This window comes from Mixophyes fleayi, chromosome 2 (assembly GCF_038048845.1).
Source record: "Mixophyes fleayi isolate aMixFle1 chromosome 2, aMixFle1.hap1, whole genome shotgun sequence".
Lineage (NCBI taxonomy): Eukaryota > Metazoa > Chordata > Amphibia > Anura > Limnodynastidae > Mixophyes > Mixophyes fleayi.
The window spans coordinates 167,832,005-168,120,362 of record NC_134403.1 but is presented as its reverse complement, the minus strand read 5'-3'; the positions used below and the strand labels follow the sequence as shown (position 1 = coordinate 168,120,362).

Sequence of the window (288,358 nt, the reverse complement as noted above, 5' to 3'; positions counted from 1 at the left end):
TACACAATCATCAGCTATTCATATAGCGCCACTAATTCTGCAACGCTGTACAGAGAACTCACTCTCATCCTTACCTCCCCCAAAGGAGCTTGCATTCTAAATTAGTATGTTTTTGGAGTGTGGGAGGAAACCCACGCAAACATGAGGAGAACATACAAACTCCACATAGGCCATGGTCAGGATTTGAACTTATAACATCAGTGCTGGGAGGCAGAAGTGCTAACCACTAAGCCACCGTGCTGGTGATAAACAAGTTGCAGAACTCTAAAGACCACCACTGTAAATGATCATCTCTAACGGGTGTTTTTGCTGGAGATAGGTCTTCTCCCTAACAAGGGGAGACACTGGTGACAGCACTGATATCTCTGGAGGTAACCACCCATTGGCTATAATATTTGCCAACTTCCTCTAAGGAAGCCTACTTAAGAGGGATCATAGTGGGCCACGCATAGCTGGACTCTGACCTACTCTTACCGTATCTTCAGGCAGCCGAGTATCACTCAGCTGCCACTGCAATATTTTAATTGTAAATCATTAGTAAATTATGGAGATAGGAGGTCTGCTGTTGTTGTGATAAGTGGCAATAAAAAAATCATAGTTATTACCACTTTTTCATAAATAGGCCTTTAAGTCTTTAAATCAAATCGTTCTCTCAATTAGTTTTGACTTTTCATAATTCAGGAACTGCATTCGGAAATTCCATGTTAAATGTTTGCACTGCCAAAATGAATACAAAGAATGTAAGTTTATAATGGAGAACAGAAAGACTGAATGCAATGATTAGTCAGTGATTTTTGCACTGCATTAAACAGTGTGCTCTTTACAAGGTCAAACAGTCTCTTATTGTCTGTGACTCAGTTCATATAAGACACCAACACAAAGGATGATTTGTGATTCTCTTTCTACTTCGCTGTGACCAGGACTGTATACTAAAGCATTTAGAAGAAAACTGAACATAAAATTGTGACAGAACAGAGATACCATTGAAACAGGATTTCACCTTTAACTCTAATGCTATTGCTACTTATGTTATTACATTGTCTTGTGACTTATTCATTTAATACAAGTAATTTAATTATGTAGCACTGTACAATGAAATAAAAATGAATATGTATGTTTGTGGAGGGAGACTCATTGTGGCATAACAAGAAACTAGCAGCAGCATCATAAGACATGAAGCACAGAGTACTTTTATAGGCATCCCATTAAATGTTTGACTCCACTGCAGATAAACAACACTATAATACACATCTGCATAAAAAGATTTTGTCCCAGTGTGACTCAATGTATAAAAAAAATGCCGTATTATGCTGGCATAAGGGCCTGAATGGGGAAAAAGCATTGTCACCGTTCCCAGGTTAAATGGATCCACTCATTTTCTAATGCAAAGCCATATAATTATTCATTGCAGCTTCTGGATTAAAACTGTTATTGTTATTGGAAGTTCCTCTTGCTAAGCAAACATCCTGGCAAATGTGAACTTGTATCTAGTTGGCCAAAAGCCATTTGCTCTGGCACAGGTTCATCTTTATTTAATGGAACAAAAGGCGTATGCAATAAGATTAAAAAAAAGTATTGGTTATATTGCTACATCTATTTTCAGATCCAATGGGTATAAAACTAAAAAGGTTGCCTTATCAGCCAGATTGCGCTTCTAGCGTAATAAACATATAAACAAACTATACTTATGCTATGTTATAAGCAAACATACTTGTATTTAAATGGGAAAAGACTCGAAGTCATCTTTTATCTTTTACTAAGTGGATCCAGATTATTTGTGTCTGATTATTAGGAGTTCCTAGACCAAATTCATTTCCAGGACAAACCAGAAGCTGGCACTAGTAAATAGACAGCAGTCATAGACATGTTTAGGGAAGGAATTCCCTAGGGATATGCATCCTGTTTTATCACAAATTTCAAAGCAAATGTCTTGATTGCACCTGATCATCTTGCTTATTTCTTTCCTGGTTTTATATCAAAATATTGCCTTCCAAGCCTGCTGCCTTGGTGTCACACTTGACTACGCCCTCTGATTTATTCCCCACATTCAAACTCTTTCTCTCAGTCCTGTCGACTCCACCTTAAAAACATTGCCATAATACGCCCTTTTCCCACTCAAAAAGCTAGCAAAACTCTTATCCATAGTTTCAGCTGTGCCGTCTTCCACTTAGAATGTAAGTTCTCTAATAAGCAGAGTCCTTCATACCCTTTGTTTTCATGTCTGCATTTATTTTGTCTGCCTTGTATGTCCTTCTTTTATGCATGTCCTGTTTTCCCTTTTGTACGGTGATACTGAGCACTGTGGCGCCTTAGAAGTCTACTATTATAATAATAATAACAATAATTAAAAATATGAACCACTACCTCATGTTTTCGTTTTACTAGATACACACAGATATGCAGCGTTAACCATAAGCGCTTACAACTGTTTTTCTATTAGATAAGTTTGCCTCCCTTTACCTCACAGTTGTTTAGTCTCATTTGTTTTCTGTGTAGTGTATTTTTTTCTGCAAGATCTGTCAGGACCTTGGCTAACATATCACCTGTTATATTTTATTTTATGAACAGATGGATGATTTGTATGCTACTCGTATGCAAGCCTTTGCTGCATCTCATACTATCAAGCAATGTCGGACTGGGGCATGAAGGGCCCACCAGAGGGGTTGTGGCCAGCCATCAAAGAGGCTAAACCAGACACTAGAGGGGGAGTGGTCAGCCCACGAAGGACAGCTATCACCATAGTGTAGTACAGGCCTGTCCAACCTGCGGCCCTCCAGGTGTTGTGAAACTACAAGCCCCAGCATGCTTAGCAGGTAGACAACCAGTTGATAGCTGGAAAGGAATGCTGGGACTTGTAGTTTCACAACATCTGGAGGGCCGCAGGTTGGACAGGCCTGGTGTAGTATATAAAGAATGCAGTATGTATATAAAGAATACACAGTCTTGACCTGCCCCTTAGATTGGGCAGAACAGTCACCAAATATCGGGATTGTCCCACTAGACTCAGAACATTTGACAGACTGTCCTACCTGTTCTTGTCACTTTCACCACCTGTGGCTGCTGGTTTCTTTAGTTGCAACTTGTCTGGATTCTGGAATGTTGGGGGCCCTATTTAGAAAAAAAAATGGGTACATTTAGAAAATTCCAACCAGCCCCGGCGTTAAATCAATAGGACCCACAATTAAAACTTAGGCCTTCCTCCAGCCCCAACATTAAAGTAATAGTATTCCCATTTAATAAATAAACCTATTTCCCTCCCTCCAGACAGCCCCAGCAATAAATTAATAGCATTTACGTATAATAAATATACCTATTTCCTGCAACCGTCCCTGCCACTAAATAATTCATATTCACATTTGATAATTAGACCTCATGCTCCTCAAACTCTGCCCCGCATTCAATTAATAGCGCCCAAACCCCCCCATCTTAAATTAATAGTCCCCACTATAAAATTAAATTGCCCCACCATCATCCCACAAACATAATAGCACCCATTAGTTAGTCACAACCCAGCACACACATTACATTGCCACAAGCCCGCTGTGCCATCACACACACATTACTGTATCCCTTCATCACCATGCTCTGCCTCCTTATGTTTACACTGCGCCCTCCATGCTGCTTTTGCTCCTCTCTTCTCCTGGCCCCCTTTTATCACCCTGTGCCATGCTGCTTAGGTCCCCTTCACACTGTGCCATGCTGCTTTGGTCCCCCTTCAAACTCTACTATGCTGCCTTTGCCCCTTCACTTGCTGCCATGCTGCCTTTGCCCCTTCTCATTCTTTGCCATGCTGCCTTTGCCCCTGCTCACTCTCTGCCATGCTGCCTTTGCCCATTCACTCTCTGCCATGCTGCCTTTATTCCCCCTTGCTTTCGTTCCTTCACTTACCTTTTCTATCGGCTTCTTTCTTCTCTTCTGTCTTTTTGCTGATTCGCCCCTGCGCCGCTCCTCACTGAACGTCGGGCTTGATGGCGTCACACCCGACATTCAGTGCGAACAGAGCAGATTGGAGTCGGGGAGCGCCGCGGTCACATGAGTATTTTTTTTAAAGTTACCCGCTATCAGGGTCGGGGCCTGAGATAAATCCCCCTCCCAGTGGCCCAGTCTGACCCTGCTATCAAGGCATGAGCAGTGTCAGTGTTAAAAGAAAAATATACAGTTATCAGGATTTTAATGGTTTGAGAAATTTCTGCAATATTTAAGCAAAAGATTTTTATTCGGCAACTTCTGTTTATTAGGGGGACCTGCAGGTCAAGTTCATCAGTGAGAGGGCTGTCATGAATATCCATCAAGATCAGTATGTGAATTTTTTACATAGGGGTTCATCGCAGCAGAAACTTGAGCTTGATTAATTTTTGAAAATGCCTGATGTGTTGCAGACTAGCAAGAGTATGACCCACCTGAGTAGTTTCTAATTCTCTGGACATCTGTTATTTGTCATTTGCATTTGGAGTTCTGCAGGAAGGAATATTTCCATTTGATTATAAAATGGTAAATGATGGATATTAGTTGTATTTAGTCGCATTTTATAGTGAAAATGCAACTTTCGCATTTATTAATAACGTTGTAAAGATACCATCCTTTATTGTGTATATGGCACTTCATTATATTATTTCTGTATGAATAAATTAATGCAACTTTTGCAATTACTACAAACACTACAGCACTGCCGCGGATGCTTCTTTGACAGCACCGCGGCTGCTGTATAGTACAGTGCCGCTATGGTGGGCACTTAGTTAGCGCAGGGGGGGTTCCTGGAGACTCAGAAACCCCCCCTGCGTGCACCACTGTATTATTATTATTATTATTATTATTATTATCATAGCAGATTTGTAAGGCACTACAGTGCTCTGCAACGCCGTACAATAGGGAAAACAGGACAAACATAAAAAAGGGCCATACAAGGCTGACAAAATAAATGCAGATATGAAAACAAAGGGTATGGAGGCATACTGGATGACTGAGCGATCACATTGCTCGATCCAGGCCAATCTTGTAGAAGCATTGGTGGGGTGACCAGGACACTCAAAGATTAAAACAATAATATTGTATCTTAACTGTAATCCTCAACAGCAGTGATGTTCTGGTAGGAGACGAACTTGTGGCCAGAAAGGAAATTCTCAACACGCTTTGTCACAATGACAAGGGGTATTAGCAGTACTCAGAAGCGAAGGTTTAAATAGTTCTGTGTCTCCATCAGACACTAATCAACGCAAACTAAATTACTGGGCTTTCCAAAATAGCCACACTTCCGCCCAGGGTCGGATTTACCGCTAGGCAACCTAGGCACCTGCCTAGGGCCTAGCGGCTCTCGGGGGGCACAGCTGGGGGGGACAGGAGCAATTTTAAAAAATAAAAACGGCCCCTCCCCCGACTCGCGGGGAGGGGGGGTCGGGTACCGCGAATCGGGGGAGGGGGGGTCGGGTGCCGCGAATCGGGTCCCGGCAGCCTCTTCTCCTCTCAGTGTCTCAGTGATAGAGAGAGAGGAGGAGAGGCTGTCGGGACCCGACGAGCGATCACGTGACTCTTTTTTTTTTTTTTTAAATCTGTTTGGACTGACCGAGGAGGAGCAGCGCGCCGGAGAAGAAAGGCAATAGAAAGGTAAGTAAAACAACGGAGGGACAGAGGTGGTGATGGTGAAGGGGCAAAGAAGTGGTGATGGTGATGGGCACAGAGGTGGTGATGGTGAAGGGGCACAGAATTGGTGATAGTGATTGGCACAGAGGTGGTGATGGTGAAGGGGCACAGAATTGGTGATGGTGATTGGCACAGAGGTGGTAATGGGCACAGAGGTGGTGATAGGCACAGAGGTGGTGATGGTAATTGGCACAGAAGTGGTGATGGTGAAGGGCATAGAGGTGGTGATGGTGAAGGGCACAGAGGTGGTGATGGTGAAGGGCACAGAAGTGGTGATGGTGATTGGCACAGAAGTGGTGATGGTGAAGGGCACAGAGGTGGTGATGGTGAAGGGCACAGAGGTGGTGATGGTGAAGGGGCACAGAATTGGTGATGGTGATTGGCACAGAGGTGGTAATGGGCACAGAGGTGGTCATGGGCACAGAGGTGGTGATGGTGAGGGGCACAGAGGTGGTGATGGTGAAGAGGCACAGAGGTGGTGATGGTGATTGGCACAGAAGTGGTGATGTGAAGGGCACAGAGGTGGTGATGGTGAAGAGACACAGAGGTGGTGATGGTGATTGGCACAGAAGTGGTGATGGTGAAGGGCACAGAGGTGGTGATGGTGAAGGGCACAGAGGTGGTGATGGGCACAGAGGTGGTGATGGTGATTGGCACAGAGGTGGTGATGGGCACAAAGGTGATGGTGAAAGGGCACATGTGATATTGTGAAGGGGCAAAAGTGACAATGAAGGGGCACAGTGTGATGATAGAGGGACAAAAGTGACAAGAGCACATACTTGGATTTATGCGTATTATTTTTGCAAACAACTTAAGTAAGTATTTCTGCCCTGACTTCAATATTTATTAAGTTGTTTTGACCCAACTACTTAAAAAAACGGGACTGCTTGGTAATTTTTTAGGGGTGCCTTTTTCTGCAGCAGGGTGGCCTTGCTCTTTTCACATGTTAGGTATGCCCCCAAAGATGCAAGCCATGCCCTCACCTCCTTTGGCGGCGGCACATGCTTTCATATCTACTTAACTATAGGGGTATATGGTAGGCATGCGGCGGCACATGCTTTCACTTCTACGTAACTATAGGGGTATATGGTAGGCTGCAAAAATATAGTGCTATGGATTGTTTCAGGGAGGGGGCCCAAAAACAGTATCCTGCCTAGGGCCCTATGAGGCCTAAATCCGGCTCTGCTTCCGCCCTTACAATAATGTCACTTCTGCCCACCATGCAGATGGGCAGATTGATGCAGAGCCGGATTTAGACCTCATGGTGCCCTAGGCAAGATATTGGTTTGGGCCCCCCCCAGCCCCCCCTACGCCCCCCTCAGCCCCCCATGCCGCCCCACCCTAGCTCCCCAAACACCCCCCCACCTTCCTGAAACAATCCATAGCATTATATTTTAGCATAGCATATACTCCTATAGTTAAGTAGAAGGGTAAGCTATGTGCCGCCGCACATCACGCTGCTCCTCCTGCATCACCATGAGGCCCCTCATTATTGTCCCTCTCATCACACTGTACCCTCCTTTATCATTACACTGCATCACACTGTGGTCCCAGCAGTTAAAGAATAATGTCCATGGACCCCATATTTTGTCAAAGGATCTACCAGAATTTTGAATTATGCTGGTCATATGCTCCATACGATGAATATTAAGCTCAGTGGTCGAAGTGGAAGTTGAAAAATGTAATGGGAATGTAAACAAGTGAATGTAATTTTATTATTTTACAATGAAGGCAGTATAAGAAGTAGCGGTATGGCCTACTACCATATACACCCCACTTCCACCACTGCTTACCTTTCAATTCACACAAATTGTACTTTATCTTTAACTAAACTTAGGTATTAATCATAGTTAACATGTCAAGAAACTGCAGTTCATGGTTAACAAGCCCAGTAATAAAAAAACAGCAGTCTCCTATCACTACCACGTCACAGACCGTCCGCCACTACAGTTATTGACTGCAGCCCTCTACCTACAGATACATGAAAAAGTGCTGGAATGCAATAATCATGTTAATATGTCAGTCTTCTGTATGAATCCCATAGTGCAACATTTAAACAAGTCACACCTCCTCATAATATAAATCCCACCAGATTCAGGATAGTTGGCAGACTGCCCTGCTCTTTCCTACCTGTTCTCGTTACTTTCACGGCTTGTGGCTGCTGGTGTCTTTAGATGAGTTGCTGCTTGTCTGGATCCTGGAATGTTGGAGGCCCTATTCGGAAAAAAAATGGGTACACGAAATTTAGTAAACTCCAAGCAGCCCCAGTGTTAAATCAATATAACACCCACATTTTATAAGTAGACCTCCCTCCAACTAAAACATTAAATTTATAGCATACACATTTAATAGACCTATTTCCCTCCAACCAGCTCCAACATTAAATTAATAGTGTTACCATTTAAAAAATAAACCTATTTCCCTTCCACAAACAGCCAATCATACACCCACATAATATAAATACACTGGCCCCTTACACACACATATTATATTAATATAAAGGGTGCCTCTTTTCATTTTGAGGTAAGAGAGGTGTCAGGATTGAGGCAGCGGGTCATGTGAGGGAATAGATAATGAGCACGTGTCATGGAGAATATCAAAGAAAAGCTGGTGAGTGTTGTAAGGGTATTGTTGGCTGAGGAGGGGCCGTGTGGGGAACAGACTTCTAACTCACATGCCCCCCCTCTGCCCAGCACCTTTACACACACATGCCCCCTTTGTGCCCTGCAGCTTCCATCACATATGCTCCCCCTGTGCCAGAGCAGCTTCCATCACACATGCCCCCCTGTGCCAGAGCAGCTTCCATCACACATGCCCCCCTGTGCCAGAGCAGCTTCCATCACACATGCCCCCCTGTGCCAGAGCAGCTTCCATCACACATGCCCCCCTGTGCCAGAGCAGCTTTCATCACACATGCCCCCCCCCCCTGTGCCCTGCAGCTTCCTAGTATGTGGCATTGAGCCATTATATGTATGTTTGTCTTGCTACTTTCTATCAGTAGATAAAATTAACAGAATATTGACATTGTGGGGAAAAGTCTACCCAGAATTTGTAAAGAATTAGTAAAGAATGTAAAGCATTATGTATCAGCAGTGCTCGAAGTAAGGGGGTATGTGTGGCACTTCTTCACCCCACTTCCTTACAAGCAGCATATATGCCCTACAAGCAGATACATGTGAGTATAAGACAGTTGTTGCATTCACCTGAAGAGACTGCTGTTGTTGCTGAGCACCCCCTTCCTGTACTCTTCTCATCAGCACCTGGACCCCTTTACATCACCAACCTGCCTGCAGCTCACAGGGAGATCTCTCAAAGTTGTAACGTCATTGCCCAATGACCGTTGAAGTCTGCCTGCACCCCAGAGAATCACCAGCCTCTCCAAATTCCTCTATTTGCTTGTGCCTGAGGTCAATCACCATTTCAGCTCCCAGCTTACCTCACATCAATGGGCTCCCAGTCCCTTCCGAACCAGGAACTGCCTCCTGGTGCAGTGCGAGTCGCGGCACCGCCCTCCCCCCGCGACTCGCGGGTGCCGCGAATCGGGGGAGGGGACGATTTTTATTTTTTTTCCTTCCTTGTCCCCCCATCTGGGCCCCCAGAGAGCCGCTAGGCCCTAGGCAGGTGCCTAGGTTGCATAGCGGTAAATCCGGCGCTGGATTGATGACACTTCTGATTGGAAAACAGATGAATAGAATGCCCAATGCCCCCTGCCCCTGGCCCAACCTGCTCCTGTTTTAGATGATATTCCGAATCTATTTAGTGTGCCACTCCCATGAACTGGTGTAAATTCATGTGTCTGTAATGCTTACCTGTATCCTTTTTGACGAAAACTTAATAAAATCTTGTTTTAGTATTTGTTATTTTCTTGCTCTGTTTAAAAATCTATTTTATAATAAACGACTTCTGCAATTAAAGAAATTATGAGATGTATGCAGATGCGCAGAGAGAGGTGGGGGTTACAAAGTACTTTTTTTTGTTGTTCCGAATGTTGGGGGGGGGGGGCTGTCCAGTCATCACACACTGTCCAGCATTCTGCAGAGCAAGCCAGGAGCTCCAAATCTCGTGACATACAAAATCTCGAAAGACTAAGAGCTTCCCTGCTCACTGTGCAGAATATTTTCCACTTAGATGTCAGCAGCATGTTGGTAAGTACAGGTGGGCTGGGGGTGTCATAAAGTGTCTGGGGTGGGTTATGATGTGTCTTGGGGGGGGACATAATGTGCCTGGGGGTTATAATATGTATTGTGGTGGTTTGAATTATGTCTTGGGGGTTCATAATGTGCCTGGGGGTTGGCATGATAATATAACTGGGGGTTGCATGATGTGTCTGAGAGGTGATATCTCTGTAATGTGATGTGGTGTGTCTGGGAGGTGGCGTGGTGTGTCTGAGGGTGGCATGGTGTGATGTGGCAGGGGGTGGTGTGATGCGTGATGTGGCAGGGGGTGGTGTGATGTATGATATAGCCAAGGGGTGGTGTGATGTGACTGAAGAGTGGCGTAATGTGTCTGGGGGGGTGATGTCATGTGGCAGGGGGTGGGGTGATGTAGCTGGGGGGTGGCGTGATCTAGCTGAGGGGTGGTGTCTCTGGTGTGATGTGGCAGGGGGTGGTGTGGTGCATGTTGTGGCAGGGGGTGGTGTGATGTGTGATATAGCCAAGGGGTGGTGTGATGTGACTGGGGGGTGACGTCATGTGGAAGGGGGGGCGTGATGTAGCTGAGGGGTATCATGTTGTGCCTGGGGAGGGTGTGATAAATGTAATATTTTATTATAATGTATGCATTATATACTGCATGATCTGTGCTATGTACGGTGTTCACTTATTGCTCGGTTTTTCATATTCACATTTTCCAACAGGTGGCAACATTCCAGGATCAATGCAAAAATCCAGTACCAAGCTGCAATAACAGGTAGGTGAGAGTAACAACATTTTAATACATAATGGGGGAATTCAATTAGCTGAAAAGTGTCTCCGGAACGTCCACGAGACACTTTGTTGCAAAGATTTGTCAGAAATCTCCTCCCATTTTTCCTCGCATCTCTATGGGGTGCAAGAAAAAATGAGCAAAGATTTCTACTGTAATTGTAATCTGCGTGTCACATCGCCAGCAATTGAATCTCCCTCAGTATGTCATGTCTAAAGAAGTGCAGCCACGGCTCATGTTGACCACGCACCCAGCATTATGTGACCAAGCCCCTTTGGCGCCGCGGCACAGCGGCAGCATACAGCATCCTTACTTAGCACCTGTGGAGCGGTGGGGGCCCAAAAAGTTGCTGTACCGAGGCCCCAAATTCCTCTTGGCGGCTCTGGATGTTTGTATTTAATGTCAGACCTGTGTTTAAAATTCTGATACTTGTTCTGCACATATAGTATTGCTTACCTATTAGCTCTAAGCCTGATTACAAGTTTCTGTTTATGATGTAGCCAGGGGCACCGAGATGGGGGGAGGGGCAGTTATAAAGTACCAGGGCCCTGGTCTACCTGTTTAGTGGGAGAAGCCTTTAATTTGGTGTGGCTGCACCTCCTTTGGCGGCTATGGGTGGGGCCCCCACGAAGTTGCAGTACCGGGACCCTAAATTCTTCTTGGTGGACCTGGATATAGCATGATATCCAGTGTGATTATATGGGTTGATAACTTGTGGCTCTCTAGCATTTATGTCTCCAGTTTACAGACAATTATTTGGCTGCAATCTACATCCAACAAAGGAGTTACTTTTTACTGTGGATTGGTCTCATTTTTATAGGTGTATGTTTTAATGTGTTTATTTTTTAGCATTGACCAACTGCAATATGAGTTTTTATAATCCTGTATTATCTATTCCAATCCTCTGAGTATCCATAGACAATATGGACTAAAGATAAGTATTTAACACACAAACATGAAATGACACATGTAGTGCACCAAGGACTGCCTAGACTGCAGAGTGTGGTGTACTTAGGTGCACCTGACAAGCAAAATGTCCCTGAATATTCTATTCAGACGTTTCAACCATGAAAGAAGCAGGCAATTTGGCACATACAGTGAAGGTGCTTGTTTAAAAATAAATAAATTACTGTGTCTTGGTTTTATATAGAGAAAGAGATGATTATGCTAAGCTTTGGTAAGAACAAACATCTATTAAATATAAACACAGTGTCATTCATCTACATGAAGTTACCTAGGGGCACAACATACTCCTTGAGGAAATGTCTTGTATACTAATTTGAGCTGCATACGGCAGCTAATTATCAAGGATTAGTTGCAGTGATTTAGAGAAACTGAAATTCTGTGGCGGAACAGGCCATTTGAAAGAGGTGCGAATTTCTAGCAATATGATTTTAGAATTCCATCTTTGTTTCTACTTATCACACTGCATTTGTATAATATGTATTTCTGGGAATTTATAGTCTATAAGTAAATAAAATTGTGATGACATCAGAGTCTATTCATTGTGCACTATGTTGTGGTTTAAATTCCAGGTGGAACAAAAATGAGAGCGAGAGTTTCACATGAACCACTCAAAACCAAATTCCACCAGAGAAACACGCAAAATTCGTCATCCAAATGTGAGAATATGTGAATAGTCCATGGGATAGTTTTAAATATTGTACTCATCTCCATGGTGATTACATTATTTCTTTCTTGTTTTTTTTGTTCATTCAGCCCACGCCATCTTCTTATTTGTTTATTGTTGCATCTGTGTGGTGCTGCACGGGTCAAACACTATACAATATTATTTCAAGGATCTGCCTGGAGGGTGTTGCAGCAGATGTGTTGATTACACATACCTTAATACCTAAAGCTGGGTAAACACTACAGGGTTTTTGTCCAATAATCGGCTCAACCAGCCGACATACGACCGCTTGTTCGAAAGTCGGGTCTATAGTGACACGATGGTCGAAATTCTGCCCAAGTAGACGATTATCGCCTCATTTGGTTGGTCGTACCGTTCAATTTTTTTACGATCAATCACCTAACGATCATGTAGTGTGTATGCACTCATGCTGACGATCTCCAAAGAGTTTACAGAGTTGGCTCTTTTCAGCCGATGTTAGCACTGAATGTCAGAGTGAATAAATGTAGAGAGTGCTGTAGAAGGAATAATTCACTTGTTTGTTCTGAGACAGAATATTTCGTTTCAGAGTCACAGAAGCTAACGAAATTCGTTAGGACATGTGGATAGTTATAAAAAGGCGATTTTAATCAGTGTGACAACGTGACAGTAGTGAATGAATGAATATTGTGCTGTCATTCTCCGCACTAGAGGATCAGACAAAGGACCAGATGAAGAGCACAGATCTGAAGGTAAATCGTGCAAGTGTGTATGCATGAATCGTCAGATTGTGAGATAGCATGTCGGTCTGAACAATTCTTCAGTGTGTACCCAGCTTAACATTTAGAATCATGAAATCGTGACCAAATAAGCCTTGCCCAAACTCAGCCCAAAAATGCGCAAATTTTAGCAACACTTCACCCTCTTTTATTAAGCCCCACCCCTTTTGCCACCCTAAAATCGAGAAGTATCACCAAAATTGAGATGGTTGGGAGGTATGAGTACATGAGAATTATATTATATATACATTGTAGGACATATATTGGACAATGCATATTCTTAAGAAGGACTGAAGTTTTTTTTCCTTCGGTCTGAAATTTATTTTGTATTGCTATATTGTTTCCAAACTGTGCGCCGCGGCTCCCAGGGGTGCCGCGGCGCTGTGACAGGGGTGCCGCGGCCAGGTATCGAAAAAAAGAAAAGAAAAAAAAATACATACCAATCTGGAGGCACCTGGGACCCAGCATCCTCCCTCCTCACTTCTCATTGAACGTCGGGCGTGATGACGTCATCACGACCCGACAGTCTGTAACAAGCAGGAGAGAGGAGGATGCTGGGTCCCGGGTGCCTCCAGATTGGTATGTATTTTTTTTAAAATTATTTTTAATTAAGGGGGGACAGAGTGTGATGACAGAAGAATGCAGGCTCAGAGTGTGATGACAGTAGATGACAGGGGCAGAGTGTGATGACAGAAGATGACAGGGACAGAGTGTAATGACAGAAGATGGCAGGGGCAGAGTGTGATGGCAGAGTGTAATGACAGAAGATGACAGGGGCAGAGTGTGATGACAGAAGATGACAGGGGCAGAGTGTAATGACAGAAGATGGCAGGGGCAGAGTGTGATGACAGAAGATGACAGGGGCAGAGCGTAATGACAGAAGATGACAGGGGCAGAGTGTAATGACAGAAGATGGCAGGGGCAGAGTGTGATGGCAGAGTGTAATGACAGAAGATGACAGGGGCAGAGTGTGATGACAGAAGATGACAGGGGCAGAGTGTAATGACAGAAGATGGCAGGGGCAGAGTGTGATGGCAGAGTGTAATGACAGAAGATGGCAGGGGCAGAGTGTGATGGCAGAGTGTAATGACAGAAGATGACAGGGGCAGAGTGTGATGACAGAAGATGACAGGGGCAGAGTGTAATGACAGAAGATGGCAGGGGCAGAGTGTGATGACAGAAGATGGCAGGGACAGAGTGTGATGACAGAAGATGACAGGGGCAGAGTGTAATGACAGAAGATGGCAGGGGCAGAGTGTGATGGCAGAGTGTAATGACAGAAGATGACAGGGGCAGAGTGTGATGACAGAAGATGACAGGGGCAGAGTGTAATGACAGAAGATGGCAGGGGCAGAGTGTGATGGCAGAGTGTAATGACAGAAGATGACAGGGGCAGAGTGTGATGACAGAAGATGACAGGGGCAGAGTGTAATGACAGAAGATGGCAGGGGCAGAGTGTGATGACAGAAGATGACAGGGGCAGAGTGTGATGACAGAAGATGACAGGGGCAGAGTGTAATGACAGAAGATGGCAGGGGCAGAGTGTGATGGCAGAGTGTAATGACAGAAGATGACAGGGGCAGAGTGTGATGACAGAAGATGACAGGGGCAGAGTGTAATGACAGAAGATGGCAGGGGCAGAGTGTGATGACAGAAGATGACGGGGCAGAGTGTGATGACAGAAGATGGCAGGGGCAGAGTGTGATGACAGAAGATGGCAGGGGCAGAGTGTAATGACAGAAGATGGCAGGGGCAGAGTGTGATGACAGAAGATGACAGGGGCAGAGTGTGATGACAGAAGATGACAGGGGCAGAGTGTGATGACAGAAGATGGCAGGGGCAGAGTGTGATGACAGAAGATGACAGGGGCAGAGTGTGATGGCAGAAGATGACAGGGGCAGAGTGTGATGACAGAAGATGGCAGGGGCAGAGTGTAATGACAGAAGATGGCAGGGGCAGAGTGTGATGACAGAAGATGGCAGGGGCAGAGTGTAATGACAGAAGATGGCAGGGGCAGAGTGTGATGACAGAAGATAGCAGGGGCAGAGTGTGATGACAGAAGATTACAGGGGCAGAGTGTGATGACAGAAGATGGCAGGGGCAGAGTGTGATGACAGAAGATGACAGGGGCAGAGTGTGACGACAGTAGATGACAGGGCCAGAGTGTGATGACAGAAGATGGCAGGGGCAGAGTGTAATGACAGAAGATGACAGGGGCAGAGTGTGATGACAGAAGATGGCAGGGGCAGAATGTGATGACAGAAGATGGCAGGCGCAGAGTGTGATGACAGAAGATGACAGGGGCAGAGTGTAATGACAGAAGATGACAGGGGCAGAGTGTAATGACAGAAGATGGCAGGGGCAGAGTGTGATGGCAGAGTGTAATGACAGAAGATGACAGGGGCAGAGTGTGATGACAGAAGATGGCAGGCACAGAGTGTGATGACAGAAGATGACAGGGGCAGAGTGTAATGACAGAAGATGACAGGGGCAGAGTGTAATGACAGAAGATGGCAGGGGCAGAGTGTGATGACAGAAGATGGCAGGGACAGAGTGTGATGACAGAAGATGACAGGGGCAGAGTGTAATGACAGAAGATGGCAGGGGCAGAGTGTGATGGCAGAGTGTAATGACAGAAGATGGCAGGGACAGAGTGTGATGACAGAAGATGGCAGGGGCAGAGTGTGATGGCAGCAGAGTGTAATGACAGAAGATGACAGGGGCAGAGTGTGATGACAGAAGATGACAGGGGCAGAGTGTAATGACAGAAGATGGCAGGGGCAGAGTGTGATGACAGAAGATGACAGGGGCAGAGTGTGATGACAGAAGATGGCAGGGGCAGAGTGTGATGACAGAAGATGACAGGGGCAGAGTGTAATGACAGAAGATGGCAGGGGCAGAGTGTGATGACAGAAGATGACAGGGGCAGAGTGTGACGACAGTAGATGACAGGGCCAGAGTGTGATGACAGGGGCAGAGTGTAATGACAGAAGATGACAGGGGCAGAGTGTGATGACAGAAGATGGCAGGGGCAGAATGTGATGACAGAAGATGGCAGGCGCAGACTGTGATGACAGAAGATGACAGGGGCAGAGTGTGATGACAGAAGATGGCAGGCGCAGACTGTGATGACAGAAGATGACAGGGGCAGAGTGTGATGACAGAAGATGGCAGGGGCAGAGTGTGATGACAGAAGATGACAGGGGCAGAGTGTGATGACAGAAGATGGCAGGGGCAGAGTGTGATGACAGAAGATGACAGGGGCAGAGTGTGACGACAGTAGATGACAGGGCCAGAGTGTGATGACAGGGGCAGAGTGTAATGACAGAAGATGACAGGGGCAGAGTGTGATGACAGAAGATGGCAGGGGCAGAATGTGATGACAGAAGATGGCAGGCGCAGACTGTGATGACAGAAGATGACAGGGGCAGAGTGTGATGACAGAAGATGGCAGGCGCAGACTGTGATGACAGAAGATGACAGGGGCAGAGTGTGATGACAGAAGATGGCAGGCACAGAGTGTGATGACAGAAGATGACAGGGGCAGAGTGTGATGACAGAAGATGGCAAGCGCAGAGTGTGATGACAGAAGATGACAGGGGCAGAGTGTGATGACAGAAGATGGCAGGCACAGAGTGTGATGACAGAAGATGACAGGGGCAGAGTGTAATGACAGAAGATGACAGGGGCAGAGTGTAATGACAGAAGATGGCAGGGGCAGAGTGTAATGACAGAAGATGGCAGGGACAGAGTGTGATGACAGAAGATGACAGGGGCAGAGTGTAATGACAGAAGATGGCAGGGGCAGAGTGTGATGGCAGAGTGTAATGACAGAAGATGGCAGGGACAGAGTGTGATGACAGAAGATGGCAGGGGCAGAGTGTGATGGCAGCAGAGTGTAATGACAGAAGATGACAGGGGCAGAGTGTGATGACAGAAGATGACAGGGGCAGAGTGTAATGACAGAAGATGGCAGGGGCAGAGTGTGATGACAGAAGATGACAGGGGCAGAGTGTGATGACAGAAGATGGCAGGGGCAGAGTGTGATGACAGAAGATGACAGGGGCAGAGTGTAATGACAGAAGATGGCAGGGGCAGAGTGTGATGGCAGAGTGTGATGACAGAAGATGGCAGGGGCAGAGTGTGATGACAGAAGATGACAGGGGCAGAGTGTAATGACAGAAGATGGCAGGGGCAGAGTGTGATGACAGAAGATGACAGGCACAGAGTGTGATGACAGAAGATGACAGGGGCAGAGTGTGATGACAGAAGATGGCAGGGGCAGAGTGTGATGACAGAAGATGACAGGGGCAGAGTGTGACGACAGTAGATGACAGGGCCAGAGTGTGATGACAGGGGCAGAGTGTAATGACAGAAGATGACAGGGGCAGAGTGTGATGACAGAAGATGGCAGGGGCAGAATGTGATGACAGAAGATGGCAGGCGCAGACTGTGATGACAGAAGATGACAGGGGCAGAGTGTGATGACAGAAGATGGCAGGCGCAGACTGTGATGACAGAAGATGACAGGGGCAGAGTGTGATGACAGAAGATGGCAGGCACAGAGTGTGATGACAGAAGATGACAGGGGCAGAGTGTGATGACAGAAGATGGCAAGCGCAGAGTGTGATGACAGAAGATGACAGGGGCAGAGTGTGATGACTGGAGATGATGGCGGGCACAGATTGTGATGACTGGAGATGATGGCGGGCACAGAGTGTGATGACTGGAGATGATGGCGGGCACAGAGTGTGATGACTGGAGATGATGGCGGGCACAGAGTGTGATGACTGGAGATGAAGGAGGGCACAGAGTGAGAGGTGGAGATGAAGGAGGGCAAAGAGTGAGGGGTGGAGATGAAGGAGGGCACAGAGTGAGGGGTGGAGATGAACGAGGGCACAGTGTGTGGATGAAGGAGGCTCAGTGTGAGTTAGGTGTAAATTACTCTTTGACAGAAATATAATTGAAAAAAAAATATAAAAATATTGTTATCCCTTGGATTTATTTGTAATATTTTTGCATACAACTAAATAGGTATTTCTGTCCTGACCTAAATACTTAATACGTTTCTTGACCCAACTACTTATAAAAGGGGACTGCTCTGTAATTATTTTGGAGGGGTGCCTTGAAAAAATTATGGTGACTCTAAGGGTGCCGCGAACTGCAAAAGTTTGGGAACCACTGGTATATAGTATTTGTATGTAGAGATGTCAGAACCATTTCTGATAATTTGGGATTTTGTACAAAATTGACAATTTACAGGATCCAGTCAACTTTAGCAACAAAAGTGTTATGGCTCCCACTAGAAACTGGATTAACTTTTAGAACAAGGAAATAGAGGTCTTCGCCTATAGAAAGTCACCTTTCTTGTAGAGAGCAACATTCTCACAGGTAATCGGATGCCCCCAGGACATGTAATGATGAGCTACAGAGCCTGGGAGTAATAGTACACTGGATGATATACACAGGATAACCAGTACTAATACAAAAGGTCGAGGGCAGGCAACGAACAGGAATGTCAAGGTCAAGCCAGAATGTAAGGGTGGGCGGCAAGCAAGGAAGGTCTGATTACAAAACCGCTAGGCAACCTAGGCAACTGCCTAGGGCCTAGTGGCCCTTAGAGGGGCCCCCCCAGAGCCGACAGTGAGTGGGGCAGGCAAGGCGGAGGAGCGCTCCCCTCCGCCTCCCATCCCTCTCTGTCCGACGGCATGTTGAACAAAATCGCGACCGAGATAAGAAAGGGGGGGAAAAAAAGTCACACAACAGTGCGGCGGCTCCCGGCAGTCTCCTCTCCTCCTCTCTCCAACTGAATGTCGGACGTGACGTCATCACAGCCGGCGTCATTTTCAGTAAGGATTTTGCAAGGAGCAGAGGGAAGCAGCAGCAGCGCGACGTAGAGGAAAGCAGAAAGCAGGACAAGAAGAACAAAAAAGAAGAGAAGAGAAGAAAAGCAAGCAATAGAAAGGTAAGTAAATTGTTATATTATGTATATATTATGTGTGTGTAGTGCCAATGTATATATATTATGTGTGTGTGTGTGTGTGTGTGGCCAGTGTATATATAATATGTGTGTGTGTGTGTGAGAGGCCAGTGTATTTATATTATGTGTGTGTGAGGGGCCAGTGTATATATATTATGTGTGTGTGTGAATGGCCAGTGTATATATATTATGTATGTGTGTTTGAGAGGGGCCAGTGTATATATATTATGTGGGGGGGCAGTGTGTTAATATTATGTGTGTGTGTGAGAGGGGCCAGTGAATTTATATTACATGTGAGGGAAGGGGGGGGGGTCTTAATATAATGTGAGAGGTAGGCTGTTAATTTAATAGTGGAGTGCAGGTGGGGGCTAATTATTAGGTGCTATTTTATTTGTGGGGAGATGGTGGGGCAATTTAATTTAATAGTGGGGCCTCTCAATTTAAGATGGGGTGATTGGACCTTTAATTTAATGCTGTGGTGGTTTGGGAGCTATTAATTGAATGTGGGGCAGTTTGGAGAAAATTAGGTGTATTCATTAAATGTGATTATGATTTTTTTAATGCCTGGGATGGTTATGGGAAATGGTTATATTTATTAAACGCAAATTATATTTAATTTATTACTGGGTCTGTTTGGAGGGAGGGAAATAGGTTTATTTTTTTAAATGGGAACACTATTAATTTAATGTTGGAGCTGGTTGGAGGAAAATAGGTCTATTTATTAAATGTGTATGCTATTAATTTAATGTTTGGGCTGGAGGGCGGCCTTCTTAAAAAATGTGGGTGCAATATTGATTTAACACCGGGGCTGGTTGGAGTTTTCTAAATTTCATTAACCCATTTTTTTTCAAAATAGGACCCCAACATTCCAGGATCCAGACAAGCAGCAACTGATCTAAAGACACCAGCAGCCACAGGTGGTGAAAGTGACAAAAACAGGTAGGAGAGTGCAGGACAGTCTGCCAACTGTCCTGAATCTGGTGGGATTTATATTATGAGAAGATCTGACTTGTTTAAATGCTGCATTATGGGATTTATGCAGACTGACATGAAAAAGTGCTGGAATGTAATAATCCATGCTAATATATTTCTGTAGGTAGAGGGCTGCAGTCAGTAACTGTAGTGACGGACAGTCTGTGACGTAGCGATAGGAGACTGCTGGTTTTTATTACTGGGCTTGCTAACCCTGAACTACAGCTTCTTGACATGTTAATTATGATTAATACCTAAGTGTAGTTAAAGATAAGGTACAATTTGTGTTAATTGAAAGGTAAGCAGTGGTGGAAGTGGGGTGTAGATGGTATTATGCCATACCGCTACTTCTTATACTCAGGGCTGCCAAGAGGAATTCAGGGCCCCGGTACAACAAATTCATGGGGCCCCCCTTATAGCTGAGCATGGTAAAAAAAATTGCGCCGCCTTAAGGGTTGTGGTCGTGGATTTGGCGGCGTGGCAAATTCACATATGTCCAAGCACTCCTGACTTTCAGGACATCTAGCACCACAGTGTAGTATAGAAAGAATGCAGTGTGTACACAAAGAGTTCAGTCTTGGCCTACACCTTACATTGGGCACAGCACTCACAAAAAATTGACATTGTACCTACTAGAATCACAATATTTCACATACTGTCCTGCTCTCTCCTACCTGTTCTTCTCACTTTCACCACCTGTTGCTGCATGTTTCTTTAGTTGCGGCTTGTCTGGATCCTGGAATGCTGGGGGCCCTATTTGTAAAAAAATAGCTACATTTAGATAATTCTAAACAACCCTGGCATTAAATCAGTACCATCCACAACTAATAATTAGGCCTTCCTCCAGCTCCAATATTACAATAATGTGCCCCTTCATCATCGCCATGCCTTATGATCACACTGCGCCCTCCATGCTGCTTTTGCCCACTTCATCTGGTTCCCCTTCATCACACTATACTATGCTGCTCCCCCCTTTTTCAATCCCACTGTACCATGCCTCCCCCCCTTTTTAACCCCACTGTGCCATGCTGCCCACCATTTTTTAACCCCACTGTGCCATGCTGCCCACCATTTTTTAACCCCACTGTGCCATGCTGCCCTGTTTTTAACCCCTCTATGCCCCCCCTCATTTTTTAACCCGTCATGCTGCCCCTCCCTTATTTTTTAACTTCTGTCATGCTGCCCCCCCCCCCCCCGTTTTTAACCCCTCTATGCCCCCTCGTTTTTTAACCCCTGTCATGCTGCCTCCCCGTTTTTTAACTCCTCCGTGCCCCCCCTCGTTTTCCTCCCTGCACTTCCCTTTTCTCCTTTCTTGGTCTTCTCTGCTGCTCTGTGCTCCATTGCTTCAGACTGACTGAATGCTGGGCATGATATGATGACATCACACCCGGCATTCAGACAGTCTGAATGGAGCACAGAGCAGCAGAGAGGAGGGACGCCGGCTCCGCGATCAGGTGAGTATGTTTTTTTTTTTTTTTTTAAACTAGCCTGCTCCCCCCACCAACGACCGAGCCCCCCCCTGCAAAAAAAAAAAGAAAAGAAAAAAAAAAGTTTTTTAAAAAAAAGCAGCAGCGCAAGGGCCCGGGCCAGGCCCCCTGAGATGCCCGGGCCCGGATAATTAGTACCCGCTCCCCCCCCCTCTCGGCGGCCCTGCTTATACTGCCTTCATTGTAAAGGCAGTATAAGTCGCCGCGGGGGGTGGAGGACTCGACGATCAAAAGCATTGGTGGTCAGTGGTTAGCAACACACATCCAATCACCAGGCTGCCTGTTGCTTTGCAGCAGACAGGAAGCAGGACGTCTTCACTATCTGCTGATCTGAGGAGAGGAGCGACGCTGGCACAACTACAGGTAAGTGAAGGGGGGAACTGCCCTGCATATCTATAGGGAGGGGGGGAACTGCCCTGCATATCTATAAGGAGGGGGGGAACTGCCCTGCATATCTTTAGGGAGGGGGAGAACTGCCCTGCATATCTATAGGGAGGGGGAACTGCCCTGCATATCTATAGGAAGGGGGGGGAACTACCCTGCATATTTATAGGGAGGGGGGGGAACTGCCCTGCATATCTATAGGGAGGGGGGGAACTACACTGCATATCTATAGGGAGGGGGGGAACTACTCTACATATCTATAGGGAGGGGGGGAGACTACCCTGCATATCTATAGGGAGGGAGATGGGGTACTGTCATGCATATGTATAGGGAGGGAGAGGGGGACTGTCATACAAATCTATAGGGTGGGAGGGGGGGGCTGCCATGAAAATCTATAGGGAGGGAGAGAGGTTGATATGTATGAAGGAGGGCAGAGGAGGGGGGCTGATATATGTGACTGGGGGAGTTTTGATGTGACAGGGGGATAGCTACAGAGTGGAGGTAAGGAAAATAGCTGCAAGGGGGATGGATGCAGGGTGGGAGGTAAAGAAAATGGCTGCAGCAGGGGTTAAGGAAAATGGCTGTGGGGGGGGTTGTGGTTAAGGAAAATGGCTGCAGGGGGTATTTAAAAAATAGAGCAGCTTTAGGGGCAGAATCTCATGATTGTGTGGTGGTCACATGGGTGGTCTCAGCAATCACTAGAATACTAAATAGTAGTGAGATGGGGCTGGTAGAGGTTTGTATTTGATTGACAACAAATATTCAGATATTGCTTATATATGCCTGTCCAATGGGGTACTTTTAGCTGGCTATAATGGAGTGTTTTGTTTTAACTAAAGGGCCTAATCATTCAGGGTTTGTTAACATTTTGCATTTTAATACATTTTTGCATTTTCAAAACAGGACGCCAACTTTCCAGAAGCCAGCGAGAGAATAACAAAGTTGCAAGAGAGAAGAGCAAGAACAGGTAAGAGACAATGGCACAATCTGTCTAAATTTGAATGATGGAGAATACACCTGAACATTCATATTCAGGAGTGTTCCTATACACCTATATATTCAGAGGAGGGGGGGGGGGGCGTATTAGCCTAGGGCGGCCAGAACCTTTAATCAGGCCCTGGTAATGATAAAAGAGGGCACAGTGTGATGAGAGGGACAGTAATGAGGGGCCGCAATGTGATGCAGTGTAATGATAAAGGAGAGCACAGTGTGATGAGAGGGACAGTAATGAGGGGCCGCAGTGTGATGCAGTGTAATGATAAAGGAGGGCACAGTGTGATGAGAGGGACAGTAATGAGGGGCCGCAGTGTGATGCACTGTAATGATAAAGGAGGGCACAGTGTGATGAGAGGGACAGTAATGATAAAGGAGGGCACAGTGTGATGGGAGGGACAGTAATGAGGGGCCGCAGTGTGATGCAGTGTAATGATAAAGGAGGGCACAGTGTAATGAGAGGGACAGTAATGAGGGGCCGCAGTGTGATGCAGTGTAATGATAAAGGAGGGCACAGTGTGATGAAGGACAGTAATGAGGGGCTGCAGTGTGATGCAGTGTAATGATAAATGAGAGCACAGTGTGATGAGAGGGACAGTAATGAGGGGCTGCAGTGTGATGCAGTGTAATGATAAAGGAGAGCACAGTGTGATGAGAGAAACAATAATGAGGGGCCGCAGTGTGATGCAGTGTAATGATAAAGGAGGGCACAGTGTGATGAAGGACAGTAATGAGGGGCTGCAGTGTGATGCAGTGTAATGATAAATGAGAGCACAGTGTGATGAGAGGGACAGTAATGAGGGGCTGCAGTGTGATGCAGTGTAATGATAAAGGAGAGCACATTGTGATGAGAGGGACATTAATGAGGGGCCACCGTGTGATACAGTGTAATGATAAAGGAGAGCACATTGTGATGAGAGGGACATTAATGAGGGGCCACCGTGTGATACAGTGTAATGATAAAGGAGAGCACAGTGTGATGAGAGAAACAATAATGAGGGGCCGCAGTGTGATGCAGTGTAATGATAAAGGAGAGCACAGTGTGATGAGAGAAACAATAATGAGGGGCCGCAGTGTGATGCAGTGTAATGATAAAGGAGGGCACAGTGTGATGAAGGACAGTAATGAGGGGCTGCAGTGTGATGCAGTGTAATGATAAAGGAGGGCACAGTGTGATGAAGGACAGTAATGAGGGGCTGCAGTGTGATGCAGTGTAATGATAAATGAGAGCACAGTGTGATGAGAGGGACAGTAATGAGGGGCTGCAGTGTGATGCAGTGTAATGATAAAGGAGAGCACAGTGTGATGAGAGGGACAGTAATGAGGGGCTGCAGTGGCTGAAGTGTGATGCAGGTGGAGTAGCGTTATATGCGGCGGCAAATAGCCTAACCTTCTTCTTAACTATAGGAATATATGCTATGCTAAAAAAATATAGTGCTATGGATTGTTTCAGGGAAGGGGGGCCCAACCAGTATCTTGCCTAGGGCACCATGAGGTCTAAATCCGGCTCTAAAACCAAGGGGTTGTGAGCTCTTGTGACAGGCAGCAAACTTGGAGAATCCAGGAACAAATAGGGTCAAGCAACAGGTTGACAATCAACGGTTATAGGGTGCTGTAATATAACAGGAAATTGACAAAATTACAGGTCGAGAACACTATATCTGGCCGGGAGGCTAAACTCTCCCTGCTATTTAAACTAATGAGGTGCAATAGGTGGCTTTCCTAGGAGGCAAACCCTCCCCCCAATACAACGTGTCCCAGCTGCTTAGCAACAGCCGGGACAGAAGAGGCAGAGTGAGCCATTGCAATTAGCAAGACGGCTCATATTAGAATTTGAGATGGTCTTTTACAATGTAGAAGAATAAATAAATAAGAAGTGTTAATCAGATCTAAATATTCTAGCGGCATGGTTTCTATAGTTTCTATAGTCCTCTATTACCTGTTTAATTATAAACTTGCAATTATCTTAGCAAGCTATTCAGAAAGGATTTGAGCATTCGTTCCATGTTAAGTGAAAACTTTCATCTTTCCCACCATTTTTTACAGCTGCAACTTTTGGGAATCCAGCCTTGCAAAGAGATTTATTGTAAGTATTTCTAGCTTAGGAGGGAGTTGGGATAGGGATTGGATTTATTGCCTGTAGAAGGCAGTGCTTTTCCTGCACCGCAAGTATGTCTTCTGCAAAGAAAAATGAATTAAAACAATGGGAAAAATGATCTGCTATTTGCATTACTGCATTTACTATAATCATGTCACCCCAGGTCAACCCCAACAGCTGAAGGGATTACACAAGAGTTTCATCTTAAATTGTAGTTGAGTCTGTGGATGAAAACATATATATATTTCTTAAATAAATTCTGATAAAAGATTACGAACAATCCAGTAACATCACCACTCCTTTATGTACTTAATTGGCCTGCTGTTTTTTTTACATATTATCAGGACCATCCATTAGCAAATATTTATTTGAAGGCAAAGAGGTTTGTAAATCTTATCACTTATCCTATTGTGCTTCTATCTGAGCACAATACCTATATTAATTAGTTTTATGACAGAGTAATTTGTGACACTTTGTAAAAGGAATTGTGTTATTGAACCTCCTCTACAATTTCCTCAACTTTAATCAGCTCATAAAAATAACTTTTTTTTTAATGTGGTTAACAACCATCACTATAATTAGAATTATGAAAATGGTATGTTTTGCACTGTACACATCTATTTGGCTTTTTAAATTGTGTTGACAAGGGTCCCAGCACCTTTTTGCTAATTTGTCATCTCCTGTTGTGTGAACTTTGATAGACTGTCAAATGAATATATAACTTTCTTTCATCTAAAAAGATAGTATGCAATGAAATTAAACTTTGCACTGATTTAATTTATAAGCAAAAATTAAATAAAAACAAAATGGACAAAAATAACATGACATGTCTTGCCTGACCAACAATAAATTACAAATTACAGGTTTGCTTAGGACCCATACAGGTTCAAAATCTCAAAAAACTAGGGGTGTGCACTGGCCACTTTTAGTGTTTTGGATTTTGGGTTCTGATTAGCTTGAGGTTTTGGGTTCTGATTTGTTTTGCCAAAACATCCGACGAAAGGTTTTGGTTCTGATTTAGGGTTTTGGGTTCTGATTTTTTTTTAAAAAAGCATAAAAAGTGCTAAAATCCAGTTTGTTTGTTTTTTTTACTCCTACGCTATTATTAACCTCAATAACATTCAATAACAATCATTTCCACTAATTTCCAGTCTATTCTGAACACCTCACAATATTGTTTTTAGGCCAAAAGGTTGCACCGAGGTAGCTGGATGTCTAAGCTAAGCGACACAAGTGGGCGGCACAAACACATGGCCCATCGTAGGTGGCTGTGTAGGCTTGAATGGCCTTTTTCTGCTCCTCCATCCTCTGCAGCATATAGAGGGTGGAGTTCAAGCGCGTCACTACCTCTTGTTTTAGTTGATGGCAGGGCATGTTCATGCTTTTTTGATGTAGCAGGAACAATGAACGTAATTTAATATCTGATACTAATATTTCTGCACTGCAGGAACAGTGAACAATTTTTTATAGATTGCAGTACTAATGTTTCTGTACTGCAAGAATATATAGCACTAGAATTGTTTTATACTTTTTAAATTATTTTTTTATATTTTTTTTAAAATTATTTTTGTATAATTAATTTTTTTTTTTTTTTTTAAGATTTTTTAATACTTTTAAAATAACTATGCACTTAGCAGAACAAAGCACAGGACAAAAGCACCACTGTACTCAGCAGCACAGAGCACAGGACAAAAGCACCACTGGACTCAGCAAGGACAGAGCACTGGACACAAGCATAAAGCACCACTGGACTCAGCAAGGACAGAGCACCACTACCCTACACACCCTCCCTCTTCCCTGATGTCAGGCGAAATGAAGATGGCGGCCGCAAGGTGAGAATTTATGACATCCGAGTCTCGCGAGATCCGACGCGAGACTTGGATGTCATAGCCTCGTTTCGGATTCCTTTGGCGGCCGGAAGTACCCGAACAGTGCTCGGATCCCGTCGGATCAGCACTGTTTGGGTGGGCTCGGATTAGCGGAATCCGAGCCCGCTCATCCTTACAAAAAACACTCTTAACATATTTACTTTGGCGGAGCTGCAAAAAAGGTTCAAAATGCAGCAGTATCTTCAAAATTGCAAAAGTTTGCACCAGCTGATGGGAGGAGTCTGGTGGATCAGGAGTTTTTCTTGATGAGTACAGATTAGGTGCCAACCTGCAAACAGATTATTTTGTTCTAGGGGACAAGATTATTTAAGTGATATACATGGGTGCATAGGATACATACACACAAGCACAAAAACACACTGTATAACACACTTATAAACTTGTAAAACCTGTTTCACAGATCTTGATTGATTGCAAACGCACGTCAATATTTGCACGTGGCAAATTTTCCTGAAAGATTTGTCGTTTCCTGCTAAATAAATATGTGGAAAATAGATCATTATTTGCCCCAATTGCGTCACTCTGTGTAAACATGCTTGCTTTGTGATTAGTGTCTGTGTGTGTGTTGTGTGTCGAATTTAAGTAATCTGTAAGCATTGCTGTCACCACTTTGCTTTTTTTCTATTCACTGAAAGAGTAGGCTCTACTCTCAGGCACAAAATTCTGCTTAGTTTTACCATGCATGTGTAATTTAGAGTGCGCCAAGACTTTGGTGTGTGCATTATTATTTACTTGCCAGTATGCTGTGGACAGCTATGGGTATGCTGATACTTGTAGTTCTACAAGCACCAGCATATCCAAGCAGCTAATGGCAGCCAGGGAGTACTAATATGTGTAGTGCATTATACAAAATTACTATTTTTTTTAACATCTATTAAAGTAATTCTATTGTTTTCAAATAAGCATTGCCCAAGCGATTGTATTGTGTTTCTAATGCACAAAGTGATTTATTTTAGCATATGTAAATAGTCAACAATTCAATACATTATTATATTATGATACAGTACAGTACAGCAAATACCAAAAGATACATACATACCTCTGCTATCGCATGCGCTCGCTGCGCTAACCACGGGCACCCCTGGACAGTGATTCATCTTTGAATACTGTGATCAGTGAAATCTGAGACTACATGAGAGCTGCTGCTTATATGAGATACAGTGAAACAATGCAGGTGGTATAGCTTGGTCCAGGCATCAGGAGGGTCCAAGGGGTTACACATCATAGGCTGATTCAATCTAAGGAATCCAAAGGTGGGGGTCGTCTCTCCAGGGTATGTGCTCCAGTTACAATGAATTCATTAGCATTTCACATTCTGATATCACTCTGGCTATTTATTCCCTAACATCAATAACTAGAGTATGCAATATGCGATCTCTTCGGCGATGGAACTGGACAGCTGCTGATGAATAGGGGATTAGTATGATATCAGACATCAGACATTTCCCATAACCTGAACCTTAGATAACACTAAAGTGTACATATAATCATAATATATAAACTAATAATAAACCAAATACTGTCTGCTCATAAATTACTGTGTAATGGATCCAATATGAAAATGAATTACATAAATAACTAAATGTTGTCATGCGAGTGTGTGCGTGCGTATTTTACTGTGCGATCACCGTATGCCACGTGTAGCGTGGCATACTGAGTGCAATCGGCCAATAAAACAATATTAACCAATATACTTTCGTTCATCCAATTATACGACTTCGACACATCTTACAATTGTTACCCTAACACCCACCACCTAGGAGTATTGGCAGTGCTATCAGCATGGGGCTGTTTTTTTTTCTTAGGGGGACGTCCACATGTTTCTTTGCAGCCGTGATTGCCTAGGAAAATCAGTGTCATACTGTAATAAGATGCATACAACTCAAAATAACCAGGCAAGAGCGCACTTTAGCTTTGTTTTACTTTTATGTTAGGGCCACAAAATTGTGCTCAATTCTATATTAGGTCCCTCCCCTGAAATACTTATTTTCAAGCGAAGACACACAACTGATCTTTGCCAATGCAATCCTTTAAATGTACACTTAATAATAATTAAATATATCCACAATACATACACAGTCCGATTCAAAAAAATGAAATTTAAAATGCATAAATGCTATGCAAATATTCAGCTCCTAATTTTGATTAATAACCGGTTCACCCCCAGTACCTGGAAAACCACTTGTATGCTGAGAGGCAAGAAAACTAACAGTGCAACTGGAGATGGCTCATTTTTTTTAAGATAGCCTAAGCTTGCCGATTACCAGGGAATCCACACCCAATGTGATACACGGAGAACTTCCCCCAGCAATAGAGAAAGACATGGAACAACTGGAAGCACTATTGGTAGATACAGTGGCAGGGAAGGGGTGGCAAATTTTAGCCTCTGGGTGGGGGGCAAAATTCAACTCAGCAGTGTATTAGGAACATTTTAAAGGAAAAAAAATGCAGATGGCCTAGTATGGGAACTGCGCGGTGGGTAGAAGCCCCCCAGCCCAGCCAGCCCCTGTACAGTGGTCAATTTCCACTTTGACCACTGAGTAGATAAGAAACAAACCTTTACCAAACATATACAAATGTCAGTTTCCAATCCAAAAATTGAGATTTTGCAATTAATTAAAAATCTGGAGCTGGAATTTAATAATGCCTACATTGGGTAGTGGGAGGAAGAATAACGTAAAACTACGACAAAGAGGACTGGGCTTTAGCTGCACATGACTATTAGCAAGAATTTTTATAAGGACTTGTATCTCTCTTGTATCTTGCAGCTCTTTTATATGTCTCCCACAAAACTCCATAGAGTCTTTTACCAATGTGTTGGAGACGATGCGGGATGAGAAGCAATCCGATTCATATCTTCTGAGCCTGCCCTTAGAATAGATTCTGGACAGAGGTCACCACTGGAAGCAGAGTGCAGAGTAAATATGACCGTGTATGGAAATGGAGATATTAGCAGTCTATCTGCATGGTTCTATAGCCAGATTCTATAGATGTTGGCAACGAACCCTGATACTGCCTCACCTGTCACTTCTGGATGGAAATGCAAACATTGAAAATTCTGAGCATGTTGGATGATAACTCACGGTACAACCATGGTAAAAAACCTACACCTCCTGAGCATACCAACTTGCGGACAGGATGCTATACCACTTCTACTCTGAGGGAATCCTGCTCCTGGACAGACACTTTCAAAATGTTCCTCTATATAATTTATCCACCTTAACAACAATGAAGGGTACATTTATATTGTATAACTAATGTTTATTGTTTTATTCATTAATATGACTGGGTATTAATTGTGAATTTTATATTTATTGTGAATGCAATTTTATAAAAAAAATTCTATTTTATATGAATTAATTTCAATAACCTAGTGCAAGTATTCTATCTTTTCCATTTTCTTTGTATTTGATGTAGCCACCTAATCTGTGGTTTACCTATCCAGTTCTATTGTCGCATTCTTTATATTTAAATAGTTTGTGGTGTGTAAAAGGTAACAAGAATAGGACCCTTTCAGCAGGGAAAGGTACAGACAGGGTTAAGGATGCTGCTGTTACCTTGAGAAAGGAGTTTACTCACAGGTGCACGACATAGGTGTGATTGTTGTGGTGTGTGTGTACTGAATAAAAGGATTGTGGGATTTGGTGGGTGGGGTTTCTGACACTGACTAGAAGCCAGGTGATAGTTAGGACTATTGGGTGTCCAGTCATGACCAAAAGTTTTGAGAATGACACAAGTATTGGTTTTCACAAAGTTTGCTGCTTTAGTGTTTTTAGACCTTTTTGTCAGATGTTGCTGTGGTATACTGAAGTAAAATGACAAGCATTTCATAAGTGTCAAAGGCTTTCATTGACAATTACCATAAGTTTATGCAAAGAGTCAATATTTGCAGTGTTGAACCTTCTTTTTGAAGACCTCTGAAATTTGCCCTGGCATATTGTCAATCAACTTCTGGGCCACATACTGACTGTTAGCTGCCCATTCTTGCCTAATCAATGCTTGGAGATTATTAGAATTTGTTGGGGGTTTTTGTCTACCCGTCTCTTGAGGATTGACCACAAATTCAATGGGATTAAGGTCTGGGAGTTTCCTGGCCATGGACCCAAAATTTCGATGTTTTGATCCCCGAGCCACTTAGTTATTGTCACTCACTGGACTGTGAGTGCTACTTCTCGTGTGTTTAGGAACCGTGGCCGTCCACCATCCTGAGGGTGTGCGCATGTGCAGCCCATTTCAACCTTCAGTTCATGTTCCTTTTAGTTAATTGGCTGATCAGGCAACACTCCCTATTTAAAGCACCTGAGGTCAATACCTCGTTGCCTGATCTTGGAGTCTCATTCCCCATGAGCCTCTGAAGGTGTTCCTGTGTTTCCTCGTGTGTTCAGCTACTGCTGATTCCTGTTGTTCGTTTGTGGTTTCCAGACCACTTCATCTTCCCTGTGTTTCATCGTGACTGCACCAGCTGATTCCTATCCGCTGCCTCTGTGCTACTTCAGTTGCAGTCCACTTCAACTCTCCTGTGTTTCATTGTGACTGCACCAGCTGATTCCTATCCGCTGCCTCCGTGTATCTACAGTATCCTGCTCACTTCAACTCTCCTGTGTTTCATCGTGACTGCACCAGCTTATTCCTATCCGCTGCCTCCATGTATCTACAGTATCCTGCTCACTTCAACTCTCCCGTGTTTCATCGTGACTGCACCAGCTGATTCCTATCCGCTGCCTCCGTGTATCTACAGTATCCTGCTCACTTCAACTCTCCCGTGTTTCATCGTGACTGCACCAGCTGATTCCTATCCGCTGCCTCCGTTTATCTACAGTATCCTGCTCACCTCAACTCTCCCGTGTTTCATCGTGACTGCTCCAGCTGATTCCTATCCGCTGCCTTCGTGTATCTGCAGTTCCCTGCTCATCGCTACCCTCCAGTACTCCTCGCGTCTGCAGCCAGCTGATCCGCTCTCCGTGCTTCTACAGTGTCTCCGCTTGTGTCAACTCGCCTGTCTGCATTGGATCAACGCCCCGCTGCTTTCATCTCGTCTAGATCATCTCTACTCTTCAGTGTTCTCCAGGTGTCCAGTTCTATATACTACTGCTTCCTGAGTATTTGTTTCTATCCCTGCTGGTTCACCTACCTGTGCGCTGCACCTACTAGATTACCGCTTCTACCCTCCTGGGACTTCGTATCCTGCCGGCCTCCCGCCATCCAGGTATCTCTGCACTTCTGTCTGACAGCCTGCTCTCCTGAACCACGGTATGCATACTTCTCATTGACTGTGCTGGTGTATTGCATATCTTGCTGGACTGAGTTGTTCTCCTCTGGAGTTTACTATCCGCTGAGACTATTGCCATCATTTGACTGTGTTACCTTTTGCCTGGATAGTTCTTGTGACTTTGTATTATTGTGCAGTGCTGTTCAGTCATTACTATATTGTGCATATCATCGTTGGATCAAGTTCAGTGTGCCCGTGTATACTCTGCATTGCATTTCTCTCCCCGTGCTCCTCCTCACATATATATTCAGTGGTACAACTTGCTAGAGGCAGACCACTGTTCCCTGTTTCCTGAGTCACCTGTTTCCGTATCCTTTCACATAGCAGTGGTACAACTTGCTAACGCAGACCACTGACTTCCCGGATACCTCCACCCGGATTCCATTCCTTCACCTAGACAGCGGTACAACTTGCTAACGCAGACCGCTGACTCTCATCACCTCCTCGTTACTTCTGGACATTCCTCCTCACTATAGCAGTGGTACAACTTGCTATCCGCAGACCACTGACTACCCTCACGTTTCCCTTGTCCATTCAGTTCCTCGTGTACGATTATTACATATTACCAGTGCTGCTAGTCATAGACTTTCCACGAGCATTCTCTACCATCTGCTGTCTCCTGTTCCGTGATCACCCCGCTACCAGAGTACCATATTACCATCTATACTACTCTGGTAAGTCCATCACCTGGTGATCCCTGGGTAAAGACTCCTAGTGCCCGTGACAGTAAGATCAGGCCATGACAGACCCAGATTCGGAACCTACAGCTAAAGAGATGCTGCGGCATCTGGTTACCCGTATTGAGCAACAGGAAGTTCGCCAGCGGCATTTGCTGCGGTGTTACCAGGCGTTAGCCTCCCAAAGAACGTCTGTCCAAAATATCACAGCTACCGTTGATGCTCCTGTGCCTTCCTCCGTTTCCCCAGTGCCATCCCAGGTGTCTACGGCTTCTACGCTTCACCTGCCTACTCCGTCAAAGTATGATGGAGACCCCAAAACATGTAGGGGTTTTCTTACTCAATGCTCAGTTCATTTTGGGCTCCAACCTCAAAATTTCTCTACTCATCGTTCCAGAGTGACCTATCTTAACATAGTAAACATAGTAACATAGTTGATGAGGTTGAAAAAAGACACCAGTCCATCAAGTTCAACCTATTTTGGATCTCCTGCGATCCTGCACTTATATTTGAAATTAATCCAGAGTAGGCAACCGCCCATCTGTTTCAATTTTGAAAATCCCCCCAGACTCAATATTGCAATCCAATTTTTACCCTATATCCACTACTATCCTTTATTTTAAGTTAACGGTCGTATCCCTGGATACACCTTTCCGCTAAAAATTTGTCTAACCCTTTCTTAAACATATCTATTGAATCTGCCATCACAACCTTCCCTGGCAATGAATTCCATATCTTGACTGCCCTTACTGTAAAGAACCCCTTCCTTTGCTGGTTGTGAAATTTCCTCTCCTCTAACCTTAGGGAATGACCACGTGTCCTGTGTATGGTCCTTGGGGTAAAAAGTTCCCATGAAAGCTCTCTGTATTGACCCCTAATGTATTTGTACATAGTAATCATATCTCCCCTTAGACGCCTCTTTTCTAAAGTAAACATGCCTAAACTGGCTAACCTTTCCTCATAACTTAATGACTCCATACCCTTTATCAATTTTGTCGCCCTTCTCTGAACCCTTTCTAGTTCCAAATTATCTTTTTTATAGAGTGGTGCCCAGAACTGTACTGCATATTCAAGATGAGGTCTTACCAATGATTTATACAGTGGCAAAATTACACTGTCTTCCCTTGCATCTATGCCCCTTTTTATGCATGCCAATACTTTGTTTGCCCTTGCAGCTGCTGCTTGACATTGAGCACTATTGCTAAGTCTACTGTCTACGAGCACTCCCAAATGCTTTTCCATTATAGATTCTCCCAAATTAATTCCATTTAATTTATAGATTGCGTTCTTGTTTTTGATCCCTGAATGCATAACCTTACATTTATCTGTGTTAAACCTCATATTCCATTTAGCCGCCCAATCCTCCAGTTTATTTAAGTCCCTCTGTAGAGAAGCTACATCTTGCTCTGATTTTATTACCTTACAGAGTTTAGTGTCATCTGCAAAAATAGAAACTTTACTCTCTAAACCATCACCAAGGTCATTAATAAATATATTAAAAAGGAGTGGTCCCAGCACGGAACCTTGAGGAACTCCACTTAAGACCTTTGACCAATTAGAAAATGTTCCATTTATCACAACTCTCTGTTCCCTATTCTCTAACCAGTTTTCGATCCAAGTACAAATTTTGATTTCTAGACCCAGTTCCCTTATTTTGTAAACCAACCTCTTGTGTGGCACTGTATCAAAGGCCTTTGCAAAATCTAAGTAGACCACATCTACTGTCCTGCCCTGGTCTAAGTTCCCACTAACTTCCTCATAGAAACTAATTAGATTAGTTTGACATGACCTATCCCTCACAAATCCATGTTGATTCCCACTAATAATTTTATTGCGTACCAAGTAATCCTGAATACTGTCCCTTAAAATACCTTCCAGTAGTTTCCCCACTATTGATGTCAGGCTTACAGGTCTATAATTCTCTGGTTGTGATTTCGTCCCCTTTTTAAACAACGGCACCACATCTGCTATTCGCCAATCCCTTGGTACTGAGCCTGATGAGATTGAATCTCTGAAAATTAGGAATAGCGGTCTAGCTATTTCCGAGTTTAATTCCATAAGGACCCTTGGGTGTATGCCATCTGGACCTGGAGCTTTATTTATCTTAATATTCTTCAGTCGCCTTCGGACTTCTACCTCTGACAACCAAGTATTAATTAATGGCATGGTTTCATTTCCATTTTTATGTATTACTCCTGCCATTTGTTCCTCTCTGGTAAATACTGAAGAAAAGAACGTGTTTAATATCTCTGCTTTTTCCTTAGTATCATTTAACAATTCACCCATCTCACTTCTTAGTGGTCCTATATTATCTTTTTTAATCCTTTTGCCATTTATATACTTAAAAAACTTTTTGGGGTTTGTCTTACTTTCTTTTGCAACGTGCCTTTCATTTTCTAATTTAGCCAATCTAATTTCCTTTTTGCATGTTTTATTACATTCCTTGTACCTATGGAAGGACTCCTCTGACCCTTCAGACTTAAACAATTTAAATGCACGCTTCTTCCTTTGCATTTCTTCCCTTACCTTTTTATTTAGCCACATTGGTTTAGACTTAATTCTTTTACATTTATTTCCTATAGGAAATGAACTTATACGTGTATGTTTCCAACAACATGTTAAAGACAGCCCACATTTCTTCCGTATTTTTTCCTTCAAAGGCTTTGTCCCAGTCTATGCTCTTTATAGACTCCTTTAGCATATTAAAATTTGCCTTTTTAAAGTTTAAAGTACTAGTTGATCCCTTATACTGTTGTTTCTGGAAACTAATTTCAAATGAGACCATATTATGATCACTGTTTCCCAAGTGCTCCTTTACTTGAATATTTGATATTACGTCTACATTGTTTGTTATTACTAGGTCCAGTATAGTCCGGTTCCTAGTTGGTTCCTCAACTAATTGGGACATGTAATGGTCTTTTAGCGTGCTCAGAAACCTATTTCCCCTAGCTGTACCGCAGGTCTCAGTACTCCAATCAATGTCCGGATAATTAAAATCCCCCATAATTAAAATTTGACCTAGTTGTGTAGCCTTTTCAATTTGCTGTAGAAGTTGGGCTTCCTCAATCGTACTAATATCTGGCGGTTTATAGCATATCCCTATCAGAAACTTCTCTGAACTTATTCCTCCGCTGGATATTTCCACCCACAATGCCTCTATATTATCACCAATATTCTCGTATATAACTTCCTGAATACTTGGTTTTAATTCTGGCTTAATATAAAGACATACTCCTCCTCCCCTTTTATTTACCCTATCCCTCCTGAAGAGAGAATAGCCTTCCAATTTGACTGCCCAGTCATGTGTATCATCCCACCAGGTCTCAGTAATACCTATAATATCATACTGCTCATTCATTGCTACTAGTTCTAACTCCCCCATTTTACCTGTCAGGCTTCTTGCATTTGCAAGCATACACTTAAGTCTATTGCCTCCCTTAGGTATTTCTTTTTGCTTTAAAAAGGGCCGCTCCTTATCGGCTATGCTTCCCTTTCCCCCCTCTCCACCCCCTTTACTCTTGTTAAATTCCTCCTTACTACTCTCAATGTCTATCCCATAAATACTTGCTTGCCCCTCCCCCCCAGAGCCTAGTTTAAAATCTCCTCCAACCTTCTAACCATCCTCTCCCCTAGCACTGCAGCCCCCTCCTCATTCAGGTGCAATCCATCACGACAATAAAGATGGCAACTGACCGAGAAATCAGCCCAGTGCTCTAAGAATCCAAAACCCTCCTTCCTACACCAATCTTTTAGCCACGCATTAACCTCCCTAATCTCCCGCTGCCTCCCTGGACTAGCGCGTGGCACAGGTAGTATTTCCGAAAATACTACCTTGGATGTCCTTGCCTTAAGTTTGCGACCTATGTCCCTGAAATCATTCTTTAGGACACCCCTTCTTCCTCTAACTCGGTCATTGGTGCCAACATGCACCAAAACCGCTGGGTCATTCCCAACCCCTCCCAACAATCTGTCCACCCGATCCGCAATATGCCGAGCCCGAGCACCCGGGAGACAACACACTGTTCGGCATGCACGGTCCCGGTAACAGATTGCCCTATCTACCTTCCTAATAATTGAATCCCCTACCACCACAATCTGCCTGGGTCCCTGAGTAACTTTGGTCCCCTCTGTGCTGGAGAGACCATTCCCCTGGTTGCTAGAGGAAGCAGTGACATCCAACTCTACCAATTCTGAACTGCCTTCCACAGTATCTTCATCCAATCTGGCAAATCTGCTGGGATTGCCTAGCTCAGAACTGGCCTGCCTCTTCCTCCCTCTGCTACCCCTAGTAACTGTTACCCAGCTGCCTACCTGTGCATCCTCCTCTGTCTCTGCTCCACCCTGCTCAGATAACGCATCAACGGTGAGCTGTAAACTCTGCTCCAGGTTGGCAATGTCTCTCAATGTTGCAATGGTCTGCTTTAGATCAGTTACCTGGGCTTCCAAAGAGACCAATTGCTCACATTTCTCACAGAGGTATAAACCTTGGAACACTTGCTCCAAGTGTGCATACATATGACAAGATATGCATTGAGTGAGATCATCAAGCCTGCTACTACTCATCTTATTATGGCTAACCTAACTTCTTATAGCCTACAGTGAACTTTAGTACTAGCCTTTCCTAGCCACTTACCAGATTAAACCCCTTCCTGGATTCAACTTCTTAACGGAACCAACTCCACACTTTAAACAAAAACAGCACTTGAAATCAAAAAAGCAGTGAAATCACAAGCTCAATGAAATCGCTTGCTACCTCCTGTTAAATAGAGCTTGCACTAACCAGCTGTATCAACTATGCAATTAAACCACACCCACTAGCTCTAACAGAGAGAAGGAAAAAAGAAAAAAAGAAAAAAAAAACACTTAATAAACACACAGAAAAACGAATCCCGTTCAATAAACACACAGAATAATTCCCCAAACTATATCACTCTCTCAGCACAGCACAGCAATCCTTAATGGAACCAACTCCACACTTTAAACAAAAACAGCACTTGAAATCAAAAAAGCAGTGAAATCACAAGCTCAATGAAATCGCTTGCTACCTCCTGTTAAATAGAGCTTGCACTAACCAGCTGTATCAACTATGCAATTAAACCACACCCACTAGCTCTAACAGAGAGAAGGAAAAAAGAAAAAAAACCAAAAAAAAAACATTGTTTTCTGGACAAGCTCTCGCATGGGCTTCCCCTCTGTGGGAAAGAAACGATCCATTATTACAGGATAGTGCCAAATTTATTTCCACATTCCGAAGTGTATTCGATGAACCAGGTCGTGTCATCTCCGCTGCATCCAGCATCCTCCGTCTACGTCAGGGTTCTCGTACAGTAGGCCAGTACATCATTCAATTTAGGATTCTAGCCTCTGAACTTCAGTGGAACACTGAAGCGTTAATTGCCGCCTTCTGGCAGGGGCTCTCCGATAAAATTAAAAATGCACTGACCTCACAAGAAGTACCCTCCTCTTTGGATGATTTGATTTCCCTTTGCCTTCGTGTAGATATGAGGTTTCGTGAGAATGATTCCGAAAAAGTAACTTCCTTCAAAGCGCCTCTTCGCTTGGTACCTCAATTTCACCCAGCTTCATCTCCAGTGATACCCATGGAGATAGGTCGCTCCAAATTAACTTCAGAGGAGAGGGACCGAAGAGTAAAAAATAGACTTTGTATCTATTGTGCGGATTCCACGCATATGCTCAATTCTTGTCCCAGGAAATGCCGGGCTCTAACCAATACTGGGGAGATAAGGTTAGGGTTCCTGGAGTTCTCTCCTTGTTCTACGAAATTAAAAGTCTGTGCTTTTGATGTTTCAGTTTTCTTTGCTACCAAATCCTTTAAGTCCCAAGCACTTATTGATTCTGGAGCTGCGGGAAATTTTATTTCTGAATCCCTCGTGAATCAATGGTCCCTACCAGTGATTACTTTGAAGACACCTATTACTGTGACTGCTATCAATGGATCACGCATTTTCAATGGTCTCATCACCCAGAGTACGTCTCCAGTAACCCTTCAAATTGGTGTATTACACCAAGAAGAAATTTCATTTCTAATTCTTCCTGTTACTACAAGTCCGATTGTATTAGGCCTTCCATGGCTTCAACGTCACTCTCCCCAGATTGATTGGCACACTTCTCAAGTTACGTCTTGGGGAGCTGAATGTCATCATCGTTGTCTCTCTCAAGTTGTTCCATTCAAAATACAGCAGTCGTCTATTTCACCGGGTCCACCAGGTCTCCCTCCACAGGATCCTTCATCTACAGATCTGTGCGATAAGGTTCAGTCTGAACTCCTTCCTCCTCATCGGGCGTTCGTGACGTCCTCGGACGTTGAAGATGGATCTCAGGAGTCATCTTCAAAAAGTCAAGTGCTTGTGGTTTACGGTCACCATCCGTCTTTTCCAGAATTTCCTGCCCTCCCTCCCACCCAAGTTCCTGCTGTAGAGACTGTTTGCCAAACCTTCAAAAATATTTGGTCTCAGGTCAAAACCTGTTTAAAGAGAACATCTGTCAAATATAAGTCTTTTGCAGATAAAAAGAGGCGGGCTATTCCACCACTGAAAATTGGAGATTGTGTCTGGTTGTCTACCAAAAATATTCGTTTGAAGGTCCCATCTATGAAATTCGCTCCTCGTTTTATTGGTCCGTATAGGATCATTCAAGTGATCAATCCAGTTTGTTTCAAACTTCTACTTCCTAAGAATCTTCGTATTTCCAACGCCTTCCATGTGTCCTTGCTCAAACCTCTCATCATCAACCATTTCTCGGTCCCTCCTTCAGCACCTCGGCCAGTTCAAATTCATCAGGAGGAAGACTTTGAGATTACTCATATTTTGGATGCAAATATTTTGCGAGGAGTTCTTCGTTTCCTCGTTCATTGGAAAGGCTTTGGTCCTGAGGAGCGTTCATGGATCAAAGCTGAAGATCTCAACGCCCCAGCTCTTCTTAAGAAGTTTTATTCCAAGTTTCCGGACAAACCCGGTTCCAGGTGTTCTGTGCCCACCTTTAAAAGGGGGGGTACTGTCACTCACCGGACTGTGAGTGCTACTTCTCCTGTGTTTAGGAACCGTGGCCGTCCACCATCCTGAGGGTCTGCGCATGTGCAGCCCTTTTCAACCTTCAGTTCATGTTCCTTTTAGTTAATTGGCTGATCAGGCAACACTCCCTATTTAAAGCACCTGAGGTCAATACCTCATTGCCTGATCTTGGAGTCTCATTCCCCATGAGCCTCTGAAGGTGTTCCTGTGTTTCCTCGTGTGTTCAGCTCCTGCTGATTCCTGTTGTTCGTTTGTGGTTTCCAGACCACTTCATCTTCCCTGTGTTTCATCGTGACTGCACCAGCTGATTCCTATCCGCTGCCTCTGTGCTACTTCAGTTGCAGTCCACTTCAACTCTCCTGTGTTTCATCGTGACTGCACCAGCTGATTCCTATCCGCTGCCTCCGTGTATCTACAGTATCCTGCTCACTTCAACTCTCCCGTGTTTCATCGTGACTGCACCAGCTGATTCCTATCCGCTGCCTCCGTGTATCTACAGTATCCTGCTCACTTCAACTCTCCCGTGTTTCATCGTGACTGCACCAGCTGATTCCTATCCGCTGCCTCCGTGTATCTACAGTATCCTGCTCACTTCAACTCTCCCGTGTTTCATCGTGACTGCACCAGCTGATTCCTATCCGCTGCCTCCGTTTATCTACAGTATCCTGCTCACCTCAACTCTCCCGTGTTTCATCGTGACTGCTCCAGCTGATTCCTATAAGCTGCCTTTGTGTATCTGCAGTTCCCTGCTCATCGCTACCCTCCAGTACTCCTCGCGTCTGCAGCCAGCTGATCCGCTCTCCGTGCTTCTACAGTGCCTCCGCTTGTGTCAACTCGCCTGTCTGCATTGGATCAATGCCCCGCTGCTTTCATCTCGTCTAGATCATCTCTACTCTTCAGTGTTCTCCAGGTGTCCAGTTCTATATACTACTGCTTCCTGAGTATTTGTTTCTATCCCTGCTGGTTCACCTACCTGTGCGCTGCACCTACTAGATTACCGCTTCTACCCTCCTGGGACTTCGTATCCTGCCGGCCTCCCGCCGTCCAGCTATCTCTGCACTTCTGTCTGACAGCCTGCTCTCCTGAACCACGGTATCAGGCCCGGCGCTCCCATTAGGCAAGGTTAGGCACTTGCCTAGGGCGCCGGGCTCTGGATGGCGCCTGGAGGGCGCCACAGAACTGGAAATTAATTTTAAAACTGTGCGGCGACCGCTGACCATACCTGTCACGGCCGCCGCACAGCATTCAGATGCATGGGGAGGGGGGAAGAGGCTATTGCTCACCACCGCCGCCTCTCTGCTCCATCTCCTCCCCTCCACTCACTGTCAGTGAGTGGAGGGGAGGAGACGGAGCAGAGAGGCGGCGGTGGTGAGACAAGGTAAGAAAAGACGGGGTGAGGGGGGAGGAGGGAGGAGGGCGCCGATTTTTGCGTGGGGGGGAGAGGGGGCACCGATTTTGCCTAGGGCGCCATGGACCCTAGCACCGGCCATGCACGGTATGCATACTTCTCATTGACTGTGCTGGTGTATTGCATATCTTGCTGGACTGAGTTGTTCTCCTCTGGAGTTTACTATCCGCTGAGACTATTGCCATCATTTGACTGTGTTACCTTTTGCCTGGATAGTTCTTGTGACTTTGTATTATTGTGCAGTGCTGTTCAGTCATTACTATATTGTGCATATCATCGTGGGATCAAGTTCAGTGTGCCCGTGTATACTCTGCATTGCATTTCTCTCCCCGTGCTCCTCCTCACATATATATTCAGTGGTACAACTTGCTAGAGGCAGACCACTGTTCCCTGTTTCCTGAGTCACCTGTTTCCGTATCCTTTCACATAGCAGTGGTACAACTTGCTAACGCAGACCACTGACTTCCCGGATACCTCCACCCGGATTCCATTCCTTTACCTAGACAGCGGTACAACTTGCTAACGCAGACCGCTGACTCTCATCACCTCCTCGTTACTTCTGGACATTCCTCCTCACTATAGCAGTGGTACAACTTGCTATCCGCAGACCACTGACTACCCTCACGTTTCCCTTGTCCATTCAGTTCCTCGTGTACTATTATTACATATTACCAGTGCTGCTAGTCATAGACTTTCCACGAGCATTCTCTACCATCTGCTGTCTCCTGTTCCGTGATCACCCCGCTACCAGAGTACCATATTACCACCTATACTGCTCTGGTAAGTCCATCATCTGGTGATCCCTGGGTAAAGACTCCTAGTGCACGTGACAGTTATCACTTTTGCTTATGTCAAGGTGCTCCATCATACTGGAAAAGGCATTGTTCGTCAACAAACTGTTCTTGGATCATTGGAAGAAGTTGCTCTTGGAGGATGTTTTGGTACCATTCTTTATTCATGGCTGTGTTACTAAGCAGAATTGTGAGTGAGCCTGAGAAGCAACCCCACACATGAATGGTGTCAGGATGCTTTACTGTTGGCATGTCACAGGACTGATGGTAGCGCTCACCTTTCCTTCTCCAGACAAGCGTTTTTTTCCAAATGCCACAAACATTTTGAAAGGGGATTCATCAGAGAAAATGACGTTACCCCAGTCCTCAGCAGTCCAATCCCTGTACCTTTAGCAGAATATCAGTCTGCACCTGTTGTTTTCCCTGTAGAGAAGTGGCTTCTTTGCTGACCTTCTTGACACCAGGCCATCCTCCAAAAGTCGTCCCCTCACTGTGCGTGTAGTTGCATTGACACCTGCCTGCTGCCATTCCTGAGCAAGCTCTGCACTGGTGGTGCCCCCATCCCGCAGCTGAATCAACTTTAGGAGACGGTCCCGGCTCTTGCTGGCCATTCTTGGGTGCCCTGAAGTCTTCTTCACAACTATTGAACCTCTCTCCTTGAAGTTCTTGATGATCTGATAAATGGTTGATTTAGGTGCAATCTTACCTAGCAATATCCTTGCCTTGGAAGACCATTTTGTGCAAAGCAATGATGACTGCACTTGTTTCCTTGCAGATAACCATGGTTAACAGAGGAAGAACAAAGTTTTCAAGCAACACCCTCCTTTTAAAGCTTCCACTCTCTCCTGTATTAACGAGAGAATCACTGACCTGCTGTCAGCTGTTCCTTTTGTGGCAGGGCTGAAATGCAGTGGAAATTTTGTTTTTGGGATAAAGTTCATTGTCTTGGCAAAGAGGGACTTTGAAATTAATTGCAATTGATCTGATCACTCTTCATTACATTCTGAAGTATAAAAATTGAGGCAGCAGACTTTGTGAAAAGTAATACTTGTGTCATTCTCAAAACTTTTGGCCACTACTGTAGTTAGTGTCAGGAAGCCATGGAACATATAAGGTTTATGTTATGCAGTTGATATGTTAGAATAAAACAGCAACTGCTTAATAAGACTGAAGTAAGGGGTCACTTATTTGGAAATTTCTACAGTGGATAATATTATTAGAGTAAACACATAAACTCATTTCCTGTCCATTACAATACACAAACAATTAGCATTTTGTATTGTTATTCAATAACATGATGTAATCTGTAACACATACCAAGCAATCATATTAAAGGCTTACGGTACATTTGTGCACATTGCAACATGATATTAAGTAAACCTCTTAATGACTTAATAATGATAGAAACAAGTATAAATAAGCAAATAACATAGGTTTTCGTAGGATGCTTGATAAAAACACATTTCATTTTCATTTGTAATAAATTGGTATCACATGTGTACAGTGCAGGGCCAGCTTTTGGGGGGTGCCACCAATGCCACTAGAAACAGCCAGTGCTTAGTTGCCTTCATCAGCATCATATGTCACAGGGTACCATTGTAATAATGCAGTCCTAAAATGATAAAATAAGCAGAGTATTTTTTTTCATTCTTTTAAGCGCCACAGATGTATTGATGAAACAACGCTTCTATCCAGAAGAAATGAGCTGCTAAGTTAGTAGTGCTGCTGGGGAGTGGTGGGTCAAAGGGAATAGAAAGGAGGGGAGTGGTTGGAAGTGAGAGAGAGAGAAGGGGGAGAAAGATTAAAATTACTTTATAATTATAAATTAAATTAAATATTGTAACACAATATTTCTGTAAAAGTTTAATAAAGTAATTTTATTCTTAACTAGTAGAATTCATATAAAACATTATTACATGAATAAATTAATAAAAACATAGGCAATATACAACAGAAAATGATATTGAGGTGATCAGCTTAAATAAATATATATATATATAAATACATATCTGTAATTAATGCATAGGAGGTCTATTTATCAAGATTCTCCCGATGGCTAGATTTTCTATAGTTGTGTATTGTAGCCATAGAAAATCTTTTAACGTGCAATTTCTTATAAAAATGCTCAGCTCTTCGGTGATACTGGCTGGCAGCAGTAAAACTCTTCTTACGGTTTGCCAAGCCAGTCCAAGGACCCTGTATGCATGTTTGAGCCGGCATGCCGACTTGGCATGCGAACTGGGACTGGAAGCCTGGACTTGCGCTTCCAGTTTCAGATTCTACAAAAAAAAAAAATACTAATATTTAAAAAGCAAAAGCAAAATTAAAAACATAAAAGAAAGAAAGATAAACAAAATGAATAAAATACAAATAAACAGAAAATAAATCTGGTCTCAGGTTTTTAAAGACACTTTCACACCTTCCCTCACCTCCAAGGGGCTGTGGTCTATGACACTTAGTTACAACCACAATTTGCATGTTCCTTGATATAATAACACAATTCTACTATGTGACCTAACTTTTCTGAAAGTGGTGCTGTTATCTTTTAACATAGAGGTGGGCAGAGCCACAAAGTAAACACACACCAGACCCTCTGACTTCACATTTTACACCTTAGTACAGTGGTTTCCCAGTTCGAGGCACCCTTATAGTCACCATCATTTTTCCAAGGCACCCCTAAGCCAAAATAATTACCAGGTAGTCCCGTTTTTTAAGTAGTTGGGTCAAAATAACGTAAGATGTATTTAGGCCCCTTCACCATCACATTGTGCTCCTTCATCATATCACTGCACCCCTTCACCATATCACTCTGTGTCCCCCTTTGCCATCTCACACTCTGTGTCCCCCTCTTCATCAGCTCACACTCTGTCCCCCTCTTCAGCATCTCACTCTGTCCCCCCTTCAGCATCTCACTCTGTCCCCCCCTTCAGCATCTCACTCTGTCCCCCCCTTCAGCATCTCACTCTGCCCCCCATTCAGCATCTGACTCTGTCCCCCCTTCAGCATCTCACTCTGCCCCCCTCCTTCAGCATCTCACTCTGTCCCCCCCTTCAGCATCTCTCTCTGTCCCGTCCCCCTTCAGCATCTCACTCTGCCCCCCCTTCAGAATCTCACTCTGTCCCCCCCCTTCAGCATCTCACTCTGTCCCCCCCTTCAGCATCTCACTCTGCCCCCCCATTCAGCATCTCACTCTGTCCCCCCTTCAGCATCTCACTCTGCCCCCCTCCTTCAGCATCTCACTCTGTCCCCCCCTTCAGCATCTCACTCTGTCCCCCCTTCAGAATCTCACTCTGTCCCCCCCCCTTCAGCATCTTACTCTGCCCCCCCTTAAGCATCTCACTCTGCCCCCCCCTCCTTCAGCATCTCACTCTGTGTCCCCCCTTCAGCATCTCACTCTGTGTCCCCCCCTTCAGCATCTCACTCTGTGTCTCCCCCCTTCAGCATCTCACCCTGTGTCCTCCCACCTTCCACATCTCACCCTGTGCCCCCCCTTCAGCATCTCCCTCTGTGTCTCCCCCCTTCAGCATCTTACTCTGTGTCCCCCCCTTCAGCATCTCACTCTGTGTCCCCCCCTTCAGCATCTCACTCTGTGTCCCCCTCCTTCAGCATCTCACTCTGTGTCCCCCCCTTCAGCATCTCACTCTGTGTCCCCCCTTCAGCATCTCACTCTGTGTCCCCCTCCTTCAGCATCTCACTCTGTTTCCCCCCCACACTTCAGCATCTCACACTCTGTCCTCCCCCTTCAGTATCTCACACTCTGTCCCCAATCAATCTCCGTTCCTTTACTTACCTTCTTTCCTCACTTTCTGCTGTCTTTCTTTCTGATGTCCTCTCTGCTGCTGCTCCTCCGGAGGAGGATCCAGCGCTGGATTGGTAAGTTTTTTTTGTTTTTGTTTTTTTTTCTTTCTTCTTCTTCTTCTTTTTCTTTTGCAAGGGTTGCCGCAGCACACCTGTGACAGCGCCGCGTCTCCCCAGGGAGCCGCGGCGCACACTTTGGGAACCGCTGCCTTAGTTGCTCAATTTATCAATGGATTAATTTTATATACCATATTTACACTGCAGATATGATTAGGCCTTATTCCCCCCAGTTATGTTATTGGTTAATCCTTATAGCTGTAATTCCTCTAGGTTCACTACAGGATCCAATATGCTTCTCTACGAAGTAAACGTCTGGCTTGATCACCTTCTCATTTTAAAGTGGAATACAATTATTTAAAATACACCTGAGGGTGGTCAAAGGATATTTGGCTTCAAGGAAGTGACATGCCACAGATGTATCACTGCAGCTTGTTTTTAAGACAGAATATAGAGGAGGGAATTCAATTGTCCGCGTTACTGTAAAAAGTAACGCGACCTGAGCACTATTACCATTATTACGGTAATAGTGTGCTTAAATAACGTTATTACGTTAGATTAAACACCGTTTTTTTTTCTGAGCCGTGAGCAGAAAGCTGGGTTAAATTTACCATAATAACGGTAATAGGTTTAGCGATACTAATCTGTCTCAAAAACATCAGGATGTATTACAAATTCAGAAGTTCATGATGATTTAAAAGGAATTTTCTATTTCTATTATTTGGATGATAAAAAAATTATCAGCTGTCAAACCTCTAGAGGTGGTACAAACAGGGCATTGAAAACAAAGAGGTCACCCAACTCTCATTCATCCTTTTGATGGAAATGTCTGGTCTCATTAAAATGCTCTTAAGGTTATGCCCCCTTCTATATCTTAACAAAGGTCTCTTAGGTAGAACATTTCATTAAGAATGATAAGTAGCTACAATGTGCCATTGTTTCTTACTGGAGTCTCTTATCACATAGCTTCCAGTTTCATATGTAGTAGAAATAACAAATTATTGATGTGAATCCATCACATTTTTATCATGGTTCTTATATACAACTTGAGGGATCATTTGTACTTTGGATAAAAAAGTATTAATGGTATCAGAGTTGTAACCCCTCTCTTGGAATTTAGCATGGATTTTACAAAGCTGTAGTTCAGCAATCTTCGTATACGAGTTATTCCTCAAAACTCTAGTAAATTGTGAGAGTGGATGGTTCTATTTTAAAGGCAAAGTATGAAACCTCTTTTATAATAAGATAGTATGTTGATTGGGGTTCCTGTACAATTTGTGCCCAAAACCTAAATCGGTGGTAAAAATAGTAACATCTGAAAAAATAAGATTCATTGGCCCCCATAATAAGTCTAATAGGAGAGTCAACAGAATGTAAAAAGCTCACCATCTCAATAAGAGACTCATTCATATGAGACTAGATCAGGAAGACATCATCTATGTACTGCTTGTAGTATAATATAGTTGTCCAAAGTTTGTCATTGAGGAAGCACCTAGCTAACAATGCCTATGAAAACAAAATAATTTGCTTATTCTTTTTTGTGTGTTCGATAAAAATATAGCCATCATGTTGTCATTTTTAAATTAACCATACATATTGATTCATATAAAACATAGTATAAGTTTTTTACAAACACATTTTTATTTTATAAAAAATAGAAATATATACACTGATCAGCCACAAAATTAAAACCACTGACAAGTGAAGTGAATAACATTGATTATCTCGTTACAATGACACCTGTCAAGGGGTGGGAGATCTTAGGCAGTCAGTGCTTCAAGTTGATGTGTTGGAAGCTGGGAAAATGGTCAGGTTTAAGTCTCTCAGCAACTTTGAAAAGGGCCAAATTATGATGGTCACCTTTGCTACACTGCTGATTTTCTCATGAAGGAGTCAAGGATACTTGCAATAAATTTGATAGCCAGGCTAAATATTTCGAGAGATACATCACATATAGCCTGTACATTTAGGAGTAGGCAATGGATCCGGTTACAAAGATTTATTCATTTAGCGGCAGTGTTACCACGGCTACTTGTGTTGCGTCAACTGCACTTTGACATATGTGAATTTAGCATTGCTCTAGAATTTATGTTTTATCGGCAACAGGGATCATCCAATGGCAAGATGTTAGCAGCAGATCCTTTAAGTCCTGTAAGTTGCGAGGTGGGGCCTCCATGGCTTTGACTTGTTTTTCCAAAACTTCCCACAAATGCTTAATCGGATTCAGATCTGGTTAATTTGGAGGCCAAGTCAATATCTTGAACTCTTTGTCATGTACCTCAAACCACTGAACAACTTTTGCAGTGTGGCAGGGCGCATCATTCTGCTCAAAGAGGCCACTGCCATCAGGGAATCCCGTTGCCATAAAGGGGTGTACTTGGTCTGCAACAATGTCTAGGTGATGGTATGTGTCAAAGTAACATTCACATGAATGCCAGGACTAAAGGTTTTCCAGCGGAACAGAGTGTATCCTGGTGCCCTCTCTTCCCCAGGTAAACGACACATGCGCAAAATAAAACGTGATTCATCAGACCAAGTCACCTTCGCCCATTGCTACATGGTCCTGTTCTGGCCCTCACGTGCCCATTGTAGGCGCTTTCAGTGTTGGACAGGAGTCAGCATGGGCATTCTGACTGGACTGCGGCTACGAAGCCCCATACACAGCAAGCTGCAATGCACTTTTTGTTATGACACCTTTCTATCGTAGTCAGCATTACTTTTTCAGCAATATGTGTTACTGATGCTCTTTTGTCGGATTGGACCTGACGGGCTAGGCCTCGTTCCATACGCGCATCAATGAGCCTTGGGCGCCCATGGCCCTGTCGCCAGTTCACCAGTTGTCCTTTCTTGGTCCACTTTTGGTACTACACACCAGGAACACGCCGCAAAACCTGCCATTTTGGAGATACTCTTACCCAGTCATCTAACCATCACAATTTGGCCCTTGTCAGAGACACTCAGATCCTTACGCTTGCCCATTTTTCCAGCTTCCAAAACATTACCTACAAGAACTGACTTCACTTGCTGCATAATATATCCTACCTCTTGACAGGTGCCATTGTAATGAGATAATCAATGTTGTTCACTTCACTTGTCAGTGGTTTTAACATAACATAGTATTTTTAAATAACATTCACAAATTACAGGCACAAGTAAGGTTATTTGATTTAGACCTTGTCCTAGACAATTGAATCAGAGACTGCTCACAATAGCTTAATTAACATATAACTAGAGGTACAAAGTTTTGCTTGCCCTGGAGCTAAGGCTGGGTACACAATACAGTGTTTTCATCTGATCATTGGGCCAATCACATGATAAACAACTGTTCGGCCCAATATCACATTAGAGTGTACTCCCCTACGATCAACGATTATCGTTCAAAAGCAAATCGTATGGTTTGATTTGATTTTATAAACAGGCTATATATCCTGGTAAACGATCTAACAATGTCGTTCCAATTCTGCAGTGTGTATGCACTCATGACCAGCAGTGTAGGCAGATCTCTAAAGAGTTGACAGAGTCATGATCTTTTCAGCTGATGGTTATGACAGATGAAGTAACTCTTGTAAAACATGTACAGTGTGTATGTGGTGGTCGAGTATTGATGGGAATCCTTCCCTTACCTGTCCTCCAGACACGAGTCAGGTTCTTTTCTGTTCGGATATCCGGTGGTCAGGAGATAAATACTTCAATGAAAGGGACAAGGATTGGTCAAACAACTTGGGTTTATTGAGAATGCAGTAAGGATAGTTTTGGTAAGACACCGCGCCACTGACCCCTTCAGCTCAATAGTAATGACAAAATAATGCGTCTGATCAGCATAGAGCACAATAGCATTTAACATATGACATACACCTGGTGAGTATAAGGCAGAATAACGATAACATCTTCAATGCACATTGTCTAATAAGGCGCACTGGTAATCACATTTACTACTTTCACGTTAACAATATCTGACTGGTGATGATGCAATAACCATCAATAATAACCCATCAAGACTCTTACGGTCACTAGAGGGCTCCTTCTTATTCAGGTGTTTGGGGTACCGTGCTATTCCCTATGGGTCAGACGCCCCACTTTTAGCATCTACTGCTGAGTTAACTTGAATCGCAGCGGTACCACTAACACTGAATGTCACACCTTCAATATTAATAAATCAATTCTTAGGTAAATCACATAACATTAACATCCATCTAAACCATTTGGTGCACCAATATTATCCCCGGTAACGTTACCATATTTTACACTCAGTCCTGGGCTGACCTGTGCACAGGAATTTGGTAGTGTTCCAATGTCCTGCAGAGGTTTCCATCAAGGGTTAAGTATTATAGTAGAAAGCAGGGCTGTTGCTCAGTTCAGCCACAAGATGGCGCTGTTCTCTCAACAGTCAATGAATCTCTATCAGCACACACAGGATATAGCTGAAACAACAGTCTTAATTGTTCCCTGCAGCCTGTGTAAGGTATGATCTGGGGGAAAAGCTCCCAAGAAGGGAACAGTAGCCTTCCTTGTACAAGAATGCAATGTCAGTTTTGGATAGATTCTCTCATCACTCTTCCCTCTGACACTGGGGTGTGTGCAATACACTGCAGGCTAGGGTTTTACCTTGAAAAGAGTTCTGTAGTTAGTGCATACTGTCTTTGGCGCCCCACTGTGTGTCCCCAGCTGTTCTCCGTCCGCTTTGCTGGCAATGTCACCAGTTCTGGCAGCAGCTTATCTTCTCTCTGTTGGACTGCACCTCAGCCCCCCTTGTTCCTTCTACCATGCTGCTCTCTCTTTCTCCTCCTTCCTGCACATCCTCTTCATGTTACTCCCCCAGCCAATCAGTGCCTTCATCCTCCTCCTGTCAATCACTCCTGGTTACAAGTCTCCAGGAGCACAATTAACCCCTTGTAGCCCTGCATTTTAACAGCGCTTATGCACTCCTCTGTGCTGTTCAACTAGGCTTTGGGGCACCACATTCACCCCCGCTTTTTCAGGTGCGTGTCCTCACGCATTAAGACATAAAGGTGGTTATTCTTTATCAACTCAAATCACACGTCTACAACAGTTATAATGGCAAACATTTCCAATGACTGCAGTTTTAATATACATTATATACAACAGTTTCAGTAGATCTCTAATCCTGATACCGCCAATAGTAGCTCGAAAGGGTCAGTGGGCAGCTGAAGCAAAGTCCCTTCACCATTATCTGGCTCTTCGTCCCAGTCATCCCTTGATGTTTTTTCTGGCCCTTGGTCTGGCCTTGGGCGGAGCTTGAGCTGGTTTCGGTGAATCCACTGTGGACGGGTGCCGTCTGGTCTCGAGATCTGGTAAACAGCCATCGTTGATATGGGTTCGGCCGTAATCACATACGGGTTCAACTCCCACTTGGGATCCAGCTTACTCCGGGGTCGATTATTCTTCTTGAGGACGATGCTCCTTTCTGGCAGCCGACAGGCCTGCGCATCCTGGTCGTAGTCTTTCTTCTGCCATTTGTAAAAGAACGGAGGAGGGCGTCTGCGCTTGACAGGTCTCTGCCGAGGGGACACTTCCTCTGCTCTCTCCCCCTCGCTCACTTGCTCTGTACTTACTTCCCCACCAGATTCTGCAGCATTATCTCCTCTTGGCCGGTAGAAACGTCTGCGGAACCTTCGTCGGTAGGGTGCAAATCTGCTTCCTTTTACTGGTACACCACCAGGGCCAGTCACGTTTGCTGCCTCGGCACCCTTCTCTCCCTCCACAACATCAAATTCCACAGTCTCTCCGTCTCCAATGCTGCGCAGAAACTTCCATGGGTTATTTCACTTTATTGCTGTCTGATGGACAAAGACATCTCCTTTGGTGTTATTTATGTTGATGAAGCCATATCCATTCCGCACATTAAACCACTTGACAGTTCCATGTACCTGGGTGGTCAGCACTTTCTTCCCCGTTAGTTCCTTGCTCCCGCCGGTATCAGCTTTTCCACCTCTGCCGTCTCCGGTTGGATGACAGGGTCGGCGCCCCGGGGCTCGCCCCGAGATTTGGCCCTCGGTCTCGGGGTGTTGGAGTTTAAATGCTCGTCTTGGTCGCAGTTTCGTTCTATATGTCCTACCCCATGGCACCGGCGGCATATCGGGCGCCCTTGACCATCAAATTGGTTGGACGATCGCCGTACATACTCGCGAGGTGGTTCCCACCTGCCTCGGAGTGGTCTTTGTCTTTCGGGCCTCCACTTTGGTTCCCCGTAGTTGGGTGCCGGTGGCCTCGCCATTTGGCGCATCTCTCGCTGGATTTCTGCCATTCCGACGGTCTCCGGTGGTATACTGACAGCTCTGTATTACCGATTCTTGGGCCTGTGTTGAATTTTCTGTGCTGCGTGCCATGGCTCCCGTCGAGCTTGCGCTTTCTCTGAAGTCCACCAATTCTGGGTATTCTTGCTCCCTTCCCCGTTGGTTACCGACAATGGCGATGGCGGTCTCTTTAAACTCTCTGAAGGTTTTGCCTGGCATCTGTGCTTTCATCAGTCGTAGCTGAATCTTAACGCTTTCTTGGGCGACTCCTTCTACGAACTGTACGGTCAGGGCTTCGTCCGCGTTTCGTACTTCCTCTTTGTCCACTGCCTGAATGGCTCTTAGCATCTCTTGTAGGCTCAGGGCATAGTCCCGCAGTGTCTCGTTCAGTTGTTGCTTGCGAGCATATAGTTTCATCTTCAGGTCTGGAAGAGTTCTTGTCTCAAACGTTGTGGAATTTTTTTTTAAAACTTGTGCAGCTTCTTTCTTGTCGTCCATCGGCCATGAGATTACTTCTCTGAGCGCCGACCCTGTGAGTTGCCCTATTAAGATCTCCACTTTCTACTGTTCATTCAACGGGTATAGTCGGAACATGGATTCCAGTTTGTTCTTGAATTCTGTGAATGAAGTCGTCTGTAGCTTGTCGTTGTCTCCGCTGTACTTCGGGAGCCATGGGGCCCCAAAATAGTACGGTAGAGTTATGGGTACATTTGGTGTTGCTGCTGGGGCGGCCTGTTCTGGGATTTGTGGCCCTGCTGGTTGCTGATCCATTTTTCACTGAGGGTATTTCTCTCCTGATGCACTCGGATCCTGTTCGTGACGCCAAAGTTTATGTGGTGGTTGAGTATTGATGGGAATCCTTCCCTTCCCTTGTCCTCCAGACACGAGTCAGGTTCTTTTCTGTTTGGATATCCGGTGGTCAGGAGATAAATACTTCAATGAAAGGGACAAGGATTGGTCAAACAACTTAGGTTTATTGAGAATGCGGTAAGGATAGTTTTGGTAAGACACCGCGCCACTGACCCCTTCAGCTCAATAGTAATGACAAAATAATGCGTCTGATCAGCATAGAGCACAATAGCATTTAACATATGACATACACCTGGTGAGTATAAGGCAGAATAACGATAACATCTTCAATGCACATTGTCTAATAAGGCACACTGGTAATCAAAGTTACTACTTTCACGTTAACAATATCTGACTGGTGATGATGCAATAACCATCAATAATAACCCATGAAGACTCTTACGGTCACTACCGCGCCCACTACAGGCCTCCTTCTTATTCAGGTGTTTGGGGTACCGTGCTATTCCCAATGGGTCAGGTGCCCCACTTTTAGCATCTACTGCTGAGTTAACTTGAATCGCAGCGGTACCACTAACACTGAATGTCACACCTTCAATATTAATAAATCAATTCTTAGGTAAATCACATAACATTAACATCCATCTAAACCATTTGGTGCACCAATATTATCCCCGGTAACGTTACCATATTTTACACTCAGTCCTGGGCTGACCTGTGCACAGGAATTTGGTAGTGTTCCAATGTCCTGCAGAGGTTTCCATCAAGGGTTAAGTATTATAGTAGAAAGCAGGGCTGTTGCTCAGTTCAGCCACAAGATGGCGCTGTTCTCTCAACAGTCAATGAATCTCTATCAGCACACACAGAATATAGCTGAAACGACAGTCTTAATTGTTCCCTGCAGCCTGTGTAAGGTATGATCTGGGGGAAAAGCTCCCAAGAAGGGAACAGTAGCCTTCCTTGTACAAGAATGCAATGTCAGTTTTGGATAGATTCTCTCATCACTCTACCCTCTGACACTGGGGTGTGTGCAATACACTGCAGGCTAGGGTTTTACCTTGAGAAGAGTTCTGTAGTTAGTGAATACTGTCTTTGGCGCCCCACTGGGTGTCCCCAGCTGTTCTCCGTCCGCTTTGCTGGCAATGTCACCAGTTCTGGCAGCAGCTTATCTTCTCTCTGTTGGACTGCACCTCAGCCCCCCTTGTTCCTTCTACCATGCTGCTCTCTCTTATTCTCCTCCTTCCTGCACATCCTCTTCCTGTTACTCCCCCAGCCAATCAGAGCCTTCATCCTCCTCCTGTCAATCACTCCTGGTTACAAGTCTCCAGGAGCACAATTAACCCCTTGTAGCCCTGCATTTTAACAGCGCTTATGCACTCCTCTGTGCTGTTCAACTGGGCTTTGGGGCACCACATGTACACATGAATCGGCATGCTGATTGAGACTTCAGTCATTGTCGCATTTGGAGAAATTTTCTGTAGTGTGTACCCAGCCTAACTGTGGACAATAGCCTATTACCCATTAATCTATTGCAATATATTTTGTTTATTCCCAGTCTGCTGATCTGGCCTCTTATTACCTGTGACATTACTCACACAGTGATTCATTTACAATAGATATCAACATAAACTACAGGTTACAACCCTAATACAATGGTCCCTTACTCATAGAAAGGCAATATGTCTACATCAGTGGTTCCCAAACTTTTTCAGTTTGTGGCACCCTTAGGGTCTCCATAATTTCTTTAAGGCTCGCCTCCAAAATAATTACAGAGCAGTTCCGTTTTATAAGTTGTTGGGTCAAAATAACAAATAAGTATTTAGGGTAGAACAGAAGTACTTATTAAGTTGTTTGCAAAAATAAGACACAAATCAAAGGGAAAATCATTTTTTTTATATTTTTTTTAATTGTATTTCTGTCAAAGAATAATTTACAGCTAGCATTAAGAGGAAACAGATCAAGCAAATTAAAACAACAATATGTACAAAAACCATCACACTGTGCCCCTTCACCATTACACTCTGCCTCTTCATGCTCACACTGTCCCTTTATGCTCACACTGTCCCTTCATGCTCACACTGTGCACCTTCACCATTAAGCTGTGCATCTTCATGCTCACACTGTCCCTTTATGCTCACACTGCCTCTTCATGCTCACATTGCCCGTTCATCATTACACTGTGCCCCTTCATGCTCACATTGCCCGTTCATCATTACACTGGACCTCTTCACCATTACACTCTGTCCCGTCATGCTCACACTGCCCCTTTACCATTACACTGTGCCCATTCATGCTCACACTGCCCCTTTACCATTACATTGTGCCCATTCATGCTCACACTGCCCCATCATGCTCACACTGCCCCTTCACCATTCCGCTATGCCTCTTCATGCTCACACTGCCCCTTCACTACGCTATGCCTCTTCATGTTCACACTGCCCTTTCACCGTTACACTGTGTCCCTTCATGCTCACACTGCCCCTTTATGCTCACACTGTCCCCCTTCATGCTCACACGGTGCCCCATCACCATTACACTGTGCCCCTTCACCATTACACTGTGTCCCTTCATGCTCACACTGCCCCATCACAATTACACTGTGCCGCTTCACCATTACACTGTGCCTCTTCATACTCACACTGTCCCTTCATGCTCACACTGTGCCACTTTATGCTCACACTGCCCCATCACCATTACACTGTGTCCCTTCATGCTCACACTGCCCCTTCACAATTACACTGTGCCGCTTCACCATTACACTGTGCCGCTTCATACTCACACTGTCCCTTCATGCTCACACTGTGCCCCTTCATGCTCACACTGCCCCTTCACCATTACACTGTGCCCCTTCACCATTACAATGTGCCCCTTCATTCTCACACTGCCCCTTCATTCTCACACAGACCCTTCATGCTCACACTGCCCCTACATGATCACACTGGCCCTTCACCATTTTACTGCGCCCTCCTTTTTTCTTTTCCCCTCCATTCCATTATTTACCTTACTTGACCTTCTTTTTTCTTTTTCTTCTATCTTCTTTCTTCAAGCTTCTCTCTGCGCTGCTCCTCACTGAATATGTTTGACATGATGACGTCACACCCAACACTCAGAGAAGGGAACAGGGAGGAGTGAGGAAGGAGAAGGATGCTGGGTCCCAGGCGCCGCCGCATTTGTCAGTATTTTTTAAAAAAAATTTGCCCTGGCCGCGGCACTCCTGTGACAGCAACGTGGCACCCTAGGGTGCCGCAGTGCACACTTTGGGAACCACTGGTCTACACTGTTCTTTCATGTTCTCTTACTTTGGACAACAACTATTCTCTTATATTTTAAAATGTGTTTCAGTTTCCAAAAATCCCGCCACTCAAGAAAGCCTTGCACCCTAGGCTGCAGCCAAGTCAGCCTATTGGATAATCCGGGCCCTGCATACTCTCTATCATAGCAACACATCAGTTGGAGGTAGCAGACAGAAGTAGTGTGAAATTCAGAATCTGCAGAGAAGGTGTTCTTTTAAACAATCACAATTTTGGCTGTGTAGGATCTTGTTACAATCTGGAACATTGCCTTACATGGTTCATTGCATGACTTCAACTGTATCAGAGGAAGTTACTCTTTTTATATATTATATCCAGATATGTGTGAGCTCATGTGGTTTTTAACAATATGTATTTAATTGGAAAGGCTATATGAAACTGTGCTTAGTGTTTTTTTTAATATACCCAAAGATCATTCCTTTTTTTTTTCATTATTTCTTGAGCACTGTTGTATTTATTAATTTATTTTAAAATAGATACAGAACCTTCTTCTGCTCAGTATCTTATAGGCGGTTAAGCTTCAATGCTTGATATTAAATAAATCATAAAAATAACAAAACTTCTACCACTAAAATCACTTAATTTTTTACACTAAATATGGGCATACCCAAAAGTACTGGTTGTAAATTGCACATAAGTATCCCCTAGCACTAACACCGGCATTAGCAGTGTGCCATCTGCACTGGCCTTAGTTGAATCTCCAGTTACTGTGATTGCATCCTGGGTGATGGTCCAACAGGAGAAGCACCTGTTCCCTGTTGCTATTTTAATGAATCCATTAAAATACCTTCCTGTAAGCAGAACATACACTACTGGCAACTCACAAGCATCTAGTACTCTCAATCTAACCTTCAGCAGACTCTTCTGTAACAGAGCAATGGTTCAGAATGGTTCAAGAAGAAACAGTAGGTGGGGCCATGCTGCAGAATAGGTTGAGGAAGTCACATCTACATTGGCAGAGTGTTTTTGAGATGATGGAAACCATTTTGGCTTTAGCAGTGCTTTTACATGAGCCACTATACCATACGACATAGAACAGAAAGATACCCAAAGATCCATTGCAGTTTTATCCAGTGGTGGGATGAAGAGATCATGTTTACATTATGCCATACTTCAGTGAAATGGCTGTGTCACAAATCGAGTCCTATTTACACCACTCGGCGGTACCATATCACCGTACATCTTCTCCCTGGTCGAATGTAGCATTCTATTCTGGGACAAGCGTGACTTCTGTCTGCAGTACTTCAGGCTGCCATTTTTGGTGAGACATTTGCTAAACATCCTGCTGAGTCTGAACGCCTGAACTCATCTACCAATTGGCTTCCTCTGCAGACTATAAGAGTCTCCTCCTACACTCAGCAAATTACCAGTGCAACATTTTTCTAGTTCCAGACTACCACAGTTGCTGTTTGTTTGCTGCTTCATCCTGTTTGCTGTATACAGATCTCAACCATCAATTGTTATGAGTCGCGGCTCCCTGACGGGCCGCCGAGACTCACTTCCTGTGTCCTCGGATGTCCCGGCCATCTCCATGACGACCGGGACGTCACTTCCGCCCCCCACGTCCTGGTTGCCTGGGCAACAACCGGGACGCACTGCCTCGCCTGCCGCAGCACCCAGCCAGCTGTCCTGCATGCACGCAGAAGGAAAATGCAGAGAAGGTAAAATTATTCTTGTTTTGACCTAATGAGGGTCTCTCTTGTGGCGCTGCATTTTTATGCTTGTATTGGCTGTGTATTCTGGGTATTATTGCTGGTCGGCATTGCATACTGTGATTATGTTCTGGGAGGAGTCCCGCTGCTCATGGCTCCTATTGGTTCTCCTTGTTACTTAAGGCAATGAGGACTGAGCCTCACTGCCAGTTATAGCTCCCAGTGTAGCTAGGCTCCCTGTTCCTGTTTCTGCTCGTTGATTGTTTTTGCTTAGACCTGATCTCCCGTGTATGACCCCTGGCTCGTTTCTGGACCCTGTTGTATTGCCTGTGACCTCTGACCTCGGATTGTGCTTGGAATTTCTTTGTCTGCTGCCGGCCCTCGACCCCTGCCTGGATTTCACTCTGCCGTTGCTTCTACCCTCCACAGCTGGGTTCTCCCCAGTCAGCGCTCATCTCTCGACCCTCTGTTTGTCTGCAGCCAAGTCTGCCCACACCACTAGGGGCTCCAGTGAACACCAGACTTCAGAGCAGACTCCGGGTTTTGACGTGCTGACTGGAGGGGTTCCTAACATTATAATTGGCCAAAAATACGATCCTATTTTCTTCTGATCGATCCCAGCCCGGCTCAAGTCCTAGCAGGACAGATCCAGGCTATTTCACAGGTGGTTCAGGACCTTTTGCTCAGACTTTCTGCTCAGGAAGAAGCCGCCAAGGCCTCACAAGCAACTCTGGCACCTGATCCTGAGCCTGTTAAATCTTCCGGACCGCTTCTCCGGGGATAGAACCCTGTTCCGGAATTTTAAAGAGAGCTGCAAGCTATATTTCCGCCTCAGGCCCCGTTCCTCGGTTTCGGAGCAACAGAGGGTTGGAATAATCATCTCCTTACTTCAGGGCGATCCCCAATCCTAGGCGTTCAGTCTGACCCCTGTTAATCCTGCTCTGCAGTCCGTGGACGCCTTTTTCAATGGTCTCCTATATGATGACCCAGACCAGATGGCCTATGCCGAATCACACCTAAGAGCACTAAGACAAGGACGGCGTATAGCAGATGAGTATTGCGCCGAGTTCAGACGTTGGTCGGTTGATAGCCAGTGGAATGACCCCGCACTACGGAGTCAGTTCCGGCTAGGGCTCTCGGAGCAGATAAAGGACTCCTTGGTCCAGTACGCTTCGTCACCTTCCCTGGAGGCCTTAATGCAATTAGTTGTTAAGATTGACCGCAGGATCAAAGAAAGGAGGTCCGAGAAGGAGGCCGCCTCCCCATCCCGGTCCTCTCCAGCCATCTATCCGGTCCCTCAGGACTTGCTGGAGCCCATGCAATTAGGGGCTTATCGCCTGTCCCCCGAGGAAAGGTCCAGGCGGCGGTCGCAGGGGCTATGTCTATACTGTGGCAATAAGGGCCATCTCCTGCGTAACTGCCCTAACAAGGCGGGAAAAGATTAGACCTAGGAGTAAAGGAAGAGGTACGCCTAGGTCTCCAAATGGTCTCTTCCAAGAATTCCGTCCTCATCCCTGCTCGGATCATGTATGGAGATAGATCTGTTTCCATATGTGCTTTCCTAGACAGTGGTGCAGCTGGAAATTTTCTGGATGTAAACTTTGCCAAAGCACTTGGTATTCCTTCAGTAAATTTGGACTCGGAAATCACGGTCTGCGGACTAGACGGTAGACCGTTGACTGATGGAAGGATCTCATCTCAAACTCCTCCTTTGCACCTTACTGTGGGAGCTCTCCATTCTGAAGCTCACTCGTTCTTCCTGATTCCCTGTTCCTCCGTACCATTGATCTTGGGGCATCCTTGGCTCCAACTCCACAATCCTCACATCGATTGGAGCACTGGGGAAATCCTACGATGGGGGTAAGGCCTGTTCATCAACCTGTCTTGTCCTACCTCTTCGGGTTGTTCAGCATTGTCCTGAATCTCTTCCTTTACCTTACCAGGAGTTCCACGATGTGTTCTCTAAGAAGGAAGCAGACTCTCTGCCCCCGCATCGAAGTTATGATTGCTCCATTGATCTGGTTCCGGGTGCCAAGCTTCCTAAGGGAAGATTATAAGTCCTGTCCATTCCTGAGACTAAGGCTATGGACGACTATGTGGAGGAAAACCTACGTAAGGGATTCATTCGACCGTCTAAATCACCCGTAGGAGCGGGTTTCTTCTTTGTGGCAAAAAAAGTTGGGAGACTCCGTCCGTGCATAGACTATCGAGGTCTGAATGGGATCACCGTGAAGAATACCTATCCTTTGCCTCTCATCTCCGTGCTCTTTGATCAGCTTAAACAAGCTACGGTCTTCTCCAAGATTGATCTGAGAGGGGCATATAATTTGGTCCGGATCAAAGAGGGGATGAGTGGAAGACGGCCTTCAACACTCATTCAGGACACCATGAATATCGGGTCATGCCCTTTGGCCTATGTAATTCCCCTGCGGTGTTCCAAGATTTCATTAATGATTTACGAGAATTTCTGGGAAAGTTCGTGGTGGTATACCTTGACGACATATTGATCTATTCCAAGTCACTGGAGCAGCACCGTATACATGTCAAAAAGGTTCTCCTTAAACTACCACAGTACTGCCTCTTTGCAAAACTTGAGAAATGCGAGTTTGAAGTCACCCAGGTCACGTTCCTCGGATATGTCATCTCTCCTTGTGGCTTCTCTATGGACCCCAGTAAGATCCAGGCAGTTCTCGATTGGATCCGGCCAAGCAATCTAAAAGCCATTCAGAGGTTTTTAGGATTCGCTAATTATTATAGGCGATTCATCCAGTAATTTTCAGTGTTAGTGGCTCCTATTACTGCCCTTACCCAAAAAGGGGCCGATAATGTTAATTGGTCTTCCGCTGCTTTGATATCTTTTAAGGCCCTCAAAGATGCCTTCATCTCCGCACCCGTCCTCCGGCATCCCAATCTGGATCTACCTTTTATTATCGAAGTAGACGTTGCTTCTACCCTCCACAGCTGGGTTCTCCCCAGTCAGTGCTCATCTTTCGACCCTCTGTTTGTCTGCGGCCAAGTCTGTCCCCACCACTAGGGGCTCCAGTGAACACCAGACTTCAGAGCAGACTCCGGGTTTTGACGTGCTGCCTGGCGGGGTTCCTAACATCAATCCTTCGTGTGAATTAAGCTTCACCCTGTTTGCTGTTCTATGGATTTCTACAATTAACCCTTTGAGTGAGATCAGCTTCGTCGTGTATGCTGTTATATGGACTTTTACCATTAACCCTCTGTGTGAATTCAGATTCATCCTGTGGCTGTTATATGAAGTGCAAACCATTAACCCTTTGTGTGAAGTCAGCTTCATCCTGTGGCTGTTATATGTACTGCAAACCATTAACCCTTTGTGTGAATTCAGCTTCATTCTGCCTGCCGAAATAAATACTTTGGCTATTTATTCCTCGTGTGGATTCACCTTCATTCTATCTGCTCGTGTACAGAGTCCAACTGTTATCCTCTGTGTGGATCCTCTTCTCATCAATCTATTCCTGTTTCTCCAATTGGCTATCTGGGGTAGTAGGTTGTTGTTCTGAGTCATCTACTTTCTGGAGCCATCTCTGTGTCTCGGGGTACTGACTTCCAGTTCCAGGCCTACCTCAGGTTCTGAGTTCTGAGTTGTCCCAGGCCAGCTCCAGGCTTATTCTGTTCAGGAGGTTGCCACCCCCTGTATAGTCTTTGCCTGAGTTCTGAGTCTTCCCAGTCCCAGTTGTGGTACTATATCTGTCTGAGTCTCTGAATTCTTGGAGGTACTGAGTCTCTGGTCGTGGGTTCAGGTCCCCCCTGTTCCTACGTCCAGGTTCCAGTCCATCAGGTCCAGATTCCAGTAATTTATTCCAGTACGGAGTCCAGTCCAGAATTCCTCCTCCTAACATCCAGTATACAGGATTAGATCAAGCTCAATCAGCAAGACATTCATCCGGCCTCTCAGTTTCCTCTACACTCCAGCCACAGCTAGTCCCTAGATGGATCCCAGAAACCTTATTGGCATGACAGTCTGCTTTCCACCTGGTGGGCCTTGTAGCAGAAATTGCAGGTGCTATTTAGGCACTGTCATGCTGTTAGGAAGGCTATCTCAATGCAGGGCCAAGTGTCATGTTTGTAATGTTACTGCATCCTTGTGTCTCCCACCCAACTTATAGGCATCAGGCAGGTCAACAGAACCAAACTGAAAATGGAAGCCCAAGTTTTATGTATCCATTGCAATGTACTTATGCTATGCATTTCACTGATAATACTGCCTGTGATTTGATCATCATTATAAATTATTATTAGTACTCCAGCCGTGGGAATACCTGTGCAATTAGGGTTTTGTTAGTATTTACTACTATGGCTTGGGGCTAGACTCAATGCATGAGCTAAATTAATATTGATAACCCTATGTGATGATGATGATGATGATGATGAACCCTAGCTGGGAAAGGTGGAAGCAGAGTGGTTGGAGAGGGGATCAGGAGGCACACCAGGGACTGAAAAAGAGGCCAATTTGTCATGATCCAGAACTCACCTGAGCCTGTGTGACGTGTGTGACAAAGGGTTAATAGAAAAAAAAACACTTGGTCTGTCTAAAATTATTACAACTTTCCCTATCTATACCACACACTGACTTTGCCTTATCAATTATGCCACCGCCAAGGTTTTTTGTGAAGAGCTGACACGCTTAAGCTGGGTACACACTACAGAAATTACAACCAACTTTTTATGCCGAGCGATTTTACATGCGATCGATGGTCCAATCGCTCGGTCCATAGCCTTGTTTAGGACGATAAAGGGAAGAGCGGATGTCCCTTTAGTAACTTTTTACAGCCATGTTGACGTGAGCAATGATTTTCATTTCGTACACACTGCAGCGACATTTGAGGGAAATGTAACGAGATACCAAAGACATTAGCATAAAGGGGCAGAGCTTTCACTATAGTTAATACCCAAAGCTGCATAAAAAGAGAAGGCAACTGTTAGGAACTCCCAAGTCAGTACAGTGAAACTCGGGAACTACTCAGAAGGCCAGGTGTTCGCTGGAGCCCCTAGTGGTGGGGACAGACTGGGCTGCGGGCCGACTGAGGGTCGAGTAGCGTATACTGACTTAAAGGAGTTTCCCAGAAGTGGAGTGATTGGTGGACTGTAGTATAAGAGAAATCCAAGGTCCAAAGGTCACAGGCACAGAAGCAATATCCAAGGGCAAGCAAAAGGGTCAAACTCACAGGCAGAGAAGCGAAATCCGAATTCCAGGCAAAAGGTCAAGGTCAGAAGAGAAGGGTCAAAGGTCCAATAACAAGCAGGGGTCAAACACGGGTGGTCAAAATCTAAGGTAACAGGAACCTAAATGGATAGCACAAGCAGGCAGCAGGACTGAGGACAGAACGCTATAACCGGCAATGAGGCAGCAGGCCTCATTGCCTTAAATACATAGTTGGCCCAATCAAAAGTTACATGCACCCCTGCAGACTAATGAGAACATAGCACCAGACCAATCAGGGCTAATCCCTGATAGGTGCACCCAGATGCAGGCTAATGCCTGTAACTAGTCCCCTAATTAGCCCACAGGCTGTGTCCATTTTTGCGCATGCGCCCGGCTTCCAACAGCGCCGGGACGCAGCGATATGTAACAGGCGTCCGGCCGTTGCCTTGGCAATGGCCGGGTAGGAAGGGGAAGTGACGTCCCGGTTGTCATGGTGACGGCCGGGACACTGGAGCAGGTAGGAAGCGAGCCGCGGCGGCTGTGAGTACCGCCGCGGCTCGTGACAGTACCCCCCCCTTGAGGAGGGGTTAAGGAACCCCGACATCCAGGCTTCGTGGGAAACTTCCTAAAAAATTCCTTAATGAGTCTTCCAGCGTGCAGACGTCTCTGTGGTATCCAAGAACGCTCCTCAGGGCCATAACCCTTCCAATGAATGAGGAATTGGACTTGACCCTGAACCCTCCTAGAATCAAGGATTCTTTCAATAACATATTCGTGGTCCCCGTTCACCATCAGAGGCCTGGGCCTGTTAGAGAGAGACCGATTAAACTTGCTGGGAGCAGCGACTTGAAGTGAACAATGAAAGGTCGCAGGTATTTTCAAGGAAGTGGGTAGTTTCAATCTAAATGCCACTGGATTAATTTTCCTCTCAATTGGAAACGGTCCGATGTATCGGGGCCCCAGCTTCCTACAAGGTTGCTGCAACTTGATGTTCCGTGTGGATAACCAAACATGATCCCCCACTTTCAATGAACAGGGTCTCCGGTGACGGTCAGCGAAGATCTTGGATTTTCGGGAAGCTTGACCTAGAGCGGCGTGCACCTTTTTCCAAATGGACCTTAGCCTGGCCGTAAAAGCAGGCGTTCCGGAATCTCCACAGGGAACAGTAGTAGAAAATGAATTGGATTTTGGGTGAAACCCGAAGTTGCAGAAAAACGGGGATGTGTGAATAGTAGAATGGCAAGAATTATTGTACGCAAATTCTGCCCAGGGCAGGAGAGAAGACCAATTGTCGTGAAATTTAGACACATAAATGCGCAAAAACTGTTCCAGAGCTTGGTTCGTCCTCTCTGTCTGTCCATTCGACTGAGGATGATATGCTGAAGACAGACTGATAGAGATCCCGATGGACTTACAAAAGGCTTTCCAAAACCGGGCAATAAACTGGGATCCTCGATCTGATACTATATCTTCAGGAGTCCCATGAAGACGAAAAATATGCATCAAAAACAAGGTGGCCAGGGTCCTGGCATCCGGTAGCTTGGGCAAAGATATAAAATGTGCCATCTTACTGAACCGATCGACAACTACCAGGATGGTGTTATGTCCTGCGGATACTGGTAGGTCAACAATGAAATCCATCGACAGATGTGTCCAAGGTCTGCTCGGTGCCGGCAAAGGTAACAATAGCCCAGAAGGACGGTTCCTATCGGTCTTGTTTTTAGCACACTCAGGACAAGCCCGAACATAATTCTCCACATCGTTTGACAAGATGGGCCACCACAACCAACGAGAAAGAACCTCAATAGTCCTACGGATTCCCGGATGGCCAGCAGAGCAGTTGTTGTGGCCTTCAATGAGAACAGATTTCCTTAAATGGACGGGGACAAATAATTTGTTGACCGGTGTCTGAACTGGAGCGATTCTCTGGAAGCGCCGGATGGTTGCTCCTAGGTCCTGGGTAAGACCAAGATGAACAGCAGTTGTAGGAACAATAGACAATGGTTCCGGAGACTGAGGATGATGGGCCAAAAAACTTCGGGACAAGGAATCGGCCTTAGTATTTTTTGAACCTGGACGGTATGTAATAATGAAGTTGAATCTGGTGAAAAATAAGGCCCAGCGGGCCTGCCTAGGATTCAGAGTTTTAGCGGTCTGAATGTATTGGAGGTTTTTATGGTCCGTGAAGATGGTGATGTTATGGGTAGCTCCCTCTAACCAATGCCGCCATTCCTCCAGTGCCAACTTAATGGCCAACAATTCACGATTGCCGACATCATAATTACATTCGGCCGCTAATTTTTTTTTAGAAAAGAATGCACAAGGATGTAATTTTTTGCTCCTTGGGTCTTCTTGAGAAAGGATAGCGCCAGCACCGATGTCAGAAGCGTCCACCTCTACAATGAATGGAAGTTCCGGATCAGGATGTCTCAGCACTGGAGCAGAAATGAACGCTGCTTTGAGTGCCGAGAAACTCGTCAATGCCTCCGAAGGCCACTTCGCTGGGTTAGCTCCCTTCCGAGTGAGAGCAGTGATAGGAGCTACTAATGAGGAAAAAGAGTCAATAAACCTACGGTAATAATTTGCGAATCCGAGGAACCTCTGAATCGCCTTCAGATTAGTTGGGAGGACCCAATCCTGGATTGCTCGAACTTTGGCAGGGTCCATGGCGAATCCTGTTGAGGAGATGATATATCCCAGGAATGACACGGTGCCCACCTCAAATTCACATTTTTCCCTTTTTGCATAAAGGTGATGTTCCCGCAATTTCAGCAGAACTTGTCGAACATGCTGACGGTGCTGAAGTAAAGACTCCGAGTAGATTAAAATATCATCCAGATACACAACTACCGTTTTACCCAGGAACTCTCGTAAAACGTCGTTGATCAGGTCCTGAAAAACCGCCGGGGCGTTGCACAACCCGAATGGCATCACGAGATATTCATAATGTCCCGACTGGGTATTGAAGGCAGTCTTCCATTCATCCCCTTTCCTGATTCGAATAAGATTGTACGCCCCTCTGAGGTCAATCTTCGAGAATATAGTGGCAGATTTTAATTGATCAAACAACACCGAAATCAATGGTAACGGATACATATTCTTAATAGTGATGTTATTCAGTCCACGGAAATCGATGCACGGTCTAAGACTGCCGTCTTTTTTTGATACGAAGAAACAACCTGCGCCTACGGGAGATTTAGAAGGACGTATGAATCCTTTTTTCAGGTTTTCCTCCACATATAGCTCCATGGCCTGAGTCTCTGGAATGGACAAGGAGTATAACCGCCCTTTGGGCAACTTGGAACCCGGGACTAAATCAATGGCGCAGTCATACTCTCGATGAGGTGGAATGGACTCAGCTTTTCTTTTGCAGAACACATCAGAGAAGTCCTGGTAGGGTACCGGCAACAAGTCTGGACTAGGCTGTAAGATTCTAAGCGGCAGGGTCAAGCAAGACGTGGAACACTCGGGACTCCAACGCGTAATCTCTCCACTTTTCCAGTTGATAAGGGGATTGTGACTGCGAAGCCAGGGATACCCCAATATCAAAGGAGCAGAGGGACAACTAATGAGATAGAAAGAGAGCTCCTCTGTATGGAGAACTCCTACAGTCAACCGAACCATTGGAGTCCTAGCGAGAATCCTTCCCCCAGGCAAGGGGTTACCATCCAAACCACACGTGGTGATGCTTGATCCTAACCTGATATGCGTAATATCAAGCGTCTGAGCCAAATGTATATCCAGGAAATTACCAGCCGCACCACTGTCAAGAAAAGCTTTCAGGTCCATGGATCTCCCACGGAAAGTTAAACGTCCAGGGACTAATAAAGAGTTTTCTGAAGAGGTAATCTGAAAACCCAAGCGCACCTCTTCACCTGCACTTAGGCTTTGGAGTTTCCCGGTTTATTGGGACATGAGCGAACTAAGTGGCCTGTCTGACCACAATACATACACAGGCCTAGTGAGCGTCTTCTGGAGCACTCCTCCTCCGGAGGCAAGCGGTAAGCGCCCAATTGCATGGGTTCAGAGGAATCGGGCAGAGTGTTGTTGGAGCTAGTGAAAACGTCCATTGGAACAGAGGACTCCCGTTCAGCCTTCCTCTCTCTGATCCGACGATCAATTTTTATGACAAGTTGCATCAAGTTCTCCAGCGTATCGGATATAGGATACTGGACTAAGGAGTCCTTAATTTGCTCAGTAAGTCCTAAGCGGAATTGACTTCGCAATGCGGGGTCGTTCCAAGCGCTATCCGTGGACCATCGCCGAAACTCCACACAATACTCTTCCGCTGAGCTACGTCCCTGCCTTAGCGTACGGAGATGAGCCTCAGCTGAGGCTACCCTGTCCGGGTCATCGTATAATAACCCCAACGCTTGAAAAAAGGCATCCACAGACTGTAAGGCTGGACTTGTGGAAGGCAAGGAGAAGGCCCAAGACTGAGGGTCGCCCTGGAGTAATGAGATGATGATCCCTACCCTCTGTTGTTCGGAACCAGAGGAACGTGGTTTCAGACGAAAGTACAACTTGCAGCTCTCTTTGAAATTACGGAAGGCTGGCCTGCTTCCAGAGAATCGGTCAGGCAAATTCATCTTAGGCTCCGGTGTGTCACCAGCGGGAACTTGCTGGGGCTGCCGGCCTCTGGAAGCCTCTTCTTGGACTGCCAGGCGCTGGGATAAAGCCTGCACCACTTGAGAAACCGCCTGTATCTGGTTAGCCAGAATCTGGACTGGGGACAGATTCGACTCCTCTCCGTCCATGGCCGTACGATACCAATCTTCCAGGCCGGTTATAATGTTAGGAACTCCCAAGTCAGTACAGTGAAACTCGGGAACTACTCAGAAGGCCAGGTGTTCGCTGGAGCCCCTAGTGGTGGGGACAGACTGGGCTGCGGGCCGACTGAGGGTCGAGTAGCGTATACTGACTTAAAGGAGTTTCCCAGAAGTGGAGTGATTGATGGACTGTAGTATAAGAGAAATCCAAGGTCCAAAGGTCACAGGCACAGAAGCAATATCCAAGGGCAAGCAAAAGGGTCAAACTCACAGGCAGAGAAGCGAAATCCGAATTCCAGGCTCAAGGTCAGAAGAGAAGGGTCAAAGGTCCAATAACAAGCAGGGGTCAAACACGGGTGGTCAAAATCTAAGGTAACAGGAACCTAAATGGATAGCACAAGCAGGCAGCAGGACTGAGGACAGAACGCTATAACCGGCAATGAGGCAGCAGGCCTCATTGCCTTAAATACATAGTTGGCCCAATCAAAAGTTACATGCACCCCTGCAGACTAATGAGAATATAGCACCAGACCAATCAGGGCTAATCCCTGATAGGTGCACCCAGATGCAGGCTAATGCCTGTAACTAGTCCCCTAATTAGCCCACAGGCTGTGTCCATTTTTGCGCATGCGCCCGGCTTCCAACAGCGCCGGGACGCAGCGATATGTAACAGGCGTCCGGCCGTTGCCTTGGCAACGGCCGGGTAGGAAGGGGAAGTGACGTCCCGGTTGTCATGGTGACGGCCGGGACACTGGAGTAGGTAGGAAGCGAGCCGCGGCGGCTGTGAGTACCGCCGCGGCTCGTGACAGCAACACTGTCTCTTCATTCATTTCTATAAAATAGAAGTTTAGTAATATACATTAAATTTAGAAAAACATTTCACTGCTAAAGTGAATGCAATGAATATTCCCTAATAATGAAATCCCTTTGTATGTAATGGAATGCTCCATTCTCGGCGTGCATCATCGCTGATTGGTCCACAGCAGAAACGAACGCCCATGACTGAGTGTATAAAATGACAGAGGAGCCTGTTTGGCACTGAGGAGCATCAGAAGATGGCGAGTGAGAAAGTTTCAGTGGGGGTTGCGGGTGAGGAGAAGATATCAGTGGGGGTTGCAGGTGAGGAGAAGGTGTCAGTGGGGGTTGCAGCTATGGAGACGGAGACTGAGTCAGAGATGGTGCTGGAAGGGCCAAAAAATGTTGGGAAAGTTAAGGTGGGGGATGGAGATTCTCAAGAAGAGCAAAGAGCAAATCCAATGAGCCCAAGAGAGGTGGAGATGATGGTCAAAGTACTGGACCAGGACGACTACGACATTAAAAAAGGTCAGTAGCACATGTAGTGTACCTGCTTGAAGGACTTAATTCATTCTAGTGTCACATAAAGCAATGTAAACACCTAATTTGTAACCTAATTTTTTTATGTCAGAGCGAAGAATTAACGGTGAGAAGGCCTGTTTAGATACCACTGATACCACTAATGTTACACCTGTTAGCAAACAAGACAAAATTGAAAAAGAAAAATATACTAAAGAAGTTCTTCACAAAGGTATTTCAGTGAACATGTGTAGACAGCTAAATGCTTTGGGCACATACCTGTACCGTTATAATAACCAAAATGGCGCCTGTTTTCCAGAATGTATGGAGGTTAAGCCCGCTATTATTGCGATTTCGCCACAGGGACCAAAATATAAACTGATCTCGAGCAGGGTGAAAGGTGAGAAAATGAGAGTATTTATGTCCTTGAATATAAATTACAGATATAGAAGTTAAATGGTAAACAATTTTTTATTTCCTTGTATCGTAGATAAAGAAATCAAAAGGAATAGAAGCCCAAGCGACATCAAGACCTGTTCTGCCACAAACCAGTAGCACCTTTAAAAATACTAAAAATAATATTCTGCAGTACTCTGCGCTCTGATTGGTTTGGGCGCTCACTTCTCATGTGGATCTTTCAGACAGCTGTGTGTGTTAAAATTTTTGTACCTTTTTCCTGCAATAAAAATGTTGCTTGAACACTGTGTGGTTTATTCTGGGTACTTCACAATTATAAGTTAATAAAGGTTAATATAACTTTAATAGGTTATAAAGGTATAAATGTATAAAGAGTAAATATGAATACATTGCCGACATAGACGCAAAGGGTAATAACACACGTGCTTTATACAAGTGTAATGGTCTGCAGCCAGACAGGTGCAATACACATCTATACAAAACACAAGTCAGTAATGCGCGGATTCCGCACCCAGGGCTGCCAAGAGGAATTCAGGGCACCGGTACAACAAATTCATGGGGCCCCCCTTATAGTCGAGTATGCTAAAAAAAATTACGGCGGTGCAAAATTTTTCGCCGGTGTGGTCATACATTTGGGGGCGTGGCAAATGGGGCATGGTTGCATGGTTAACACATCAAAATCACTAGGCTCCCAATTCGTCACATATGTCCAAGCACTCCTAACTTTCAGGACATCTAGCACCACAGTGTAGTATAGAAAAAATGCAGTGTGTACACAAAGAGTTCAGTCTTGGCCTGCACCTTACATTGGGCACAACACTCACCAAAAATTGCCATTGACCCTACCAGAATCAAAACATTTCACATACTGTCCTGCTCTCTCCTACCTGTTCTTCTCACTTTCACCACCTGTGGCTGCATGGTTCTTTAGTTGCGACTTGTCTGGATCCTGGAATGCTGGGAGCCCTATTTGGAAAAAAATGGCTACATTTAGATAATTCCAAACAACCTTGGCGTTAAATCAATACCACCCACGACTAATAATTACGCCTTCCTCCAGCTCCAATATTACAATAATGTGCCCCTTCATCATCGCCACGCCTTATGATCACACTGCGCCCTCCATGCTGCTTTTGCCCCCTTCACCTGGCTCCCCTTCATCACACTATACTATGCTGCTCCCCCCCCTTTTTCAATCCCACTGTGTCATGCCTCCCCCCTTTTGAACCCCACTGTACCATGCTCCCCCCCCTTTTTCAATCCCACTGTGTCATGCCTCCCCCCTTTTGAACCCCACTGTACCATGCTGCCCCCTGTTTTTTAACCCCACTGTGACATGCACCCGTTTTTTAACCCCACTGTGCCATGCCGCCACCCGTTTTTTAAACCCACTGTGTCATGCCGACCCCTATTTTTTAACTCTTCTGTGCCATGCTGACCCCTGTTTTTTAACACCACTGTGCCATGCTGACCCCTGTTTTTTAACCCCTCTGTGCCATGCTGACCCGTTTTTTAACCCCACTGTGGCATGCTGACCCGTTTTTAACCCCACTGTGCCATGCTGACCCGTTTTTTAACCCCTCTGTGCCATGCTGATCCCTGTTTATTAACCCCTCTGTGCCATGCTGACCCGTTTTTTAACCACTCTGTGCCATGCTGACCCCTATTTTTTAACCCCTCTGTGCCATGCTGACCCGTTTTTTAACCCCCCTGTGCCATGCTGACCCGTTTTTTAACCCCACTGTGACATGCACCCTAGTTTTTGAACCCCACTGTGCCATGCCACCCCCCCATTTTTTATCCCCACTGTGCCATGCTGACCCCTGTTTTTTATCCCCACTGTGCCATGCTGACCCCTGTTTTTAACCCCTCTGTGCCATGCTGACCCCTGTTTTTTAACCCCACTGTGCCATGCTGACCCGTTTTTAACTCCTCTGTGCCATGCTGACCCCTGTTTTTTAACCCATCTGTGCCATGCTGACCCCTGTTTTTTAACCCCTCTGTGCACAGAGCAGCAGCAGCAGAGAGGAGGGACGCCGGCGCCGCGATCACGTGAGTATGTTTGTTTTTTTTTAAACTACCCTGCTCCCCCCACAAACGACCGAGCCCCCCCCCCCCCCTCCCCGCCCAAAAAAAAAATTTAGTTTGGAAAAAAAATAAAATTAAAAAAATTAAAAATCATCGGCGCAAGGGCCCGGGCCGGGCCCCTTGACATCCCCGGGCCCGGGTAATTAGTACCCCCTCCTCTCGGCAGCCCTGTTCGCACCACGTGGGACTGGGACAGACATCAAAAAATTTACATACACACGCCCCCCAGGTCGAGGAAGTATCGGAGGATTGTCGTGGATCGCTCAGAAGTTTATACACACTGCCCAGCGGAAACGAGATTGGAACGAAAATATTAAACGGTACGACCAACCAAATGAGGCGACAATCGTCCATTTGGGCAGACTTTCGACCATCGTGTCACTGCACACACTGACCCGACTTCTCAACGAGCGGTCGTATGTCGGCTGTTTGAGACGATTATTGGACGAAAACAGTGTAGTGTGTACCCAGCTTTACTCAGGAATCCTTCTCCCTTAAACTAATCTATCACAATTTACTTTTATCAGAGTTATCAGAAACCATCAATGTGGAGTTTGTATGTTCTCCCTGTGTTTGCGTAGGTTCCTCCCACACTCCAAAAACATACTGGTAGGTTAATCAGTTGCTGACAAAATTAACATGTGTGTGTGTTTGGGAATTTTAACTGTAAGCTCGATTGCTACAGAGATCGATGTGAATGACAAATATTCTCTGTACAGCACTACGCAATTGGTGGCGCTATATAAATAAATGGTGGTAGTAGGGGTTTGGGGAAAATTCTAACCTCTCTGATGAATCAGGTAGAACTGAGGAATATTGATGAGTCTGTGAGTACGATATCTGGTGGTTAAATAGGGTGGATGTATTTAGGAAAGATCTGTGTCCACACCCAAGACTGTATTCAACGTGTACTTAAAATTATGATGAACCTATTTGAATTTATTATATAATTTTAACAGTAATTGATAGACTCGTAGTGACATCTAGTGGACAAAACAAAATTCTACACGTTTGCTGCAAACAGATTTGGCAGATTTTCTCAGATAAACCATACAACTTTTAAAATTAAAATAAGATTTGTCACTTTCTGAATATTATTTAATTGCTTGCACTATTAAATAATCTTATGTGTGTGCTTTAATAGACTATATTTCTTTCAGTGCCATACATTATATCTCTCTCTCTCTCTCTCATATATATATATATATATATATATATATATATATATATATATATATATATATATATATATAATATATATATATATATATATAATATATATATATATATATATATTATATATATATATATATATATATATATATATATAATTATATATATATATATATATATATATATATATATATATATATATATATATATATCTGCCAATAATATCTTCTGCTAGAAATAGCTTCCCTTTATAAACATAGGGGGATATTCCATAAAAACACCACAATCCAGTTCAATAAGCTGTCTATCTAGTGCATTTGGAAAAGTAGAGCTGTTGCCTATAGCAACCAATCAGATTCTAGTTATTTATTTAGTACATTCAACAACATGACAGCTAAAATTTGATTGATTGCTATAGGCAACATCTCCACATTTTCAAACCCGGAGTTTAGTAAATATACCCCTGATTTCTTTATTGTCACTATCTCTAATGTCTCTTTAATGTGCACCCAGCTGACTGATTGCAACTGAAAGTTGTAGTGGGTGAATAACACATCTTAAACCCTAAATACATAGGTTGATAGGTTGATCATGATCTAGCCATGGCCCTATTCATGCTTGATTATAAGGAACAGCCTTTTATAACCTTCAGCATATCATAATTTTAAAGGATAACTAAACATAAATGTATTTGTTAGGAGCCGCGGCGGCCACGGGCACGGCCGCGACTCACTTTCTCTCACTGCAAGTGTCCCGGCCATCTCATGACTACCGGGACATCATTTCTTGTTACTCGGGCCCGACCGTTGCCAAGGCAGTGTGTCAAATAGCGCGCCCCGGCAGGTAGTGCAGCCGGGTGCATGCGCTATTTACATCCCAGCCTGTGGGCTGATTTATTTAGGCACCTAATTAATTAACTGGGGCCTGTTGATGATTACAGGGCTGAGCCCTGATTGGTTGGTGTCAGTATATTAGGCAGGGAGGGCTTAGCCCCCCTGCCGGTTATAGCGTTCAGTTTCCCTGTCAGCTAACCTGCTCCTGTATTGTGTTTGCTGGAAACCTGTCGGATTGATTACTGTGTATGACCCCTGCCTGTACCTTGCCTGTGACCCTGACCCCTTTGCCTGTACCTTGGACTCTGCTACTTTGCCTGTGACCCCGATCCTTGACGTGTTTACTGACTACTCTGCCTGCCTGTGACCCTTGACCTCGGCTACTGTCTATCCGCTGCCTCCTGGCCTGCCGCTACGGGCCTGCATTACCAACCCACACTACACCTGGAGTTAAGTCCTGGGGGCATCTGAGTACCGTTGAGCACATTAAGCTCTAAGGTAAAGGCGGCTGCTATTGGTGAAGATCTCTGCCATCTGGTTCTGTGGGTTGATGATCAGACCATCAGCCTAACAGTATTTTAAAAAAAAAAATTGTAAATCCTGTTGAAACTTTATTTGTAATGTTCTTTTATGCTTTTCACTTGTGAGATTGAGACCTAAAATTTTCATGACATTGGTGACACTGGACCCAGCCTACTTAATAACACACCTTAACTCCCCAAACAGCCAACAACAGTAAGAAAATACTACACATATATCACCACATTGCACTAAGGAAACTTCACCAAATTCTATAAACAAGGACCAGTACTCCTACCACTGATTTCGGCAGCAATATAATCTCACCGACAGATAATGACAAGTGCAGTCTAACCCACAAAAAACAAATGTATAGATGTATCCAGCATTGGACTGGCCCATTGGAGTACCAGGGAAATCCCCAGTGGGCCCCACTCCCTGAGTGTCCAGTCCCATATCCTAGGGGGATAGGACTAGATCTTGTACTACAGAAACAGAGGTGCTAGGCTCCATGCACCCTTAAGCATTGCAAACATTAACTAATTAATGATGTTGCAATACTGTCTGTGGAGGAACTGGGAGCCTGTTCTCTACCTCCTGTCCAGAGGCACCCTGTGAAGTTTGCCTGCTGGAGCTATTAGGTGTTACGAGCCGCGGCGGTGTTCACAGCCGCCACGGCTCGCTCTCTGTGCTCCCCAGCGTCCCTTCAATTCTGGGTCTGGCCCGACTGTTACTAAGGCAATGGCCGGATGCTAATTCCTTCAGCGCCACGTCCCGGGAATGTAGGGAAGCCGGGCGCGTGCGTAGCACCCCCACCGGCCTGAGGGCTAATTAATAATTAAGCATTCATTAAGCAGGGGCTGTGGATATCTCCAGAGCCAGGCTCTAATTGGCTGCATATGGTATTTAAGGCAGGGAGGGCTTAGCCTCCTTGCCGGTTATAGCGTCCAGTTTCCCTGTCTGCTAACCTGCTCCTGTGCTGTGTTTGGTGAAAGCCTTTTGATTGACTTCTGTGTATGACCCTTGCCTGTACTTTGGACCTTGCCTGCTTGCCTGTGACCCTGACCCTTTTGCCTGCACCTTGGACCCCGCTGTGTTGCCTGTGACCCTGATCTTTGGCGTGTTTTTGGACCATTCTGCTTGCTAGTGACCTCTGACCTCGGCTTACGTCTGACCATCCGCTGCCATCTACTCTGTCTCCTGGCCTACCGCTACGGTTTTGCATTACAAACTTGCACTACGACTGGAGTTAAGTCCTGGGGGTATCTGAGTACCGGTGAGCATATAAAGCTCTAAGGGAAAGGCTGGGTTGGCTAAAGGTGAAGACCTTCGCCAACTAGTTCTGTAAGTTTGTGAACAGACCATAAGCCTAACATTAGAGTAGACCACCTACCTGACCCAAAGAATGAGTTCTGCCTTGCTATGGGTCGTATGTGGTTCCACTACTTGCTCTGCCAGTCCACCACGTGACTACCCAGGCTTCTTGGCCTTCCCAGCAGCCTACAGAGTGGCCGAATACATAATATCCTGGGCACCCTTTCAAGAGCCAATAGCCGGCTGCCCCGAAGGTGAGCACTCAAAATATCTATTAGCAGAACACCAGGCCTATGCCCACCATATTACCAGTAGGAAATATACTGGTATTTTACTTAAAAGACCTCATTTGGTGGCATATCCTGACTTCCTCTGACTACTGCTGTTTCTGGGCATTTAGGGACAACGCAACCTACCCAATCATTTGCCATCTACCCAGCCTTACCTTCCATCTACACTGCCCCACTTGCCATCTATTCGGCAGTCAACTACCACCTACCCTTCTTTCAACTGCTACAGCCTCTGCCATCTATTCTCCACTCAACCCCTTTTGCAACTACTAGTTCTATCAACTGGACAATCCCTTCCTACTGCACTGGATCCTCCATTCCATGATCATTATTTGCATTATGCTGAAGCTACTCATGAGGTCAGCCATGGTTATCTTCTTCATGGTCTACTCCATCTCCTCCTCTATTCTGTCCCATCCTAACTTCTCTCTGCCTGGACTCTTTTCTTCTTGGCTTAACAAATTTCTTCACTACTATATACAGTAACTCTACCTCCCTGATTGCTCTTCAAGTACTGTAGACTGTGTCAATGGTTTAACTAGATCCTCATGAATTGCAACAATGCTATGTAAATTAGGAGGGAATAGGAGGGGTCCCTGCAGTAGCCTCTCTTTGATTGAATTGTGATACAGACAGAGAGCCTGGGAACCACTTAACCATTGTGGTCTATGTAGTAAAGGTCTCAAAGGCTGAGAGACCTGTTGCAGATGGCATAGGTCAAGCAAATGCAAGGGTGTTATTGCTGTGCCAGGAGTAGGAATTAGGCAGACGGTGCTTCTTCTGGAGCCCACACAATTTTATACAAATGTAGATATACACAACTATACACTGCCTGACCTGTCAACACTAAGGAATATAGTTTCCCTTTCCCAGTCTCATGAGGGTTGGGTACTCTATTATGGTGTGGATAATTCCGACACCAAGGAGTACTACAGTTAAATTCTGAATGTGTGAAAAAACAATTGTAATCTAAGCAGACTTACCTCCAAACTGACGCTGTAGATCTCCGATCGCAGCAAGATGGTGACTGGAAGTTATTCCGACTAGCCAGGTGTCCGTCAGTAGGTTTTCACGTCATCGTGACCTGTATGACTTTTAATTTAAAGCGGCAATGTCAGGACCCCGCAGGTTAAGTGTTTAAACACTTAACCGACATTTCCGCTTTAAATTAAACTGTAGTACTCCTCGGTGTCGGAATGGTGGTAATAAAACGATTACCACCGTCTCATTAATGCTAAGCTCTTGATATTGTAATTAGAATTACTTTTCACCACTGTGCTGGCTTTTGGATAACCAGTAACAGAACTGTATTTGGTTATAGTTCTTTGATATCACTTTTTTTTTGTTATAAATTTCACTGGCTTTGTAAACCGTGGTTATATATCCCATGGAATGTTGGGAAATAAACTATTGGACATTTAAAATTTTCACTATATCTGTAAAATGAAGTGACTGCAAGTACACCGGGATCCAACTTGTACTCCATTATGGTCAACTTTGCACAAGAGGATTCAGTCAAAGCACAGTGGAAGAAGGTGCTACAGAATTGGAAATTTCTGAAGATAAAAATGTCCCTAATGCTATTTCAAAATCAGAAAATGAGATCCACAGATATCTTTATTTTAAAATAACTCCACCCTCCCTGTAGTGAAGTCACAGGTCTGCTACCCCAGCGTAACTGAAGAGAATCCTTGACTATACAATAACAAAAGAATTTCAGGAAATGGTGCTGCACTTTGATTGATGCAAGAATGAATGCAACTCATTCTCAAATTGAGTCATTAAGGAGCATATCTCCCGGATTTGTTCGTATCGTTCGCAAAATCATGCTGCACATGCTAATAACCGAACGATACGCAACAGAACGCAGCCATGTCCAAGTCAGCTTCGAGCGCAAACAATACTAACTACAGCCTACGATTTCGGGGAGTGAATAGGGTGGGGAAAGGGTGGATTCATGTAGGCTATATACAGTAAGGGTGTTCCTGTGCATCCACATCCAAGTCAAACACGGAGGTATGCTGGTTTTCTGCCATATATTTGCTTCTACTTGGGAGGGGGTAAGTTTAAGTTCCGAATACTAATGCAGATGGCTGAGTATGTATTCGAAAACTTGTTTGCAATCAGTAGAACCTGTAAAAATGTATTTTATGTATAGTAGACATTAAGAACAGCCTAATAAATGTTTTTCCAAGGGAAAAAAATTCCTTAATATATTTTTTTTCTGTGTATTCTTTTGAGATGTTATATTCCACATAGGTATTGTACGTTTCCTGCAGTGTCTGGTCTAGTAGAGCAGAGTAAACCTACACCCGTAGTCAACACCACACATATCTTTAGATCCGCTCCTTGTTGACATTGGGAGTATGCAGAGCAGAATTTTCATGTGGTTTAAAACAAACACACAATGCACTCAGTATGCATGCCTTAACGACTCAGGCCCATTATATTGATGTTGTTTTCCCCCATGTCCATGCGACAACCAGCATGCCATGTCCCAACGATATGGTTCCTGGTTCCGCAGTCTCTTATGGTTACCAGAGGTGATCCAGCTCTTCCTGCCAAGACAGTCCATTCGCATTGCTCTGAGTCTTTTCTTGCTTGTGAATTATGTGAAAGTCATAAGTTTGAAGGGCAAGGCTTCAGCGCAACAATCTGCCATTTTCCCTTTAGGTGTGTTGTAGCCACTTTAAAGGATTATGATCAGTCAACACAGTAAAATTTCGCCCACACAAATAAGGTTGAATGGCCAAACATTCCTTCTCAATTGTGGCATACCCTACCTCCCGGTTTAGCAGTTTTCTGCTCAAATAGGCTATAGGGTGCTCCTGCCCATCTGGCCCCACCTGGCAAAGTACTGCTCCCAGTCCATACTGTGATGCGTAATTTTGCACAATAAAGTCCTTTTCATAATTGGGCGCCAACATTTCTGGAGCACGAACCAGGGCTTCCTTTAACGACTCAAATACCAGCTCACAAGCGGGTGTCCAGTCAACTATTTTGGGGAGTTTCTTCTTAGTGTGATCTGTCAGGGGCTTCGCTACAGTACTAAAGTCTGGTATGAAACGTCTGTAGTACCCTGAGGTCCCTAAGAAGGCCATGTCATTGGGTTGTGGGCCGGGGCCAGTCTCGGATTGCCTCTACCTTAGCTGGTTCTGGCTTAACTCCACCTCCCCTCACACGATGACCCAAGTACTGCACCTCTGACATCCCCATTTGACACTTGTCTGCTCTGATGGTCAGACCTGCCCACTGAATTTTCTCTAACACTTGCTCTACATGTTTCAGATGATCCTCCCAGGATTTACTGAAAATGGCAATGTCATCAAAGTAAGCCTCAGCAAAGCCCTTACACCCTTCCAGCAGGTGATCATACACACGCTGGAAGGTGGCTGGCACCTTAAACACTCTGGCACACGCGCCCTGATCATACCAAGTCTTCTGTTTTGCTTGCACTTCCACTGGGTTAGCCTGTGCGAGCCCTATGAGATTCTCTATACGATCTCTGAGCTTCAACACAGGGACATACTCCACCACAGGGACATACTCCACAACATATACACAATATCAAAAATAAGTACATATGCAATTATATAAATAAGCGCCCTGCGCTATTTCCTTTAATTAAATTTCTACCATAAGTTATTTATAAGTGATCCAGTCGCAGATAGGATTAAGGCAGGATTCCTTGTCTCATTTTGCTCATATAGTGATGCCAGTGCACCAGGGGGTAAATGTATCATACTCCGGTTTCTTCAACTCGCGGGAGTTCAGCGAGATGACAGCTAAAATTTAAAGCGGCGCTGACTTGTAAAGGCAATACTCCGGTTTCTTCAACTCGCGGGAGTTCGGCGAGATGACAGCTAAAATTTAAAATGGCACTGACTTGTAAAAGCAAACTTGCCTTTACAAGTCAGCGCCGCTTTTTTTTTTTAAATCAGGTAAAATTTTATTGCATTTTACTTTTTTTTTTTATAACATTCTAAACAACAAAAAAGCCCATAACATTGGACTTAATCCCCAATTATAACCCACACAGTGTTACAGGTATTATCAAGTAACCATACAAAATAGTATCACAAAAGAAAAAACATTGACATTCAGATATACAAGCCAAGGTATGCACACCTCCCACCATTTCAAGATGCAATGAAATAATATTACAGTTTTGATAATACAGAATATAATCATTGACCTTAATGACTCAACAATAAGCGGCTGGATGTCTGCCCCGAGCATTCATTAGGAGAGCTCCACCTCCCTCAACCCTTCCGTAACATATGGGGATATCCTCCACCTATACCATATTCTTTCATACTTATCCACTAGGTTCCTGCTGGTATACATGAACCTTTCATGGCTGACTGTATCGTTAACAAGGTCGATCCAGCTACTCAAAGTCGGGCCTTCAGGTGCCATCCATTTTCTAGCTATCACCACCTTTGCCAACATAAGTAACGTGTTGATAAGCAGTCTAATAAGTCTACGGGTTTTTTTGTTTAAGCCCAAACCGAATATAGAGAGTTTTGGAGTCAAGGCCACCACTCCCACCACCAATCTTTTAATACATTCCTCCACCTCTCCCCAAAAGGATGAAACCAGCGGACATTCCCAGAGCATATGCCAAAAATCTCCTTTTTCACTCTTACATTTGGGACACAACACCCTCTGACCCCCACTAAACTTAGAAAGCCGAAGAGGGGTGAGATACGCTCTGTGTAACAGAAAAAACTGGACCTGGCGAAATCTGACTGATGCAGTGACCTCTTTCGGGCTACGCAACACCATATCCCATGCCTTGTCACTAAGTCTCCCCAAATCCCCCTCCCACCTGCATTGCAGCTCCGGCAAGCCCCCTTCACCAGATTCTTCCACCAATATTGAATACAAAAAAGAGATTTGCCGTCTTTGGCCCAACCTTGACAGTTGCACTCTTAAGGAGTCTTCACTAAAGCTCGGGGCAGCTCCCCGGAACTGCGAGGCCAAAGCATGTCTTAACTGCAAGTATCTATAAAAGTAACCCCTAGGTAGCTCATATAACCTCTGAAGTTGCTCAAATGAATATAATACCCCATTTTCATACAGTTGCCCAATCTGTATTATATTGTAGATTCGCCAGGCTCCAGCTCCCTCCATCCTAATCATTTCTCCAAAATCTAAGTTATCCCAGAGTGGAGTGCACGGATCTAAATCCAATCCACCCCCAATCTGGGCTGACAGTCGCCAAACCTTCATGGCCTGAATTAACAGGGGGGGGGGGGTCCCTCCCAACCTTTCTTCCAGCCAGAAGAAACTGCACACGTGTATGATTAGATCCTGTCTCAGAGACTAAAAAGTCATGCAAATCTACACCCAACCGCGACCGGAACCATATCTCAATATGCGTTGACTGGGAAGCAAAATAATAAAGCCGTAGATTCGGCAAAGCCAAACCCCCTGACCCTCGAGAACGATATAAAGTAGTAAGCTTAACTCTTGCTCTCCTGCCTGCCCACACCAAAGAAGCCATGAGACGTTCAATGTATCGAAATGTGCTATGAGGAATATACACTGGTGACTGCTGCAAAACGTACAAAAACTTTGGTTGGATTATCATTTTGACCAGGTTAATTCTACCTGTGACCGACAGTGGCAGCTGCTTCCATACCCCAATCCGGCTCCTAAGATAGTCAATCTGAGGTTGGACATTACGCTGGATATATTGACCCATATCACTAGATATCCAGATACCAAGATATTTAAATACCGGGATCCATTTAAGAGAAGTCTGCAAAACTTGACCCATAGGGCAAGCACCCTTAATCGGAGTTACACTGGATTTGTCTCAATTAATCAAAAGCCCCGAGTTCCTGCCAAACACTGAGACCACACTGAGTAAAGTTGGCAGCGATTTATCAAGATATGACAAAAAGAGCAGCATATCATCTGCATAAAGGGCAATCTTGTCCGTCCTGCAGCCCATCCTCAATCCAGTAATATCTGACTGCATTCTAATCATACATGCCAACGGCTCTATGGCCAAGGCAAATAGAGTGGGGGACAAAGGGCACCCCTGTCTGGTACCTCTGCCCATAACAAATTGATGGGACACAAAGCCATTTACACAGACTCTAGCTGTAGGGGAGGAGTATAGCAGTCGAACCCATTGAATAAAAACCGGACCAAACCCAAATTTCAACAGCACCGCCCACAGATACCTCCACTCCACAGAGTCAAAGGCCCTAGCAGCATCTAACGACACCACCACCGCCTCCTCCTCCACAGGGTGGGGCAACTGCAGATGGCAAAAAAGCCTACGCAGATTTATAGCCATAGATTTCCCCAGCATAAAACCAGTTTGGTCAGGATGTACAATCTCACTAATTACCCGATTTAAACGTGTCGCCAAAATTTTTGCCAAAATCTTAATATCTGTTGTCAATAGCGATATAGGTCTGTATGATTCTGGAAACAAGGAATCCTTTCCCGATTTAGGGATAAGAACTATAAGGGCTTCAGACATAGACGGAGACAAACATCCCTGATCTCTAAAGCTTGTAAACATATCTTAAAAGCGAGGCACAAAGAACCCCAGATGCTTCTTATACAACTCTATGGGTATCCCATCTATGCCCGGAGCCCTGCCATTTGGAAACAGGGCTATCGCAGCTACAATCTCCTCATCAGTAATTGACAGGTCCAAACTTTCTCTACCATCTGCGCTCAATTTAGGTAAGGAAACAGCCGCCAGATACGTGTCTAAATCAAAGTCTGAGTACTCAGCTCTTGACACATAAGCATCTTTAAAATATACATAGAAAACATCACTGATCTCTTCGGTCAAGGTATGCACAACACCCAAAGTATCTGTACTCCCCGCCACTACAGCCGCCACCCTTTCTGACCTCGCTAAATACGCTAAAAACCTACTACATTTATCCGCTTCAAAGTATTGAGTATGTTTAGCAAATAACAGCTTACGCCTTGATTTATCTAACAAATAATCCGACCATTCTCTCTGTACCGCTAGCCAAGCCATCCTATCAGAAGCCACACGAGAAGAAAGATACACCTCCTCTAACCGCACAACCTCATTCATGGGAAATAACAATTATTTTAGATGTTTTATCTCAAACTTTTTCAAAGTAGTTAATCCTTTAACGGATTTGACCAAACAAGTGACTCACAAGGACACATGGACTCCCCATGCACAACAGGCTTTTGACACCTTAAAAAATCTTTTCACCTTAGTACCCATCCTCCAGTATCTCAACCCCAGTCTGGCCTATACCCTTGAAGTGAATGCATCAGAGAGTGGAGCGGGAGCTGTGATCTCCCAGACTGAGGACAAGGGCGTCCTCCACTCTTGCTCTTTCTTTTCTAAAAAGCTTGTCTTTGCAGAGGTCAACTATGATGTGGGAAACTGTGAGCTGCTGGCCACCATCCTGGCTCTTACCAAGTGGAGGCACCTTCAGTAGAAGGCCAGATTCCTTCTCTCTATTTTTACTGACCACAGGCAGGCACGGTGGTTGCTATTCCTAACCTACTTCAATTTCATTATAACATACCAGCCTGGGTCCAGCACCTCAAGGCTGATGCAATCTCCTGGCTTTTCTCTCACGAAACAATCCATCATTGAGGTGAAACCATTATCCCTTCAGATTGTGAGAGAGACATGCAGGTCGTGGTCCTCAGAGGGAGCACCCAGTGAAGCGTGCAAGATGGAAGAGGAGTCAGGTGATCAAACAAGCCGGGTCAGGTACCAGGAACACGGAGGATGGAGAGTAGTCAAACGTAGCCAGGTCGATACACATGGAATGCAGAAACAGAGGTAGTCAGCAACGTAGCTGGGTCAATACACAGGAATCCAGAATAGGGGTAGTCAGGAACGTAGCCGGGTCAATACACAGGAATCCAGAAGAGCGGTAGTCAGGAACGTAGCCGGGTCAATACACAGGAATCCAGAACAGGGGTAGTCAGGAACATAGCCGGGTCAATACACAGGAAAGCACAGGAAATGAACTATTAACACTGGAGCTCAGTTCTTTTGTGGAACTACAGGTCCCACCCAGCCTTGGGTGTCAGGGCATGTTGGCACTTGTGGTTCTCCAAGTGCCAACATGCCCTGGCTGCCGTGGGTATGCTGGTGCTTGTAGTTATACAAGTAGCAGCATGCCCACACTATTTAGGGCAACCTGGCTTGCTGGGACTTGTGGTTCCACAAAACAAAATGGCGGCCGTTTTTTTTTGTTTTGTTTTTTTTAGCACTTATATCGCCATTATTACCCTACACCCACCGCCCAGGGCTCGTTTTTTTCGGCGGACCCCACTCCCTAGGGAATCCAGCCCAGCGCTGAACAGCCTGGGGTTGGTTAGTCATTATGGCAGGGGGACCCCTGCCGCGTGTCCCCCTGCTATAGTGCCTCCAAGCCCGGCTGGTTTGCCTAGTGCTGCTTCTGTGAAAATAGGGGGGACCCCACTCAAAATTTTCCCCCGATTTTCACGGAACCAGCAGTAGTCTGTCAACACTAGGGTTAAGACTAAATAGAGGGGGGACCCCACGCTTTTTTTTTTTTTTTTTTAACTTTGATCTATTTTTAACACTTTTGACAGCTGCCGGAGCACCAGCAGCTTTATGACAGGCAGTGTAACAGTGATGTGTTTATACAACTCACTGCTACAACACAGGAGAGTTACCGTATTTCCCCATGCATAAGACGCACCTTTTTCCCAAAAATTTTGGGTCCAAAACCTGGGTGCGTCTTATACAGGGGTAGCGATACAGGGGTAGCATTACAGGGGTAGCGGAGGGGGGTGATCCAGTAGGAGGGGGACAGGCAGCGTTTCAGCGCGATCCAGCAGGCGGGGATGCAGAAGGCAGAGTGTCAGCGCGATCCAGCAGGCGGGGACAGGCAGCGGAGATGCAGAAGGCAGAGTGTCAGCGCGATCCAGCAGGCGGGGACAGGCAGCGGGGATGCAGAAGGCAGAGTGTCAGCGTGATCCAGCAGGCGGGGACAGGCAGCGGAGATGCAGAAGGCAGAGTTTCAGCGCGATCCAGCAGGCGGGGGACAGGCAGCGGGGATGCAGAAGGCAGAGTGTCAGCGCGATCCAGCAGGCGGGGACAGGCAGAGAGTGTCAGCGGGGATCCAGGAGGAGGGGGACAGAGGCACAGTGGCAGCGATTGCCTTTTTTGACAGCTACCGTAATATTTTTTTTTCCAAATTTCGGGGCCAAAAGTAAGGTACGTCTTATACATGGGAGCGCCTTATACATGGGGAAATACGGTAGCTAACAAGGGAGTGTTTTACATAGCAGCAAATCGCCAGAGATGACCAGCGATTTTGAAGATCAGGGTAAAAATCGCAGCTTGATAGTTTGAGAGAATTTTGACTAAAATCGCGGGTTATCACCCGCGATTTGCAGCGATTTTAACACACTGAAAAAACGGACCTTGATACATTTACCCCCTGGAATTATTTTTGTAACTGGGCCAAGAAAATAAAGTTTGAGGGTCTAAAATGTTATTCGGAAATATGCCACTTTTAGTATGCCAAGATTAAAGTCTAAAATTATTTTGGCCAGGCCTAGCAATGAGAGCTGCAATGTTGGTAGTGACAACTACCTCACACATAAAATCTTTACATACCACACTCTTAGCATGTCTAATACCCCATTCACACTGCCTAGAAAACCCATGTTTTTGCAGGGGCGAGCTCCGAGGACCCGGGTCGAGGCTCAATGTGAAAGGGGCTCAGTGCAAAATCCCGGGTCTAATGACCCAGGACAATTGGAGGGTTATTCCCATGTCAGTCCCAGGTCGCCTGCTGTGTGAACAGTGCGACCTGGGTTGAAAAACTGGGTCTCACATAAAGAAGCTGTTTGGGGATTAGGGACGCTGGAGGATGACGTCATTTAAATGGTTAGCCAATAAAGGTATCACTCCTATAATACTTTTGTCTTTTTTGACACAAAAGTATTTAACATCACATAGATTTTTCTGGCTAACACGGTACTGCAATAATAATAATAATAATAATTTTTTTTGCTACACATTTTGATAATGCTGCAGAGAAGAGAGAAAGGAGCAAACATGACACACTGGCTAGATGACAAGGTGCGAGAGCTGTTGGCCGTTATAGATCACAAAAAAACAGATCACAGGCACTGTTAAGGATGCAACAGTTTACAATAACATATCTAAAATACTAACACAGCGTGGGATAAAGCGCAGCCAGCAACAAGTGGTAAATCAAGTGGTAAATAAACTGAAGTCACTTCACAAACAATACTCCAAAGTCCATGACCACAACCAGAGAAAGGGTGGTGCTGCCCACATGGAATGGCAATTTTATGACCAATGTAACGTAGTGTTCGGCAACTCTGCCCTGGCAAATCCCATTGCATTCTCATCATCAAGCTTGCGTGATGCTCAAAGCTCAACAGCTGAAAGCAGTCAGTCAAGCGTGCCATCACTGATGATAAGCGATGATTCGCTGGAAGAACATGGTCATCTGGAGTGTTCAAATGTGAACAAAGAAACCATGAATATGTCAGCAGAGGAATAGGCAGACTCACAACCTTTGCAGTGGCATAACCGTCACTAGACACACAAGCGTTGCAAGAGGCACAACCTTAGACATCGACGCAGAACCCAACGTTATATTCAAACAGTAAGTTTATGAATATTAACATTTTTACCGTAAATGAAATAAATATATGAAAGTGTAACATGACTAAAAACTAAAACTAAAAACTAAACAACTTCAAAGCGAAAAGTAAAAACATATTAAAACATGAACACGTTTATGTTGCAACGTGAAGCTAGTGTGCAGGAGGGAGGAGGTCTCAAGCACATATCAGCTTACAACACTGCTATTTAATTTTGCAGCAATATTCATTCATCCTTGGTGTCCCTAATGTATTTTCTTTCTTTTTCCCATCTGTAGTTTACAATGTTCCTAAAAGGAAGAAGAAGCTAAATAAGATGGAACAAGCAACAAAAGCCATGACCACAGTAATGGCAGAGCAGCTCAAGGAAATGGATATGACTACAGCGGCCCAAGAAGACGCACATCTCCAACGCTTCATGGACAATGAACGTGAGTTACAGGACTCTTTAATAACGCAAATAATGGGTATGCAGGAGCGGATTCTGAGGGAAAACCGCAAATTTATGATGGCTTACCTAGATCGTCTTATGCCAAAAATTCAAGGACCTGCACTACCTCAACCACAACCTCCATACCACGTTGCGGGCCCTTACCCTTTATATAACAGAGGGCAACAAATATTTCCCCCTAACCCAGTTGCGCCACTAAACACCCCACATTATCCTCCACAAATGGCTCCATATAACCCAGCTACTTCCCTTAACCCAGAGAATCCGTCTAGTACACATAACTCTGAGTACCCGGCTACTCCCAAAAACCCAGAGTACCCACATTACCGTCAGTTATAGGCAGGGCTGCCAAGAGGAATTCAGGGCCCCGGTACAACAACTTCATGGGGCCCCCTTATAGTTGAAAATGTAGGCGGCACAAAACTTTGGGTGTGGTCGTGCAATTGGGGGCATGGCTATGCATCACTGGGCGTGCCCAGGAAACCCTCCTACAGAAAAAAACCCTGCATTGTTATGTACACCATTGAACAATCACCAAAAAATGGGATTTTCCCACTAGAATCACAACATTTCACACACTCTCCAGCTCTCTCCTACCTGTTCTTCTCACTTTTACCACCTGTTGCTGCAGGTTTCTTTAAATGCGGCTTGTCTGGATCCTGGAATGTTGGGGGCCCTATTTGGAGAAAAAAAAATGGCTACATTTAGAAAATTACAGCCAGCCCCGCCGTTAAATCAATAGCACCCATGATTAATAATTAGTCCTTCCTCCTGCCCCAACATTAAAATAATAGTATTCACATTTAATAAATAAACCTATTTCACTCCCTACAAACAGCCCCAGCAATAAATTAATAGTATTTACATTTCAGAAATATACCTATTTTCCACAACCATCACTGACATAAAATAATTCATAGTCACAATAAACAGACCTCATTATCCCCCACATTCAGTAGCCCCCAAACCATCTTAAATTAAAAGTCCGCACTATAAAATTCCCCGACCATTACCCCACAAATTGCACCCATTAATTAGCCACCACCTACCTCACACTACATTGTCACAAGCCCCCTGTGCCATCACACACACATTACTGTGCCCCTTCATCACCATGTTGTGCCCCCTTATGAGCACACTGCACCATCCATGCTGCTTTTCCCCCTTCACCTGCCCCCCCCTCTCCATCACTGTGCCATCCTACCCCCCCTCTCCATCACTCAGTGCCTTTCTGCTGCCCCCCCCCTTTTTTTCCTCATACTGTGCCTCTCTCTCCCCATTTTTCCTCATACTGTGCCTCTCTCTCCCCCCTTTTTCCTCATACTGTCTGTGCCTCTCCCCCCCTTTATCCTCATACTGTCTGTGCCTCTCCCCCCTTTTGTCACATACTGTCTGTGCCTCTCCCCCCTTTTTTCCCTCAAACTGTCTGTGCCTCTCTCCCCCTTTTTCCTCATACTATCTCTGCTTCTCCACCCCGTTGTTCCTCGCACTGTGCTTTTTTCTCCCTTTTTTTTTACTTACCTTTGTACTAGTTTTTTTCCTCTCTTCTCTGCTCTTCTGTCTTCTCTCTTCTTGCTTCTGTCTTGGTCCTCTCTGCTCTGCTCCTCACTGAATGTCAGGCGTGACTTGATGATGTCACGCCCGACATTCAGTGTAAACAGAGAGGAAGGGATGCCGGCGCCGGGATCACATGAGTATCTGTAGCAATTTTTTTTGTACTACCCTGCACCCCCCACCACCGAACCACCGACTGAAAACCCTGGCAAATGTTTAAAGAGAAGTATAAAGCGAGTAGGTCTTATAATTCAATTCAACGGTGGTTTGAAGGGAAAGGTTTTGGGGGCAGCTTAGTGCTTTTCCAGAGAAGAGCAAGAAACGCTCCTGTAAAACATGACACGCCCCCGTGGAGTGTGGCCATATCCCAATGTTCCAATTCTAGGAAGCCAATGTTGAGTTTGGAGCGCATATTTGCTATAATTCAGTACTGTCATTGAAGCTCTACCTAATATTCCTTTGCCCTGACTTACATTCAAGTATTGATTTCGAGATTAATCAATAGGCTACACTCACATGGATAAAAGTTTACAGATGCATTCCACTGTGCATAGGTTTTAAAATTACCAGTCATATAGCACATTTTCAAGAAAAAAAATACAGTGAAAAGCATAAATGTTGCAGTTTAATGGCTTGTTTAATTCTTTATTCCTCAGAAAAGTTTTAATTTCCATTCGACTATGTGAAAAACCTTAATCAGAAATCACATACGCTGTTCTGGTTAAAGAAGGGGTTAATACATTCCACGGACCAACGTGACCACTCCCATGACACAAGCCACGCCCCTCCACCCTGGCCGCCCACCCCTTGCCTTGAATGGGCATTGCGCATGCGCGCCTCCTCACTAGCAGTCGCGGGGCCGAGCAGAGTGATCCCACTTCCGGTTTGGTGTCATGGCGTCTTTGCGGTGATGGCCGAGGGGAGAGCGCGATAGCGGGTCGGGGAGGAGAGGAGCGGAGGGGGCGGCGGCGGGAGGAGAAGGCGGCGGTGGTGGCGGCGGCGGAGGTGGAAGAGGAGGAGGCGGGGGTGGAGGAGGGGAGAAGCGGAGGAGGTGAAAGTAGCAGCTGTTACGGTTACTGTCATCATCATCTCCCCTCTGGCGGCCTGTGATCCCTGGGAAGAGGAGGAAGGGGGAGACCCCAGGCCGGGGCGATGGCGGCTCACAAGCCGGTGGAGTGGGTGCAGGCCGTGGTGAACCGCTTCGAAGAGCAGGTAAATAAAAGGTTTGGTTGGGTACCGAGGGGAAGGGAGGAGGAAGGGAGTGTTGCTATGGAGGAAGGTGATGATGATGATGGAGAAATGAGGTCCATATCTCCTTTCTTGTTGCGATGATCTGCTCGTTTTGTAAACACTTCATCATTTACCCAATGTAGCTGTACTTCCATTGTCGGATTCCTCTTCTTATGTGGCTTGGCCTGATGTCCCTAAGCATGGTCCTTTGGTCACACTACACATCTATCTTCATATGTGAACGTACAGGAGGCTGCAGATAATGGGTGTTGTGCATAGGTTGGACAGCAGATTCCAGTAGTGCGTTTCCCTGCTAGTTTGCCTAATATCTCATCTCCCAGTATCTTAAGCTGGAAGTGCAATATGTAGGTCTTCTTAGTAGTGATAAATTCTTAGCTTCGATAAACTGATATTCCTGCCATTTACTCTGTTGACAGACTTGGTTTATTAGCCAGGTATATGTCCAGTTGTTAGAACTCTCATTGTCACCCATATTTAATTGGTGAATTGAAGTTGTATTTTTTCATTATTGGTGTCAATTTTTACATTTAAAATCTACATGTACTATATTTTGTCCTTTTTTAAAATATTTTTTTGTTTAAATGAATACGGCATGTTTATTATTGTATTACGTGGTAACTTACTACTTGTCATTTGACAGCTTTCTTGTGAGATCTGTTCCATTACTGATCATATCATCTGAAAGATCTATTATACATTAATACAATTGATTATCCCTTTCAGGTTTAAACTGAGAAATGTTGTAATTATCTAAGTGGATTAAACAAAACTTGAAAAAGCACCAAATTAAGTGTAGAAGACTAGTTCTGATCAGTATCCAAGTGAATTAATGCTGCATTTAGAGGAAAGACCTTATTTCTAATGTAAATTAAAACACATGAAATGTATTCTGAGTAGGCGGGATGTCCTATTCTGTGTGTTTACTTGTACAGGTACATACCTTATGAAAAGCATGTGATCTCTTCATAGACAGTAATATCAATAATGTTGTATTCATGTTAAGAAAGGGCTAATTGGACTGATTGTCTGACAGGATGCTAAATATCCTAATCAGAAAGCATGGAAATTGTATAAAATACGTCTATATTGCTTTTTGCTTTATATAGTGACAGCTGTTACAAGCTTTCTGCTGCTGTCTTGTCTAACTAGGTTATAATGTTTCAAGAGAAACTAAACCCCTCCAATGAAATATTCATATATGGAGCATGAAGGTCTAATGAAGTCTAGTTCAATGGTCTCTCACCGTTCTCTTGATTTGTCACTGTAGTTTTATTAAGGTAATTTGAGCAGTTTTTAAATATTATTGAATCACGTGTAACTTTTAAACTTATAGGGTAAACACATTTTCTTTGTACCGTTTTAATCTTTGCACTGATGGCTTTGTTTTTATTTATTTTTCTTTAGCAAGGCAGATGTTTTAAAAATGGCATCTTCCATTGACACATTTTTAGCAGCAAACATGGTTGACTGTAATTACAGTCCCATGATTTGCATTTTTAAGCAACCTCCTAATTTTATGTGAATTACAATTTCCCTTGAGAAAAGTAGCATTGAATTCTGAATTTGACCTGATGTAGTTATATTTATCTTTCATTGCTACAGTAATGTACACCATCTACTTAAAAAAATTAAAATGTGGAATGTGCCACTTTTTTTATATACAATATGGTATATACCTTTGTTTGTCCTTGTGACTGCATATAGGAGTGAAAACTATGTTTCCTATATTTGTTTGAAAGAAATCTATAATCCAGCAAAATAGATCCCTTACAGTTCAATGAAAGTAACCAAGATTTATTGAGTTTATTTATGATTGATTTGTCATATTCATTTTCTCTCAATTTCTATGGTATGGGGATTAATGTGTGGTTTCCCCATATTACTGTTAGTAATAAGTTACTCTGTTTTATAGATCTTAAGTGCATATTATGCCTTGACAAAATACTAGGCTTAAACAGTTGTTGGTATTGCTGTCTATCATATACTTTGGTAGTCATCCATGTGACTCACCGGCCAATGCATATTCCTCTGTTCATTGGACCTTGGCTTGTCTTTAATTAGTCAGGGGCATCCATCAAGTCTGGTCAGTTAAAGGCCTCTGCATGCATTTTGGAGCCCTCGGATTTAATGTGCTATGAATATTGGGCATATTTTTGTTTACTATACCGAATGCTGTCCACATGTGCCAAGCGATGGGATTAGTTTCCAGTTTGGTTCTCAGTCCATTGCGCGCACACAACTGTCAGCATCGGAATTGATTTTCAAACATGGCCAAAAATGTTCATCTGGTCATTTTCAGGAGTTCAGTTCCTCTGGCGTCTGTAAGTACCTCATTATAAGGGCAGTTTGCTAATAATGGTTAGTGTGACCAGCTTAAGTGACTCTTGCAATGTTCTTTTGTAAAGGTTTCTCTTTCTACAATAGGTAAGTTATTTGTTTATTTTTTTTAATCTCATAGACATTATATAGGAAATAACGATTAAAACTTGCAGCAATTCAGATCTGTAAACTGATGTTTCAGTATGTAAACATGCTCTAAAGATGCCCATATACAGACTGTTTCCATGTCTGATTTGACTATGAAAAAACTTCTGAGGTCCACTGTAGCACAGTTAGCTTTGATGGATGAGCACAGCACAACAGGTAGGTGTTAGGCATTCTCCAAGCAAATCTTTTTTTACACATTTTCCTACGAAAGTATTTTATTTTTTGTAAGGATCAATGAACCCTATCTCTACTTTCCTTTTACAGGAGCTAGTACAGCATTTATAGAGAACCACATACTATTTATTTGTGGCATCTTTAATTTGAGGTTTGCTGTGCGTAGGTGTTTTGTTTTGTTAGGGCATATGATCCCATAATTCAAGGACACTTTTTTTTTTTCTTCTTTCATTCCTCAGGCTTTTTCACTGTTTTGTACCAGTTATTCTATTGCCCTATGTGCTTTAAATGCCATTGTAGCAGCAGTATTAAAGTAAAAGTGTCTTTTATGTATAAGTTGCACTATCAACTATTTTACTTATAGCGTACTGTGAAATAAGCTTAAAAATGCAGATTTCTGGATACTGAGTGCTTACAGTGTTCCATAACGTCTCTCAGTAGTTACATGAGCCTCATTTGTTTCAAAACTATTGTAAGCACATTTATACATTTCCTGTCCTATGTTTGTTAGGCAGTTCTGTGTTTCTTATATCATTAAAAAAGGGACTTATAGGACCTTCCACAATGTCTCCGTTGTTTGTTTACTTAATTGTATAATACCTTTTGCTCAATGAAGTTGGCACTAATCAAACGGCAAAACTGGGTTCTTAGATCACATAAGTGGTTTGGGAGAGAGCTTTGAATGAAATGCACTTATTATATGCGCTCTCCAGGACTGTGTTCATCCAGACCAGGGTATAGAAAGCTTACCTAACACAGAGCACCCTACTGGCAGCCAACTCAACTGAATTGTAGCAAATTAACTCTTCATTTAAAACTTTCCCGTGCCAATGGCGTCACAGAAGAACCCTGATTTGTGTTTTGCTTCCATACACCGTGTATAAAGCACCATGTAGTACAGCAAAAAATAATGTAGCAGGAAGGAGTGACAGGCTCGTTAAAGTAAAGTTTATGCCAGATTACTCCATTATTACCTGCCATGTCTAACTGCCTGGGGAAAAACTACTGTACTTTTTGGACCCACATATTGAAGGGTGGATGTAAATATGAAGTGTTCCTTCCATAAAACTGAGAGCTGTATCAAACTTAGTGCTCCATAAATTTATAGAAAGCAGAATAATTCTCAGTAGAAGCACAATTGCGAGTTAAGGCACAAAGCCTATCCACAAAAGACATACATTTAAAAATCCAATGTGTTTATATATAACGTGTTTATAAAATCCAATGTGTTTATATATAGTTTGCTGTATGTTCTTTTTTTCATACACTAAATACATTCTTTACATGATTGTGTCATTTTGGGGAAGTTTAAGTACGGAGTAGATGAGCTGATTAAGGGAGAAGTTCATCATTTCTGTATTAATGAGAATCTTACCTGTACTCATTATACCTGCTGCTGCTTTTTACATGGCTGTAATTGCCTGCTACTAAGCTATTCTACGTTAAATACGTTTGGTAGTTCTCTTGGGTAGCTATCCTACATTTTTGGAAATGTCTCCTTTTTAACTTGTGTTTAATAAACCTGGGCAACCTGTGTGGGTTTTTTTTGTGTTCAGGCATCTAAGCTATTGTACAATTTATGAGTGAATATTCCCCATTTATGTGTTACTTTTCTATTTTTCCCATAAATAAATACATTATATAAGCAGCAAACATTGCTTTAGTTAATTTGTACAATTTTTTCCTCAGACATGAACTATGTGATTCATTAAGATATTTTGTAATTATCAGTAACATCTAAATCTCTCTGAATCCCCGTAAGGAAAGGATGTTTTTGTAGGTTTTTTTTTTTTTGCACTATATTTTTTTATATTTATAGTGTTATGTGTAGTAGAAGTCGGTCTTTTTTAGTGATGATTACAAATGGGCATAATTTTAAGCTCTTAATGCCCACTGAATAGTAGATCAACTTCCCCTTGTGCTTGGCCTTAGTGCTACATGGAGTAGATCTGCGTTCTGAAAGATTGCCCAAATTTCTCACTTACTCCCTTTTATGCCAGACTGGAACCCGGACTGTTGTTTGGTACTTGGGAGATGATTGAGTTGCCCTTCTGTCCACATGATCAGTAAAATTATGTGCACACTGTGTGTTAAAAAACAGAAGGGTAAGCATTTGGAGTGGTGTGTGTCTTTGTGACGTCACCAGGGATTTCCAGATTCTCTTTAATCATTGACATCTCCTAAATGTAAATTTTTAGTATGATCAACAAGGTATGTAATACCCTGGTTACGAATGTGTTAATTGTATTTTTTTCAGACAAATTAATTCACTTCAATTCATCCCAATTGTAAAGCGCTACGGAATTTGCTGGCGCTATATAAATAAATGTTGATGGTAATGATTAGTGATAGAGTAGGTGTGACAAATGGGCTTACTCTGCCACCGGGTGTTTAACTTTGTAGAGGGAGGCCTTACTACAGTTACCTTCTTACCATCAGTAACTGGCTGTTACTGACGACTCCTATCAGTGTCACTTTCCACCAGACACTCGCTGTCTGTGAATGCCAACAGCACATTAGTTGTAGAAGGATAGTGCTGCCTCCACCAGGCTCCTTCACCAGCATCTGGAATCGCTTACTTCTGGGTGGTTGCAGTGCCTCTTTGCTTTGAGGTGACTGGTTCCTCCTGACCACTTACTATAGATAAGGACTACTGGGTAGCGAGATGAACGTTAACAAATATGCTGGGTTCAATACAGGACAGCGGAAGGAGTGTAAGCTCTTATCTATTGGTCACAGGTTACAACAGGCAGAATCTTGAAGCAGTGATGGTTTATTGCTCTTAAAGTGTCCTTATCGTAATCGTTACCTACTAGTTAGAGGTACTAGTGATAATTTAGAAGTACAGATGGAATGCAAAATACAGCTTTTTTTTTTATTTTTTTATTATGCAATTTCTGACATATGTTGGCAGGGGGTAATCTAGCCTCGTGCCCATACCTGGCGCCACCAAGTCTGATATATATCACATTTAGGGCCTGATTCATTAAGGAACGTAATTGTCGATACATACTGTATTTTGTGTAAAATTGCTCTGCGCATGCCCAGAAATGGACTATATGCCAGTGAACGCAAGTGTATGCAATTCATCTTCGAGTGCAAAGACCACTTTCAATAGTTTATGATTTCATGAACACGGAAAGGAAGGACCATATGTACGTATTCAATGTACAGTGAGGGTGTGCCAAGCTCCAGTGAATTGAGCGCTTCTGCGTGCAAGCTATGGGCATCATTTAAAGCATGTGTTTTTCAGTTGTATCACTTGCACCAGCTATGGGGCAGATCTATATGCTCAGTCATAGCTATAATGGTCATGTATGCGTACTAGGACACTTGTTTACATAAAATAATTTTTTATAGTTGCTATTGATTGCACTGTATAATATTAATAACGTCCTGATAAATGTATTTCATTTAAGAACAAACTTTTTTTTTTTTTTTTTTTTTAATAGTGTTTCATTAATGACTATTACAGGTGACAATTTTTTTTTTTCATTCTGTGTGTCCTCCTGGGATTTTTTACACTACAAATGTATTGTATATTTCCTGCAGTGTGTTGTCTCTCGGTATGGCAAGAGCCGCGTATGCAGAACGTACTTACACCCTCATTCAATAAGATGTTTCTTCAGATCCGCTTCGAGTTGAATACGGACGTTCGTATGCCTGAATTACCCGTGTTTTTAAAAAACGCACAATATGTTCATTTTGTGTGCCTTAATGAATCAGACCCATTATCTTTAGCATCAGAGCGCAATGCATTGGATTAACACAGTTTAAACTTAACAGTTTACATCAATCTGTGATTTCCCAAATTACGTTTCATTATTCCAATAGATTCCTTATATCGCTAACGTACGAAACACACCCGATACAAAGGATGATGACCCATATTTATCATCTGAAAGTCACGGTGTATGCATTTTCCCAGAACTATCTACAAGTGAGGTTCTAGACTACTCATTGTAGTCACAGATGAATATTAGGCTCAAATATTACAACTACACTTCTCTAAGGGCGATATAACCATAATACGATTCAACACATCCTCGTAGTCATAGCATTCATTAAAAAATAAATAAACCTTTTATGCCTACATTTTTTTGACATGCATACATTTTGAAGCCTCTAGCTTTTTTCATGTGGTCCCAAGAGTGGACTTATACAGTAAATGCAGGTAATTAGGGGAATTCCTTTTAAACTAATACAAAATCTAAGAGATTCTCAGTTGTAGGGTCTAGGCATACATATGAACAATAGGATACAATTGTGAAGAGGGGAGAGATTTTGTTTTACACTCAAGTTTTTCTCTCTTTTATGATAATAGATGATGATTGTTTTGACAGTTTTAGACTTTTGTTAGCTTCATGATGCTCATGAAGATAAGCTTTCTATTGAGAAGGAGAGATTTCAAGACATCTTTATCTCAATGACTACAGAAAATTTTAGATTTACAAAGTGTAGATAATTATTAGTAGTAACTGCTGCAGTTATGTCTGAAGTGACAATAAGAATAAATCCGGATGTCCCCTTACTATTTTACTGTGACACCTACAAAGGACAGATGTCCCGGGCATGTCAGGATTCGCAACTTTGGGCCCAGGGGCTATTTCAAGTATGCCTTTCCAGTTAAAATTTGTTCCCAGTTGTCCTAGACACAATCGACGAATATGGCCAACTTTTGAACTTCAGAATGAACACAGATAAAACTGAAGCTCTCCCCCTCAACATGGCCTGCATTTAATGGAAACCAACTTCAAATTTTGCTGGCAGTCACATAAATCGAAATACTTAGGATCCATGTCACCAAACATTATGATCAATGAATTAATCTTAAGATATTCACTCCAAGGCTTCCCAATATATTCTTGGAATGGTAGAGTTTCTGCGATTAAGATGAATGTTTGCCCCCGGACTTCTCTACGGGTTATTCTACATCAAATCAACACATGGCTTCAAATTGTAATGACATTTTATTTAATAAATGCTGCCTTGGGTATATTATTATTATTATTATTATTATTATCGTTAATTTGTTAGGCGCCACAAGGTTTTCGCAGCGCCGTACACAACACAAACAGTACACTATACAGGGTAAAACAATACAGAACAATAAACACAAAGTTCCAGAACTTCAGACAGGCAGGCAAATACTGTAAAGATGGAGCGGAAGAAAATGTGTGGAGACAAAAGAGGAGAGGGGCCCTGCTCATACGAGCTTACATCCTAACGGAGGGTAAACAAAATCAGGTGCAAAGGGGAGAGTAAAAAGGAGCCAGGGGAGAGAGCCCCTGGTATAAAGAAAACCCCCAAATCTTTGGCTGATATGTACACTGTTTTTAAAGTTATATGGCTTTTTTTAAAGCTGCAATTTTAACAAAACATTTTCTTCCAATATATTTTAAAATGCAATTTGTAGATCATCCAATTGAGCTAGAGTTGGGCAAGGTCTCTGTGACTGGATCACTTATAAATAACTTGCACACTGTAACAATGGATCAAGAATGAGCGCTAATATATACCAAAATAGCTGCCAAAGTCAACATTAAAGGAGCCACCTGCTCCCCAAACAAATATACAGAACAAATAGATGACTTACAGCGCTGAAAGGTTCACACAGATAAAGATGCCAGCGTCAAACACTGTAACACAAAAATTGGAATAGACATAGAGCAGTAGAGTTCCAACAATGAATAAAGGGTACAGATATCTTCCAATTCTCTCTTCAAGTGTGTTCCTTTTAACCAATTATAGGGTAACCGCGTGAGGGATCCTCCCTGAATTTATGCTTACAGACTCGTTTCTTTAAACTCAGCACATCACCCAGATTATTGATGAAAATCACGATGTCTGCCTCCACTTCACTCTCCAACGATAAACATGTGCAAGAAATAGAAAATCATAGCATAATACCGTTTATTGATAACAATATTCTCATTAAAATTCCACAAATTGGTCTGCTTCTAGGAGTGTACCTTGAGTAAAAGGATAAAAGTGCACATAATAGGGTATTTTACCCAAAAGTCCAATCGGATCTTACTGACTCTCGTCCTCCTCAGGTAGTCCCAGCATAAGTCTCCCTGTTAGTCCGACGCGTTTCGAATCATTACGACTCTTTTTCAAATATTTTTAAATAACTTATTTGTGACTGGATCATGTAGAAATAATTTATTGTAGAAATTTCATGTAGTGGTGCCTGCATCAATTGATATAATTGCAAATGCACTTGTCTTTTTGCATTGGTATGGTATGGTATTGAAAGGCATTGAATTTTGGAGACTGAATGTCTTGTTTGCGTTTTTAACCTTTGTTTAGGAAGTCAAGCATATTCGTGGAGGGGATGTGTAAACATGTTAATTAGACCTGTTGATGTGAAGCAACCAATACGTCCCTTTAGGCTGAAAGAGCAGGAGGGGGTCATTATATGTGTTGGGAGACTCTCTAGGCTACTCATCCCAGAGTATTTGTGAATTTTGCAAGGGAAATTATGCTAAAAACAAGGTTATAGAAATGTTATTTTCTGATTTTAAACATTAAATAGAAAGCCGGAGACAGTGGCAACGCGTGAGTAGTGTAAACAGGTGTTGAACCCCTCCAGGCTAAGTTATGTATAGTCTGCATGAAGTACCTGGATTGGTTGGAAGGCAGTGGGGCTGGCTTCCCCCCTGCCAGGAGTTATGTCCAAATCTGTATAAAAAGCAATGTCTTGCATTGAAAATTGTTCTTTCTTGCTTCCTCTGGATCTGCTCCTGGTACCTTCCAACCAGTGTGAGCAAATACACATCACTTGCTTCAAAGACCTGCTTGGAAACTTCTCCATTCCTGTGACCTACAGATTAGATCCAAAATCTAATCCGTTCCCGGATGTTACTGAGGTTTGCAGCCGGGCTTTTTCCGGTACCACTGCTCTGCCCGCTACCCAGCATCTCAGGCCAGTGTGATAGGCGAGGAGGGATCCATCCACAGCAACCCTGATCAATTGGAAGAGGTCAGGAGTACCAGCCCAGGTACACCAGCAAGGGGTACATTAGCAGTGTCGGTTACCCAGAAGAAACCCGGAACTGGATGCCGGTAAGGAGTCCAGTGGTGGCAGCATTTGTAAGCACCTCTGATGGCTGCAAGAGGGCACATTTGGGATAACGAAAGGGAACGGTGGCAAAGTAAGCCCAGCCGGTTCCTAGGAACAACAGACGGTGGCATAAGCGGTCCTTCCTGTCAGTCTCATTTTAAACCTCTTTTTATGGTCTTTCATATGATATATTACACTGCAGAGTGTTTCAATAAAAGTTGTAAAATTTTCAAAATTTAGATTTTCTCGAAAAAGCTCATTTTTTACTTTTTGAAAAACATCTAAAATTGCTCATACTGTTGTGAATAAATCCCCAAAGTTTTATTTTGGGATCATCTGCTAAAAGGTGTTTCGTTCTGGACTGTCATTTCTCATTTTCAATATTTTTACAATCTAGGCCTGTTCATTACTTTTAATTTATCTCCTTAAACAGTCCTTTTGATGTATATTATGTCCAATGACGCAGTATGTTGATACTGAATTTTTTTTTTTTTTTTTTTTTTTGAATCTTGTTTTGTTTTTTTTTTGATGGAAGATTTTGGTAATAAACAAAAATTAAAACAAACACAAAAAACTGACGTGTTATGCTAACAAGCATTTGCTAATCTAATAAATTGATCTATTATCTAGGTTAACCATTTACCTAACATGTTACTACCGTATATTATTAACTATAGCATATGAACATTTATTAATGAAAGAGCTGACATAATAGCAGTTGTTCCAATACAGATATTTGAAACATATATAGCTATGTCAGTAGATAAACTAACAAAGCATATAAAACATAATATCTGTAGATTTAATAATACAACTCGGGATAACACATAAATAGGTGGATGTGAAGGACAATGCTAACCAGTGACCCAGAAAAAGTATCCTGTGAATATACTAGTCCAGTGATGGGCAAGCTTTTTCAGGAGCGGGCCAAATAAAAAAGAAAAACTTTAGGTGGGCCAATATAATTTATTAAAAAACTCAAATATTGAAATATATAATACAATTTTTTTGAATGGGACAGGAGGGTGTTATATAGCAGTGTTACCTCTATAAGTGCAGCGATCGTACAGACACAGCACTTATTTCAGCAGGTTGTTGCAGATCCGTCTTTCTGGTGAGCCACTAACTGACAACACAGCAGCCAATCGAAATCCGCCTTATTATATGGCCCAGCCCATCTCTTCTCACATGACTTTCAGCCATTAGGGAACGGGCAGGTGTTTCAGTGATTGACATACGAAGTGTCCTTTTAGGAAGGAGGATGGAGTGTAATGGAGGAAAGAGCTGGAAAGGCATAAAAATGAAGGTTCTGACACAGGGTCGGCCCTAATTTTATGCATATTTTAATGACATTTTTTAAAATATTGGCGGGCCGGATAGAACCTTTAAGTGAGCCGGATCTGGCCCGCGGGCCATAGTTTGCCCATCACTGTACTAGTCAGTAGGCACATATACTTCCCAGACTCCAGAATGTATTCTATACTTTGCGTTGTACCAGCGTAAACATATCTGATAATACTTATGACTGGCATTTGGAACTTTGTTCATGGCCCATAACATCTTTACTAGAGCTCGCCATTTTTGGAAGTCTGGGGAAATACTTAAATATTTAAATCATTTGTGACAATTTTATGTCTTTGACATATTTTAATAAAGCTTGCTACAGGTCATTACTATTTGGTGCTGCTGCTCTGGATGGATGGGGCAACTTGATGGGTTGGAACTGGCTGAAGGCTTCATTTGTTTTTAGTATTTCAGTTTCAGAAAGGGTGCACATTCGACCTGTTGGATGGAATTTACGGATTCACCTTACACATAGCATCTACCATAGTAATCAATAAAACATCCGGCTTCCTTAGGTATGAAAAAGATGGTGATGGAGGAATGTCACTTTTACCTCATTGATGTTTTCATCTTTTTCTAGAGCAGTTACATACCCTCTGTCAGTAAGTGGGAGCTTTTCTTTGAATGTTGTCACTGTTCAAATGAATTTTGTGAGAAGGAAAACGTCTTTACAAAGGTTTTTGTTGTGGATGCTGCAGGTATGAAAGCATTGAATTTCAGGGTCCCAAGAATTGTTACTGTGTTTGAAGTGATCATCTAGAAATATTGCTGTCTCAATACGTTTCTCTTCTGTTGGGAAAGTAAAATGCATTCCTGTACTGTTTCCTATGCCCAATCTAAAAGTTGTTGTTATGTAAGAATCTGATTATCATATGGACGTTGCGGGGTTGCTTGGGATGCTAACTTCTGTACTCGGCCACCTACACCATCACAAGGCCCTTTGCCAGGTGCAGTCACTGAATAATGCCACTCTATTTCTACACTAAAATCATCTTTGAGACCATAAGTTGGCAAGTTTCTCTTGTTCTTAAATTGTGCAGTTGACCCATCAGAGAAGTAGAACATCTTTTTTGGTGGTTTCTTAAATTTTCAACAAGTTTGAGTTTCCTCTGGTAGCAGTAGACTGCCACTATGTTGTGTACCACTTCTGCAAGTTGCTGTTTATGCCTGCTCCCAGCACACTTTCTCCCAGTCTGATACTCCACTGTAATTAAACACTGCTTTTTCCAATGTGACACAAATGGTCCAGCGTTGGGTGAGCTTAAATTAGTGACCTAGGGGCTTTTTTTTCACTAATTAAGGCCCAGCAAAACCTAAGCTGTCTCTGTAAAAGACCTATTCAACAAAATTAAAGTGTCTTTCCACGTGGAGTATCTTTCCACTTAAGTTTGCACACCTGCGCAGAAGTGGGAGCAGACGCTGTCTGTAGAATCTTGTCCCCAAACACACCTGAAGAGGATGAACGTGCATTCCTCTAATGGAGTGAACTGGATATATTTACAAAATATATCCTGTTCATTTTCTCAGATGAATCGCTCAAAAATGAAAGTACTTGTAGCAGATGATCCCAAAATTAAAGTTTGGGGATTTATTAACAGCAAAATAAACGATTTTTGAGATTTTTTCAAAAATTAAAAAATGTTTTTTTTCAGAATCTAAATTTTGATTTTGAAAATTTTACTGAAACATACTGCAGTGTTATATATCATATGAAAGCCCATAAACAGCTATTTAAAATGAGACTTTGCCCAAGTCTAGCTCAATTAGGTGATCTACAAATGGAATTTTAAAAAATGTTGAAAGCAAATTTTTGAAAAAAAATTGCAGCTTTATAGGCATATAACTTCAAAACCAGTGTGCATATCAGCCTAAGATTTGGGGGGTTTTCTTTACACCCATGGCATCATTTATTATATCAATTGGGGAATGTGAGGTAGAATTTTTTTTCTAAAATTGTTTTGCTTTGATGTGGAATGACACAAACCTTTTCCAAACCCTCCCAGTCAAAGTCCCCTCTAACATTATTAAGTGCCTTTAGAGCAATATCACACGTTTTGGGCTTCTAGAAGACCTTGAATCTGCATCATAGTCCTCTAGAGACATCTGAAGGATGAGTGCTAGGGTCTGCCCTGCCTCCACAAGTATTATCTGGACACACATTTTATGCGGGTTGTACTGGACCACTTACATACCCACACTAGTCTCTGAGTAGACATTGAAGGCCACTGCCTGTGTACACATTCCTCCCGTATCCTTTATTAGATGAACCCCAAAGATCGCTCCTGGTCTTCACACCTCCACATAACGATGCGATTCTCGCTGACAATTTGCAATTACCGCACCCACTCTTTTGACCAAGGAAGTGCTTGAGGTCTACAGGTCTGCCTTTTCAAGCATAATAAAACTAAACATTTGACTCCACATCTCACTTCCGTGCTAGAAGCCTGCTGTCTGGGTAGATCATCTTCCAGCGGCCTGATCTCTACGTTCTATTCTCTTTTCATTAATCATGGCCAACTGACCAAGGAACTGTACAAACTTAGATGAGAGAAAGACCTGGGTGAATCAGCTCAGAGGACTGGTTCCAAATCCGTTATGGGGTGGATAAAAACTCCATCTGTATGCAGTAAAGCGAGAACTCCTACAAACTGTTTTTTTTAGCTTGTACCTGGTGCCGTCCAGACTTGTGCCATTTAATCCCTGTTTCTACTTTCTGTTGGCGAGTTTGTGGAGTGGAGGGCACCCTGTCCCATTTTGGAAAAAAGTCCGCAACTCACTCACACTTGCCAAGCAAGTACACCTTCCACAGTATGTCTCTTACCGTGACCTCCCCTGCCCAATCCCCGATACACTGAAGTGCACAAAAAAATCATTTGGCAATTTCCTCATAGCAGCTAGATTTTTATCGCTCTTAATTGGAAAAAAAAGTAGACACCCCCTCTCCCCCCCCCCCCCCCCCTTGCACTACTCAAGCCCTTATCCTTAAAATATGGCAGACAAATAAATTGTAGCACATTACCATTATTATATAGACCACCCCTCCAATTCTCCAATATTTCAATACCTGGAACGTCTGGATGTCTTATTGTACTGACAACCCATCGCCTGCCATATAACTATCCATATTTTGTATACTATAAACGCTTGCTGTTTACAAACAGGTTCCAATCTCTGCTTGCTAATAATGTCCCGGGCCCCCACTTCTTAAACCCCTCCCTTAGACAGTATCTCTGCCTCTGTTTCTTCCTGTTCGCTCACCCATTGATGATTTCTGGGCTTTAATATTGTAAGATTTGCTATTGTATAGTTCATTTTTCCTAATAATGTGTTACTGTGGGGCCCTTGTTTTCGAGAACACTTTCAAATATGCACATTCGAGATTTTTTTTTTTAAATTAATGTAACTCTTCCTTTGCCACCAGCTCTTCTTTTTCTCTGTAGTACTGCACTGCCCTATTTAACAATAATATTCAGTACAGACTAATGCAATAACAATTGCAACAACAAATACAGGTTTAGAGTAAAATATGAGTATCTATGGTTTCTTTCCCTAACATGAATAAGGATGCTCGGGACATACAAAGGTCAGATGTAGTTCACTCAAAGCAAGATGGAGGTCAGCCCCTATATATAAAATTCCAAATAGGGATTTAAAATGCCCCCTTTATCACTTTTGCGGCGCCAGAGCTACACACTTGAACTGTCCTTATCCAGGCATCTTCATCCTACTTCTTCTGAAAGTAAAGAAATCAAGATCCAGAGGCTTCTGTGAAATGAGAATGATCAAAGTCATGTTTATTTAGAAATCTTGTACCAGATAGAACATTCAAACCAGCATAAATTCACCATGAAATTTCAGTATCTCTCTCTTCCATATTACACGTGTCCATGCTCTCTCATTGTATCAAAACTAATATTTTATAATGTCTGAATTGTGATGTATTGCTTTATTGGTGGAAGAGGTGTTGAGGAATGGTTTAAAGCTTCACGTAGTGTCAATTTTATCCTTGCCATATATGTTGAGATATTACAGCCAATAACAGGAAATTGCCAACTATGCTGATTGTGATTTACTTTTCACAAAAGACCTCTGCATTGAAGTGAGATTTTATTTCCTTTTTATTATGTTTGTTTACAAGCAAGCAAGAAGGAAAAAACATTCATTACATTTTAATAAATAAAACACAATGACTGGGATGTAAAGAGCCTATAAATAGACCTCACTTATGCATTCATCTTATATCGTCATATATATAATAATAACACACTACCATCAATTGTGATGAATGATCTCCATTCTGTTTGCTGTCCTTGACCCTCTTACACTGTGATTAATAAAAAAAATCACTAATTTATGGACATCTTTGTTTCTTCCAGATCTGTGTTATAGAGCTTTTTGCTATGTTTAGCAGGAATGAAATTTAAGGGGAATGGAGATGATTGAGAGAGAGTGGAAGGAGCAGGTTCCTTAGTTCCTCAGCATTGGTAATGTTATGAGGCTCCTGTCAAATGCATGACAGGAGCTACACAACAGGAGCCTCACAACAGTAGCAGCACTCCTTAAATTTTCATTCTCCCCCTCATCCCCCTTCGATCTACCTCTTATAACCACCTGCCTCCAATAAGACTTCTACTGGGCCGTTTATGGAATTCTCTAAACACTTGATCCCCCCCATCCTTTAAATTTGTAAATACTTTTTGAAAACCCATCTCTTGATTAGAGCTTAGCCTACACATACATTTTCAATATCCACACTGGTGCAACCTCAAGCTACACTTGCTTCTCTTGTCTCGGCTATGCCTTATGTAAGTGGTTTTTTTGAGCAGGTCCCCCCCCCTATCCTTTGTTTTCATATCCACCTTGTATGTCCTTGTTTTACTTGTGTCCTGTTTTCCAATGTCCGGTACTGTGGCACCTTGCAAATCATCAAAAGTAATGATATTAACTTGTTTTTTGTTATTTAGCACTGATTGAGTATACATGGACCAGTTTTGTAACCTTTAAATTTTGTGCTGCAATCAAAGCAATATATAGTTCCCTTTCCCAGTCTGAAATGAATAGAGGAAATCCTTCCAAATCTGTTGTGTGGGCAAAATTACACAATTAATAGTGTAAGTAGCATCAGTATGGGGGCACTGGGCCATAGCTGGTTTCATTCAAACGTCCTGCTTCATTCAATAAACCTTTTATAATTTCAAGAAACTATTTTAAAAATATTTTTATTTGTTTTTTTTAGTGATCAGCACTTCTGCCTCACAGCACTGGGGACATGAGTTAGATTCCCGACCATGGCCTCATCTGTGTAGAGTTTATACGTTCTCTCCGTGTTTCCGTGGGTTTCCTCCGGGTGCTCTGGTTTCCTCCCACACTCCAAAAACATACTAGTAGGTTAATTGACTGACATAAAATTGACCTTAGTCTCTCTCGGTCTCTGTGTGTGTGTGTATGTTAGGTAATTTAGACTGTAAGCTCCAATAGGGCAGGGACTGATGTGAGTGCTCTGTACAGCGCTGTGGAATTAATGGCGCTTTATAAATAACTGATGATCATGGTCCTGGAGTACTAATTATGTTAGAAGTTTCCTTGTTTTCTGTGACTGTTCTCTCTGTGCATGTTTGTTACTTCTCTATTTTGTGTTATTGGTTATCAACCCTTTAGTTGCATCTTTTAGTTTTTTTTTTTTAATAATAATCCTTGTTTCCCACTTAAAAGAAAACCTGTCAGGTTTATATTTAGTAGCTATCTACATAGTGTGCAGCGCCCTATGAAAGTGTATATATAAAGTTTCAGTTTTTATGTTCTCCCTCCATTTGACAGCATATGTGGGGGCTCAGTACAATATATTGGGTCTTTGCGTTTACATGCAATATATGTGGTTTTTCTATGTTCTCAGAGAGCAAATAAACGCAGATTTTTTGCTTGTAGTCTTAGTGAACTATATAGAAGCGGCTAATAAACAGAAATGTGGCAGGTTCTCTTTAAAGTGGAAATAGTCTGTAACTTTGAAGTAAATAGTTAAAATGCAACAAAGCAAAAAGTGAAAATTGAGACTGAGGGGGGGGGAAAGGTTTAGCTCCCTGAGGCTGGTAGCAAACAAGCACTTTGATATGTGTTTTATCCCCAGGAACCCAGCACTTACATTGGCATGCATTGTTTATAGAGCTTGGCAGGCAGTGTAAGTATGGTGGCACACAAATGCTGATAAGTACAGCCAATATAATAAGCACCAGCTTCCAGGGACTGAAGATACACCCATGAATAACTAGCCCAGAGGGACACAAAATGAATTCCACCATTGGTTGACCCATTATTAATCAGATACACTCCATATTTGCTATAAATAGGGAATATACCATCTCCATTACCTGAAGCCAAGCTTGCTGTGCTAGACAATAGAGCTCCATGGAAATTAACAGCTGTGGACAGATGTAACAGGTAGATGGGATTCCTACATTTGTAGAGAGCAAACTAGATTATATCCATGTATGCCTGGAGACAGTTTTTTTTATACCCAGTTTACGTTGGAAAAATTAGCATCAATGTGTATCGATCGTACCTGTACACGTTCATATTTGAGTTAAATCTGGTGTATGTCTCCAATGATAACAGAACATTTTAATGAACTTAAAAATAATTTAAAGCCAGTTTACTTTGTGTGGTTAAAGTAAAATAATTTATGAGTTTAGGGTTGTTTTAGAACATGTTTTGAACTATTTAAGGTATAGTGTGGGCTGTGTTTTCAACTATATTGTTTACTGTGTGACAATATTGGCTTTTTCTAGAAAGTGTAAATGATCTAGTTACAGACATATAAGGGTAGGTTCAATTAGCTGCGTTGTTCTTTAGAACAACACACCTGTGCAGCATTACCGTTACTATGGTAATTTTTCAGTGCATTTTTGCTTGCGGCTCATAGAGCTGTGAGCAAAAATCAGTGGACAAATTACTGTGGTAATGGTAATAATGCGCAGCCGCTACAGTAGTAACGGTAATAATGCGCAGCCACTACAGTAGTAACGGTAATAATGCGCAGCCACTACAGTAGTAACGGTAATAATGCGCCGCCGCTACAGTAGTAACGGTAATAATGCGCCGCCGCTACAGTAGTAACGGTAATAATGCGCAGCCGCTACAATAGTAACGGTAATAATGCGCAGCCGCTACAGTAGTAACGGTAATAATGCGCCGCCGCTACAGTAGTAACGGTAATAATGCGCCGCCTCTACAGTAGTAACGGTAATAATGCGCCGCCCCTACCGTAGTAGCGGTAGAAATGTGCAGCTACGTTCTAAAGAACGAGGCAAATTGAATCTACCCTATAGTTTCTTGTTTTTGCTTACGAGTTTAAAAAAAAAAACTTCATCTAATAAAGAATTGGGTAAAGGATGCCGTGAAAGAAAGATAGTCAAGTCATAAGTATTGGGACATTGACACAATTCTCATATTTTGGGCTCTATACACCACCACAATGGATTTGAAATGAAACTTATAAGATATGCTTTAACTGCAGACTTTCAGCTTTAATTTGAGGGTATTTGCATCTAAATCAGGGGAACGGTGTAGGAATTACAATGGTTTCTATATGTGCCTCCCACTTTTTAAGGGACCAAAAGTAATGGGACTATCGACTCAAAAGCTATTTCATGGACATATGTGGGCTATTCCCTTGTTATTTCATCACCAATTAAGCAGGTAAAAGGTCTGGAGTTGATTCTAGGTGTGACATTTGCATTTGGAATCCGTTGCGGTCGACTCTCAATATGAGATACAAAGAGCTGTCACTATCAGTGAAGCAAGCCATCATTAGGCTGAAAAATCAAAACAAACCCATCAGAGAGATAGCAAAAACATTAGGTGTGGCCAAATCAACTGTTTGGAACATTCTTAAAAAGAAAGAACGCACCGGAGAGCTCCGCAACACCAAAAGACCCGGAAGACCACGGAAAACAACTGTGATGGATGACAGAATTTTTTTTCCCTTGGTGAAGAAAAACCCCTTCACAACAGTTGGCCAAATCAAGAACACTCTCCAGGAGGTAGGTGTATATGTGTCAGTCAACAATCAAGAGAAGACTTCACAAGAGTGAATATAGAGGGTTCACCACGAGATTTAAACCATTTGTGAGCCACAAAAACAGGAAGACCAGATTAGAGTTTGGCAAACAACATCTAAAAAAGCCATTACAGTTCTGGAGCAACATCCTATGGACAGATGAGACAAAGATCAACTTGTATTTATTGATGATGTGACTGCTGACAAAAGCAGCAGGATGAATTCTGAAGTGTTTCGGGCAATATTATCTGCTCATATTCAGTCAAATGCTTCAGAACTCATTGGACGGCGCTTCACAGTGCAGATGGACAATTACCCAAAGCATACTGCAAAAGCAACCAAAGAGCTTTTTAAGGCTAACAAGTGGAATGTTATGCAATGGCCAAGTCAATCACCTGACCTGAATCCAAATGAGCATGCATTTCACTTGATGAAGACAAAACGGAAGGGAAAATGCCCCAAGAACAAGCAGGAAATGAAGACATTTGCAGTAGAGGCCTGTCAGAGCATCACCTGGGATGAAACCCAGTGTCTGGTGATGTCTATGCGTTCCAGACTTCAGGCTGTAATTGACTGCAAAGGATTTGCAACAAAGTATTAAAAAGTGAAAGTTTGATGTAGGATTGTTTAGTTTGTCCCATTACTTTTGGTCCCTTAAAAAATGGGAGGCACATATAGAATCCGTTGTAATTCCTACACTGTTCACCTGATTTGGATGTAAATTCCCTCAAATTAAAGCTGAAAGTCTGCAGTTAAAGCACATCTTGTTTGTTTCATTTCAAATCCATTGTGGTGTTATATAGAGCCCAAAATATCAGAATTGTGCCGATGTTCAAATATTTATGGACTTGACTGTATACCTTGTTTACGGTGTATGACTTTTAATCTCCAAAAGAGAAGTTGTGGTAACTTCTCTCTATACATGTAGTAATTTAATGATCTTCAATTGTACTAGCTCTGTGAAAAAAATGTAATTTTAAATAAACTTTAGATGAGCATAAAACTAGTTATTCCTTTGACTTTGCAATAAACAGCAGTGGACTGAGCGGAAACACAAACACTATTGTGTTTAAGATGTGATGGTAACAAGTAATTGTGGTCAGGGGTGGGGTAATCATTGGCACATGTAGCTTCCGCCACAATGCAAATGCTAGTGGGTATTGGGTCGCTGAAACCAAAGGGTTCTATTATACCTGTTTATATTACGAACAGTAAAACAACATTAGTAAAAGCATGTATTTTGATGCAGGTTAGTGTCATTGATGAATTTATAAACATGTGAGCAAACAGATCTTCATTTATGACACTGATATTCATAGAATGATATTAAGTTGAATCCAGTCAGATTAGTTTAGGATTTGGTTCATAAGCTGTAATTATGTCGCACATCTGTAATGAACTATATATCAGAGTTACAGGTAAGAAGCAGGAGGGTACAAGAGAGAATAAATTACAGTGATGGATGGATTCGGTAGTGGTTGTGAGGAGAAATTCATTATAGTGGGAGCTTAATGGAATGGGTTTCCATGGCTGCGCAGCTGCATGCAAGCCTCGCATCACCAAGACCAATGCCAAGTGTCGGATGAAGTGGTGTAAAGCACACCGACACTGGACTGTGGAGTAGTGGTAATGTGTTCTGTGGAATGACGAATCGCGCTTCTCTGTTTGGAGAACAGATGGGCGAGTCTGGGTTTGGCACATGCCTGGAGAATGTTACCTGCCTGACTGCATTATGCCAACTGTGAAGTTTGGTGGAGGAAGGATAATGTTATAAGATTGTTTTTAATGGTTTGGCCCCTCATTTCCAATGAATGGCAATCTTAATGCTTCAGCGTACCAAGTCATTTTGGACAATGCTATGCTTGCAACTTTGTGGCAACAGTTTGGGGAAGACCCTTTTCTATTCCAACATGACTGTGCTCCAGTGCACAAAGGAAGGACTACAAAGAAATGGTTTGATGAATTCAGTCGGTGAACTTGACTGGCCCACACAGAGCCCTGACCTTAACCCCATCGAACACCTTTGGGATGAACTGGAATGGAGATTACGAGCCAGGCCTTCTTGTCCAACATCAGTGCCTGACCTCATAAATACTCTACAGAATGAATGGGAACAAATTCCCACAGAAACACTCCAACATCTTGTGGAAAGCCTTCCAAGAATAGTGGAAGCTGTTATCACTGCAAAAGGGGGACTAACTCCATATTAAAGTACTGTATATGTATTTGAATATAATGTCATTACAATCCCTGTTGGTGTCCGAATAGTTTTGTCCCTAGTGTGTGTGTGTGTGTGTGTGTGTGTGTGTGTGTATATATAAATATATATCTGTCTGTATCCGTATATTCCGTATCTAGCTATATATGGCTGCAGTGTGCTTGGATAAAGAAATCAGCCCTTGATATAGGTACACGGTAGGCACAGAAACATCCATCTGGTTTGTGTACAAATCACTGTTACAAATAATTATATGGAATATATTGCTATGTTCTATGGATTCAAATTTTCTACCTTTTTTTTTTTCTTCAACATTGGTGTATATCTAAAAAAAATTTAATCTTGCACTCACTGCAAATATAATTTTTTATTCTGTAAGTCTGTTTGACATAACTGGGAGATCGCCTAAAATAATAATTTCATACCCTGGATTGTGTACCTGTTACTTTGACATCCTCCTTATGTGTGGTTGTTCTAGTCACAAAACTTTCTTCTTTATGGCAACTGGATAACTTTTTACACTTGGACAAGGTAAAACTTATGCAATTGCTTCTGTTTATATGTTTTAAATCTCAGGGTGAGTTGTATTATTTTTTTTTTTTTTCTTTCCATAAGAATCTGACGAATAAAAGGCTTAAGCCAAGCATGTACTATCCAGTAGAGCACCAAACTCTTATTACCGAAGAACTCCATATCACAAAAGGATTTGGTACACAATCAGCCTTGCCTCTGCTTACTCATGGAAGCAGCAGCAATTTTCTAGTAAGAGACTGCAGGTTATTTTGAATGTCATGTAGTCAACTGAATGTTTCAGTAGATCATAGCTGGTATAAACCATGCAGTTTCTACAAAACAGTTGACACTTTGTTTGGCTTTGCAGTGAAAGCATTCTTCCGCGGTCACACACCAATCGGTTTTCTTGTCTGCATTTTCTATCTGTTTACTATTGAAACCAGTAGAGCAAACTGAAATGTTTCTTTGTTGTACTGGACATTACAGGGATTTTGTGGAAAATGGCAACAGACAGAAAACAAGCAGACAGGAAAAAAATCTGTGCAAAGGAATGTTATACTGTTTTTTATTGATATTTAATAAAAGAGCAAAAACCTGAAACTAAGTTTATCACTTTTTTTCCATTGTTTTCCACTGTATCTCTTAAGAGGAAACCAGTAACACCGACTGTAATTTTTTGAACCTGCTATAATGTTTTGTTTTTCCTCTTCTGACTGATACAAGTGCTAGTATGATCATCTAAACAATTTCTTGGAACACATTTCTTAAGATTTTATTAAACTGTCGTTATTAGGTGCACCCATAACAAAAAGTGAAATATTATGCAGTTTTTTTCTCAGTCAGTCCTCTATCTGTGCTAGGTTAAAGAATAACTTAATTAATCTGGATTTTCTTATATTAGGAAGTCTCCCTATTGAGTTCTGTTTGAGATCCTCACCTTGAACTTGGGTGCTGCTTTCAGAGCACGTGCCCCATTGACAACTTTTGAAGCTTATCCGATTACGTCTCTTCTACAGGAAAAGCGGAGCTGACAAGATGGCAGTCCCCACACAACTCAAGTGTCTATTGTTACGTGAAGGTGTTCTGAGGGAGGGGATCTTTCCTAATGGAGAAAGCTCCACTTTGAGTCTAGTTTTTCTTTATAAAAATAATCTACAAATGACTTAATTAATCGTGCCAATCATATTATGCAGGACTTTACAGATAATATGTAACAATTCACATCAGTCCCTGCCCCCATTGGAGCTTATGGTTTAAATTCCCCAACCCACCCCACACACACCCACCACCCACATATATTATGGTTCCATTGTGTCAGAAGCCACACAAACACATAGTTCAGTGTTCTTCCCAGCACCTATTTTCCCGATGCTTTACCTGGCTGTTTTTACTTGCCACCCGGCTCTTGGAGCCCAACAGAGTCCTATTATAATATGTGAAGATACTGGGTTTATCTGGCCCAATGCTACCCACTTCACGCTGGCTGGCCACCCACGGGTGCCTTCCTATGCTTGGGAAGTCTATCCAGTACCTTCTAGGATTCGTATAGTCACTCAGGCAAATGCAGTTATAAAAATACAACAGTATATTTATTGTCATACAAACAACACTAGAATATTATGTACACACAATAAATAAATACCAGGCAGATTTACCACATCATCTCTCCCTTACCCCACTAGTTTAAGGCGTTATAGTCACCTGGCTGTCCAGACTTCACGACCCATCGATCTCTCTCAGCTGCATATATAGACTATAGTAGAGAACGACAACTCAAAACCAGTCTTGCAGTCTTCATCAGTGAAATCCCAGAATGCCCACCCCTTCCCCCCTGGAGTCGCTCCTTATATCTCCGGTCTAATTTCCTCCCTAGGCAAACGCCTGGGTCTATTCTTCTTAACCATTGGTCAGTGCAGGACTAGGGGGGGTTGGAGAGGGCAGTGAAGATGAGCTGTACTTCCAGAGAAGCCCCCTGGTGGGATGCAGACAGAATGTCTGGATTAGTCCTAAGGAGAACAATTGATACTAATTGGCTTCCCCTACTTCCAAGGATAAGGTAGCAGTGAGCCCCTCCTAAAATTAACCCCTTACACTACTTTGTGATGTCAGAGTCCCCAGCTGTTCCATGCTTCCTGTAGAGGAAGGATGGGGAGAATGAATGCAGCTCCAGCCATCTAACCTGTATCCTGGACACCACCTGATCTTTACCCATAACCCTCATGACTTCAATTTAAGGACAATGAATAACATTACTGCAAGTCATCAATATATAATACGTAATATGCATATTTACATTGAACTACAATGTCCCCTTAACCGCATGTAATTTGACAATGCAGTTGTAGTCTGGTGAGCTGGGGAACAAAAGCAAGGGCTATAAAAAGTACTATAATCCACATCATGTGAGAAACGAGAACCAGAATGGTCACAGGGCTATGACACTCGTTTCGTCACATAATAGAACATACCATTTTATTAGAACAGGCACTAAGTGAGTACTACAGCCACCAGTGTGTGTTAGACCACTGTCTGGCAGTCTGATCATTCCTGGCAGGTGTGGACAATAACCTCCAACATTTTCAATACTGCAGAGTATTACAGCTGCCTCCACCAGACTACTTAATGCCACCGACTTTCAAAATCTTCTGGGGAGCACACACTAGTCATTCCAAAAGGATCACAAGTGGGCAGATCAAATGAAGTGCTATTAGGAAACGGGCTTGCGGTTAATTGTTGAAATTGGCCGCCCATTTTTGTTTGTACCTTATAATGGACTGTGCCAATGATAGTTTTAATGCGTGGTATCAATGATAGATATATATATATATATATATATATATATATATATATATATATATATATATATATATATATATATATATATATATATATATATATATTTTTTAAATATGGAGTTTCAAGGCCTCTTAATGTGATTTATCAGTGCTAGTTTTCATGGAGGGTTTAATTTAATGGCTTTTTTGGTGGGGAGCGGGACGTTCCATTGTGTTTTTGGTGTGCGGTATAAGGCTTGTTTGTGCGCTTTCAGTGACCCGTTTTAATGCTTGTATTAGTATATGATTGCAATGTATTTTATTTTCATATAATAAAATGTAAACTAGCAAAAAGGTCAGATATTACCAAATATTTTTTTAATTATATATTGTTGAACAAACAAAAATGAATGCAAAAAAAAGAACCATGTCAAAGGTGGTAGGATTTACCTATTTATGTCCTTCTATAATTCCCTTCAGTCATCAATGGCATTTAGTAAAATGATATTAAAATATTCCAAATATCATGCCAAAACATTGGTTACTTATATGACTTACATTTATACTTTTTTATTATATAATGTATTAATCTGCAGTGTAAACTCTAACTCGACCTACATCAGACAGGTTTGAGCACTTAACAAGCAGGAACGTTTTAACTTCAGAGGCTATTAAAACCTCAGAAAGAAACAAGAAAAGCCATGGGAGAAAATGGCAGTAGGAAGAGGCTTATGAATTATAATTCTATTAATAAAGCCTGTCCAGTTTGTGAAAAGGTGACACGTAATGCCACTAAAATTTACAAATTAAGTCTGTTAATTTCATTAAAAGCGGCTGAAATGTACCCAAATTAATACTATTTGTTCTGGAACATTTATTGACATACAAAATTTTTAAAGAAAATTTGCTTTATAAAAATTTACATTAATACAGAGAAGGTATTAATACTAAAACTCGGGAATAAATAATTAGAAAAAGTTTATCAGTAAAACCCATAACAGAGGAAGTTTCATTGAGATGTTTGACAAGTTTGTTTGTGAGGATTTAGAAGTGATTCATTTAAAATCCATAAAATCTTGAAAATCAAACCTTACCACTGCAGAGAAAATAGCACTGAAAAGGATTTAAGGAAACAGAAATATTGTTATTATACCTGTCGACAAGGGGTCTGGTGGGGGAGGGGGGTGTAGCAGAAGTATTCAGACATTTAAATAATGATTTTACTTATGAAACTATGAAAATCCAACTGAAAACATTAGTAAGAAATTTAAGATAAAGTGGAAAAGTATCTGGATAATCCAGTAATCCCAATATTATACATTCTCTCCAAAATGCATAAACATTCTGTGAAACCCCCAAGTAGACCCATTGTGGCAGGAGCAAATTCTATAACTACAAACTTTTCTCACTTTATTGACAGATGCTTGCAACCATATGTCATGAACATCAATGCTTATTTTAAAGATATGATTGATGTTTATGATTGAATACTATTTTTAGAAATATAGCAATTTGTTTTGCCTACTACAGATGTTAGTTTGTTATATAGTATTGCTCAACACTATTTGGAATTACAGGCTGTGAAATATTACCTACATAAGGGTTCATAAATGAAGATCTGAAAATTCCTTATAGCATGCAATATATGCATCCTCACAAAAAAACACTTCTGTTTTCAAATATCAATTCTATATAGAGAATGTTGAGATGGTTGTGGATACCAGGATTACCCCGAGTTATGCCAAAATGTTCATGGGCCACTGAGTAGATATGAATGTCCTGAGTGGCCATGAACACTGGGTGAACCTGGTAGCCTCTTTTTGTTAAATAGTTGTCATATTTATTTGGGTTCACTGCAAATAGAAATTAGACCGGTTTTGTGCATGTGAATGATAATCAAATAGGAGTCACTAATAATGAGCGTTAAATTAACCAAGAAGTTAACTGTTTAGATTTGTTTATATCGAAGATAGCAAGATCTGCACCAAAAACGATACAAAGCCAACTGACTGCAATGCCTATATATATATAGGCTTATAGTAATCACCATAATTGACTATATAAAGTATATAACCATGAGCTGGTAAAGCTTTTACAATAGTTATGTATATCACGAGACAGAAATTACCTTTTCTGTATGATGAAAAAGAGAGAAAAGAAAAACTAAATTTCACTGTTCCATTTCTCACAAGATAAAGCCAACAACATAAAGATGGAAATATTTATAAGAAAAACGTTTTCTTAAAAAGGTCCAGTACTAATGAATATTGTTCATAATTGTCCACAATTTCTTTATAGGAAGGCTGCTAACCTAAAGAATCACCTTGTGGGAAGTGCAATATTCAGATATCCCAGAATAAATGGCATTTAATTTAGAGGCTTTATTTTGTTGTGGTTTCTGCATAGCTTATAAATCTTGTAAGAGCAAAGAAACTAAAATTAATAAATTTTTTTCTCCACTACAAATGCAAGAAATATGAAATTAAGGATTATATCATGTGTAATAGCAAGGATGTGGTCTTCCTTCTTGAATGTGACTGCAGTAAAAAATATATTGGCAGAACTTCGAGACCACTTAGGATAAGTTAGTGAAATATATCCACAATATCATGAAGGATATAAGAAAAACAACACTTAACATTTTAACAGAAATGCAAAGGATCTATAGACTGGGCACTCTACATCCTAGTGCATAAAACCTTGATTTTGAGTTAAAATATTTCCTAGAAGAATCAGTCGGTTTTAACCGCAATATTTTTATAGAACTATTTGATGCAGCGCCCTTATTTATTATTTTGAATATTGATTCATCTTTCGATTGAACATTTAGTGGTTATATGTGCTATTTTGTATACTGCATGTTTATATATCTTTTATTACTATTAGTGTGAACGATATGTCTCCATTTGTCCTTTATATGTGCCATGCAGAATTTTATACATGACCTGCCTAATATTGTGTAGGTCCTGCCAAAATAGCTCTTGCCCATCGAGGCATGGGCTCCACAAGACCTCTGAAGGTGTCCTGTGGTATCTGGTACCAAGACGTTAGCAGCAGATCCTTTAAGTTGCGCAATGGGGCCTCCATGGCTTAGATTTGTTTTTCCAGCATATACCACAACATCTCGATCAAATTGAGATCTGGGGATTTTGGTGGCCAAATCAACACCTTGAACTCTTTGTCATGTTCCTCAAACCATTCCTGAACAATTTTTGTAGTGTGGCAGGATGAAAGAGGCCACTGACATCAGTGGATACCTTTGCCATGAAGGGGTGTACTTGGTCTGCAACAATGTTTAGGTACTTTGTACATGTGAAAGTACCATCAACATGAGTGCCTGAACCCAAGGTTTCCCATCAGAACATTGCCCAGAGCATCACACTGCCTCCGCCAGCTTGCCTTCTTTTCATAGTGCATCCTGGTGCCCTCTCTTCCCCAGGTAAATGACGCACACGCAACTGGCTGTCGACATGATGTAAAAGAATGCGTGATTCTTCAGACCAGGCACCTTCTTCCATTGCTTCATTGTTCAGTTCTGGTGGTCAAGTGCCCATTGAAGGTGCTTGCAACAATGGACAGGGGTCAGCATGGGCACTTTGACCGGTTTGCGGCAGCGCATCTCCATACGCAGCAATCTGCAATGCGTACTGTGTGTTCTGTCACCTTTCTATCATAGCCAGAATTAACTTTTTCAGAAATCTGTGCTACACAGTAGCTTTTCTGTGGGATTGGACCTGGCTGGCTAGCCTTTTCTCCCTGTGCACATCAATGAGCCTTGGGCGTCCATGACCCTGTCGCCGATTTACTGGTTGTCCTTCCTTGGACCACTTTTGGTGGTTACTAACCACTGCATACCGGGAACACTCCACAAGAACTGTTGTTTTTGTGATGGCTAGATGACTGGGTCAAAGCATCTCCATTTGACCCTTGTAATGTCGCTTAGATCCTTCAACACATCAACTTCTAAAACGGACTGTTCACTTTCTGCCTAATATATCCAACCCCTTGACAGGTGCTGTTGTAACAAGATAATCATTGTTATTCACTTCTGTCACGAACCCTTGACAGTGGTTTTATTGTTGAGGCTGATCGGTGTAGGTCTTTTAATTTGAAATGTTTGCTCCAAACTCCCCTTTATTTTACTATTTGGGATATGTTTATACTGATAGTCATCCCCAGATGTTTTGAACAGTAATTTTGGGGAGTTGTTGCAGCTGATATGTATTAGGTAGGGATGATTATTTTGGCGCTTATTTGGTTGTTACCGCTACCGGACTGTATCTTATTAAATAAGTGGTGTCCCAGTAACAGGACATTCTTCTACATTGCTCACTCAGATTAGCTCTATTGGACTTCATGAGGATGTCATGGAAGCATTATTTGTTTTTGAACAACTTGTTTTGACTTTCTGCTACATTTGGCGACAAAGTGTATACATGTCCTGGTGTGTTGACATGTTTTCATAACAACCAGGCATTTGTGTGTGAGGTATGCATTATATAATAAAAAGGTATGAAATGAAGTTATTTATGTAATTGATAATTGGGCAGGATACATTGAATATTTTAATGAGTTTTATTTTAGTTTCTCATATTGAATGTCCAGGCAGATGACTGGATAAGGGGACTATATAAAGACATATGTAGATAAACACCACACTACCTTGGTAAGAGTTACTGTTGAAACATGTAGGTGGCTGGAGGGAATTTGGAGGGATCTCATCTGATTCTACTACAATTGATGATCCATCAGAATACAGGGAATAACATATGTTAAACGTTAAAGTTCATTTATAATACATTGAGTGAGATACTTGCATTCTACTAAGGGATTATTCATATATGATTGTTTTTATCTGACCTTTGTGTTTTTAACCATTTTTAGTCTACTATTTAAAGGATACTGCACTATGTGTAGTGTTTTTTTTTTTTTTTCCTGTTTTTGGTGTGTACGAGACTACACTGTTCCAGAAGGCTGTCTGTTTTTCTCATCTTGAGAGATTGATTAGAAACCTATCCCTTTTCTAAACAATTGTAAGTTCAATAACAATAGGAGACATGAAGTTCAGCTTTGATATATTGATGTGAAAGTGGACTGGTCTATTTACACCTACAGTTATACCAATTTTATTTTATTTTTTTCCTGTGTGCATCTTTAACCAAGTGGATCTAGAAAGAAGACAGGCACAGTGACACAATATTAGATTAACCTATGGATTTTTTGTTTTGTTTTATTATCTCACTTAAACAGAAAACAGGCAGTGACACAATGTTAAGCTGGGTACACACTGTGCAAACCGTTTGGTCAGATATTCAAGATCGTGTACGCTCCTACAATCATATTTTATCATACCAAAGCAGATCATATCTGTTTTTGTTTTTATAAATGTCTTAAAAAAAATCACAATGAATGGAGAACTGCTGGAAGTGTGTATGCACTAACGCCAAGCAGTTTTAGCAGATATCTATAGCGTGTACAGAGTAAGGATCTTTTCAGCAGATGGTTATGAGATGGAAATCACAGATCTAAAGGTAAATTGTGTAGGTGTGTGCACATAAATCTGCATCATCATCGGGGCATCAGTTGTTGGTAAAATCGCATCTGACGCAATAGTGTGTACCCAGATTTATATTAACACATAGAATTATTATTATTTAAGTCACCAAAAGCTTTTTATTATCACTTATTGAAAACTATTTTAACTGGTTGTTCAATTGGCACTAAGCGCCATATTTATATATTGTTTAACACATGATTTGAGTAGACGTTATCACAGATTTTTCATTACCACTTCTCACTTTGAAAAACCTGTTGCTTGTTGTTGAGTTGGTACAGCACCATTATTTATATATGTGCATTTGCTCTTGTGCTTTAAGATTTGTTAATATCTTATTTTAAATAAGGCAGCAACACCACCAATGAGCGCTTGAAAAGTGCATTTAGAAATATTGAGGGCGCTGGAAAGTGTGCCAGTGGGGCTGTTGTCGCCCAGGCCATTCTGATATACTGAGCTTCTTGCACTTTGTGCACACTCTCTGTGATTTGAAACTTTGTTGCTTTTGGAATGAGTTTAGGAGAAGAAGTAATAAGGGGGGGTATTCAATTGTCGGCGAAAATCTCGCGGACTGCGCACTATTACCGTTATTACTGTAATAGTGCGCAGACAAACCGTTATTACGGTAATTTTCTCGCTGGATTTCAGCTTGCAGCTCCCTGAGCTGAAATCCAGCTAACTACTACCGTAATAACGGTTAGTAGTTTTATACGCGGCGGGATTTCCGAACAATTGAATACCCCCCTTTACTGCAGCTGGTTTATCTGAAGTTATATCTTCTACATTTTAAAATCGCGTTGTGGTGTTGAGGTATGTTAGGGTAATTTTACCTCTCCTTTATCAAATCAATTCAGATATCAGTGAGATAAGATGCTGGTTAACCAGGAGATCAGTAATCAAGACACAGACATGCCAATGTCAAGATAGAACTGAGCTGTGCTCATTTATTTGTGTGATACATTTATACATGAAAAAGCGTTTGATCTGGTTATAGAATAGAAACACATGATTGATATTTTCCTGAGTAAATATAAATCTTCTGACAAAGCTAGTTAATTCTCTTCATGTCACTTTTATGGGTTCTTATCAACTTTCACTGGAGCCAGTACTCCCATTGTCCTCATCAACCATTATCCCATGTCCTAGGCCTCCATCCGGGGTCTTTGAGATAGTTCAAGGCTGGAGCTGGTGATTACACTGAATGTATTTTTAAGGCAAATACCAAGATTTTTAACTCCTTCACATTTCATTATTACCATCATCATTGAGGACCTAGAAATGCTCTCACAGGTATCATAAGTCGCTTACATATTATAATACCGTGGAACAAAGGTGGCAGCCCTCCGCAGTCTATCTGTCCCATACGTTATATAAACAAATGGAACAGGCAATAGCATTTCTCTTTTTATACGTGTCCTATGAATTTGCAATGTCACACTCACATGAAGTACCATTTGAATTTTCTTTTGAGCATATTATATAGGGGGAATTTGATTAGCCGGGGCTGTGCATTTTTCCCTATACTACGGTAGAAATCTCTGAATGTTTTTCCTTGCACCTCTATGGTACATGAGGAAAAACGAGTAAAGATGTCTGTCAAAATCACCGCTGCGAAGTGTCTCCGGAATGGTCAAGAGACACTTTACGGCTAGTTGAACCCCGCTCCCCCTGTGAATCTCTCATGTTGCTTACATATTGTTTTAATTAGGTCATTACTGGCAGGTTCTCTCCTTCAGTGTTTTTGCAATGTGACCATTTGACTGGGAATAACTTTATTTGCCTGCCAAAGTGTGTTTGATATTATGTTCTGCCAACATATTGTATTATATTCATTAGTACTGAATCTGTTTAAGTTTTGTTTGGTAAAATGAAAATTGTTGTTTTCATTTTTTTATGTTTGCTGTAGGGAAAAGGAGAAATGCTATGAGAAGCTAATTTGTATTTGATTTCAAACACAATTTTATAATATCTAATAATTCTGTTTTATGTTTCCTATTTATCTGAATTATTATTTATATATTGGCACCATATTACACAATGCTATATAGAGAATATTTGTAGTTCACATCAGTCCTTTTGCTGTCTATATTCCTTACCATACCTGCTCACACACTCTAGGGTAGGGTTCATCTTAGTCAGAAGCCAGTTAACCTACTATGTATGTCTTTGAAGTGTGGGAGGAAACCGAAGCACAAACCCATGGAAACACGGGGAGAACATGCAAGCTCCACACAGTTAGGGTCCTGGTTGAAATTGAACACAACCCCAACACTGTGAGGCAGCACTGTTAGCCACAGTGTCACTGTGCTGCCCTTATTATTATTATTATTATTATTATTATTATTATTATTATTATTATTATTATTATTATTAATATTTATTATTATTATCATCTTTGACTTATAAGGCGCCACAAAGGGTCCGCAGCGCCGTACATTACATATACAGAAAACATAACCAAGCACAACATGATACAAAAATATATACAAACACAGGTGACAGGGTAAAGCAAATCGGATTATTTCTGGGACAGATAGTGAAAGTGATGGTAGAAATCATCGAGAAGAAGGCCGAAGCTTAAGAAAACAGGGAAAACAGGGCTAGTGAAGCAGGCCAAGAGGTACAGAGGGTGATGGAATAGTAGAAGGAGCACACAAGGAAAGAGGGCCCTGCTCATGAGAGCTTACATCCTAAAGGGAAGGGGGAGACACAAATAGGGTGGTACTAACTGGGGAGAGAGCCAGGACAAGGAAGTTAGGAGGAGGATTGATAGACTTGAATAAAGAAATGAGTCTTAAGGGCACGCTTGAAGCCTTTAAGAGTAGATGCTAACCTGATGGAACGTGGAAGATTGTTCCACAGCAGGGGAGCAGACCGGGCAAAGTCCTGAAGACGAGAGTGAGAGGAGGTGATCAGTGAAGTAGTGAGGCGGCGCTTTTATAATGAAATCAATGTGATATTTACATTTTACTTAGAATGGCAACTGCCCCCAAATAATCCAAGACACAACCACTTCTTTAAGTTGTGGCCACTTTTATACCACTTTACTGCCAAAGTTAATGATATAATTCACAGGTAGAAAAGAGATTAATCAATACAGCCCAAGCAAGTGAGCCAGATATGGTGCTCTAGGTTGCTCCCACAGTCAAAAACATATTGGTAGGTTAATGTTAGTGTGTAAGCTCCCTTGGGGCATGGACTGATGTGAAAGATTAAATAATTCTGTAAAGCATTATGCAATAATATGTTGATGCTTTATAAAGGATAATGATAAGTAATGTGACCTGGGCATCACCACAGAATCTATTGTGATTTGTGAACAAGTGAAAATTGAATTTTGATTTTTTTTAATGTTAATGTTTTAATGACCCCCATATTAAAGTTAAAGTGTGTGTTTTTTCATTATTGGTAATCAAAATATTGCTCAATAGCATAGCAAAATGAGTTTACTGCTAAAAATTGATGGACATACAAGTAACTATGTATATTTCTACCCAACTATAATTGCTAAATTCTTGAACTGCTGTTACTGAACACTAAAACTAAACCTAATACACTGCATAATTGAGAATCTTATATCAAGACTAGTTAAAAAAATTAAAATTGTTATTTTGTGCTTAGTCACTTGATTGTGTTATCGGAATTGTTGCCATTTGCCAACATTGGGTACATTACTCGACACATTTTGTAGTTCTTGTAGGTGCGTGATTGAATGTTTATTCTATGGCTGTAGTGTGTTCTGGTTGGACTGTCTTAAAAATTGTAGGCAGCTTTGCAATGAAAAAAAATCTTCAAGTATATATATTTGATGCTTAAAATGTTTGTATTTCTTTCCTCTTTTGCAGCTTCCAATTAAAGCTGGGCAGCAGAATACACACACCAAAGTCAGCATGGAGCACAACAAAGAGTGTCTCATAAACATTTCAAAGTACAAATTTTCTCTGGTCATAAGTGGACTTACACACATTTTAAAAAATGTAAACAACATGGTAAGTTTTTAGCCAGTGCATGCAGTAATGTGTTGAAATTACTTTATTAGCCAAGACTGGAGGGGTTTTACCTCTTAATTACCAGATTCCATTTCACTCTTTTGGGTACATATTAAGAAGGAATATCTTGTTTTTTTTTTTTTTTTTAGTCTGCCCAAAAGAGTTTTAAAATTATTTTATTTTTATGGGATAAATAGGGCTTTCTTTTCTTAGCGGAGTAGAAAAAAGTAATTTGATTTTATAAGTGCTTCCTACAAGAAAATGTTACATTATTTTTTTTCCTAGTTACTCTAATTTAGTGCAGCCCTGGAAATGTACCCCCAATATAACTTGCAAGTACAGAGAGACCAAATGTGTTTACTTTGTTCGAGGTCTGACATAGTTATAGATTAAGCATCTGTGCAACAATCATTAGTTTTTTGTTAATTTTTAAAATCCAATTATCGTACCGATCACATGATAAACAACCGTTTGGTAAGATATCGCATTAGTGTCCACACTTAATCATGTTTTATCGAACCAAAGCAGATCATATTGTTTGGTTTTATAATCTTCTTAAAAATCGCGATCAGCGATGGAACGATGTCTGGCAAATGTGGAAGTGTGTATGCACTCATGACATCGTATAGGCAGATATCTGTAAAGTGTGCAGAGTAACAATTTTTCAGGAGATTATGAGAAATGAAGAACACAGATATGAAGGTAAATCATGTAGGTGTGTACACATAAATCTGCATGCTCATCAGGACTTTGACTTGTGGGTAAAACTGTTACAGAAATTGCATTTACAGTATTTTTCTGTAGTGTATACCCAGCTTAAGGGTTGATAGGGCCAGGATTACACATAAAATATTTGGGGGCTGAAGAATGTTTTGTGGCTAATTGGGTAACATTCTGCGTAACATTAATCATTACTGCATGAGTGCACGACTCCCATGACAAATATGCCCTGATTCTTGGGATATGTTGACTGTCTTGTTAGGCTGGAAAAAAGTTCAAGGGGGGTAAATGTATTAAACTTGCCTTTAAAGACATTGCTGTTTTAAATTTCCCCTGCAAAGTCACTGAATATCGGTGACTTGCAAAATCTGCAGTTTAATACATTTATCCCCAGGTTGTGGCAGGAACATATTTGTGTTTATTTATCCCTCACACATTATTTAAATAAAAAAAAAAAAATTCATTTTTTTTCCCCCTATTCTTTTTACACAAGGGAGAGGATGGGACACATAGGTTCAGGAAAGACTTCATCCATGGCTCGGCAATGTTAGCTAACTACTAAGAGATTTATTACTACTGAGAGAGGAAAGAGACCTATATCCTGTCTGCTTTATTATGGCCAGCACCTCTTGGAGGAATTCCATGGCAGTTCTGCTGCTTTGGAGAATACAGCTTATATTGGAAGCCCTGCTTTAACAATTATGTGACTGGGAAGTGGAGTGTCAGCCTTGTTCCACAGTGGCAGTGTATTTTAAGTATACTGCATTGCAGCCATATTGGCAATACGTGTGTGATAAAAAAAAATAAAAAATGAATAAAATATATATAATCATATTGGCTTAACTTTCTGCCTGGCAATCATACATTTAGGTGGGAATTCAATTGGCTGAGTTACTCTCGAAAGTAACGCGGCCTGCGCACTGTTACTGTTCTTACGGTAATTTTAACCCAGATTTCTGCTTGCAGCTACCAGAGCCGCGAACAAAAATCAGCGGTAAAAATGACCGTACTAACGGTAATAATGCGCAGGCCACGTTACTTGAGAGTAACTCAGCCAATTGAATTCCCCCATAAAGTGAACGGAAAGGTAGTATATATAATATTTCGGCATTCTGTATTTAATGGTTGTACATTATAAAATATCAATATGCATTATAAATAGCATAATTCTAAACAAATAAATGGTTCTGAATATAGCATTAGAAAACAATTTTAGCATAGATGTATTATATTTTTTAATAAACATACTCAATGTACACATGCTCATTATCTTCCCTTTCAAGCTTAAAGAAAGGTACTGTGTCCTATAAAATATGGTTTCCTCAATTGGACATAGTACAGAAGACTGCATATGCTACACATAATTTTTCCTGCAAAGGCCCCGCTGACAATATGTCTGTCAAACAGTCTTGACACCATCTATTAGGAGAGATTTATTTTCCATGATTAAAAATAAGTTTTATAAGGGAGACACTGGGACAAGGACAATTGTATATTTTTATGTATTTTTTCATATTTTCACGCTGACCCAAGAAAGATTTTCCTTGCATAAAATGTGTAAGTTACCATTGCTATGAGATTTATTGAACTTTGTCAAGCTTATCGGAGCTGTTCACTAGGTATATGTGGCTTGTTGGTCCCAATGTTGGTTTCAATGAAAGTTAGCCAGTAAATAATTATAACCTACATGCTGCTGTATATAAGATAAGTGTGTGTGGCGCGGATTTATAGAATGCTCTCAATACACAGAAAAGACAATATTAATGAGCCCTGCAGGCAATACTTACTTTTTTTTGTTTTCGTGTTTTTCTACAGAGAATATTCGGAGAAGCTGCTGAAAAAAATTTGTACTTGTCTCAGCTGATAATATTAGACACACTGGAAAAATGTCTTGCTGGGGTGAGTATTAAAGCCTTGGCATGCATGTTTTTCTGACCTATGACAACTATAAGGTCTAGGGGACACAGATCTGCACAAGCCGCCCATGCTGTTTCTCTTTGGTTTTTTTTCCTTCTGGTGGTTAGAATTTAATTCTGAGTAGGTGAGGCACACTAGGGAAAGTCGACACCTATAAGAGTGCGTTGCCTGCACATTTCAGATTATCCACATGGCTTAGGACAGACATTGATGGGAGAAAATAGATAGTATATGTTTCTTTTTAGTTCTTTTTTAAATAATGAAACACTCGTCTTGTATTGTGGGAAGAAGCATGGGCTACATGTATACATTTGTCTCCTGTGTCTATGGAAAGATTAATATGGCACAACATGAGCATAACTTTCTGTGTGTCTATAGCAACAAATCATGTTGGCTTCATAAATGCTGAAAGCCTCACAAATGCCTTTTAGGAGGCAGATCTGCCGTTGTGTGTCGTACACAATTTACAAATAAAACGTTCTGAAGTTTGTCAGAGATCTCGTGTTACACCATTAGAGCTAGCTACAGATTGGATCTTTCTCTCTGAGACCTATTTACCAACTTCTCAATGTAATTTGCAGATTTTTGCTCCGAATTATTATTTTCATGTTTGCACTTTCGAAATCGAATGTACCGGCAAATACCTTTACTCCCAGTGATGTCTTCAGCTGCAGCTAAAGACGTCATGATTGACCAGCTTGTATATACTGCCAAAAGCAAGCGCATCCACAGATTCAAACTATGGCGAGATTAGACTCTCCGGATGCCATAGAATAAGAAAATAAAGATTTAATGAATGTTCCCCTTGCTAAATCTTATATTAGGCCATATATAAGCATCATTGTAAGCGCATTTTAAATTCCCCTTTGTTTTCCTTATATTTGTGAGTGAAAGAGAGAGAGGGGAAACTGCAATATGTTTTCTTACTGTCTGACCTGTAACAGCTGATCTTGTCATTGCCAGCAAGAAAAAATGGTTTTTGCAGGTGTTTCCTAGTTTAATAACCCTGGACGAACTTCCCTTGGGACACACACGCCTTCTCCGCCCCCTCTCCTCTGTTTCTGCTCATAGTATTTAATTCTTCCAAATGTTTGACTTTTTTTATTTTTTTTCTGTTGCCATTCAAAATATTGCTTTATTCTGTAACCATTTTTTCCATCTTTAAAGATTAAAAAAAAGTAGAATAAACTCTAACACTTATTCCAAAGTTTTTGCACATGGCATGATGAACCTGTTTTCTCTGACGTTAAAGAACTTCACACAACTTTCTACCACCAGGAATATGTTACAGCACAGACAAGTATATTGTGTTCTTTTGACCACCTGAATTATTTTTTTCATGTGTGTTTTCTATTTCAGCAACCGAAAGACAGTATGCGCTTGGATGAGACGATGCTTGTAAAACAACTGCTACCTGAGATCTGCCATTTTATTCACACACATCGAGAGGGCAACCAACATGCAGCTGAGCTACGAATTTCTGCATCTGGAGTACTGTTTTCATTAAGCTGCAATAACTTTAATGCAGTTTTCAGCCGTATTTCTACAAGGTGCGAGCCGGTAGTTATTTAATTTTCAGCAGCTGTTATTTTGTACAGTTTTTCTGGCCTTATTTTTAATAAATGCCCCAAAGCCTGTGTTAGCTGATAAAATCTATTGTCTCATACAGCAATCTACACTTAAAGGGGAAAAGATCTTTCTAATGCCTGAAAATGTCTGAGCTTTATATTACACTAGGAAGGGGCTGTATACTTGCTTGCCTTACTTTTTTGCAAAATACAGTTAGATATCCATCCTATATTTAGCTCTACAATATGAAATAGCGAAACAAAGGAAAGATATGTAGATGTGGAAAATAGTGTGATGACTATTTATAACATTTATATAATACTACTGTATTACAAATGAAAATAATTTACAGCACTTTAACCCTTGCCACGTTACAAACTTCACATCTGACAGTTCTACAGAGTATCATCATCATCATCAATTTATATACCGCCACTAATTCCGCAGCGCTGTACATAGAACTCATTCACATCAGTCCCTGCCCCATTGGAGCTTACAGTCTAAATTCCCTAACACACACACAGACACAAACAGACAGAGAGGGAGAGACTAGGGTCAATTTTTGATAGCAGTCAATTAACCTACCAGTATGTTTTTGGAGTGTGGGAGGAAACCGGAGCACCCGGAGGAAACCCACGCAAACACAGGGAGAACATACAAACTCCACAAAGTTAAGGCCATGGTCGGGAATCGAACTCATGACCCCAGTGCTGTGAGGCAGAAGTGCTAACCACTAATCCACTGTGCTGCCCTATAGAGCATATTGAAGCTTATATAAACATCTTGATAGAGTTACTCTTTCTGGCAAAATCCCTCTTATTTTTACCCCGGCTGTCAATGGCAGCTGATAGGAACAGCGATAGGGCCAGGCTCCCCATACTAGGCAATTAGATAGATACATGCTGACATGGATTGAGTACTAACTGCTAGTTTATTAGCCATTTATTTGGTAAACAGACCAAAATTGGTCTTTAGAATATAAGATTTGCTGCTTTGTCGCGTTGTCGTGTTGTGGTGAGGTTTTCTTCCAGCAGTCAAACAATCGTTTAAAACCAAAAAAATTATCAATATTTGTCACGTTGTAGCTATGTGGTCTAATGGGTTACTTTTTTGATACTAAAAATGTATGATTTGGCAGCTTTACCTTGAGAGCTGTGGAGGCTAGCAGTTAACTAAAAGGAGTCCTGCTCGGTGCATCACAGCTCATAGTCCCTGTGCATTCATCTTGGACTTCACCAATTTCACATTGAATGGCATATTTGTTGGCACCCTAGTATAATCCTAAAAATGTCCATATCATAAGAAAAATGTGTCTGTATTTATAAGTACCTCAGTATAAGTACCTCAAATACTGTTGACTTATTTGGGGTATCTGTATATAACCTATGTACTGTAGCAGATGTATTTGATGTAATGTTTCATGTTTATTTTTAGAACAAATGCATGTATGAGGACTAGGTTTCATAATGCGTAATACGTTGTGATTTTGGTTTTCATTGTGCCGTTTGTTTGCAGGCTGCAGGAACTGACTGTTTGTTCAGAGGACAATGCTGACGTTCATGATATAGATTTGATACAGTACATAAATGTGGACTGCGCAAAACTTAAAAGGCTTCTACAAGGTTAGTGTAATCATTCTACAGAAAATACCAGTGCTAATTTGTTTTGTATGGTGGTATTTTAAATACAAAGATGTATCACTACAATAGTAATGTAACACTTGATGGGGTTTGTCTGTTTTTCAGAGACTGTTTTCAAATTTAAATCTCTGAAGAAGGTCGCTCAGTTGGCAGTTATCAACAGTCTTGAAAAGGTATCCATTACTGAGATGCTAATGTTATTTTTCTAGGCAAATGATACTGTTTATCCTATAGACATAATATGTAATTAGATGCAATCCATGTTACTAGAACAATTTTTTTCATCCTATGTAATGTTCTTATTAAGTATAAGGCCCATGGCACTGTAACCAGCCTCCCCTGCAAAGATAGAACTTGATTGAAGATTCCAGCACACGATTGCCAGACGGATTCAAGTTGACCTTCAGACACAAGTTACAATAGTGTCAACCCTTACCATCTGTTGCCAACTCAATGAAAGGGAGTTGTATGGTAGGAGATCCAGGAGGCGCCAACTGCTGAGAGAGAGGCAAAAGAAAGCCTGACTGGAATTTAACACAAGAACAAGCCATATTCTTTCTGGAAGAATGTCCTTTGGTCAAATGAGACAAAAAATGTTTTTTGGTAAAGCACACCGTCACTATGTTTGCAAAAAGGAAATTGAAAAGAACACCATTCCTACAGTGAAACATGGAGGTGTTAGTAAGGAACGCTGCACTCTGTCTCCTATTTTCCAGGTGGTCTAGTAGGACAGGAAGTGGGGCAGTGGCGCGGCCGTCCGTATAGAAATGCTGCGCATGCGCTAAACGGAAGTGTGTGTTATGAGTTCTCAGTGAGATAAGACACATTAGTAGCTATGTATGGGCATGCATTTGTAATACAAGTGACCTGAGGTTCTTCTAAAAGCGGAGCCTGTCCCATAATGTTTCTGCGCTTAGGTGCAGTATACCAAAAGCCTTACAAATGGATACATGTATATGAAGAGTACTGCTCAGTATACATGACCTGCATAAGTTGTACCACTTTATTGCTGCTACAGCCATTAACCCTGTGAGTACCTGCATTACTATTACAAGTGTTCAAATAAATCAACAACTTGTATATGTTTAAACGTGTGAACTGACAAATATATGCAACATGGCTGACACCTTACAGACACCAAAAGGTTCTTGCAATAGGTGGTAGTTCAGAGATGCCTTGGTGCTGCTCTGCTGCATTTGAATTTGTCATGAATGGCATCATGAAATCTAGATAATAAGACTTTTACTCACCGTAAAATCCATTTCTCTGACTCCATTGGGGGACACTGCGAGACATTGGGGTATAGTAGTGGGCTCAGGAGTCTTGTCACTTTAACTGCTAGATTGTTAAACTTCTCCCCTACTATGCTCCTCCTCTCCTGTGAGATCCTCAGTTTTGAATAACCAAGGCGTGAGAGGAAAGGAGGTGATACAACCTGAAAGGTTTTTAAATTATAGAAACACCTAACAATAGTCTTCACACACAGAACTATATATAGAGCAAGGGAGGGTGCGCAGTGTCTCCCAATGGAGTCAGAGAAATGGATTTTACGGTGAGTAAAAATCTTATTTTCTCTTTCCTGCCATTGGGGGACACTGCGAGACATTGGGGATATACCAAAGCTTCCTCAAGGGAGGGATTGCTCTGGACCAGCTGCGCGCATAATTCTGCGGCCAAAGCTTGCATCGGCCGATGCGAAGCCCTTCAATCTGTAGAACCTGGTGAAGGCGTGGACAGAAGACCACGTCGCCGCTCTGCACAACTGCTCCGCTGACGCCACGTGTCTAACCACCCAGGAGGCGCCTACTGCCCTGGTAGAATGTGCCTTTAAATGCTTAGGAGCAGCCAGCGAGGCTGCCATATAGGCCTCTCGAATTGTAGAAGTAATCCAACGGGCAATTGATTGCTTTGAGGCTGGCCAACCACTTTTATGGTCGTCATAGAGAACAAACAGGTCTCTAGACTTTCTAACCGGCGCCGAGCGGTCTATATAATACTGAAGTGATCGGACGACATCCAGACACTGTAAGGACTCTTCCTGTCAATCTCTTTTTGACCGGAATGCCGGAACCATGATTTCTCGGTTCAAGTGGAATCTGGATACCACTTTTGGGCAGAAAGAGGGTTTTGTACCAAGTACCGCCTTGTCAGAATGGAAAATAAGGAAAGGGGGATCACAGCAAAGAGCCCCTAATTCTGATACTCTAGGAGCTGAAGCTAAAGCCAATAGAAAAGCCGTCTTCCAAGTAAGATACCTAAAATCTATGGAATGTAAAGGTTCAAACGGAGGTCTGGAGAGAGCAAAACGGGGGCTGAATATGCAGAACCCCTTGTAAAAATGTCAATGTCAGCCAGGTCTGCAATCTTCCGTTGGAAGTAAACAGAAAGAGAAGATATCTGACCCTTGAGGGATCCTAGACGTAGACCCTTCTGTAGACCCTCTTGCAAAAAGTCAAGCAAGCGAGAGAGACTAAATCTTGAAGTGTGAAACCCTTTAGCCTCACACTACAGGATATGTCTTCCAAACTCTGTAATAAATGGATGACGAAGAAGGCTTTCTGGTCTTGATCATGGTAGCTATTACCTGCTGAGAAAACCCTCTAGTTTTAAGTATTACGGTTTCAATAACCAGGCCGTCAAAGCTAGATGATTTAAACCTTGGTAAAGGAACGGACCTTGAACCAGAAGATCTGGCCGCAAAGGTAGACGGAATGGAGGAGCTGCTGCCAGCCCTAGAAGGTCTGAGAACCACACTCTTCATGGCCAATATGGGGCTATTAGAATAGCTGGAACACGCTCTCTTTTTAGCTTCTTTAAGACCCTGAGCTATCATGGGGATGGGAGGGAATATGTACACCATCCGAAATTTCCAAGGGGAAGACATGGCATCTATTAGCTCCGCCCCTGGGTCTCGAGCTCTTGAGCCGTACCGTGTGACTTGATGGTTCAGTCTGGACGCCATCAGATCGATGTCCGGCCTTCCCCAGCGATCCACCAGCAGAGAAAATACCTGTCTGTTTAGGGCCCATTCCCCTGGATGAAAGGTATGCCTGCTGAGGAAGTCTGCCTCCCAATTCTGAACGCCTGGAATGTGGATGACTGAAATCCTCGGAATGCGATGTTCCGCCCATTTCATTATGCGTACCGCCTCTCGCATGGCTGCGGAGCTGCGAATACCGCCCTGGTGATTTATGTAAGCCACCGTGGTGGCGTTGCCTGACTGTACTTGTAGAGGTCTTCCCCTTAGGAAATTCTGGGCTCCTATCAGCATATTGTATACTGTTCTGAGCTCCAGTATATTTATAGAAAGAGAGGCTTCCTGAGGGGACCAAAGTCCCTGAAGTGTCAGGTATCCTGTGTCCCCCCGACACTCACATCCTTTGTGACGAGAGTTCAAGACCAGGTCTGAAGGGATTGGCCCCTTTCCAAGTTTCTCCTGGATGTCCACCAGGCAAGGGATAGCCTCGTGGGAGTGAATAGGCGAATTATCTGCCTGTCTAAATGCTTCTGAGATCCTGACCACTTGTGCAGGATCTCTGCTTGAAGAGGACGGGAATGAAACTGTGCAAATGGGACTGCCTCGTATACCGAGACCATTGTCCCCAGGAGCTTCATACACTTTAGGATAGAGACCCTCCTTTTCACAAGGAGGGCTCTGGTCTCTTTCTGCAGAGCCAGAACCTTCTGGTCTGGAAGAAAAATCCTTTGAGACTAAGTATTGAACACTAGGCCCAGGAAACGCATCTGTTGTGCTGGGACTAGTGAAGACTTCGGTATGTTCAATACCCAACCGTGACTTTGAAGAAACTGCATGGAGGTCTCTATGTGTGCTGAGTTAGGAGAGCAGCTGATGGAGCCTTCAAGAGAAGGTTTATTCCCTTCTGATGTAAGAGACCTGCCATGATCGCCATAATTTTGTTGAAAACTCTGGGCGCAGTAGCTAGACCGAAGGAAAGAGCCCTGCATTTAAAGTGTTCCACTCCTACCACAAAGCGTAGCAGACACTGATGACCCTCCCATATTTCGACATGTAGGTAGGCATCCTTGATGTCTATTGATGCAAGGAATTCCCCTTCTTCTATACCTGCAATCACCGAACGAAGGGATTCCATACTAAACTTCTGAATCCTCAATTGCCTGTTTAGCAACTGAACATTTAGAATGGGTCTGAAAGAGGCGTCTGGTTTTGGAACTAGCAAGAGGTTTGAGTAAAAACCCTGTTCCCTTTCCAGAAGAGGGACCTGTACTATAACCTGTGTAGCCAGGAGTTTTAGAATGGCTCCCTGAAGCGCTCTGCGCTTGAGAGGACAATTGGGGAGAGGGGTGATGAAAAATCTGTGACTGGGGGGATAGGCTAGGTCTATGATGTAGCCTCGGGACACTATTCCACGAGTCCAGAGATCTGATGTGGACGCTCACCATTGATCTCTGAACTGAAGAAGACGTGCTCCCACCTGTATCTTCCCCCGAGGAGTCTTGTCACGCGGAATTCTTGTCTGCTGGGCGAACAGAACCTCGCCTAGCTGCTCCTCTGCCTCTGTTAAATGATCCTCTAGCTGCCATGTATTGGCCTCTAGACGGGACTCCTCCACCTCAGGAAGAACTCCGAAAGGAACGAAATCTACCTTGACGGGGGTCTATTGTTCACCATAGGAAGAGCAGTGCTCTTACCCCCCCATAGTTTTGAGAATTACCTTCTACAGTTCTGCACCGAAAAGGGTTATACCATCATAGGGTAAATTTTCTAATGCTCTCTTAGAATCGGCATCTACCGACCACGTCCGTAACCAAAGGCTACGACGAGCCGCAACAATAAGAGCAGAGGCCTTGGCATTTACAGATACAGCATCCATAGCTGCATTCACTACATATTCAGACATCTCTAGAACATGCTCTGCTAAATTTAAGAGCTCTGAACGAGGAGTGTTATCCCTAAGACCCTTAATTAACGCCTCAGTCCATAGCTGAACAGCCTTATTAGCCCAAGCCACGGCCATATTAGGTCTAAATAAGCTGTCAATAGCCGTGTATGCTGAAGGAGCGCTAATTCACACTTCTTATCAGTTTGATCCTTAAGGGCTATATGTTCCTGAACAAGAATGGCAGAAGATGAAGCTAGACGCGCTACTGAGGTGTCTACCCTAGGTAAAGATTCCCATTTAACTGCGTCCTCTGAGGGTAAGTGGTAAAGATATTTGAATCTGCCCGGCATCATAAATGGTCTATTTGGTTTCTGCCAAGCCTCCAAAATTATTTCCAACATTTCTGGAGAACGAGGGAGCGTTGCTAGCTGAGTTTTTTGGTTCTTTTAAACAGGGAGACCCCTGCGGGAGCTGAGGGTTCAGGTTCAGGAAAACCGAAGATATATCTGATGCCTAAAATGAGACTGTCTACACTCTGTGAAGCTGCTGAATCTGAATCATGATAGCCTTCACCTTCAAGGTCTAGCTCTAATTCCTCTTCCTCAGCAGAGGAGAGGTCTGAATCATGATCTAGGTTCTGAACCGTATCAGAAATAATCATTTTTCCCTTGTGAGTAATAGATAATAATCTATTCTCTTTGAGGGCTGTTTCAGAGTGTGAGCCTGTGTTCTCGTCAGACTGACTGCTTGTAAGGGTGATTAGAGTAGTGTTATCACGTACCTCAGTAACCCGCAGCCGACGCTAGTTTTTCCACAGCAGATGAGAGAGATTGTAGCCAAGGAGGTTCCACCACTGTGTCAGACACCTCCTGGGCTGAGCTGTTCCGCGCCTGATCGTAAGCAGTACAGGCTGTGCAGAGGGCGTCACGGTCTGTGTGTTCAACAGAAAGCTTTGTCTTACATCAGGGGGAATGACGTGCTTAACACACGCCGACTTCGCTTACATTGCGATACTCACATGCCGGTTACAAGTGTTAGCGGAAATGGTCAAGATCTACATTAAGGTTTGTAGCCATCTACTCACCATCGGAATCCTCGTCATCGGTGTTCTCATGTCGATGACATTGTTGTCGGTGTGGTAGTCATCGGGAAAATGACTACCACCGGTGTTTGTGTATATATGTGTATGTGTGTTATATGTGTGTGTGTATATGTGTGCCTGAATTGAACGTCCCTCCAGTAGTGCTCCCCTTCTCTTTTCAAACCTCTCCCTGGTTCTTAAGCCAAACGGCTCCTTTTTTGCCCCTTTCTCTGCCTGAAGGCCTTAAATCTACATCTGGGTCGACAGATTTTGCATGGAGTACATGAGGACCTTGATAAACGGTTTGGAGCCAAATGAGTTCCTGACCTCCATTGATGTCAGCAATGCTTATCTCTACATGCCTAACTGGGAGGGGCATCAGTCACTGCTCAGATTTGTCGTGGGGGACCCCCATTTTCAATTCAGGGAACTTCCGTTCAGCTTTTTTTTCTGCACCACAGGTCTTTACAAAGATCATGGTAGTAATGGCACATGGTTGAGTTCCTTGTTAGTATGCATTTACCCCTAACAGCGATTTGCTCATAAAGGCAGAATTGAATCAATAACCTTTGGCTTCATCTCTCTCTGATCATATAAATGCTGGGACAGCACTGCTGGATCCTGAACTTCCAAATGTCCCAGTTTGTTCCCTATGGTGTTCATTGACCTTAACTTAAACACTACAGCACAGAAGGTCCTTATTTCAGGCAGCAATGTGCGCTCTCTTCAAGCCATGGTGAGAAGGAGGGTCATGTCGCAAGTCGTTCTTCCAACCTCCTCTGACGCTGATGAGGAAGATGGTTTCCATCTTTGAAACGCTACCGTATTGTTGTTTCCAGTCTTTGACGTTTCAGTGGGACCTGATGTGCAAATGGTCAAGCTCTCCGCTCCAGCTAGCCTCTCAGATGCACCAGTTGAGAAACACTTGATGGGATGAGCACGTCCTTTGACTCGTGGTCTTGGATTATTGTCACCAAGGATGCCAGTCTTCTGGGATAGGGTGTGGTCGTTTTTCATCGCTGCCTCCATGATCACTGGTCAGCTCAGGTTGCGTCCCTCCCAATACTGATCTTGGAGCTGCAATCGCTTTGGGGGGCCCCAGTTGCTCCTTCAAGGCTCTAGTCTGCCTTCAGTCTCACAACACCAAGGCTATAGCGTATATTAGTGGGAGGGAGGATCAAGGAATGCCAGTGCAATGAAAGACTGCCAGGATATTGGCCTGGCAACTGTAATCTGCAGCGGGAGTCTACATGCTGTGGGAGTTCTGTTTAGGGTCTTCATCGGACCGGCTCTACCTGGCAGCCACCTGATCCTCTGTCAAAACTTTACCTATTATTATGGTTTTAATGTTTTTGCATGTCCTGATGCGAGTTTTAGTTTGCAATATTTTGTGTGTCGATTTGACAGCATTCCCTCCCTTTGGGGACTGCTTTAGAAGGTCCCCATGGTCCCCAAATTGGATGAAAGAGAATTTTTATACTTATGATAAATCCTTTTCTGTGATTCCATTTGGGGAACACTGTGTTCCTCCAATTCTGCTCTTTTGCTCGTTGCATGTTTTTTTCTGGTGCCCTTCCTTTGGGCTTTTCAATTATACTGAGGAACTTCAGGTGTTGCAAAGGGGGAGGAGTTCTGTCAAGTTACATTAAACAATTAGTGAACTATTTTTAGGTGCAAACTCCTGAGAAAACTTTATTATAAAAATCATCTTTTCTTCCAGCATTTTCATGGTTTAATACCAATAAAAGGTTTGCAATGCTTGTAATCTATTGCTCACAACAATGTATTGTTTGAGTATGTTTGTCAATGAACAATTTTTATATTCCTAAGTGCAGCAACTCTGTTTGCACTTGTGAAGCTCTCAATAAACATATTCTAGTGAAAACAAATGTAAAAATATTATATAAAACTCATGCTTGGTGTTACAGTGGTGGTGGTGTGAGTGTTGGTTGAAGATTTGGGTATGGAAATGAGCAAGGGCATAAAGGCATAAGTATAAAGTATTTCTAACAAATTATGAAATAAACATGCTTTGTCCATCCGGGATTTTCAGCCTACTATGAACTGCCGTGTTGGGTTGGGTATAAGTAAAACAATGAAAATTAACCTTTTTGAGGTTCATGGTCTATCAATAATGTGACTAATTGGTCCTGTAGTTTATAAGTTATGTTCCTCTTTATGTGTGTGTACATACCTTATACTGGCAGGAACATTCCCACTGTCTTGTGAATCTGTGACCTTATTAAACTGTATATAAAGTCTGTCCACTGTCTTAATTTTCACTCTGAATGATCACAGTCTGCTTTTATAGCAGTTGTTTCTCATATGTCCTTTTGGGGGCGGACTGTGATGCATAGGGCTATAGTAGGTGGTCCCAGGGTGTCAAGGCACTTTAACAATAAACTTGTAAGTGTGTGGTTTCACCCCTGCTATACCCCTCCCACATTAAAGAGAACTCTGTTTAGTTCAGGTGCCTTATGGAATGGGGCATGTTGTTTAAGTCTTCTGCCCTGGCTTTTTAATTTTTTATTTAATTTTATTGAATGTGTTAACTTTTACAAATGCTGGGCTCAGGGATATCTCACAAGGACGGATAGCCTGCAGCCTTCCTCCAAACTTGGTCCCTGAGCCCAGTTGAGTAGCCTGTGGGCTCCCTCACCCCCAACACCGCTGCCATTAATTTTTAATTCAGTCTAATGTCTCCTGTACTTATTGCAGGAGATGGTCACCGGCTGTCAGTGCTGCACAAAGGCCGCGCTGACAGCCGCGACGATGGCAGACCTAGGGAGAGGTGCTGCGGTCATGTCTCCGTGGCTATGGCCTATCTGCATCACACTTGTCAAACTCAAAGGGTTCCACCCGTTAGTGGTGTGTCCCAGGTGGAATACACATTGACGCAATTACCTGCAGAGGTCGCACATGGATTGGCTATCGCCTCTTCCTCTCTGGAATGCATGCTTAATGCATCAAATAGAACATCACACAAGCGTCATGTCTCACAGGAGTCTAGGATTCTAGACTCCACTTTTGACCTTTCATCTGAGGAAGACACTCTAGGGGAATAGGATTCAGGTAGCATTGAAGAATCATCCGGCGTCCAAGGCATGGTTGATTTGATGTTAGGGGTCCACCATATTTTAGACTTTACTAACCCAGAAATATCACTCGCAGCTTGATTTTTGTGCCTTTTAAGGCAGCTGAACCAGCTCATTTCTTCTCACCCTTTGCTCAATTAATGGATATGATTTCAGAGGCATGGAAAAAGCTTGACGGCTCCTGTCCTATGCCAGTAAAGATCAGATCTCTCTACCCCCTACTAGCGAAGGAATCTGAGAGATTGGAAGCTGTTTCTATGGTGGACTCACCTATAGCCCAGTTGACTAGAACTAGAACCCCACTACTCTCCCTGTAGAAGGGAGCAATTTTGCTTAAAGACGCCACTTACAAAAAAAATTATATATTTTTTTCTCCTACGTTCAGCTTAGGCAGTATATTCAGGCCAGGCATTTCCACAGCCTGAGTCAATAGGGCCATTCAAGCCTGGGCTGGACAGTTAGATAGAGGTCTACGTGACTGTTGACCACTGAGTTGCTGATCCTGACATATCGCATCAGAGAAGCTTCTAATTTTCTAGGACAGGCATCTTGGATACTATATCTGTTACATCTAAGTTCTCAGCACTAATCATAGCAGCCAGGTGCTCTTTATGGCTTCGGTCTTGGTCTGCAGATTCCAAGCGCATTCTGGAAGCTATGCTTTTTGATGGGATTTCCCTTTTTAGAGCACTGTTGGACCAGCTCATATCTGAGGCTACAGGAGGCAAAAATCCCTTCTTGCCGGTCACTCGGGCTAGACCTAAACATACCAGGTTTCGATCCTTTCATGCCTCCAGCAGATCTAGAGCAACCCTTGCAAGTGGTTAGTCTGCTTCTACAAGGGGTGGGATCTGTTGAGGCCGTGGGCCATCTAGACAAGGAAACCAGAGTTGACAGTCTGTCTCAGCATGGTGGGATTCTCATGCACAGAGATTTGCTGTTTCAGGACAAGTGGCTTTAATCATCCCTCGACTTCTGGATCAGGGGAATTGTCACTTGGGGTTATGTCATAGACATGCTCCTCTTCCTTTATTGCGGGTTTTTCACCAAAGGGCTTCAAGTCTGTGGTCAACAGCGTAGTGCACTCCGAGTGGAAATACAGAATCTTCTGAATTCTGGGGTTATAATTCCCTTCACTGGAGAGGTTTGGGGTTTTACTCCAACCGTTTTCTGGTTCCAAAACCAGATGGTTCCTTCAGGCCGATTCTCAATTTAAAGACCCTCAACCAACAGGTACGTGTCCTGGGTTTCAGAATGGAGTCTCTCTGGTTGGTCATTTTGGCTATGGAACCCGGAGAATTCATGGCTACTCTGAACTTAAGACGCAGATTTTCATGTTCTCATTTGGCAGGGCCATCAATGTGTTCTACGCTTGTTTAAAAAAGAAGCCCACTACCAGTTCAGGGCGTTACCCTTTGGCCTGGCTACTGCTCCTCGGATGTTCACCAAGATGATGGCAGTTATGGCAGGCTTTCTCCACTCAAATTTTGTCACAGTGGTTCTTTACCTGGATGACCTATTAAAGGCATCATCCTTCCAAGAATTGACCCGCCACATGAATTGACCCGCCTAGAAGCACACGGATGGGTCATCAACCATTCAAAGTTTTCTCTGATACCAGCTCAGAGAATGCTCTTTTTGGGTCTCTTGACTCCAGCTACCAGAGGGGTGTACCTCCAGGTGGACAATAACCAGTTGGTCCAGTCCAAGATCAGCTATCACTTGAAGAGACGAGAGGGGTCTCTCTACTTCAGTGCATTAAGTTGTTACGCACAATGGTCTCAGTCTTCGAGATGGTGCCGTTTGCACAGTTTCACTTGTGGACGTTCCAGTGGGAACTTCTGAGCAAATAGTCAGTCTCATCGTCATCTGGACAGACATATAATCAGACTTTCCACCCCTGTGCAGCCAGTCTCTCACTTGGTGGTTGAACATGTCGCACCTTTCCAAGGGTCGCTACTTCCAGACGTGGGAGTGGATGCTGGTGACCACGGATGCCAATTTGAAGGGGTGGGGAGGGTTTCAGGATCTGTGGGACCCCAAAGGGGTGCTGCTCTCCATCAATGTATTGGAGCTTCGGACGATTTATAGCGTTGTTCTCCAGGCGCAGAGCTTCCTGCGGGGAAAGCCATTTAGAGTCCAGTTGAACAACACCACAGCAATAGCATACCTGAACCATCAGGGATGTTGTGGCCGGAACTAAACCCAGGAGTAGAAAACTTGGAGGCCAATTGTCTCAGCCTCAATGAGGTCCATCCGGGAGAATGGTCACAAGGATGTGTTCGGCCTTCTGGTTCAACGTTGAGGTTGCCCATAGCTCTGATGACGTCTCGGTTGAACTTCAAGGTTCCACTATTCTGCGCATAAACCTGTGATCCAGCTGGAGGATTCGTTAATGCCATGGCAATCCTGCTGCGTTTTAGCCTAGTCTACCCATTTCCTCCACTTCCTATGCTTCCGAGAGTTCTCAAGAATTTGAAAGGAAACTGGTAACGGCCATCCTGGTGGCTCCAGATTGGTCTCGCCGAGCTTGGTACTCGGGATGACTATCGAACCTCTGTTCATTTCTCTCTCCACTCAGACTAGTTCAAGGTCCTCTTTGCCACTCGTTAAGTCAGATGTCTTTGATGGCGTGACTATTGAAAACATGATCCTCCAGGCTATGGTGTTTTCCCACTTCTGTTGTGAAAACCACGATTAATGCCAGGAAGCCTTCCTCCGATGCAAACTACCATCAGGTCTGCAAGGCATATTTTCTTTGGTATGAGGCAAATCATTCCCACACCTCTTATTTCAACCTGTCCAGGCTGCTCGACTTACTTCAGGTAGGCCTGGACGAGGGCTTGCATTTATAATCTTAGAAGTTGCACGTTTCTGTGCTGTCCGTTTTCTTTCAGCGTTAGTTGTTTGTCTTGTCGGAGGTTCACACCTCTTTACAAGGAGGCACTTTATGTGCTATGTGCGTTTGTTCACCCGGTTGAGCCATGGGATCTGAATTTGGTTATTCAGGCTTTGTTAAAAGAACCATTTGAAGCATTAGACTAGGTGTACCTTAGAGATCTTACCTGGAAGGGGGCTTTTCAATTAGGGGTGTCTTCTGCTTTCCGAGTGTCTGAGTTTGGGGCGTTGTCTTGTGTGTGTGTGTGTGTGTGTGTGTGTGTTCCCCCCCTTCCTAGTTTTTTCATTCGGACTGGGCGATGCTTTGCACCATGCCCTCATTTGTTCCTAAAGTTTTCTCTTGTTTCCATTTGAATCAGGAGATTGTGGTACCTGCCTTCTCTCTGAAGGTCTTCGGATCATTCCTTGTTATTGCTGGATGTGGTCTGGGCCCTTGGATACTATGTAGTACTGTGGGAGACTTCGCAAATCCACGGATTTGTTTGTGGTGCATGACGCGCCCAAGCGCGATTGCCGGCCTCTAAGGTGTCCTTAGCTCGTTGGATAACTTCCACCAAAAAATTGGCCTAAGTAAGCTCTGCTAGGCCGATGCCAGGGGGGCTTGTCGGCTTATTCGACCAGGGCTGTGGGTGCTTCCTAAGCGGCACGTCACTGAGATTCAGCTGAATAGTTGTTCTGGGCGGCCATGTGGTAGTCTGTCCACACTTTTGTCAAATTCTACAGGTTGCAGGGCTTTGAATCTCAGGATGCTAGCTTTGGCTGTAAGGTTTTGTGTGCAGCTGTTTCTGAGGAAACCCTCCCTAGCTTTAGCTTTTGGGTAGCTTTGGTATGTCCTCTATGTATCACAGTGTCCCCCAATAGGACGTATGAGAAAATAAGGTTTTTGTACAAACTGTAAAATCCCTTTCTCGTAACCATTGGGGGACACCCTTGCAATGTCTCCTCTGCTGAGCTTGCTTTTGCTGTGTGTTTGGTTAACCTTATTTTGTGTCCCTTGTGAGGCGTTGTTATACATAAACTGAGTGCTTCTTCCTGGGGGATGGGTGGAGCCACACATTGACAACTTCTTTGTTAAAGTGCCTTGACTCCAGGGATCACCTTGTATACCCCTATGTATCAGTATCCCACAATGGACTACAAGAAAAGTATTTTACAGTGAGTGCAAAAAAAATCCTATTTTGCTAATGTTCTAGTTTTTACACAGGTTGTGCTACTCATGTTGTATTTTGTAAAAATGGCAGGATGCTTACACTTTAGTGGTAAACTTTTATTCTTATGTGGTGAAACAATTGTACAGATTAATTTATATGTTGTTTTCTTTCTGTAGGCATTTTGGAATTGGGTTGAAAATTATCCTGATGAGTTTACAAAGTTGTACCAGAGACCTCAGACCGATATGGCAGGTAATTTTTTTGTAATAAACATTAAAACAAGCTGGTGCAGTGCAAGAGAGTGTCCAAAGCTATATGTGCACACACTCTAGTAGAGATGTTACCTGTTGGTTTACCTCTGTGCCTTCGATAAGGGATTGTGGTTAGTTCTGAAATTGTGATCATGGTCATCAGTGGAGCACAAGAGGATGCTGCTACTCTTTTATTGATTAGTTACCACATAATCAAAAGATGCCTGGTACTACCATATGTTGTTATATTGTGTCAGAAATAACCATGGTTCATCAGATTTATCGCACACAGCAGTTGTATTTGTGGTTTCTGGTAAGAACCATCTTAAGAAATTGTGAGTATTCTCTCATGTTTCATGACCATCATTTTCACACACAACTAAAGAATGCGGTATTGCATCTGCAACCAAGATTGGTGGAGACCAATATAAAACAGTTTTTGCCTTGGTGAATTATAAACTTATGCAGACTTATTTACGCTTTTATAATGGACCATTAAGCTTAAAGTTGATGCAATAAAATGATATATTGGATGTACATATATTTTATAGGAATATATAATATATAGTGTGTGTGTGTGTGCAGATTTGCTCACTTGGTATTTTAATAGTTTTAAAGACAGAAAGTCTGCCACGCAGATGAGTTCCCCCATAAACAAATAAAAGGCTACTTTATCTACAGTTCCGATAAGAGGACATCTAAAGGGAACGTATACACTTTTTATAGGTTGGCTTTATTTTAACTTACAATGTCCTGTGGAGCACATGAGTAAGTTACTTTGCACAATTTCTTGCCATAATTGTATTTATAGTGAAAACTGCATTGCTATGTAAAACAAGATTAAATACCATTAATTTAGATTTCACTGTTTCCATTGCTTACATTGCTGATTTGTGTTAGCAAGAATTGTTTTGTTTGAGCATCCTGAAAAATCCCCCAATAGCTACTCCTCCACCAACATGAACATCATAAAAAAAAAAAAAAGTATTTTCATATTGAGAAAATCTGGAACCTTCATTTTGAACCAACGCATTTCAGTGATGAACAGTTTTATTTAAAGGACAATAAACCCATCAAAAAATGTGGGGCTTTCCAATATGGTTAGTCTAATGTGCTCTCACACACATGGTGTCAAATCAATTTTGGGCTCACTGTCACTGTTTGGTAAAAATGGAATCAATTATGCCCATAGTGATAGTGTCTTAAGATTAATTTACACAAGTGGTTATCTTGCATTGCACCAGTGTCTGAGTTGCTTTTTCCATTAGCTGGTGTTTGCTAGGTCATAATGTATGTCAGCTGGAACAGTTCAATGGCCATTCACATGGATGCATTCTAGCAGGATGCAAGGTGTAAACAGATTAAAAAAAAAATTATTATATTTTACCTGAGAAAGTTAACTGCCTGATTAAGGGAGTCTATAATTATTATAGTGCTGGCCATTTTATTTTGTGGAGACAGTAGTAGCTTGTTCCTAATATTTTTTCTCCTTAATAGATATTGAACATTTATTTCTCTGACATCCTTGGGGGACACCGGGAACATTGGGGTATAGAGTAGGGACAGGCGAACTGGCACTTTAACTTTAATTAAACTAAGCCCTGGCTCCTTCCCCTCTATACCCCACCTCCTGTTAGAGCCAGTCTAGTTTAAGTGCCCAGCGAACGGGCTGTATACTGAGCTGCGCTGCAGCTGAAATTCTTTATATTTTATTTTATGCTTATAATGTTAAGTGGAGACCCGTGTGCTGACAGCCGGCGGTTCAGTGATCCGCGCAGCGGCTGTCGGCCTCCGCTGCTGTCTACTGTCGGCCTCCGCTGCAGTCTGCTGTGTAATTGGAGTCCGGGCATGCCTGACTGGAGCAGATGGTTTTTACTTCTCTCCCGAGCCGACTGTGAGTAGCGGAGACTCTGCAGAGTATGGGCCAGCAGCAGCAGCTGACAGGGCACCGCTTGAGGAAGTGGCAGTGCGCTGTCTGGAGGGGGAGAATGAGAGGTTCCGTGAAGGGATCTAAATTGCCAAGCTCCGCTCTCCCAACGTTTTACTGCCCTCCTAGGAGCCGGGCACAGTCGTCGCAGGCTGTGTCCGTCCTACATGTGCAGATAGCAAGCTTCATGCACACACTGCGTCTGGCGGGTTGGCAGCAGGTTAATGAACCCTCTCTGAGCATAGTGTTAAGAGAGGGAGGGGTAGAAAATCGCAGTGTTCCCTGATCTGGCTGTTTTTTACTAAAAGCAGTCATTTTTAAGAGGTTTCTATTTTTAGCTCAGGGAACAGGGTCAGGCTAGGGTCACTAACATAGTGAGCCCTGCTAGGCATTGGATTGGTGGAGGGGGTTGTCAGAATTGGACGATAGCCAATCCAGTGCTGGGCCCTGGGGGGAGTGGTTTCCTCTTATGCACTTGCTCCGTGGTGGTCTGTCACTCCTCGTGTGCAGACACCAAAATTAGACAGCCATTTTATAGCTCCAACTTCTCCCCTTTTCTGTCCTGTGTCCTGTAAGGTAATTGGTTGGGGGTGGTTGTTTCAAAAGTTTGTCTTTTACACTTGGGAGCTTTATTGGCTGTATTGCAGGCTTACATTCTGTGCAAGTTTGTGTGCTGCTTGTTATCTGTATTGTGTTTATTACATTGTGCTGTGTTTGTTTTGTCCCATCTGTTAACATGTCAGAAAGGGAAAAATCCATGCGTGGTAGGGCTGGTGTTACATCTATGCTGAGTTTCACCTGTGCTGTCTGTCACGCTAAGTTACCGTCTGGGCAGTCAGGCGCGCAGGCTCTGTGCGTAACCTGTCGGCCCACGGAGAGCACACAGTGTGAAACAGCGGCTGCTTGTTCACATACAGAGCAACCTGCCTGGGCTCGGTCTCTCTTTAATATGGTGGCTGAACTTGCTCAGATGGTACGGTCTCAGGGGGTTCCATCTTCAGATTCAGCTTCCTCTGTTGCAAATGACATGAGTTCGCAAACTCAGGGTTTGACTGTTTCTGCCCCGGTAGAGTCTGTAGAACCAGCCTGGGTACAGGGTCTTGCATCCTCTGTACAGGGTTTGGTTGCGGTTTCTTCCTCTTTAGAGAGGAAGATGCAATTGGCCGCACCGTCTTCCTCACGTAAGCGTAAGAGGGTGGCGGCACCTCTTCAGGGAAATGAGTCCGATTCTGATTGTGGTTTCCAGGAAGAGGGGGAGTTACCGTTGGATTCTGACATAGATGCTTCTTCGGCCGTGGAGCAGAAGCGGATCCAAGGGGGGGGGCGATCAGGGCAGGGGCTTGCTGCCGGCGGCTGCACACTATGTGCAGGTCCGTTTGCAGTGACAGGCAGGGACAGTGTGCTGCCCGGCTGCTCTGATTGTGTTTTAAACACAATCAGAGCATCCGGGGAGCACACTGTCCCTGCCTGTCACTGCTGAACGGACCTGCACATAGTGTGCAGCCGCCGGCAGCCTCAGATGTCAAAAAGGGGGCGGGGCCTAAATCGCTCCCCCCTACATGGCCCCGGGTACAAATATTCTCTAGATCATCCCCTGCCGTGGAGGAGGTTCATGCTGATCGTCAGAGTGTGGAGCAGTTAATTCAGGCTGTGCGTCAGGTACTTGAGGTTCCCGAGGAAGAAGTTCCTGAGGCTGCTGAGTCTTCTCTTTTGTAAGGCGCAAGAAGAAAGCTTTTTCCTTATCTTCCCAATTGAAATATTTGTTGTCAGAACCCTGGGCTTCTCCAGACAGGAAGTTCCAGCTATCTCGGCGACTGCAGTCGTGTTATCCCTTTCCCCCTGAAGTTCTCGCTAAGTGGGAGACGCTTCCACGGGTGGATGTGGCTGGGCTAAGGTTAGCCAAGGTAACTGCTATTCCTCTTCCTAACCAGGGTACTCTTAAGAACGGTCTCAACCTTCCGGTCTGTACCATCCTTAAGGCCATTTTGTGGCAGCTGGTGCTTCTTTGAGGCCTGTGTTGGAATCAGCGTGGGTTAACAAAGCTGTAGAACACTGGTCAGAACAGCTGTCTTAAGGTTTGTTGGCAGGTAGGCTGTCCTCTGAACTGCTTCCATTAGTGGAGCAAATTCAGAGGGCAACTGATTATTTAGGAGAAGCTATGGATGCGGGACTGATTGGGGCACTTATTTCTGCCTCTGCAGTTTCAGCTCTTCGTACTCTCTGGCTTAAGTCCTGGGAGGCTTATGTAGAGTCTAAAAAGGCTCTTGAGTCCATTCCTTTTTCTGGAGGCGTTTTGTTTGGTTTGCAGCTTGACTCCATTATCAGTCAAGCAACAAGGGGTAAGAGCACTTTCCTTCCTGTCAATGCTCCCAAGCAGAGAATGTCCAGATTTCGGGGCTTTCGTTCCGCAGGAAGGTTTCAGGGACAATATTCCTCAGTTCAATCTTCTAGAGGTCAGTCATCAGCCCCTAGAGGTGGCTTGCAGCGGAGCGTCAGGCCTGGTCTGCTCGACGTCCAGCAGCAAACAAACAAACAGTCCGCATGACGGGCATTTTGCTCCTCCGCTGTCATCCGTGGTAGGAGCCTGTCTCCTTTTTGTTCATAGATCGGTGGTTTCAGTCTACCACCGATGTCTGGATTCGGGGGGTGATGAACCAGGGTTACAAGATCGATCTGATTGGTCTTCCTCCCAGACAGTTCTTTTCCACAGGGCTTCCGGCTTGTCCAAGAAAACGATTGGTGTTAACAGAAGCGATTCAATCTCTTCTTTCGTCCGAGGTGATTATTCCGGTCCCTCATTCTCAAAAAGGTTTAGGGTTTTATTCCAACCTTTTTCTTGTGCCAAAACCAGACGGCTCTTTCAGACCAATTTTCAATCTAAAAGATTTGAACACCCAGGTCAGAGTGCCCAGCTTCAAGATGGAGTCGGTACGCTCAGTCATTCTCGGCACGGAACAGGGAGAATTTATGGTGGCTCTAGACATCAAGGATGCATATCTCCATGTGCCTATTTGGAAAGGTCATCAGTCCCTCTTAAGGTTTGCAGTTCGATCAGAGCACTACCAGTTTCAGGCTCTTCCCTTCGGTCTGGCCACAACCCCACGTATCTTCACCAAGATCATGGAGGTCTTGGCTGCTTTGCTAAGGTCCAGGGGAATTACAATCATTCCTTACCTGGACGATCTTCTTTTAAAGGCAGATTCTTCAGAGAGGCTACAGTCACATATTCAAGTTGTAATCCAGACTCTGGAGTCTCATGGTTGGATTATCAATTTAAAAAAAATCCAAAGTTGATCCCATCCCAGTGGATGGTGTTTCTGGGTCTTTTATTCGACACCCGGCTACAACGGGTGTTCTTTCCTCAGGACAAGATTTTAGCCTTGCAGAAGATGGTTAAATCCCTGTTGGTGGAATGGAGACCCTCGGTTCATTTTGCCATGAGACTTTTAGGCAAGATGGTATCGTCATTCGAGGCGATTCAGTTTTCTCAGTTTCATCCATGGGAGTTCCAGTTGGAACTTCTGTCGTAATGGATCAAATCCCATCGGATTCTGGCGACTCAGGTTTTCCGCCTGTCTCCGCAGACACATCAATCACTTCTTTGGTGGTTACACAAACAAAACCTCTTTAGGGGACGCAAATTCAAAAATTGGAATTGGACTCTGAAAACAACGGATGCCAGCCTTCGAGGTTGGGGGGCTTTCTGTCTTCACGCTCGGTTTCAGGGGCTTTGGACTCGGAAGGAATCCAAGCTTCCTATAAATGTCTTAGAACTGCGAGCAGTGTTTCATGCTCTTATGAGTACGCAACACTTGCTGCAGTGAAGGCCAGTGAAGGTTCAATCAGACAGTGTCACAGCAGTGGCATATCTCAACCATCAGGGCGGCACCAAGAGTCCCTTGGCCATGCGGGAGACTCACAAAATTTTTCAGTGGGCCGAGGCTCACGTTACAGCGCTCATGGCCATCTTTATTCCCGGAATAGAAAATTGGGAAGCAGATTTCCTAAGCAGGCAGACTCTGCACCCGGGAGAATGGTCCCTCCATCCGGTGTTTCAACAGTTAGTGGAACGATGGGGTCAGCCGGATGTCGACATGATGGCATCTCTGTTGGACCACAAGGTTCCTCTCTACTGCTCGCGCGCAAGAGATCCCAGGGCAGTTGTGGTAGACTCCATATCTGTCCCTTGGAGGTACCGCTTATTGTACCTTTTTCCTCCGGTAGCCATGCTTCCACGAGTATTGAAAAAGGTGGAGAGGGGGTGTTCCAGTTCTTCTAGTGGCGCCGGATTGGCCGCGCAGGGCCTGGTACACCGACGTGCTCTTCATGGCAGGAGGTCGGTTATGGCGGTTGCCGATACGCCCAGACCTGTTGACTCGGGGTCTCTTTCGGCATCTAGGTTTGCAACGTCTGGCTTTAACGGCATGGCTGTTGAAGCCATGATCCTATGAGATGAGGGTTTTTCCGACCGGCTTTGGCAAAAATATATCATCGAGTCTGGAAGACCTATATTGGCTGGTGTGAAAGGAAGGGATATCCTAAGTCTTCTTTTCGTCTGGCCAGGTTACTTAGGTTCTTGCAGAACGGCTTGAATGCAGGTTTGCGTCTTAGTTTTCTTAAGGGTCAGGTATCAGCTCTTTCGATCTTCTTTCAAAGAAAACTTGCTGTCATACCTGATGTGCAAACTTTCATTCAGGTTGTTGTCCATGTACAACCTCCATATGTTCCTCCAGTTCCGTCATGGATTTTAAATTTGGTGTTGAGGGCTTTACAGCATCCACCGTTTGAACCCTTAAATACTGTGGTTTTCAAATTTCTAACGTGGAAAACTGTTTTTCTTTTGCCCATTTCAATGGCACGCAGAGTTTCAGAGCTTGCTGCCTTGTCTTGCAAGTCTCCTTTGCTAGTTTTTCATAAGGATAGGGCAGTTCTTCGAACCATGCCCTCTTTCCTTCCTAAAGTTGTGACTAGATTTCATCTGAATCAGGACATTGTCATTCCTGTACTGACTGATTCCTCGTCTTTAGATAACGATGAGTCTATTCGTTATCTCGATGTTGTCCGTGCCTTGCGTATTTATGTAAAAAGGTCACAGAAACTGCGCAAGACTGAGGATATGTTGATTCTCTACGATGCTCACAAAAGAGATTGGCCAGCTTCAAAAGTGACGATTGCTAGGTGGATTACAGCGGTTATCCATCAAGCTTATAGTGGGGCTGGGGAGCCTGTCCCAGATAATCTCCGGGCGCATTCTACAAGGTCTGTAAGTGCTTCCTGGGCGGCCCCCCATGGTGCCTCCAGTGAACAGCTGTGTAAAGCGGCCATGTGGTCGTCTGTACACACATTCACTAGGTTTCACAGGTTTAATGTCTCTGCATCCAGGGATGCAAGTTTTGGGAGAAAGGTGCTTCGGGCCGTTTCTTCTGAGCGTTCCCTCCCGTGAGCCATTTGTGGGATGTCCCCAATGTTCCCAGTATCCCACAAGGATTTCAGAGAAAATGGGATTTTTAAACTTAAGTAAAATCCGTTTCTCTTAATCCATTGGGGGACATCGGGCGCCCACCCTTAACGCTCTGGTTTCTCCTTCTGTTTGATATGTTGGCTGGTTGTTAAAAGAATGTTGCTTTAAGTTTATTCTCTTTTCTTGGTTTTCTTTCTCTCCCCCTTTCTGTGGGCTCGATTAAACATAGACTGGGCTCTAACAGGAGGTGGGGTATAGAAGGGGAGGAGCCAGGGCTTAGTTTAACTAAAGTTAAAGTGCCAGTTCGCCTGTCCCTACTCTATACCCCAATGTTCCCGGTGTCCCCTAATGGATTAAGAGAAACGGATTTTACGTAAGTATAAAAATCCCATTTTCTACAAGCTTGCTTTACAGAGCCCATCTAAATTTCTACTGAGCTGTGAACAATTCTCAGTAGTCACAAATAGGCAATATAACAGTTGTTTGGAGCAATTTGAAAAATTTATGAAATATGAATAATTTGTTGTCATCCCTTAATTTTACAGGTTTGCATTGTCTGTCTTCAAAATTTTAGAGGTACTTGCCCATGTGTCCATTGCTTCCCAATTAGTAACATTATTTTCCTAGGTTTTGATGTTTGACTGTCAATTAGTATAGCAAGTGTTTTGCTTCCAATAAAAAAAATCTACACGTTGACCTATGCCGTTTTTCTTTTTTTCCCTTTGTTCAAGACTGTGCGGAGAAATTGTTTGACCTGGTGGATAGTTTTGCTGAAAGCAACAAACGAAAAGTAGCAGTGTGGCCTTTGCAGATAATTTTACTCGTTCTGTGCCCAGAAATTATCCAGGACATTTCTAAGGAAGTTGTAGACGAAAACAAAATGAACAAGGTGAGAACCTGAAAATGCTTTTTTTTTTTCTCTTACTTAGGTTTTGCTTTATAAACATAAAAGTTTGATGTCCATTTCTACACAAACTCCAGTAAATAATCTCACCTATACGGAGATTAACATATTGTGTAGTACAGTTGAACAAGAATAAATGATCACAAAATAGCATTGAACATGGGCTGTATAATTGTTACCAAATTATAGATATACATAATATGGGAGTCAGATATTGATAATTAATGTGAAAACAGGCACCAGTATGAGTTTACAATACATAGCAATAAGGTGTTGTACCTGATACCTGGGAGGGATTTGCAGCATAGTTAACTTTCATGGTAAGATGGCGTTTTAGCCAATTGTCCCCATGCTTTTAGGCAGTTTATGTGGAAATAATCTGTCTGAATATAACATTTATATTAGGTTAACATGGTAAGTCATCCAATGTTAAGTTGTAGCTTTACATTTTTGACATATTCCTGGGTAAACATTACACATATAGGAAAATTGTAAGGTGTTACTATATTTACACCAAAGCAAACGTGCCCTTTGTGACCTCCCACCTCAATCTGCCATGGTGGCTCACAGGGCTGAGGAATTCAATTGGTCCATAATACTTCTGTAGAATTCTGTTCTAGAACTGTTTTAGGATTATAGTACTGTACCGGGTTTTCTCTATCTCTTTATTATAATGATCTGAAATTGCTGGTCAGTAATGTGTGCACAGACATCTACCAGTGAAAGGGTTAATTCTGATTACTGATGCAGATATTGATGTCAAGCACAGTTTTCCTGTTTGTGGTATACAAAATAATGTCTTTTTTTTTTTTTTTTTTCTGGTTTTAGAAATTGTTTCTTGAAAATCTCAGGAAAGCTTTAACTGGGCACGGAGTCGGAAAGCCGCTGACAGAGAGTGCTGCAATTGCTTGTGTCAAGTTGTGCAAGGCGTCCACATATGTTAACTGGGAGGATAATTCTGTCATATTCCACCTTGTCCAGTCTTTAGTCATTGACTTGAAGGTGAGTGTAGCAGCACTTTATCAAAATAACCGTCGTTCACAGAGCTTTTGTAACTTGTCATTTTTGTAGTTGCACAATTTGTTTGGGGGGATGTGTTTGTGTTTTACATGCTTCATATATACTTTTTGCTTTCGTAGGAGCACAAATGTACTGAATTTAGAGAACTATGAGCTCCTTATAATGTACACAATTTTCCATTATTTCTGATCAATTCTGTCCATCTGGTTTGAACTTGATCAATGAGTTCAGTTGCGACATGAATTAATTAATTGATGTTTGGTTCATATATACCTACAGTAACTACAGCACTTTTTGTTTTATTAGAATTTGCTCTTCAATCCCAGCAAGCCTTTCTCTAGAGGGGCAGGAAACCAGAATGCAGATGTGGATCTTATGATTGATTGCCTAGTTTCTTGCTTTAGGATCAACCCTCACAACAACCAGCATTTCAAAGTATGCTCTTCATGTTCTTTCTGTGTATGTTGCGTCATCCAGAGTTTTAAAAAAAATATTTTTTAAAAAGAATATATCTTGACTGTCATGCTGAGGTAGCTTTCATTTGTAAATAACCTATTTACTTCTGATGTGGTTATTGTAACAATCCTATTCTATATTGTGAGCTGCAGGCATTGTGTAGCTTCAGTTATTTTTATTTTGTACTAAAGTAAAACTAAGCAAATCATGTAACTTCACTTTGCATTGTTTTAAAATTGTTCTGTCATGACGGTATGTGTTTTTCCTTCGGCCAACTGGGGGGGGGGGGGGGGGTCACAGACATTACTCTGGGGTTAAGCTCCACCACTAGGAAGCTAGGCACTTTAACTATAGAACTCATCCATTTAACCTCTTTCATTGCTAGGTAGGTCAGTTTTACAAGTGTCCACAGACCTATGAGATTGGGGACTTGGCTCTCCCAGATTTTCTTTAGTTTTTCTTTGTTTTTTTGTTTTCTGAAGCATATTGTTTCCTTCTTGGCTATATTCATGTTACATCATTAGTCTGCCTTATTACTGATACCCGGAGCATGATAGAGGATTACTTTCAGCCCTTCTCTTCTTCTGTGGGATATTAACCCTATGTCACCAGCACAGTGCACAACTTTAGCACTATCCTTCTTAGTCTTCTCATCTATATTAGCATTTATTACACTTTCTTAATCTCCCTCTAAAACACCTTCCCCAAGACTTTCTGGTTTTCTACCACTAGTTTACCTTCCGCTCAATTTCCTTTTGCTTTTACTCACTACTTATTCTAGTCTTTTAGCCAGTTGCTCGGTCAGGTTCTCATATCTTTTGCGCTTTCATCTTTCTGCTTTTTTTTCTGCTTCTTTGTCAGCTGTTCTCTGTACTCCTCTGTGCAATGGCTCCAGTCTGACACTGAGTGACCGACTCAGTGGCACTAGGCTCATCCCACCTGATTTAGACAGAGGAGAGTCCCACATTGGCTCCTCTGTTTTCAAGCAGTTCACTATGCAGTCAACACTTTTTGGGCTACTCTTCAGTGTTTTATACATAAATATTAGGTATTCTCCATTTTGTGTTTTACACACACCTTGTCCCACTATGTCACCGGTTTCCCCTCAGTACTCCATAATAAAGGTAATATTTACCTATGTAGTTTACAGCCAACCACTCCTTTATTTTCTGTGCCTCATAGAAACATTCTCTCTAAAATGCTGTAATTACATTAGGCTCTGGCGGCTACTGGTATCTCCCTAGTTGTTGCCCATTATTTAATGACATTCAGCAGTGCATGGGGGTGTCTGCTACATCTGAGACTTAACCTGCGATTACTTGTGCAATTGGCCTGTCAGCCAGTGACAATATAATATGAACAGACCTTCCCTGACATTATTGCATGTGTGTCCAGTGTCTTTAGTCACAATGCCAGTTATCATGTACCTGTGTAATAAATATCACCCAAAAAAGGATATGTAATATTCACGTGCTTTCCTTATATTAACAACATATAGTTTTTGTATCTATTTTTGCAGGGAATGAAGTGGTTTTTAACTTCTCCCTGTAAGACAGAAATAGTGTACCAGTTTTAATAGTGAATATAAAATATTGGTAACATCATCCATTTGTGGAATGTGTTTTCCACATACTCCATTTCTCTCAATACTGTTTTAAAGTACTAATGGAAGAAAACTGCTTTCGACAACTTATACATGTAAAAACAAAAAGCTGCTCTCAACAGTTCTTATTTTGGAGCCATGTGATCAGTTTATAACGCTGATGAGAGAAATGGAGGGAAATATGATCAGCCTGCTTTATAGCATGTCTCCTATTGTATGATTTTCAGGAGCAAATTGAGAGACACTGGTAATGAACTGTTTATGGTGAATGTGTGTAGTCACCACTGTTATGCCACTAGAAGTGCAGTGTATAGTTATACCATTTCACTTTCCGGTGTTATTTTTCTTAGTCAAATCAAAGATGCTCTTTATTTAATTTACCTTTAGATTTTCTTGTAATTTTCCTTGGGGAAAATAATTTTTCTATAAATCCATGTGGAATGATGACACTGGGAATACATGGGTTTAAAGTGCCTTGAATGTAACTTAGGCAATTTAAATTTACCGGCAAAAATGTAAGGTCCTCTCCTATAACCCAGTGTCTGCTAGTGGAACCTCAGTTTTTCTTAAGTGCCTTCTGGACCTGGGTGCTGTTTCTGTTACTGCCATAGGCACATTTGGATTTTTAGTATATTTTGTTTTACCCTCAGCCGTAGCTGGGGATCCCTTGAATGGGCTACAGAGGTGCCGCGATTGGCACCTCCTTCTACTGTTAGCCTTGGCCCGCTTCCATAGTGGGATTGTCTCTCTGTGGCACCCAGCCACTGCCGCGAAAGGTAGTACCTAGTATTTCAATGCGGGCAGGAAACAGCACCAGGCTGCGCACCTGAGGTGCAGCAATGTTAAGTGGCTCCCTGCTACTTCTGGATTAAAGTAGCTGTTCAGCCCCTATCACCGGGACTGGTTAGGAGCTGCTGGGAATAGAGGTTCCAGGTGCCCTGGGTGTGGGTGTCAGAAGTTAGATTGGGGCTGCTCTTCATAGCACCCTGAACCCTCCATTTTACCCACCCTCCCCCCTTCAACAAAGGAAGGCTAAGGTGGTGGCCGTCCTTTTTGTGGCAGGCATCCCTATGTACCCGGCTCCCTGGAAGGTTTCTTATACGTTCAGCGCCTCATGCCTGGTGTGGTTTCCCAATTGAGCAAGCCCACTAGTAGGGACATAGAGGACATCCTGAAGCGGCAGCTCCTTCTCCTCGTCTACTCTATAAGATCTAGGGTGAAGTTAGTGGATTGCATTTTTTTAGAGCTTTTCCCAATACTCTGGTCTGTGTCTTTTGCAGTTCCATATCCTCCTTGATTGTGCAACTGCTTTTGTCCAACCTTTTTTCTGTTTTGGAAGGGGAAGTACGGCCAGGGTCAAGCCTAGAGGTGGGACACTAGCAAACATTTTTGTCTGCTCTACATGGCACTCTAAATTGTCTTGAACACAGTCTGGGATGGTTTACCCGTGTGTTGCATTGGAGGTGGTGAACCAGTGGCCGCGTTCACCTTTGAGTGCACCCACCAAGATCACGGAACCAGCCTCAGCCAGGCTATTTTAGAGCTGATGCAGCGTGCAATACACCCTAAGGAACAGAACAGATATGCTCCCTCTTCTGACCCTTCCACACCAGCCTTGGAGAACCTAGCTTCGGGTTTGTTAGGGCCTTAGTTTTCACTACTTTCTCGCCTATGGGAAGGCAGGGGGGGGGTTCAGGCCCTAAGGAGTCAGATCTCTGCTCCCCAGGGGAGGATGCAGGGAGGTAGACAGGCTTGAGCCACTAGTCATTCAGCTCTCAAGCCCTGGGACAAGCAGCGTGGCAGCACAGTGGCGTAGTGGTTAGCACGTCTGCCTCACAGCACTGGGGTCATGAGTTCGATTCCCGACCATGGTCTTATCTGTGTGGAGTTTGTATGTTCTCCCTGTGTTTGCGTGGGTTTCCTCCGGGTGCTCCGGTTTCCTCCCACACTCCAAAAACATACTGGTAGGTTAATTGGCTGCAATAAAAAAAAATAAAAAAATTGACCCTTGTCTCTCCCTCTCTGTCTGTCTGTGTGTGTGAGTGTGTGTCTATAGTAGGGAATTTAGACTGTAAGCTCCAATGGAGCAGGGACTGATGTGAATGAGTTCTCTGTACAGCGCTGCGGAATTAGTGGCGCTATATAAATAAATGATGATGATGATGACGGGCAGGCTGCCCACCCAAGAGCTCCAGTGGTGGGAGCCTGTCTGCTTCTCTTCCAGGTCCAGTGGTTCAGTTCCACCACAGACACTGGGGTGATAGGCGGAGATACATAAAAGATGTCCTGAAATCCTCATCCTCTGAGCTTTTTTCCACAGGTTATTATTGGAAACAGGGAAAGCCATTCAGTCCCTTATTTCTGGTGGAGTAGTTTCCCATCTTCCCAGAACATCAGAAATAATTGTTTTTGCTCAAATCTCTACCTGGTCCAGAAACCTGCGTAACCTTTTGGCCTATTCTGAACCTTAAAGCTTTAAACGTTTAGTTGTGGGCAGTGTGGTTCAAGATGGAGTCCTTGAGATTGGTCATCAGCAGCATGGAACTAGATGAGTTCATGGTGTCTATTGACATGAAGGATGCATACTTGCATGTTCCAATCTTGAGAGGGAGACTAGTGCATTCTTGGATGCTATTCTTTGCGGATGGTGGGACATTCCTGGTAAATACTTTGCTTTTTAATTTGCATTTTAGTAAGAATTTAATTTCAATTTTGCCCAGGGTGGTCATATATTTTTCTGACTGGAACATTCTTGTAAATAATAAGTGCACCTTGTGATATTGGTACTCCAGGAGTGCACCACATAAATGGACTGTCAGGCCAGCCAGCAGCTAGCTGTCTTGAAATGTTTCAATGATTTTGACCTCCACTGTCTCTCCTTAATCCATACATACCACACCATTAGCACAAAATGCCAGTTGCAAATGGCTGCTTTAGGATTGATGTCTGATTATGTATTTACTTTACTGTAGCCACATGCAGTTTCCCCACCACTAGTTCTACCATCCCCACATCGAAGATTGTAAACTCATTTGGGCAACGCCGTCTTTACCTTCAGTTTCACACCAGTGTACATTATTTGTTTGTATTCTGAGCATTTCAATGACAGCGCTCTATATGTCAGAACTTTATAATTTTAAGAGAACATGTCTATTTCCCAAGTCATTGTCATAATAGGCAACTTGTGTCGTCATTAATATCTTTGTTTAAAGCATAGACAATCAGAACAGATTAACACACATGCATTTTCTTTTGTTCTGATCATGAGATGCAAAGATCTACATACTGATATAATATCTGCAAAATGTTAGAGATTAAATACACTTTTAGTAAAAAAAAAAATGTTTTTGGTCTGGTAGATTTATTTCCTGAAATCAATGTAAAAACTTGTTATAAGGGCAATGAACATTAGCAAACAAATTATTTTTTTATGAACATGTTAGTTTGATGCATTTTCTTTTATTTGGGATTTTGGTAATTTTGTTTTCTTTGTCCTGTCGTCTCTTCTTGACAGATCTGCCTGGCACCACCCTCGCCTTCAACATTTCATTATGTGCTGGTAAACTCTCTACACAGAATTATCACAAACGTAAGTATGTAGTAGTTGTAAGTTCCTTAGGGTATGCTTCTTCAATGGACAAAAAAAGTATGAGAGGCGACTCTTACACCACCCCCCTCCCCTACTATATATACTTATATAGTGCATAGAAACCATTTTTTTTTTTTTAAAAAAACCCTTATTGTACTAAGCACTACATTAAAAAAAAAAAAAGCAGTCTAGCTCAGATGTGACGGGTTCTCCTGTTTTATGATGATGGAATTGTAAAAGTGTTTCTGCTTTGAGAGGCGTGTGTGAAACATATAGTAAAAATCAGTGTCTGATAGTGGGTAACTAAAATTAGATTTAAAATCATAATAAACAGCACCATGCTACCAACACAAATCTGTTTGAACTCTTCTGTCTTTTATCAAAACATACAATACCCTTTGCCAGAGAAAGTAATTTCATGATAAAATGTTAAGTATAACTTCTCTATGCTGCTTTTATGAAACCATTAGTGCAAATAACTGTGATGTAGATTATAGCAACAACCCCATTGTAGTCTTTATTTATTTTGATCGCATGTAATTGCTGAAAGTAGATATCTGATTGCTATGGGTTTACAGCACAATATCACTCCATTGTTATTAATGCCAAATTTTTGAATTGAAAATCAGCACACATTCAAAGAGAAGTGTCAGTCATTTCTGTATTTGTATAGCTTTGTACTCATTGATTCGGAAACATTTTAATATTGCTTCAATATTGCTGTAATTTTTTTGGGATGTATGGCCTTCTGCCACTCTATGAAGTGTTAGGATTGCTAAGTTTGTGATTGCTTTAGCTGACTTTGCCTGTGTACTACATAAGGGTGAATAATTTATTCTTGACATTAAATTTGGTATTATGTAGATGTCCGTTATTTTACTAGTATTCACATTAAACAAATATTAAATAAGAGAGACTGACTGGTTCCTAACACGAATGTTAAGTAGATATAGCTGATGGCTTTAGTCTATAACTCACATTGACAAGGTGTTTTACTACCGGTAAATGGTTTATTCATCTTAGTATTGTGTTGCATTTTTCTTCACCTTCACTTTGCTACAAGCTACACCACATTGTATCTGTTTAAAATGACATGCTACATACCATTTCCCCAGCAAGCCACTAATTTTTACACTTTATTCACACGTCCCCTACCTTGGTAAAAATGTCTTCAATACCATCCTGATGAAAAATGACCGGTTGCTTTTCAGTTAATATATAATGCACTAGGCTAACATATATGTGTAAAGTAACCTTGTGTTTTTCTGGAAGAACAGTGGGCCTGCTAATGCAGGGCCGCGGCATGAGAGTTATCCCATCAATTGGTTTATTCTCACTCTTTGGCAGCTCCTGAGTGACGGGGAGCTGTGATGTAAGACAGCCAAAACATGGAGTTAGTGTAGAGCTATATGTGGCACAACTCTTAGGTGAATCCACCTTATTTGCATGTAGGGCATGCCCCCCAACAGAGGGAGCAAATACTGTATATACTGTTTATTTTTAAACTTTTAATGTGCTATGTAAAGACCATAGCAGCTTAAGTGTGGTTCTCTTATGTGAAAAAAGAAGCAGGTTGTCTTTAAAAGGTATAACCACTTATTTTAATATTTTTTGCATGTGTTTATCCTCGTGTTCAGTTTTCTATTTCTGCTGCTTGTACTGTGTTACTGGGATCCCTGGGGTGAATAGCTCCTATGTTTCCAATTCTTAAGCATCATTGGAACACTGCAAGTACGGCACAATTTCTATAATAGGGTGGCGACATATAGTCAGTATGTCTTCTGATGCCCTTAGGATTAAGCTACACATATGCACTGGATTGCACACAGAGGACTGGAGTGTGCTTTGTGAAACAAGTACATGTGTTTTTTCGAGTATGTATGAAAAAATGTGTTCCTGATCTGACATACGTTTCTCTTAAAAAATCAGTACAATATTTTGCATACTACAACTAGTGTACTGTAGTGGCATTTGGAATTCTGTCTCCTGCAGTTTCCATAGCTGCATTAATGATCTCACTGTTAGGAAGCTTTTAGAGTAATAGGACACGACAGGAAGTAATCTTGCCAAATGCACAGATGGTCTTACAGGCAGAATGCTCACACCAATGTATTCAATACCACTGACTCAGCAGCCTGTCCCCAGTCTCCAATGACACAAATCTTGTAGTACCCATCAGCTGATACAGTAGTGATTTCAATTTCAAAGTTCTAACTAACCACTCAGATCTGAATAAAATTTTGTTATGCTAAAATTAGGTCAGTTTCTAATTAAAGGCTAGGCTTAGCTTGGTTATCAGTGGAAATAAATTAATACCCGGTTACAATTTATGTTGCCAGTAGCATTTAAAAATGTATGTAAAAAGTTTCCACAGCTTATCAGAAACTTCAGTTGTGGAAATTCTTACTTAAAAGTACCCTTGCAAGGGCAGGGCCATGTCCAGTTTGGTTACACATGTGGCAAAATCAGAAAGATCCTGTGGGTTACCACTAGTGTACCTGGCTGGACATCCGCATGAGGTCAGATGCAGTCAGTCTGATAACATCTTTCTTTTTTTATCAGTCCTAATCAACAGTGAGGCAGGTGATGGGGTTTTGGACTAGAGAGCCAGATTAGATTATAGAAAACATTAACTGTTGTCAATGTATGGAAGTTATAAGATGCCTTTTTGATATTTTAACAGAAATATTTTTTGAAGGGTTAGTGTGTGCATATTCACTTTCACTTATAGAAGTCAATAGATTATATGGGAGATTTATCAGTTGTAGCTTTTCTTAAAAAATAATAATAAAAATAACTGCTTATTATGAAGCTTTCCTGTTGCTTTAGAGACTGGAATCCAATCTCAGAGACGACTTCATTGGTGGCTTCTTTCGCACACTGTTCCTCTACTGGTGAGAAGGGCTCAAGAGGCACAGGAACTATGGTGTAGGCAGGAAAAAGAAACTACATGTAATCCAACTCTTAATTAGAATCAGGGCAGTTGCATGCAGCATGCACTGTTTTTCTTTACTATGTCCTGGGCTGTGTGAGCACAGGAAAAGGCACAATGTAAAAACATTTTTTATGAAAAGTGACAGGTCTTTTTTGTACTGGGAAGGGAAAGTAAGCCATTGAAAAGCATGTATTAGCAGGGGGCTTGTTTCATAATATTCAACTGTATTTTATTCTTATAGTCTGCACTAGACTGGTGGCCCACGATTGATGCTGTGTATTGCTACTCAGGAGAACTCCGCAGCATGTTTGCTGAAACACTCAAAATTGTCATGCAGTTACATACAGCAATCCGTCTGACGCCGGTAAAGTTTGTAATCTACTTTTGTGGTTTTTGTTCTTTCCCCTTCATTGCATTTTCTGTGTGTCCATCTCATTCTTTCTGTGTAGTTCATAATTGAAGAGAAGACACACAGGTTCATAAGTTATTTCTATAGCAACAGAGACCCCTTTCATGCTTTTAAGAGTTCTTATTTTTTAAAGGATCTAGGTTTTGAAATACATTAGGTGTTGTACTTTATTTTTATATGTTTATAAAGTAATAATCTTTAAGTAGCTAAGCAACGTGTGAGAGAAGGGATTAGTAAAGTAAAGCTGAATGCAAGTGATTTTCAGCAACTTCTTTGATTGGATGTTAGTGTTTTTCATGGGTTACACTGCCCATTCAATATATACCAATCAAATTAGATTATGTATTATAAAGCTGAGGGAATTACTATTTCTGAAAGTCTGCATGAATTATTTTACACATTGCTAGGCAATTTGTTTACATCCAGATTGTCCAGTTGTCATTTTAGGATGGATAGTATTTAATCAGAAGGCTTGGAACAGTTTAAATGTTAGTGAGATGTGAAAGACTATAAGTGAGGGCATTATACGTGGCAACTGTCATTGATTGGTGGTGCTTTGTCTTCTGCTTACTTTCTGTTTTTTATTGGCTGCTGTCCGTCACATGATCAGATGCCAACCAGTCACTGTTTTGCATGGCAGTGGGCTTCTGTTGCTGTAAGTATGACCCATTGTAACTACCGCAGAAAAGGCTTCAGGTTTTCTTGACTTTTCTGTGTATAGTTACCACAATAGTCACATCATTTCATTTCAGATGCAATAGGCAGCATGTCTTCACTACCAGTGGTTTAATATAGTCCTGTCTATATCAGAATCAACTCCAGTGTACACCAATGGTTTTCATGCGAGTCTGCTACTTAGCGCCTCGCTTTGTTTTGTCAAGGTCACTGCAGTGTTGTTGCTTATCAACATACGTTCATTTCATTTGTCAGTCCCATTTTGCACAGTGCTTTAATCTGTCTGTTTACCCTATACATATACTACTAAATGCCAGAGTTCCTTGTGGTCTGGCTTCATGATTAAATGGATTACCAATAAAAGTAATTGCCTTATAAACAATTGACTTGTTTGACAGTTTTTTTTCCTTTACCCTCAATTTTATGTGGTAACATTTTATTCTCTCATTCATCATATTTGGGGGGACACTGCTTAACCTTGGGGTATAGAAGGCACTGTGCTTGGGTGTAAGGCACTATTCTATACTAATGCTTGTCTGAATGTTCTCATACAAGTTTTTAATTTAGTGCCAAAGGACTTTTTTTTTTAGTTTTATTCTGTGTGGAACTCTGTGCTTTGAAGAAAACGACAAGCTGGACCTCCAGGCACTGGGGTTAGGGGTCAGGTGGGGGCTGTACAATGTAAACCTCCACTATGGAACTTAATACAGTGAGGGGGAGATTCAGTTCAGCATGCGGTGTCTCTGGAACGTCCACCAGACACATCGCGCCAGTGTTATGGCAAAAATCTCTGCTTATTTTTTTCTCGCACCCCATAGAGATGTTCAGAAGAGAGAGCGGAGATTCCTATTGTAATGACTGGCAATGTCTGCAGACTGACATTGTGGTGGTTTCCGCGCACCACATCACCAGCAATTGAATATCCCACAGTGTGGTCTGTTTGTGGTCTATTTTTCAGGAATATTGTTACTCTATCCTGTCACTGTACCTTTTCCTAGTTTTTGTATTGAGCGCTAAATTTATTTAACTATTTTGTCAATGTACTCTGACTTTGTTTATTGAGTGCTGAATTTATTTAGCTGCTTTGATTTGTTAGTGTACTCTCTCTCAATCTGTTATAGAGTGCTGACTTTATATAGTGCTGTGTTCTGTCAGGGTACTTTTGTTAATTTGTGAGGATCTGACTCTACATCAGCACTATTGTGCTACTTTTATAGATAGCCTGCTGGTTCACTCTTTGTCTAGAGTGCTTTCTAGGGTCTCTCTCTATTCTAGTCATTATGTCAGAAAAAGGCTATACCAGATCCAAGGCTGTTGAGAGAAAATCTGTTCTGTATTCCACATCTTTCAAGTGCCAGACATTCGAAACCAGATTCCTGACACGTGGCTTGAGGCTGAGGACAAAGATACACGCTTGTCTAGGGAGGATGCAACCAAGATGCCAGCCAGCCTGCACTTAGCCTGTAGCTCATTCCATCATGAAACCTGCAGAGCATGCAGTGCTTCCTGTGGAGGTAAGTGAACATTTCCCTACTCATCTTCCTTTAGGGACTCCAGCAACAGCTCCCCTTCTCTGGAAGCCTTGTCTCAATTGCACCAGACCTTATTGCTGCAGTGTAGTAGCCCTCAAGTTCTGATACCTTGAGAAGTGAGGACAGGGATTGGCATGGGTCTTCCTTGCTGGAGTGGTCGCATAGATGTCCATATTTCTCTCTGGTTTATTTGTTAGGAGGTTCTAAATCAGATCTCTCCTCTCAGGAGGATGGTGAGATTCAGGGGGTCTCAGACCATTAGGAGCTGACTGGATGGGAGAATGACTCCTCCAGCAGACAGGGTTTTGTGAAACTAATTTTAGTGGGATGCGGAAGAACCTGAGGTTCCAGATTATTCTTTATTCAAAAGAAAAATAAAGCAGAACCTTTCTTTTCCTCCCTGGAGTTAAATGTTTGAGTGTGTCCTAACAGAAGCTGGATACAAGTTTTCAGGTTCTCTGGAGATTTGGTTTCACCTCTCCCTTCTGAGAAGAGCATTCTGGAGTAAGGGAAATTCCACTAAGAGTGGATGCCCTCACTGCACTTCTTGCAAAATCCACCTCTACTCCTATTCTGAATGTTGCTTCCTTAAAGTACAGCTGATCATAAAATGTGAGGGGATTTCTAAATCTATCTTTATAGCAGCAGGCACATCGCTCAGATCCATTTTAGTTGCCAATTTCATCAACAAAGTGGTAGATAAATGGGCTGAGCAGATCTGTATGAGCATACAATCTGTGATGCACAGACCAGAAGAAGTGTGGACCTTAGTAGACCATATGAAGACAGCGTTAAGAGTATTTAGGAGATGCTGTTCTTGATGCGAGTCGAAGTATCTTCAGAACTTTGTCCTTAGTGGTAGCAGCTAGACACACTCTCTGGCCTAGCCTAGAAAGACTGTGGAAGCATTACCCTTTTGAATCGACTGTCCTCTTTGGTCCAGAGCATGAGGAAAAAGCTCTTTTCTCCCAGTTAATTAACTTGTATAGAAAGGTCAGAGAATTTTCTTCCTCTTTTTTTCTCCAGGAAAGCGAGAGGAACTTCTGCGAGGGAACCACAATAGGTGTAAGCATGCTTGGCCCAGCAGGTGTTCCTAGCATGCTGAAAAACCATATGCATGATAAATTACATTTCCACTCAGAAATATCTGTAATGGAGGCCCTTCTCTTTCTGCTCTGGTCTTCTTCGTGCTCATGGGTTGGAGTCATCATAGGAATAATTAACATATTGAGCCTCCACCCAAGTGGTTTTTCTCCACTCACGAAAGATAGTCTGGAGACCAGTCCCATTTGTTGCTAGAAGTGATTGTGCCAGTTCTGAAAGAGCAGAAGGGTTTGTGTTTTTACACCAACCTATTCCTTGTAAAAGAAAAAAGCAGACTTGACTTTGTGGCCAATCCTGAATCTCAAGTCCCTAAACTTGAACATTCGGGGTGAGGTGTCAGTTTGGTCATGAACGCCATTTAGCGAGATAAATTTCTCACCTCCATGACCATAAAGGATGCATATCTCCATAGCCTTATCTGGAACATCAAAGTCCTCTCAGGTTTGAGGTGGAGATAACACTACCTTTTGGTATGGCCACTGAACAAGGAGTTTTCACAAAAGTCATGGTAGTTTTCTTAGGGTTCAAAGGGTAATGGTTATATCATAGCTGGACAACCCTTTGGTAAATGAGAGGTCCCCCCCCCCTTTTCTCCTGATACAATTTCCACTTGACAATAGAAAAAATAAAAAAATCCAGTGTTGTCCAAGCTCATGATTTTTCTGGTTCTACTCTTCGACACCAGTTGAAATCTGTTATTCCTCAGTCAGGTCTCAATCCTCTGTTGCATGAACTAATACAGTGCATTAGACTGTCACCATGGACTTGTCTCTCATGTGGTGGCTGAAGAAACTGAATCTTGGCAAGGGTGCTCACTTCTCCATCCATTGTGACCAAGTATGCCAGTGTGTAGTGATGGGGATAAGTGATTCTGGTCCTCTAATTACAGGGACTTTGATCCCAAAATAAGGCAAAGCTTCCCGTTAACATTCTCAAGCTCAGAGTGATTCTAAACGATCTGCAGCAAGCTCAGTTACTTCTATGGGGAAGACCTATTAGAATCCATTCGGACAATGTCACGGCTGTGACATATATAAAACACCAGGTACACTTTGGAAGACTGCCAAGATAATGCACTTGGCTGAAAGTTATGTCCCAGTGATCTTCGCTGTATTTATCCCAAGGGTGGCCATATTGGGTGGGTTCACCAGATGTCTATATGGTGACCTCTCGGCTGAACCACAAGAAAGCCTGGTACTGTGTAAGAACATGGGATCCAAAGGCATTCCTAATGGATGCCATGACTGTCCCATGGAAGTACCAACAAGTGTATTTTCGCCTTCCTATTCCCCTGTATCCTCGGGTACTAAAGAAGGCCAGGTGACAGGATATACTGGGAATACTTCTGGTAACACTAGACAGCCCAAGAAGTTCATGGTACGTTGACCTTCTAAGCAGGGCTGCAGAACCTCCATGGAGGCTCACTCTAGGAGAAGTCCTATGTTAGGGCCCATTTAAGACCAAGATTTAGTTCTGCTTTTGAGGCCTGGTTCTTTAAATTAAAGAGCTATCTGAGAAGGTCATTCAGAGTGTGGAAAACCTAAACAGACGGTGCGGGAGTAATGGAACGCACTCTTTCAATTTTCGTGCCTTTTGTCCTTTTTACAGGACAGCCTAGACAATGGGTTGCAGTTAGCCTCTCTTAAAGCCCAAGTGTTGGTCCTGTCTGTCTTCCAGATAAAGTTGGCCACTATGTCTGAGGTCTAGACATTTCTCATTCCTCGCATCTAACCTCTTTATGTTCCATCGGTAGGTCTGTGGGACATAAATATAGTCCTTTGGGCACTATAGAAGCTGCATTTCAAGCCTCATGTATATGTTGATCTTAAATTCCTAATATAGAAGATGTCCTATTTGCTAGCCATTACTTTAGTGAGAAAGTTGTCTAAATTGTCTGCCCACTCTTGAAGGTCACCATATCTTGTCTGTTCTTCACACCAAGCATTCCTTCCAATTCAAGGTGGTGTCAAAATTTCATCTGAACATAGATATTGTAATGTGGGCATTGGGACATGATCTATCATCCTAAAGTGACTAACCTCTCCACCTGTTGGATGTGGTTAGAGCCTTGAGGATTTATTTAGACAGATCATCATCCTTGCGTAGAACAGACGGCTTCCGAGCACAAGAGGATGGTCAGCAACTAAACAAACAGTAGGATCAAATCTACAGTCCATTGGCCTTATATCTCAGAGGCAGTTCCAGATGTTATTACAGCCCAATCTACCAGATCGTTGAGAAAGCCTCCTGGGCAGCACTGTAGCCTGTGTTGAAAGTTATATTTGACAAAATCTGGTCCTCCAGCCACAGTTTTTTACCCAATTCTACAGGTTCAATTTCCTTATTTCCCAAGACACCAGCTTTGACTGAAAAGTTTTGCTTGCTGCTGTGTCTGAGCGTACCTCTCCTAGGGGCAGTTTTGGAACATACCCATAGTGTCCCCCAAATAGGATGAATGAGAAAAGATGTGTTTGTACTCACTGTAAAATCCATTTCTCTGAATCCATTTGGGGGACACTGTGTTCCTACCACTTTTGTACTTTGCTTTGTGTTGGGTAGTATTCTTGTTTCATTCCTATCCTGTGGACTTTGTTAGTTAAAAAACTGAGGACTTACAGTGGAAGGGGCATAGAGAGGGAGAAGTAAGTTCAGATAAATTTTAGTATAGAATAGTGCCTTACTCCCAACACAGAACCTTCTATACACTATGGTTAAGCAGGATTTCCCAAATGTATTCAGAGAAATGGATTTTACGGTGAGTACGAAAATCCTTTTGTTGTTTCACAAATATCAAGGTACATTTAGAAAGACTGGTATGAGTGGTTACTACACATTTCACCTTTTCTGACAGATTTTATAAATGTCCCACATGAGCTTCACTTTATTTTAATTCAGCCGTTACTAAATATGTTCTTCAATGTAATGTTTTTTTATTAAATATGAATATAAAATGTCCACTGATGTCAAAATAATATGGAGGTGGGTGAACAAATCAAGCAAGTTGATAATGTCTACATGTAGTAGAAGACATGCATTTGTGTTTTCTTTTCGTAGTTTGTGTTTGTATGCAATTTCTTCTGCACCTCCAAAATCTAGCTTGTGTTAAATCTTTACAAGTAAAAGCTGGGAAGAGAGAGCCTAATTATTAGTGGTATCCTTTTGTTTATTTCTACCTCTAACGGTAATGTATTTGTATAAAAATATGCATAATTAATTCTACTAAACTGTAACCAGTTGAAAGAGATTGAGCAAATGAAGGACCACTAAATCAAAATACCCGTTTAATAAAGGCTTTATCAAGTATCAGTTCTAATAAACTCCCTATAGCTTTGCATATGCAGATACATTTTTGGGCACCCCGGTTAAATTGTATTTCTCACAATCTCTAAATAAAAAGACGTTGGTACTACCACTGCAGGGTACAAACTCCAACATGACATATTTCTGCGCTGTTTAATGCACTATTACTATTTGTTTGCTGAATTCAAGCATACCTCCAAAATCAAACCTGATGTACTTGCAGTGAAGCATTTGGAATAGTATTCACAGTCCCATGAGTAATAATTGGGGAGATCTCAGATTTGCGGCACATGCAAGAAAATCTAAGAATATTTCTGAGCTAGAAGTGTTCTGCAAGAGGAGTAGAAATAATTCCTAAAATATTTATATCTGGCAGTAATAGTTTCCAAACATTTGGTGAAGCCAAAGTATTGCTGACATGGTTCCCAAACTTTTGCACATGCCACATTAATTTTTTTTGTCCTCTTCAGTCTGTTATATTTTTAAAATAGTAATTGTTCTTTGAAATGTGTTTAACTCAGTGAAACATGCAACTAGGGTTCCCAACCTTGAGCATACAACTGTATTTATTAGTAACTTTACTGTAAGACAAGTATTTTTGATTTAGTGGCCTTTAAAAATGTTTATGTACACTTATGTAAAGCTCTCTGTAGTATTTAGTCCTGGGATGAACAACCCTAATTTTAATGCTTCCAAAATCTGCATCAGGTCAAACACTGGAAAACTCTGCTTTAGGTAGTTTGACGGCACAGTGCAGATTCAGTAATATCATCATCCTTCTAGATCATTTATGTATAATAAGTATCCTGCAAAACCAAGATGGGAAAACATTGTCCAGATCTTAATGTTTGCTTTTTTTTGGTCTGTTCTTTAGACACCAAAATAGCTTAATCGCAATATGACTGTCTGTACTGGAGAACATTTATGAAAACCAGCACAGGCTGAAAGTGTCAGTACAATTAAATAAATGGCACACACTATAATTAAAATATTATGAAAAATATGCTTCCACTTTGTGACTCTAGTGTATGAGTTTAATTCTGGCAGGAAGAGAGCAGGTATAGGAGATGTGGTTATTAGTGGTACTTAAAGAAGAAACTGCATTGGAAAATGTGACTGGATTGGTTACCTTTGCCATCCTGTCAGGGGGAGCTTTTTTTTTTTTCCAGATTGTTTTGGGTTTTCACTTACTGTGAGTAACCCACCATTACTGATCAACAACTACTGGTGCTGCTTAGCCTCTACTCACCAGCTGCAAGTGTTAACTCAGCACCCACATGGTTGTAAAGAATTTTTTCTGCCACCACCAGGCTCTTTCACTGTCACCTGGAACTGCTTGCTTCTGGATGGTGTGTGCAACTACTGTAGCAGCTCTTTGCTGGTGACTCTGTGGCATGGTCGCTTACTTTGGATAAGTAATCTGTGCTGAGTGTTACCTCAAGATGCTATTTGCCCACTTTAATGTTGTAGATGTTAGGGTTTTTGTGTTTTATACACAGTTTTAAACACATGTTGGCAGGCAGTAATCCACCCCTGTCCCTTTAATCCATTCAGGTTGATTCCATTATCTCACTTGGATAAGTTATGCACCTTGCTTTTAATTTTACATTTTTTTTTCTTTCTCACCTGTGTGGGGAGAGGAGGGTGCTCGGCTCAAATACATTTTTGGGCTACTACCAGGACTTTGATACGTGAATTCTGGTGCCCCTTGGCCAATTATGGCTTAAGTAAATTAGGACTCTGGTCTGGGAGCAGCAGTCCTGCTGCAGCTATAGATCTTTCAGTGCTTAGCACGTGCTTTGCTCATTGGGACCCACAAGGGCCAGTACACCATCAGGATTCATTTGAATATGTCCAATGCTACAGGAAATAGTCTGGTGTAGCTGCTTGTCTTCCCCTAAGGGGAGATCCGGTTGCAGCAGCCTAAATATTGTTAACCCCCTCTGTTACGCTTTGCGTGTTCAAGGTTCCTGTGAACCTTGTAGGGAACTACTGTGGAGCTCACAGTGCCAACTTCTCCAGTTCCCAGCACATGGTACTGGGAAAGGCATCACTCGCTGCCAGGAGAAAAGGAGTCCACACCGCACCACCAGGAGTAACAATTTTGTTTTAAAAAAAAAAAAAACACAACAATTAAACATTTTTGAAATTATACTTAAAAGCACATCGCTTAAATACACAAAATGGCATAGGGCCATAGCATGGTAGAATTTCTCAGCATCGCCTGGTGAGCTGTGGATTAGAGTATACATTTATCAGTCTCAATCACCAGATGGGGTAAGGAAGAACAGTCTCTGGCAAGAGATCCCAGTGATTTTCCAAAAGTGTATAAGTTCCGTTATCCACTGGTTTTGCATTAGCACCAGTGACACTGCATGTCAAGTGAGACTGTTTGATATGCAGTGGTTAAGGAGAATTTGAGTTCATTGGAACTAATGGGATCCATTCTTATAACCGTTTACATGCGCTTACTAGCATCAAGCACCAGATTTATTTAAGTATTTTGATGTCAGTGGTTAATGAGCGGAAACATGGCATGGTCACATGAATCTTTTTGGTGTAAGTATGTTTAGTTTACTTTTGCTCTGTACTGGTTTCTATATATGTCCTCCAGTATCTGCCTAGTAACTGTGCAGCAGATGTTTAAGGCTAGGTACACACTGGAGAATTTTCCGACCGGCGTCTTGTCTACAACGATTATACCTATGACTGAAGGTTCGATCGCTTGGGCAAGACATGAGTACACGCTAGACACGCTGTAAACGATTAACAAAAGACTAGCGACTTTTCACAGCACTATTGTCATGTTAACAGTTTTTGATTTCGTACACAGTGAAACGACATATGATGTCCCTGTAGCTATATTGCCAAGAAACTTAATTGAAGGGCAGAATATCTTCGGTAGCAACCTCCCAAAGACTTTCCCATCAGCTTTTGTTCATCACTAGATGTACACAGGTGCATAATTATGCAAGCAGACAGATCCAATACACATCTAAAGAAAACATAGATATATGCTTTTCTTGTAGTCTGCGTAGACAACTGTGTATAATTAGGCAAGCAGACATATGCTATACACATTAATGTGATAGACAGCGTCTATTTTTTTTCCATTACAACCAATTGACTGACGTGTGGATCACCTTTCACGTGGGACAGCTACAGACATCAGAAATAAACATACATACACCCCTGAAAGGAGTCGCAGTTTGAGGAACTATCGGCAACTAGTTGTGGAGCCGCTTGTGAATTCATACACGGTACATGATCTTAATGTGATTGGAGTGAGATTATTAAACAGTACGACCAACCTAATGAGCCAACAATTGGCACTTTTTGACGACTTTTGACTACACACTAAAGCGACATCCGAACGAACGGTCATAGGTCAGCTGATTGGCACGATTATTGGATGAAAAAGCTCAGTGTGTACCTGGCCTAAAGATACTCTGATTGTTATATTTACATACTTTCATTTTTTAGTGCATATTAGGAGCAAAACACTTTTGTACCTTTTCATTTACACGTTTATTAAGAAACATGGTAACTGGGAAATGTTCTGAATCTTGAAAAGCATCTTTTGATAATGAAATTGAAATAATTAGACCATGTGTATGTATACTCTTTTTTTCTTTCTAGATTCCTATTGTATTCTAAATGTATAGTATGTAATTCCTTCTATTGACAGTGTGCTGGAATTTTTCCTCAGAGTATTACCTTTAAAGAGAAAATGCCATACCTTAAGTTTAAAGAGAAACCTACAGACGTGGAAACTAGAAGTTATAAATACTTGTTACTGTCTATGGTTAAACTCATCCATGGAGACCCAAAGCTGCTATTATATGTAAGTAAATCTAATGTTCCTGTTTCGTGTGGTTATTGCATTATGTAACTAGGATTGATGGTATTGAAAACACATTGTTATTCCTTTTTATACAAATTTTGCTGTTCTTAATAGTAAGATTATAGCAGGATTAAGTAAGGAACTACTGAAAACTCATTATTCCTTGCTTTTCAATATCAATTTCTTATTTGCGGGACAAAACCCACTAGGAAATCTACCTTTAGTGGACTGCAAGTATTTTTAAAATAATATATTCACATTTTTATTCCCAAATGCAGAGTGACTTGCAATATAGAAATTATATATTTAATCACCTGTCCAAATTAGAAGCTGCTTATTTGCTGCACAGTGGAAAGTGAAAGAGTTCAGATAAGGGGTCAAAGCTAGCTAGACAAACAGTGCAACAATCTGTTCAACATAAAATCTGCACAGAAATATAGAACAATTATGCTTTTTTTTTTTTTTTTTTTTTAAAGCTATGTTCAGGGAAAGCGGATTAAAAATTTTTAGTGTCATTTTAAATAGTGCCACAGGGTACCAAACAAATACACAACACCTATTTAAATCATATTTTAAATAGCTGTTTTAGATGCATTATGCTGTATAAATGAGTAGATACTTTTGGCACATGTTTGCTTGTTTGTTAATAGATGGATGTTTGCATGAAATTAGTCTTATTTTGTTCAGTAGACTTTAGATACTTTTTTTCAGATAGTGCTGAATAAAAATATTTAATCACATAATTTGTATGTAATTGCAGATTATTATAGCTAATCTTATTTATAATCATTTTTTCCAGATTGTAGCTGTGTACTAAAATGTCAAGCTACAATTTATACTTTGCTTTTTTATTGATTAAATGTTTTCATATGATATTTCTTGATTTGTACTGTTACCTTAGGTTGTCTCTCTCACTGTGCTGCAAAACAGTGTGCACATGTGTTATAATTAGCTGCTAGTGTTCTCAATGACAGTGACATCTGCCATCAGGTGGGATCTAATGGGTATAAAATGTTCTTATTGAAACATCATGGTCCTTCATACAACTGAAATAAAGTAAAACATTATTTGCCATGATTTTCATTTCCTTAAATAATGCAAATTATTAGTTTTTCTTATGTAGAGAATTTTACTGAAGGACCACCTAACACTTTATTACTAATTACATACTTATTCCCTTATTTATGTAGAGCCTTTCTCCCAATAGGACTAAAATTGTTTTATATAGTTGCAGATGGTTAGGCAGCCATCTTGGGTCTGTTCAGCTGCTATTCTGTGGAATAATTTGCATCAGCCCTGCTCCATTGGAGCTTACATTCTTAGGGGCATATTCAATTGTTCCAAAGTCGAGCGCGGAAAAAATATTACCGTTAATACGGTAATCTCTCGCTGGATTTCAGCTTGCGGCTCCCTGAGCTACGAGCTGAAATCCAGCGATTTAATTACCGTATTAACGGTTTTCTGCGCACGATTACCGTAATATCGTAATCGTGCGTGGACCGCGGGATTTTCGGCAATCCCGCGGACAATTGAATATGCCCCTTAGTTTCCTACCACGCATTAGGGTTTAGTATATTTTTGGACTGTGGGAGGAAAACGGAGTACCAGCAGAAAACCCACACAAACACAGGGAGGCCATGCAAACTCCACACACATAGGGCTATGGCAGGAATCGAACCCATGCAGGGGCGGGCTGGCACATTTCAGCCCGGGGGCGCACAGGCGGCCGCGTCACATGACACGCGTCATGTGATGCGGCCGCCTGTGCGCTGACGCAACCGCATTGCCTGTCGTGATGCGGACGCCTGTGCTCCGCTGGAAATATGCACCGCATGACACTAAGTTTTGTGAGGCAGTGATACTAACCTTTGTGCTTCTCCTAGATAGGAAATTCTGTGTTCATTACCCCAAATTGAAATGTAATCAATTAGCTCTGTTATTTGTTCTTTGCTTATGTTTTCTATATTGCATGTGTTTTATTTCCAGAACTCTGGAAAAGCAGGGCCTGACATACAAAGCAGTACTGCAGAGTTAATTAATGGATTAGTGCAGCTGGTCCCACAGACAAACATGCCAGAGATCGCACAGGAAGCCATGGAGGTGAGGGATCTGGTTTCTGGTTATTTTTGTGGTTTTAAGCAAGTGAAAGATAATTCTCTGAAAGCAAGAAATTACCACCATGTTAAATAGTGAAAATGTTTGTGAGGAGTGAGAAACAGACCCCGGGTTACTCTTTAAAATACTTTACCTAACCTTATTGTTTGCACAATGCTTTTGCCGATGAGGTAAACTATTTATACCCTAATCTGTCAGTACACCCTGTAGTTCAACCCATCTGAAGTGTAATGCTATTAACACTTTTATTCAAAACTTTTTATCAGCTCTGATTCATTTTGTTTCAGAACTTCAGGCTAAATAAAAATTAACTTGAAAAGTATCGTTTATATTCCTGATTTGTTTTAAATATAGGCATTGTTGGTTCTACATCAGTCAGACAGCATTGAACTTTGGAATCCCGATGCACCAATAGAGACATTTTGGGAAATAAGGTGGGTTAAGTATGCTTTTAATTTCCTGACACAATAATTGATTTGGTTTGGATTACAGACTGGAAGATGCAACCTATGGTCTGTGAAATCTCTGATCTGCACTGGCTAATACATTTTCTCAGTTGGTTCAGTTAAAAGATGAAACTAGATTTTTGAGTACCAGTTACATGCCTGATGTCAATGATTAATGAGACCTGAACAAATTTCTGTGCAACATATTAAAGCATTGCACATTGGAGCGTGTGGTTTCAGTGGAGTGTGTTTAATTTTTTTCTGACACAAATCTCCATGTACTTGCACATTATATCAGCATAGCTTTGTATTAGACAATCTAAAATAATTTGTAAATGTTTGCTTTAAGTTATTTACTATTAGTAGTCAGAGGTTTCCAAATCAGAGAGAGGGTTTAGACTGCACATAGAGCATGATCAGCTCAAGGTGATGAGCATAGATGTGATGTAAGGTTGTGTGTCCTCCATGGTATCTTTATAAACTCTTATAACTGGCACATGTTTGTTTTTTGTTATTCTTTTTAAGTTATCTTGGAAATGGCACTGCAATGGATTTTTATTTCTGTTCATCAAAATAGTAGTACAGGAGTTAATGAAACAGGAACATTTAGGTACAAGCAACCATTTTTAAGGCACCATAGTGACTTACCAACTGATATTTTTTTTCAGTCGTGGATTAATCACAGATGTGGGAATTAAAATGGATATGTCACCAGCTAACATACCGGTGATCAATTTTTAATATGCAGAAAATGTTGCATGCATCTGCTCCTTACGACCTGGAGTTGTATAGTGCTGCTGTAAGGCAATCCATAAATAAGTTGTTTTTGTTTGAAGAAAGAATTGTTCTTATGCATTTCATTCTTGGGTAAATTGCAAATAAATTGTAATTGTGTGAGGCCGTTGCAGTATATATCCTTTTCTCTCTATATTCACATACACTTAAAGTACAAGTTGTAACAAATTGGTAGCCCAGAAATAAGGTAAACTACCACTACTGTGGTATCACTTGGATGCATTCTGCCACCAACCCCTCATTTTCATACACTGTTTGAATTCACAGTATATAATGTAAAATTAAAGATATTTCTTAATCATTAAAGATACTACTTTTTCTCTAATAGCTCACAAATGATTTATTGCATCTGTAAGAAGTTGACGGGTCATCAGATGCTTAATAGCACAGAAGTCCTGAAATGGCTGCGAGAAATTCTGATTTGCAGAAATAAATTTCTTCTTAAAAACAAGGTATTCATAAAAATTATATATTTGCTGAATGTAAGTCTCATTATAAATTTGCACTTTAAAGTAATCTAGAGGTAATATTAAAAAGTGGTTCTTTGGAACAATTACAGATTGTGATAAATCCTTTTGTCTGTTTTTGCTACTATAAATACTCTGAAAAGATGGACTTACTCTGCCACCCTGCTGGGGGGTTGGTTTTACAGAATTATCTTTTCTTGGGGTTCCCCATACTGTCGATAACCTGCTGTTAATAACCACTAGTACCGGTACTACTTGGCCACCAGACACTCAATTGCTGTAAGTGTCAACTGAGCACCAGTGTGGTGTCCCTAGTTGTAGTAAAATAATAGTTGCTGTCACCACCAGGCTCCTTCATCGATACTTGGAACCATTTGTTTCTAGATGGTGTGTCTAGGTGTAGCACCAATTTGCTGGTGACTGGGTCCTCTTGACCACTTTTTATGGATCAGGACTCCTAGGTAGCAGGTAGGGATGTGCACCGGCCACTTTTGGTGTCTCGTGTTTTGTGTTTTGGATTCGGATTTGCTTGAGGTTTTGGGTTCGGATTTGTTTCGCAAAACACCTGACAAAAGGTTTTGGTTCGGATTTATTTTGAAAAAAACATAAAAAGTGTTAAAATCAAGTTTTTTGGTTTATTTTCACTCCTACGCTATTATTAACCTCCATAACATTCAATAACAATCATTTCCACTAATTCCCAGTCTATTCTGAACACCTCACACCTCACAATATTGTTTTTAGTCCAAAACGTTTCACCGAGGTAGCTTTCTGGACTGCATAGTGCAGTGGTCCCGGTACACAATTTGGTATCGGGGCCACAATACCTCCGCCTTCAAATGGTCTGAATTCCACTGCACAGCTGCCTGCAGTAATATAGCAGTACCACTGGAATTATACTGCTGAATCAGTGAACTTTGTAATATTGCAGTACCAATGGACTTGTATTGCAGGATTGTTTTTGGATATTTTTTTTTAATTTCTTTTTTTTATAATTTTTTTTATAACTTTTTTTAAAAATTTTTATAACTTGGGAATAATGGGGAAATAACAATGCCCTTAGAAGGACAGAGCACAGGACACAGCACCACTGGACTGAACAGGACACAGCACAGAACCCAGCGGCACTGGACTGAACAGGACACAGCACAGGACCCAGCAGCACCACTGAACTCAGAAGGACAGAGCACAGGACCCAGCAGCACCACTGAACTCAGAAGGACAGAGCACAGGACCCAGCAGCACCACTGAACTCAGAAGGACAGAGCACAGGACCCAGCAGCACCACTGAACTCAGAAGGACAGAGCACAGGACCCAGCAGCACCACTGAACTCAGAAGGACAGAGCACAGGACCCAGCAGCACCACTGAACTCAGAAGGACAGAGCACAGGACCCAGCAGCACCACTGAACTCAGAAGGACAGAGCACAGGACACAGCACCACTGGACTGATCAGAGCAGAACACAGCACAGCACAGCACGAGATATAGCAGGACAGAGGACCACCTAACACAACCTCCCTCTACCCTGATCAATGCCCGAGTGAAGATGGCAGCGGCTAGCAGGGAATTTATAGAATACAAGTATCGCGAGATCCGACAGCGGGATTATAACTCAGAGCCTCTGTTTCAGTTTTGCAATTGGCGTGAATACCCGGATCGGCAACGTTCGGGTGGGCTCGGATTTCAGATATCCGAGCCTGCTCATCTCTAGTAGCAGGTGGTGGGCAGAGTGTTGACTCAGGACTCTGGGTTTAACACAGGACAGAAGAGGGATGGATAACATTTTTAGCTCTTTTTAGTAGGTTTCAGGAATTCAGCAGGCATAGGCCTCTTGCAGGAATAGAAGTAGAATCTTTAGGAATATTAGTTTTTATTGATCATCAGTAGCCCTAACAAAAATATGTTACTCAAGAGTAGCACACACGTTTTAAGGGGCTTTATTGGCGTCTTTATACAGCTTTCTTTTACACACTAGCATGGAGTTATCCAGCCAGCTGTGTTTGTTTTTGTTTTGTTTTTTTGTAATATAAGGTCTGGGTTGAGTCACTTATCTTAAACGTGAATCAGCCTTGATCTTCGTCACCCCTTTCTCCAGGTACACAGAGGAGTGTTTTCCCACGCACTGCAAGGGTAAGTGATGCACAGCACCCTCTCCAACTTGCCACCACTAAATCTGGGCTTGGAGACCTAGGGCTAGATTTACTAAGCTGCGGGTTTGAAAAAGTGGGGATGTTGCCTATAGCAACCAATCAGATTCTAGCTTTCATTTATTTAGTACTTTATACAAAATGACAGCTAGAATCTGATTGGTTGCTATAGGCAACATCCCCACTTTTTTCAAACCCGCAGCTTAGTAAATCTAGCCCCTAATCTTTAAATGCCTCCCCCCCCAATCTAACTTTGAGGCATGGGACCCCAAATTCTCGTATTCTCGCCAAACCAAATATGGCTCCAGAAGATTATGATCCACACCTTGTTCCGACAGTCCTTACTGCGGATGCGGTCAGAGCTGTTTAAACTATACTATGCAAATTTGCTCCATGGAGCCTCCAGGGGGCAGCACGCCAGCAGGATTAATTAGTGCTACGGGGAAGGTGTTCATTTCTGCTATTGTCTGGTCCCCATATAGGTAAACAGGTTGCAGAATCCCAAATACCATTAGTCCCCTTCTTTCACATGCACTCTTTCAGGGTACCAGCAATTTGCCCGGTGGTACTGTGGGGGCTCCTAGTACTGACATTCAATGTTCCTTATGTATGTTGTTTATTTTGTATCTTTATATGGCTTCCTTGTTTTAATTCACAATATTGCCAATGTTTTTGATTGCTGTATAAAATACTGTCCAAAGAATTACAAAGCAGACACCATTGTTTCATTTCTTTTGTCAGCTGATTGACTAGTCTGATATTGCCATTATATGTGGTTGGAAAAAAAAGCAATGTTCAATAATAATTTTATTAAAATTGTTCAGATTTTTCTTCGGCACATTTATAAAGGTGGTTGGAAATTTACGGCCCATGTATGCAGTCATATTCCAAGCACACTAACAGGTCTTTGTGTAGTCCAAATCCAAACAGCTGTATTACTAGGGTTGAGCAGAAGGTTTGGTCTGTGTTGTCAGCTTTAGTTTTGCATTATAGTTTGTTTCCAATTAATGCCATTGTTTTATGCATTTTTTGTTGCAAAGTATGGTAATAAGGCAGATCTTTGCAGCCAGCGTAACATTAGCTGTATGGAAAAGCAGTATTCCCAATGAGAACTTTAAATATGACTGAAAAGTTTATCAACAGCAATCAATCTTGGTTCCTTTTTTTCCCAACCATAAAATAGGCAAACATAGCTCTCTGAAACCTTTTGGTTTTAATTATGGCTTTTTCACATAGGAAAGTGCTGCAGCTGGAAGTGGAATTCCAATATGCCGACAAGCCCACACTAAATTGGAGGTTGCCCTATACATGTTTCTCTGGAGTCCAGACATAGAGGCAGTCCTAGTAGCAATGTCTTGTTTCCGAAGCTTATGTGAAGAGGCAGATATCCGGTGTGGGGTTGATGAAGTGTCTGTCCAAAATTTCTTGCCAAATTACAACACCTTCATGGAGTTTGCATCTGTAAGCAACATGATGTCAACTGGTAAGGATCTGGAGCACCTACGTTTGTTTATGCAATAAAAAAAAACCTAAACCTAAATCTTGTAATAAGCACAACTTTGACATTTGCACTGTGGGAATTTTGATATATGGATAGTTGAGGGAATCCTAATTTCTTATTCAAAGGTGTATAATTTGTCTGTTTTATTGCACCAATTACTTTCCATTTTAGCTGGTAGAATTATACAAATGCATAAAACATATGTTTTCTTTGTCACATCTCATATGCAGTGATTAAATATAGTAAAAGTATGTTTTTGTGTATGCATGCTGTGTGCACCTTAGGCCGAGCAGCTCTTCAGAAGCGAGTCATGGCCTTACTGAGAAGAATAGAGCATCCCACTGCTGGAAACACAGAGGTCAGTTCCCCTATCTCTTAAGCCATTTCACACAAATTTTGCACTCCCCATGTTTCCTTATATTATTATAAAGAAGTACTTCATTTTTATTTTTATTTTGAAGGCATGGGAAGATACATATACAAAGTGGGAGCAAGCAACAAAGTTGATTCTGAACTTCCCAAAGACTAAATTGGAGGATGGGCAGGTAAGGAGTCATGATTTTCACATTTATTTATTTTTTTCCATTGAACTTTGTTATGTTAATTTCTTCATTCAATTTTGAACTAGAGTAAAATAAGCAAATACAGTACAAAATTGCTGGAGAATATGAATGCTAGCATATAAACAAAGAAACTCAAATTGCTTGTTATATTGGGATATACTCCATCATCCTACTTTATGGGTTTCTCATTAACACAAAGCAACAAGTCCAAGGGCAGGCCTCTTATTCATTCAGCATCACCCATATGATGACTTGTGCATGCTTATTGCAGAACTTCCCGTGCTTCCAATATTATTACTTGTATAAAGTCAACTCAGCCAAAGTTCTCCCGGAGGAGTGCTTTTATTCCACAATAGCCAAAGTTTACATTATTTAAGGATGAGACTGGATATATGAGATTTATATTTTGAAGAACATATCTTGACCTTTGGGGTATTTAAATACAGTATAGTGGGGAATTCCAAAGTGAGGTGGTGAGAGAGGCATGTGGCATCAATCTTAAGGTGATGGCTTTTGTAGCAATATTGTATTCCTCCTCATCCAAAAGGCTATAAAGGCAGGGCTTCTAAATGGACATAGGTCAAAAGTAATAGTCAACTTCATTTCTTCCCAAAAACATTTTAATATATTGTCAATACTAAGTTAGGTGCCAGAAGTAGACTTCTGGACCAAAATACTTGTGTGAATTGTTGGAAAGTCTAAACTTTAAATTAAGATACATATGTTATTCAGTAACCTTGTTTTCCCCGGTCTATTATGGATATAGATTGGGGTGTTTTATTCCTTGTTAGAATATTTCAGATGTGTTATTCAATTAAATGGTTTCCTAGTTTCCACATAATTGAATAATGTTATAAAAAATTGTAGACTGGAATCACCTTCTGTCTCCTCCAATAAAGGAGGGATGACAGATGCTTGCATAGATCTGTGTAGAAATGGAATGACAGTGAAAATGAGCAGGCGCATGCTGTCATAATCTCTGTATGAGACTGTCTTAAGTTAGTTTCAAAAAATGAATGGAAGAGAGACTGATGAAAAGTTTCTTGTCTGTGCAAGCCTCCAAAGTGTTGCAACCCTTCCCTTTGGTTTTCCTCTTATTTAGAATGTGAAACACTACATTTAAAGGCAATGATGTAAATGTTTTATAAATATGATGCTTTGTGGTCTGCATATGAGGATTCCTAGCTAAAACTTATTCTATCTTCAACATTCCATAGGTCACAGAAAGCCTTCATAAGACCATTGTGAAGAGACGAATGTCTCATGTAAGCGGAGGAGGTTCTATAGATCTTGCTGACACAGACTCTCTACAGGAGTGGATTAACATGACCGGTTTCCTCTCTGCCCTTGGTGGTGTCTGTCTACAGCATCGCAGCAGTGTGGGACTGGTGACTTACAGTCCACCCATGGGCCCTGTTAATGAGCGCAAAGGCTCTGTTATATCAATGGTATCTACTGAGGGAAATGCAGAAACCCCTGTCAGCAAGTTTCTTGATCGGCTTCTCTCTTTGATGGTCTGCAACAATGAGAAAGTTGGTATTCAGATTCGTACAAACATTAAAGACCTGGTTGGTTTAGAATTAAGCCCTGCTTTGTATCCAATGCTCTTTAACAAAATGAAGAACAACATCAGCAAGTTCTTTGATTCCCAAGGGCAGGTAAGGAAAATGTAGTATTTAAGAGGGGCTAGTGTGTTTTATGTTTGTGTATGTTGCACTTTTCCGGTTCTGCCGTCTCGTCCGAAAGGCATACGTTCGTTCCGCTTATACATCTAATTTGCTTTATAGGTCTTGCTCACTGACACCAATACTCAGTTTGTTGAACAGACAATTACCATACTGAAGAACTTGCTTGATAATCATACAGAAGGTAGTTCCGAACATTTGGGACAAGCCAGCCTTGAGACCATGATGCTAAATCTGGTCAGGTAATTACATTACTAACAACACCACAACCTTTCAAGTCATGAATGGTATAAATTTAAATTAATATATTTACTCTCAATGTTTTAGTACCTACTTTTAGTCATTGTTACATTGACATCTGAAATATTGATAGTTTAAACTGCCTGCCTATGTGTTGGCACCAGGGTAAATAATTTGAGTAGTGCCTACTACCACTGCTTTCTGTTTACATATAATGTAGCTATTTATAGTGTGTTCTGGCTTTTTAGGAGTGAGTTTGAGATAAAGCTGTGTTGCAGGCTTTGTCTTAGTCGGAGAGAACTTTTGTAATTCTAAAGAATGAAAGAAAGCCACTCAGCTGATAAAAGAAGGGTTTTGGAAGACCATATTTTGTTCACCTAAAGAATACATATTCAAATATCTTAATATCTGCCTTAGTATGAGAATTTATGCGTGTGTGTGTATATAGTGTTACGAGTGTTAACATGACATTTGATATTGAATCAGCTTGTTTGTGTGTAACTTTCTTTTAATTTGCAAAACATTGTGTTTCTAGGTACGTTCGCGTACTGGGGAACATGGTCCATGCCATTCAGATCAAGACAAAGCTGTGTCAGCTGGTGGAAGTGATGATGGAACGAAGGGACGATCTTTCTTTCTGTCAAGAAATGAAGTTTAGGTGAGCATCTCTTTGATATTAAGGAAACATTTGAAAATATATAAATATGTTAAGGCACATACCTTCCATGTGTAGATGAAGCATTTGCACCAGACCATCTGTAATGTGTGTACCCACTCTCATTTAGAGTATGTTCAATAGTTGGCGCACAAACATATTAGTAATTTTATTTTACTGCTGTTCACTTTGTAGCAAAACAAGTTATTTAGCTGGCAATTTAGCTGGCAGAGAAAGGATGCAAACAGAGTTACACATTTGTGCAGCAGTGCACCTAATTTAAAGATAAACAGGTGGAAGACGTGTGACAAAATAATAGTATAAAATCTGATTTAACTTACCTGGTGTGAAAGTCTCTTTTCACTAGAGATGGTCACTGACCCCCCCTGTTTTGGTTTTGGATTCGGTTTTGGATCTGGATTACCGTCGTGTTTTGGTTTTGCAAAACTGCCATTGCGGGTTTTGGTTTTGTTTGGTTTTGTTTTGCTATTTTGTTGGAAAATCAATGTTTTTGGGCCTAAAATAACCCAATTTAGTGCTCCAACTGTTTTAGAGATAAGTAATCTAATTGTAGAGGTAATAAATCATCCAAAAAACAGTTTAATTCTTCGTTGGTAGGCCTTCATTTATTCTACACACAAAACAGATGGTCTTCCTCTCCATCTATGCATATTGGCAATGCAGCCATCGTCTTTGGATGTATATTACACCCTACACTTATAGTTAAATATTTAAAGAAATGGAAAAAGGCAGTTTGCTTTCTGTCTCTCTAGGCTCCCCTCCACTTGTATAAAATACAAAAAAATTCAGCCGTTATAGACTGTACAATATTAATTGACATGGAGAAAGCCAGTTTGGTTTCTGTCTCTAGGCCCCCCTCCACTTGTATAAAATACCAAAGAATTCAGCCGTTATAGACTGTACAATATTAAGAGAAATGGACAAAGGCAGTTTGGGGTCACTCTGTCTATGACACCCTACCCTTAAGGAGAAATTGCCCAAACAGCAGCCTTTCAAGACGTAACGTGATATGGAAATGCCACAAGTCCCTTTCCTCTTTGGGGGTAGATTGCACCCTACACTTACATAGAAAGTTTTAAAAAGATGTTATCATCTTCAGCTTCATCCTCACCCTCATCAGTGTGTACGTCATCATCACAGACTATCAATTCATCGCCGCTTGAATCCGCCATTAGAGAACAGTCAGTGCTTGGATGTCTTGGATGGTGAAGGCCTTCCTCGTGGAAGATGTAGTTCATTTTTATAAACATCATTTTCTCCACATTTTTGGGAAGTAACCTTCTACGGCGATCACTAAGATCCCTGCTGTGCTGAACACTCGGTCAGAGTACACACTGGAGGGTGGGCAGCTTAGATATTGCAAAGCAAGTTTGTACATGGGTTTCCAAATGGCCTGCTTTTCTTCCCAGTAAGGAAAGGGACTGTCTGACATTTCCATATCAACTACCTCTTAAAAGTAATCCTCCACCATCCTTTGCATGTTTATGCTTGTATTGGATGGAGTTATAGGCAAAGTGACACATTTTTTTGAAAAATCCTTCAAACCAGCCCAGATGTTAAATTGTTCTGGCCTGCCCCCTGCGTCTTCCCTGCTTCTTTTTTGGGAAATTTATTTTTTTACGAGCAGCAGCAGCTTGAGAAAGTGAAGGAGGACACGTTGTCAAGCCGAGGCCCAGTTCAGCGGCAAACTTGCTGAGCAATAGCTCCTTGCAAAAGTTCACATCTCGCTCATTTACAAGTAAAGACTCAATGTAGGTTTTAAACCTTGGATCAAGCACAGTGGCCAAAACGTACTGATCCGAGTTCAAGATCTTAATAACTCGAGGATCATTGTGAAGCGATTGAAGTACTTGATCGACAAGGCCAACATACTTTGCTGAATTGCTTGCTTTCAGCTCCTCCTTCATTTTCTCAAGCTGCTTTTCCAATAGTCTAATTAAAGGAATGACTTGGCTCAAACTAGCAGAATCTGCACTCACTTCACACGTCACAACTTCAAATGGTTTCAGCACCTTGCACAGGACTGAAAGGATTCCCCACTGTGCAAGAGTGAAATACATCCCCCCTCCTTTCCCAATGTCATGGCTTGTGCAATATGCTTGGATGGCTTTGCGCTGTTCCTCCATCCTCTGAAGCATGTACAGGGTGGAATTCCACCTAGTTACCACCTCTTGCTTAAGTTGGTGGCAGGGCAAGTTAAACTGCTCTTGCAGCTGCTGTAATCTCCTACATGCTGTGGCTGAATGCCTGAAATGGCCTGAAATTTTACAGGCCACCGAAAGGATCTCCTGCACCTCACGGTTATTTCGTAGGAAGCTCTGCACCACCAAGTTGATGGTGTGCGCAAAACAGGGAATATGTTAGAAATCACCCAGCTCTAATGCTCGCACTATATTGTTGGCGTTATCAGAAATGACATACCCTGGGGAGAGTCCGAGTTGTATAAGCCATGCATCAATCACATTTCTTAGTTTGCGTAACAAATTGTCAGCCGTATGCCTGTTAGTGAAGCCGGTGATACAAAGAGTGGCCTGCCTGTGACAAATGTTACGTAGTGGTGTACATGCTGCTGCTGTTCCTGCTGGTGAAGGTGAATGACCAACCCAGTGGGCTGTCACAGTCACATAGTCTTTGGTTTGGCCACTTCCACTTGTCCACATATCTGTGGTTAAGTGGACAGTGGGCAGAATGGCATTTTTCAGCGCAATCTCTACATTTTTACACACTTTTTGGTATAGTTGTGGAATTGCTTTACCGGAGAAATGGTGTCGCGATGGAATTCTGTAACGCGGACACAAAACCACAATTATCTGTGAAAAACCAGCTGTGTTTATTGTGGAGATTGGACGCAGATCTAACACTAACATTGCAGCCATGGCGTCTGTGATTCGCTTGGCGACTGGGTGACTGCTGTCATTTTTGCTTCCCCTCGCAAATGATTGTTTCACAGTTAATTGCTGAAATGTAGGACTGCTCATTTTCTTGACCTGCCTCTGGGCTGACTATTCACCCCCAGCAGCAACAGCAGCAGCAGTGGGACTAACGCTTTCTTCAGAGGAATCAATAATAGTGCAGGAGTCATCCAGCCTTAATTGGGATGCCGGGCTAACTCCGAGCGCTACTGAAAATATTGATGAGGATGGTGTGGTGGGTGTATTTTGTAGCCGTCGGGATGTCGGTGAGCGGAGGGTCTTAGCTGATGATGGAGTGCTTGTATCTTTTTGAGAAGAACTTTAAGCTTTTCCCAACACTTTGCCATGACCTCTCGTTAAATGGTGTAACATAGACGAGGTTCCAAGATGGTTAAGGTCCCTCCCTCATCTGACTGTGGCTTGACATACACTACAAATGGCTATACAGTTGTTGTCTGGATTTGGGTAGAAATATTTCCACACATAAGAAGTGGATTTTTTTGTCTTATGCCCAGGCATGACAATGGTCTTTTTCTTGTCACGTGCCAGAATTGCTGCCACTGGTGCAGGACTTACGCAAACAACCTCATCCTCATCAACATCCTCATTAGCGCCCTCGTCGCCTACACAAATCTCCCCCTCATCCTCTTCTAATTCCAAAGTGGCATCCTCAATTTGGGTATCACCGGCTACACTCGGGCTATTATGGCACACATCAGCAGAATGCTCACGATTAGACATCCCACTGTTGGATGGACTATCCACAGGGATTGTTGTCATTTGTGAATCAGAGCAAACATTCTCCTCTAATGCCTTACTGTTATCTTGCAGCTCAGCTTTGACGCGTAACAGTAGTTGTGCACCAATTGTAGGCTCAGTAACTTTTTGGGATCTGACACTAATAGCCAAAGGTGAAGGCCTCATTCTCTTTTTGCCACTTTGTGTGTAGAATGGCATGTTTGCAATTTTTTTTTTATCGGCACTTAACTTTTGCTCAGTAACACTTCTTTTTCGCTTCAATGCAGTAAATTTTTTTGGGGTTTTTGTTTTTTGCACTGATTTGGAAACACTCTGTTGTTTGACATCGCTTTGGCCAGATGACGTACTGGGAACACTAACATCAGGACTGGTGACAGAACCTGGTTGCTCATTCTGATCATCTGTGGACTGCTTTGAATCCATTCTGAGCGCAAAGCACTTGTAGTGGTAAAAATTAGTTGGCAGATATGACTTTTGACAGCCAGAAATATTTATGCACAATTATGGGGGACACCCCAAAAGCACTGGGGAGTGCCAAATATATTTTAAAAAAAATAAACCTCTATCCTCCTCTCTTCTCTAGCGATTTTTGTTAGAGCAATTGCAAGAATATTGGATTCTCTCCCTGCTCTCATCAGCCTGTGACTACACCCTGCTCTCTCCCTCTGTCAAATGGCGATGGATTGCTGTGGAGGCGTGTATTTATAATGTTGAAGTATCGCGAGAACCGAGCCCCGACGACGTCACAATGACGTTCGGCCTCGATTTGGATTTGGAGCAGGCGGGAGAGTACCGAGCTACTCAGTTCGGTACTCGGATAGGCAACGATCGGGTGGGTTCGGTTCTCGGGGAACCGGACCCGCCCATCTCTACTTTTCACACAGCAGGCTGACATGGTGTGTCTGCAGTCAGAAAAAACAGAGCAGCTGATAAAAACAACAACTCCTTTTTAAAGGGAAGGTGGGAGTTTCACCTTCAGGTATAAAAACTAGAGATATTCACTGACCCCCGTGTTTTTTTCCCTCCTACATCATTATTCACCTCCTCAATTACACTAATTTCAAGTCATTTGCAGTCAGTTTTGACCACCTCACAGATCATAATATTATTTACATACACTTTCAAACAAAGACTGCAGCAATTCTTGCCATGATCAGAAGGTGGCCATTGTCATGCCTGGGCATAAGACCAAAAAAATCCACCTCTTATTGTGGAATTATTTTAACCCAAATCCTGGCAACAGTTGTCTAGACATTTGTAGCATTGTAAAGCCCACAGTCCTTAGAGGTAGGGACCTTAACCATCTAGGAACCTCATCCATGTTACGCCATTTAAAACGAGTTAATGGGAAGCTTTTGTGAAAATCAGAAACTTATGCTAAAAAATAACAAGCAGTCCAGCATCAGCTACCACCCTTCTCTCAGCTAGATCCTGACACCTGCAATCTACACCCCTAACACCTTCATCATCAATATCCCCACAAGTGATCGGAGTTAGTCTTGCATCCAAGGCAAGATGACTCATCTCCTATCCAGGACTCCTTAAAAGAATCCTTGAGCGTTAGGCCCACTGCTGCTGCTCCTGCTGCTGGAGGTTGATCTTCAACCCAGAAGCAGGCCAAGAAGTAGACTGCTAGTAGTTTACAACAATTGACTGTTAAACAATCCTTAGCAAGTATGAAACCTGTCACCCAGTCGCAAAGCGGATCACAGACGTCATGGCGACTATGCTAGTATTAGATCTGCGTCCATTATCCACTATTTATGCAGCTGGTTTTAGACAGTTACTTGAGGTCGTCTGTCCCCATTACCAAATTCCATCACGACACCATTTTATTGGAAAAGCTATTCCTCACCTATACCAGAAGGTTCGTTAAAATGTAATTATTGGACTACAAAATGCCATTCTACTCACTGTACACTTAACCACACATGTGGACAAGCGGGACTGGGCAAAATAAAAATTATATGATTGTGACAGCCCACGGGGTTGGTTATTCGCCATCAGCAGCAGCATGTACCGAAGAACGTCGCCTTTTTCAGAGGCAGGCTACTCTGTGTATCATCTGCTTCACTAAGAGGCAAATTATTATTATTATTATTATTATTATTATTATTATTAGTATCTTAGATTTGTAAGGCACCACAGTGCCGTACAGTAGGGAAGACAAGAACATACATAAACAAGATAAGACAAGGCAGACAAAATGAATTGAGACATGAAAACAAAGGATATGGAGAACCCTGCTCATTATAGAGCTTACATTCTAAAGGGAAGAGGGCACAGCTGAAACAAGAGGAGCGAGTGTGGCTCAGAGTGGAGATTGGGACAGTTGTGAGGGTGCATTAGTGTGAACAGTGTCATCGAGGATAAGGTCACCTCTAAAAAAGAGATGGGTTTTCAAAGAGCATCTAAAGATTTGAAGGCTGTGGGAAAGTCTGATTGAGCGTGGTAGGGAATTCCATAAGTGGGGAGCAGCACGGGAAAAGTCTTGAAGGCGGGAATGAGAGGTGGTTATCAGAGACTGGACAAGGAGCAGGTCAGAGGTAATACAGCTGAAAACCTGTTTGAAAAACTAAGGGATGTCTTTGCGACATGGCTTATTCTGCTTGTATTCTCGTGAGGATATGTGATTTCTGATAACGCACCCAATATTATTAGAGCATTACAGCGGGGGGGGGGGGGGGGGAATTCCATCACATTCCCTGTTTTGCTCTCACAATCAATTTGGTGGTACAGAACTTTTTAAAACATGACAATGACACGTAGGAGTTGCTACCTGTGTCCCAAAATTTTTAGGGTAATTTTTGGGATTTTGCAACAGCATGTAGAAGAATGCAGCAGCTGCAAGACGAATAGAATTTAGGGGGAATGTACTTTAGTCCAGCGCAGTGGAGAATACTTTCCGTGTTGTGCAACGTGCTGAAACCACTCAAAGTAGTCACCTGTGAAGAGAGCGCAGACACTGTTAGCTTGAGTCAAGTATTTCCCCTAATTAGACTTTTTGAAAAGCAGCAAGAGAAATTGAAGGAAGAAATTAAACAAAGCAATTCCGCTAATTATGTTGGACTTGTAGATTGTGCTTTATTCACTTAACTAAGATCCAAGAGTTATCAACAAAAAAAATCAGATCATTACATTTTGGCAACTGTGCTTGATCCTTGGTCTTTTCTTTCTTTTCAACTGACCCAGATCTCAAGAGATGCAATGAGCTCCTGGTCAGCAAGCTGACAGCTCAAGTGGTAGATGATACAATGACGTCTCCTCCTGCAGTTTCTCTGGAAATTGCTGCTAGGAAAAAACTTAGTTTTCCCAAGACACCCAGTGGTGATGCATATGAGTCTGCACAGCATTTTGACATTTGGTCTGGTCTAAATTGCTCAAAAATCGTGACAGCTCTTCTGTAAAATGAACTACAAATATCATGAGGAAGGCCATTACCGGCAATCAAAGTACACAGACTTCTGTGATGGTGGATTTCAGCGGGGATGAATTAGTATTGTTTGAGGATGATGTGCACACTGATGAGGGTGAATATGATGACTGTGTAGAATGCAGGTGCTGAGATCTAACTGAGAGAAGGGAGCTAGCTGATGCTGGTATGCTTGGTAATATTTTGGATAGAATGGCATGCTGGCAATTTTATGTTTTTCTACAGTAAACTTTCACTTTTATTTGAGGTGTTTTTTTTCTTTACAAAGGTACAAGCTTTTTTTTTTTACATTTTTGTTTCCCTGACTTAAAACCACTATGCACTTGAACATAGACTTTAGCACATGAGGTAGAGGGATTAGTATCATCATGACTGAGACTGGAGAGTGACAAGAACAATGCCACCCCTCCTGTTTCTGTATGAGCTATGGCACATTGGAATGTCACTGAAGACTTTTAAGAACACTGACACCCCTATTACAATTTCTGTTTCAGCACTGAACCCTGACACCTCTCATGTTTCTGAGTGAGCTATGGTACAGTAAAATGTAACTGCAGATTTAGACCAATCCTGCCAGCCCTATTTGTATTTCAGCAATGGCAATTAGCAATGGAGCAATGTAGCTCTCCTTTGTATGTTACCTATATAACACAGTTCAATTTGACTTCAGATTTAGAAGACCAAGCCTGCCAGACCTATTTCTATTTCAGCAATGACAATTAGCAATGGAGCTCTTCTGAATGTCACTGGAGAATTTGAAGAACACTGCTTCCCCTCCTCTTTCTTTTCGACCTATGACGCTGCCCAAATGCACGAGACTGCCAAGAACTGTGCTACCCCTTCTGTGTCCCTCTGTGAAATGGCGCTGGATCGCCGTGGAGGGCGGTACTTATAGAATCCAAAACTCACGAGATCCGACGACATAACAACGTTTTGCCTTGTTTTCAATTCCGGGGGTGCGTGAAAGTGACGAGTCGAGTTGGCTCGGTATTCAGATCTGCCAAGTTCGGGTGTGTTGGGTTCTTGGGGAACCGAGTCTGAGCATCTCTAATAAAAACCTGTCTGTTTTCATTGTTCACTGTGACTGTTGCTAAATAAGTTGGCTGGTGTCTAGAAAGCAGGTCTCTGTTAAGTTAGTGTTAGGGACACTAGAAAAGTGTCTAACTTATTTGTTGTCCACTACTTTGCCTTTCTGACAATAAAGTAAACAAACAAGAAGTTGTTCGTGTCCACATCAAGACTGCCTTAATTAATTTATAGGTTGTAAATGAGTAAACAGTGGGCATGCATATCTAATTTTATTAGATTGTTACAGTTGTATTAGTCCATATATATATATATATATATATATATATATATATATATATATATATATATATTTATATATATATTTATATATATATATTATATGAATATTTTTTTTATATCAATGTCTATATATGTAGAGATAGATTGATATGTGTGTTTGTTAATATGTGTATATTAATGTAATATACTAATATGCAAGTTTGAGTATTGTCTCTTGGGGTTTGCAAATGTTACAATTTGTAATATCTGTGATTTTAATAAATTGAGACCTTTGGTGCCTTTGCATCAGTAATTTTAGTTTTCATTATTACGAACCATGATCACAAGGTCAACATTTCTACTGGTAAAACAGGACTGTTCTTTTCTTTCTTTTTCTTAAAAAATCTTTTTTCTTTTTTCATTTATAAACGCAGTACATTAAATAAGGTATATATGCGATAACAATAAAGTCAGTTACAGCAACAGTTTGCATGTAAAATACATAAAAGCTCTGAACAAACAAGTGTGTGTGTACACACACACCCTGGGTGAAATAAGTATTCAACACATCAACATTTTCCTCAGTAAATATATCTTTCATGTGGCTATTGTAGTGAAATGTACACCAAATGTCAGCAACAACGCTTGCAATCCACACGTGCACAGAAATCAAACCATAGATGTCCATAAATTATTTTTGTGTAATAATGTGAAATGACACAGGGAAAAAGTATTGGACACATGAAGAAAAGTAGCAAGTGTAACACTGTCCCAAGTTTTGTGAAATTTTCAAATTTTGTTTTAGAGACTGGTCATATATACCATTTTAGTTACAAACCAGATTTGATTTATGACCTCATACTGACCTCCCCATTTATGAAATTCAGTATTTGTAGCACACATTATATGTACTATTGGTTCGCCCAGTGACTTTACTATGCATGGGATTGGGGCACAGAGTTGGTAATTGACAGTAAGGGAGAGCCTGGTAATCTTTTCAATGAGGTTTTTTATTTTATTCCAGAAGATTTGTGATATTAGGACAGGACCACCAGATATGCTCAAATATACCTATGTGGCTACATTCTCTCTAGCACAGTTTAGAAGAACTTGGGAACGTTTTATGAAGTCGTTCAGGTACCAGATACCATCTGGTGCGAACTTTGTAAGATATTTTTCTATGGATACACTGTTTGAGATAGAGGTTCTAATAGATATCCTGTCCCAGGTTTCCTCAATGATTATCCCTGGGTCTGCCTACCAATCCAATACATGGGTGTTTTGTTACTGATTGTTGTGGTGAGCGGACTGAGTGATAGAGGAGCAATATGGCTCCTCTGCAGTTGGAGTTGCATATGCATTTGAACTGGAATTGCCACCTTGAAGGGGCATCTTTTAAATAAGGTTTGAACAAAATGTCATGTTTTTGTTTTTAATATGTATTCCTTTACCAAAGGGTGGTGGTGTTCATAATCTCTTTAGGCCTTTCTGCTGCAAAGGGTATTATGTATTAAAGTTCACACTTTTGTTTTACTTTTTCTGTTCATTTAGAAACAAGATGGTGGAGTATTTGACTGACTGGGTAATGGGAACATCTAATCAAGCTGCAGATGAGGATGTTAAATGCCTCACAAGGTATTTGGTTAACTTTGTCTTCCATGTCAAAGTTTGGTATTTTGTGCTGGTCTAATGAATTGTCTTCCTACACAGAGACTTGGATCAGGCAAGCATGGAGGCTGTGGTGTCTCTTCTAGCAGGACTACCTCTTCAGCCTGAAGAAGGAGATGGAGTAGAGTTAATGGAAGCCAAATCCCAATTATTTCTGAAGTAGGTGTATTGCATAGCTTACATTTTAACCATGCCACAGTTTACATATTAAATAACGAAATACATTCACAGTTTTGTAACTAACATTTGGTGGTACTATTGCATGACAAGAAATATAAGTAAGACAAGGAAGTACACTTGAAACAGATTAGTCAGATCTAACATTCAAAGGACAGTTTCCCTAAATATCTAGTTCATGTTTTCTTAGGTGATCTTTTTTTTAGTTGCGGCTATTACTGTGTCAAAGCACTTATGTTTGTCATTTATAGATCAATTATTACAATAATTTATACAGAGAAGCACTGCTATCTTAAGACAGTCAATGCAAAAACATATTTTAGGCACATTTTTCTCACATTGTTAAAGCGATCTATGTATTATTAATGTGCACAATGTCTATGCATGGTACATTGCATGCTTGATATTGTGACTAGAGACCATTCCAGTGCTGTTCCCCCATTACTACTTGCTACTGTTACCAAAGTTGAGAATGGGCTGGTTTATTAGAGGGCTAGTGGCTTTAGTTCAGACCTCCTCAATGAACTTAGTCTATATTCGTATATTTTATTACTATATAAGTAAAAGTATTTGATTATGCACCTTATTTGTTTAGGTATTTCACCCTGTTTATGAACTTGCTGAATGACTGCAGTGAGGTGGAAGATGATGGGACCCAGACTGGTGGTAGGAAGAGAGGCATGTCACGGCGGTTGGCTTCCTTAAGACATTGTACAGTCTTGGCTATGTCTAATCTGCTAAATGCTAATGTGGATAGTGGCCTTATGCACTCAATAGGTGAGTTGTCATAGATAACAGAGTTTAGTTGTATAAGATTTAATATCTAGTGACTGATTTCAATTTAACTTTTCTCATCTATACACATTTTGCATTATAGGTCTTGGCTACCATAAGGATCTACAAACAAGAGCTACATTTATGGAAGTCCTTACAAAAATTCTGCAGCAGGGGACAGAGTTTGACACATTAGCTGAAACTGTTCTGGCTGATCGCTTTGAAAGACTGGTAGAATTGGTCACCATGATGGGTGATCAAGGGGAATTACCTATTGCCATGGCTCTAGCTAATGTGGTTCCCTGCTCACAATGGGTCAGTTATGTGTTAATCTTTTATTTTTGTGTGCATTTATTATAATATTGAGTTGTAGCAAATGTGTTTTATGTAATGAGCATAAGAAATAATAATCTTTAACTAAACCTGCAGTAATAAATCATCGCTGTATATTGCTCAATGTATTTATGCTAATTGGGTGCCAGGTGTCATTTTGCTGTACCTTCTCTATAAGACCTACCTAAGACATTCTGACATATATCTGATTAAGTAAAGTGGAGGTAACTTATTTAAAGCTGCAGTATCTCATCTAAATCCTTTATGCCACATGACAGCTGGCTTACATAAGATGAATGTTTTCCAACATCGGTTACAATAGTGAACAGAACTTTGCACATCACACTTCAGATTTCAATTGCAGATGTTCCACTTTGAGTCTTCAACATCCTGGAGATTTATGCTTTTTAGAATCTCCTTACAACCATTTGAGACCTAGAAAGTTAAGTCTTACAAAACAATACACTTAATTGTTTATATTAAGTGTTGTGATGCACATGATATATAATATATGGTTTTCATTGATGTTTAAATGAAAGGTGTACATTGTTAAAAATAAATCCAATTGTATTGTTTCAGAGATAAGTATGATTTATACAGCTTTTAGATTTGCATTTTTGTTTTCAGACCTATGAATATTTGACTTATTTTTTTTATTTAGTTTTTGTGAAACTTATTGATGATTTTCCCTCCCCCCAATACATAGGATGAGCTTGCACGTGTCCTTGTGACGCTCTTTGATTCTCGTCATCTCCTGTATCAGCTTCTGTGGAACATGTTTTCTAAAGAAGTCGAGCTAGCAGACTCCATGCAGACGCTCTTCAGAGGGAATAGCTTGGCTAGTAAAATCATGACATTTTGTTTCAAGGTGTGTATGTTTCCTATTAAAAACACATCTTGTGTTTTACAGTAAAAGAAATAATTCAATCTACTTTATTAATCTCACAGTCAGGGCTCTATTCAACCATTCCATTGGTAGTAGAAATCTGGATATATACTAATGTGGCATTTTTCTTTTCAATGGTTGAAAACATTTTCATTGGCTCTTGCTTTAATTGATAAGTCCAGACTTAAGAAAATAACAAAATACTTAAACTAGAAGTTTGATTCTTTTTTAACCATTTTTATAGTTAGTCTTGCAATGTGATGTGTTTTGTATGTGAATGCTTGCTTTTGGTGGAAATGCTCTATAAAAAGTAAATAAAGTATAAGTCCACCTTTGGCGACGTTTTAGTTAATTTAATGAAAAGGGGAAATAGACTGATTAAATAAGGTTTTATTGTTTACATCCAGTCTGTTAGGTAAGCTCTCTAGCAGAGTGTATCTAACAGTACCTATATCTGAAGATGTTTCTCTTCAGGCTGCTGGACCACATGGCGTTCTCTGCATATGTCCGTCCCCACCAAAGCCTTTCTTCCCAATGCCAGTTGGTTTGAAACGGCCAGTGTTTTGTTTTTTTTCTACTCTGTTCCATAATCTCTGTATCTCCAACCAGACTGGCTTCCAGCCAGTGTTATTCTTGTGTGATAATACTCTCAAAGTTTAATAGCATGGGGCATGACCTAATGACAAATGGTGGGTATTACTTTATAGGGTGTAGCCAGATCTAGTTCCTGAAAATATGTCTGAGAGAAGACCAATAAGTGGGAGGTACAACTTAATGTTTGATCATAGCCTGAAAAGAATAGTTTACGTTTGCTTATGCCTTCCCCAGTGTTGGAGCATAATTAAGATGTACTTGTCACCTACACACAGTGCAGGCATTCATTTTGTGGGTGGAACTAATAATCATGAGAATATATTCTCTCAATTCTTTATGAACAGATACAGTGAATATAAGTCAGGGTTCCGTGATGTTACTGGTATATTGCAAAGTTGTATATTGGCTGTATTCATAAAACGCCAACAATCTGTGCAGCACTGTATAATTTGGGTGAAGGGTGTTTGTGCTGGTTGCGATGCCAGCTGGGCGGTGGTGCTGATAGGACACTTGTTCATTCTTTCATCTTCTCTTTCTTACTTCTGCTCTCTTCTATAAACTTTGGCTGGTTCAGTTTAAGAAAATCATTTTTATAAGGTTAGAGTGCCTTCCAAATGAGTAGCAATTTGAAAGGTCGATCTCCATGAGTGGTTTGTTGGGCACCATTCGCATCTGCATATTTGTTTTGCTATAGGGTTTGTTTTATACATGTGAAAGAATATTTATTAATATGTAGTTGCACTGTTTTTTTGATGTGTGGATCTCCGGGATTTATTTACAGAAACTTTGAATAATCATTTCTTATGCTGTCCTCAGGTGTATGGAGCTACTTACCTTCAGAAACTCTTGGAACCACTGCTAAGAATGATCATTGCATCTCCTGAGTGGCAGCATGTCAGTTTTGAGGTCGACTCTACAAGGTTTGAGGAGGTTTTTGTTGGAAATGTATCAATATTGTAAACTCATTATTTTACAAAATAATTTAGCAAAAATCTGTTCATTTTTTTTTTCTTCATCTGAAAATTGCATTTGTTTTAGGCTGTATTGAGTAGATATTTAACTTAAGTGGGAAAAAAAATCTTCCAGTTGACAAACGCCAAATTACCATCAGACATCATCACCATCACCATTTATTTATATAGCGCCACTTATTCTGCAGCACTGTACAGAGAACTCACTCACATCAGTCCCTGCCCCATTGGGGCTTATAGTCTAAATTCCCTAACACAGAGACAAACATAACATAGTATAACATTAGTTGTATAACATTTACACCACAAAATTAAAAAGTAAAAAAATTAACTCTAAAATGGTGACGTGATATTTTGTTAATCTTCAGAAAGACATTTGAATATTTTAAACTTTAAAACCATTTTATATACAACTTTTTTTATTTTTTTATTTTTATTTTTCACTAAAACTCACAATTGAATGTAGGTGTTTATTCTCTGTGTTGGGATTGTAATTGTCTTTAAAGGTTGGATGGGGTTGAAGATCTTGAAGATAATCAGCGTTGGCTTCTACAGATGACTGAGAAATTCTTTCATGCCATTATAAACTCTACTCATGAATTTCCTACTCAGCTGCGCAGTGTGTGCCATTGTTTGTATCAGGTATGGAAAAGAGTACGTACACAATTGTAATGTCATAAAACAGACGTCCATGGCTCTGTAAATTTAAGAACTTTTTAATTTGCCCTAATATGAACTAGTTACTGGTTTATTTTTTTCTTGTAAACTTGTTTTCTTTAACTGAATATATTGTAGTTGTTTAATTATTTTTTTATATTAAATGTTCAATTTCTTTTGTTTTATGATTGTTCAACAAAATCATGTGAATCTTGGTTACATTATTTTGTTTTGGTAATTCACTTTTCTGATTTGTTTTTGATTTAATGGTTTTATTGCTAAAGCATTTTAAGGAAATAACTTACAGTATCAAAGATAAAGACTAATGCTAAAATAGAAACTTCCTCATATAGAAATTACACACGTATATTTATAAGTTCCCATAACTTGATATTGGAGATGGAAATTTGCGTTAGATGTTGCCTATTCTGTCTTAATTTCTGCAAAGGTGCTTTAGACTTTTGGCTGGGAAGGAAAATGTAATTTCAGTTGACACAATATTTTTGTTAACTGGAAGTGTATATTATATGAATGGTTCTTAATTTTACCGCTTTAATCACCTTTTTAAGCATTATTAGTATATAATGATAAAGGGGATTATAGTTTTAATTGTATTTTAATGAGTGCATGAAAATTAAAAGTGCAATTGGAACTCTAGTGGAAGTAACTGCATGTAATCTAGTTTGTTTGCTTCTCTTTTTATAGAGAAGTCCTTTACTCAGCATTTAGATATTATATACAAATAAAGTTAATTGCATGTCTGTTTTAAATAAAAATATGGTTGCATAGTTTGCACAAAATAAGAGCAGGTTAGTTCTTCCTTGCTAAAGCAAGTCTCTCATGATACTAGTCCTAGTTACTCACCATATTACTGCACCTCCCTCTGTAACCTTCTTCAGTTAATGTACAGCTTTCCCAGATTATATCACTATTCATTTTGGCTTCTATCATAAAAGTCAGACTATTTAAGTAATGGGTGGGAGAGAAGGGTTCCGAAAAATGTCAACAATAAAGAAACTATAGTTATGGTGTTTACATAGTTAACACACAATATGATTTGAACTACAGCTAATGCAAAATGACATGCTTGCATCAATGCATGTGAACATATAACATTAACATCGGATATTAAATGGGGAAATACACCTAAACACAATTTTCCCAATTGCCCCATCACTCCACCCAACTCTTAAACCTACAGTGGGCCTTTACGATAAACACTTTGGATTAGAAGTTACTCAACCATGCCCTTTTCACAGTCATACCGCCATAATAAATTTAAACCATTTAATGGTTAATGTTGCAGCAGATTTAACTGCTGCTGTGGTCTAGCATGTTGACAATCTTCCAGTGCTGTGCTTACTTTAAAAATGATTCCATTAGTTAGCTTGGAAGAAGTGATTAAAAAAAATGTAATGTCTTTCAGAAATGTCAGTCATGCTATATGATGGATGTTAGGTTTTAAGTGTCAAATTGTAGTTTGTCTTAAACATACTCAATACATATAGTGCACAACATAATTAACATACCTTACACCAGCTGTAATGTGAAACAAGCTGTCTGAAGTGTTAGCACTGCTATCCCAGCATGCATTGCAGAGGAATAGCACTCCCACTAGATCAAAACTGACAGTGAGAAAGTAATGCAGAACAACGTCATAAGGGGCATGGCTAACAAACGTCACCTTGGCAACCTGAATTTTAACATGCAAAAAAAAAAATATTCAATATCAGTGTTTTTTTACATGTTTACATATAGATAGCTAGATATAGCTATATATAGAGATATAGCTATAGTTATGTGTGTATGTATGTATATAGCAGTGTTCTCCCCAGAAAATTTTAATTTTAATCTTCTGGGAAAGATTTCCTCTCGTTGGAACACGGCTGCCAGGGTTCACACCCATTTAGACACGAGCATTTAGTGAGGTTGGGTGATGGGACCTGTCTCGCAGTCAGCGTTGCAATTCATCCCAAAGTTGTTTGATGGGGTTGAGGGCTCTGTGCGGGACAGTCAAGTTTTTCCACACCAAAGTCGGGAAACCATTTTTTGATGGACTTTGCTTTTTTGCACATGGGCATTGCCATGCTGAAACAGGAATGGGCCTTCCCCAAACTTTTTCCATAAAGATGGACATACACAATTCTCTAGAATGTCATTGTATGCTTTAGTTTTAAAGTTTCCCTTCACTGGATCTAAGGGGCCAGAGATATTACGGACTGACTTGTTTGAAAGGTAGTATTCTATGATGGTGCTATGTTGAAAGTCACTGAGCTTATCAGTGTGACTACTAACTCTGCACCACATATATTATTGCCAGAAGATCTTTGCTTGTCTGAATTAAACATTGAGACACTAATGTTTCTGCTGCTAAATGTAATGAGCAGTAGGTTATACCATCCCACTTCGATCTCTTCCCTCCTCCTCCCCGCATAACTAAATAAATAAATAACTTGGTAATACAGATCAAGTTATCTGTGAGTAATTAATTTGTTTAATCAGTATATCTGGTCTTTGTATTCTTTTTTTCCCCCATGTATTATGCAATGTGTTGTGGATCATTGCTGGCTGTTTATTGTATATGGTTGTAGATGTCTTGTACAAATCTGCAGACATTTTGTGGTGCCATTGTTTGACTATGGCGATTCCATGGTGGTATTCTTGATTTTATGCATGTGTTAACAATGGGTGTGGCTGAATTGGGCAAACATACTACTTGGCCAAGTAGTGTAGTTATTGTCAGTAGATCTCTGCATGTGTGAATGAAACATAGATACTTTTATTAAAATTGTGTCAAATATTCTCCATCAGCAGCCAGACTTTGCATCCTCTGCTGACAAATGGTCTCTGCTGTTCTGTCACAAGTATGAAGATCACAGGAATGACAGTACCTACTGATAGCTGAGCAAATCCACAATTTATTTTCGTGGTTTGTAGGTTTCACAAAGTTTATGGCAGGTCTGTGTATCATTTATGTAAGCAGAAAGGTGCCTTTTCAATGTCTTTTCCCACAAAGATTGGTTTCAAATTGCTGGGATTTACTACTTTTAGTATTGGTGTTATCACAGGAACACTCTGCATGTGACTACAGGTTGTAGTGATACACTGGTTGCTGCTACCTAATGTAATCCTCCTAAAAAGGTGTGATTAGCTCAATGGGGAGTTTGTACTCCCTGATACTGAGTATTACAGTTTTTGCAATTGAAAGTAATTAGGGACTCAAAGGTTTTATTTTACTTGTTACCTTAATGGCAGTATGCATCTAGAGATTTAATAGTCTAAAGAGTATAAACAATGCATCTGCAGCGTCTGTATGTACACACACTTATCACTATAGGAAGATAATTGTTTTTGCCTGTTTGTGAGCCTACAGCTTTAAATATGTTTGAAGCATAAAGATAGGTATTTTCAATTTATCAATAAGATTAAATAATATATATGTAATTGATGATATACTTAAGCTTATGGTGACAACTTTGATAGCCCATGACTATTCATGTAATATTTCCTTACCGCTACTTCTAAATTTCCACTTTAACCACTGTATGTATGTGTAATGTAGTGTGTGTATATATGTTGTCACTATATGCAATGTCAGACTCCTGTAAAAAGATGTTTTGCTAATGCTACTGTACAGGTGTAAATGCATATATCTTTCTTACATCCTTGTCTTTTTGTGAAATTATTACCTGCACAGCAGTCAGTTTACCAACATTAGATCTGCAAACGTCATAGCAGCAATGCTTTTTTTTCACATTGTAATGCTGTCCATCCATATTTATTATACCAGTACAACCTGGCTGTGAGAGGTGTTTGGTGTTCCCAAAAATTATTAATTAAATTAAATTAAATTATTTAGCAGAAATGAATGTGTCTGATAATTTTGTGTCATCAGTCTCCCCTTTTTAAGAATTGTAGTTATATATTGGCGTGTCTCTTACACGCTTTGTTTGTGTGCTTGCTTATCCGTACATATTCTTTTCTTTGTGTGTTCACAGAGGTGGAAAGCTCTTTTCCTTAATTTTGAGTGAATAAAAAATAGTTAACCAGATTTTTCAAATGTTAAGTTTTATTATTTGCTCTATTTTTGTGTTATATGTCTTCTATGGAGAATGGCTTTTATTTTTTGTAAATGATGACAGTTTTATTTCTGATTAATATTGACAATGAATTCATCTGTTTAATTAAATCTTAAATAAATTGTGCAAACCATGATGTATTGCATAATTTTAAGGTCTGAGGCCGATTTTAGAGTTTGGGTACAAGAAAGCTTCTGGATTAGGCTAGGTACACACAAAAGGATTTCAGCCAAATATGGGGTCAATCACTAGATAAACGTTCAGCCTGATATCTTATTAGTGTGTATACTTACACGATGAAAGACAGTTGTTCAAAAGTAGTGATCGTCTATTCATTTGGTTGCTCGTTGTGTTTAACAATCTCGTTCCAACTGCCTTCCGATTCTGCAGTGAGTATGCACTCATGACCATGTGCCCAGTCTGTCACAGTGTCTGTGCAGCCTTACCACCGCTCATCTTTCCAAAGATGTATGCAGCCTGTCAGTGTCTGTGCAGCTTTACCATCGCTCATCTTTCCAAAGATGTATGCAATCTGTCACTGTGTCTGTGCAGCCTTCCCACCGCTTATCCATCCAAACATGGTCTCAGCAGATATTATTCCTGGACAGCTCTGTGACCCAGGGATTACTGGCTTGCTGCACGATCAAATATGCCCATCATACACTGGTCTATTTCTTGTATGCAATGCATCTCTGGCTGCTGGGACAAACCTGAGCTGCGATACATGGGTTAACCATGTCCCAGCTGAACCCCTCACCTGCTGGAAGATCATCACTGCCCCAAAGGTAGCTTATGCCAGCAGTACATGGGTTAACGGGGTCCAAGACATTCCTAGAAGGTGTCGCGTCCTGAGGATGTGGTCAATGAGGGAGGTTATCAAAGAGATGGGAAGGTCACTGGAATAGAACATAACATTCAGCTATGGGTGGGGGGGATGCAATACCAGGGCTGGGCAAATGTTATTTGTCCTATGTGGTAGTATTTAATAATATCAATGTGCAGGACATTATGGCATCGCACATGGTATATCAGAGCAGCACACATGTACGCATGAATCGGCAAACTGATTGGGACTTCAGTCATTGGTTAAATTTCAAACAATATTGAATCGTTTGGAATTTTCTGTGTGTACCTAGCATTACGCATAAACATATGCTTGTTTATCCTATTTCATCATCATCGTCATTTATTTCATTGATGATCATCACAAAATGGGGATGGGGGGGTTCAATTCAGCATGAGGTCCCGTAGGAGCTGGCAGGTCATTGTCTTATATGATTAGGAAAGTTTTGTTTCAACGGTCTTTTCTCATACGTCCAAATGGGGGACACTGCTATACATGGTGATATAATAGGTGATATCAGGAGTCCATTCATTTAAACAGATACATCTGTGAGTGACACTCCACCCCTGCTATACCCCTCCTACAGGAAGGATATTCAGTTTAGTTTTAGTGCCCTCAGGAGTCGGGCATGTGTTCCAGGGCTCCCGCTGTGGATTTAATTTTCAAATCATTTTCACACTTCCTGTTTCAAGCTCTCTAGGTTGCTGGCCTTTCTTCAAGTTGGTTTGGACAAGGGGTTGCTCTTAGCCTCGTGGAAATCGCAGGTTTCAGCGTTGTCCGTTTATTTCCAGAGTAAACTGGCCTCCCTCCCGGAAGTTCATACTTTCTTACAGGAGGATTCATATTTTGCCACCATTTGTTTATCCTGTCGAGCCATGGGGCCTGTTTGGTTCTCCAGGCTTGATTTAGGAACAACACAACAGAAAACAGCGCTGATGACTGATAAACACAATCAATATACAACCATCCGTGGGTAATAAATGTATATAAACACTTTATTAAAAATGAACCATAAAATATGCAACACTGGCCAGTGGATAACAACTTGACATATAAAAAATCAGATAAACCGACTGTGTTAACCATCAATAAGGCTGATGAACCATCGAATCGATCACTCCTAAAGAGAACCAGCTAAATGTCCCACATCAAATAAATACTATTGTCCAATGACCCCGTAGAAGATCATGAAGTGGAGCTTCAAAAATAAGTGTGGCCACACTGGTGGTGGAAAGTGTACGTCACCGCGATGATGGTGAACCCCACTTCAATGCTTCTAACACATGTAGTATGGAGGAGAATATGCCATAAATGCCACAATGAGAAAACCGCCACTCCTGAATGGAAATCAAAGTCGCTAAACTGCTTGAGCAGAAAGCGCAATACAGACCTGGTCCGATACTCAGTCCCGTATTGTGGTCTGTATGCGCACGTACCTCATACCCAGAACGAACTCCGGGACCTCCGTGGTAAATATGTAGGTGAAGACGGCAATCCGTGTAAGTAGTGGAATAGCAGCTAACACAATCGGGGCACCAAATGTATAGCGATAATATGGCTCAAAAAAGGCAACCTCCAAGAATCCACTAGGGATATGAGCTGGGTCATGGAATAGTGCTATCCAGCGGCTCAGTGAACATCCAAATCACCTGACGCGTTTCATCACCTGCCTGGTGATTTCTTCAGAGGAAGAAATGATTAAGGAACCTTTTGAGCCTTTACAGTCTGTGGAACTTCGTTTCCTTACTTGGAAAGTTGCTTTTCTTTTGGCGATGTCTTCAGCAAGCCGAGTTTCTGAGTTCGGGGATTTATTTTGTACTTCCCCTTTATGGTTTTTCATGAAGACAGGGCGGTGCTTTGCACCAGGCCCTCATTTGTCCCTTTTTCATTTAAATCAGGAAATTGTTGTCCCTGCCTTTCCTCAAAGTACTAGGTCATGGGATCAGTCTTTGTTGGATGTAGTCAGGGCTCTTAGCACAGCTAGTTTGCACAAAACCACAGACCTTTTTGTGCTTTATGACGCGAAGAAAAGATGTTGGCCTGCTCCTAAAGTCTCTTTAGCTCGGTGGATTACCTCCATGATCAAGCTGACTTATCTGAGGTCAGATAGACCGTTGCCAGGAGGTTTGTCAGCTCATTCCACTAGGGCTGTGGGTGCTTCCTGGGCGGCATATCACGGAGCTTCTGCTGAACAGCTGTCGTGTAGCTACGTGGATATCTGTTCAAACGTTTGTGAAATTGTATAGGTTACAGGGCTGTGCATCACAGGATGCCAGCATTGGCCGTTGGATTCTGCATGCAGCCATGTCAGAGCAGTCCCTACCTTAGGGGCACCCACCTTTGCTCTGAATGTGGTATGGTTGACTGTGTGCTTGTGACCTTCTTCAGGCTTTGTTAGACATAAACTGAATATCCTTCCAGTGGGAGGGCTATAGCAGGGGTGGAGTGTCACTCACAGATTTAACTGTTTAAATGCCTGGACTCCTGGTACCACCTACTATACCCCTATGTATAGCAGTGTCCCCCAAGGGACTACGAGAAAGGGATTTTACGGTGAGTACCAAAATCCTATTTTTGGAAGTGAAACTCCAATATGAATTGGTCCGTTATAACAATAAACCATTTAGAATATACAGAGGATTTGAACACAAGTTTGAAAAGGAGATGATCATTTTATGGCGTGGTTTACTTTTGGCTATACTGCTTTCATTTATCACGCAACTGCATATTTTTAATGTGCAAACACATTGCTTCACACAGATGAATTTCTCATGCTCTCCTTGTGAAATAAGTGTTTGCAAATATATTGCAAATTTGTTAGGTTGAATGATTCTGCTTTTGTCATCTCCCATGAGAAGGTCTCACTGGTGGAAACTTATTATAATCATCTATTTATAAGGCGCCACAAAGGGGACCCCTCCACCGTACAATGGTGATCAGAAGAAAACGCAAAACTAAGTAATGAACAAATGGCAACAAAATAAAAATTTTGGTAGAACAACTACAGATGATACAATTAGCTAAATGATAATGAGAAGTAGGATAAAGGGAAGGAGGGCAAGGGACAATGCAGGTAGCAAGACAGTGCCCCCGGGAGTATGGGTGTGAGAAGCAGGTCTGGATGCTGAGGGTTAGCCTCGGGGACGGGTTGAAAGTGTTTCTCAAGGGTGTGGAGGGGAGAGTAGGTGTGAAGAACGCAAGGAAAAGAGATGTGTGTTCCAGAGGTGGGGAGCAGCAATCGAGAATCCTTGGAGGAAGGAGTGGGAAGTTTGTTTTGTCTGGACTTCTTTCAGTACAAAAGATAGTTTACAGTGCACACTATGTATTTCTGCGTTTAAATATAATAGGACACTGTGGTTGTAACATTGACTGTAAACTTTTTTTAAACCAATTGCACCCATATTCTTTGCTGCTGATCTAGTTATGCAATTTACATACAAGACAAAAACAACTTCATGTCATTGTTGTAATCCAAATTTTTTTGTTTTTTCCCAACAGTTTTTTTGCTTTCATACCACATTAGGTATAATATTTCTAACACTAGAAAAAGTAAAATTTCTGGTTCAGTAAAGTAACCTTCTACGGTTAAGCTTTAAAATCACTATGGTTTCTAAATTACATTCATCCTTTGTTAAAGGTGGTGGTCACATTTAGGGAAAACCCTAAATAACCTCTATGGAGCTCTGATTTTGTGATATTTTAAGAGAACTCCAGTATGTTCTCCAATACCTCTTCTCCCCCGCCCCCCAACTGATAAAATTGCTGACCCTCAAAATAATCAAGATTGAAGCTTCACTAGAACTACTCTCCTGGTTAACATTACCCATACTTACCAATTTTGGAGATCACCTCTCCGAGCGATCTCCAAAGTTGGCCAAGCTAATCGCGTCATTAGGTCTCCATCCATGCTATGCAATACCAATTTCAGCCTTTTATAGCAGGGGCCAGGGCCAGACCCACCACTTCAACAGCAAAGCGGGCAGGATTCAGGAGGTTGCCCTGCTCTCCTGGGAGTCTGGGAGAGAACCCAAAAATTCAGGAGTCTCCTGGACATTCGGGGAGAGTAGGCAATTATGACTTTACCTGGAGACTTTTGAAAATGGGCAAGCTGCAGGACGCACTCAATCAGCAATGCCATTACAACCTGTGTAAAACCAGCTTACTTTGAAGATTCCCCAGCCATAAATTGAGTGAGGTTGTGCTGGGGGTGAATATCTTAATTATCACCCATAACTACGGGGGGTTTTCTAGATGGAGTGGTTGGTGTTTGGCATAGTTTGTTCGCCTTGAAGTCACATTATAATATTCCATAACACAGAATATTTTAAAAATATATACACTTTTTAAATTCTAGTCAAGAGTCTATTTAGAATTTGTGAATAATGTGATTAAGCATGTGTCTGCTACATCATTTATGGTGTCAGGTTTAGTTGGGGTTTTGCAGTAATGGCCTTTTTTTTTTTTAATTTAGTCAGGTTTAAGGGATAATGGATATTTAGACTGTATTCATTAATAAAGCCATGCAAGTGTGTGTGTGTGTGTCAGATTTTTGTTTTGTTTTTATGGATACGTGATCCATTTCATAGGAGCTAGCTGAAACTAGTTCTGCTGACCACTAAGAAATAAGCAGGCTTCCGAATAGACTTGGGAATTTGAACAGGTCTTTGGTTGGTGATGAATATTAGATGAATTGCCTGTGCTTTAGTATCATATTTTCCTGTAATGTAATCTCATATTAAATTTTAACTATTGCTGTGCACACACCTGGTACTGATACTCAGCAGCATAGAGAAACAATGTCTGATATTATAATTGGCAGTAAATATAATTTATTTTGTAACCAATGTTATCAACCAGGGTAGGTAGATTTAAGCCATTTGTCTGCTCATGTTTAAAAATCGTTTTTATTAGCATTTTTAAAGCTAGTAAATAGGTATGGGGATGGAATCTACTGGTGCAGTTGCCTGCTCTATCTACTCCTGGTCACTGAAAATAATGGAGTGTCCTGCAATCCTGTTTGACAGCTGTGATCAATGAATTTATCACATGGTATGTGAAGAGCTTAGCAGTTTGTCTTTTCTGGTCATGGTATAAAATGTTCCACTAGTTGGATAGTAATGTGAAAAAGAAAATGGAACCCTCCTACAAATCTTTGTTTTTACCTTTATTCAGGACATAATTACCATCATCTATTTCTCGCCAAGTCCTAAAGTTTGATAAATCTAATCTCACGTGACAAACAGCACAAGCCAATTTTCATTTGTCATTATTTATTCAGCAAAAATTAAGCCAGCATGAAGAAACCATGTGTTGAAAAAAAAAATAATTACACCCCATGATTCAGTAGCTTGTAGAACACCCATAGCAGCATAACCTGAAATAGTCGTTATTTTGTTTTATTTTTGAGTATATTGGCCTTGCATCTTATTTTCAGAAGGTTGACATCCTCCTCTGCAGAACACTGCTTGTTTGTTTCTGTTTAAGGGCATTTGTTTATGCTTGGCTCTCAAGTTCCTGCCAAAGCATGTCAGTGGAGTTGAGGTCTGGTCTTGCTTTGGCCATTCCATAACTTTTTTTTTTTTCCCAGCTGTACAGTTGTAGTTGTGCTTCGGATCATTGTCCTGTTGCATGAACCATATTAGGCCAAGCTTCAGCTAGCTGACATAAAGAGAAGTTCATGATGGACTTAGTGATTGTGAGGCATCCAAGTACTGTGATTGCAAAACAGTGCCAAATAATCACCCCTCCACCACCGTGCTTGACTATTTCTGTGAGGTTCTGCTGTGTTTGCTAAATATGGGGTTGTACATTAAGATCAAACCATTCTACTTTGGTCCTGTCGAGAGGATATAGTTCCTCAACTCTTCTTTTGTTTTGAAAGTTGTCGTGCAATATTTTTTTGGGAGAGAAGAGCTACCCTTTCATGAGGACCATACTTGTTCAGTCTTTTTCTAATAGTGGAATTATGAACTTTAAAACCTACCGTATTGACAAACTACTTTAGATCCCTGAAAGTAGATGGGTGAATTATAGAAGGAGAAAACGTGCTGCTCAAGGACATTAGAGGACATAGATGAACATTGGTGCACTGAAAAATGGGAATCGCACATTTTCCTAAACACTAAAAGAAAAAATATTGTGCACCAGTTTCCATAGATGCACCCCATACGGCTGTGAATTTTTAATTTATGTAGCACATGAACTCTCAATAAGCACATTACAGCGCAAAAGTGCACATGGGTGCTTTCATGTATTGACCTAGACTGCAGTCAGCTGAATGAATAGGAAAACGTGCATATAAGAATGCGTCCAGCTGTATTGTTAAGAGTGCAGCAAATCTTTGTGTTTCCTCTTCATAAGCTTATAATTGGGATTTTTTTGAGTATTTTAAATAATTGAAAACCGCATGAAAGTGAAGTCTTACCTCTGCCTAGGGCATTGTGAATGATCAAAGCATTACAAATGAATGCTTAATGCCTCCATGTAAGCAGTGCTGGTTTTTATGTCCATAAATTAAAAAGTATAAAAAAAATTAAGAGGGTAAACCACATTTGTTTATTGTGGTTGAATTTTTTCTGATTTACATGTCACAGTTCAGAAGTTGATTTTGCATTTATTAACTTTTCTTGCTGCCTTTTGGTGATGTATTTTGTGAACTGGGCGATTGTCTATTGTAAAGTAGCTATACCTGTAGCATATGGTACTAACTGTGCTAGTTCTTGCATTTACCATCCATTTCGCTGTACACATGTTTAAAGGAAAAATCCCCGACCAATCTCTAGTTCTGATTAAGGAAAAGGGTAAAAACAGCATATCACATTGACATGGTTTACAAAATACAAATAATGCAACATTTCCAAATACAAGAATAGCTATTGTACATAAGAATAAGACAAAAAATTATTGTCAAAATTCTATAATAAAAGCATTTTTCTTTATTTTTGAATCCTGAAATGATATTTTTAAATTGCATTGTTATGCTTTTAGTATTTTAATAACGTTTTCATAGATTGGCATTGCATTGTTAAGTCTTTGCCAGGCTATTCATTCTAAAAGAATTTTAATATAAATATTAAATATTTATTATTTTTAACATCTCCTACAACAATTCTTATTGAATACATAATATTGGATGGAATTTAAATAAATCATTTAACAATAAAACAGCAAAGTACTACATGTTCACACGAAAAAAATCTTAAAATTGGCTTGGTATAAAATCAGTTTTAATTGCTTTTTTTTTAATATATAATATGTCTTTAGAGGAACGGTCTTTAACCTGTAGATTGTGACGCAAATATTGTCAGCATACAATCTGTTTTCGCAAATATAGTAGAATAAATCATCCAGTGAATAAACCTTTTTAATTTTAATGCAATAAAATTCAAAAGAATCAGTGGTGGGATTCAAATAAATTAACAGCCGGTTCTCTGCCCTAATGACGGGTTTTAAGTATGCAAAAATGTGTTTTGCCGCCCCTCAAGCCACTGTGCCATGCCGCCTTTGCCGCCCCTCAAGCCACTGTGCCATGCCGCCTTTGCCGCCCCTCAAGCCACTGTGCCATGCCGCCTCTGCTGCCCCTCAAGCCACTGTGCCATGCCGCCTCTGCTGCCCCTCAAGCCACTGTGCCATGCCGCCTTTGCCGCCCCTCAAGCCACTGTGCCATGCCGCCTTTGCCGCCCCTCAAGCCACTGTGCCATGCCGCCTTTGCAGCCCCTCAAGCCACTGTGCCATGCCGCCCCCCAAGCCACTGTGCCATGCCGCCACTGTGCCATGCCGCCCCTCAAGCCACTGTGCCATGCCGCCTTTGCTTATGTTCCTTTTCTATCGGCTTCTTTCTGCTCTTTTCTTCTCTTCTTGTCTTCTGTCTTTTTGCTTGCCGCAGACCGTTCCTCACTGAATGTCATTCAGTGCGGACGGAGCAGAGAGTAGTGGCGACACCGCAGATTGTTGAGGTTTGTTTTTTTTTTCCCGAGGAGCCTGCTCCCCCACCAACAAAATGAGGGGGCACAGCCTGTAGTCACCGGTTCGCCGAACCAAGCCTAAAATTAGGTATCTGTTCTGGCGAACTTGTGAGAACCGGTTGAATCCCACCACTGGATAGAATATACCATCTATGTAAGTTTAACTGTTGCTTTTGTTTTATTAAAGAATGTAATATTGTTTCTTCACTGACTTGTGTGTTCATTTGCTGGCTTTGTGCGTTCAATCACTAGTAATTTCTGCACCTCTCCTATTTTTTGGTTGTTTAATTGTAACTATTACTTCAACCTTCAAACCAAAACTATCTTTTAAAAGTAGACCTAGTAATAATATACTTGCCGACTTTTACTTCCTGATCTCTGGGAGATCCCGGACGGGAAGTGAAGAACAAGTCCGGTGGTTGCAGGGTGCCATGAATCACGTCATGGAGGCCTTCATTCTGCCCACTTCACTAGGAAGTGGGCGGGATGCAGGAGAATGGTCTGCTCTCCCAGGAGTCCTGGAGACCTAACAGGAATTTGTGGGTGTCCCGGACATTCCGAGAGAGTAAGCATGTATGAGTAATAATGATGGTACATGTCTCTCAATTGTTTTCATGTAGTATCTTTTACATACACCATCCTCTTAAGAGAATTACCTTAACTGTTCATTCACAGGACGATTCACTCTAAATAAACACTTTTTGATGAAAGTTAAGTAAACTAAATTGTGTGCATGTGTGTGTGTTTCTATCATAGGGTCACTTTTCATGATAATTGTAGAAGAACTGAACAATATTTTGGGATTTCTTTCACATACCGACATTTGGTACATAACTTTGGTTTATAATGTCAAGTTTATGAATTTCCTGCAAAGTGGTATTCACAGAAAACTGACAACAATCTAAATGTTCTTTCTCCTATCATACTGTTGACGTTTCAAGTTCAATGTATTTATCATTGGTTTGTTGATTTGAAAATAAGTGTTACCAGAAATAGTAGAACTGATTTGGAACTGTTTAATACCATATACATAAGATATAAGAAAAACGCAAATCATGAATTGTATACCATCCCTATGTGTTGCATTCTACCCTGTAAAAATGTATGTTCGAGTCCACATTGTGTTTTGTTTTATTTTATATTAATTTATTTTATTTTGCTATGTGTAGTTGGTGCTGTGACTTGTTTGTGCTCATCTCTGTCCTGTAGGCAACTTGCCACTCCCTACTGACTAAAGCTACCGTAAAGGAAAAAAAGGAAAACAAAAAATCAGTAAGTTTGGAGAACTTTCTACTAGCCATTTCTCTCCCCAAATACAACAAACAATTGACCTTGGGATCAAAAATAAACCCAAACGTTCCTTTTATTTTCTATTTTTTTTTTTTGCTATTAAAACATGTTCACTCAAGCCTCCAGTTCTTCACTGTCAAAATCATTCTACTAATTCTGGCACAGAATAGCTTTCATTTCAATTAACACACTGAAATTCTTTACCGTTTCGGGCCTTCTATGTGTGTATGTTTGATAAAAAGAAGGGGTTTGTTTTTCGTTTTGGCTTTACTGCTTGGAGAGTGTTGAAGGTACTTAATGGGGATGGTCGTAAAGTACTTCAAGGCTTTAGGCATGCTAGGTCTGCTACTTTTTAGATGCTTGGGTTTCGCAGCTTGTTCTTCCTGAAAGGGTCTGTTTCTGGAAAAAGGACCAAATGAATATCTTAATGTAAAGTATTTTCAGTTTTCCATTGGCTTGACCATAGATCTTTGGTGTCCCTATTTCTTCAGCACGTCAATGAGGGTAAGTAGCGTTTCACAGTACTGTATATGTCATGTTCAAACATGGTTTTAAAGTTACCTTTAAAAATAAAAAAAAAAAAAATATATATATATATATATATATATATATATATATATATATATATATATATATATATATATATATATAAATAAAATGTGTGTGTATATTAGTACATCTTATTTTAATCAGGTGTCCAGTTCACTAGAAAAGTAACACTGTAATTATATTTGTAATAACAAATTGGTAATGTAAAACGCAAGATTTTTAGGCAAGGCATGATATATTTTTGCATTTGTTATGTGATATTGTAAGAATGTTGGGAGGAAGTCTTAATGGCTTTAGGTATTGTTTATCTTTTTAAAGACCAGGCATGGTGATGTGACTGTCAATGAAAGTAGGTATGATCGCATACAGAATTCTCTACAAAGTGGTGCAATGAAAACCGTAAAGCAAAAAGAATAAACTATAATGTGAAATAGACCAAATTCAATTTGTTTTATGCCAAAGTTTGTTTATAAAAAATACTTTTTTTTTGTGAAGTGGCAACACATTTGCCAATTATACAGCAAAATGAACATTCTGTAGGCACAAATTCATGGATTGATTGTAATAGATTGTTTATGGTTAAATAAGTATGCAGTAACTAGACATTACAGATAATTCGGTGGTTTAAAAGGCAATAAAGAAAAAAATTAATTTGTTTATGTATTGGGTTCATTGACCTCACTCCTGTGTGTTTTGATTTATCTTTTTGTCTAATCAAGTATTTTAGATTAAAAAAAAATGATACATTCTCCAAATATTTTCAGTCTTCACTTTAATTTGCTTTTGGAGAATCCCCACCATAGGTATTGGAAACAGTCAATAACAGATGTTGCAGTTAGTAGCTATATTCAGATTCCATGTCTTACAGAAGAATGATTTATCTGGTGACTTGCAGAAATTTGTTGCTGAGCCTAAAGCTTAGTAGGGCACATTGTTTAATACCTTGATACCTTGACTGAGCATCTCATGCGTTAATAATCCGAATAGAATTGCTGGTTGACTCGGCAAGGTGAAAATATCTGAAATATGATCTGTTTGTGTGACATGTCATGGTTAACTGCAATTGTCCCTTGTGGATTTCAGAAGAGGACCTGTCTGAGAGACCTCTGGATTTTAATTAAGTACAATGTAATTAAAACTCCAAAACAAATCCCCCCTTTTAAATCATTCACTTGTATATACAGTTTTTTGTTGTTTTTTTCAAAGACCTTGAGACCGGGAGTTGACTGCTTATTATCACAAATCCATTAGCTAACTAATTTCACGGCATCTAATTTCTTTGTAGTAGTAATAGAGCCGGACAGCATATTAACTTTGTCATTTACTTCTCATATGTTCCACTATGTTTTGATATTCTCCTGAGATAATTTGTGAAAGATAACATAATAGGTTTGTATATATGAACACAGCAGTCCATACTGGACTCAATGCTTAACTATTTGATCATACACTTTGCATTCATTTTTTTCTGTGTATAATTTTTTTCCCAATGTTATGTTTTTCAGGTTGTAAGCCAGAGGTTTCCCCAGAACAGCATTGGTGCAGTCGGAAGTGCCATGTTCCTCAGGTTCATTAATCCGGCCATTGTGTCTCCTTATGAGGCGGGGATACTGGATAAGAAGCCACCCCCAAGAATTGAACGTGGCTTGAAGTTAATGTCTAAGGTGAACACCATTGCCTACTTAGTTTACGTTGTGGCCAAGTGTTCATTATATTGAATACAAGCATTTGAATAAGTTGGATAGAGACTGGTAGTCATTACAAATATTGTTAATGTCCCTTCCACATTTAACAGAAAAAGAAATTACATTTAGAAATGCATTGGTCAACTAAATATATTAATGGTACACATGATGTTTCTCTCTCGCCGTTCCTTGTCTGCTGCACCACATTGCAAATCCTTGCACTGCATCCTCCAGAATCCAATTCAAAGTACTCACCCTTACCTACAAAGCTCCTAAACAACAACACCCATACATCTCCAATCTCATATCAAAATACTCTCACCCCGTCCACTTAGGTCTACCTCTGACCTTGTCTTGTCTCTGGTAACCACCTCACTCCTGCCTACAAGACTACTCCTATGCTGTGCCCTACTTATGGAATTCCTTACCACTCCCATTCAGTCTTTCCCATGGCCTTAAAATCTTTAGACTGTCTCTGAAAACCCATCTCTTTTTTTTTTTTTTTTTTTTTTTTTTTTTGAGCTTAACTTATTCCTGATAATACTATTCACACTAATGCACTTTCACAACTGTCCCAATCTCCACTCTGAGCCACATTTGCACCTCTTGTTTCAGCTGTGCCGTCTTCAACTTAGAATGTAAGCTCTCTAGTGAGCAGGGTCCTCCATACCCTTTGTTTTCATGTCTGCCTTGTATTTCCCTGTTTTATGTATGTCCTGTTTTCTCTAGTGTACGGCGCTGCAGAGCACTGTTGTGCCTTACAAATCTACAATAATACACAGAAGGAGGTCTTATTTTTTAAATTTAGGTTTTTTTTGGATTTTTTTTCATTTCATTTTAAAGTTTGCCTGTCACCTACGTACTAAACAAACCAATGTACATACAAACATTTTTACTTGCACTTTCACACAACCGTTTTTCAAAACCGATTCTAAGTCCCTTAATATGAAGATGCAGTAACAAGAACCATTGTTCTGAGAGAAGCATATATTAATTTTTAGGTCCTTCTCCGCTATTGGCAAACCTGTATGCTCTGCTACTGTAGTCTATAACCTCCTATACTGTTGTATTCAAAAAAATAGTTTTTCTTTCCTACCATTGGGGGACACTGCGAGACATTGGGGGTATAGCACTGGGTCTAGGAGTTTAGGCACTTATCAACTTCTTTGATCTATACTTCCTCCCCTACAATGCTCCTCCTCTCCTGTAGATACCCCAGTTTTTTCTAAGTGCCTAGGAGATAGGTCACTTCGGTATATTGATTTTATGGTGAGTTAAAATCTACTTATCCTATACTAGTGAAGTTTGTATGCTAGTAACCACACGTTGCCTATCAAGATAAAATGATAGCTAAAGCTCCATGACGTTATCAGGATGCTTGTGACTTGCCAGTCACCTTTATGTGTGTACTTTCTTAGGCGTTACAATGGTATAGTGTAATACATTATAATGCTAGATTAGTTTTGTGATCTTAAATGAGATTACACAGCTATTTCAAATGGTATCTGCATTGTGGACAGACATTCACTGATAATTTAAATCATTAATGCTTTCTGGAGACATAATCTCATCAGGTGCAGTTAATGTTCATATTAACTAGGTAGGAGGGGACAACAAGGAAAAATGATTTATTTGATCAATTTTACATGCTACGAAGTTTGTCATATCACATGTAGGCAAATTTATAAAATAGAAACAAAACAGTTTTGTGAGAGCACCAGTACCTTGCAGAAGTGGAGCACCAGTTGCTGTATGTCTGCAGTGAGACTTGTAGAAATGTTTGATATTCGTGTAAGCTAGCTGGATTCAGATCTCAATATGTCTCTGGTGCAAAGATAGTTGCACGTCTCCTCCAATGTGAAAAAAAAGTGTAGCAAGCAGAAACCTGTTTAAATTGTGTATAGGAAAAATATGTGAACCTTGCAAAATTTGTAGTGTTTTTTTAAGTATACATTCATATTTAATAACATTCACTATGATATTTTTGCCAAAAATATATTATATAGTGCGAGTTACCATCATAATAGTCCAAGACTTGCCCAGCAAAAATTGGATTTTATTTCCATGCTTTAGAGCTTCAAAGAACACTGAAAAATACTTCTATTCTGTTAGTGCAGTCTGTGTCTGACTCATAAGAAATTTTCATTCATGGTATCACTATTGTTTTTGGCACTATACGTGATAAATTTGCTTCAGCAATTGTATCGTTAAGCTTTAATGTAATATAATTCTCCTATTCTTGTTTTGCACTTATGATATATATCATTTATTAATCTGTAGAAGTCGTGGAGACATACTAATAACATTGATCATTTTGTAATGCAGATTCTCCAGAGTATTGCCAACCACGTCCTGTTTACGAAAGAGGAGCACATGCGCCCTTTTAATGAATTTGTAAAAAGTAACTTTGATGCTGCACGAAGGTAAGAAAAATGATACATTTACAACACGCCACCAGCTTGACATGACACAGATTGGCAGCAAAAGATGGTGCAAGATGCCTTATGAAACGTCCTCCTTTTAAAATGTTAAAAGACTTAACAGTATACATTCAAAGCCCTTATATAGTTGTATGGTAGGATTATCTGAACTGATGGTTACATTGGGAATTTAAAGTTTGTAATGCTCAGAAGATGGTTTTAATATTCTTTGAGGCTTATTTGGAACACATTTTAGCTTGTGGGAGGAAATTCTAGTTTAGTTAGGGTGAAACCATAATAGTGGACAGTTTCCGAAGGTGCATGGTGCTGCATCTTCCATTTTTATTCCGCATGGCTAGATGGAAGTAACAAACATGTTTTCTACTTGTATATAAATAAAATGAACAGTATGTGGGAGATAAAGCAAAACAAAAAAAGCACAGAACCCCACACCCCAGCACACTAATGTTGCCGGTAAAAAAAAAAAAGGCTAATGGAAACTGCCTCCTATTTGTAAGTTAGAATGTAGAAGTCTTCGTTACACACATTTGCAAATACATAATGAGTTGTCCGCCACATCACAACACTTCTGTTAATAGGATAGTCCTAACCCTAAACAGCGAGAGTACCAATATTGGCTCATATATTTGTGGTTTTACTTTGAGGGCAAACTTACCAGGATGTACCCCAAAAACTTCTAAAAGCAGTCACTACAAAGACCACCAACACTCCCTATCAGGTACTGATCCCAAGCAGGCCGAGCAATCAACACAAAATGGAAGTAGCTAAAATATTTTATTTGTAGCAACAGGTGCTTGAAATGGAGGGTTATCTGGGGGGAAACCCTCCAAATCCTCAGCACTCCTGCTGTTATCCAGAGGGCTTTGGGGGTACATTCTGGTATGTACAAAGTAATGCTAAATAAATAGTTTCATTGCCCATTTTGTCGAACTATTCACAGATGCAGTAGTTTTTTAGGGCTAATAAATTTGGAAACATGTTTGTTGTACATCTCCCTAATGTTCAACTCACATGTAAATAAAATGAACAGGATGTAGCATTAGAATAGGTCAATGATTCCCGATCTCTGTGTTACGACCCCTGCATGTGTCATACGACTTTTAGTGACAGTCTCTTAAGGTTAGTTGCTCACTGGCATTAAGAACATGCCAAACGCGCTTGACGTGTAATATGATATGTACCCAACTCTTAGATCTGAAGTCAGGTGTTGGGATAATTAAAGGACACTCTTGACCCTTTTGCAGTGAACGAGTGAATAGAGTGGGCAGCGGCGTGTAGTCACCACTCCTGACAGCAGGTGCAAGCGGGTATAGGATCATTGGAACCAATAGGTTTCATAACCATTTACAAGCTTATAGTGCTGCTTAAAAACGTAAATATTAGTAGAAACATGCTTTTTATACACTGGTGGGTAACAAGCCTAAAACAAGTGGAATATATTATATTATTATTGGAGTTTTACATAAAAAACATGTGTTGGCAGGTGTCACCAAAGGAGCTGCAACTGGTAGGTGAGCAAAATGTACAGCTTTAAAAATGGCAGCTGATTGGTAAATGAGGGAAGAAATACGGCTGAAACATTTCATATTACCAGAGTACTATATGTTAATTAAGATACATATATACTAAAATGGTGTTTTGCATATATATATATTTTTATATTGTCTTAGGTTTTTCTTTGACATTGCAAATAACTGTCCTCCGAGTGACACAGTTAATCACAGCCTCTCCTTTATTACTGATGGGAATGTTCTTGCCTTACATCGGTTGCTTTGGAATAATCAGGAGAAGATTGGACAGTATCTTTCCAGTAACAGGTATGAAATTAAGAAGAAACCTTTTTGTATAGGATTTTAAAACTTTTTTAAACACTGTAACATAGTACAGAAGGCGCAAATGTTGGAACCTAGTTATGTTTTAGGTTGTATTAGTGTTTTTGTTCCACTACAATTTAAGCTTTCTCAATCTGGTTTAAGTGTTTGGAACAAAATCAATAGATGTTTTTGTGTTGTTTTTAGGGACCACAAAGCTGTTGGTAGGAGACCGTTTGACAAGATGGCAACTCTGCTTGCCTATCTTGGACCACCAGAGCATAAGCCAGTGGCAGACACACATTGGTCAAGTCTGAATCTCACAAGTTCAAAATTTGAAGAATTTATGACAAGGTAACAGTCAACTTACATCATTGGTAGCGACACTAAGTAAAATAAATTATATATTATTGTGTGTATTGTTGTTTCTACATTTTGTTTTCCTCTGTTCAATAGACATCAGGTACACGAGAAGGAAGAATTTAAAGCGTTAAAAACTCTAAATATATTCTACCAAGCAGGGACATCAAAGGCTGGAAATCCTGTTTTCTACTATATTGCAAGACGGTAAGTAGCATCACAACTGAGATAATATACACCTTGGCAAACCATTTTAATTTATCCCATTTGTAAAGCACTATGAAACTTGCTGGCGCTATATAAATAAAGGATGATGATCTTTGGTTGCAAAATTTATGGGTCAGTCTAAAAAGTTTCATTAACTAAATCTAGGATTACATCGAGCTTTCTGCCTTACCCCAATTACATGATAGAGCAGAAGGATAGCTGCCACTACCAATTGCTAAACGGCTGTATTCTTAGTTTTGCTCTGTGTGTTTACCTTTGTAGTAATAAATAGGGATTAGACTTTCCAGGTAGACAGGCTGCTTCTAGTCAAACCTTGTCCTTCTATATTGATAAAGGACTCCAGTAAAATCAGAATGTTAATGCTAAAAACTGTTGTCGGCTGTGTTTTCACAGACTGCAGTTCTGAGTTTTTTCTGCAGACACCCATGTAGATGTTGTACAGTAATACTTGCAAGCCATTTTCAATTTAACACATATGTAATTAGCAGTTATTTTGTTTTTGTGTGTCTGTTGCAATTGTTTTACCCAGTGTGTACATAGCCAAACTAAGGCAGTGCTGGAAATATAGCATTAGACATTCTGACTCATTATCTGAATGAAATTGGGAAAGGAATTGATCTTTTCTGCTGGTGTCATGCACATCAGAATGGACTGTGGCATTAAATGGAGCCTCTTCTATGCACTGTTGGTGTTTACACGAGTTTAATTAAGTTATGGTAATAAGACTAGGAGTAGCATTTGGCAGATACATAATATGGGCTCTGGGCACCACTTGTCCTACTTGGAGTATGAAAGGCTAAGATTTCCCATAGATTGTAAGCTTGCAAGCTGGACACTTACCGCTGTCTGTATGTATTATACAGTTTGTTCCCAATTGTAAAGCGCTATGGAATTTGCTGGCGCTATATAAATAAATGTCGATGAAAAGATACATAAAACATGTTTGAGAATACATTAAACATTGTGTGGACCTGCTGAATCACTGAAGGCATGAGGTGTCTAGGAATAGTTCTGTTTCAAAGGAGTACTGTGGAACATCACATCCTGTGAGCATTTACCAATCTTGTACAAAAATATCCACTTTTATTTAGATTAACCAGCATTATTTTGTAGCTAAAAAGACATAAAACTAGGGTGATTTTTTTCGTGACTTGGTAAGGAAATGGTTTGGGTATAAATTTGAAACATAAACACAGTTTAGGATGTTTTAATTTTTTTTAACTTGCTATTAAAATTCTCCAGGGGGAAGATATTAATTAGTTGTATTTTGTTGCTATAGGTGCATATAATAAAAAAAATGGTTGTAGCGCAGACATCATAGTTCTATTGCACTACCTTATTCATACCTCCTAGCATTTTAAAAGGCACAATCAGGTCAAATAAGTGTCTGATATGATCTTCTCAAACCATGCCAACATTTTGTGAAGCTACACCACTTTCTTAGTCTAAGAATAGCGGCCATCCAGCCAAAAAATGAACATTGTGAGGTAAGCAAGTTTTCACCAATGATGCTTAATAATAACTACTACCTGCGTTGATATATTTTGTTGTATGCAGATGCAGTGATTTTACTTAAAAGTTGGGTCTCACAGAGATATACACTTCTGGGCAGCTTTATCCTAAGTCCCCGCTCCCTGTCTCACAATGTAACTGACAAATTACCATAACTCTCAGGTTAATTTTATGTGTTTCCCGTGGCACTATTAACATTTAAAGTGCTAATATTCCTATACTTGGGGATGTGTCTATGACAGTGCTTAGAAGCTATCCCTTTTTTATCCCCCCACCTTATCTCCCAAACCCAAAGTAAATGTGCTGACACTACAGTGGATCTGCAAGCTTTTGTTCACTTGACAACCTGCACATCTTTTTCCTGTGTTTCCTAAATATCTGTTAATGTTTCAACCGTGGTTTCCTTTTGTTGCAATTTTATCATCCTTGACCATAAAGTATTACTCAATGCCATAAAGCCATGTAGAGCATTTAGTCACCATCACCAAAAATAACGATTTGAGTATTTAAATGTTTTCACTAATTTAATGCTGTAGTCTTTACAAAATGCAGTGACCCAGCTAGAGGGATGTAAAAATATGTCTTCTCCAAAACTTAAATGACTAATCAAAAATGTCTAGAACACATAGCCTGTCAAATACTATGTACGTCTTATTTATATTAAGGCATGTTAATCAGGGGTGACTTGTGCACCTAAATGTGGACCTAAATGTGACCTTTGTTGTTGTAGTTGATGAGCTGTACTGTACTTATATTTTCTTGATTGTTGGGACTGCTATATTTATTCAGAAATAGTAACTCAATGCTTTTTCTGTGAGTCTGTCCCATATACCAGGACACTGACTTTCAACAAAAATAATGCACCTTTTGGTATCTGTATCTGCAACAACAGACACTTCTCTCTCCATTTCTTGCACATGTCACACATTCCTGGGACAAAGTGTCAAGGTCCCTCCTACTTTTAAGGGGGTATCATCATGATGGCTTGTGCTCAGTGTAAAGGGGAATATAAAATATGCATTTGGTAATTTTCACATGCTATATTTAATCTTTTGTTATTGTCATGACGCTTTAAAATCCTATTTCAGTGCATGTGTTCTTTATATATGGGCCTGTTTACACTAAATCCCAAAATTTATCATTGTATATATTATGGTGTGATCACTGGTTTTAAGGCTAATTTTCTAAGTTTTAATCTAGCTGCAAGATTTGTATTGAACCCATAGTAATTAGTCTGACACTTGTGTCCGATGGATAAACAGTAATTGCTGATTGGTTGCTGTGGTTCAGTGTAAATTGTGCACCTAAAAGTAAAGTTAGTAAATTATCCCTACTGTGTGTTTTTGTAGGTCCACCTAATTTCCAAGCATCATAATTAACATCTGTTCATTTTGTGTGAACATTCAGCTCCACAATATATTGCATTGTCTAAGGTAGACAAATTTATAGAACAGGGTTTTCCTGGATGGTGGTTGTTATCCTTATTTTTTATAAAGAGTCAGCACTGTTCATTGATGGGACCATAATACAAATAAATATAAAATGACTTGAAAGAGAAGGTAAAGATGGCCTTGCCTAAGTGAGCTTACAATCTGAGGTGTGGTTAACACTTGATACATAAGATGGTGAAATAACAATTATAGCTGGCGAATGTGTGTTGTGTAGCTACTGTAAGGCAGCAGCATCAGTTGTTTTGTCTCCATAATACTACAATGGAAATAACTGCATAAATCATTAATAGGCATATTTATATATTCTAATACAGCCTCATATTTCAGCCCCAAGACAAGTCTGTTTGTATTTATTTGTAATTAGAACTGCAAAATTCCTTATTTTGCAAAGTCTCAGCTTTGCATTGTGCACTGATTTGTACATTTACTGCTCCTATGTAGAGATTTGCAGAGCTTTGTTATATACTAATCTTTGGGACCAAGTAATATTCATATACCTTCCAAGTCTTCCCACTTTTGAAAAACATCAAATCTGGATTGTGAGTTCCTACTCAGTTAGTGTATGTGATTCTTATATAAACTCTTATATTGCCTTTATACTCCTACTTAATCTCTAATTTGAAACGGTCGGCTTTAAAGCCCTATGCAATATAGCTTACATTCTGCAAATTGTACATAGTACAAACTGAAAGAAGCTCTGCTTTGTTAGGTTAGTGGCTTTACCAGAAATTGCTACATATAATCATATGCAGACTTTGTAGCTTTCCTACATTAAAGGCAGTCTACAGGAAATGGTTAGTTAAATCTAGTGTGCTTAATGATCCTGTCACCTACACAAACTTGTTGGCAGGTGGGCATTTTGTGGACTGAATTGATGTTTAGGAGAAAACAGTCTATAAATGAATTGGTAACCAGGGTAATTATGGAGGCAAAAAAACTTTTAAGTTAATGGTCATGCTTCTAAAAAATTAAGGCATATTTTCTATATTTGCAAATTAAGTTAGTTTAGTTAAGACTTCCACTATCCCATTAAATAGGCTACGATAGGATATGAGAAGATATGGTTAACATACCTAGTAAAAAAAAAAAAAATCAAAAATGTCATGAGCTCCGTTATACAGGAACTTTTTTCATGAATCCCATGTTTTCATTCCCTTTTATTGATGTCAGTATGTATTTAGTAAAATAATAAAGCAATATATACAATACCTTGGATGCACGAATAGCATGCAGTTGAATAAAACATTATTTAAATAATTGTATGACTGCATTACATCTGTAAATTTCAGTGTTTTATTGCAGTGACATTCAAATATTCTCATTCAATATTAATTAAAGCAAAACTGGTATTACAAATTTTTTATCGTTGAGAGCATTTCAGACCATAAAACTGTTAACATGCCATTACACAGTCCTAAGAATGAGAAGAAGTAATAAAAAGGAAATGGCAAAACACATACATTTCTGAGCTTCTGTGGGAGGTGCGTGGTCGTTTAGTTTTATTGTTGTGGCTTGTATCACTGCAGATTCGGTTGTGCTTGGTGTGATCAATGCTGGCCCACTGTTTGGTATACCCTTATCGGCGCTCTGCATAACAGTGGAGTCATATGTTTCCATTTCCTCTATTTCATTAGAGTTTATGTGTTTGTCAATTTCTGTTCCAAAGTTGTTGAAATCTAAATAGATCAATCCAGAGCCTTCTTCTATGAATAGATTGCCCTCAGTACTTGCAGGCAAAATGTCGCTTGTATTGAAATAAGGTGCAGTTAGAACTTCTGTATATTGTATTTTTTTGTGTAATTTGGTGTCTTGAACCTCCAGGAGAAGGTTATGAATTGTAGCAAGTAATGGAATGTCATCAGTAGTGACCTTATTTGATGCTTTATATGTAGTTGAATGTTGCTCTGTTTTGTGTTCATTAGTTTCATTGGCACATGGATAGCCTATAGCATTGTTTCTCTCTCCCACCCACTTCAGCAAATAGTTCATATTTTGTGTATCTTTGCAGGACCATGGGTTGTTGTACAGGGTAATCTTTTTTAAATGAGTCATATGGTAAAAAGCATTGTTTGGTATGTAGGCAAATCTGTTGTTGTGCAGGTACAGTGTGTGAAGCTTGGCCATTCTCACTAGTGTTCCTGGTAGGATCTGTATTAAAGAATTGTAGGACAAATCAATTACTTGTGTGTTAGTGGGCAAGTTGGTTGGAACTGTCCAGAGTTGGTTGTTACTTAGATTCAGAAATTGCAGACTAATCAGTGTATTGTTAATAAAGACTGACCTCTGCAGGCTGTTCCTGGAGACATCTAGCACCTTTAGATTCCACTGGTAAGCAGTGTCCAGTTTATGAAGCACTTTTATATTGTTGTTTGCAGCATACACTTCCCAGAGGGATCTGGGCAAATGAGAAGGGAGGTTCTTGAGAGAGTTGTGGGAAAGGTCAATGAATCTTAAATTAGTGAAGCGAGACAATTGATGATCTAAGTCAGTCAAGTGGTTGTAAGACAAGTTCAAGTGTGTTATATTATCTTGAAGTCCATGTGGCAATGCAGTCAGGCTTCTACCAGAGCAGTCTACATTTCTGTTTTTTATGTAGCAGGAACACTTCAAGGGACAAATACAGAAAATGTTTGGTACGGAACATAAAAGAATCAGGAGTCCTGGTGAGAGTTTGATTTGGTATTCCATCATCTGCAATTAAATTAAGAGTAGCCTGTTTTAACAAGGGCACAATGAATATTTCCAGCTAAAACGATTGTTTCAGTAGAGCATATTACCACTGTTGTATTAATGAGTATCTTGTCAAATGGCATTTTTATTCACTGCACACTACACAGCAACTATCATTAAATTCAAAATGTCTTAAGGTTTTTTTAAAAGTGTGGAAAGCTTTGTGCATTGCTGTTAAACTGCATAGCTTTGCCAAAGTTGTTTTTCATAAGAGTTAGATTTAACATTATGTAAGTTACCTTTGTATAGTTCCTATAAAGCTTATACAATGAATAAATGTTCTATTTTGCTGCATGTTTCCTTTCAGATGCTAGTGCCGTGAAACACAGGCTTCTAGTGTTACTGCAGCAAATGGCACATAAATGGCATGCACAGAACATTCTATGACCTTTAATGTTTTTTAGTCATAAATAAGACTTACCACTTGGTTTTCTCATCCAGAATCAATACATCGCTAATAAAGAGGATGCTATTAGCTGGTGGGCATTTTTCCAGCTCTCACCTATAGTTGCTTGCTGCTGGTGGTTCTGCTTGTGTCTTCCAGCTGCATTGTGCTGCTGTACCTCTGCATCCATCTGATCAGCTATTCAGAGGACTGCAGAGCTGATACTAGTGCTGAGTCAAATTTTATTGGGAACATTGCATAGCCAATCCAGCACACAGTCTAATCTCAGTCAATGAATCTATTTTATTAGTAAATGTTGTAACAAAAAAACAAAGCCTATCTGTATGCTCACTTGTTGTAGAGAATCAGTATTACAATAGCATTACTTGCCACCTTTATGCTATGAGTGACCTCAGAAATTTTTCATGCTTTTCAGTATGCTGTGCTCATTTTTTGTTCTCACTTACCTACTCCTTACGTGGGCATTCAGGTACTAATGGAACGATAAAAATTGTGTGCTCTTTCCTCTAGTTTTACTCATCATTTTTGAAAGCTACTCTGAATTTATCATGCTTTAGTGAGGTTATTAAGTCCCATCATACATACATACATACATACATACATACATACATACATACATACATACATAGCTGTCTGGATGTGTTACATAATATGCAAGAATTATTCCAAAATAGTAAATGCTATTTTTCTGGGAAAGTCTGTCCCAAGTACCAGTATAGTTGAATGGGTACCGAACAAGTCTATGAAACCGATCACTTAAAAAAAAAAATCTGCAGGAGGTGGTGGCAGAAGTTGGTCCTCCAACATATCCGTGTTGGGAGAAATGTTGATTTCACAGATGGGTATTGTTTGGTGATTTAATGCAATCGGAGTGCTGTCTTCATCTTGATGAGAGGAATTCAATAGTGGAAGAGGTTGCAGGGGATTCCCTTCTAAATCTGTTTCGGCAAAATGATCACTTTGTGGAGGCATTGGGAATTCCTGAAGTATGTGGGGCAGAGGTGGGGGAAAGGTCTCCTCGTTTATATCATTTTCAGGGAGATGTTGATTAGACAGCTGGCTTATTGGTGCTGTTGGTGAAAAACTTAGTGTGCTAATAGTTGCTGTATCAGCTGGTTTTCTCTCAATTGCTTCTCCACCTAAATATCCGTCCTGTGAGGTCTTGGGTTCATTAGGTAGTTTTGGACTTGAACGAATACATGAGTGTGGCATGTTACCTAGGATGCATTCATTAGTTTTAAAATTGCCATCTTCCTGGATATTTCCATCTGTCATTGGGGGTGGTCCTGCCCAATTCTGGTCTGCTGTATTTTGCTTTTTTAAATACTTCCATAATATGATGCCTGCTATTACTAGTAGCATAAGTATTAACATTCCACCAACAATAAAAGCTGCCAGCCAGAGGTAGTGGCTTGATTCCTTTACTGCTACTTGATCATCATTAGACCCCTGTTCTCTGTCCATACTTGCGTGAATGAATCACCTGGGAAAAATAAGTAGAGTTAAGAAAACTGTTTTAGAAAGATTCCATTGCTTTTAGCACGTCTCTTCCGTGTGAGTAATATGTGCATATTTGTACCTTTTTTAAAATATGCATTTTTTTTTTGTTCAGTTTCTCTGCCTTGTTTTTAAGTTAATTAAATAGGTCAGACCACATATTGCATTCATTCTTCAAATCTGAGGACACACAGACAAGCTGGAGAGAACATGGGCGGGGCTAGAATAATGTGTAGCCAATCAGATTATTAAAAACATTAACGACAGCACATGGGATTTCAACTTGACCAGCGCAAGTGTAAGGTTGGAGGGGCTATGCCAACATGTAGCCACTCTGCATAACTAAATGTTAACAGCACAGTGTGATGCTATGTCAGGCATTCCACTGTATAAAACAAAGATAATAGGAACCGCAAAAAGAAAAAGTGAAAAATATTGTAATAATGAATAAAACATAAATACGTGCTGCACCATGGACTGTTGCAAATTGCATTTTTTTTTTCTGTTTCCAAGGCTTCAAAAAAACATAAAAATTCTGGAGGAAAAATATTTATGCACAGCTCCACTTTTGTCTCTTGGGGAGGGGGGGGGGATACCCCACCCACACACTTAAGGTCCCAGGAGGCAGTACACTTTCTGAGTTCAGCAGAATTTTAGTGGTGCCATAGAGAGGTCCTCTCCTCAGGTGCTGCCTCCTGTCAATCTTCGCATGGAGGGGATTTAGGAGTGGCTGCACATTAGCGCCAGATTCTCTTAAATGCAGGGTCCTTCAGTGTTCTGTAGAACCCTGTCGGAGCTTCTTTGGGGCTTTCAGAGAGTGGCAAATACAGTTGGACACTACTCAGATCCCCACTGCTCCACTAGGTGACCACACATGGCCGTTAATTACTTCACACAGGCCGCATTGAAATGTGTCCCAGAGACTACCACAGAAAAATTATGCACATGCCATATAAGACAGCTGTTTAATAATATCACTTAGTACTTGCATAAGAAGAACATATTTACATAAAGTATCAAATACTAGTGACATCAATTACTCTGAATTCAGAAACTTAACATATGCACAGTTACATGACAAAGTTTACTTACTGGTTTGGATAGATTTACCGAACTCCTTCAGTCCGTAAATGAAGCGAAGTGGAAATGAAAAAGTTAATCTTTATTATTCTGATGTGTACAAGCCACTTAAAAAAGGAAGTAGAAAATCGATTCAGGAAGTGTAATGATGTGAGATGCTTTAGAACTTTTTCAAGACCTGGTCTTTTGTAATATGTCTTAAGTGCAACAATATTCTATGTAAAGAAAACATGTCTATAGACAATATATAAAATAAAAGTAAATATACATCAATAGAGTAACACTAAGTATATGCATCTACTCTATGCAAACAGTGTTTGTGCACGTAGTAACAAGAATTCCTTAAGGGGTCCATATAGATCAATGCTGGAAATCTGGTATTAAAAGCTAAAGGGCATATTTACTGAACTGCCGATTTGAAAAAGTGGAGATGTTGCCTATAGCAACCAATCAGATTGTAGCTGTCATTTTGTAGAATGTACTAAATACATAACCAGAATCTGATCGTTGCTATAGGCAACATCTCCACTTTTCAAACCCGCAGTTGAGTAAATATACCCCCAAGGCTTATTCCTGCAGATTCACCTCCGAGATACCCCATTCTTCACAGGTCAAAATTAATCTAAAAGGGAGGAGAAAGCTGGTGCATTATAGTGTAAAACCTGCATTTGTTAAAAAATAAAAAAACGGCAAGATGTAAAGTAGTTAAGTCCATATTTCTTAAATTGGAGTATATATAAGCATATAAATCAATAGTGTCGCTCAGTTTGCCAGGTAACCTCTAAATATATAGAATACTTTATTTTGCTGCAAAGAATATTGGTTGCAATAAGAGGGAGGTTGCTAAGAGTTTAATAGCTTAAAAGTAAAATGGAAGGATTTTAATAAACTTTTTCCTGCATCCTCCTTTATTCTGAAATGCACACCAAGGGGCAGATTCAATTAAGCGCGAGTTTCCACACTGATAATAGGATACTAAAACATTGCTTATTTGGTGCCAGTTTCCATCAGGACCTTGTGCTTAATTTAAATTATCCGCTCATGTCTGCACACACATCACACAACTGTAACAGAACTTTGAATAAAAAATAATAAACGCTAAGTAGGTGTCCACCAAAGCAGAAAAAGAAAGTGAACTTGCTGTGGGCAGTACCCAGGGAAATCTAAGGACTCTACATCTGTTCAAGCTCAGCCTGTTATTTCACTATATCTCAAAGAAGAATAGCAAGGTGTAGTTTAAACTTGTTTTTCCTAACGTCCATTTGTCCATAGCTTCGTATGTATATGTTTAGCTTTCCTTAAGACCAGGTAGTATCCAAAGCTTTTAGAAACATTTTCGTTATTAGTTTATTGTTTAGTATTGTACAATACCTTGTGGAAGGGAGTGTCAGGTGGGTGGCATTGTGACCCATATTTTGCAGCAGCTGTTTTTTTTTTTAATTTTCATGTAGGCTGTGTAGTTGGAGGATACAAACATTCTTTTTACATCCTTAATCCAATCGGCATCAGAGGCTGTGCTAATTTGGTCTCTGAACTTTTTTTAAGCGTGTCATATGCTAAATCAAACAGAACAGATATCATAGCTAATGTACAGATGAGAAGGCTTTTCGGGAATAGTGATCACAACATGGTCAAATTTGCTTGACTTCTGTTTCAGTAAAACATTTTGTCCGAAAAACCTTTTCTTACCCAAGATGTTACCAAAACTGTTATCCATACTCATCATCTCCTGCCATGACAGCTGCAGCATTCTCCTATATGGCATTTCCTTCACCCATCTAACCTCTTTAATGTATCCTAAATGCTGCAGCAAGACTGATCCTTTTTCTATTGCAGCTCCAAATCTGAGTCACCATTTAGCAAATCCCTACACTGACTTCTCTTGTCCACAAGAATCCAGTTACTTACCCTTACCTACCTACAAAGCCCTCCACAACACCACCCCTTTATACATCTCAAATATCATTTCAGAATACTCACCAACTTAGAGTTTCCTGCCATGCCTAATCAGTCTCCCGCAGCCTACAAATCTTTAAATCCTCTCTGAAACCCATCTCTTTATTGGTTTCCCCTATTCGCACCTATTCTATGCACACACATGTACCCCCTCAACTGTCATCTCTACTAAAAGCCATACTCAGTTATCTTGTTTCAGCTGTACCTTTTCCAATTAGATTGTAAGCTCTTTCATGAGCAGGGCCCTCCCTACCCATTGTTTTCATGTGTGCATTTAATGTGATTTATGATATCCTCCCCCCTACTACCATACTAACAAGGCAGAGTATTTTATATTAACCCTGGCAAATATGTCTCTGCCATCACAAAAAGGTATAGCCAGTTAGAATCCATAGGGATAGAGATCAATCCCAAGCTTTATTGTGTGAATGGGTTATCTATGATATGATATTCTTATCCCACTCCTATCACACTACAAAGGCTCCACAAATAACACTCTGTACTTCGAGGTAACGGGACTATCTCCGATTGAGACTAAATCCTGCTCTCATAGTTGGTATAACTGGCAACCCGCCATTTGTTTAATAAATAGAACCTATTGTAACATATTAATTAGTGGCATAGATTATAGAGAGGCGGCGGCGCATGTGTAGCCGACGCGTGTTTCGCTAATAGCTTTATCAAGGCAACCCGATCGAGCATTCCTATTGGTTATTTATGGTGGAGGGGCCTCCCATCCGAGACGACATGCATAGCAATGTATGCTGGTAACTAATACATTAACCCAATGACTGCTGCTGCTGCCGACCAGTGGGGAAGAGTGCCCACCCTCCGGTTATTTTGATTGGATAGCAGAGAAATCTGCACAAAATTAAAAACTTGCATAGTATATCACAAGCTGAGATCCTAAATTTATGGATTAATAGTAATCTTTGTCAATTGAAAGCATGTGTATGTTAATCCAGGTGAATAAATTGAAAACCACTATCACCTGTAAAGATCGGTTGTACCTATCATAGAGAAGATACCCAATAGGTAAAGTTAAGGGAAAATATGGTTCTATTATGGGGGTAATCAACCTGCCTCCTAAGAGACCCAAGATGCAAAGTGCCACACTGTAGCCATGATTGTCTTTATTTGCTAATATAGAGGCTCACTTCAATTATACCACTGTTACTTAGGTATTGAAGTTAATAAGCATAGTGGATCAATATAGGTGTAAAAAATAGATTGGAGAACTAAAAGTCCCAGAATTTCAACAGTCTGTAGCAGAAATCCAGACTTGATCTTTGAGTCAATGTAAGTGTGTAATGTAGCAGTGGAGCATTCACAGTGTCTCGGGTGAAATTAGAACAGAAATAACATTAGACACTGGTAGAGTATGCTTACCAATGTAACAGATTAGATGGTTGGATCCTTGTTGCTTCAATGTTAGAAAAATCCCAGACCACTAACTTGCTACCTAAACATAATGGCAATCAGAGCTGGCGAATATAATGTAGATAAATGTAAGGTTCTGTACCTAAGCCATGGCAACAACTTTACTACTTGTGCCTTAATTGGGAATTGGGAAAAACTAAGAGAAGCACGGTGGCTTAGTGGTTAGCACTTCTGCCTTACAGCACTGGGGGGTCATGAGTTCAGTTCCCGACCATGGCCTTATCTGTGAGGAGTTTGTATGTTCTTCCCATGTTTGCGTGGGTTGCCTCCGGGTGCTCCGGTTTCCTCCCACACTCCAAAAACATACTGATAGGTTAATTGGCTGATAACAAATTGACCCTAGTCTGTGTATGCGCGTGTTAGGGAATTTAGACTGTAAGCCCCAATGGGGCAGGGACTGATGTGAGTGAGTTCTCTGTACAGCGCTGCGAAATCAGTGGCACTATATAAATAAATGATGATGATGATAGAGAAGGATTTAGGAGTAGTAGTTTACAGTGCCAAGCAGTGGCTACAAAGGAGAGTAAAGTTTCTGAATAAATGTATCTGATGCGCGCATAATAAGTTTGTTATAAATCACTAGTTGACCAACATTTTAAAACTTGCTTGGGTTCGTAGTTGTTCAACCTCGTTAATAAAGGTAATAGATGGGTTAAGTTATAGAAAGTTAGAACATCTAGGCTTTCCCTTTCTTATATGTGCCCCAACTGCCATTTGAGACAGTGCAGATAGTTCACTTTTCTTTAGTGTAACCTTTTATCCTGCACTGAATTAATACAATAGACACAGCTACTGGGCAATGGAAAAACTATTCTCTTACAAAATGGAAAGAATCCAGAGGAAATACTAGACATGGAGAAGGTGCCAAAGTTCATTAAAAAGCACATAGCCCCTAAGCCATAACTTTATGTGAATTTATTTATTTTTTTAATTGTCAACATTGTGCAAATTAACAGTCACCAATTTTGTCAGCTTCTAATCACTTATGGTCTGTAGAGCATAAAAACAAGTTTTTTATTATCAATAAACTTAAAGCACAAAGTAGTTTAAATCTGCAAATTGAGTAGAGAATGTATATTACGTCATTCATACACACATTTTGCTAGCGTCTTAAAGTATTATTAAAATATTGATCGTCTTTGGTAGGCTACAGAAGCATAATTACCATGGTGAAAAGTTTTTATTGTGGGGGGATTATTTTTATTGTACACAATATGTATTAAGAGATTGTATCTTGTTGATTTCCCTTTGATAATATTAGTATTAATATAATAAGATTTTAAATTTCTACTGTGGATATGGTTGTCATGATTTCATCATTCGCTGAAGTTGTATTTCTGTCCTCCATAGTATCTCTTGATTTTTCTAGTGTTAGAGTTGCCATGAGCTTTTGTTTCTCATTATCAGAAGAGTTATTAGGATCACCCAAAGCAATCTCATCCATGATCTGATTGGCTGCCTGATCTTTTTTCTGCCATGTTTCCATTCCTGATGGCCACAACAGATTTGATGCACTTAGGAAGTCTCCATTACTTCTTGCCTGACGCTTTGATTGTGTTAGTTTTCTTTTAAGGCTGGACACTTTATTTGCCAATGCCACCGAGCATGTGATTAACACTGCACAGATAAGCACTAATACAGCTATTATAATGATACATATCATTATTCCAGGCTTATATCTATCCTCTTTCAAGGTACATTTTGTATTGGAAGTTAGATTAATGTTACCGTTTTTGTGATTACTTGTGGGTCCATCTGTTTCAGTATTTGTAGTTAATGGTGTCATTTTATCTGTGGCTGTTATGTTCCATGTTTCAGTTGTATTTGAAAGCTGCTGTATTAGCTGATGTGTAGTTTTCAATAATAAGTGTGTAGAATGTTCCTCACCAAATGAATAGTCTGGAGTTTCTGAATTTTTTGTTGTAACCGTTGAAATTGTGTTATTGTTGAGGCCATCCGTCTGGTTTACTTCTGCTTTACAACTGAAGGAAACAAACAGTATCACAAGATGCAGAGAAAACTGCATCATCTTCATGTCAATGTCTTTGTAACGGTAGATTATCTGCTGAATAAAGATAACATTGTCATCAACAGTCTTGAAAATGATTTTACTACTCCTTACATAAATTTACCAAGACTAAAAGATTACACTTTTGGTCATGTTGTAAAGCTTCCCCCTCCCAAATAAGCTTTATAATACTGCTCTTGCTTAATATTTGCAAAATGTATAACTTTGTAAACCATTCTGCCATGTTATATGAAAAGAGGGTCATTTGCATCTATTTGGGCATATAGTGGCACAGTGGTTAGCATTGCTGCCACACAGGGTAGTTGTATCTGTGTAGTGTTTGTTTTTATTTCCCCATATTTGTGTATTTCCTGCCACAGTCCAAAAACATACTTCTAGGTTAATATTTAATTTTATTTATTTTAAGTTTAAAATTTCACATCAGTCCCTTTCCAAGTTGAGCTTACAATGATTAAACATTCCCTGTAAAGCACTGCACAAGTATATTGACACTATATAAAAGTTAATAATTTGTAGTTGATTTATTCATTTTACCAAGAGGAAAACATGACAGACCACTCATGTTTTCTAAAAAAAAACAAAAAGAACAAAAAAAACAAAACAAATGTACAATGAAATTGTTGTCTTGTCATGTAACGTACGCATTATAACTTTTACCAGACATAAACATTAACTGAAGATTGCATTTTAAGTGTACAGTGATCCCACTGTATTTGCTTTGCGCGTTCCTTATTATACCTAGAGGAAATATCTGTTTAATGATCTTTGTGTGGTAGTTGCTGCATACTGTGAAACAGATGAAGAAATGCCTTACAGTATATGCAGTCACATTCACATGTCTTTTCTGCAAGCATTTATTTCATGATTTGTAATGAGTTATAGCTGTACATTTGACTCGCTTGTTTTTCATATGTATTTTGCAACTAACTACAAATAAGTAAGTTTAGTTTCTTTAATACATGCTGTTAGGCAACATTATCACGCAGTTTCCTGCTACACTTCTTAAGACAAATGTAAAAGTGTATGTTAGCTGGCAAACACCTGAAGTACGTGCAGATTCTGCTGCAGCTTTTGTTGGATGTGACACACACATGCTCCTTCAATATTTTACCATACATTATTGATTCTCAGTTTTGTCCTTTCCTATTTATTTTTAAGTAGTTCCCACATCAGTCGTGTCTTTGTGACTTTTTTCCTGAACTGAAGACTATGCATATTTTATTAGTCTGTATTGTAAAATCAGACTGGCTGCTGTGCAGTGGCAGCGAGGGCCAGCACTGGCTGCTGTGCAGTGGCAGCGAGGGCCAGCACTGGCTGCTGTGCAGTGGCAGCGAGGGCCAGCACTGGCTGCTGTGCGCAGTGGCAGCGAGGGCCAGCAGTGGCTGCTGTGCGCAGTGGCAGCGAGGGCCAGCAGTGGCTGCTGTGCAGTGGCAGCGAGGGCCAGCAGTGGCTGCTGTGCAGTGGCAGCGAGGGCCAGCACTGGCTGCTGTGCAGTGGCAGCGAGGGCCAGCACTGGCTGCTGTGCAGTGGCAGCGAGGGCCAGCACTGGCTGCTGTGCAGTGGCAGCGAGGGCCAGCACTGGCTGCTGTGCAGTGGCAGCGAGGGCCAGCACTGGCTGCTGTGCACTGGCCACTGTTAGATAGCAACTAAGCACGCCCAAGATGCCTTCCTCACCTTCTGCAATATATGTAAAGTCCTTTGGGAGAAAGCTGCTATATATATATAAAAAAAAAATATTATTAATTTGGAGTCAGTGACTGCCTAACTGGTAATACTATGCCCGTTATTTGGGCAATATAAAATAAGTTGCATACTAATCCCATCTGTGTATCACAAACTTTTTTCTAAGACCTTTCTGATGAATTTGTCTGGGTTTGCCATATGTACTATGTATGCTGATTCAAACAGCCTTAGTTACTTTTGTTTGTTTTTTTTTTGGGGGGGGGGGGGGGTTTGTACTGCTATAATGCATGATTAATTATACAAACCATTATATTAATTGCTCATGCAATTACCAACATTGTGTGTTTAGTTTATCAATTGTTACCTAATATCAACACCCTTGCTGCTATCGTACCCCCCCCCCCCCCCAACCGCCACTCTTAAATCACACATGCTCCTCTTGTCTCTGCTTTTCCCGTTCCCTACTAGATTGTAAGGTCTGCATATATTTTGTCTACCTTGTATGACCCTGTTTTTTATGCCGACTGTCAAATACCATTAATTGGTCTGCATTCACCTACCTTAATGTCTGTTTAAATCCAATTAAACGCTTTCTTATAAATCCGTTTTGCATGGGTTAGGATGTCTTTCTTGTGTTTGAAATAGTTTTGTATTCTGAGGAACTGCAATTTTCTTGCTGCTGTTTCCTTGACACAACCACAGAGATGACCGATTTCCTGTTTTGTTTTAGTTCATGCTCAATTTTACACTAAAAAAAAAAAGGTCTACCCCTTTGCTTTGGGTTATTTGTCTTACTCATGTGGATGGTGCAATCTTCAAGATAAAGTCTACTGAGTAAAGTTCTACAACTGTTTTATTATGTAGCAAGCAGGGGTGATTAGATTAAAAGGAGTGTTTGTGCACCGTTGAGTCAATAACTGTAAGGCATAGATAAATAAAACTTGTATTAACAGACAGACAGGATCTTCTTGGAGATAACATTATTGGGGTGTTGTACAAGCATAAATTATTTGTATGACATTTGAAAGGTTTTTTTTGTATATTTTCTACATGAAAGCAGTTGAACTGATGAACGTGAGCATTTAGTTATTGTTCCTTGTTGTAGTTTTTTCCTACTTTTGTGGTCTGTACTAGCTGATGCACAAACTGTATTTACGTTAATGTTCATGGTTTGGTTATGAACATTCTGGTTGGGAAAAGCTGAACCCTACTGGCAGTAGTTGACATTTCATATGTTGCACTTCAATTCTGTTATCAAAAGGTATGTATCTTGTAGCATTGTAGGTTTTGTTTTTCTGTAAACCACAATTTTTTTCCATTTTTGAAAACATTTTTCTATTGCCATAAGTTAGTAATTTTATATTTTGCATAGTGATGGTACTATTTCATGCATTCGGAAGACCATCTTCAATGTTTTTGGTCAATTTATGTTTCTTCCAAGATATGAACCCGCTAAAGAATGCACTTTTAAAGGGTTGGCCCAGACCCATCCCCTTAAATAGTATGGATATGGTAATCTCCATGGACTCCAGTGGCATCTGCATTCAGTTCCGACTCCAGCACTGCCTGACAGAGCTCCCTCGAGGACCCAGAGTGCTGCATACTAAGATGGGTGGGTGGGTCACATGGGTCACGCAGTGTTGGACTGGGGAATGAAGGGCCCACCTTGGAAAAGAAATGGCAAGGGCCCACAAAACAGTGAATGCTCCTCTAAAAGGCCATGTCATGCTGCCATAAAGGAGTTGCCATCCACTAGAAGGGGAGAGAGAGAAAGAACATCAATGCCCCAGTCACCTCCCCTAAATGATTTTCCTTTCCTTCTGACAGTGTTAGTGACTGTCCTGCTCTCTCAACTGTTAAGGTTTTGACTCCCTGTTGCTGGTGGTGCCTTAAGCTGAGGAGCTCTTTGTAACCTGGAATGTGATATCTCTACGTATTCTTCCTCGAAACCAGCCCAGTGTTAGCACTCGCTTTTAATAAATAAGCCTTGTTCCCCCAGCATGCCCAGACATTAAATGACTAGTATTGACATTGAAAAAATAATTCTTTCGACCCACCCCCAAGTAAGTATGCCTGGCATATTAAATAATTAGTATTCACATTTTATAAAAAGCCCTCTGACACTGCAGCAAAGGGGTGCAAGCTAACAAATAATGCATGAACATGAGTACAATTAATATCCACTGCTTGCAATGGTGTGATTATTACAATCTATTCTTGTTCTAACGCAAACAATAAAGAATCTTGAATGGCAGTTTTATTGCTCTCCTGGTGCAGGCATCATCTTCAGTTTTTCACACTGCCCCTGGCCCGTGCTGTTCCTCTGCAATGAAGTGTGAAGACACAACAGTGACTATTTTCATCATTAATAATGGGGCAATGCTTCTCATCATGAGGATAACTTGATTGTTACCACTGTGGTTAGCATTGTTGTCTCACAGCGCTGGGGTCATGGGTTAGATTCCAACTAGGGCCCTGTGTGGAGTTAGCATGTTCTCCCACAGACCAAAAACATACTGATAGGTGAATTGCCACTAGAGTAAGGAGCGGTACCCTCATATAGTGGGCCGCATCCAGTACCATGGTGGGCCAGTATCAACCCCAATAATAGTATGTATTGTTAATACGTCCCCTTGCCCCAATAACAGTTTGTAGAATTGGAACATCCACCCCCCAACAATAGTGTGTACTGTAGTGTTAGTACTCACTCAACCTTTAGTAATAGTGTATATTGTATGTACTCTCTAACCCCCCCATTAATAGTGTGTAGCGTTAGTCATCCCCACCCCAATAGTAGTATTGTGTTAGGAACCCCCCCTTCCCAATAATATGGTATAGCATTAGTATTCCACCCCCCAATAATAGTGTGTAGTGTTAGTATTCCCCACCCGAATTGTAGTGTTAGTAGTCTCCTACCTCCCCCCCTTCCAGATTGTTGTTAGTACTCCTCCACCCTAATAGGGATGTGTAGTGTTATTACGCCTCCACCCTAATATTAGTGTGTAGTGTTAGTATTCCCCACCCACCCTAATAGTGATGTGTAGTTTTAGTACATCCCCCACCCTAATTGTAATGTGTAGTGTTAGTACCCCCACCCATCCTAATAATAGGGTGTAGTGTTAGTACTCCCCTCACCCTAATGATAATGTATAGTGTGTAACGTCCGTAACACCAATCTACTTAACCTGGAGCAGCAGCAGCTGCCCTTAAAGGTTGTAACCACAATGATTTAACCTGACACTTTTATTTATATTTTAAATGGGGGCTCTGCATCCTGCTTAAGATAACACTAGTTTTTCTATAATTTTCATTTACATATAATAAACTGTATTCTTAACAAATTATATGGTTTGATGGTAGCTGAAAGCCTGCTTTGACCCATTTCATTTTGAACAGAAAACAGGCATACAACAGAAAGCTATTGTTCTATAGAAAGTAAGGTGTTTGACATGGAGTTGGGGTGGTAGAAATACAAAAGCTTATTTGTTTGCCTCATCAATAATCCATTCATCTCTATTTGAGCTAACCATAACAATTATTAATGTTCGTTTAGGATATGGATTATGTGCAAGTTTTTTTTTGTTTGTTTTTTTTAAGAAATGTAATTGCAGAGCATTAATTCACTACTTTTTTTGTAATTTGTGATGAGTGGTCTATTTTCTGCCATGCCAGTTTATGTAGTGTCCATTTTCCATGGCAATCAATTATCTCTATGGCGGGCTCAGTTAGGAACCATTGACTTTGGAATGACACTTCATATGTTATAACATTTCAGTTTGGACAGTAATCCACGGCAGTTGTCAATGATACATTTTCTTTTGCTTTCTATAGATTCAAGACTGGTCAAATAAACGGTGATTTACTGATCTACCATGTTCTTCTGACTTTAAAGCCATACTATGCCAAGCCATATGAGATAGTGGTAGATCTCACTCATGCTGGGCCCAGCAATCGCTTCAAGACAGACTTCCTTTCAAAATGGTTTGTGGTTTTCCCTGGCTTCGCTTATGAAAATGTGACAGCTGTCTATATCTACAACTGTAACTCCTGGGTGAGGGAATATACAAAATACCACGAGAGACTATTAACTGGTCTGAAGGGCAGCAAGAGGCTAATTTTCATTGATCCATCAGGAAAGTTAGCTGAGCACATAGAACATGACCAGCAGAAACTCCCAGCTGCCACACTAGCTTTGGAAGAGGACCTGAAGTTATTCCATAATGCACTTAAACTGGCCCACAAAGATACTAAGGTCTCTATAAAAGTAAGTAGCTATCTATGCCATTGTATAATGTTTTTATCTGTGTGGTAATTGCCATTTTTAATATTGTATATATTGAATATTCCATTTATTTATTAATGATGTCAAAATACATTTCCTATAACCATTAAATTAATGGTGTTGACAGGCTAGTGTCCAATAACTTGGCACCTACCCGGCTATATTGTGTTTATATTCCCTATGATTTTTTTTTCTCATTTTAACCTTGGTTTAGTGCTAGAATGTAATCCAAGATTAAATAATACATAATTTTGTTTTGTTGTAGGTGGGTTCTACAGCTGTCCAGGTCACTTCAGCTGAGAGGACGCGCGTTTTGGGGCAGTCCGTTTTTCTGAATGATATTTACTATGCGTCTGAAATTGAAGAAATCTGTTTAGTGGATGAAAATCAGTTTACACTAACTATTGCCAACCAAGGAACACCTCTCACATTCATGCACCAGGAGTGTGAAGCCATTGTCCAATCTATTATTCACATACGGACTCGATGGGAACTGTCACAACCAGATTCCATCCCACAACACACGAAGATTCGTCCAAAGGATGTTCCGGGAACATTACTTAACATTGCATTACTCAACCTAGGAAGTTCCGATCCAAGTCTACGGTAGAAATAAGTTTATCACTATATACTATACTGTCAATTACTTGCAGTGCATGTGTATTATGTTGCATTTCTAATGAAGCCCCTTTTTATGCATACTACAAATGTATAATTTTAAAGGAGTTGTCATGCTTGGCATACTTCCTAGAATTCCAGATTTGTTTGAAATATGCCATAGTACCTATTTTGTATCCATTGCTCCTGAATGCAAATGTTAAGAGTTGGAACAACATTTGTTATCTCTCTATTAGGGTAATTTTTGCCGTCTGTCAATTAAATTCTCAAACAAATCCTGTTGGTTATCCACTTGCATTAATGCAATCAGAATTAGTAGATTTTTCATATATTGCCCTTCCTAAGACAAAAGTTTAAGGGAATGTACCCTACATATGGATCTCCACTAGAGTGTTTGTATACTATGTCCCTGTCAGGACATTCATGCAGCCGTTTCATACTAAAGGTTGATCATTTTTATTTTATTTTTTTTCCAATTTCATTTCTGTACATCTATAGTATTTTTTCATGATTTCCCTAAGTAGATTCTTGCCATACCTTAGAGGAGCAAACAGCAAGAGGAAAAAATGTCAAAAATGTGTTTAGATTGACGTAAACTTGAGATAATAGACTTGCTTAATTTGAAACAACTGTATCCTTAATTGATTATAATGAATGGCTGCTTTTTATTTGAAGCTACAACTAGCCAGGGTATTAGAAGTCACTGAGAACCATGCAAGTGTTTATAGAGCTAAGCAGCTTTGATGGGACTTCTAGTACCCTCACGTTTCCTCATACATGCTGAAAAAGCAGACACAGTTATACAAAAATAAACTCTAGTAATGACATCACTAATAAATTTAACAATGATTTACAGAAGAAAAAACAAAAAAGTTTTTCTGAAAGCTATTATATTGACTGACCCACTAGTGGATATTTATGTACCACATTAACTGTATTGCATTGTCTTTTGTTGCAGGTCTGCTGCCTATAACCTTCTGTGTGCCTTAACATGTACCTTTAATTTAAAGATTGAAGGGCAGTTACTGGAGACTTCGGGTCTGTGTATCCCAGCCAACAATACACTTTTCATAGTCTCCATTAGCAAGACCCTGGCAGCTAATGAACCACACCTTACTCTAGAGTTTTTGGAAGAGTGCATTTCTGGTTTCAGCAAATCTAGTAAGTAGTTGGTCATTGTTAAAGACCATAATTATAGTTGTGAACAATATTCTGTTGAGCTGGATATAGATTTGATCCTGTGCAAATCCAGTATGTCATTTTTAAACACAGCAGGACTCATTTTAGGTATAGATATTGAATATTGTCTGATTTAAGCGGTTTTTGATATGATTTATAAACACATTTTGACTGAAGTCTAACAAATCAATCTTTCACAACTCCTCTATATGTCTGTTCCAGGTATTGAATTGAAACATCTATGTCTGGAATACATGACACCTTGGTTGCTGAATCTTGTCCGTTTCTGTAAACTCACTGATGATGCAAAGAGACAGCGTGTTAGTGCTATTTTGGACAAGCTGATAACCATGACCATAAATGAAAAACAGATGTATCCTTCCATACAAGCAAAAATATGGGGCAGTCTGGGACAGGTAAGCATATTGGTAACAGTGCATACTAATTAGTAAATCAATGGAAAGTTATACTAATACTTTGGTGCCAACATGTTCTCATAAATAACATGCTGTTGTATGTCCAGTCATAACCTCTGGCAAATCTCCAGTATCGTCAAAACTGATTCCATGATGCCATGTGAGATACCTGTGTAGCTGCCAGGCGGAAATGACTAGTGACGAAACTGGGATTTCCTGAGACGAAACGGAAGCAATTTAGTGTATTTGCATTGCACAAACTATGTTCACCACCCAAAAGCTGCTATTGCTGGACTAGATTTGAAGATGGTTGGAGTGCAGTTCATTTATTCTTAATAATGATGGTAACATACTTCAGTCTGCTTTATGGCACTTCTATACATCCTTATGCATGAAGAATTAAAGAGTGATTATTGTAAAAAAACAAAATGATGCATTATTAGTTTTGGAGTTGTCTAATATTGTAAGAGGTGACTTTAAGAGAAAATGTATTGAAAGTCATGTACTTTAGCTGCGAGACAAAAGGTATTTTTTTTATAATTGAATTTGATTAACTTTATGCTCCTTTAACATCATTCCATATTGATTGTGTATATTATAGAATGCATATATTCATTGAAAATGAGTGAATGTGTTAACATTGTATGTATTTCTCAAATATATTAAGTTGCTCCTATTTCATTAAACTATATTACTCAAAAAAAGCTCTGTATGCAAACATTACTTGAATTTTATATTCTCTTTAAAATAAATCTGATAATTACAGTGCCTATAAAAAAACATTCGTCCCATTGACATTTTTCACATTTTTTTGCATCATCGGATTAAAATGGATTTATTCAGGAGTTTTTACCACCGATTGACACAAAATACTTTAATGTAAAGAAATTGTGAAGCTTTTTTTAAATGATAAATAATAAAAAAAAAAAAAACAGCTAATTATTGAAGTATGCTCCTCCCTTGTCTGATAGCATGGTAGTAGCACCTTCAGTTGCAATTACAGCTGTCAATTGTTTTGGCTAAATCTCTACCACTTTTGTTTATCTGGACATTCCAATTTTCTCTAATTCTTATTTGCAATATTGTTTTAGAACCTTCATGTTGGACGGAAACTATTGCTGAACTACAGTTAAAAAATCATTACACAGATTGTTGGTTACAGTACACACTACCAAGAAGTAGTTCCACGTCACAGTGAAGTAGTCTCCTTGTGACAACAAGCCTTTTTGCTGCGACTTGAGCACCATGGTGATGTGCAGTTAATACTTACAGTTGGTGAGGGTCTGGAGGTTATGTAGCCCCTGTAGGAGTGATCAGTAATAACAAGTTACTGATGGTAAGCGAAACCCAAGGAATAATCTGTAAAACCCTACCCCAGCTGGGGTAGTAAAGTAAACCCCTCGTGTCATGGTGCTGTTTTAGGCTTGCACCTAACGTACCTAGCGTAGAGGTCAATCCATACAATCTTGGTCTGAGACCATAGAATCTTCGTTCACTTGGTATATGTCTTCCTTTATGGCAAACTCTGGGCAAGGTTTGATGTAAACTTTATTCAATGATGTTTGTCTTTTCGCCATCCCATAAAGCATTGGGTTCAATTCCTTGCAATAAATTTTTCTCAGATTGCTTTGAATGTCTTGATCTTCATGATCAATCTTCACAAAATGGGTGAATACTTATGTCATTGTAAAGTAAACTACATTCATTACAAACAAAAAGGAAAGTATGTTTTCTGTTGATGATCAGTGGTAAGAATTCCCAAATAAACCCACTTTAATTCCTTGATGTAAGGGAATAAAATTTCAAAGGGAGTGAATACTTTTTATATCAACTGTGTGTTCCTGTTTCTTTTCTTTTTCTTTTTTTTTTTTTTTTTTAGTATTCGAGTTATTGTTTGATGTACTTTGATGTTTGTTTTTTTGTGAAGCTATCTTATAAGCATTTAGATGGGAGATGGCAGCAAATAATAGCTCCTGGATTATTAATTTAGCTAAATTAACTTTTTTTTTTTTTTTTTCAAACTAGATCACGGATCTCCTTGATGTTGTTCTTGACAGCTTCATTAAAACCAGTGCAACAGGTGGACTTGGATCCATTAAGGCCGAGGTTATGGCAGATACAGCAGTTGCTTTGGCGTCTGGCAATGTCAAACTGGTTTCAAGCAAGGTTCGCTTTTATTGCCCAATGAATCAATAGCTGATCATATGTAGTGTGTAATGAACTGTTGTTTAGTGGTACAGTCAGAAAATACCAGATTTTCAGCTTTCCTAGTCATAGATTAAATGTTACACAACACACATTATTTTCGTCATCTGTTGCTCCTTAAGATTTTCTTTGGTTGTATTTATTTCACCGGTGGTACAACCAATACTGCATATACTGCATTATCCAGTAATAGACTTTTACAGGTGGCATATGAGGTTTACTTGATACAATATACTTGGTATATATAATTCACAATATTTAATGAAATTCTTATGATTTAATACACACTTTCATGTTAAACAAAAAAAACAATTTCATTTCCAGGTGATTGGGAGGATGTGTAAAATAATAGACAAGACTTGCCTTTCTCCCACCCCAACACTGGAGCAGCACCTCATGTGGGATGATATTGCCATACTTGCCCGATATATGCTTATGCTGTCCTTCAACAACTCCTTGGATGTGGCTGCCCATCTTCCCTACCTCTTCCATGTTGTCACATTGTTGGTGGCAACAGGTCCTCTCTCTCTTCGAGCTTCCACCCATGGACTTGTAATCAATATCATTCATTCTTTGTGCACGTGCACACAACTACATTTCAGTGGTAGGTATTTTTCACAGGGCTCATTCAAAAGATGCAATGTAAAGAGTGTGCATGACAGACTTTGTGTTGCAGGGTCTTATGACCCCTGAATCCAATACATATTGTACAATTAAGAACAGAATGTTAAAACTGCAGTGTAATTTATGTACAACCGCTCCTTCCCCCTTCAAACCTTGCTTATTGGACAATGCAGATAACAATTGTATGGTATTTATGAATCCTGCTCTACTGTATGGCAGAATCCATATGTGTTGTACATTTGTTATAAGCAATTGAAATATATCACAAATATAATGTGACATTTGAAATGTTAAATTTCACCCATGCAATTTCTGTGTTTACCCTAATGACATGTATTCTACTTACTTTTGCTATCCTCGCTTAGAAATGTTTTGCTTTCTCCTGGGTTATGCTGGGTACACACTATACAAAATTTCTCCCAATGTATATATCCTTAACAATGTTACAAACGTCTGGGGTGGAAAAAAAAAGTCCCAATTTCATGTGTACACACTAAGCACATTTTACATGACTTCCCTTCATCTGTCAACCACAGGCTGAAAGGATCATGACTTTGCTCACTTACCGTAGAAAGCTAAGGACACAGCCGTCCTGAGTGCAGGCACACTGCACAATCGGCACAGCATCATTCCATCGTGGAATGATCTTTTTAGTCCGGTTAAAAAATAAAATCAAACGATACAATGTGCTTTGGGACGAAAGTCGTTAATTGATGGAGCATACACACTAATGCAATATCGGGCCGAACAGTCAGTTATCGTGTGATTGGGCCAATAATCTGCTAAAAACCCTGTAGTGTGTACCCAGCCTTATGCAGATGAAATGGTAGCTGAACTATAGTCTTTTTTTGCGCAGCACATTATGTGATTTAAATAAGTATTCCCAAAGGGAAAAGCTGGGAAAGTGGGGAAAGGGAAAAACCGCTCCGCACTAGACAACAACCAACCTCACTGCTTGGATAACTCAACTTAGTGAGGGGGTGCTAAGGTCATATATATAGCATATGAATTAGAAGAGAAAGAGAGTTTTGACCTAAGAAGCACTCCAGGTGTGAAGTAAATAAACGTTTAATACTAATATTTTAATGGTATGCGTTAAAAAGGTGTATGTCAGTATACAACTGATTAAAAAAGCGAAGTATTTAAAAGTAATAGTGTTGAAAAAAATAGAATTAAAAATAATGTAACCCTGTGGTGGAGCCAATCTTAAGAGTACTGATAATGGGGGAAGATCTGCCAAATAGAAATTCCTTCCACATGTATATACACAATAGATAAGGTGAGAAATAGCCAAGGAGAATGATTATAAGGTCCTATAGTATGGTAACTATGTTACATTCACCAAAACCCTAATCCTGTTGTATTCATGTGGACTCTAGATGGCAGTAGAACGTGAACTTCCTCCCTATGATCTTGACTCACTGGAGAATGTCCCTCTGTTATTAATAAATCAGAATCCTAACCATAGTCAGAAGCTGAATCGCTGGATATTCCCAGATAGACAAAACATATGTAACGTGGCTTTACTAATTCCCTAATGGCATAACTTCAGGGAAACCACTCTTATGTGCGGTTTATATTGTTACCTTACCAATAAACTGTACAGTGTAGTGACAAAGCGCCTTATTTTATGTTATAATAGTGCGCTTATAACCAAAAGAATTTATAACCAAAGGGATTCACCCTAATAGGAGACAGTGTAATACAGTGAAACCACTCATTCATGCATCCTATATTACTGCCATGCCACAAGGCTGCACAGTGCAGCGACAAGGTACATTATTCAGTGTTGTTAATGTGGGTTTATAGGCAAAGGGATTCCCCTGGTAATAGGTTATAAAGTATAGTAATAGGTCACAATAGGTGACGTCAAACCCGGAAGTGGGCGGAGCCAATCGCGGCGCTGTGCCTCTCTATCTAACTACTCACTACTAGGGGGAATCTCTCTGTCTATGAAATAAAATAAATAACATAATTCTCAGTGCGGTGTCTCGCCGCTGAACCGTATTACTTACCTTTAAAGTAAATCCTTTTGCTCACAGGCGCATAGTAACTACAATTACGGCGCTTTGTCGTTGTAAGGAATAACTGACCTTTAGAGTAGATATCTTTCTCTCTACAAGTGTATACCAAATTTAAGTACAGCGACCTATTACTATACTTTATAACCTATTACCAGGGGAATCCCTTTGCCTATAAACCCACATTAACAACACTGAATAATGTACCTTGTCGCTGCACTGTGCAGCCTTGTGGCATGGCAGTAATATAGGATGCATGAATGAGTGGTTTCACTGTATTACACTGTCTCCTATTAGGGTGAATCCCTTTGGTTATAAATTCTTTTGGTTATAAGCGCACTATTATAACATAAAATAAGGCGCTTTGTCACTACACTGTACAGTTTATTGGTAAGGTAACAATATAAACCGCACATAAGAGTGGTTTCCCTGAAGTTATGCCATTAGGGAATTAGTAAAGCCACGTTACATATGTTTTGTCTATCTGGGAATATCCAGCGATTCAGCTTCTGACTATGGTTAGGATTCTGATTTATTAATAACAGAGGGACATTCTCCAGTGAGTCAAGATCATAGGGAGGAAGTTCACGTTCTACTGCCATCTAGAGTCCACATGAATACAACAGGATTAGGGTTTTGGTGAATGTAACATAGTTACCATACTATAGGACCTTATAATCATTCTCCTTGGCTATTTCTCACCTTATCTATTGTGTATATACATGTGGAAGGAATTTCTATTTGGCAGATCTTCCCCCATTATCAGTACTCTTAAGATTGGCTCCACCACAGGGTTACATTATTTTTAATTCTATTTTTTTCAACACTATTACTTTTAAATACTTCGCTTTTTTAATCAGTTGTATACTGACATACACCTTTTTAACGCATACCATTAAAATATTAGTATTAAACGTTTATTTACTTCACACCTGGAGTGCTTCTTAGGTCAAAACTCTCTTTCTCTTCTAATTCATGTGATTTAAATAAGATAAGATCAACTACACTGTGTATTGTGATCTGCTCTGTGATAAATGCAATCATGATAAAGAGAGTTTTACGGAATCCTGCATTCGGTTTTACAGAGCACCCTCGCATGTCTACAAATAGCTGGTTCACATAGCCAACATCTCTTGATGGCAGTCATGTTGTTTGATTATTGTTTATTCTGCCCATAGAGGAAACAAAGCAAGTGTTGCGGCTGAGTCTGACTGAGTTTTCCCTTCCCAAGTTCTACTTGCTGTTTGGAATCAGCAAAGTGAAGTCTGCAGCCGTTATAGCGTTCCGATCCAGTTATCGGGATCGCTCCTTTTCGCCTGGCTCTTATGAGAGGGAGACGTTTGCCCTGACTTCACTGGAAACCGTTACTGAAGCACTTTTAGAGATCATGGAGGTATAATTTAATATTATTTACTGTCTTTGAATATTGATTTTGCATAATTAATTACCACGGCTGTAATGTGGCCAATGAATTTTAAATAAAAAAAAATCTTATTTTTACTATGAATTTTAGGTTGATTTACTGATTGTGTAATTACATCTGACATGATAATTATTTAAATAATTTTTTTTTTGCATAGCTTGCAGGTAGTCTTTTTGAACATGATGCCTAATCATTTTTGTAACATAATTGTGCAGTTTACAATATGGATTGCAAACATTATTTTTTGTGCAGTCCTAGGGTTGAAAAGAACTACCTGCTCGAGGAAGACTCATTGTCTTCAACCTTTTAATATGGGAATGCATTTAAAACCTTTCTACATTTTTCTTTCAGGTTTTCTTTTTACTTAGGAGATCAAATATTCAATTATATTTTTAAATGAATTTTGGTTTATGCATCTCCCTGTCACAATTTTGCACCCCTCCAAAAGAAATTGCCGCCCTAGGCTGCAGCCTAGTCAGCCTATTGGATAACCGGGCCCTTCGTATATCTGGTATCTTCTGTCTACTAGCAAAATTCTTCCCATGTAAACTGCAACTAATAGAAACAGCTCAATTAAATCAAGTTTACACTTTTTCTCTATGATCTCTTACTGTAAAGCACTGTCACTCTTTCAAATGTAAATATTAGGTATAGCAGACCTCTAATAAAAAGAAACTAGCTGAAAACTAGCTGAATATGTTTTTAGGTAAATTAACAAGATTCCAAAACTGTAAGTTACAGAAGGCAGTATCTTGGAAAAGTTTATTTCCCTAATTGTGCTTAATTTTCTTATATAATAGCCTTAAAAATATATTTCTCTTTCCTACCATTGGGTGACACTGCGAGGCATTGGGTATAGTAGGTGGGACTAGGAGTTTAGGCACTTATCAACTTGTTTGTTCCTCACACTCCTCCCCTACTATGCCCCTCCTATCCAGCTCAGACCTCAGTACCTAGGAGATAGGTCACTTCAGTATAGGCTCCTGCCTATACTGTTAATAGTTACAGGTTTTCACTTTTTTATTTTTATTCCCTATTTTGGTGCAGCACAGGGATGGAACCAAGACCCAGAGGAGTTTAAAGCCTGAGGCTCCCTTCACTCTGGTCCCTGCGGAGGAGGCAGCAGCTTCTGAGCTGACTCGCCCCTCGCACAGCTTGCCGGCAAATCTCTCCCTAGATATACGAGCAGCTGCAGGGTCATTAGGTTATGAGTCTGCTGATAAGAAGGAAGACAAAGCAGATGTATGCAGGACGGCAGGGAGTGAAGCTATTTCAGCCTCTCCTCCCATCCCGACATATCCTGCAAATGTTCTCCAATTAATGACACTTCTAAGCGGGTAGCAGCATTATCCGTCACAGCTGTGGAGATAGTGTGGTGGACCGTTTATAATTTGTGTATTTTTACTTCTAGGCTTGCATGAGAGATATCCCAACTTGCAAGTGGCTGGACCAGTGGACTGAGCTTGCTCAAAAGTATGTTTTACATGTAGTGCTGCTTAATTTAGTGTCTGGAATTGACTGTGCACTTTGCAATCTTTTTCTAAAATGCCCTCTCATCTGCCCAGGTTTGCATTCCAGTACAATCCATCACTTCAGCCACGAGCACTTGTTGTATTTGGCTGCATCAGCAAGCGTGTTTCTCATGGACAGATAAAACAGATCATCCGAATCCTAAGCAAGGTATGCTGCTTCCGACCCATTTCTGCACATACTGTATGTGCTTTCAGTGCTTTTCTTATATATTACTTGCAGTGGCTCTTCAGCTAGAAAGAAAGTAATCCTGAATCACTATAACTAACCATCCAATTCAAATACACATTTTTTTACTTATAAGATTACTTATTTCAGCATCTTGTTTATTAATATATCTGTGGCACCTCTGTGTCTAGCAATCTTGTTGTCTCCCTTTGGTTACAACATCTTCCTAAATGATGACGATGGAGATTTTGTATTTAATTACTAATAAATCCAATTAAAGTAGTGGACTTTTCGTTTATTACTTGAACTTTTGTGAGCTGTTATACATAATGGTAGGCAGACCTATGTATTTTAGTAATGGGTGAGTTTCAAAAATGTTCCCACTCACCTATCTAAAATCGTAGACTCTGTTGAAAAACAGTTTCTGCATTACAGCATGCCCCATGTTTAGTCAGTAGAGTTAGTTGTGCAACTGTTTTCCAATCTATAGACTAGAGGGCAGACAAAACCTCTGCCCTGCAGGACTCCTCTAGTAGATTCCTGTAGAGCTATTCTAACATTCACACAGTTATATCACTGCAGGACTATAGCTGTGGAGTCTTGCAAATACTTTTCCTACCTTCTTGTCTCTAGAAAAGGGTGGGCTGTCAACATTCTCATTTGGTCAAGCAGTTGCTTGTATAGCTGAACATACAAACATAGGGTAGACCGTTTGTTCCAAAACTTTTGTTATTATTAATAGATTATCACAATATAATAGTTATGATTATACAGTGCCTTGTCTTATAAAAGAAAAGGAAATATTATATTTGTTGTACCTTTCACCATTCTACACATAATTAAAACAGGAGCAAAGTTTAGGTAAAGAAAATGAAATAGGGAAGGAGGGAAATGAATGGGGTGGTGTATTTTTCCCATCTATTTGCCATCTAGTCAGCATAGTTTGTGAACAGTTATGTGGAGGGCCTGTCCCAATTGTTAAGGAAGTGGGCATACAAAAGATTAATAATACCAGGGTGTTACATGTGTCCAAAGTTTAGATTGGTATTCTAGTTGTCTTAACTACCATTCAGTAGATTTGAATACTCTTTGTTACCCTGTGTAATGTCCTCTAGTGAATTGATATGACCCCCACTTGGCGTAAAATCTGTTTGACTCCCTGGTCAGTGTCTGAGCGGGCAGACCTCCTATCAAAATAAGAGGTCCAGTATTTCTGCCTTAACTTTGCTATCTGTGGATGAGGTGTATGATGAACACGTCCCAAATAGATTTTTTTTTTGCTATGGTTACAATTGAGAGAAGTGGACTGATACTAATATCAGAAAGTTAGTGTTTCCATTTATCAGGATAGGTGAAAATTAATGCTTGTTAATTCATGTTTAACTGCCACGGGGGCTTAGCACAGCCTCACAGCACTGGGCTCACGAGTTGAATTCCCGACCAGGGGCCTGATTCATTAAGGATCTTAACTTGAGAAACTTCTTATTTCAGTCTCCTGGACAAAACCATTTTACAATGAAAGGGGTGCAAATTAGTATTCAGTTTTGCATGTTGCACACATATACTTGATAGCTTATTTGTACACTGAAATTTAAAGTTGATATTTGTGTGCTACATGAAAAAAACAGGCAGTATTTAACTTATGTGCAAAACAGAATACTAATTTGCACCCCTTTCAATGTAAAATGGTTTTGTCCAGGAGACTGAAATAAGAAGTTTCTCAAGTTAAGATCCTTAATGAATCAGGCCCCAGGTCCTTATCTGGCCCTAGTGTGTGTGTGTGTGTTAGGGAGTTTAGACTGTAAGCTCCAATGGGAAAGAGTGAGTTCTCTGTACAACGCTGAGGAATTAGTGGCGCTATTTAAATAGCTGATTACGATCCAATATTTTATTACTTTTGTGCATTTCCACAAGTTGTGTATTAAGTTTTCTTCTGGTCTCATTTTGGACCTGATTTAGTTTCAACTAAGTGCTCACTCTGTGCTTGAGAAATAGACTTTTTACTGTTTTCAGGTGCACCTTCTGGTGCTGTCATGATTTTTCCTGTGTGTTCTAGCATTCTCGAAGGTTCTCTGAAATCAGGGAGGTCTTTTTGCCTTGTTATCCACAATTTGGACCATAGGTACTTTGTATCTTAACTAATCGGGTCCAAATAAAAGAATCTTATTCTAAATTTCTTTCTGCCAGAAAAGTTGTTTTATAGGTTCTAGTTTATCAGAATTTGGACTATTTATATTTGGCCGATGATATTTGCTAGACTTTTGGGTGGGGGTAAGGTGAACCTGAAAAATAAATTTAGAAACATACATTTTTGGATGTGTAGCTAGCACATATATGATATTCCCAAATTTGGGACACCTAGATGATTCAATTGGGTAGTTAGTGAGGATGCCAATTGTGCTACTAAAAGAGAGCAATATTGTCTTGAAGAAAACCATGTAAAATTCACTTTGGTCATTTATTTAAAAACAAAATGTTCCAGCAAAACCAAAATATTGTAAAAAGTCATCAAGGCCATGAATGTGTGTTGATAGGTAACTTGTGAAAGAGGTTAACGCAGTGTTTGTGTAGAGCATATTCTCGTACGCAGATTTTTGTATTTTACTACAAACAAATGCAAATACTAGTATTTATAAGGGACACTGTTATGACATATAGTGTTTATTTTGAGTTGTATAGGCTGCATATTACTTGTATTTGTGTCAGTGATTCCTATTTCAAATTCTTGTGTACAAATTTTAATTGCTTCTGCAAGTCTCATCGTTGAGACTATGTACCTATTCCATATAACCTGACCCCCGAGGTCAGTACCAATTGGCTTTTCAAGAGCGCAGGGTTTTTCGTGCTAAATATTATACAATCTCATGGTGGACAAGGCCTTGGTTATCATTGTGTCATGTTAATTATACTTATACAAATTAATGCTTTTTTGAATTCAGTCTAATTATGGACTAAGCAAATCCTGTTCTACAGGTTTCCACAGTTCCTAAAAATTTACATATTTTCCTAAACATTTTGACATCTATTCTATACATTTCTATGGCTCCATTAAGAGGTCAGTTTGACTCCTAGAATTGTGTGAATGTTTGACTCCTGATTGATACATAATTTTGGTTTAAATAATATTACAAAATTTTACATTGCCTTTTTTGTTCACTATATTTTTCTCTAATTAAGTATCTATATATACATTTTAGGGACTGGAAAGCTGCTTAAAAGGTCCTGATAATTACAATAGCCAAGTTTTAATAGAAGCCACTGTGATAGCACTAACCAAACTACAGCCGCTTCTTAATAAGGTAAGAATCACTCTAACATGTACTCTGTGGTATGTGTGATCACCAACAGTAACCAGTTAAGACAAAGTTCAGTTCTTATTATTTTGATGATATTTACAAAAAACATTATGTGGCAAATTACTCAGTAATAATATAACTAACTATGAGGGAAGACCTCATCCAAAATTACCTTGTTAGGCACTGTACGCTGCTGGGGTTCCCAATGGGTGTATTGGCTCCATGCCACACCCCTCTTTGCAGTTACGACTCGATGCCAAGCCCTGTAAACTTCCCATTTGCCAAAATGGGTGTCTATAGTCCTTCCCATTAGCAGTAGTTGGAAAGTTTACAGAGGAAGAGCACTAACACCTGCTCAGTTTGTTTGAAACAAGCTGAGCTATAAGTGTTTGGGGCTATTACAGCCATCATTGACCCCAGTGAATGGTGCTTACAAGGTAAGTATACTTTTGTTTTTTAATTCAACTCATCCCAAAACAGGATTTACAGGATGGATGGAGTTTTACTTTAGCAATGATTTGTTTTAGAGCTTTTTTTATATGTACATTACTTTTTATATACACACTGTAACAATTGATGAGCTCTTTAGGAATTGTGCTACTGATACCACTATTCGTTGATTACTGGGCTGCTCACAGTCCATTTTTCAGAAAGATTTGTTTTGCTTTGCTATGTTTTGCTATGTATGATATGGTGACGCCAGTCATCAAGAATGTTTAACGGGAATGTCCTTGAACATATGTGGCTCGTTCATGTGCACACTTACTGATGTATGTAAAAAGTAGCATGTTTGTTGCTGTTAAAGACTAGCGATACCTGTTGCAAATGTCTTTCTCTTCCGAAATAATTAAATATTGACTTTAAACATCTTCTTAGGACTCTCCCATGCACAAAGCTCTCTTTTGGGTGGCTATGGCAGTACTACAGCTGGATGAGGTTAATTTGTATTCAGCGGGTACGGCTCTCCTGGAACAAAACCTGCACACGTTAGACAGCCTTCGAGTGTTTAATGACAAGGTACATCAAATATATTTGTTGTGATATTGATTAAAAATGTTTGGTTGTATAATGAATGAACTGTTAAACTGGCCATACACTGCAATATCCTTGACTTTATTGGGCAAGTGACCCAATATAAAATAATTACAGTGCCTGATAATGATCCTGTCACAATCAATACAATTATTATTTTGAATGGTCGATAATGCAGTCAAAAGAAAAAAATAAGCTTTCAGGCTGCAGTAAAGTCAGAAGTGATCCAGGCAGAGTGAACAGTAATCCTTACGCTTGACTATTGAGTCACATGGCAGTATCTGCCCATGTTTGGCCACCTTAATAGATGTTGTTTACAATATGCGTCAAGCCATTCATAATTTTGTTCTTTACATATGTTAAAATAAAGTAATCTATGGAAACTAAAATTTTTAGTCAAAACTACAAACGTGTTTGTTTCTCCCTCATTCTACCTTTAAACACTGATGTGTTGGAGTTGAGATGAGGGTGCAGGAGCTTTGCAAGAGTTAAGAAGGTTTAACCCGTATTTTGGTGGGTTTTTTTTAAGACAGTGCTGCAATCACTATTCTCTGGTTGTTACTCTCCCACATGGTTGTTTGCAGGAGGATGTGGTGCATTCGGACATCTCTCCTATCTTCTCTGGTTACCATTCAGTGGGATAGCGCACAGTGGGTTTTTTTTGTTTTCAAGATGGCTACCGGAGCTGGGCTACTTTACTCTTCCCCCTGCTCCCAGGGGAATGTTGGTCAGCATTCCCTGGCTCTGTCAGGGCTTATTGCGACCAGGTGACATCCCTTTTTAGGGCGGATGCCACTAGGAGCAAACGAGCCAACTAGAACCTGTCCTAAGAAGGCTCCCATTGCACAGGCCATGAGGGAGGCACACCTCCCTGCATTTGGTTCCTCCTCCTTTCAGGCTTCCTTTCTGGAAAAAAAACAAAATTGTCAGTAGATTCCTCCTTGGAAGAACTGGAGCTGAGCAGTTATTACTCAATTGCTGTGCTGTATCTTGTATATGTGGCTGCCTTATGCTACTAGGCTGAAGCTCATCTACTCCTGAATTCTCCTCAAGGGCTCTTGCTACTGTGTGGAAGCCGGGGGTGGGGGGGCTAAGTAACTCATTTTCTAAAACTATTCCATTCTTTAAATCCCTCTATTTGTGTGTGGGGAGATTGCTACACGTTCTGTCCTTCTGTTTTCTATTGATATTATTTTATATATGAAGGACACTTTGGTCTTATGCAATTATTTGATATCCATCTGAATAACTTTAAATTGTTTTGGGTTAGATCATGAAATGCCAGTTCTGTTGAGCGATATGAGAGATTGATTTAATGTTTTAAATACATTTCTATTGATATCTGTTGTCAGTGCTCCCATAAACTTATTTAATCTAGGTAAGTTTCTGTCACTGTGTGCTTTAACACTTTTTACTGTCTGAAAAAAAAAAAGTACAGAAACGGACGTCCGTATCATGCTGCAGGGTGAGCGGTGTGCGAAGTAGAGGACCTTGAAAGGGGTACGCATCTAACATAGAGGAACCTGCTTGGGTGAAATCCCTGGTTCAGTTCATTGCTGGGCTGTCTAGATTTACTGCAGCTCCTAGAGAAGTGAGTGTAACTCGTTCATAACCTATTTTGTGGATTCGCCTGGAGCAGACTCTCTTGCTGGAGATGGTCACCTAGGTTGCGACAGATGAGGGCCAAGATGCTGAAGATATCTGTTTTGTGATTGTCCACGAGTATCATCTTCATTGGAGAAACTGCTTGAAGTTTCCAATGTTCTGAAACACCTTAAACACCAGAAAACACATCTGGATTCGAAAACGAATCCTTTCGAGGTTAGTGCATTGACAAATTGGTTATGGCAGTCCATCAGGCTTTAGAGATGTGGATGGATCACCAGCTGCTGAGGTGGCATTATTCACAAGAAAGAAGAAAAGAGTTGTCCTTTGTCTTCTCACTTAGCCCATGCTTCTTCCAGGGCAGCTTTTCTCAAGGATGGAACTGACAGAAAATGTGAAAACATTTTAAAGTCCATCTATATAGCTGATTGTGCAACGCTCAGGTCTATGCTAGCATCAGCGTAGGTTAATAAGAACATGTAAAAATCATTAGCTTCTGGAAGGCTTGGCGTCTGAGCAACCTAGGTCAGTATTTCTCCTGTTGGCAGAACATATGAGAGAAGTTTCAGAATACCTGATGTCCTCTGGATTCAGCTTCTACCAGCTCTAAAATATCTGCTTTGGCTGTGGTCCAGGGACGCAGATGTTTAAACCAAGAAATCTTTGGAAGCCCTTCTGTTTGAAGGTGATGTTCTTTTTTTTGACCCGGGCTTGACAAAATGATTTGTAAGGCTACAGGAGGAAAGAGCCCATTCCTCCCTTTTATTGCATCCAATCCTAAGGAACTGAGGTTCCATTCCTTTTTCTGCCTCCTTTCATCCAAAAAGCTCTTCTTCCAGGGGCCAGTCCTTTTCTGCACACAGAAGGGAAGACATGCCTGGGAAGAAAAATGCCTCATCCGTTCTATCCCCATCCAGCTCAGGCTGTGGTGGGAGCCTGTATTTTTTTTGTTCCTAGACTTGCATACAGTCTTTTCTTTAAGCCTTAGATATTGTAGAGCAGGGTCACACCCAAGATCTTCAGGAGACTCTGTATAAAAGATTGTTTTTCAACCAGCTTTCCCAAGGAAAAAGAAAAAACGTCTGACTCAGTAGAGATTAGCCCATCCCGGAATAGCAGAACACTCAGGTTTTACTAAAACCTCTTGTTCAAAAGCCACACAGGTAATTTTGGCCTATCTTAAATAAGTAGTCTTTTAACAACAAACTTTGATTGGACAATTTCAAGATGTAGTCTCTCAGATATGTTAAGGTCATTGAGGGCAACAAGTCATTGAGGGCCAAGCATTTATTCAGATCTGTCAGGAGAACCACAGCCAACTCAGGCTCGCAGGACAGGACTCGCTTCTAGTTCAGGGCCCTTCTGTTCGTCTGGCCACTGTACCAAGTCTTCACAAAGGTCATGGCCGTAATGACCTCCCTGTTGAGGTCCCAGAGTGTCACCATTGTGCCTTACCTGCATGATCTTTTCAAAGATGAGTCTGCCCCCTTACTGTGGACTCATCTGGAATTACACAAGTAGATTTTGAAATATCAAAATTCCAACCTGGTTCCGAATCAAGGGCTGGTGTTTCTGGGCCTACTCTTCGACAGGGTCTAGAGGGTCTTCTTTCTCTAAGGCAAGATCTGCACACTGCAGGTGTTGGCAAGGGGAGTTCTGGAACTCAAAACTCCCATCAGTTGTTCTCTGCGTGAAATTGAAGTGGAGAATGGTCTTCCTATCATCTTTCTACCTCTAACACAGTAAAAAAAGGCCTATAAAAATAAACAGCAGCAAATAAAAGTAAGCCTAACTCCTTGGGCACAGACTACACTGACTAGCTACAGGGGGTTGCAGTGGGGAGGAGTCTGTCAGCAGCCAAAGATTAACTAGTTAAGTGCCAACTCCATACTCCCCAGCTACAACCTCATGGTAGCAATATCCCCCAGATGGAATCAGAGAAAGGAATTTATCATAAGTATAAAAATCCTCTTTTTTGGACATGCTAAATGTTATTTAAAAGCCATTATAAAAACCTTAAATGACCAGAAAATAAAACTAAACACCAACAATGGGTGTAAACTGCCTGCTTTTTTAATAATTTGAACTATGACACCATTTACAGCCTAAAATAGTCTTAAGTATTTTGAGATCTAGCAATGACATTGAATACTGTATTTATACACTTGTGGATATGATATTATTGAATTTTTACGTTGTCAGCAAATGAGTATAACTGTTAGTGTGTATTCTGTTTACTTTTTAACGCCTTAATGTAAAGCTGGAGATGATAAACATGTAAAAGCAATACAAATGTTTAAAAAAAATTAATGTGCCTCTTGCAGAAAAAAAGTATATTATTTTTTTTCTTTATATATAAGAGTCCAGAAGAAGTGTTCATGGAGATTCGTAATCCTCTAGAGGAATGGCATTGTAAACAAATGGACCATTTTGTTGGCCTCAATTTCAACTCTAACTTTAACTTTGCACTAGTTGGGCACTTGCTGAAAGGTGAGTTTATCCAATGAGTATTCTTTCTTTGTGAACATTGTGCTGACTGATTTTCTCTCTTATAAAATTAGCAAAAATCAACAATCTTTTTACTTTGATGAGCTTGAGTTGTTAAATTCATTAGTCACCACAAATTATTACATTTGTTATCCACACTTAATTTATAACCCTACACACATTGATGATGATTTGTATTAATTAACATTGCCTAACTGGTTACTGCAGAGATGCCTGCTCATCTCAAACTCAAAGCAGCGTGGACTGGTCTCTTTGTAGCTCTTCCTGTCTTTCTGCTTCATTATAAAGTGTTTGAATTATATTATATAGTGCTTGACTCCACTGTAGTATGCTATCACATACGCGCATAATTTACTAATTAGATAATTCATTACTAGTTCCCTATTAGTATTCCACTATAAATCTTATGAAGGGCATGGCTTTAACCCAATATGCATTTGCAATCCTTAGGCTATCGACACCCATCTCCTACTACTGTGGCAAGAACAATAAGAATTCTTCACACTCTCCTCGCACTTGTACATAAACACAGGAACTGTGATAAGTTTGAAGTGAATACTCAGAGTGTTGCTTACTTAGCAGGTAAGGCTTTTCTTTGTGTTGCTGTTACGGAATATGATAGTTGACATTGACTGGGACACACATTTATAATGATTATGCGTTGTTGCACAGAAAATTGATGGTGCACTTTTAAATTAGACAACTGTAGTTCATGTCTAACAGTGTCATACCACCAGTGAAGAATTATGAAGTGAGCTGTGTTAGAACAGAGAAAGATATGCAGAACTGTGCTGCACTATCATGCCAAATGTGTCCATTAAAAATGCACTATCTGCACATACAGAAAAATGGCCGAGACTGTAGCGTCATATGCACACACCAGTTTCTAAGAGTACGTTGTATATCTAATCTTCTGTAGATAGATCCATTGTCTTGACTATTGCAACCTCCTGCTATCTGGCATTCCTGGCACATATATATCCACACCAAGCCATCCTAACTGCAGCTGCAAGACTGATCTTTCCCTCTGACCACTTCAAATCTGCTGCACTACTTTACAAATACCTACACTGGCTCCCTGTGTCCCCCAGAATCAAATTCAGATCACTCACCCTTACCTATGAAGCCCTCAACAACACTACCCCATCATACAACTCAAATCTTCTATGAAAATACTCTCCCTCCCGTCCTCTTAGATCTACCTCTGACTGTGCCTTTTCTCATCTCTGGTAACCAACTGTCACTCCTACAAGACTTCTCCCGTGCTGCTCCCCACTTACGGAATTCCCTACCACACTCGATCACACTTTCCCACAACCTTCAAATCTTTAGATGCTCTTTGAAAGACCATGTCTTTATTTTTTTTGGGCCTTTTTTTTTATTTTTATTTTTATTTTATTTTTTAATAGAGATGACCTTATCCCCGATAACACCATTCACTCTAATTCACCCTCACAACTGTCCCAGTCTCCACTCTGAACCACATTTGCTCTTCTTGTGTTAGCTGTGCCCTCTTCTACTTATAATGTAAGCTCTCTAGTGAGCAGGGTCCTCCATACCCTTTGTTTTTGTCTGCATTTATTTTGTCTGCCTTGTATGTCCCTGTTTTATTTACTGTTTTCCCTACTGTACGGCGCTGTGGAGCACTGTGGCACCTTACGAATCTACGATAATAATAATTGTGAACGCCATTTCGGTTCTCAGTCTTATGCATTTTTTTTAATGGTCACCAGTCAGCACAATAAATACATATATTTTGTAATAGTGGAAAATCCTCGTTTAATACTTATTAAATGCTGATAATTCACATCTGTGCTGCAGAGTTTTTGTGTTAGAGGCATGATTGTCTTGGACTTACATTGTATTCCTGGTTTCCAGCTTTGCTTACTGTGTCTGAAGAGGTGAGGAGCCGCTGTAGTTTGAAACACAGAAAATCACTGTTGCTGACAGATGTTTCAATGGAAAATGTTCCTATGGATACATATCCAATGCACCACAGTGACCCCACCTGCAGGTTATTGTTCTATCTTTACTATTTGTGCATTACATGGGTACCATCTGATCTGGTTAATGTATGCTTGCATGAGATGTTAGCAGTGGTTAAATGTCACATGAATTTTAAAATTACGTGGGGTTAGCATTTTTAATCACATGCATATGGTTTTTATTCAATAGGACTTTAAAGGAAAACCAGCCGTGGTCATCTCCAAAAGGATCTGGAATGCATCTTGCTGCGAGTTATCCTACAGTGGGACAAGTTAGCCCAAGGACGAGGAAGTCTATGAGCCTGGACATGGGGCAACCATCACAAGCAAACACTAAAAAGCTCCTAGGTTTGTTACAGTAAATTAATTTTTTATATATATATTTTTTTAATACTTTTTAACTGGGTAAACTGTAACTGTTGCTATATATCATGCAACATTATATTTTGAGTCAGACCCCCCCCTTTAATTTTAGGTACAAGAAAAAGCTTCGACCATTTAATATCTGACACTAAGGCTCCTAAAAGACAGGAGATTGAATCTGGCATCACTACACCACCAAAAATGAGAAGAGTAGCGGAGAATGAATATGATATTGGTAAGTCTCTCGCAGATTAATGTTTAGCATATCCACATTTACTGCATATAGTACATTTTTAGAATAACTGGCAGCTATTCTGTAAATATTTATGTTGGTTGTACAAATAACATAGCACAGTTCCATTTTGTTCAAATTAATTATTTCATAGGCATTTTTTTAAGCTATCCTGCAATTGTTCATTTCCATAATGAATTTAAAGTAAAATAAAATCCCATTTCATGTGTTGGTCAATTCTGAAAGCATTGGCACTGCAAAACTAAAGTGTGTTTTAGAAGAACTGTGTGCTGAGGCTTTAATACATTGTGGATGCAAATTCCAGTGTTGCAAGCTAGGTTAATTCCAGAAATGCAATCAGTACTTGAATTAAGGGTGTGTTACACTATTCTATGGTTAATTATTGCCATACCAAGGTATGGTCTGATACTTGTCATCACTGAGACTATAAACAATTTAGTCATTGTGTAAATTTAGTTTGACCTTCCACATTCCTCATCTGTATTGTCCAGTGCTTTTGGAAGAAATCAGGTTAGATGGTATAGCTCTGCCATCCTTGTGTTCAGTGTCTTGATTTTGCATGGTAAATTACCATAAAATATAATAAAACTTTTGAGCCATAGAAACGTTAAGATTGCATGAGCAAATTAATTGGTTTGATAGTAGGAATGGTACATAAACAGTTTGAGTAAGCTACAAGGTTTCATTATTCCTCACAGATCCTAAGAGATGTCCACCCCAAATAGTAAAATAGCAGGGTCCGATATCCAGAAGCCTTGCTGTCTGGGAGATAAGCATCCCACCCATCATCCCATGGTGAACATGTAAATTGGGCTATTCTGACACCGTAGGATGCAGGAAATATCTAAATTGTAGCAGCTTGGATGCATCATCATGTGTCCTAAGTTTAGGACCTCAGGAATTATGCCTATTATGCTTGGTAGGGGTGTTAAGGGTAGGAGTAGGCTTGACTTAATATAACATCTGTTATATTCGATAAAGCGGTAGCCACCACTGCAACGTTCCTTGCACTTCTCCACATATTTCTGTGGCCAGGTCTCCTTTCCCTCAGAGCCCGCACGTTTTGTTAGATGTTTAACATGAAGCTACAGTACAGTGCTTCTTGTATAACTGTAGACTGTAAAACATGCTCATTAAATGTTTTTAAAAAATAAATAATGCACCCTGCTGTTCTAGTGGGGATCTGAGTACATTCAGCAATGTTGTGCTGCTGTTTACCACTGGTGCTTCCACCCCCCCCCCCCATATCCATGTTTGTCTGGTGGACCCCCTCTTCCCCCGCATCCCAGGTGATACAGTGGTCCCCACTCGCTCCTCCCTGTTGAACCGTTAGTTGTCTCTCCCCTCCGCCATCCCTGGGGGCCCAACTGGGTGGCCTCTCCGCCTAGTTCTGCCAATACCTGCTGAAAACCTCTGCCTACCGATAAGAGCTAGCGCTCCTGATTTATCCCCTTGCTGTCTATTTGAAACCCAGAGCCCTGAATAAACACTCTCTCCCCTGACCAGCAGATCTGACACAAAGTTATGGTCCAGCCACCGTCACCAGCAAAGAGGTGCTGCAGTAGCTGTACACACAACCCACAAGCAAACTGTTCCAGGTGTTGATGAAAAAACCTGGTGGCACCAGCGATTATTATCCTACAAGCGGGGGCACCACAGTGTTGCGCCATACTCATTTACAGTTTGTTAGTGTCTGGTTCCAAAGTAGAACCAGTAGGATTGGTCCGTTATAGCAGGATCCTGACAGTAAGAGGAATCCCAAGACAGGTTTTGTAGGTCTCATTATTTGCTTTAGATTAATGATTCCATAGTGGATTTATTTGCATAATTATGCATTATATTAGTAGAAATGCCATTTCTTACAGTCTGTTAGTGTCATGTCCAGTTTTATTACCCATTTCTTTACTGTGGAATTTTTCTTATTTTGGAGCTGGCTTCTCAATTTTCTGCTTTGAAGCACTGCATGTTACAGAATTTCACTGGGACTCTACTTTATACACCTTTTTTTTCCTCCTCATGCATATATTATGTACAAAAATCTGATAGTTACTAGAACTCTGCGAGATCCCTGACTGCACATTGTACACATCAAAGAATGTAAGGCCCTGCTTTACAACTGTACCAGCCAATCCTGGTACACAGTAATGTATTGCTTACATCGTTTTATGCATGGTTGACTTGTCAGAAGGAAAGGAAACTCATAAATCCCTTTTGTGATCAGGTCACATCACAAATCACCATACAGATGACTTGTCACATACAACTGCAGTTTACATAGCTGAACAGACACATAAATAAACATATATTTCATTTTACTGTGTGTTGAAACTGTGTGGTTTCTTTTATATTCACATTTTTACATGTCACTGTGCTCCTAAGAAAATTCTTATGTCACTAATATATTGGCTCTGAATAATCACATGAGCTCTGTCACATAAACTTCTGCCAACACCAGCAGTTAACTTAAAGATTGCCTAAAAACAGGGTGGTGAACAGTTTATAGCGGGTTTCTACTAACAATGGTATATGTGAGATAATCACTTTACATTAGACTTTTACTCAGGCTGTACCATTGATGGGTTTTTCAATACTGCATGATAGGTACACTTTAGTCATTGCCTGTTCTCCCAGAATGACAGTGCTGCTCCCAGGGTAGTGCACCACCCCCTTGACTCTAGGAAGAGCAGGTGATTGTTGAAAGAACGCTTACCTGCCTGCAAGGTGTGCAGGGATGTGTTCGATAACCCAAATTGTCATCAAGCCGCATCCGGCTCAGGGGTGAGATGACGCAATTAGCGCGATTATGCAATTGCCCTGCCAAATTGATGACACAAATGGTGCCATCAACTTACATCTTTTTATATGCCATGACTTGCAAAGTATGAAAAATAGGCAAGTATGCTTCAACTATGAAAAATAGAAACCTTGGAAAGCATGAAACATTTTTGTAACTGTTAAAAACTGATTGGACAAAAAATGTAACTGTGCGACCACAACACCACAAAAAACATTAATGAGAAAAAATGTTGAAGTGTTTGAAAAAATCGCCAACTAAATCATTGTGAAAGGATGGGCTTACTCTGCCACCCTGTCTGGGGGAGGTTGTTTTAACTGATTTTACCCCCCACAAGTATGGTGGAAGAAATAACAGATTGATCTAATTATCTTAAAACCCCCCCATAAATGTATTGGTGGCATTCAGAAACAAATTGAAGCTGAAAAGTGATTGGATATTTGAGCAAGACAACAAAAGATGAGCGTTTTAGAGTTGTTGATCAGTCCTTTTGGTTCGACTTGGCCAAACCAGCCACTCACCGACTGGCCACCAAACCCTGTCCAGATGCTTCATGCTGTTTCTTTGAGCTCTGTGGCAGCACTTTGCTTCCTTAGAATCCTGCACAATATGTTAACATTTGTAGTTGGGATGCTGCTTAGTCATTTTTTGCCCTCTTGCCATTATATTATGGTAGGCAGGACCTAGCCTTTTTAATATCCACAGTAGTTTTATGGCAGTCAGAAATAACCATGCCCAAAAAATGTCAAAGTGCTAAAGTTAACCCAGTCATTAAGGGGACAAAAGAATGGTAAAGAAAAAAAAACTTGATTGCACACCATCCCCTCCTCCATCCTACTTTATTTTTTATGTACCCCTTCTCCCTTCCTAGTTATTTTTGAAAAACCTAATAAAATATTAAAAAAAAAAATACAACTGCACAATTGGAAGTACACACTAACTTTGTAAATCATAGATAGCATATGAAGGCCAGACAGCACTTGTGAATAACCCCATCACAAGAGCTCATTTGCTAACATATTACATTTTGGTGCAAAGTTTACACTAAAGCATACCAGTCAGACACTTTGTACCATTGTCTAGCTTAAACTTCACAAATAAAAATTGACAACGGATTGGTTACTGTGGTGCAGTGCAAATTTTGCACCCTCTTGTAATGTTAATAAATTGTCTTAAGCCATCCGTGTAGTTTTTATTCATGTATTTTTGGTATTTGCTGTTTCTTTAACCAACAGCTAATGACTAGCGGCAGCTATGTGTGGCCCTATGTATGAAGTCTTTTTAATGGCGTGCCTACATAGCTTCTCGCAAGAGAAGAGCATTCAGTTCAAAGGTGCACTCCCTGTTTGAAAAATAACTTTCAAAGCATCCCTCAAATCCTAAGGGGCTGCCATCTTTACTGGGGTTCCATAATTCGTCTCACATTTACAGGCAACAGCTGGGGGCTGTGTGAATTGCTACAGTAGTGACCTTACAGACCAATAAGAAGCAGCTATCCTTATTCCCCAGCTTACCCACTCCTTTTCCTTGCAATCATTTTGACCAAGTGGTGCTCTACCACTGAAATGGAGGAGCCTTGGGAATAATAGCATGCAGTTCCAGGGCCAGGGGGCTCCACTAAGGGGAAAGTGGGAGCGATGCCTAAAAAAAATGCAGATTATGGGTAGAAAGCTCTTCCGAGACAATCCTTGTATACATTGAGAGCTGCTGACTGGAAACCTCTTCACTTTTCTAACTTCACAGTTTAGTAAATATACCCCTAGGGCTTTAAGAGAGGCTAAGCGCATCCCACGGTCTAGGTCATCCTGTAAGGGAAAAAGGCTTGCCAAGTTACAGGATGAAGTGTGAATGCCTTTTCTCTCACAACAGGCTATGTAGATGTTCCACACTCTGTGGTAATTATTAGAAGATGCAGGTTTCGTGGCATTTATCCTGGACTGAATGACCTTCTCTGATAGCATCTTACATTGAAGGATTGTGGACTCAACAGCCATACCGTTACAGCCAGTCTACCTTAGACTTGGTGGTAAAATGGCTCCTGACTTTGAAGATGTTCTCTTAGAGGCAGCCTCCATGATGGTTCTACCAACATGCTTAGAATGTCAGCATGCCATGATCTTCTAGGCCAGTCTGTTACTATCAGAATTACTGGGAACCCTCCCTCTCTTTGCCGACTTTAGTACCCAAGGAATTATAAGGTTCAAAGGGAAAAGATACACTAGTTGGTCCTTCCATGGGAATGTCATGGTGTCCACTAGGATTACCTCGTTCTTTGCCTCCTCTTGGGACATAAGTACCTGTAGCCGGAGGTACAGTGCCACCACTCCACATCCCTGTAGACTGACATTTGTGTTCATGACGTTCAAATTCCAGATGGAGAAGAAATGGTCCTTGCTGAGATTTTGTCTCCATCATCCACCACAGAAGAGACTGATGAGTTTTTGGTGACTATCTGAAAAAACTATGTTGACTGTTCTCCCCAGAAAATTTTGCCAGCCGGGTGGGGGCAGTTGTAATACTTGGCAATAATCAAAAATGTTGAAGGTTATTGCCCACACCTGCTAGGACTGGTCAGAGTGTTGGTCAGTAGACTAACACACTGCTGGCTGTAGTAGTGTTCACATAAGAGATTTTATAATAGGAGAAACAATGGTTTGTTCTATTATAATAGGACTCTGTTGGGCTCCAAGAGCCGAGTGGCTAGTAAAAACAGCCAGGTGGAGCACCCAGGAGAACACTGATGTTGCCATATGCACCTCTTAGGAGAACGATATCATGCTTCTCATTAGCTTCATGTCATAGAATACTGATACCTCTCTGACAGATTACCAAGCCATAACTTTGCATTACCCAGCCACATGATTCCAGCATTTCTGCTGCCATCAATTCGTGCAGGTACAGTATGACTGTTACACTTTTGACCTCAAAAAAGCTGCCATGAGTGTCATAACTTTGGTGAATAATTTGTGTACCAAGGGCAGAGCTCTGAAGTGAAAATTGATTTTTTTTTTCACCGCAAACATGTCACGCCTTTCCCAGATTGGGATATGGGAATATGCATCTTTATGTCCATAAAGGCAAGAAAATGTTCTTGCTCCATGGCATTGATGACTGGGCTCTGCACAAGAAATAGGTTTGAGTAATAACCCAAACACTCTTTAGGAACTGGAATTCCTGGCAACAAAAAATGGACTGAATGGCTTCTAGGACGGCCAACCTCCTGGACACATCTCGCAAACGCGATGGAGGTACTAAGAGGTCTATGATATAACTTCTCACTATGATGTCACTGACCCACATGTCCAAAGAGGATCTGGTTCATTGGTTCCTAAAGAGCAAGAGGCAGCTCCCACTATAGAATTGGCGGGGTGGGGAAGAAGCCCGTCATATGGATTCTAGCATGCTTGGGTGCTAGATGCTTGGTAGACCAAACCCGGCTGGCCGCCTCACGGAGCAAAGGATTTGGCTCTTGTGGTAAAATCCTCTTGTTTGCCACGAAAATTGAAAGGACTGAAATTCCTGGCTCTTATGTCTGGGTGTATTAAATGGAAAAAAAAAAAAAATTCTCCCCGTGGCCTAAGCAAAAATTCGGTCCAATTATGGGCCAAGTGAATACTTGCCTCAAATGGTAAGGCTTTCAGATTCTCAATTCTGATTTTGGCATACCAGATAGTAAGCCTTTTTTAATCTGCTCAGTGCACTTCTCTACCCCTTTGTTAAGCCAAGCAGCTGCGACAAGTCAAAGAGATGCATCTGCTGCAACAAAAATGGATCTTAAGATCATCTTGCACTTCTATCTGCTGTGTATTAACAAAGCAGCATTTTAAATTGTTTTGGCTTTTGAAAGATTGCCTGAGTGGAACTTCCCATTTTCCAGTATTTACTTTGAGAAGAAGGTAGTTCATTCGAAACCTGCAAGGAACTTGACATGGTCTATCAGGTCGTTGCCAGGATTCTCCCAAAAGATCAACTAATTGGGGAAAAGAAGGGGGAAAATTATGTATTTCTCTTTCCTCTTGAATAAGGACATATCGGGAATCTCTGATTCCTCAGAGTGGTGGATATTGAGGGCCTGACAGGCAGCCAACACCCTGTTTGTTAGTGGATTGGAGAGAAAGTGACTGGGGCCAATTTTACCTGCAGCTCCCAGAGTGCGTCCTGTGCTTCGAGATAATCATTTATCAATATTTACACTGGGTCCATGGTCACTGTTTTGCCTTAGCTGAACCATTTCAGAGGGTGAGCGGGAGGCAGAAATAGCACCCAAGCAAGCTATTGCATATAATAGTAAAAATAAGGAGAATAAATCAAAATTGATATACTGCCTAAGCAGGACCAAAATATATACCTCTACTCCATGGATTCATATTAAGTGAAGATTTACAAGATAGGGGCATTGTGGGAGGTGGAGTAAGAGACTATACAAGTTTTATTGTAGGATTAGAGCCTTACTTGACAGTACAGCACCCTCTAAATCCCATTAAACTTTATTCCCCATATGAGAAATACTGATAAGCAAAAAAGGTGTGCAGTCCACGGCTAGACCTTCATTTGGTGAAGCTTTAGAAAGTAGACAACATTAGGTCGACGGTTTACATTGTCGACAGTTTTCTTAGGTATTAGTTTTGTCGGATTCAAAACGCGACAATATTGTTAGGATGAAATTTGAAATGTAGGCAGTATTTATTATGTCAATAACTGAAATGTAGCCAGTATGATTAGGTCGACAGTTTTAATGTAGACAGTATTATAAGGTTCGTTTTAGGGATATTATTGTTGACCTAATAAAACTGTCTATATTTAAATTGTCGACCTAATAATACTGTTGATGCTATTGTCAACTCTCCAACCCTGTCTTTTATGGTGTCGACCATATAAATATTGATCATGTAACTCTCGAACATATGTATTGCTCCGATTTAAAAGATAGTGGTGTAAAACAGAGGCCAGTGGTTTTTGTAGTACCCCTTAAATTTAGATGAGTGAAAACATTTTTGTACACTGCCTATTATTTCTTAATTTTCTTTTTCCTCATTTCAGATACACCACGAATATCATCCCCTCAACAACATCCGCATTTGCGGAAAGTATCTGTTTCAGAGTCAAATGTGCTCTTAGATGAAGAGGTTCTAACTGATCCGAAAACCCAAGCTTTGCTGCTGACTGTGCTTGTAAGAAACTTTGCCCCACATTTTTTTATTTTTATACTGTTCTTTGTTTTGTTAATTTAATTTTAGCAGCTGGTGGTGGGAGTGGCATGTCATGGCGGATTGTGTGGGGTTAATTTTTTTGGTGAGTGTTAAAGTATAGTTAAATTGTTATATTCCAAAATGTAATGATCAGAACCTGTGATGTTACAGGTAAATATTATGAGCTTAAATTATGTCAGCTCTTATATTTAGCAGGGGCTTATTGCTCCAGTTATTGAAAAATGTAGCAAATTGAATCAAGTTAAATTTTGTTTTGTGTTATGTTGTTTGCAGGCTACGCTTGTAAAATACACTACAGACGAGTTTGATCAACGTATCCTTTATGAGTATTTAGCTGAAGCCAGCGTGGTCTTCCCTAAAGTATTTCCTGTGGTGTAAGTACTTGAGATGCTTTGTATAACTAGTGTAAAGCCAATGATTTTAAGAATGCCAGTGACTTGAAGCGTCATTAGATCACACCAAAAAGTATATGTTTTTGTGTTACACTTAAACATTTTTAAAAGACGAGCCTGCCTTTTGAGATATGAGTTGCCCCCTAAAAATATTTTACTTCTTTCATAAGGCCAAAGAGCACAACTAGTCTTTCCATTTTCTAATTTGCTGTAATTAGCTCAATAGCTAGCTGGGAATTGTTTCCTATAATTCATTAGTTAGATAGTATTATTCAAAAAATGAAGCACACAAGTATTTCCTTCCTGACCTTTATCCAATACTATATCGAAGTGTTTCTGAAAAGTTGGCTATTCTTACAATGTTCAAGTTGGATTTTCAAAAATTGGCATAGGAAATCCAATATATCATGATTATTAATTATTATTAATTTTTATTTATAGGGCACCACAAGGTGTCCGTGGCGCCCTATATGATGACATTTCAGTTCGATGGCAAACTGAACAAAAGCCAGTGTTATGATCAAAATCCAAGATGAATGTACCTGACCTGCCCGTTGAAAGTCTGACCAGCTTTTCAGAAGGTCACTGTTTAAGACTACTTGTCTGATGTGTGTGAATCATTTTTAATAAATTGACATGTTTTGTAGTGTAGATGATTTTCTGAAATATTCACTGTAAAGTTGCATTGTGTTGTTTGCAATAAATATTGTATTCATCATGACTTGCTAACTTTGTAAAAATTGTAATGATCATTCGTGTTTGTTTTATTTAGACATAATTTATTGGACTCTAAGATCAACACCCTTTTATCATTGTGTCAAGATCCAAATTTATTGAATCCAATACATGGGATAGTGCAAAGTGTGGTGTACCATGAAGAGTCTCCTCCACAGTACCAGCCATCTTACTTACAGAGTAAGTTACTTCATTGACCATGACCTTGCAAAGTATGCACCTATCTTGGTCCATGTGCTTAAAACTAATAAGTGTGTTCCATATAAATTCAATAACAAAACAATTTATATTTTTATCATTTTTTATAAACATTTATATTGGTTTATAAATTCTTCTGGCACATTACTTCAAAACTTATTTTAAAATTATGCTTCACTAAGTTACTTAATTTTTAAGATTTTTTTCATGTGCTGTTCATACAAACCTTATATAAAGCTCTGTGATGTTTGGAGTATTCATCAAGATGGTCATTGCGCAGGAGAGTTCACTTTTCAATGCACCTTACACTCCCAACGCAGCAAAATGCAACGAGTTGGGTTTTAAGGCCTCACAGTGGCATAAGGTTTAAGTGTGTAACAAGTGTTCTTAAGATCCCAGTTTTGGTACTGGTAGTCAAAAATCATGTATGCAAGTGGACCTTTAAATATACACTCTGTTGAAGCACACCTTTGCTTTACGTCAACATTCCTTGCAGCGCGCTGACGCATGAACGCTTTGTAAAATACATTCTATGGAAGCACTCATTAAGTACATAGTTCACTATGCTATAGGGAAGCTTTGAGATACCAATAATGTACTGCTAGCACATTCTTAAAGCAAGCTTAAAGTACAGTGTTTTACCAATGCTGTATTTTAGTCCGAAGTCTAGTGATGTCAATCCTAAGGTTCAGTGAAATCCATAATATCAAGTACTGGTACAGGCTGTTAGCACTTCTGTTTGCCCTCCATGTCAAGCACATGAAAAAGATAGATCTTGCAGCCAGAGGTCTGCTTTAATTTTGTACCTCGTCTAGCAGTCTTTCCTGTTAGTTTCCTTTACACTAGACATAACTTTTTAATTTTGATTTTGTTTTTTGTGGTTTTCACATAATCCATAGAGCTTTAGCAATATAGGCTAATTATTTTACTAATTCTATCATTTTATAAGATTTGTAATTCAGTGTGCTTAATTGAACAGTTGGTCTACTTATGAGTTAAAATTTAAATATATTTTTGTCTACCATACCCTCATTTGTATGTTTTTTTTGCTTTCACAAATTCTATCTTAGATGTTTAAAAGCACTTTTCTAAAGGTGCACACACTATACTGAGGAAAAACAGCTGTTGTCTGGGAGGGGATTCATACCCCTTTGCTCCCTGACCAAAGTGCAGTTATAATTGGTGGAATTCAATTAGCCGCGAAGTGTCTCGTGGGCATTCTGCATAACAGAAATCTCTGCTCACTTTTCCTCGCGCCCCATAGGGGTACGAGGAAAACTGAGCAGAGATTTTTATCGTAGTAACAGTAAAAGTTTGCAGCCACGATGTACTGAGGAACATTGCAGCGAATTGAATTCCCCCCTTTGAGTGCCTATCATCTACATCAATACTCCCTATTAAACTTCAGTATTTACCATTACCATGTTCTGAATTGCAGGCTTCATAAAATAATTTCTCAAAATGGATCAAATGTTTATAATAACTTGTTTAATTTGCCTGTTAATGCTTGTTTTTACCATTATAGGTTTTGGATTTAATGGTCTGTGGAGGTTTGCTGGACCTTTCTCGAAGGTATGAATCATTATCTCCATAAATTCAAGTAGTATGTTTTGACTTTGCACTTTAATAAGATCTAACGTTTCAAATAGATTATAAATACATATGCTTGATACATTTGAACCGGTTTGAAATACAATCCTGTTCAGCCGAATCTTTGCAGTACAGTCGTGATTTTTGATTCAGTTCAGTTTGATTTAGTTTGATCGAGGCTGGTTTGAAGTTCAAAATCTTAGCTAGCTGTAAATACAAGAGGTGTTAAGATAAATTATGAGAGACTGCCTGATCAAGCTTAAGCAGTTAATCGTTTTTATTTTTTTGTAATTCGAACAGTGAACATTACTGTGTTTAAAGTTTACCATTTACAATGGAAAACCATGAAAACACTATACAATGTAGCCATTTAAGCTTGAATCTGGTAGTCTTGCTCAAATTTAACTCGGTTAAAGTTTTAAGGAAAAAAAAATTTAAATTTGGAGCCAGTTTGACAAACCGGTTTGAGAACCACTTTGAGATCAATTTGACCATCTCTAGTTGTCAGCTTTCATAAAATGTAGTAGAATAGATAATAGAAGCTAATGCTTGTCCTGCAGTTCTTAAATGTAAAAACACATGAATAAATATTTGTATTAACAGAGTATAATTGCATATTTTGGTTTGTAAATTCTCCTCATAACGATGATATGAGGAGAATTTTCAATAATAAGCTGGCTATATGCAGACCAATCCAGTCACTTAGCCTAATGACGAAGCAGCTAAATTTCTGGCAGATAAAATGTCTTAATTGGCTGTTTGGGAGCTTGTATGGTCACCTAGTTTTGACGTCGGATATTTAGTGAGAGTAAATATTTGTGTATTATATTTACGTTTGTGATAAATGGCAGTAGTTGTTGTATTTGGAGAGCTCTAGTCATTGGCCAAATGCTTTCTATAGAGCGGGATAGCAACAGTCGTATATGAAGATTAGAAAAAAGCTGCTCCTTTTGAATAGAAGATGCATCCAGACTTGTCACCCCACCTTCACACTGACAAGTGCAACGTGCTCATTAATTTTTTGAAGAAATGCCATGTTGATGAATGATTTGATGATTTCTGACCTTCCTAATAATCCATTTCTTGTTTTTTCAGCAAACACAAATTCCTGACTACGCAGAGCTCATTGTAAAGTTTCTTGATGCCTTGATTGACAAATACTTGCCTGTAATTGATGAAGAAGCCAGTGAGGAGTCTCTGCTAACACCCACATCACCTTACCCTCCTGCTGTGCAGAGCCAGCTCAGTATTACTGCTAACCTTAACCTATCTAATTCCATGACCTCCCTTGCCACTTCCCAGCATTCCCCAGGTCAGTGGTTTGTGCTTGTTGCTGTATTATCAGTCAACTTTGGCTATGTGTCTAAATTAATGGGCTCAATATTACATCCAACATATAAAAAACTAAATCATTTTACACAAAATAACGTTTGTGCACAACGTGACAAAATGCACATATTTATGGTAAATGTGAGATTTCAGTTACCACAAAACAGTGCATTTTTTCTTATAAAATTATTTTTAAAGTAACAACTTTACAGTCAGTTTAATTAAACGTCATGCCGGGATTCATGCTTTTAGTCAGAGCTCTACAAACTTCAGACTGCCAGACAATGCATGGCTATAATGCAGTAGTTATGCAAAATTCCAAATGAATCTGCGAAATGTGGATTTTTTTTTTTTTTTCACATCTAGTTCTTGGCAAGCAAAGATTATACACCTGACAGCACCAACAATGTCTGTTTGTTTGCCAATAAACACACTAATAAGGATAATATTCTGTCTCTGTAAAGAACTAATCTCTTTTCTACATTTTTTTTATTGCCTTGTATGAGATTTGCGTTGAGAACTAATAATAAATGTTACTTGATAGAATGGAAATAAATGTTAAAAAAAGAAAAAGAAAATGGTGGATCAAATACATGGATCCTCTATAAACCCTGGCAGCGGAAATAAGAATGTACAGCTATAGTACTTCATTTCTTAAGTCTTAAATATCAGCAACTTGTATCCTAAGAAGACCCTTGAGATCTCCATCTTTCTAGTTAATGCTTTACTTTGTGCACTTTGACCTCTTTCTTGTGTGGCATAACCCTTTTGTAACAATATATTAGGTGTGATTGTATTCTTTCACACCATCTTAACAGACCATATAAATTGCAGATATTGTAATTAAATTCATGTTGTGTGTCATCCATTTGTTACTTTATTTTACACCATTATTCATGTTCTTTCTTTGTGTTTTTATCCCCCTCCCTTTACATTCTGTGTCTGTGAAGCTTCTCTGCCTTGCTCTAAATCCGCAGTTTTCATGCAGCCACTCCCTCATCAAGGTACTTCCTTTCCACCTATATGCACGAGTTCACGGTCATGTGCTATAGCTTCGAGCGCTTGGCATGAGCAATTGTGTACTAACCTTATAACCTGGGTGCAGTGCAACTTGATGGCTTTTGCAAGAGTCGCAGACAACGGGACTTGTAATATGGGTTTTAAAACACCAGTTCTTCTGATTCTTTGAACTGTGTAATCACAAATACCCTGTCCCTCTTCTTTTAACTTAATTTCAGATATGAGGTCCTAGATCATTGTTGAAGTGTTCCTTCCCAAACAAATTTCTTTAGTCACCAATACAAGGTATCCTATTTCTAAATTAATGTCTAGTCCCCTTGTCCTTTTTATTGGAAGAATGACAATTGTTCTCTAATAACATTTTGGTTACCTGAAACATGAGCAGGCAGTATGATGGAGAATATAAAGCAGTTAGTTATCCTAATTGGTAGAAATCATTATATGTCGAACATCTTTCTAAGAGGGTACAATGTTGTGGACACCTGGAAGAACTGGTAATGCTTTGGTTCAGGGAGAACTTTCAAACTTGGCAGATGCTCCGGACCAAGGGACCTCATTTGTAAAGTGCCGCTTGTCAGCGACAGCTCAATTCCAAAGAGCATGATCTAGAATGTATTAGTTCCGCATTCTATAAGGTACTCTTATAGAAAACGAAAATTCTTGTAAGCTGATGGAACTATAGCTTGTTTAATGAATCCACAATGCTATCATTTTAGGCAATGGTGGGGGGCACACTAATTAAGGTGCGAGATTCTCTGGAGGTGGAGAAATCTTTCAGCAACTTTTAACAGAATCCTCTGGTGCGCATCAAGCCGTTTTCTCTAGCACATTCTATGCAAGAGAGTTATCGGAATAGTGACATTTATTGTGTTTACTGTGTGTGCTATGTACGGTGTATTGTTTTCATATCAACAGTACTAAGTAAGATGTATTGTTTTTTAAATCAACAATAGCACAATTCAAATGTGTTTTACTTAAAGTAGTGGTTTCAAAAATCTATGCATAATAAATGCTTCGATAAGTTTTCTTTTCATTATTGTAACTGTGGCACCTAATGGCAGCTTAAATTTACTACAGGCTGTAAGCAAATCTGATGCATTTATTAGCATTATTATTGTAGATTAAACGTTAGTCTTCAGTCGTCTTCTTTCAGTCCCAAGTTATTTTATTTATTAAGGACACTTAAAATAATTGAAGAACTGGTGATTTAAATTCAGTAATATTATATTGCATATTGGTAAATTAACTTGAATAACCTGTTGCAAAATATTTCAGAAGTCTTACAAATAATATAATAATAATGTAAACATTTTCATACCATAATATATAGTAACTCTGTTAAACGTTGCTGAAAGATTTCTCCACCTCCAGAGAATCTCGCACCTTCATTAGTGTGCTCCCCACCATTGCCTAAAATGATAGCATTGTGGATTCATTAAACAAGCTATAGTTCCATCAGCTTACAAGAATTTTCGTTTTTTGTAAGAGTACCTTATAGAATGCGGAACTAATATATTCTAGATCATGCTCTTTGGAATTGAGCTGTCGCTGACAAGCGGCACTTTACAAATGAGGTCCCTTGGTCCGGAGCATCTGCCAAGTTTGAAAGTTCTCCCTGAACCAAAGCATTACCAGTTCTTCCAGGTGTCCACAACATTGTCATTTAAGGTAATATTGCATTGTTGCACCATCACAATAAGGAAAGCCAGTGGGTTTTTTTATTCGAGGTCTCATTAATTGTTAAATCCATTGAATGAGAAAATTTAAATAAATGGTTATGTCTCTTTGAATTATCTGGAAAATGCTTTGTGTAATAGTGATTATATTGTAGTTATTGTAGAAACAACTGATACAACACAGCATTACACAAGACAATAAATATCAAGATGCACTCCTAACCAGTGTACAGTGAAAAGGCTGAAGTTACATAGGAAATTTGGAAGCTTTTATTTTTTTTTCATTTTAACCTTGTCTTCAGGTAGACCACTATCGTCTCGTAGGGGATCATCCTCCTCTTTTACCAGTGTAATAATGTAAGTCACAAAACTGTGCAGTATGAGAGTTAAACTAGTTATTGTTTAGACAGCAGTTGAACTCAACAGAAATGTTCAGTTTTGCGGTTTGATGTGCAATGCAAAAAAGACAACTCTGCCCTTCCATGCAGATTTTATTATTTTAACAAGGTGGCTATATGATTCAGCAATCTTTCATTGCAGTTGGCTGTTAACTTTTGTTTTGTTTTTTATATTATAAGTATGATTTGAATACAGGTTGGTTCTAACACTGTAAACATACTAATGCACTGATTGACTTTAGCTCCATTCACTTCAAAATTGCTCATTGGGTGCTGCCATTCCAGTGAAAATTTAGATAAGAATGTTGTATGTTAGCAAGCGAATGGCACAGATTGCATGCAGTGCTTAGTACTTTAACTATAAACACATTAGTTGTTTTAATTATTTTATTTAGCTTGGTAAAACATTACCTTTGAGATATTATTATGTTAATATCCAATAGGGGGTTTCTCTTATTCATGGTTGAAAGGTGGCAGTGGTCTTAATGTTTTGTATTGTGCAATGTCATATTAAAATATTTTCCATTGTACAGCTTATTAAAGGCATGTTTTTAAATACTATTTTGTGTATGCCAATAGCCATGATACCTGACAGTTGTTTTTAAGGATAGCGGCTTTTGAAATGCATGCTCTATACAAAAAGGCATGTAATGTTCCAGGATTTCATATGGGAACTTTCATTTTTAAAGAAGTTCATGAGCTTGCCATACCAGTGAAACGCATAAAATACATTAGGACTTTATAAGGGTTCTTTTCGTTTTATACCATTGTGTTCTGCTCCCATGGGATCTGTACACCCATTTCTGACCATTCCAGGTATTTATGTGCAAGTATTGTAGGAGTATCACATGAGTTGATAAGAGGCATGATACAGGAAAGTCAAAAACATTATAGTAAACAAAAAAGAAAAAAAGGCTTTGCTATGTCGATATGCAAACAACTCTTTAAATTAGTGTTAAATTGACTGAACATTATAGGGTGACAGTCACCAGAGTTTTAAAGTTCAGTGTAATTGATTATTTTTCAAATAAAACTTTTTTTCTACACTCAACATTTGCCCATGAGAGTATCTTGGAATGTGTGCACCCAGTATTTCAATAACTCTTTCTAGTACTTCCTCCTCTCCTGTACATCACTGCTGCTTAGAACGCCTATTTTTCTAGTGTATTTTCCTTACAAGTCCATCAGGCAGAAGTGTCCTACATCTCATGTGCCGGCTAGTAACTAACTTTTCCCATTAAAGCAAGCGCCAATCATTACAACTACTGATTTTCAGGTATTTTGCATGGAGACATACTGAATCTGTTAAAAAAGTAATACAAAGTCAAGTGTGTCAAACAAGGTCATGGTGCTGTCCAAGCATCAGTGTCTGAGAAGTCTTTAGGCAGCCTTGAGGTCCAAAGCAGAACAGTAGAAAAGAGAATACCTACTTGGATAGCAGTAGCACCTGTCAAATTAGGTGTTTGTGCAAGCTTGTCATCTTTATTGGGACTTTCAGTTTGTCTGAAAGTTCTCCAGGCAGTGATGCCAGGAGAGTAATTCACAAAACAATAATATGAATTTTAATCAAAAGATATTTTCTTTGAATTATTTGTGCACAGAACAATCTAAATTTTATAAACATTAATTGAAAAACCACTACACAGGGCCGTAACGAGGGTGGTGCGGGCGGTGCTTCGCCCAGGGCGCAAGGCCAAGGGGGCGCAGCAGCCGCCCGCTACTTGCCTCAATACCTTCAGCCCTTAAGTTCCGCAGTGGAATGAATGAGCGTTCCACTGACAGGAAGTTTGGCATTTGGAACGCAAATGCCGAACTTTCTGTCAGTGGACCGCACATGCGCACTTCAGGGCAGAAGCACCAAGCTCTTGTAAGAGTCTCTCTCTCTCTGTGTCAAGTAATTATATTTCCTCATGTTTTTCTGTTGGCCTCTCAAGGACTTTACAATGACCTTATACCTCAGACATTATTCTCTCTTTTACTTTCAGTAAAGTGCTAGCCACACCCACACATTAGTTTGGCCACACCCACTTGCCAAATGCCACTCCCACTTAGATGGGGGGCGCCGGTGCCCTGTCACGCCCAGGGCACTAAAATGTCTAGTTACGGCACTGCCACTACAAATAGGTTAAAAAGTCCATTATATATAATGAAAAGTTAGCATTTTGCACTCTTCACTAAATTAATTAAATCTAAAATTGTCTATATTATAGAACACATTAAATTGTTTTAGAAAATAAATTAAACTTCCAGAGCATTATCACCAGGACAAGATTCAGTTATTGAACCCTTTTACTTCTTGAACATAACACAATGTATAACTTTACCTCCAGGCTCAGTCATCTTCAAATATTGTGGGCATTGTTCACTGCATCCTTTCTATTTAGTGTTTGTTTAAAAAAAACCATGAGGCATGTAGAGCGAAACAATTCCAACTGACAGAGTAAACAGAAAGTAGCAGCCATCATGCTAATTGCCCAAGCAACTAAGCCTTTTCTGTGCGAACAATGGAGCGTTTTTAAAACCTTGTTTTATTCATTTTTGTATTTTTCATTTTTATTTTTTTTTCAATATAAACTTTGTTGGGTCTGTATCCTCCTTGCCTGATGATGTCATACCCATCATGTTCACACCTCTGTTGCATTCTTTTAGAGTTATGTACGAAAATGATTGACAGGTTCTGGAGGAGATGAAAGTACAGTGGGGCAAAGAAAGAATATCACTCTACCTACCTTCAATGAAGGTGTTGCAGAGTCTAATTGAAGAGGTCACAATTCAGTCTTGTAATGAGCATATTATAGATGCATCTGTAAATATTTCCAATCATCAAAGTAAAAGCTCTTCTTTTAATCCTTAGATCTTATCTTATTTGGGTTCAATTAAGAAATATGCAGAAATTTGGAGAGAGAGGTTGTTTTAAAGCAGATGTTCGCCGACAGGAATATTATTTTTTGTATGTTTTACCATATTTTAAATACTTTTCTGATATAAAAATGTGAAGAGGCATTGCTATATTTTTTAAATCTTTTAACCCATAAGTTCTTTACAATTAGGTATTATTTTTACCCTCGCCTCTATCTACCATTCCTCCCTTGTAGTCCCCTAGAAATCCTGTAGCAATTTGCCACAGTTTTCTCTTTAATTTAGAAATATATTTTTTGCTATTTATTTTAAGTTGCTTAAAAGTTCTAATAAAGGAAACATGTTCTGAATGTCTATGTAAAAATAATACTGTGTTGTGTAAAAAAAAAAAAAAAAAAGGAATGATTTTTTTTAAATTATTTTTTCAATCTCTTGTTTATGGACCTATGCCATCCCAAAAAAAATGTAATGAATAGTTTGAGGTTTCTTGACTGTGGTATGTTTGTTTGTTTGTTTTTTTTGTGTTTGTTTTATTTTTTTTAAATTTGTAATAAAATTGAGTAAATTATAAAATTTGTATGTAGTGCTTTAAAATATTAAAAAGGTACAGATACCACACATATAAAATATTAACTTAATTTTCCCTGTCTTAATTATCTACATCAGGGATTGACAAGGAAAATGTGGAACTGTCTCCGACCACCGGCCACTCAAACAGCGGTAGAACGCGCCATGGTTCAGCGAGCCAAGTGCAAAAGCAGAGAAGTGCTGGCAGCTTCAAACGTCACAGCATCAAAAAGATTGTGTGAAGATTTTTTTAAATTACCCTTTTTATTTATTTTACAGTTCCTTTTCTAAAACAGACTTACCTAAGCGGTCAACTCACCTGTTGCACCGCGCACAATATGATGCTGCACTTAATTTTCTTAACGTTCTCATGCAGTCCGCCATGTCGCCAGATGATCAACACGTTGAAAACATTGCTTGAACTCAACACTGTTTGGTTACCTTAGCCCTTTCCCTTAGTTTTTCCTTTTCCAGTTATTTCCATCTTTTAGGGAACCATGGTCACAAGCATATCGACGATTTGTGAAATTCAGAATGAAGGATTTTGTAATTGTGATAATGGTGGCCCTGCCTTTACTGCATTAACTGTTTAAACTTTGGCATTTTCACGAGTCCTTTTTTTGGCTTTTTTTTTTATTATGACTATTTGTGTTTGTTTTGCATTTAACAAAATGTTAAAGCTAATCCTTTTTAGTGGCTTTGGTGGGAAATAATCTTATTTAAACTCTCCCCTTTAAAAACACTTTTAGCTGTGGAATTTTTTTTACCTATTTGCTTAAAAGTGATTTCCCAATAAGAATAAAAACGCTGTTTTTGTAATGGTACTTTGTTTAAGCAAATATAAATCAATGTGTGAAAGGGGCCACCAAACCAATTAGACTTCTGGGTACTTGCAATAAATTTCTCAAAGTAATTATATTTTTATTCCTATAATTTTATATATATATATATATATATATATATATATATATATATATATATATATATATATATATAGTCAAACCTTGTTGCTTATGCTGTTAAAGCATTGCAGCATTTCTTTAATCTTAAATGCACCAGTGAGTGAGTTCTGTCCTTAAAATGCACTATTTATGAAAGGCAGGATGTATTCTGAAATCATTTAATTTGAAATGTTTTTATGTAAATATGTGTGTATTAATTTGACAAAAAAACTGTGTCGTTTTCAAGGTAAAATTTGTGGTGAGTACTTTGGTTGCATCTGAGTAGTTAAAGGGCTTTAACTCCTTTCTGCTAGACGATCGTTTCCTTAACCCTTCCAGAGAGGTGTTAAAAGATTTCTTGCACTTAGGGCATGATCTTTGTTAAAGATAAATGTCCTCAATATGGTTTGGGCATAATTTGCAATGGAAAACAAATTACAATCACCCATTGGAGTGGTGCACGTTTCTGTGCAATGTTGAAGTTTAAATAAGAAGGCCTTGTTGAGGCCAGATAATGAAATGGTACATTTAAACTGACATATTGTCCTCCAAGTGTTGGCGAGGAGGGGCTGCATCATGAATGAAGTGATGCACTTTAACCTTTTGAATGAGCAGTCACATATTGTAGGTATAAAGTTATTTGCTAATCTGTAAATCTTCATAGACACAAGCCTTTCAAAATCCTGGTCTTTCCTATTTACATTGTGAGAATAACGTTTCAGATCCCTTTATCATAGTACCAATGCTAACTTCATACAAATTAGATGATTAGTAACCACATCACCCAAAAAAGTTTGTTTTTGTGTTTTTACTTTAGTTATTTTGTATTTATTTGTATTGTTCCAACAAAAAAAACAGTTGTTTTTTTTTCCTTTAAAACAGATCAGGATTTCCAGAGAATGGCTTTAGAGGGAATTTTATTTAACTTATTAGACTTTGTACAGGGGTCATACAAGTTAACTGAAAGCATGTTCTATCACTGTGAAAGATTAATTCTGGAGTAGTAGTGAAGTATTATGTGACTGACTAATCACTTCATATGGTCTTTTATATGACGTGCCACTACAGCAAAGCATAGACTATAAAGCTACACAAGGGACTTCTCCGCTTTTCTGCTAAACAGAGGCGATTGCTCCAGTACATTCTTAACTCAGAGGAAACAATCCTTTTTGACAAATTTGAGCAAAAGGGAAAGACACATAGGTGCTTGTTTTTAGGGCTTAAATATATTTACTGCTGAACGTATGTATAAATTAACACTTAGAGGCTATTCAACAACTTAGATCTTGGACTAAAAACCAAGAATGGCTTTAAAATAAAAACAAAGTATAATTCTATGTAATAAAACTATAGAGTGATTTTAAGTGTATTTCAGTAAATCAAACTCCACAGCTAAACAAATAGAAATAATGGTACAAATAAGTGTTGGGATTTAATAAATATAGCACATAATCTGCATTTAACCACATTATAAATCGTAATTCACAGATGTAAATAAAAATGTCTTATTTTGTTGTTTTCCGACATTGTGATTTTGTTTCCTTTGTTTACAGTCCTGGAAAAAACTGTGGACAGAAATCAATTATGCAAATAGTCTGCCAAAATCCCAGTGTACTTCTGTTTAGCTATTTTACAGTAAAGTCAAAACTGTCCAGTGACCTGCACAATACAGGCACATACACATGAATGTATGTGTGTTTTCCTGTCATTATGGATTGAAGTCATTTTGTAGGTATTTTATTAAGTAATGGCCTAACCCTAGCACGAGAGAATTCCGTATGCACATCAGAGATGTTATAAGGGTATAATGTCTCAAATTCACATCTGTTGCATATACTATGGGACACCCAATTTCCTCTGTCATTTTGAGTTACAGTAATATTGAAAATTGAGGAAACAGTACTTTCTTTATTCCCTGTGTCTTGCAGTGTTTGTTTCACAAGGCATATTTATTTGGAACTTGAAGGTTAAAAACTTTTCCTGCAATTACTTTCCCTTTAATGTATGCATAGTCTAGAACTGTCTCTGGCAATCTGCTCTACAGCTTCTTTTGAATTACAATTCCCAGCATTCCTTGCCTGCCTCTAGAGGGCGATTAATGCTTTGATATGTAGTTCCACAGCAGCTGAAGAGCTTGAGGTTACTTACCGCTGCAACTGACAGAAGGGTAGAAACCTTTAATAGTCTGCCTGTATCACTCTAAACAAAACGCTTTTGCTTAGAACCCACAATATTGTGACATTTTAAAGTACACCTATCAGCCCCATATAAAATCCAGTTGGTTTGTTTAAAACTATACATTTATTTTGCTGACTGTTAACAGAAAGTAACTGACTATTAATTTTAAGGGCCATCTTTACATATTTCATGCTGAAAGAAAGCCTGCCGAAACTACTTCCTACTGCTGCAGTTATTACAGGGCAGGAAGAAAAAGTCACATCTGAAAGGTTGTAAGTAACTAAAAAAAAAAGTATGCAAGTGTAGAACTGATCTATTTTATATAAAATGCACTTTTGTCACAACCAGTTGTGTTTGAGTGACACATCCAATTGTATATCTTAAATACACTATCAAAATGTGTCCAACACTACATAATTAGGTATGTTTAAGTATATTTGACACACACAGATCATTATTAGAAATATATCTAGAAACTTATTTGTAGTTTGTTTTTTTGTCTTAATTTTTGAAAGCTGCTCTTGAAAGACGGCCTGTCAGTGCAAGTAGAAAGTGTCAGCAAATACTGCAGTGTTGTACTTATTAAAATATTACAGTTGGACTAGTATGGCTTCAACCGTTTTACTCAGTGTACCTGGAGAAAATGTACTTTATGTATAATAAAAAATTTTTTATGTGATTTACAAAGGGGATATTTGCTTTTTTAGGTTGGTGAGCAGTAGTACCACATACACAACATTGAAAGATGCAGAAAATGTTGTCCGATTGCCTCTTTAGTAACAAGGTGAAAAGTGCAGTAATGCAAATCAACCAATTTGCTTTTGTTAATCTACTTGTACTGGACCAATCAAAGGTTATCCCTATGGGTTATTGCACCATTTTAAGAAGTCAACCGCTTTGTGTTATCTCTCTAGAATTACCTGAATCTCTGATGTGCATATTTGCCTCAATATAGATCATGAACCTGAATAATGTCCCTTTCCTTGTGGATATGGGCAGTCTATATGATTTTATCATTAAGTTTTAGGCAGTTTTTAACCTCCCTCTTAAGCATGTTTTGTCCAATGTTATGCAACAGACTTTGCCACAAAAAGTCACTTTAAGTGTTAGCAACATTACTTTTTTAATGCAGTACATTCATCTGTAAATATTTTTTGTGTAAAATTTGACAGAAAAGTATATTTACTACACTGTAAATACATGTGACAATATATTGTATTATTTTGCTTTTTTGTAAAGCAGTTAGTTGCTGTACATGTATAACATACAACATTTGATTATTCTAGTGTTAGTTATTGTTAACTTCTCTCCTTCCTGCTGTTGAGTATGTCATTTAAATGAAGAAACAAATGATGCTGTGTACTACAAACTCACTGTGTATGATATATTATTTCTTTTCAGGCCATAAGATTTCAATTATTACTTTACTCACTATCCTGTTACTATTGTAAGCAAGTGTATGCCAGCAGGAATAAAACTGCCACCGCCAGCCAAACTGGCACCTAGATACAATTATCAGATATGATTTATCATAACTGTTCTTTACCCAATGTTCCCTTATGTATGTACATCCCTTTTTTGAAGTAAAATGTAAATTCAACCTGCTTTTTCGTGTTTGTGGGGTATTTTCATTACTATACTTTTACATCTACCAGATTTGCTCACTATTTCTACCTGCAATGTCAATTAAACACCTTTTTCATGTTTGTTGTGTCAAAATAAGTACATCTGCTATGGGGTGTCACGTTTATAAAGGGGTGAAAGTTTTTTTTGCAATAAAAGACAATGTGATTCGGTTTTGAACAGCGCATAGCCAATAATATTCTTCTGCACTCTTTTAGTGTGTTTGTTGCTATAGGTCTGCCACCAGTTCTTTTTCAAGTCTTCACCAAGTGCTATGAAAAGCCACATGAGCAAGAAACGATAACTAATTTCTTTAATTTACAATTGAAATATAGCTCACATATCCTAACAATATAGCTTATTTTAAGGGGCCAATTCAATCTGGCCGTGTTATTCTAGGAATAACGTGTCCTGCGCAGTATTACCGTGAGTAAAAATTCACGTTTAAATGACCTTATTAAAGGTAATTGTACTAACACCATGTTAATTCTAGACTAATGTAGCCGAATTGAATCTGCCCCTTAGAGTTTTCATCTATTTTAACATTTTGGTGATACATTGTGCCTGGTGTCCTGAAACGCAAAGGAGTCCTGGCACACTGACTATTCTATACAGTGGAGATCACTATGCACTTGTGATATGTAAATAAGAAAATTCAAACTTGAAAATAAAAGCATGACACCAGCAATATTTAAACAGTTCAAAACAAGTTGATTAATTCCTCTCTGTTGCCAATGTTATGTTTGATTAAAGTGCATGTGAATGCTTTGTTATTTCATATTTTTATGTGTACACAGAATACTGAAGATACACTCTCCACAGCATGTCCAGGTAGGAAAGTAGGGCTATATTTACCATGTTTAGGAAAAAACATTTACATACACAATGCCTAGTGCAGCATCTTCTTAAAGTACCCCGTAGACCTCAGATTGACAGCTTCTGTTTTGGGAAAAAAACAAACCTTGATAAAAGCATTAAAGAGACTAGATGCATAGAAAATGTGCAAACATGTATCCCTAAATCAGGGTTGGGTTACCTTTTTTCTGCCAAGGGCCATTTGGATATTTAGAACGTCATTCGCGGGTCATGCAAAATGATCAACTGCCATATTTGGTCAAACGTTTAACTAACCCCTAATGTGATGGCTGGAACTGCTTCTCTTTGGTGAGGAGTGTGTATTGATTATTTTGCTACTCGCAACTGCTTTTCCAGGTTTGCGATGGTCAGTCTGGAGCGCATTCGACTCTTTGCAATGGTAAGTTTTGAAAAGAACTGCTCGCAGCAGTAAGTTGTTCCAAACACAGATGCCTATTTCAATGCATGTCTCCTCAAAGTGGGAAATTCATCATTGCTTATGTAACGTTTATAGAACTCAGGCAGTAGGAGGTTATTGTACCTAGCTTTCAGCTCATCATCGCTTTGTAGCCGAATGATTTTGTATAGACACATCAGCTGGTTCCACATTGAAGGTGTAGCAAATATGCTCAATTCAATTTGTTTACTTTTCACATCCTTGAGAATGTTTTCATTAAATGCCTCTATTAGTTTACCGATTAGTTACCAATATTCTGTCCTTGTTGGGGGAAAAAAAAAAGGGCCATGATAAAAGGAAACTGAAAATACACGGCATAAATATGGGCTCTGAAATATGGCAAGCTATGCAACAGTCAAGCACCCCACTGTCAGGCTTCCCTCCAATAAAACCTATACAGGTGCTGATTAGGAAATGAGACTTTGCAGCAAGTGTCAGCAGAGAACCTATAATGGCCCAATTAACAATAAGGTGACAGCCTCAGGGGCACTAGAGGTATTGGGGTGTTCTACATGGCAGATAAAGTATTGCGGTCTTGCCCTGTTGGGTCAGCTGCACAGGAGGTTTTCTGGCGCTGCTGAACAGAGTCCAGGCACCTCCTGGAAGGGAAGACCCTGAGGCCACTCCTTAAACTGTTAACTGGCAGGCCCCGTGTTTGGTTAGTGCTGCTGTTGGCTTTGGAGGTGCCCCACCGCCCAGGCAGCTCTACTCCGTTTCACAGACCAGAGGTGTAACGGCAGTGCAGCGATCAGATATAGGCACAGGGGAAGTGTTCTCACAGGGACTTCCTTGCTCTAGGGAGGCTCCATGTCCAGGATCTGAGTGCGGCTGCAGCTACCTGAAAGCATATAGATTTATTAAATTTCGAGTCCCACCTACGGTTTCCTTGGCAGGACCAGACCAAATGATTTTGAGGGCCTTATATGGTCTTCCAGCCAGATGTTCCCAACCCCTGGTTTAAATGGAGGGGAATGAGTGATTCTTGGAAATCAGCTATGGCAGCAGTTAAGTTTGAAATCTCAGTAGACTGTATTTTTAAGAGGACCAGATTAATGATTATACCTACAAAAGAGCCATTACAGATAATTTGCAGGCTATTTGTTGGCCAACTATTTTACCTTTTCTTGTTTTGGATCCAACAAATTATGTTTTGAAATGTCACGAAAACTAGTTCTGAGCAAGTAACTAAAACTTCTAAAATACTAACTTTGGTGGCTTATGTTTAATAGGACAAAACACATTTCTAGCTTTACTCTATTTATAAAGCGCCGACATATTATGCAGTGTTATACGTTTAGGGGATCATGATACAAACACATTATATACAATTACATAAAACAGAAGGTAAAGATTGCCCCGCTGACTGATGTGCTTACAATCAAAGATGTGTGGTAAACTATCGGTACATATGGTAGATACATGGTATGCTGTTTTTTCACTGCTTGTTTGACTTTTATTGCTAGCCTTTGTTGCAGGAGTTTATTGGGGGCTGATTGAAGTCACTGATCACATGTGTTTGTTAGCATTACATAATGATTGGATAGTGGCAGTAAGCCAGTGTTGGCTGCATAGCTAGTGTGTGTAGATCAAAGTGTGTTATTTACAAGTGTATTAGGATTAATATAACATTATTCAGAGTTATAGTGGAGCTAAATAGATAGAAAGGAGAACACTCTGATATCTGCGTCCTGTTAACGTCTACCTCAAGCACCTGCTTTGGACACTCCTGACTGATTTTCTAGCATTGGTGATGAGATTGCTTCTGATTTAATAAACCACTTGTAAACATTGACTTATGTTGTTATACCCACACTCTGCTAACTGCTTTCAATATCTATCCACACTGCACCATCTTCTCCACACTGTCCTCCTATTTCTCCTTCCTTGTTCCCCTCTTCCCCATTCTCCCAGCTCAGTATCCTTACCTACTTTAACCTACTCTATCGCCACTTTAACCCACCTTCCTTCCAGTTCGACTGTTTAGCCTCCACCTCCTCTGCTATCCACCTGGACTGCTAAACTTAATGTCCCTATAATTCCTATTGTTTCTCACTACCCTCGCCCTCTATAATGCAAGCTCTCATGGGCAGGGTCCTTCACCCAATGTCTTACGTGCGTCCAGTCTATCTTGCTTGTTTGTCCCTGTCATGTCTGATGCTGAATTGTTTCTGAATGACGTGTTTTGTTCTGTTAATTTTCTCAATACATGTATTATTCTGCAATGTACTTGTTATGTCTGCTGTTTTCATCTGGGGTTTTTTTTTGGTTTTTTTGTACTACTTTGTTAGGTGTTATGGAATCTGGCGCCATAGAATTAAACAACAATAATAATAATTTGTAGCCGGTGGTGAGGAAAGTGTGTGGCTACTATAAGGCAGCCAGCAATATTAAAGCAGTCATTTGTGGTATGGTATTGAGGAGAGACATGAAAGATGTACAACATTGTAGAAATTTTAAAATGGCGATCATGATTGTCATTTGTCTTAACAGAAACCCCTTCTGAGCCTGGATAAAGCTTTTTGCCTTCGTGCTGCAATGGCTTTAGTTTAGGTGCTGGCATCAAAGCCTGCCCTCCCCCCTGGATCCTTCTTGCATTCAGTACCATAAATAGCCAGTATTACTAATTATAGCTGTTTTTCAGAACTACCCGCCCTCCCGGAGGCAGAAGCCAATTTAGCCTCAAAAAAATGTATTCCCAAGTTGATACTCAACAACCAGACTCCTTTCCTGAATCGATCTTCTCACCTGTTTAATTACTATTTATAACAAATGATATGATCAGCTGGAAAAAAAAATCCTTAACTCGGTGTCCACACCTCCTTAGCTATCTAAGGAACTCTGTTGTCGGTGACAAAAAATAAAAACTAATTGTTGGTGTTGCAAATGTCTTTCATCCATTTCCACTGGATGTCCCCTTGCCACCACCACATTTTGGTATTGGCTTTGAATATATTTGTATACCTGAATTAGGTGCCTCTAGGGTGCCTTTTTTTTTTTTATTCATAAACAACCCTATTTCATCTAACCTGCATTTATAATTGTGACACCTCAGTTGACTTCAATATTAAGGAATCAAGTAGGCCTGCCTTTGAAATATCCCTTGTTTTTAGTAACTAAATGCGTTACTCCATATCAGTCATTTCAGGTGAAGCATAGTATTGTTATTATTTGAATGATTGTTAGCAAAACACATGCTGGTGTGGCTAACACTTGTAGCCACACCAACAACTTTGTTTAACAACCAGCCCATAATTTCAATTGTGCACTGCATGTTGCAGCAGTCACCCATGTCTAACAATTACTTTGACTTCATACAAGATTTGTCTATGGAAAGTTGGCAATTATAAGGAAGTTCCAAATGCAAGATATTGCTAAATAGAACCAGCCGCTTGGTTCTAACCCCCCCCCCTCTGCTGGCTGACGTGCTACCAATTCAAGGGGGACAGAGAGAAGAAATTGATGATGCAGTTGCACAGACTCCCATTGGGTCCTTGTTTGACAGACAGTTGGCTCAATTATTATGGAGCGGAAAGGAATTTATCTTTAATAATAAAGCAGGCTTGGATATGGTTCAGTTTTGAGAAAGGGTTTTGGCTGACTCCAATTGATAAAATGATTGCTTCTGGCCTGGACAACCAAGTATTTAGTGCATCCCTAGTCTATAATGACCTGCAGGAGTTGGAGAGATGGGAACATCAATTTAGTTGCCTTAATGGTGAACACATCATTGTTCCTTATTGAAATATCCCTTGGACAGTACGTTATGTGATAGCAGAAGCTCTATGTAAAATCATATATGGTAGCATTTCCAGTCACCTACCCCTTAAGAATGTGCATAAGCAAACTACAGTATCCTATAGATGCTAAAATAGCTAAATATTACCTTTTTTTTAACATTGCTGTATTCCAGCTAACAGCAGATCTCTTGTGTGACTTTCCCTTAGACACTCTAAAACTTAAAGTAATTAACCCTATGTAGGGCAGGAAAAAAGCAGGGTCAAAACATGGCCATCAAACACTTCATCAGACTAAATTTTGATTATTTTCATTTGAGCCAGGAAATTTATTTGGTTCTCAATTTAATAATATCTTGGAAAGTGAGAGAGAAAAGACAAACTTTTCTACATCCTAAACAGGGAAGTGAATACTGTATTAGAATTTCTTCAGCTTTGTTTCAAAGGTGATTCAAT

The 288,358-nt window shown here is 40.7% G+C and overlaps 4 protein-coding genes and 1 pseudogene across 14 annotated transcripts; 1 reads left to right on the top strand and 4 right to left on the bottom strand.

The window, feature by feature from the left end:
• Positions 1-50,815: 50,815 nt before the first annotated feature.
• LOC142139865 (Y-box-binding protein 2-B-like) lies at positions 50,816-52,034 on the bottom strand (annotated as a pseudogene).
• A 37,339-nt stretch (positions 52,035-89,373) lies between these two features.
• On the top strand, positions 89,374-282,837 carry NF1 (neurofibromin 1). Of its 10 annotated transcripts, XM_075194944.1 has the most exons (60): positions 89,374-89,560; positions 123,628-123,771; positions 126,307-126,390; positions 127,768-127,958; positions 129,493-129,599; positions 129,723-129,790; positions 142,881-142,956; positions 151,075-151,232; positions 152,076-152,249; positions 152,574-152,702; positions 157,841-157,915; positions 161,092-161,214; positions 161,870-161,914; positions 171,580-171,714; positions 173,701-173,814; positions 174,184-174,263; positions 175,399-175,522; positions 178,924-179,170; positions 179,473-179,546; positions 179,650-179,733; positions 180,969-181,409; positions 181,539-181,678; positions 182,212-182,334; positions 192,295-192,378; positions 192,454-192,570; positions 193,184-193,365; positions 193,466-193,677; positions 194,402-194,563; positions 195,992-196,095; positions 196,653-196,788; positions 210,900-210,962; positions 213,035-213,193; positions 215,540-215,637; positions 217,326-217,472; positions 217,674-217,820; positions 217,923-218,033; positions 237,670-238,102; positions 238,386-238,726; positions 239,697-239,899; positions 240,140-240,333; positions 242,359-242,499; positions 242,863-243,142; positions 246,362-246,576; positions 248,018-248,079; positions 248,172-248,286; positions 251,502-251,603; positions 252,477-252,617; positions 256,598-256,727; positions 257,196-257,327; positions 258,624-258,759; positions 258,921-259,078; positions 259,206-259,328; positions 267,181-267,311; positions 267,624-267,724; positions 268,515-268,657; positions 270,201-270,247; positions 271,361-271,577; positions 274,593-274,647; positions 277,543-277,638; positions 278,214-278,307. In XM_075194944.1, the coding sequence occupies exons 1-60, from the start codon at positions 89,501-89,503 to the stop codon at positions 278,218-278,220; spliced, it is 8,421 nt and encodes a 2,806-aa protein (XP_075051045.1). In that variant the 5' UTR covers positions 89,374-89,500; the 3' UTR covers positions 278,221-278,307. The 10 variants fall into 10 exon arrangements, with proteins under 10 accessions (XP_075051045.1, XP_075051041.1, XP_075051051.1 ...); XM_075194940.1 differs by lacking the exons at positions 274,593-274,647; positions 277,543-277,638 and adding an exon at positions 272,545-272,598 and having other exon boundaries at positions 278,214-282,837; XM_075194950.1 differs by lacking the exon at positions 277,543-277,638.
• OMG (oligodendrocyte myelin glycoprotein) lies at positions 222,303-224,751 on the bottom strand. The gene is made up of 2 exons (XM_075194938.1): positions 224,169-224,751; positions 222,303-223,708 (listed from the first exon to the last, which is right to left on the bottom strand). Exon 2 carries the CDS (start codon positions 223,706-223,708, stop codon positions 222,422-222,424), a length of 1,287 nt encoding a protein of 428 aa, XP_075051039.1. The 5' UTR covers positions 224,169-224,751; the 3' UTR covers positions 222,303-222,421.
• On the bottom strand, positions 224,760-226,830 carry EVI2B (ecotropic viral integration site 2B). Its single transcript, XM_075194939.1, has 2 exons — positions 226,743-226,830; positions 224,760-225,636 (listed from the first exon to the last, which is right to left on the bottom strand). The coding sequence occupies exon 2, from the start codon at positions 225,615-225,617 to the stop codon at positions 224,910-224,912; it is 708 nt and encodes a 235-aa protein (XP_075051040.1). The 5' UTR covers positions 225,618-225,636; positions 226,743-226,830; the 3' UTR covers positions 224,760-224,909.
• On the bottom strand, positions 228,989-234,541 carry EVI2A (ecotropic viral integration site 2A). 2 transcript variants are annotated; one of them, XM_075198071.1, is made up of 2 exons: positions 234,399-234,541; positions 228,989-232,191 (listed from the first exon to the last, which is right to left on the bottom strand). In XM_075198071.1, the coding sequence occupies exon 2, from the start codon at positions 232,159-232,161 to the stop codon at positions 231,406-231,408; it is 756 nt and encodes a 251-aa protein (XP_075054172.1). In that variant the 5' UTR covers positions 232,162-232,191; positions 234,399-234,541; the 3' UTR covers positions 228,989-231,405. The 2 variants fall into 2 exon arrangements, with proteins under 2 accessions (XP_075054172.1, XP_075054171.1); XM_075198070.1 differs by having other exon boundaries at positions 228,989-232,188.
• Positions 282,838-288,358: the final 5,521 nt, after the last annotated feature.

Coding starts and splice junctions, on each gene's coding strand:
- EVI2B (XM_075194939.1), bottom strand. CDS start 225,617: ATGGACAGAGAACAGGGGTCTAATGATGATCAAGTAGCAGTAAAGGAA.
- OMG (XM_075194938.1), bottom strand. CDS start 223,708: ATGATGGAATACCAAATCAAACTCTCACCAGGACTCCTGATTCTTTTA.
- EVI2A (XM_075198071.1), bottom strand. CDS start 232,161: ATGAAGATGATGCAGTTTTCTCTGCATCTTGTGATACTGTTTGTTTCC.
- NF1 (XM_075194940.1), top strand. CDS start 89,501: ATGGCGGCTCACAAGCCGGTGGAGTGGGTGCAGGCCGTGGTGAACCGC. Junction 217,473..217,673: donor CAGTATCTTTCCAGTAACAG/GTATGAAATTAA, acceptor TGTTGTTTTTAG/GGACCACAAAGCTGTTGGTA. Junction 258,760..258,920: donor CACAGTGACCCCACCTGCAG/GTTATTGTTCTA, acceptor TTTATTCAATAG/GACTTTAAAGGAAAACCAGC.